This window comes from Acipenser ruthenus, chromosome 12 (assembly GCF_902713425.1).
Source record: "Acipenser ruthenus chromosome 12, fAciRut3.2 maternal haplotype, whole genome shotgun sequence".
Lineage (NCBI taxonomy): Eukaryota > Metazoa > Chordata > Actinopteri > Acipenseriformes > Acipenseridae > Acipenser > Acipenser ruthenus.
In genome coordinates, this window is record NC_081200.1 from 39,405,451 (window position 1) to 39,626,314 (window position 220,864).

At 39.8% G+C, this 220,864-nt stretch overlaps 5 protein-coding genes across 13 annotated transcripts; 1 reads left to right on the forward strand and 4 right to left on the reverse strand.

The window, feature by feature from the left end:
- The first annotated feature begins 284 nt into the window (after positions 1-284).
- On the forward strand, positions 285-28,600 carry LOC117417270 (tyrosine-protein kinase JAK1-like). Of its 3 annotated transcripts, none has more exons than XM_034029272.3 (24): positions 285-546; positions 7,340-7,548; positions 8,932-9,055; positions 12,289-12,442; positions 13,368-13,531; positions 13,997-14,342; positions 15,276-15,461; positions 16,564-16,721; positions 17,804-17,918; positions 18,275-18,485; positions 19,675-19,793; positions 20,231-20,380; positions 20,806-20,893; positions 21,291-21,418; positions 21,686-21,821; positions 22,000-22,151; positions 22,552-22,702; positions 23,444-23,538; positions 23,631-23,823; positions 24,149-24,273; positions 24,830-25,002; positions 26,283-26,400; positions 26,863-26,973; positions 27,928-28,600. In XM_034029272.3, exons 2-24 carry the CDS (start codon positions 7,368-7,370, stop codon positions 28,027-28,029), a joined length of 3,480 nt encoding a protein of 1,159 aa, XP_033885163.2. In that variant the 5' UTR covers positions 285-546; positions 7,340-7,367; the 3' UTR covers positions 28,030-28,600. The 3 variants fall into 3 exon arrangements, with proteins under 3 accessions (XP_033885163.2, XP_033885165.2, XP_033885164.2); XM_034029274.3 differs by having other exon boundaries at positions 7,343-7,548; XM_034029273.3 differs by having other exon boundaries at positions 285-542.
- A 2,338-nt stretch (positions 28,601-30,938) lies between these two features.
- LOC117417271 (ribonucleoprotein PTB-binding 2) lies at positions 30,939-51,387 on the reverse strand. 6 transcript variants are annotated; one of them, XM_059035103.1, is made up of 16 exons: positions 50,946-51,387; positions 47,581-47,647; positions 41,948-42,417; positions 39,740-39,931; positions 38,133-38,259; positions 37,729-37,814; positions 37,249-37,362; positions 36,801-36,912; positions 35,826-36,097; positions 34,853-34,964; positions 34,376-34,530; positions 33,971-34,069; positions 33,291-33,344; positions 32,928-33,053; positions 31,817-31,921; positions 30,939-31,426 (listed from the first exon to the last, which is right to left on the reverse strand). In XM_059035103.1, exons 1-16 carry the CDS (start codon positions 51,192-51,194, stop codon positions 31,286-31,288), a joined length of 2,481 nt encoding a protein of 826 aa, XP_058891086.1. In that variant the 5' UTR covers positions 51,195-51,387; the 3' UTR covers positions 30,939-31,285. The 6 variants fall into 6 exon arrangements, with proteins under 6 accessions (XP_058891086.1, XP_058891083.1, XP_058891084.1 ...); XM_059035100.1 differs by having other exon boundaries at positions 31,712-31,921; positions 34,376-34,524; positions 50,946-51,386; XM_059035101.1 differs by having other exon boundaries at positions 31,712-31,921; positions 37,249-37,347; positions 50,946-51,385.
- Positions 51,388-57,024: 5,637 nt separating this feature from the next.
- Positions 57,025-112,743, reverse strand: LOC117417471 (VWFA and cache domain-containing protein 1). Its single transcript, XM_034029639.3, has 27 exons — positions 112,156-112,743; positions 88,015-88,077; positions 82,380-82,528; positions 78,073-78,179; positions 75,817-75,943; positions 74,461-74,605; positions 73,892-74,108; positions 73,240-73,389; positions 71,907-72,140; positions 71,450-71,599; positions 70,259-70,382; positions 68,905-69,022; positions 67,503-67,671; positions 67,167-67,309; positions 66,007-66,188; positions 65,570-65,680; positions 65,089-65,211; positions 64,060-64,159; positions 63,822-63,938; positions 62,998-63,158; positions 62,491-62,577; positions 62,158-62,274; positions 61,793-61,944; positions 60,568-60,729; positions 60,054-60,131; positions 59,673-59,774; positions 57,025-58,204 (listed from the first exon to the last, which is right to left on the reverse strand). Exons 1-27 carry the CDS (start codon positions 112,408-112,410, stop codon positions 57,963-57,965), a joined length of 3,885 nt encoding a protein of 1,294 aa, XP_033885530.3. The 5' UTR covers positions 112,411-112,743; the 3' UTR covers positions 57,025-57,962.
- A 9,715-nt stretch (positions 112,744-122,458) lies between these two features.
- On the reverse strand, positions 122,459-135,766 carry LOC117416461 (ubiquitin-conjugating enzyme E2 U-like). Of its 2 annotated transcripts, XM_059035105.1 has the most exons (11): positions 135,722-135,766; positions 134,961-135,049; positions 133,891-133,972; positions 132,701-132,793; positions 132,382-132,479; positions 130,857-130,983; positions 129,849-129,933; positions 125,260-125,348; positions 124,901-124,997; positions 124,338-124,456; positions 122,459-123,590 (listed from the first exon to the last, which is right to left on the reverse strand). In XM_059035105.1, exons 2-11 carry the CDS (start codon positions 135,024-135,026, stop codon positions 123,433-123,435), a joined length of 1,014 nt encoding a protein of 337 aa, XP_058891088.1. In that variant the 5' UTR covers positions 135,027-135,049; positions 135,722-135,766; the 3' UTR covers positions 122,459-123,432. The 2 variants fall into 2 exon arrangements, with proteins under 2 accessions (XP_058891088.1, XP_033883432.2); XM_034027541.3 differs by lacking the exon at positions 135,722-135,766 and having other exon boundaries at positions 134,961-135,699.
- Positions 135,767-137,423: 1,657 nt separating this feature from the next.
- LOC117416903 (inactive tyrosine-protein kinase transmembrane receptor ROR1-like) lies at positions 137,424-220,299 on the reverse strand. The gene is made up of 9 exons (XM_034028381.3): positions 219,975-220,299; positions 164,747-164,818; positions 159,503-159,790; positions 158,685-158,721; positions 146,050-146,177; positions 144,591-144,908; positions 143,824-144,069; positions 143,116-143,321; positions 137,424-138,877 (listed from the first exon to the last, which is right to left on the reverse strand). Exons 1-9 carry the CDS (start codon positions 220,078-220,080, stop codon positions 137,453-137,455), a joined length of 2,826 nt encoding a protein of 941 aa, XP_033884272.1. The 5' UTR covers positions 220,081-220,299; the 3' UTR covers positions 137,424-137,452.
- Between the last annotated feature and the right edge of the window lie 565 nt (positions 220,300-220,864).

Genomic DNA, 220,864 nt, shown 5'->3' on the forward strand with positions numbered 1-220,864 from the left:
CAATAAACTACTAACAACCAAACGGGCAAGACGGGCCGAATGGCCTCCTCTCGTTTGTAAACTTTCTTATGTTGTAAGAACATAAGAAAGTTTACAAACGAGAGGAGGCCATAAGAAAGTTTACAAACGAGAGGAGGCCATAAGAAAGTTTACAAACGAGAGGAGGCCATTCGGGCTGTATTTTTGTCACGGCGGTCGCCTAGCTATAATCAAAAACGTTCATTCTGTTTTTATTCAGCACCTGCATGGTTAAAGTTTACAGCACTGCTCAAGCGATCGCTGATTGGTTGTTGTGGCTTTCACTCGGTCGGACGGCGACAGATTTTCGGGAATGTCTAGCCTTTGACAGGAAGACTTAGTGAAGCGCTGTTGTCTCCGCTGAGGGTTTGGATTTATTGAAAGAAAGGCGAGGAAAAGGGGAATTTAATGTAAAAACTCACTCAGTTCCATATTAAATTACTGTAATTCATTCGTGACTGCCCGCGATCAAACCAGCTCCGTATGAAAAACAAGAAACTGTTTATGGACAAGAAGACACGGAAGTAGGTGAGTTTTATATACCAGCTAACGTCGGAGTGTCGATCGTTTTAAATAAAAAAAGTTCCCTTGTAAAATAGCAGTTATACACTTCGCGTTGTTAAAAAGTGGGCCTTAAGGAAAAAAGTTGTTCGATTTATAAATACAATCTCCGCATGGGTCAAATTGAATATTTATAGGAATATTTGTGTTTCCCAAATCGCAGTTTTAAGTTGTCTTAAATATGTTTCACCAAGGCAGTTTCATAACGTGTTTATTTTTGTTGCTTGAATCGGGCCAATGACTAAAGTTGTTTTATATTTAAGAGAGCGTGTTTCGTTGGTGATGTATATAATTTATAAAATATCAAATGTTTGTTTATTATGAGTCTGTCGTAATAAAAATAAAAATAAATGGTTTAATCTACAGTGAAACTGAGTTGGCAAATGTTCAATTTCTGAAGTGTACCCCAGAAATGACACTGTGTACCTTACGTGCTTGACAATACAGTCAAGTCGACAATTGTTTAAGGTAGTCATTTGCAAAACTTTCTTCAAAATACTCTCGTAACGTTTCTTAGAAGAAGAGACGGAGACATTGCCGTATTTATTGAGGTATTTTCTAACTTTAATACCGATGCCGTGTCCCAAACGGCACGGGAATAACCATTAGTCATAATTTGTGAACAGCATTTTCTTTTTCTTCTTCTTTTTTTTTTTTTGCCTTTCGTGTGTAGAAATGCTAGTTTGATTCCAGGAATACTTACCAGTCCAGCGGTGTTTAAATCTCCATACATACCCACGAGATATACGGAGTAAAGTTACTATATATAAAGCGATACCAGCCTGTATATTCTGTTTTAGGAAAAGCCAAAGTGTAAAGATTCCGCTTATTTCAAAAGAAAAGTATTAAAAACAAAACAAAACAAAACAAGTTCTGTGTTTTTTCTCCTTTTGTTTATTTATTTATTTTTTTAGCCTTGGCACAGGTAAAACGATTCGTTCAATTCGTTATTTCTCTATCTGCTCGTATACGTTTGTCCCTTGTTAAAGAGGACAGTAACACAGTACGTTTGTATTTTTAAATTGTTAAATATATACATATGTTTTTACAGAACACCCTTAATGCACTCATATCATAAACAACTCAAATTGGTAATCATTTTAAATGCTATGATTTTTTAAATGGAAATTTAATAAAAGCAATTAGCTGGCTATTAAAATAAATAAATAAATAAATAAATAAATAAAAATAATATATATATATATATATATATATATATATATATATATATATATATATATATATAAATTTAATAGCCAGCTAATTGCTTTTATTAAATTTCCAGCTTAAAAAATAAGAGCATTAAAAATATTACCAATTTAAGTTATTTATGATAATTTTCATTTTTAACTGTATTTCCTTGCATGAACTACCACTATAGTTAGTTAACACTTAGTGGAATGAAATTACAAAAAAAAAAAACACTTTATCCTCTTTTCTTCAGAATGTACTTGTACAGCATATACCATATATCAGTGACTCATTTTAGAGTACAGGAATGATGCTGATTTTGAGTTCAACTGGTGTTTTGATGTTATTTTTATCTTCATATTTGTACTAATTACTGTATATGCTTGACCTGTGTATTTGAAAGTATAAACTCGAGTCAAGCTCAAGTATTTACAATACTATTCTAGACTGTTCTTATAGAACAGTCCACTAAAACAGCTGAACACCAAATGTACTAGAAAACAGACTTCACATTTTTATTTATTTTTACTAAAAGTGGAATCCCTTGGTGTCTGTACTACATTCTTCCATAATTTAGCCTTGATGTGCAGCCCGCTTGACAGTCCAGTTTGTTTATGGTCCTCAGATGGTTTCAGATCCTCATTGAACCTGCTTGCTTATATGTCCCCGTTTTAGACAATGAACCAGAGCTACTACACCTTTAAATGGGAATCCCCCAACATATAGGCATCAGATGGTCCACAAAAGGGGATTTAAAAATATCCTAAAACTCCCTTTCACTGATCCTCATTGGAACAATAAAAACTTGTTTATCAAGGAAGCCAAGACTGAATGCTACTCAGTGATAACACAGAGATATTTTATAGCGGTTATCAGTGTTTTAACTGATGGGGTAGCAGTGGAGGCTTGTTGCACAAGAACAGTATCATCAAGCTGTTTAGTCAACATCTAGTTCCAACACCGCATTAAATCTGGAATTGTTTATGACTTGCAGCTGGCTGTGACACGTCATTAGATACGTGTGCAAAACAATTTAAAGAATGTTCTGTTTCACTTCTCTTAAGCTGGAATATTTGTTCTAACTGTTAGATTTACTAAATTTGTAAGTGAAAGTTGAAACGGTTAACCCAGAAACGGCTGCAATGGAGACATTCCTCACACCAATGCTGCCCCAGCTGGGTGCAGCAACATAAAGAAACCACTAGAGGCAGCCCTGCGGGCTGGGAGGATGTGCCGCCTCAAGTGGTAATTGGTTGTTTCCTTCCAGCTGATGTCAAAAGTGACCTACAGTGAATGGTATCTCTAAATCAGGGGTGTCAAACTCCAGTCCTCGAGGGACGCAGGGTCTTCTGGTTTTCATTCCAACTTAAGCTCTCAATTAACATAATTGATCTAATTATTTGTTCAATTTGACATATTTAATATTTTTCAAGGTCTTTTCCAGTTGATGGTTTTAAAAATGCACTTGATTCAAGGTACACCACCTGTGAAACATTCTGAGGCCTGAAGAGAAGTGGTAAATGTGTCCATTTAATCAAATAATTAGACCAATTAAGTAACTGAGAGCTCGGGTGGAACGAAAGCCAGAAGACACTGCGGCCCTCCAGGAACTGAGTTTGACATCTCTGCTCTAAATACTGTTGTGATTGGGATGGTAGAAAGGGTCAAAGGTAATGGGAACTTGCTTGTTTTGTGTATGAGGGAGGGCGGTCCTGTGCTTGTGTATAAAGTGTACAGCCCTGTAATAAACAGGACATGGCACCTTGTTTTGTTATTGAGATTAAGCTGCAGATAAACAGAAGTACTATACTGAACACAACTGCTCAATCAAGGAACAACGACATACACAAACTTAGGTCTTTTGAGGATGTACTACTTTAATTTTTTAAAACACTGCATGGTTCGGAACAATATCGGTTTCCTTCCTCCCTTGCAGTGTTGTGTGTCACATTCATTCTGATTATAGTGCGTCCAAAGCAGCTGAGTTGTTGCGCCATCACTTTGGTAAAGTTGTGTTACATGTTGCGGTGTTTCACGCACAGAGCAATAGGATGTACTGGACTTCTGAGTGACCCTGGCCTACTGTATCTCTGCTCCCTTGTATTGGGGTCTATCCCCTCCCTCACCCTGACTTCTCCTTCTGCAGATAGGTTTTGTTACACAGATGATTCATTGGTGTCGACCACCTCTGTCCAATTTTTATAAGCAACTGTAAGATTATGTCATTACTTTGCACACATGTGCAGTCGTTTCATTAGGGTCTAATGAAGATCTTTAAATGCACTGTGCTTCTATGAACAGTATTGAATCGTTGCTCTCAGGTAGTCGCATGGTCCTCTAGATGTTAGAACAAGGGTCTGTAACCCTGGTCCTAGAGCCATAGGGTCTTCTGGTTTTCATTACAACTAATTTCTCAATTGCTTAATTTAATAGTTTTCGGCTTAGTGAGGATTAACATGTTCCAAATTTTTAGCCACTTGTGACATAAAGACACCTGTAAAACCTTCAGGATTTGGGCTCTCCAGGACCAGGGTTGGAGACCCCTGTGTTAGCACTACAGTATGTCCTTCCACCAGATAACTCTGCATTTTGGAACACTTCACCTGATTTGTTAAATTGTATATTATTTTTTTACAGAGATCCTTTTTTTTTATACAGGATTAATTACAAAATAGCGGTAAGATTGACATTAAAGGTGCTGTGCTAATTTCCCACAGTCCTATGTTGTCAATTAAAGAGAGTGAAAATGCAACCAATGTGCAAGACGTCGATCTAATTTGGTTTGCTTGGGTATCTAATTGTAGAATGTTACAAACAAAATTACTATCGTTGACCACATCAAAAATACTTCACAACAGGGAGGACTTCTCTGCAACCATAGAGAACGTGCGGAAACTACGTAGTTTCGTGGTATGCATGGGGAAACTTCAATCTGAATAGTAATAATAATAATACAGTTTTAGATTGCCTTGTCCATTACAGTAAATACTGTAGAAGAAATATGTTGGCAACTTTTGACAATTATGTTTTGAGTGCTGTGCCTTTAAGAAATGACAGTGTCTTGTTTGTGAGACTAAAGGTCATGCGAGATTCTGATGAGAGAGTTGGGAGTAAATGGAGGACGTGTGTTTTGTTGCTGCATGTTGTCGATGTACAGACAGTGTGCCCAATGCCTATATGTGTATAGGATTGATACTGCTACTGAAGGGAACTGAATTAGGCTATGTAGAAGTCATGAGATATAATCAAAGTCTTAAGTTGAATTCCCTTTGTTTGTGGACTCTCATCGAACCTTCAGCCCAACCGCCCGCTGATGGACAATCGCCAAGGACCGCCAGTAGTTCAAAAAAATCAAAAGCTTTTTAAACCCGTACCTGGTAGGGTCTTCTGAATTCACTCTTAGTTTCTGTTTGTTGTTGCAGTGAAATTATCTCCTATTCTTACAGGAAGGCTGTGTGCGTGAATGATACAAATCTGTCTGTATAGTCAGCAAACTCATAATTCTGTGAATGCCTGCCTTTAATTGTGTGTGCAGATAAAGCAAGTAAGAAAGTAATTATTTGTGGTTTTATAATACTTAACCACTGTGTACTTTTTCAGAAAAAATACATTTGAGCTTTCTAAAAGGAAGTGATCATTTACCCCAATAAAAAACACAACAAAATGAATTCAGAAATCGTATTTTTCTAGAGCACCGTTACATTTCCTGTTTGAGTCCATTTGCACCCAGAAGCGATGAGCAACTCTCTGTGACATTAAGTATAATGTATTTGATGTAGAAATTTACCAGAAGCACTGAGTCATTTTTTTTTTCAAACTTACATTGCTGTATGCTGTAAAGTGTCTAACAATGTTTCTAAAAATAGCACTTTAAAGGGTATTGCAATCAAGTAGTGGCCTGTCCCAAAAGGCAAACTGAACCACTGTAACACGATAGATTATTCAAATTCTTTTCTTTTTGAGAATTACTTGTAGTTTAAAGTATACTCTATTTTACAAATCCAGGAAGTCGTTGTGTTTCTGTCATGTATTATCTATGCACACAGTGGATGGAGAATATTAGCTGTAAACTTAGTGGTGTGCTGTGTTGAACAAATCAGGCTTGCCCTGCAAGAAGGAAGTGTAAGCCTAATGCCAGTGTTAAGCATCCCCTCTATAGCATGTGTCTTCTTGTGTCAGCCTATCAAAGGAACAAACCGACCTATTTGTGTGCGGTGACACACACGCACACACACACACACACACGCACACACACACACGCACACACACACACACACACACACACACGTCATTGTTCTTGACTGTTTTCCTTTGACGTGTTAACAGTGTTTATTTATAGGGGGACACTCCTTTTTCTCAGAGCAGATTCTGAAGCTCTTTCCAAGTACCAGCATTGGGGTTGCTATGTTATAGTGATGTAACACAGGAGGAGCGTCTCTTTTCTCATTGAGTAGCGCTCTCACTGCTTCGGTACAGGTCTGCCAGGCAGTTCTTTATATTTTGTAAAAGGACCCTGCCAGACAACCTGTCTTTGTGACAACTATAATTGACACAATACAGTCCTACTAGCTTGGTTTCCATGAAACAGAAATTAGGGACATTATCCAGTTTGGTTCTTAGAATGTTTTATTGAGGTTGGTGGCACTGTACTGTATGTACACTGTCTGGGCATTGATGGTGGGAATTTGCTACACCCTGTAGATGTATACATGGTGTCCACATTGAAAAAGGGTGAAGAAGGGATGTGAGGGATGTTATACATGTTGACCGAACTGGAAAACGGTGTCGCAGATCATCTGAAGCTCTTTGGCGACTCACTGACTGACTCGCTGACCTCAAGCCTGCTTGAATACCGACACCATTATGAATGAAGAGAAGGGATTTTATATGATTTTGTAAAATTGGCTGCTACCAACTGCTCATCATCTCATAAACTATGATTACTCATCCCATTGACCTGTAACCAAATATTGCTGCCATGTTGAGGTTATATGACTTTATTAGGTTTCTACTTGGTAGACATGCACTTCTTCCATGTTGCAACCACTACTATTTCTTTCACATATATATATATATATGTGGGGGGGGGGGGGGGGGGGGGCGGTTTCGCATTTGTGCAGTGTACCCTTGTTTGATCCAGCACGACACTACCCATGAAATGTCAGATTGGATGGGTGTTCCCAAGTTTAAAGTCCTGAAAAAGTTAGGTTTTGTTTTCTTGTTATTCTACTTTTGCCATTCATTTTATAATGTTATTTATTGCTGGCTTCTCCTGCCAGGACCCCCTTGTAAATGAGACGTATATCTCAAGGGTTCTATCCTGGTTAATTAAATAGAATGAGTAAATGTTTTTGCAACAATGTAGCCTCATCTTACGTAACAGTCCATTATTGTTGGCAGTGATATTTGAATGCACAAAATAGATACTTTGCGCATGCAAATATCCTAGTTATGGGTTCTGTAGTGTTATTGTTTTATTGTCAAAATGTTTTCGGGCAAGAGGGGAAAGAGCTGCTATGCTACCATTTCCTTCAGAAACTTTTTACATTTTTGTTTTTTTCTTTCTCAGTAGGATCTGACTATAACAGACCTCTGTGATGGAACTTGGCAGGGCATTGTGTATCAAGATGAAATACTCAAGAAGGACTGAAGGCCAAATTCCTGTCTTTCCAAAAGGACTGGGAATCCACTTTTACCTCCCAGACGTCAGTCCATTGGAGTTTTTCAAAGGAGACTACAGAACAGAAGATCTGTGTACAGATGGTGCCAAGAAATGCAGTATGTACCTTGTGCATTACTTTCAGTATTACAGGTTTAAAAATGACAGTGTGTTTCTTTAAGTTGCGTAACTCGGTGGGGCTGGACTGGTTTCAGATAACCCCTGGCAGAACTAACACCTTAGTTCTTGCACCCCAGATCACAGTTTACACTTTAGAACAAATGTTTCACCTTTCAAATATGTGTTGATAAAAAGGCAGAGCCACACCTGCTGCCTGGCGTGTGAAAGATATTCCCTCCCAGACCTGCTCTAAGTTTAACTCTAGAGTCTAGAGTGTTCTCGGTTGTAAGATTAGCATTGTATAGCAGTTTGATCCAATCCTGGTTTTACTATGAGTTTAATAAGACACATCTGAGCTTGTAACAGTACCTATACACTGTAGCTAATCAAGCTTGTATTAAAACCTGGAATGGGTGAAACTGCTAGGCAACAGGAGTCTTATTCCCATCTCTGCTGGGTCTTATTACAGTGGTTAAAGTGTTGAGGGTTTTGTGATTTGGGCCACTGCTGCTTCTTGACACACTTCTGCAGTCTGGACTTGCTTGAGATGTGCTGTCCAGTCCTGTGCTGGTGTTCTGCAAACATTTTCATTCCAGGAAACCCAGGAGACAGTCTTGATGGACAAGCTGGCACAGGGGGAATGTTCTTATTTTTATTCTATTCGCCAATTATTTTGCACAATCAGTGTTAACACTGTGCATTTCTTTAAATGGGGAGTTGTTTTGCAGTAGACTTGCTAGCAGGTTATCCATGTAGTTGTGGGACAGGGAGGTTTTGTTACACCTTCAGATGAAGCCGTGTGAGGAGGGTTGGAGGTCGATGCGGGGGGTTGTGTGTCCTCAGAATTTAAACAAAATGACCAGATGGGGTTCAACACTGCAGAGACAGGGACTGCAGCTGTATTGAAACCAATTACATTTGTTTTCTGCCACAATACAGTTGGAAAGCATTATGTTCAATAGATTTTTTTTAATCTGTGAGGCCTCTCAGGGTCCATACAGAACGCCACTGAGCAGGACAAAAGTTAAGCTGCCAAGGTCATTTCCACTTCTAAAAACCTGACACCAGTTTACATAAGTTGCCATTGAAGAGTTTTTTCCAACTCCACTGTCTGTTTCCCCCCTAGATTTGATTTTTTTCTGTAAATTGGCCTGCCACACTAAGTAAAAAGTGTTGACTCGACTTGAGAGAGATATGCAGATCCTGAGAACTTATCGGTATTGCCAGTTCAATCAGCACACAAGTACACTATGTGATACAGTTTATGTTTTGAGGTCACTCACATGGGGAATGTATTTCTCACATGCATAACATTTTGTCATCAGAAACATGCTATTATTTTCCACAAAGGTATGCTAACGTATGTGTTCTTTTTGTAACAGATATTTCACCACTTTGTCACAACTTGTTTGCGCTCTATGATGAGGGCAGGAACATTTGGTATCCACCAAATCACACATTTGAAGTTGACGAGAACACAGCCATCAAGTTGCATTACCGGATGAGGTAAGTGTGAATCTGGAAGTGGTCAAGGTGCCCGTGTAGATAACAAAGGGCCCTATAGAAACAAGTGCAAGGCAAGAGTTCTGAAAGGAATAAACTATTTTAACAGTATAAAACTAGCAAGGCATTGCTCCCAACAGTTTCTGTTTCTAGTTGTAACTAAGTTGTTTCTGGCTTGTTTTATTACGTTAATTACATTTTTATTTTCTTGTTATAAAATTTGCCTTTGAACTTGCACTTGTTGCTAAAAACTGGTAAGGCGAAGAAAATGTAATTCGTTCCCTTCTTGGAAACAGTTCAATTTTTATGGAAATGCTGTATCAATTCTAACACTGACATGGTCGATTCACACGGGACAGAAGGTCCTGATGTCCTGTAAAAAACAAAAAACGGAGAATCTCTGAGAATTATTGCACGGGACTAAATTTCACCGATGTCAGTACACATTCTGAATCCACTTGTATATGTGGTGATTTTTAGCCCTGTTTATGTTTCGGGCCATAAACATAGATACGCTGTGTAAAGAAGAATACATGTTAACTTAAAAAACATTCTGATTGCTGCTGCTGCTGCTGACTTCATTACATTTTTGTTTGCAATTCAGAATAATTCATTGCAATTCCTTCTACTATTGAATTCTCGAAGGAGGTTTGGATTGTTCATATATTTAACAGCTTGGTATTTAACTGCCGACTCCCATACATGTTTTGTGGTAAACGTGCACTAAAAAAATATGTTTTCTTGTGGCAAAAAAATAAAGCTTTTCCTGAATTTGCAACTTCCTGTTTACTTGCAGAGGCTGCATAGTCGTTGAGCACCTAGTTGATGGTAGAGAATTTGTATTAACTCTGAAATTCCCATGCATTTTTTAAATGACAAAAGCTGTTCTATTTATGTAACTAGATTCTGTTTCTTTTACAAAACATTTTTTGTCCTTGTCCGGCTGCACGTAATGTACTGCATATGCATACAAATCCCCCAAACCCATCAGATGTATTTATCACAGCTGTTGTTTTGTATTGTCATCTGGTACGTTTTTAAAAGCTGCTGTTACGACACAGGTATCACCGTTAAAATTGAATCCTTGGTTAAAACTTGAATGTTTATTCAATTAACTGCTTACTGTGCTTGTGTGCTCACCATTTAGTGGAATCGACTCTGCAGCAACCAAAGCACTTAGCCACTTCAAATGGATTTTGGTAGTATTTGGTTGTAGCTCCTTCACAGTGTTTAGGCATAGGGGGTTTTGTAATTGAAACCACAATATTTTGTACAGAGTTCAGAGTAGAATCATCATGTAAACACAGCAGCTGAATATTGTATTTATTGTGTCACTCAGCATTGAAGCAATGCTAAATTGGGAAATAACTTTTTACCCTGGTTAACCTTTTTAACAAAAAAGGTGCAGCAAAAGGTTTCTATGATTTTTTTTGTTGACGTTTTTAGCATTTGCACTGTTTTGTGTTTCTTGTGTAGCGTATCTTGTTGATCTTGTTTCTGCATTCTCCAGTGTTCATCGTTCTGAGAATGCTGAACCCCATATGACGTGTTTGCTGAACTATTGTACAAGTGTTGAAATCCCTGACTGGTACTATGGCGAATGAATAGACAGAGGCCTGAAACATAGCATTATGGCTGCTCATAGTTAACAACGCTTATAACTGCTTGTCGAAGCAAGCCTTGTTCTTTGGTAGTTATTTCTGGGCTGGAATGCTTTCAGTTACTGAGTTGGCACCCAGTCTCTGCCTGTGCTTTAAGTTGCCCTGTTGTTTCTGTAACAACCAAACTGTTTCAAAACAAGAAAAAGGAAGCGGTAGTGATGATGATGATTAAGGATACAATTTTGTCACAGAAATTGTGAATTTTAACAAAAGTCAGTGAAATCTTGTTAATGAATGTAAAAACACATTTGGTTAGGCACTTCCTTTATTTCCATTTAAAATGCAGTATGTCATGCACTGAAAATACAAATATGCGAGTATCTGTAAATTTGTTTGGTTGTGTATGGACGCAGCATTTACGTGAAGCTGTGTAGGTCAGCGAATGAGATTTGTATTATGTAGCTGAGCGAGCATGTAAATGAACACAGATCGTATGGTACTGTAAAGTCTCGGTTGTGATCTTCACATACACACAGCGTTTGTTAATTTATTTTTTTAAACAAAAAAGTGGGCTTGCATCTTTAAAAAATATTAATTAATACTTACATTTAGTTTCTCTAAAACTAAACATTACCATTTAACATATTTTTTGATTTCCTGCAAACTGTAGCTAAAAGTAGAGGTTTATCTTTTTATTTTTTTCTGATCGTTGTGATGCCCTGCTTCTTGGGCACAGTGCCCGTCTGTGTGATTTGACTTTTCAGCTCTGTGTTTTTTTTTTTTTTTGGTTTGTTTGTTTTTTTTAAAAGGGGGAGTGCTCTGTAGGCTACTCAGAAACAATCAATTTAACGTGTCATGCTTATTATTGAAGAATATTTATATATATTGTTTCATTTTGAACATGGTAATAAAAAACAATTATTTGACGTGTTGATTTTGTATATATATGTACATTTACTATGAATGCGCAAGAGAAATAGGAACACCTTTTATTTCAGACCCCATCTGCTTTGCTATGCGGCCGGTGTGAAAGCTGCATCACAGTATTAAAAAAGAAAATGTTGCGTGGTGTGAAAGGACCTTTAACTAAGTTTTGTACTCTAAAGTAACATTTAAACTTGTCCGCAGTCAAACGAAATAGTCTTAATGTTATTGGTTTTGGTGTACTATTTAAAAGCTCTTGTGCATTTAAATATGCAAAATGTAATGTCTAAATGTAGCTGTGGTTTATACAGCGAACAGTGTTCCTAAATGTAATTTAATAGACAAATATATTCTTTGTATTAAACTCCATAGATGAAAAGTTGGATTCTGGTTCCGAATCACTTCATGTGTTGTAGTTCAAACCAAGTAGAAATGATCTATAGCAATCAGACCATGTGAACTGCAGCAAGGGTAAAGTACCAGGATGCAGCAGTGAGAGCCAGTAGATTGTTAGCTCAGTAAAAGGATGACCAATAATGTTATTGAGAGGCAAGAAATGCTTCCTATTTAAACAAACCACAAATGCCTAAACATTGATTTTTATGAGGTCAAAAGCAACACACAGAAACAATTTCAAAAATCACTTTAGTCATCTTGGCATTAGACGGATTGCATTGGATTGATGCTGATAGGGAAACATTTCTTTCACAGGTATTACTTTACAAATTGGCACGGGACTAACGAGAACGAGTCTCCTGTGTGGAGGCACTCTTTGAATAAACAGAAGAACGGTTACGGTCCACAGCAAACTCCAGAAGGCACTCCCCTCCTTGATGCCTCATCATTGGAATACCTGTTTGCACAGGTAAACACACACACAAAATAGACTGTGCAGAATGTTTGCAGATGCCTTATCAAATGAAAATGTGGTTTCCCAAGAAGGAATGACCTAACGTCATTTACTTTGTATAATCTTTTTTTTTTTTTGCATTAACAAACACCTCCATTACATGTAGAATCGGTGCTCTAAAGATTAAAAATAATTAAATATCTGTTTTGAACTGCCGCCATCCTTGCTGGATGTGCTAGTATCGGATAGAAATTATTTCTAATTGCAAATTTGCAATAAATGTTTTAAAATGCACATTTAAAAAAAAAGTGCAGGGAGGCTGGAAACATTCTCGTGGGGAGAGGCGATTTTTCCTGTTCAATCATAATGCAACCCTCCTCTTTTAATCCTCCTTGTTTTGGAAGACTTACACTAAGTGAAAGTGTGGTGGGAATTTCCCAGCTAGGATACACAACATGGTTTGATAGTGTGTGAGTGTCTGTGTGTGAGTGTTCTGTGAATTGTGCTCCTATCTAAGCTTATCATTTTGTTGTGTCTTTTAACTATTTCCTTGCACATGCTGGCTGAATTTGTTTTGGAAATGTTGGTGTTGGTGAACAACATGCAGCATGAAATAAACTTCAGTTTCTTCAGTACAGTATAATGTTCCAGTCCAGAATGACACATTAAGCACTATGTTGCTATTCTATTTTGTGCACTCTGATGTGCCAAAATGCATACATTCAGCACATTTTTACAAAGTGAAGGAGCTTTCATTTTTAAAATGGGGAGTTTAATCTAATATAGGAAAGATCATTATAGTATTTGTGGGGGAAAAAAAAACAAAATAGAAATAAGTTAACATTGTGAAAATCTTGCTGTTTGGAATGCAGTGGTTCTACAATTCCATACCCTGTTGTATCACTCTGACCGTTCACTAGGGTATTGTTTTGTCTTTCAGGGGCAGTATGATTTCGTTAGGAGTCTCGCACCTGTACGCAGCCCTCGGACTGACCAGGAGGTTCACGAGATTGAGAACGAGTGCCTTGGCATGGCAGTGCTGGCAATATCTCACCACGCCATCCAGAAGATGATACCCCTGCCAGGGCTTGCTGGAGAAATCAGGTTCAAATTGTATTTCGTTATGAATACTAGATCTTTCTGTCATAGTCAGTATTAAAGAATGACAGGGAACATTCAATATTTGTTATATATTTTTTACAACGGCATTGCTTCATAGATACACTAACTGACATTGAAGAAGAGAGAGAGAATACAATTGTTGCTCAGGTACCTTATTTATAAGTACCCTTTAATTTGAACACATTTATAATGTTTTATGACATTTTGGAATACAATTTTAATGGAAGGCACGTCAATCTCTATTATTTACAACTTGCAAAGGATAGCATTCTACAGTCAAGTGTGCATTTGCTCTTACCCAGATCCAAGCAGCAGTGTGTTACTTGCAAGCAGAGCTTTTGGTGGCAGCATATTTAAACAGAGAGCGGTGAAGCATTACAATAAAGAGCAGTTAGCTTGGAGGTAAAACTGCAATAACAGAGAGATTTCCCTCCCCCTCTCTCTTAGTTATAAACGATACATCCCTGAAACTCTGAACAAGACCATCAAGCAGCGGAACTTCTTGACTCGCATCAGAATAAACAACGTGTTCAAGAGTTTCCTGAAGGAGTTCAGTAACAAGACCATCTCGGACAGCAACGTGTCGATGCACGACCTCAAAGTGAAGTACCTGTCCACCCTGGAGACCCTGACCAAGCACTTCGGCTCTGAAATCTACGAGACCTCCATGCTGCAGATCTGTGCGGAGAACGAGAAGTCCCTTTCAAAGCACTTCGGAGGGGCGGACCTTCCTCTGTATGAAGTGCAGGTGGCTGGCAATGTGGGAATACAGTGGAGGCTCAAGCCACCCAATGTATGTACATTAGACTTCACTACAAGTCCAGTACTGGCACTGTGTGGCCCTGTTTTCCATTGTAATCACTGTCATGATTAGGCGTGAGTCGGAAAATGATGCTGCAATCACGCTTTCTATAATTCCAGTTGTTTCATGTTTACATTTGACTCTTTTAAGTTACATTTATTTTTATAGTGCGCATCCTTTTAAACCAGACTATTTAACTTAAACGAAGGTGTACTTCGTAAGGGAAAGTGGAAAACCCATCCTGGTAGCTTTAATGGAATATATTGATGCATCCCCCAGTGTTTAACACAATTGAAGTGACCCCACTGGCAGTAAAAACTAGCGTGGTTTGTTTTTTCACGTTGCTCAATATTGTTTCAAAATTCAAACTGATTGTTTTTTTTTTAATTTGTGGAGGAAAAAATAGTCTAGGAAAAAAATGTAATGTCAGATGTAATTTACACATTTGTTTTCTGTGCATGATATCTGTTGGCTACACTGCCTTGTTAAGAATCAATGCCATGTATGAAACTATACATTAGAAGAGGTGTTTGTTTGAATGGTTGTGTCAGCGCTAGTAGCATCATGCCAACTCGTTTCAAGTGTACCTATCCAGGCAGAGCTTTCATTTCCTGCCTCTGAACTGTGACCTGTTTAGACTCCTCACTAGCTCGCTCTGTGTGAGCTCAGTGCATCTATAATGACAATGCTACGTGTCTGGGTTATGTTAGTACTGATAGTAGCACAGTAACCCCCAAATTGGTAGGGGAAATTCTGCTTAGGGGCAAATCTTGTACACCAAAAAACAAATTATGTGGATGTTTCCTCTTAGAAATGTCAACGTGGTAAGAAAATAAATTCCAGCCTGAATATAAAAATATGAATTAAGTATACTTTCTGTACACTTATATGAATATTTTTGTTGTTTTTTTCCTTTCCAAACAGACTGTTACATTTGCGAAGGAGAAGAATAAATCCAGGAAGAATAAGATGGAAAGTAGAAATAAAAAAGACAAAAATAAAGACCTTGTGAACGAAGGCTGGAAACTCTTCTCTGATTTTTATGAGATCACTCACATTGTCATCAAGGAGGCCACTGTCACCATTTACAAACAAGACAACAAAAAGATGGTAGGAAAATGGAAATAAATACAGCTGTGCAGTGGTTAACAGATAATTTATATATTGCATTAAAATATTTATGTTCCAAGGTGACCCTTGCATTTGGCTTTCAGGGATGAAACGTGATGGATGAATGTTGCACAGGATTTTTTTTTTTTCATAATTTCTGTAGCTTAAAGAATGTTGCTAGTGTACCCCAAAAAGGTATCGAAAGTACACCTGTGTGAATGCTTAACCCATTATGTGCAATTGTCTTCGTATGAGGGCAGACAACTTTGTAATTTTTGGAGCATTTTTAACTGGCATCCACCTGTTATTTATATTTTCTCTATATTGTTATGATAACTTACTCTAATTTTGTTAAAAGCAAAAATTACGTCTAAATGTAATGTATCAGATTACAATAATACAGCTTGCATTCAGATTTATTCAAAGAAAAATGTATTTGGTACTTAATGGGTTAAACAGTTGCTTAAAGTTATGTGTTCATAAAGACGGTTTTACTCCACTGTACACCCCCCCCCCCCCTCCCCCTCGAAAAACAACATTGAACACCTTTGATGTTTGTTCACTGAGAGATCTGGAAATGTCAGATCTGAAACTCTACACTCACACTTTAGCATGTAGGTAATACAATAATACAAAAATAAATCTGTAGTTATTGTTATGACAACGGGAAGTGAAAAGTAACAGTTTCTTGTCAAGAGTTCAGTGTTTTCCATTGGTCCGAGGACCACACCACTCTGTAATCTGACCTGTTACAAATGAAAACGATTGGTTCTGAATCTGGCTTGTTCCAAGAGTTAAGGAACATGTAACATGTGCCTAGTGTTTATCTACACTACATATTGAATCCCGGGATACTGTCCACGACACTTTTCTAAAACCTATGAGATTCAGGCAGTGCGTTATATATTGAAAATAGTTCATGCTATATTTACTAATTGTCAAATTTTTATCAAAACTTTGATCGCAGATAAATACCGAATGTGTTTCTGGAAGGCTTGTATTATAATTTGCATGTGAACCAGAAACTAGGAGCTGTTCCAACATGCCAGGGTCTCCCCCCTACCTTAACGGTGATGTCATCTCCCCCCCCCCCCCCATGCAGGAGCTGGAGCTGGCATTCCGTGATGAAGCGCTGTCCTTCGTCGCGCTGGTCGATGGCTATTTCAGGCTCACTGTCGATGCTCACCACTACCTCTGCACAGACGTGGCCCCGCCGTCAGTGGTACTCAATCTTCAGAATAGCTGCCATGGGCCTATCTGGTTAGTTTCACTGTGTTTTACTCTCTTAACACAACATGTTTTTAAGCATAGTTACACAAAATAAGCTGTTACATTTACACCATAACAGCAAGTTGTAACCTATATACTGTGTAGCTACAAATGGCAACAGTTTTCTTTTTCATGGTCTTCCAACAATCAAAACCGAGCTTGTGCTGTTTTGTGTGTTGTTCATATTTATTATTGAAGCCCACAAGCGCACTGCTTTTAAGATACATTTATATATTTACAGAAATATTTACAAGGTGTTCAGTAAGTGCCTTTTACAAGTAAAAAAAAACAAACAAAAAAAACACTGTCCTTGTTTCAGCGTTGGCTCTGTTGTTCTGCTCGTTTCAGCGCTGGCTCTGCCGTTCTGCTCGTTTCAGCGCTGGCTCTGTCGTTCTGCTCGTTTCAGCGCTGGCTCTGTCGTTCTGCTCGTTTCAGCGCTGGCTCTGTCGTTCTGCTCGTTTCAGCGTTGGCTCTGTCGTTCTGCTCGTTTCAGCGCTGGCTCTGTCGTTCTGCTCGTTTCAGCGCTGGCTCTGCCGTTCTGCTCGTTTCAGCGCTGGCTCTGCCGTTCTGCTCGTTTCAGTGCTGGCTCTGCCGTTCTGCTCGTTTCAGCGCTGGCTCTGCCGTTCTGCTCGTTTCAGCGCTGGCTCTGCCGTTCTGCTCGTTTCAGCGCTGGCTCTGCCGTTCTGCTCGTTTCAGCGTTGGCTCTGTCGTTCTGCTCGTTTCAGCGCTGGCTCTGTCGTTCTGCTCGTTTCAGCGCTGGCTCTGCCGTTCTGTTCGTTTCAGCGCTGGCTCTGTCGTTCTGCTCGTTTCAGCGCTGGCTCTGCCGTTCTGCTCGTTTCAGCGCTGGCTCTGTCGTTCTGCTCGTTTCAGCGTTGGCTCTGTCGTTCTGCTCGTTTCAGCGCTGGCTCTGTCGTTCTGCTCGTTTCAGCGCTGGCTCTGTCGTTCTGCTCGTTTCAGCGCTGGCTCTGCCGTTCTGCTCGTTTCAGCGCTGGCTCTGCCGTTCTGCTCGTTTCAGCGCTGGCTCTGTCGTTCTGCTCGTTTCAGCTCTGACTATGCTGTTCTGCTCATTTCAGCACTGACTATGCGATTCACAAACTGAAACTGGAAGGGAATGAAGACGGCATGTATGTCCTGCGCTGGAGCTGCACTGATTACAACAACATTCTGATGACCGTGGCTTGCAGTGAGGTACAGCAGCTGTCTTGCTCGGTCCATTATCACAAAGTCTATTACCGCACCTCTCATGGGGACTGGGTTCCTTAATACTTAACACAGCACGCTGCTTCTTATAAATTAACTTCACACTTATTTTTGTATGGCAGTACATATGCATGAAATAATAATACCTGTCTGGTAAAGTACATGACCCTAAAACCAACTATACTGACATCTGACTTCCATGATCCTTGTCAATTGCTGATATCATCGCATATAACAACACAAAGCCTAAACAGAGATTGAAAATACAGATACAATTCCAGATACCATGTAAGTGTTTTACTCCTTTTTTAAAAAAAAAAAAAAATTATTTATTAACCTTTTAGAATGATGTTTCTGACCCAAACGGCGGACTGAGACTAAACAAGCAGTACAAGAACTTTCAGCTGGGAGTTTCAGATGAGGGGTTCAGGCTGTGTGGGACAGAGACCTACTACCAGAGCCTGAAAGACCTCATGGAGCACCTATCAGGACAGATCCTCAGGACGGACAGTGTCAGCTTCCAGCTGAGAAGGTGTTGTCCACCACAGCCCAGAGGTAACTGCAATCCGCAGGCAATGAGTCAACAAAGTCTGACCAGTGGAGAGCACCAAAACTCTAAACTTAGAACAATATGAAAAGCAAATAGAAAGGAAATGTATATAAATAACCAAAGGCACACACAGCTGAGCTTTGTGTGGCCACTCCATTGGTTACAGTTGGGCCAGGAGACTTTACATAATGAAAATGCAGCTTATGACGGGTAGATTTAACATATGAATCGGCAGGCAAATACGACGTCTGTCAGGTCTACAGAGCAGCCCATGGAGGCAGTTTCTGACCACGCAGAGCCATCAGGCAGATTTGTAAACAGCTGATCAGGTCTTTTTACTAAGGGTTAAACACCCAACCCCCCCCCCCCCAACATGGCTCACATTAATAACAAGCAGAACAAGGTCTGCGGCATGTGTTCTGTTTCTGCACACCACTGAGGATATCCGCTATCGGCACTTACTTGCCGAGTGACCTTTAGCTTGTTTGCGTGGTTAACTTCTGATCAGGCTGTGCATGTTTGCTTGAGACACTTGTTTAGAAGTATACCTCCAATTGCTTGGACTAGTTAGCCTTTGAGTGTGTGTGTGTGTGTGTGTGTGCTTGATATATGTTCACAGCTTCAATGTTTAGATTTTTCTGCGCTGCTGTGTATTCATAAGGCAGGAAGAGAGTAGTAAATGTGGTTTCCGGTTATGGGAGTAATGTCACCCAGCTCAGTTCACTACAGCTGTTTTAACATGCAACATAATGATTTGAAAGTGCATTAAGTGCTTGTAGATAAACTCAGCAAATGCACTTTTTTTTTTTTTTTTTTACATGATCAGTTTTACTGGGCATGCATGTAAATAGAATAAACTATTCTGAGTTTTACAGGTGCAGCTATAGTTTGCGTTCTCCCATCTAGAAGCCCACACATTACAAGCCACAAGCACACCTTTTAACATACGCTTCTCTGTCCCACATACACCCACACAGCTGTCCTTTAAATGTGGAGCTTTTTGCACAAGTTATTAAAATTAGCTTAAAACAACAAAGGAAAAACAGTTTGCAGGTAATCGTCCCTTAAAATTTAAAAAAGGAATTGCAGTTTTTGAGTGTTTAAGATTTGAATTATCTGAAGCTTTTAAACATGCACTCATACATTTTGCAGTAGAACTGTTTTATAAAGTGTGTGCATTGCTTTCTGTTACAGAAATCTCCAACCTGCTGGTGGTAATGAAGAACAGAGCCCTGGACTCCCAGCAGACTGCCAACAACTACAACCTGAGCCAGCTGAGCTTCCATAGAATCCGCAAGGAGGAGATCATTCAGGTGCTTATTGTGTCGATGTAATGGTTCTTGCTGCAGCTGCTGTATTTCAATCTCTAATTGTCTTGTCTTTTGAATATTGATTACAACACCCTATACATCACCTTCCTTCTGTGTATCTATCCATTTGATGTAATCTATATGATTCAAGCCATCTGATACAAGGAAGTTTCAGATGACTGCATCACATTCCTTCATGTTAAAGCGAGGGGGAGGAAATGAAGATGGTTGAAGGGGGCGGTGTGGATCGGGAGGTCATTTTCTTCTTTCTCATTTTCCATTTAAACAATATGTCGCAAAATTGACAAGAATCTATTACTATGCACTTGAAAATCAACTCAGTAACGTGCAGTATTTTTAATTAGCAGGTATATGTCACAAAAGCAACTTTTTGTAAAAATAATTATTTAACTTATATATTTATCTGTCTGTCTCTGAAGGAGGAACATCTCGGTCAAGGAACCAGAACGAATATTTATGCTGGAATCCTGAACTACAAGAACGAGGAAGACAGTGACGGCTTTTACACTGGAAAAGAGGTTAAAGTGGTCCTCAAGGTGCTGGGCTCTGGTCACAGAGACATTTCACTGGTAAGATCTATAGTGCAGGAACACATGTGTGAGGTGTAAAGAACATGTCTGTGTGACATACCCTTTTCACCTGTCACACACACATTATATAAGTGAACAGTGAAAGTTTTCATGTTTCTTATAATGACCAGGTCAATACCTGCTGGTAGCTCCTAGGTAGTAGTAGTAGGTTTGTATACACTTTTAGTTATTTCATGTGTACTACAGTGGTGTTGAATAGTACATTTTATATTGAATAGTCCTCAGATCTGAGCAGCATAGTTAACAGCGGGTACTCCAGTGCTTTGCTGTAAAGCTGTGCAAGTCATGCATTTATGGAGCGATCGATAGTATTATGGATAGAATATGTTTTAGACACTCAAACAGATGCTGTTCAGTGAATATTACTGTTCAGTTTTCATTCCTTTTTTTTCTTGTTTTTTTAGGCTTTCTTTGAAACTGCTAGTATGATGAGACAAGTTTCCCATAAGCACATCGTACTTCTGCACGGAGTCTGTGTCAGAGACTTGGAAAGTAAGTTCACTTTTGCTTGAGAAATGAGAGAGAAGAAATTGCAACCGCACCTAAAAGGGTACATCAGCACTACATGAAAAATAAAACATAAACTTGCTGTTCCGAATGTATTTGGTACAATAATCTGTATGCTTCCAAACATTTGCATAATGCCGCACTGCCAGTGTCCAAAATCATTCTTCTGAAGCATCTCTGGAGCAGTTTGTTTTATTTTTCATGTAGTGCTGTTGTACCCTTTAAATATGAGTGTGTTTGTTAAAGGCAGTTGACAATTTAATTTAAGTAATTTGATGAATGATTGTGCAGGTCATCTAATTGCATTGTAGGTCAAACAGTGAGTCTAAAAACTACTGTTGTGTAATAATTTATATATTGATTGTTTCTTGTTGTTCTGCAGATATCATGGTTGAAGAACTTGTCCAGTTGGGTCCCCTAGATCTCTTTATGCATCGGAAGAGTGAACTTCTCACAACTGCATGGAAATTTCAAGTTGCTAAACAGCTAGCTAGTGCTCTGAGCTACCTGGTAAGCAAGGGTATTTTTAATATATCTAAAAAAATCAATGCGTTGTGTTCATGGAATTGTTGATATTGCAGAATCTCAGCAATCACAATTAGGCTCTTTCAAATCATGCCATATAGTAAAAGAAAGGGGGTTAAGTAAAATGTTTCTTCTGAACGGATTTCTTTTACAGCTAAGCATTGCTAATAATACAGGTGCATGGGTGAGGGGTGGAATTGTTGGAATTGCGTAAGAATGGCACAGTACTCTACAAACTGGTTCTTATTTCAGGAGGACAAGAAGTTGGTCCACGGAAATGTGTGCACGAAGAATATCTTACTGGCCAGGGAAGGGCTTGATAATGAAGGAGGCCCCTTTATCAAGCTGAGCGACCCAGGGATTCCCATTACTGTTCTAACCAGAGAAGGTATGAATACATACAAACACAGGAGGCTGAAGCTGCTTTAAAACACAACGCTAAGAAAATAATCCTTAGCGGCGCTTGGTTCATAACATTCTATGAAATTCACGTGTTGAAAGGTTTAGAACCTGCATTGAAGTTCCGTCCATATCCTGCTGACTTTGTGTTTGTATTATGTATCCAGAATGTGTGGAGAGGATTCCATGGATTGCCCCAGAGTGTGTTGAAAACGCAGAGAGCCTCAGTGTTGCTGCAGACAAGTGGAGTTTTGGAACGACACTGTGGGAGATCTGCTATAACGGGGAGGTGCCACTCAAAGATAAGAAATTGACAGAGGTAAATAAAGTGTCTACTGATGTGCAATTTCGTTTAGTAAAACACATCTGATTTAGATTTGTGTGTTTATGTTTTTTGTGTTTGTTTTGTATGATGCCAGTATGTTTGGTCAAGATGTTACCAAACAGTACGGTCTTTGTTTTCATTCTGGTTATAACTGCTTTTCTCAGAATGTTTTTACCCCACGAACTGATTCATTGTTCGAATGCTTTTAAAAATCAATGTTCTCCTCTGATCATACGGTAATTATCAGAACTAGAATCCCTGGATAACTATTACATTCAGTCGCCGTCTTAAAACTAATAAGGATGGATATGAAGGCTCCCACGGTTACAGGAGGCAAAGGCTTGTTCCATTGGCCTGGCTGATTTCCAACTGTGTTCTTCTGTTGCCTTGGCAGAAGGAGAGATTTTACACAGCACACTGTGTGCTGGCTACGCCGGACTGCAAGGAGCTGGCTGACCTCATGAAACAGTGCATGAACTACGACCCCAAAAAGAGGCCCTTCTTCCGAGCCATCATGAGAGACATCAACAGGCTGGAGGAGCAGAGTAAGCAATGTTGCCTCAAACGCACAGTTTTGATTGGGAGTTACATGAGGGCACAGATCATCGGAAGCTGATCAAACAGTATTTGCACTGGCTAAGTGAGCTTTGGTGCTGTGTAGAACAGCATTCCTTAAGATGCTATTAAAGCTGATGGGGATTGGAATATTAGAAAAGTTCTGCTGTGCTGTATTTCATCAGACACATTTACATTATTAATCTGGTTAGGTTAGGCTGAGGTGTGGAGGTGAGCACAGAGTGTGAGCCTTGCACCATTTATAGCCTGTGCTTCCATTGTGCACTCCTCTAAGGTCTGCTTGAGGGTCAGGTTCATCTGCTAAGTTCAGATCAATTGAATAGACTCCAATTAAGAATGCAACTATGACATGAAACACAGAAGTTGTTGCCCCCTGCCCCATATTTTAGCAGTTTTACCATGCACTTACTATAGTTTACCCTGGTATGCCATGTTTATTAATATGCTGTATTCATGTGTTAATTTACTTCTGTCAGACTGCTCTGTGTCAATTCACCTACAGTATCTGTGAAACTTTCACTCACAACTTCAGGAAGGCCACTTGACCACCACCCTCCTTCATCCTAAAGCAACCTACATCCTTGCCCCGTGACTGTCATATGCACTGCCGAATAGACACACTGCACTGGTGTATTGCTTCAGGGAAACATTTTAATGTTAGTCCTAATGTTTACTTGGTTGTCTTTAATCTAATTTGATCTAATTGACAGATCCCGACATTGTTTCTGGCATCGTGCCCAAGACTGATGTTGACCCCACAGTTTTTGAGAAGAGGTTTCTTAAGAGGATAAGAGATCTGGGGGAGGTAAATGGATTGTTCTGTTTTTCCTGAATGCATTTGTCATGAGCAGTTTAAGCAGGCGGGGTCATTCACTGTTGTTGACTGTGTGTCATCAGGGTCACTTTGGGAAGGTGGAGCTGTGCAGGTACGACCCAGAGGGAGACAGGACTGGGGAGCTGGTTGCTGTGAAGTCACTGAAACCCGAGAGCAACGACGAGCACAGGGCAGACCTCCGCAGAGAGATCGACATCTTGAAGAACCTCTACCACGAAAACATTGTGAAGTACAAAGGGATCTGCACAGAAGAAGGTCATTAAACTGAATAGTACTAGAGCTGGTAGCCAGTTTAACAGTCTACATTACATGTAATGCCTGGGCCACAGCCTTCTTTTTACACATGACACCATTGAAGCCTGTTGAAATTGTTCAAATGAACACGTGCTTAAGGTTGTCTGCGGTCACCCGGTGGGGAACATTATACACCCGTCCTTTTATGGAGCAATTCTAGCTCATTATTTTAAATGTTGGGGTTTACTTGGGTTAAAAATGTGTTAAAGGCCATGAACATGAGGTCACCGAACACAGCTGGTTAAGGGTACAATTGGATGACACATTAATTTGTTTCTGATTTTAGGAGGAAGAGGAATAACGTTGATAATGGAGTACCTTCCCTCTGGCAGCCTAAAGGAATACCTGCCCCGAAACAAGCACAAAATAAACTTAAAACAGCAGCTCAAGTATGGTGTCCAGATATGTCGGGTAAGTTCATCTACAGTATTGTTGTGACACAGGCCTGTACTGTAGCATTTATAATAAACTCGCTACCTGTTGTCACTTCACCATATCTTTTTTTTTTTTTTTTTTTTTTTAATATAAGCACAATCACGATTGTTTTGACTTTTTTTTTATTCGTACATCCTGTGCCATGTATAAGACTGGTAAATCAAACTGGTTACACATGGCAAATGGGTCTCTGCTCTGTCACTGATTGTCTTCAGCACCATCAGCGCGGCCTGTGTTTGTATCCATAAGTGTTCTGTCCTTCACAAGGCTGGGATTGTAAAGCTGGAATTTCTAGATTTAAATGGAGAACTAAAATAGCTGGTTTTATACAATATTATTATTTTTTTCTTCTAAAATCAAGATCATTTTACTATCAGCTGAACAGATGGGCCTCAGGTAAAAAAAAAAAAAAAAAAACTCTGCTGTGGTGCATTTATTAAGACGTGACACATTAATTAAGTACACTTTTGTATGTTAAAAAAGACATAGGAAGATGTATGCAGCTGAGTTTATTACTGCCCTTGGTTTCTAGGGGATGGATTACCTGGGATCTCTCAAGTATGTTCACCGGGACCTGGCTGCTCGCAACGTCCTTGTTGAAAATGAAAACATAGTGAAGATCGGAGATTTCGGTTTGACAAAAACCATTCAGACCAACAAGGAGTACTACACTGTGAAGGACGATCTGGACAGCCCTGTTTTCTGGTAAGCCTTTGTCATGTAATGACACTGCAGTAGTGATACAATTCTTATCAGTTCCATCCTTTTATATTGGGCAGACTAATAAGCACATCACTTTTCTTTTTCGTTTTTAACTACTTTAATGAAAAAGAATAAAAAAAAAAAGTTAATTCAAAACTATAGATGCAACAACCATTGTATCTTTGATACAATTGTTTGCTGCTTTATAAAACTAGAGCTAAGTAAATCCTGCCCAAAACAGTGATCCACAAGTGCAATTCACTTATTTTTTAATCGATAGTTTGTATGTTAAAAGCTTTCTGGTAAAATGTATGATTTGTTTTAAGTCTTATAGAGTCAACCTGAAGTGAGTATGACTAAAGTGATCAGGATTTTCAAGGGGTAAACCTGCCGTGTGTGTTGTAGCTCTGTATCTGTTGTATATTTCTGTTAACATGATGTCCAAAAATGTGAAGTTTCAACTTTGCTTTTTAATGTAAAAAAAAAAAAATTACAATATTTGCTTATAAGAATTTTTTTTTTTTTTTTTAATAAATAGCCAGGGTTGAAAATCACACAGGGCTGAATTTGAATCAACCATCCATAACTACAGACTTTTTTCTTTTTTCAAAGTATAGTTTGGTTCTGCATCTATCTAAATGAATACTAATGACGATTAACGTTTTGGCTTCCCGAGTCAGTAGTTGGCAGTATGACAGCAGAGACCTCGATCCAGGCTATTTGTGAACAGTTTTGGGCTGGAGTTTCAGTGCCCTTATGGTACAAGGGGAAAGCCAGGGGTGTGAATCAGTAGTCACAGACAGGAATGCGTGTTGGGAACACCTCTGTGTTTATAAGGAAAGCTAGCATTTCAGGTAGTGAATGAGTCACTGTAGGGTAAACATGTAGCTACATGTTAACAGCAGGGAAGTAGCCCAGAAGATAAAGGCTGCCAATGTACTGTATGGGAGCAGCTGATCAGAAGATTTCTACAGCAGCTGTGTGGAAAGGTTTCCCCAGAGGGGTTTTTCCAGCAAAAGTGATGCAACCCAATTCTCTTACCTGTACAATTTCGATGTCTATCTACCTCACTTTTTTAACTTCACTAAGTCCTGCATTTCCCCTCTCCAGTCTAATACAGTATGTGCAATAACCCGCATACACTGATGGGGAACATGTAAGATATTTTTCTAGAATGTTGGTGTTGGGGGTTGGGGGGGAACACACCTCACCAGTGATCTAAATTAGCCTCCATTCCAGGCCCTTGATATCTTTTGTTTTGTCTTTTTTTCTCTCTTTTAAAGGTACGCCCCAGAATGTTTGCTTCAGTGCAAGTTTTACATTGCTTCAGATGTTTGGTCATTTGGAGTTACCATGTATGAGCTGCTAACCTATTGTGCATCTGAGTGCAGCCCAATGGCGGTAAACAACCCTTTTATGATCTATACCTGAGTACAATGCCCCCAGAAACAGAACCACTTAGATCTATACTTGAGCACAATGCCCCCTGGAACAGATCCACTTAATGATCTATACCTGAGCACAATGCCTCCCCCACCAGAAACAGAACCACTTAATGATCTATACCTGAGCACAATGCCCCCTGGGACAGAACCATTTAGCATTGGCTGTGCCGATTATAACACTTCATAGCATCCTCACACTGGGTTTCACAGATCTGCAATAGCACAAAGGTAGCAATAGGTAATTCAAGAGGAGTATTGAACAGGCTCTATGAAACCAACAGATTGTTTAATATGCCTTTTTTGGTTTTGTTTCAAATAAGCCAGATCTGAATACTACAAGAAATCAAAATGCCCACCTAATGATGCTTAAACAATATAATGTTTCATGTTTTAATTTTCTATTTCTTATGATTTGCAGAAGTTTTTGAAAATGATTGGTCCAACTCAAGGTCAGATGACTGTTACTAGGCTTGTAAGAGTGCTAGAGGATGGCCAACGGCTGCCTTGTCCAACGAACTGTCCAGAAGAGGTATGATCAGAATATCTTTGTCCTGCCATAATGTACTGTTCAGTACTAGCCCCTTCAGTTTTAATCTTCAGAGAAAGGTTTTATAAAATCAGCTCTTTCATATTCCAATATTGTTTCATTACAGAACTGAACCAAAAATTTGTTTAACCCTTAGCGGTCCATTTATTCAGCGCCTATCAGGTCCAATTTATTTTCACATGCGCAGTTTATTTTAGATGCGCTGTTTTAAAAGTATTTTTTTTCACAGTAAAACAGGTTTAAAAGGCACTGCATATCAACAGGACACTCAGTACTGCATCTCCAGCCCAGCCCCACCCCTTGTTCGCTGTATTTTTTTTTACACACCTCTTCATAGTAGTGCATACCGATAAATCATCTCCTGATCACTCGTTTTATCACCAGACTCCTCAATAATGCGATCCAAGTCATTATTTTATCACTATAACATCTAAAAAAAAGCCTCTGCAAATGTCTGTGATATTCTTTGAGCGCTGGATGCGGAAGCAGCTATCTTGTTTGTTTATGTCTGTTATCTATGTGGTGCCGGGATTATCTATATTCATGAGACACACCCTTTTTTTTTGTTTGGCTCCTATCGGTCTCACTCAGCCATTGAATGGTTTTCTCGGATTTTTCCAGAGAAAAAATGACTAGAGACCTGTTTTTTACGTCTTTTTGATGATGTCGGACAGGGTACGACATTGGACCGGAAAGGGAAAATTGCAATGTCGGACCAGGTCCGACATAGGACCGCAAAGGGTTAATCTTTACTTACATTAGCCACACCTGTCTGTCTGTATGGTCAGGAAATGGCATTCTGCAAATAGTGCAGATATGTTTTGTTCAAAAGCTCTTCTAGTTATTTTTTTAATTCAGAATTACTAGCTGAATCATAACACCTTAACCTTGAACTTTTTTTTTTTTTTTCCTCTCCTATTTCACAATGTTTTGCAGATTTACACCCAAATGAAGAAGTGCTGGGAACACATTCCAAACAACAGGACCACGTTTACAAGCTTAATAAATGCATTTGAGACAGTTATAGATAAACTGTAACTGGATTTGTCATTGATTGAATGACTGAATTTGACCATTTTGAAATCTTATAAAATATGACATTGTTCTGTATTGTCAGATACATTCAGGCACTTTTTTCATTTATCTGGATTGTTTTTGAGCATGAGTCTTTTCTTTACTTACTCAAATATTATTCAACAGGTATGCAAACGGCTTTGGCATAGAAAATTGTACTCTTTACTAATTGATTGTGAAAGCAGATGCTGCCTCAAGGTCACACAAGCAAATGTACTTAAACCCTGGTAGTAATTGTTGCTAAAAGTCACCACGTCTTGCGTGCCCTGGTTATATCATTTGTAAATACATCACATGCTTTTATTTTTATAATTTCAGTTTTTAGGTTTTTTCCTCAGCTTTTAAAGCAGTGTACTTAAATTTTATATTTCTTTTTTTTGTTTAAAAAAAAGATACATCTGTCTTTGCAACTATAGACGAGGGACATTAAACCACTGGCATTAAAATCTTTGTTTCCCTTTGTATTTGCTGCCAAGAAGTTATGCATTTATACGTACAACTTTATTGTATTAAACAAAACTTTTTTTTTCTCCAATTCAGTCTTGTGTTAAGTGATTTGCTGTAAGGACTACAACCTGCAAAGACAGACATGTGACAGGGTCATAAAAACAAGAGCGGGGGGAGTGTTTTAAAATAATATTTAAGATGGTTACAAATGCACATTTAATTTGAGCTTCATGGCAATAGGAATTAAAATATATGTATTAGTTTCTTTAGTCTATAGAAGACTATTCCAATGTTTACTTGACACCAGAGGGCAGCGTTACATCAAGTATCATCAAATCCAAGGTCTACAGAACCATGCAAAATGTAGAGGACATTTTACTTCTGCTGGAGCTAGGAATCAGCCTTTAACATCTTGTTTATTTTAACATTTAAAAGACAGCACTAGCCTTCAATACAGACACAGCACAATAAAAATGTAAAAATCAAGATTTCCTTTTTTTTCATTTATTTTTAAATCTATTTGATTCATACTTTTTGGTTCAAAACAGTGTTATTCTTATACCTGTGTTTCCATGCAGAACAATTGGCATACAAATAAATTAAATTAAGTTTGGTGGAATTTAAAACATTTTCAAAATGGTCTTTTTAAAATGGCTCCATCAAATCTATTTAATATACCCCCTACAGTCAAAATATCCAAATCTGGGTCATTTACAAATTTAAAAAGATAAGATGTTTCAATGGTGTAGAAACCACTATTGAAATGACAAACTGCTCAGTTAATCTGAAAAACACAAAAGCACAATATAATAGAATATAAAGCCAACAGTGTCTCTTAAAGGTTTACCATTATAAAAAAGAAAAAAAGTGAAATTTATAAGTCATTACTTTATATTTCTTCATGAATCACATGCTTTACAAATCTTGCAATTTAATGCTCTTACTATCTTTAGTCAATTTAGTTATTAAATTACAGAATCAATGAAGTAGTAACACTGACTTGTGCAATTTACAGGTTCAAAAATGTGAAACGTAAATATGTTCAACTTGAAACACATCGCAGTAGAAACCAAAAAAAAACAAAAAAAAAACACTCCTTTAACAAGCCATGCGTATATTGCCAACACTGTTTGGATCCAATGGCGGATTAAAAGATTTATAAACTATATATTTGTATGCAAGACCTTTTTAAATAATTCTCATTTTTAAATCTTGAATATAAAAGAAAACTGAATACGCTGCTTGATTTTAAATAATTGTAAGTCAGTCATCTTACATATCAATAAATACAGTATATTCTGTTTCAAGTAAAGTACATGAGCTAAATGGAGAAAAAAATAAAATAAAAACACCAGTAAATGTGGCTGCTTACAAACTTAAATAACAGATAAAAGTTACTTTGCTAAATGCAAATGGAATGTACTGTAATAGCAAAAAGTCCTTTTTGGTTAAACTCATTCATAGTTTGGGTTAGAAACAGCATACTAAATACACACATAGTTAGTTATAAATACAATTATTATTTTCTCCATTTAACAGTTCAAATAAAAGCATGAAAAATTAAGCATCCATTTGTCTATTCTTTAAAAATACATTCCTCAATTATTTATTAAATTTAAAACAACGTAAAAAGGTATGCATGCTTCAGTTAACTTTCTCAAATGCTCTTCGAAAAAGAAAAGTACTTATTCACAGTATAGCAATAAAATGTAGCTGAAATGTTAAACAATAAACAAATCAGGAAACAGCCAAAAATCTTGAAATAGGCTTGCAAAATGAACAGATATGTTCTGTCATCTTGCATAATAAAATGGAATTAAAGTAGAAATTAAAAGTTTTACCAATTTCAGAGTTGTAAAACACTATGCCTGTAAAAAAATGCATAAAAAAACCACCCGTCTCTAAAATAACTGTTGAGACCTGTTTTTGCTTTTTCACCCTATAACTACTAAATTTAAATTGCCCTAGTAATACACACACACACATACATACACATTATACATATAAAGTGTGTATATATATATATATATATATATATATATATATATATATATATATATATATATATATATATATATATATATATATATAATGTGCGTGGGTGTGTGTAGAAGGGTCATGACCACCACTCCAATCCGTGTCAAAATTCATTGGATCTAATTCATCATGATAAAACACTCTTCTAGAACTGGATTATTGCATTTACTACTTTCACTACAGCGTATGACTGAATAGAAGTGACAAAAACATCAAACTCAAATAAAACCCCGAGTAGGGTACGTACGTAAGTCTTACCCTTGCAAATAAATTGTTTATGTACATATTTCCTTGGTTGGATATGGATATAGGGTGAACCTGTAATCAAAAAAAGCCTGTGGTGCAAAACTTTGTAAATCAAATCAGACTGAAAAACCACTATCTGGGAATTGAGCAAATTACACCGTTTATTAAAAGTAGAAATTTATACAGGTTTGAGTTCTTCCATTATTTAAATTAATATTATTATTTTTTTTTTTTTTGAGACAACTTATAAACAAGCCCCATTCGGTAACCAGCAATAAGGTCTCTGCATTAATGCACATACAAAAAGAGGCAAGTATGCATTATAAAAATGCACATTTACATTGAAAATATGTTTCTCATTTTAAACATCAACTGAGAAGACACAGTTCAGAGTTAAGGCATGGACAAAGACACCAGCAACTTTAGTAGAGGTACCAAAAAGCACATGGGGGAAACAATACCAAGAGGTACCGTCGGTGCTGCAATCCCTCTAAATTCTCTTCTTTTTGAAATACAAGTCTGCATATTGACCCCCCAGCCCCTGTGAATGCTGACCAACATATCCTTCCTCTGGTGTTGCTTCTTGGGATGGCAGATGGGAATAATCTCGCTTCTGACCCCTCGAATTGTTCTTTATAGAAAAATGAGTTAAGGAAAATGAAATCAGTTTCCAACCAAGTGTAAAATGTGCATCTTGGTTAAGTGATCATAATTCAAGATTTACAGTGTTCTGTTGTTGTGCCCCAAAAACCTGAGCTAGATCTAAAAAGGTTCATTAAAACCCAGCTGCATAGGAGAAGAGTCTACTTAGGAGAAGCAGAGATCGCCAAACCTTATCTTGAACGTAACCGTCTACCTGCATACCTTAAAACTTGCCTTCCTAAGCTCTGAAATGTCCCCATTACAAAATACTTACATAATAGTACTGGCTCCAGTCTAAGCCAGCACGTCCAGTTTGTAAAGGGGTCACAGAGCTGGCTGCTGTTGGCTGTCCGACCACGTATCCAGACATCAAGGATACAGAGTTGTACGCTGGCATTGCAGTGGACTGGGGAGTGCTCCTGACACTGCCATTGCTAGCACACTGAAGCGAGGTTCCCAAGATAGCTTTGGCCATGTCTGCCTCCTGAAAGGATGACAACATCAATACAGAATGTATATACTGCAGATCAGCTCTGCACACTACAACACTCAGGCATTTAGACATTTTATACAATACACCACAGATCCAACAGCCTCAACTTCCATCTGCTTTCAGTGTTAAAGAATCAAGTGGTTTTTTAATTTTCAAAATTGCGTGAAATGTGTTGAAAATCAAGGATGACTAATAGCATCAAAGCTGGCCTAGCGTTCCTGTGAAGTATCCAAAAGAACTCTGTATCAGATAGCTCTTTTGGAGAGGGGTTGAGAAGCTTTTTGCCAAATACAGATCTACAGTATTAATTAGGACAGCCCAGTGCAGGTGAAAAAACACATGCAATTCTGCAACGACACTGAATCCCTGCAAGCATCTGGTGTAACGTTATTAAGTGGTCGAATTTACTTACGTTGTTTTTTTTTGTTTTTTTTTATATAAATTTAGTCATTGCCAATAATTTTTATTATTTTCTCCCAATTTGGAATGGCCAATTATTTTTAGGCTCAGCTCACCGCTACCACCCCTGTGCTGACTCGGGAGGGCGAAGACGAACACACGCTGTCCTCCGAAGCGTGTGCCGTCAGCCGACCGTTTTTTTTCACACTGCGGACTCATCACGCAGCCACCCAAGAGCTACACAGCTCTTGGGCAGCTTACAGGCAAGCCCGCAGGCGCCCAGCCAGACTACAGGGGTCCCTGGTGCGCGGTGAGCCGAGGACACCCTGGCCGACCTAACCCTCCCTCGGGGGGCGCTCAGCCAATTGAGCGCCGCCCCCTGGAAGCTCCTGTCCTCGGTCAGCAAAGAAATAGCCTGGACTCAAACTCGTGACATCCAGACTATAGGGCACATCCTGCACTCCACACGGAGCACCTTTACTGGATGCGCCACTCGGGAGCCCCAAGGATTTACTTAAGTTTAAATCCAGTGTCAGAGATAAAAAAGGTAGGATAAGTCTTGAAAAATCATAAATCGTATGATGAGATTTGACTTTACCTTGTTTGCTGCTCTTTGTTGATAACCAGATTGTAAAGCTGCTTGGGCCATGTGTGTCTGAGAGTAGTACTGAGATACAGCCTGCATGTAAGAATTATAATCCCCATAGGCTGCTGTGGCTGTCGCCTGTGTACAAGCAAGGGAGTCAATTACAGTACTTCATAGATCAATAGAAATGCAATTAGTTTAAACCTTTTAGGCATTTCTGAAAGAGAATTAACATGGACTGAAAGTGGGACAAAAGAATGCCTGAATGGTTTTAAAAGTTTCAACTTCTCCACTAAATGTACTCCTGTCCCTCCCTACCCAAACGTAATGCACCCTCATTCTTTTTGCCCCATAACGTATCAGCTGATCGTTCACCTGGTTGTAGTAAGTGTCTGAAGAGCTTGAAGTTGGCTGTGCATAAGCAGACATCTTTGGTAGAAGAGAAAAATACAGTTCATACGTCAGTGATTTCATACCATACTTGATCCAAACACACAAATACTGCAGACACACAAATGTGGTCAAATATTTCACTGTAAGCACTGTGTTACAGTACAGAAGCATCTTCAGGAGTAAAATAAATCCCCCGTCACAGGAGTACATTCTACACTGGAGCTAACGAAGTTGATAACCATGGACACATTAACAGTATGTACTGAATAGGAATGACCAAGTTTCATGACGCTTTGAAAAGCCATTATCTGTATATATGCAAACAATGTAAAAGAGACATGCATATGGATACATACAGGCCCCCTATATCCCTATGCTCTTAATAATGTTCATACTAATTGGATAAGCGATTATCCACATTTATGCAAGCATGGAAGTGCGACATGCAGACGGATGTAGGGACAGACACACACACACACACACACACACACACACACACACACACACGCGCTCATATATCTCCAGAACCTGATACTCTCAAGAGCACAAGATAATGTTACCCTTTCATGACAACTGGATCAGCGGTATTGATATATGGAGGAATCTGAATTGTGACATACGATCAGAAAGCAGAAGACAGTGGAAAAAAAGCAGGGTCTCACCTCAGTCTGTTCCTTTCCATACTCGACCAGCCCTGCCTCCGAGGAGTTACTGGCATAGCCCTGCGCTTGATAATGCTGATACCACTGCTGCATGGCTTCCTTCAATTAACATGAAAAACACATCAACACAACATTCACAAGAGCCATGGGATTTACCTGTAGAGTCTCAGTGAAACTTTCACTCTCAAACACCAATAGCAGAAAGGAGACAGGCATGGTGCTCGTTCGAGCTCAGCTGTGTGCACAACGGATCGATATTCAGCCTCACAGAGGTGCTTGCGTGTTAGAAAAGTAGACTTGCAATAGAATGGAATCTGGAGTTAAGCTAGTTAGGATGAGGATCCCGTAACCATAGAGGGCTTCTAGAACTCTATTAGAATGAAAACGACAATGTTACCAGTGTACCTGTGAATATTCTCCGTATTGCTGAGAATAATCAGTAGTGTTCTCCACTGCATACGGTCCAGAAGTCTGAGAGACTGTAGGATTCAGTGTAGATCCGTAAACTACTCCACTGTGATGCTGAGCAGATTGAGGCTTACTGCCATGTGGAGCTGCAGCTTTTAAAAAAGAAAATAAATAAATAAATGCATTTCATATACATACATAAGCCATATTACCATTGACAACACACAATGTAAAAAAAATAGCCAACATGCTTACAATATAGGTATTGTTCAGTCATGACTAATTCCCCAGCCCATTTTAGAATATTATCATGAATTAAAAAGCTGACTGTAGGAACATTTCATTTCAGTGCCACTGAAAGAGGTTAAAAATGAAATAATCCTGTACCTTCTCCAAGAAACAGTGTGATGATCAGAAATGCTAGTTTAATGAGCAAATATCACCACATGAATTATGCAAATGCTGCATGCTTACCCTGTAAAAGCACGCCTGGAAGCACGCTCGCCATGTTCAGATATGGGTTGGAAGGCACTTTCAGTTCTTTAGGTGGCTCTCCCAGCAGGGACGTCTGGCTGCTAGACGCAGTCTGTAAAGAGATCAATGGGGATCTTACTGTTTCCCTTGCACATGCATTTCATGTGGCCGAGTAACAACTATGCTTTGAGAAGTAAATTCAACCACTGTTTGGCAAGGAGATCTCTCAACATTCGGCTGCACTGCATCATACTTCAGTCATTGTTTCCAGTTATTTATTTACTTATTTTCTTTAAAAAAGAAAAATCAGAACACAAGCGGTATTTATGTGATCTGTTAATTATCAAAATGATGACAGTGGCACTTACATGGGCTAAGGAGTGCACAAAATGATGTAATAGTTCACAACGTTTGGAGTGAAGCATTTATTGTGAGCAGAATGGGTTCTTCAGGAAAGACCATGAAACCTGTTAATTGTGCAACAAATTTAGCCACCAAATGGGATAATATTAAAATAAAAAAGCTAATGCGTTCAATGGAAATCATAAACCCTTTGCCTTTAAATCTTCAATTCAAGCCTTGCATATTATTTCTGTGTAATTATTTGATTAACATATAATTCCTATAGTATCTTACAGACCCATCTTGGCATTTAACCTCCTGTCTTTCTGATTGGCTTAAGCCTCTAAAACAAAGTCAAGCACGCTGGCTGTTGGATGTGATTGACATCCTCAGTCAGATAGTATTCCAGCTGATCAAAATGAATTGATAGTCTTGGTATTAAGTAGCACATCTACACAATGAACAGGTTTTAATAACAATACAGTAAAACAATATACAGCAGTTCAAAATTAACACCTATACTCTAAAAGGTGAGTAATGTATTCGTTTTTCTCTCAAACACCAAAGGGCCTACACTAACACTGCATACAGTTCTAACCATCAGCCTTAAGAGGATAAGTGAGCCGCTTACCCCTACAGTGGAGCTGCTTTCATTGCTCCCTGGCAGACTTTGCTGCTTTTGTGCTCCTGCAAGCACCATGGGATTTGGAAGGCCCTGAAGATAGCCGTGTCCGCCTGGAGGGGTCCCAGCTGAGCCCCCCATGGCACTGGCTTGTGTCTCGGCTCCCCTGTCCTGCTCCACGGCAGCGTGTCCCAGGTGTCGTCGACTGGACATGTACGCCATCATGCCAGCCTGCTCACCTGGGGTCTGAGGGGCTGTCGGACCTGCCTCTGAAGACAAACCTACAAGGGAAATACATTGCATTTATTTCTTTATTTAAACCAGGAGATTTCCCCATTGAGACAAGGTCTCGTTTACAAGGGGGTCCTGGAAAACAATAAAAAGATACTTACAAAGTGCAAGCAACACAATAAAACCATGTGAGGTTCCAACTTAAATCAGCAGCATAGAGATGAAGGAATAGAATAAAGAAGACATGTCTATAATGGTCTAGGCAACGCATTAATGCTCAATACAATCAAAAACAGAGGTCTGAAACTGAAGCACATTCACATCGCATTCCTATAAACAATCCAAGGGATCATGTAATTAATACCACAACCACCCCCATGAAGTCTACAACTGGTCACATTTGAATGTAAAATACACAATTCTTCTGCTATTGCTGTACTGCTAAGCACAGCAGGTTGCATTCACAAAGCTTCTGTGGTTTTACTTTGCTGCACCTTCAAGAATACATTTATGAAGAAAATACTGCACCATTTCATTCTTTGATGGATGACCTAATACTTAAAACAGGGAAGATGAATTGCCTTTATTACTTTTATGGAAATAAACTTGCAGATGGGTTTTTATTAACTTCTAAGATGTTCTAGTGATTTGACTTGCAAAATTACATTCTAGCCAAAAAACAAAACAGGTCTTTCAGAATGAACAAATATTACACATCCGACCTGCATCTAATGACGTGCAAAGTGAACTCACCGTTAGGAGAGTCTCCCAAAAGCCCTTTACCCATATTCACCGGAGGAGCGGCTCGCATCCCCATGGCCTTCTGCAGCAGCACTCTGGAAGGATCTCCAAAGAGGCTGGATGCCTTGATAAATGACATGCATTCACCCAGTTAGTGGGAGGTAAACCCTCTCCCCCTCCTCTTCAATGCCGTTGTAACTGTAATTGATCCCAGGTCTACCCTGTGTCATGGGACCCCAAATCCTGAACTGAAAACCGGTGCCTCTTTCACAAGCATTAACCCTGAAGTACATCTTCATTATTGCCAAAACTAACATTTGTATGGGTGTACATCTTTTCAGAATTGTACTGTAAAATGCAACGTTAAAGATTTATAAAAAGTGAAAGACTATTAGATTGTATAACTAGAACTGCAATTGTATCTTCTCTTCCAATCGGATGATGCCTCCTTCGTACTCACATGGTGTGCCTGCTTTTCCTTTAGCTGAACTAGCTGTTGATGTGCAAGCTGCATCCGCCAGATATTCTGCAACACCAGCCCATTACCAAGCATGGCATTCTGGAAGAAAGGAAGCTGCACAGTAATTACAATTATATAGGAAAAAAGAAAAAAATAATTTGTTTCAGGCCATGAAAAAATATCTATCAATCATTTCACATTCAACACTTTGAAACATCTATCACTCACTTCACATTCAACACTTTGAATCGGCACACAAGAGGGGGAGTAATAATACCGAGACAATCATAAATATTCATTACGTTTTTTGTTTTTTTTCTAGCAATTCCAGATGTATGTGGGTGTCTCCAAACATTACCTAGTTTGAGGGTTGGTTGCAAAACAGTTTCAATTGAAATACAGATCAGATCCACAATGAACACATGAACATGGGCTCCACTGTGTCTCTATTGTACAAGTCAATGCTCTAATCTAGCACACCTGCTGGACTTTTCCAAGCTGCAGCAGTGCTGCAGTCAATGGTGGGCTGCGCAGATAGGGCATGCCTTGCGGTAGACCAACAATCCCTTTAAAACAGAAAAACAAATACACGGTCACATCAGCAGCTCAGCTCAGTGACTTAATCACCACTTTGATCCAGAAGCTGACAAACATTCTATCTAAGACGTGTAATGCTCCCAAAATTGATGACAGATTGGAGACAAAAAAGCCTGGAAAAGGAAATGCATGTTTCACACTTGTATCACGTTACTTCAGGCACCTCTGTTGTTTCTTTGCTTGCTTCTACAATATTAAGTTTTACACAAACACATGCTGAAAACGGAGCACTCGGGTACATGCTTTGTGAATATGGCCATTAGAACTGCATCTTGGCATGTACTCACCAGGAGGTTTACCAGCAGTGGCAGCATGGTAGGGTCTCATCAGGACTTGTAGTGCAGCAGGGTTAGTCATGCTGTTTAACATCTGGGCAATGCTAGGCTCGGGAAGAAGGCCTTTCTTGTTAGCCATCTATTTAAAAAATAACAATTTAAATCCAATATATTAAAATCTATGACATGGTGCCAGGACAGGTGTTGTGTGCATTCTTAACTTCCAAATTTGATGACCATTTACTTAAATTAAAAAAGGGGGAGCCTTATGCACCAATCACATCTGTCTGTCGCACTGCATGGTGAACATGATAACTGCCTTCATTTTGCATCAATCTTTACTACACCCCTCTCATATATCCTGTGCGTTTCAGTTAGCATGTGGCTAACCTGTCGGGTACTGTGTGGTTATGAATGCCCTCTGTATGGGCGTGCACTAGTTTCCAGGGGGTGACCTCAATGTAGTTCTCAGAATCAAGTATAACCTACAAGTACATCTGGCAGAGTAGACTGGCACGCCCTGAAACTACATCAGAACAAAATCCCACACGGAACAAAGGACTGATATACAGTCAACAAAGTGAACCTAAACATAACACTTTATTTAAGAGAACTCATATCTGCGGCCCATTCCAAGTTGCTCTTTAAATAAGCACAATTAAAATGACAAAGTGTTGAACCCATTTAAAACGTAGCAGAAGGCACACAGCAGACTCCTCCTACACTGCTTTGTAATTGACGGGCCTTACAGGGGGATACCGCCACTCCATTTTACTTTCCCTCATTAGAAAATTCTTGATCCACTCCCAAGACCATGCAGTGTGTTTCCAGTGGTGTAATATAAACAGCGTTCCCATACACCAGCACACTCTTTAATCCTTGTGTGGATTCTAAACAAGCAGGTTAGCTGCTGGGAAGAATGGAAATATTCCCTGGATTTTTCCCACCACTGATCTCAGCCTTCTCTGCTTTCACATCACATTCTTTAATTCTAACTCAATATGACAAGTAGAACTAAAAACAAAATTGCTTTATCCAACTTTCAACATACAAGCAATCCAATTACAGGACCAGGATCATTTCCCACTCAACAATTTAATTTAACCAGAGAAGAAACCTTTTATTTATTATTTTACCCTAACATGCAGTATACTATGCTCAGAACAGCTATCTTTATTGAACCTGGCCCAGGATTAGTATTGCAAGACCTTGGACAAGCTGCATGCTTTACTTACCCACTAATATGTAGCTAGAGTACCAGCATTCTTGTGAACTGGAGATGCAAACCACATAAAAAAGAAATCCTGTCAGTCTGGATTATTCTGCTTGGATGGCTGTTTATTACCTCTAGCTATTTCACAGGATGCTGTCAAACACATCCCTACAGTAAAGTCCATCTGCTACTTCACTTCTGGTTAGTTTCACAAACTGAAAATTAAGCATCTTAAAATCTAAAGATCCCAACTTATTTCTATAGAATACGTATTTACTACCAACACCCCCCCCCCCCCCCCCCCGCTACCCCACACGTCTTGCAGAAAATGCTGACGACTGAGACGGTCAATCAAACCTACTGTTCACACAAAGCACGTCCATTTAATTGCATTCACACAACCTACCACCCCTTGTGCAGCAATGAGTGCGGCCAGCGTGCTCCTGCCTGCAGTCCCCGGCGCACAGAAGGAAACTCGGACTTCACTGCCTCCGATCGCTTGCCTGTCCATTTCCCTCAGGACTTCCTCAGCCTGCTCTGCAGTCTCGTACTCCAGAACGGCAAAGCCTCCAATGGGGCTGCCTTCATCCTGAGCAAGCTATGGGACCAAACGCAACAGAAGAGGAGGTCACCACGAGTCTGTAGGTAAAACTCAAGACCCGTGCAAGAGGGTCCCACATTCATAAGACAAGCGTTACAAACGACTACAAAATCGAGGCAGATCACACAGGGTGAACATACGTTTTGTAGGCTGGTGGAAGATTTAATAAAAGGAGAGGAGGCATATATTCCATCAAGTTCCATCATAGTAATGACTCCTGTAGAATGTATATGTGAACTGGCTCTGCAATAATGCGCCCTAAAGCCCACATATGGAATCATATTGTATTGATTTTATAAATATAAGTGCCAGCAATCCTGAAAATACAACCCACAATCAAATCTCTAGTCTGCCAAGCTGTACTCAAACTAGATGGAGGAAGTTTTGCAGATCCCATACACGATTCAAGTAAATACCGCACAATAAGATAACACAGGTGCCGACACAGGATGTAATTTATGAAAATGGCTCCATATTTGTTGCTACAGTATCAACTTCACCTAAAGATAAGTCAATATTTCCCTGTATTACACCAAGTCTTGATTATAATAAATTAAAACAGTGACATAGTAGATTTATTTTTGTCAATTTAAAAGTACCATGTGGGTGGCAAGTATTTATGCTAAGTAAGTGATTGTCAGGGTTTGTCGTCTTTGGCTCAGAGACCCTGATAAAGCATTACCGGTGAATAAATAATTCATCTGTTCTATATTTGGATCCTTCTGTCTGCAAATGTACAAGTCTAGGAAAATCTATTTTTCAAACCCTCAATTAGATTAACAGTGCATCACCATTTTTTGTTTCAGAACAAAGTTAACTTTTAATTCAGTATTATATTTACTGAGAAAAATAAAAAAAAATCCTGGTTAACCAGCTTGTGAAGGCAATGTGGCACACCCCACCAGCTGCACGACAGGGTACTGCAGGCCTTAACACCTGACCTGTTCAAGCCACAGAGAATACCAGGGTGAAGAACAGCATTCTAGCCTTTCCAAAATAAACTGGACTACATTGTTAGAAGAACAAAATAATACTGCACTGAACTACAACAGTTTGTGTAAGTGATGGAAAATACTGGCAATGGGATTTTCAACATGCATGCAATCAGTCAGTCAACGGAGACGTGTATATTTTGTAACTTGCATAGTCATTTCTTGGCACCTCATTAACTTGAAAATGATTGCCACCAATGGGGTAACAGAATCACTTCTACATAAAAAGCACAAGGAAGGTATGAAGTAATTGTTCTCAATTTAAGTGAACAGTTTATAAAAAAAAACATGGGAAAGCTTTTAAATCTATGGTCAGCAGCAGGAACTGACACACTGACTGAATTACAGGCAAAACACGATTATTTCCTACAAGGAGCATTAAGCATATAGTCCATAAAGTCTCTATATGGAGATGGGGAAAAAAAAAATGTCACAAAGATTTATAAAAAGAACAGCTGGAATTATCTACAAGCGAAAGTAAAATAGAAGCTATACTTCTAAATTCAGGATATCATTTGTCTTGTGCTGATTTTATTCCTCAGATTATTTTATTGAAGCTCAAACAAATGCCACTCTATCTCCACCTTTGACTCCCAAGTGCTATCTGCCCTCCAGAATCCCATCTTGCAGACAGCAACTCACTTCCAGTGTATTAGGAGATTAGATGTGGCTTTGCAAGCAGGTGCGCTCAGCAACATTAGCACTACACTCCAGGTCTCCAGAACCGTACACCCAGGACTAACCATACACCGCTGCCACTTACAGGACAAATACTGCGTAAAGAAGACAAATCAATGAAAAATTTAAATTAATTACTGGCAGACCCTGGTTCCTGAAAAAAATGGGTATTTCATTTCATTTGTTATTTTTAGTTCATATCTATCTAGTAGGTTGAATAAGAAATGTTCAAACTCGGCCACTCAACATAGCTGCGTCATGTACCTTAAACAAACTTCATACCGTACTTTTCTTTGGCACCAATATTCCATATCTACTGTACCAATAGAACACAGCAACGTACCTGGCAGAAAACAGGTTTGCTTATTTTGGAGAACATTTCTTCCAGCTCTTCGCTGTCACTGAAGTCTGAAGGAAGTTTATCTACACAAAGACACTTGGAATGAAGATTGTCAGCAGTCAGCTGGTTGACGTCTGTCCACTGGACCATGACAGTGCGATCCCCCAGCTGCCTGCCTAACAGTTCTGACCTGGCCTTCGAGGCGGAGTCCTTCTTCATATATTCCACAAACCCATAACCCTTGGAATGTCCCGTGACTTCACTGCAAGCCAGGAAGCACCTCTCGATGTTCCCGTACATGCGGACCAACTCCTCAAACTGCTGCAGAGTGTAAGTGTGGGGCAGGTTTGTGATGCACAGCAAGGAGTCTGTTGGCTGAAGCTGGACGGAGAGTTCTCTTCCCCTGAGATTAGTCTGGTGGAATATACGGATGGCATCCTGCGCCTGCTCCCCGTTTAATAATGTTACAAACGCTGAGAGAGAGAAGAAGAAGAAAAAATAAAAAAAAACATTACTAATTTATCACAAGAATCAAATGCAAAACACACTGGGCCCATGTCATACATTTCCTATGGAGTGGTCCATTTGCCTATTATCTTAAAACAAATATGTTCAGGTTTTAGGTAATTTGATCTTAACGACAAAGCCAGAGATAAAAGAAAATTGCATTCGGAACCGATTCTTAATTATTAATACTTTTTTTTTTTTTTTTTTTTTACAACTGTATGTGAACTGATTAATTAGGTGGCAAATGCTAACTTACATTCAGCCACTGAATAGAGCACCTAATCTAACTTAAATATTTTCCAGAGGCATAATACATTAAATGTTTTTTAAGACACATTCAGAAACTGAAATCTGAAGGGTTAAAAACAGTAATACATTAAATCCTCCAAAACTCAATTTAATAAACGTAACGTTTAGACACAGATTATACTAAAGCTAATAGCAAAAAATAATCAAATTAATCCAATTTGAGAGAAAAAAAAGAGAACTACTTAACCCAGTTACCGTTATTGAGGTTTAAGAATAAAAACACGATTTAAAGAAAGCAATTTATCAACTTAAACCTCAGCTACTAATATTTATTTTTATGAAAATCAATACCAATTCTTGAAAAACAACATTTCAATAAATACAAATAAAAATGAAAGGGTCTTCATCTTAGAATTTTCTTCACCAAACATACTGTATGGCTAAGTTCTATTTATATGACATCACTATAGTGTATGTGGCACAATAAATAAAGCAGTATAATGCCCCTGTGATCCAATGCAATTTGTCTCTCATCACAACCAGTAAGAGAACACATTAACAGACTCTACAGGTTTTTTGACCAGAACAGAAATTACCTTTGTACATGACAGATTAATTAGCAGTCCCGGTGACCTGCCTCCACCACTGTCTGACAGAGCCCTGGACCACAAGGGCTCAATTACTAATGCAAAATATTTCACAATGACGGGAGTATCTTGTGTGAAACATACTGAAACAAGAGTAAATTGTTTGCTTGTGGCAGAAAGATAATTTGTGTTGATTTAGGTTATGGTAAAAGCTGAAGACTAGCGTCTCTATTGAAGGTGTAGTGCACTATATATTATATATATATATATATATATATATAAACCTATAGTAATTAGTATTATGTATGATAAAACTTTTTATTAAAAGACAAATGTTCAATGAGATTGGGGGAGAGCATGCTTTCATAGCAAGTATAGGCTAAATCAAGTTTGTTTATCATTCAAATAACATTTGATTGGCAGCAAGTAGAGATCAGTCATGTTTGCATCAGTTGACTAAATGTGGGATTAAAATACAAACCCCAAATCTTCCAAGTGTCAACCTAGCCCATGTATAAGTGGTTGAGATTTAGTTCAGTGTGTGTGATATCTTACCGATAACAATGTAACGTAGATCAAGCAAAAAAAATCTGTTACACGGAACAGAATGGAAATGTTAATAACCTAACCTACCGGTCTGTCTGTTTTCACTGCTGAACAAATTCTAAGAAGTAACCATTAGATCTGTTTATTATTACAGAGGTACCACTGCCCACGTTCATGATCAGTTCAATTAATGACATTCTTTTTCGCTGTCAAGCATCAATACCATCCAGAAGTGGGAGAAGTGCCACCCACGCAGAACGACGCGAAAGCAAAACCAAAGGGTTAGTCTGGACATGGAAGTGCTTTACAGCTAATGCATGCTGCCCTTCATTTCCAGAGCGATATGAAAACAGAATATATTAGAAAACACTATCAGTGCCCCCCTAGAGGGTCCCCTTCTGTAAACGCTGCAAAGTAGCTGGAGGCAAGTCAAATATAATGAACACTAATCCTACTGAATCCATTATTACTGTGTCATAACTGTGGGATCCATCAGAACATTAAAAAATAATAATAATAATATTGAGATGTCATTTAGCTGATAAATCGACTGCATTTTTAATGTAGGCTACATAAAATAAGCAATATATCTTGTATATTAAAATGCAAGCAGCCCCAGAGGAGTTCTCGTTCTGTGTTTTAAAAACCCTGCAACAGTGCAGAACGAGCAAACAATAACCCTTCATCAGCAAATTGTACAATGAGCAACTAGAACTAGATTGCATTCACTCGTCTTTATCCTCCTGAAAGATCCCTGCCAATACTGTATTAATATTAGAAAACATGCAGCAGCTAGGGGTATACGGCGATTTTCTACCAATTATAAATTGTGACAGTGAGAGGTGCGCTATTCAGCAAGGTTAGCTCGACAGCTCCATGACAGATTACATTTGGATTCATGGAACAGAATTTCCAAGTTTGCCATCTCAGTGGAGACGGATCATGCAAAATTATATAAGCTACTTGAGGGTCATCATTATCAAGCAAGGCGTTGATCCTGCAATAATTAGCTTCAATTCAGAAGGATTTACATGCTAATATTTCATCGATAAAAGATTTGCTTGAAAAAGTCTTCCTAAGTAAATATGTATAGTTAACCAAATTATGAGAGATTATTATATATATATATATATATATATATATATATATATATATATATATATATATATATATATATATATATATATATATATATATATATATATATATATATATATATATATATATATATAAAAATAATCATAACTTTTTTAGGGGCACTAATTATAATCATAACTTTTTTAGGGGCAATAATTAATTTTTCAATCTACTCAATGCTATGCCAGCAAAATAAACTACAGATGTCATGCAAGATCAGGTGTTAATGCCATGTGCATTCGAGTCATTTGTAATGCAGGTCTGCCCTGACAGATGCACCTCAACATCATCCAATAAACTAATCAAAAATAGAATGTATTCATTTAGGAGGAGCGTCGAATCACTTCACCACACTAGCTGAAATCAGCTCAAAGCTAGAAGATCAGATCATTCTAGACTTTCTTTTTTATTTCCATTTAGGACACACTAACAATATGGATACTTACTCAAGAGAGACAAAAAATATTTTCAAAAATAAAATTCATTTGGACACATGTATTAATTCTATTACAAACCACCAACAAATTGAAGAACTGTAGATCCTGAGGTCCATTTCATTAGCGACCAAAAATCGATCTTCATCCTCCCTGGTTATCTCCCTTACAGTAACTTGAGTTTCTTTCTAACCTCCACTACATCAGTCGTGCTTTCATTCTCAATGGGCATGAATTACACTGGACGCTGTTCCTCCCTTGAGTGAAAGATTTGCAACAGGAGGATGTAAATGTATAGACAGTAAGAAACATCTTGCTTCTACACCAGACACTGAGAACTCTCTACATTACCACTTGTAGTCTACAGGTGCTGGCAGGTTACTTTTCACTTGACTGTGTACTAAGAATACTGTACACAATCTTTCTTGAAATAATATTGCATTAGCTGTATATTTGTCAGTTTTAAAACTCTTTCCAGATTCTTTTAGCTCTAGGCCCTAACCCAGTCCAGTATCTGAAGAATGCCAGGTTTAAAGTCTGCTTTTTGCTTGTAAAACCGATTAACATTCAAAGGTAATTAATGACTCATTGACAAGGGACACCCCAGGGCAATGTTATTTTCAATTAATCTTTTAGTGCAGAATAAGGTACCATATTAACAAAATTATTTCTTGAATATTAATATTTAACATAAAAAACAAAGACAAGCAAAACAAAAGGGTACTTTTAAAACTACATTTCTGTGAACAAAATGCTTCAATATAGACAGAATATTAAAACGATACAAAAGCTAGCTGACTAAACCTTCTCCTCTATTTCTTACTGCCAGAACACAACATCTTTTGTGTTATTTTTCAAGCACTGTATGCTGGAGTTGAAAAGATAAGCTACGACTACGGCTGAAGAAATTCAGCCACAATCCAGGTTGACTTTCCCTCTTCTAGAGAAATGCACACAGTTCAGGAGTCCAGCCTGCTGCGATTATAAAACACATTCCTACAGCACTGTGGTCTACGGGTTAGAACGAGTGTGCTCTCAACGGCTTTGAAACTGAAACAAGGGTTTCAAGTGGAAAACCTCTCCAGGCACCTTCTGCCTCTCCTGGTGGGCGACATGTGCTCAAGCGCATGAAACGTCAAGGCCTGCAGTGAAGAAATATGGCAGCATGCCAGCATTACATAACAATACATCAATCTGAAACCAATTCAATAACACCGCAGGGTCAAACATTATATACAGCCATACCAGGATTCACCCCAATAGGAGTCTGGTTCTTATATACCGAATAAAAACGTGACAATCAATCAATCTTTATTTCTTATATAGTGCCTTTCATGATCAATCGCTTTACAGATAAAAAAAATACAACATACAAAATGTAGAGAAATATTAAAAGATGATAAAAACATTAAAAGAGTAGCTGTGAAACACTGAGAGCTGTTAGAGGACAGCTGTGATATTTACTAAAAAAAAAGGTTTAATATCAGCAATCTGAAGAATTGTACATAACCAATCCAGTATTGAACTACTATTAATCATAAAAGTATCTGTCATTCTACCATGATACAGGTGGCTAATGCGTATCATGGGCTTTGAGGATATTCCAAGACTTGAATATCGACTACTGTATGAAGTTCATATGTTTTTACAGCAGAGTGCCAGATCATTATTAAATTGAATAGGTCATATCTTAAAGGGTGGTGGGTAAGGATAGCCACTACACCAAGACCTGCACATAACTGTTAAATGGTGGTTCAGTAGCAAAAAATAAAACTTTGCTTTCTTGTTATGAATTTTACAAAGACATTTCAGAGTCTGTACTTATCAACTCAGGAAAATAACAGTATGTCTTTAAAAAAGACATACTGTTATTCAAAATGTATTAAATACATTAATTTGCACGAGTGTCTCTTTATGTCTTTATATAAATGTAATAAAAAATGCATAAAAATCACAATGCCTGACTGATGAAACAATGGCTTCACATTTTACTGAAATTAATCATATGAAATTCACAAACTGCAGCAATTATGTATTGTTTCAAAGTATACTTGCAGAAACTTTTGCATATGTAATGCACTTAGTCACGCTGAAAAGTGCTATTTATAATATAATCTTCACCACAGATACATTAATCAAAAAGGTTTCAGAATAAAACAAACATAAAATGACTTACCTGTCCCTTTATTTCTGTCCACATAACAGTATTTTAGCTCATATTCTTTTAAAATGTCATGAACTTCCTGCAAGAAAAAATAAAAAACACAAGAACGTATTAGTTTTTTTTGCATGCACAGTCCTGTAAAACACATACTGCAGACATGCCTGAGCGTCTGAATTAATATGCACACTGCAGGCATGCCATGCAAACTGATCACATGTGCTTGGAAGCTGGAACACAGTCTTTGAAAACTCTTCTCTTTTTTTTTTTTTTTAAAAAAAAGGGGATCAACAAAGCTTGAACTAAAACAGACTCCAGCCGGTCTAGAAAGGGGAAAAAAACAAATAAAAAGACACAGACTAGAAAAGCTGACAGTAAAAAAGTCTGCTAACAGTATGCATGGCCCCTTCTATTAAGCCATTACAAATTAGTTCAATCACCAATACTATTGGAAATATACTGTAGCCTATTAATTGCATTCGATTGCAATCACAGAATATTAGCTTTTATCAAGGACTTCCAAAATTTCTGCACCTGAACACAAAGGGTTTCACTGTCTTTAGTATCTGAAGATATGGAAAGAGCACCAACAAAGTAATCATTCTGAGCAAACGTGTATTTTGGCTGCTACAAATCACAAGCACATTTAAGTCGAATTTTCAAGTTTCCTCAGCTCTATTAGATTTTGGGATAGCCAAAGGTGGGTGTCATCATCTGCATGATGTCATAATGAATCACCCCCTTAGGGACAGCAATGTACAAAATGGTTTCCATTATTCCAGCTGCTTTGCAAAGCTCTATTTAAGATTTTTTTTTTTTTACCTAGTAATGTGCAATCACATATTACAGAACGTTGTGTGGCTGTGTTAGAAGTGTGATGTGCCAGAAATGTGTACCTACCATACTTCTTTACTAATTACACCTGTATGCAAAGCTAAAGCCAGCTTGACAGAAAATTGCTTGCTCAAAATAACATCTTGCCAATAGCAGTTTAGCCTCGCTCGCTCACTCACTCATTGCCCTCGCCTGCATATGCAAACGTTTGTTTCTTATGCAAATACACTGGTCAGCCTCCATGTCTTAAGTGTTCATAAAGTGCATATGCATTTGCCAACATTAATGAACTGAGACAGGGAACTGCTGCAGCATCTGACAGAGTCTTACGCAATGGGTACAGGAGGTCAAAGGTGTCAAATTGCACTACAAATGTGGAACATATGGTGAATATACAGATCTTTTTGGAAGACAAGATCTATGCATGCATAGGAAAACCCTGCGGGTTATTACAACCACCATAATAATAAATAAATAAATCATTAAGAACCAGACAAATAAAACAAATAAGTAGGACCATTCACAACTTCAAAACATTTGATTATTATTATTATTATTATTATTATTTATTTCTTAGCAGACGCCCTTATCCAGGGCGACTTACAATTGTTACAAGATATCACATTATTTGTGCATACAATTACCCATTTATACAGTTGGGTTTTTACTGGAGCAATCTAGGTAAAGTACCTTGCTCAAGGGTACAGCAGCAGTGTCTCCCACCTGGGATTGAACCCACAACCCTCCGGTCAAGAGTCCAGAGCCCTCACCACTACTCCACACTGCTGCCTTGATCAATGATGAAACTTATAAAATGCAAAGTCAGGTAAATTAACGTTTCACAAGTGTTATTAATTCTCTCATGTTAACAGTGTGAGGTGTGTATTCTCCACTCGGTACAGTTCATCCACGGGAACATCTCGTAGGGTTAAAAGGTCTTTTTATGGTGCAAGGTATTTATTGTTGCTTCTGCAAAAATATACAAAAAGCAAGTGTTTCTGTAACCCCACATTGAGGTTCTGGCAAAATACACAATTTTCTGTTTAATTTTATTTATGTGTCCTTGGCAAATCTACTGTGTATGTATGCATGTGTTTACTTATTTATTTAATGCTGCTATAACTCTCCCATCATTGTTTGTCTGGTTCCAGTGTTTGGGACATCTAACTGCTGAAACTTAAAAGGCATGTTTAATTTTTAATTACTCTTAGTTGTGTTAGATGAGTGATAAACAAATGTATATAAAAACACATTTGACAGTCACATTTGTCAAAGCAAGGATTACCATAAACATGCAAATGTACTACACAGTATGCTGCTGGCCAATGAGATATCGTGCCTGTACAACTGACACGCCAAGCCAGGTGGTGTGTCCTTCCAATGCTACCCATAACAAAGACGGCTCAGAGTTTCCCCTCACCTGTCCGATAGGTGTCTGCCTTGTTAACAATGTCTGAAAACAATACCGGTTTACGCAACACAGACTCAATGACATGCAAAAGCTGATACTGCAGCAGGAGTAATGTCAGATAACACATAATTTAAGGGGATCTGGAGGATGTGGATAACGGGATGAAAGGCATTACAAAAGGAGACGGACTTCCTTTTTTGAACTATATATATATATATATATATATATATATATATATATATATATATATATATAACTACGATAAGAGGTTACATATCCGTAAGCCAACTTTGTGACAACTCGTCATCAGTTTGTTCGCCGTTAATATTTTACCGACATGCCCTACATCACCAGGTGCCCGTTTTAAGCAGGCAATAGTTTAATAATTACATTTCACTACGTCAAAATAGGGACAATGCTCTCCAAATAATAATCGGTATAAACATACAGAACATATCAACAAGAACTACAGCTCGGGCGAGGTTGTTAATTCAAGGTAGTAGTAATCAAGATAATCTGTAATGCATGGCTTTCAAAAACATAAAATATTAGTGTGTGTAACAGTACACCGCGAGATACCACAGAACGAACAACAAAATCAAGACGCGTCAGCTAACGCATAATAATATTATAATGACCATTTCACGGTAATCGCTGCTACTACGAGATAGTGTTACTGGAATCAAAATGTTGCTTTTTATTTTCAGGAACAAAATCCAATCACTTTCCCATTGGTAGTGCTTGTGTCAGGTGAATAATCTTCCAGGAACGCGTACCTCTGTCCATTAATACCTGCCGGTGCAACACCTGAGAAATTGCAATACGTGTAAAATTAACTGTATACGGTTAGTTATACACAGCAGGCTCGTTTGTGTGTTTCTAATTTTGTTATATAGCTACTTCTGACTGTAGTGTGTATAGTCCATATCGCGACCGCCGCTGTCAACTCGTTTAACTGCATAAAGTGTGCAAAAAAAGTGATTATTTAGCTACTAATAATATTCATTTTAAACACTGTCTGACTTTAAACAAGTCAGACAACAAACATATCAACCAAGGCTTTACGAGAGTTTAAATTGACAATGCACAGAATTACAATATAATTACACACAAATATAGTAAGAATCACCATTACCTGGTTACTAATGTCTTGTGGCAGGTTCTTCATGAGAATTTTTCTCCTGTTGCTGAGCTCCCGGCGAGTTTTCTCCAACCTCCTCTCGATCTCTTCGGGCTCCAAATCTGCTAAAACTCGTAGGCTGGGTCCTTCGACTCCTGGTTCATCATCTTGTCGGTTCTCGGGGCTGTCCGAGTCCGGTACGGGGGAATTTCTCCGGTTTAAATTGTGTATCAACGGCAACTGGAAAGAGGAAGCTGCCGCCATTTTGAACAGCTCTGTTGCAAGTGAGTGCAGGCAGGCACACAGGAGGTAGGCGGTTGTGGTTTTTACTGCTGCTCTTTTTTTTTTTTTTTTTTTTAATTATCATCGACACTCCAGTGCAGGCGAAAAACTACGAGCCAGGGTAGTATAAGGCTTCCAAAACAAAATAAATGCCTGGCGCCACCTGCTGTTCAGAATACGACATTACTTCTTGGTGATACGGGCATGTCATTTAAACTGTGAGTAACTGCATGATGCGTGTGATCGTGTTTTGCAGCCCTAGTATTAGTACTGTATGTTGTAGTTTAAACATTTTATTATGATTGGAAGAAAAGTGATTGTTAGAGCTCATACAATGTAAATACATATACAGGGTAATACACATACTGTTAGTAAACAGTATGTGCGTGTGTGTGTGTGTGTGTATATATATATATATATATATATATATATATATATATATATATAATTAGCTCAAAGAGCCAGCTGCCCAACGTTTCGATATGTTGTACATATCTTTCTCACCGTTAATGTGTCTCAAGAGGTTTAAAGAGGCCGCATTACAGTGAGTATAATAATCTGTGTGATTTTAGACTTGCGCTTCACATTCAGTGAAAAGGCAATACGTGGTTGTTGAAGCAATCAGAAAGAACCGTGTGTATGCAGTCCTTATGTGGGTTTGACCGGGTCAGGTTACACCGAGTGAGGCAGGGCCCGAGACGAGTCTAAGCAACGCCAGTCTCATACTGCGGATTTGCGCTAGTGTTTTCTGCAGAACCATGTGATCATGTTTTAAGTTTATACAGTAGTTTAGTAATGTGTTTTTTGTTTGTTTTTTTTTGTTGGGGAGGGGGGGGGGGGGGAGTTGCTTTATGGTCAGCAAGTTGGCAGACCATCCAGATGCAGTATGTGTGTGTTACTCATGTACAGGACAGGGGGTCTTGCCATGCAGCAGCCCAGACAGATGAATTTCAGGTGTGTGTACATATCATCCTTGTTTTGTGTCACTGTCAATGCATTTGTAACCATTGCCTGCCCCAAAAGGGCAGATTTGATTATTATTACTATTTGTTTATTTACCAGACGCCTTTATCCAAGGCGATTTACAGAGACTAGGGTGTGTGAACTATGCATCAGCTGCAGAGTCACTTACAATTACGTCTCACCCGAAAGACGGAGCACAAGGAGGTTAAGTGACTTGCTCAGGGTCACACAATGAGTCAGTGGCTGAGGTGGGATTTGAACCGGGGACCTCCTGGTTACAAGCCCGTTTCTTTAACAGTACTGCATCTAAACGCAGTCAGAACTGGTGTGTTTGGATTCCTAGGTCTATATTATTTTCCCCTATGGGCAAAACCTAGGCAAATTGCTGTGTCTGTAGTAAATATATTACATGGGCCATTTGCGCAAAGTGTTAAATCAGGCCCCTAATATGTTCCAAGAATTGCAGTCCGTGTACAAAACGTTTTTCGCTTGGTAAAAGTTTTAATAAGACGTATTAATAGTGTACTATGTTTACTACAGGTACTTGAACACAGTTGTATTTAGGATTCTTTTCTCGCATAATGTGTTACCTCCTGCTTTCCATATTTAATAGCTCTTACACTGTTTCCTTACACAGGTGTGGTGTATGGGTTCGTGTTGTTGAATACCCTGTTGTTTGTCTTCCTGGGTTCAGTCAGTCCCTGCTCTGACTTGCCCTGATAGTCTTATACTATTGACTGACCTCGAGACTAAGTAATATCATCTCAATGGTGCAGTAAGAGCGTAGTGTGAATTCTTTAGTCCTGAGTTATCCAGCCTACAGTCTCTGAGGAGAGTCGGTCCTTCATGCTTTTATTATATCAATCCCTGACTGCCTGCACCGAGGGGAAACAATTACTGTGCGTAGCACAGTCTGTCCTTTAGTGACTAGGTAATTAACATTTCAAACACTTGTTTTGAAGTCTGAAGGTAGATTGGCTGGGAGGAAATAAAACACATGTAACAGTATACACGTAGCAAGAAGCAGCTCAGGGAAATTTATTGTTGTATTGTCCTATCGTTGTTTGTTCCCCAAATAAAAGATCTGATAAAAAAAAAAAAAAAACGTGCATAACATCCACTAGGTTACAATATAAAGCCAGTGTTACACTTTGAACTGTTGCTGTGGAAAAAAAATTGCTAAACGTTTTGAACTGTGCCGCATGTGTATGTGTGTGTGTACCGCAGGAATACAAAGTGTCAAACTGACTTTGCAATCAATAGTTCTAACAGCAATTATGTATTTATATGTATATTTTATTATTCTTTTATTATAACCTACATTAGAGATCTGATTATAAAGCACAGTTACATTATAAAAATGAGTAAAACATTACAATACTTTAGCTTTACCTCTAATGAAAGGCAGAGGAAAGAGGATAGTCACTTATTAGTGTGTTTAACTGTAAATATGCACGAGAATAAGACCACATTCTTAAAATAATATATTGTAGTATGAAAAAAAACCAAACACAATAATGATAAAACAGTCCTGTTTTAAGTCTGCAAGGTGAAATGCACCGTGTGTAGATGTCAGTAGATAGAAGATGGCTGATGCACATACAGTAACAGCAGTGTAGGTGTCAGGAAGTAGCAAAGCTGGCTAACTGAACACCTGGGAAAGCAATCGAAAACTCCAACTCATGCCTGCAAGGTAGTGTGTGTGTGGGTGGCAGTGTAGGGGCCCCCGTGTGGTCATTTGTAGTTCTGAGGAATCATAGCAAATGTAAGTTTTTAAAACATTCAGCGCTTCAACACAGACAAGTTATGTAGAGCACATGCAGTTGTGAACCCGGGGAATGACAAGGGTAACAGCACGGGAGAGTAGAGGGATGGAAAAAAGACTCTCTGGCATGACAGTTTGATCCATTCCTGGTTTTGCTATGAGCTTGTTGCTTATACAATGTGGCTAATCAAGCTCTGAATAAAACCTGGAATGGGTGAAACTGTTATGCAATAGGAGTCTTATTTCCATCCCTGCAGTGGAAGTGAAAGTTTTTTTTCTTGGTAAATTTAGTTTTACTGGCAAGAACTTAACAGAGTGCCAATTCAAGGTGCATGGTCACTGACTCTGATCCACACTGTTAAATGGGTCAACTTGCATGCTATTGTGTTTTTGATTAAATAAAACACACAATTAAATACAGCATAATAACAGGACACATTCAAGCAAGCAGTGTGGGCAGCAGTGTGGAGTAGTGGTTAGGGCTCTGGACTCTTGACCGGAGGGTCGTGGGTTCAGGCCCAGGTGGCAGACACTGCTGCTGTACCCTTGAGCAAGGTACTTTACCTAGATTGCTCCAGTAAAAACCCAACTGTATAAATGGGTAATTGTATGTAAAAATAATGTGATATCTTGTAACAATTGTAAGTCGCCCTGGAAAAGGGCGTCTGCTAAGAAATAAATAAATAAAAAATAAATAAAAATAAAAAAATCTGGGAGCTAATGGAATTGGCAACAACCACCCCCTTTAAATCTTTTAAATATCCAGCATACCATCTGTCTGCTTACTGCAACAGCCAGACTCTACAATGCCAACGCATGCGGTCTTGGCACGGTTTGACACCGGTTCCTGGAGACGGTGTACGTAGCAGCTTGTTTGAGAAGTTCTTCTGGCACAGAGCAGCGACAGGCTCGTAGTTAGTTGATTGTTGCTGTTCCAGTTCTTGACAGTTCGTTTTTGATATAAGGCTTTTAATCTTGATTCATTTTCCAAAGGAAGTGGATGGTTTTGTGCTGTACGTAAAACAGGTTGCCTACCAATACCAGTATGATCAGATCTGTATGAATGGATATATTAAGAGCATATATGTTATTAGCTGGTCTCACCAGCAGTATCTAATCGAATCATCATCACAAACACATTCTCTTGCAGCTTACACATTCTGAAATGTCACTTGCAGCGAGGAAAATAACTCTGTTCCTTTTGTGTTCACATGCGCACCTCAGTGAAAAAGGAAAGTTCTAATTGCTGGTTCACTGAATGAACTGTGCTTTCACACTGCACTGAAATAAACTAACCAAAGGGACTGAGACCACCTCTTGAGAAGGACTCGGTTCGGTTCGATTCAAATGAACTGTGAAAGGGACGGAGTTCCTTTGGAGCATTCACATATGCTTCTGAAACTAACCAAACCGCACACAAACTAACCAAGTGTGAATGCATACGAAGACTTGCTCATTATAGCTCGCTGTGGATTGTTTTCCCTAACCAATGCTTTTTTTCAGAACAATTTTTTTTTTTTTACAGCAGCTGCTTAAACACAATTAGGAATTAAATCATTTGCATTTGCTTTGAATTTAAGGGCGTCTGCCAAATCATTCAGCAGGCATATATTTAGCTTATTTTAAACAATAACTTTCATTTGTTTCTATAAATATCCTGCCGTGCATGATCTCACAGGCAGGAACTAATTGCTGGTATAAAATGCATTCATTTATGTAAAGAAATTGAAATTGATTTTTTAAAAATGTTTCATTAGGGGTTCCCTCTCACTGCTATATTTCACTCTCAAAAAAATAAATAAATTCACAAACCATTTTATAACCAAAATGAATTTAATTTGATATACTGCACTGACTTCCAGTTTTAGGCAAATTGTAAAATGACACTGAACACAGTAGATCAACTAACTACGAGAACACAAAGGGTTCTAACCCATGATGGGATAATGCAAGATCACCAGTACTGTTATAAAACAATTATGTACAGTTTGTAAATAACAATAAATTAGAATGCACCGAGTGCATGCAGAACCAAGTCTTTGTCTTTAAAGAAAGAAAAAAAACAAACAAACAAGAGATTTAAAGTACCCTGTGTGTCAGTAAAACAAGAGTCTGTGTGGTTTTAAAAGTATATATATATATATATATATATATATATATATGATATATATATATATATATATATATATAGATATAGATATAGATATAATATCAGCACAAGACGACAGTGAATGCATCACCAGCAGCTAGAAAACACAGTGTGGATCAAACCATACAAGGCAATTCTTCAATGGTGTCCCATCAGGGCTGTGACGACTGGAAGAAATCCACAGACCTTAAGCCGAGGAAACACAAAGCCACTTTTTTAGGAGCAGTGGCTTGAAACCTGGTTCCAGGAGACCGGGATACCTAGTTTGAGGCAATTTTGCTGCATCAAACCCCAAGTCACCCCTGGTGTGCCATGCAGTGGCCTCAAGCCTAGTCTCCTGAAACCAAGTTCCAAGCCACAAAGTGGCTTTGTGTTCCCTCAGCTTTACAATTAAAATGAACAGACAGGCTATTTGACATACTGAAATGGTACAGATCAATACTGCACAGGTATCATTTGACCTAGCTTAAAAGAGATTCCACCTGGATCAAGTGACAAGGAGGTCTGCTTCATACAGACAACACTGTACAGTATACATACTGCTGTAGTATTTAATTGGATTCAGTACAAGTACTGGCATTTGGATTAAAGATGCAATCATTTGTATTTCTAACTTGCCATTTACAACACAGAATTGACATTCAGGATACACTGGTGTAAAATGAACTTCCTGTTAGTGCATGAACTGTTGACCAGTTATACATACATATACAGTGTACATGGAATGTTTTTTGTATTTTCTTTCCAAAAAAAACCAAGTATATACAAAAGGACTTGAATCACAAACCCTTTTCTTTTTTTCAATAGCCATCTTCTCGAAATGCAGGATAACTGACGGTTAAAACAGTATTTATGTTCTCTGAAGCAGTGAACTACAGTGTCCCAAGTTCAGTTTTCCTGTTTCCCAGGTAAAAACTCTACACAGTACACTTGCCAACAGTGCATGGTTTAATGCTTAAATATAAAAACATTTGATATTGCCATTCTATTAATTACACTTTTTATGTACAAAATCATACACTTCTACTTTCTATCAAGGTATTAAGAGAGTATGTTGTACTAATTACTTGATTTGACCCATACATGGATCAGCTTAATAAGAGGAATATTGGCTTTTCCTGTAACAAAACGTTAACAGATTTAGCCTGGTCAAGGAGCAGCAATATTTCTTCTTTTAAAATGTATAAAATATATCGACAATTGTGCAGTCCTGTAGTATTTAACAGTTTAGGTCATTCAAAACATATCTTCTGCAGTCTTTGACAGGTCATATACTTAGCGAAGTGTATTATTAAAAATGTACCGTACATTTAACTATGACATTTTCTTTACTACATAACAAAGAGGGCAGTAAGTGGTGAAGGTTTCATTTGTTAGGTAATGCTGGTTGTTCCAATGTGTTGGTTTCACGGCTTCTCTCAAGAGTAAAAGATCTCAGTCCAACTCAATCTACAACAAGCATTTTAAAAACTTTTTTTTTTTAGTTTTTTTTTTTTAATTCAGTTAAATAAATAGTAGAAAAATAATCCTTTATTTTTTTGTTTAAATCTGAGATGCATTGTTTGCACTTTTTATACACACACACACACACACAAGTCCCCACATAGTAGTTCTTCTTTTCCACGAGACTTCTGTAAACACCATTTTCCATTATTTGCCATGTTCCAAAACCTGCACCTGCTCGGGTGTTCGAGTTCCAGTTTCAGAATAGCAGGCAGTCTCTCAAACACTCCCGCACTCAGTTAGTTCAGTGTCTGGCTGCAGGAGGGCTGTGTACAATTCCCAAGTCCGCTGGTTAATCCAGGCTGGCAACAGCAGGCTCTCGTTAAATAGCAGCTCCCCCAGGTCAGGTCACGCCAACGCGAGCGGCGCTTCAGCACTCCGCGTCCACAGTGTGAACGGTGACAGCTGCCTGCAGGTGGTGGCTGGGGTGCAGTGAGTAGTGGTGGGGGTGTCGGTACGGGTGGAACTTGTGGCTTAACAAAGCGGCCGTCTGTGGAGGCGTGTCCAGGTCCAGATCTTCGTCGTGATTCCCGACGTCCACTCCAGCCGACAGGGGGTCGTTATTGCAGGGCGGGTTCTCGCTGTCCTCCTGAGGGCTCATGGTGCTGTAGCCTGCAGGAGATAAACACAGTGGACCTGTTAAAGGGCCATTGTGAACTGGAACTCACTGATCAACATCACATTGTGAACTGGAACTCACTGATCAACATCACATTGTGAACTGGAACTCACTGATCAACATCACATTGTGAACTGGAACTCACTGATCAACATCACATTGGCAAACCTGAAGTGAATCACAGATAGTTCACGTTTGATAGTGTAACTCTTTTTGATTTACGTATTATATTTTATTTTTACATTCACCGCGGTCTGCACTAAAGCCAGACACGCTACAGTTTCGCTAAAGGGGAATCCCCCTTCTTGTAAACAGTATAGTTTTTCTTTCTTTCTTAATCAATGGTTGTTTTCCTTTATTTTCTTCTCTCTGCAACTCTCTTTTTTGCTTTTCTGAGAGGAATCGAGAAAATGGTGGATTCATGTCTCTTCTTCCCTCCTACTCCACCTACTGGCCAATCATAACCATTACATATGGCATATTACATTTAACCCTTTGTTGGTTGTAATGTAAACTTCTATAGGGTTACACTAGCATTGGTCATACGGTTTTCTGTGGCACCACTGAAAGGCGCAATATGTTGTGAGTATTGTAGGCCCAATTATCTGAATCCACCTTAAACATCTCGTTATTCAAGTGCCAATACAGCAGAGAGATGGAACAGGTTTATATGCATTGTTTTAATGCTTGTACAGTTAAGTGAAATAATTAGCCTTGTATAAAACAAAAAGGGCAATTCAAATTAAAACAACAAATGCTTTTATGATGCAGTCTTGCATACAAGTAAAAGTTCTGACTTGTTATAACAATAACACATCTTAAATGTAAGAAACAAAACAAAAACGCTGACTTAAACTTTTGACTTCAAAGCAACCAGTTCAATACCCTGTGGCATTTATCAAAGAGTTCTCCGATATACTGAAAACAAGTACAATTCTGCTTACCTAGCAATACCCACTTTTCCATTTGACTTGACTAATGCACACTCTGACCCCTCTCCTTACCTGCTGCTGCTGTCAAAACTTGATACTGTTTATTATAATAGAAAAAAGCACTTTTACTGTAAAGCGAGGTCAGAGAGATTAGAAATGTTGCATTTGAAAGTGCAGGGATAGAAGTTGTGCACTAAAGTACCCTAAATGCTAAAGCGATACCCCAGACATTATGAAACCCATGCGCTGTGGGAAGCACAGATCTGGACAGTGTTTACTGTTCAGCCTTACACCTGGAATTGTGCAATTTGTAATTAATTACAATGTCTTTGTAATTACACCACATCACTGCTCTATTACAGTTCAATCACACATTTGTCATTCGATCAATATTCTCAAACAATCCTGCTGTAATTGCAATTCAAATTAGAATTGACCCCAAGTGTGGTTCAGGCTATGACACTCTAGAGTCGTTCACAGGCTGCTGGACCTGAAAGAATAAACCAGCACGGGAGCAGCTGGCTCTTACCGTGATCGCTCTCGGTCCCTGACCTCCCCCAGTAGCGTCTTCTCCTCTCTGGACTGTGGCTGCGTCTCTCGATCACCGCGGCGATGAACCGCGTGTTACTCACTGTTCAAAAACAAAGCCACGTTGTTACAACACGGTCTCACTGTGGATGTCCTGTTCACTCTCTTTATAGATGACTTTAAGCATGAGCTAAATCTGCAGTGGCACCCCATCCCCTATGCAGTGAGGTGAGGCTACACTTAGCTTATTAGCAGCTCTCCTAAAGCAAACACAGTCGTTTCACAGCTGTAAGAAGCAGCGCTAATTGTTCACGGATGAGAAGAGCCATCTTACAGGCATCAGAACGCTTGAAAAAAAGAAATCTGTTTGTGAAACACTTACTAATGCCTCTGTTTTCATGGCTGTCTTCGTCCCTCTCATCCCGCTCATTATCCAAGTTTGACATTCGCACAGACATTTCTGTAGGCAAAGAGAAATGACAAAGCTTTCAGACCGTGTTGCTAATTGAGTATGAGTGCATATGCTGCGATTTAGAAAAAGAAATACAAGGAAAAGCTGCATTGGCTGCTGGTATTTATGATGCCCTTTACTCAGCATTACTCAATTTTGACAATTTGACATGGGGAGTAATGCCTTTGCCTTAAGTCGTTAATGGAAAAGCTTGTTACCTTCGATAATTCCTTAATTAATCTCAGTTTAATAATCCTAATTTATCAACCCATTAATTTAAAAGTGGAAAACCACGTTTTAAAAGGTCACACATTAGACTAGACTTGAGTTAATTGCCAAGCAGTGCCTCAATACACAACAGCAGTGTGCCAGAGTCTGCACTCCACCCCCAAACAAACACACTTGAAAAAAACACTGAAACACTGACAAAACAGCTGCTCCTTACCCTGCGCTGCAAGCGGGGACATGTGCTGGTGACTCCTCCTGTGTATCTGGTGTCTGTAAGCGTACACTGCCAGAACCAGCACCATGATACAGCCCATGATCCCCCCCGCCACAGGCCCCACCGGGGCGCTTTTAATCATGTTCAGTGTGATCACTTCATCACCTGGAGAAGGAGGAGGAATCCATTAGTTCTGCGAGTTACAGCATCTCACTGAGTCAGTCTAGGGTGGAGTGTCAGGGACCTCTTAATGGCCCCATTAGGAGGAATGTGATTTTGCATGTATTCGACCTGGCATGTGTGTGAGTGGTTCCAATTACAGCAGGTCACATGGGCAATGAATAAAGTCAAACTTGGATATTTTATAGCAAGAAAAACATAGAGGGTTTGAGAAAAAACAAAATGGTAAAAAGGAGAGAACTGTCCTGAAATACTCTCATACAATGGTGGTGTTTTGTTTATTTTGTTATTGGAACAAATTTGCAAGACAGTCATTAAGTCTGTCACTTTATCCCGTACCACAGGCATATGTTATAAAAGAACGCAGTGTTGAAGTGAGTTACTTTGCCTTAATATGAGATCAGCGGGAACGGATCAGGGCAGATGTCTTCCTGGTAGTTTCTGGATGCAACAGAACAAAGATTTCTGTGTTTATGATAACGTCACACACACTTAAGATTAGGATGTCCTCTCCAATTCAGCTTTCATCATCCTTGGCTAGGTATTGACTATTTTTTACAAGTTGCCATGGGAATAACCCAGTTTATTTTATGCAAGCATATCACATGGGCTTCCTTGTTCTTACATCTGCCACATCCAGGAGATGGGAGAGCTTAATACCGGATTCAAAAGCGTCTACTATTCGCACTATCGTTTAAAGAGTCTACTATTCGCACTATCGCTTGAAGAGTCTACTGTTCGTTTATGCTGTTAGAAGTATGGCTAGTAAAGAATGTGCAGAGGTCACTGCAAAAGGGAGCACTTGCTTTGCTGTGCTAGGAATACTGCTTACTCTGCTGAAGGTAAGGAACATTGCTGACTTTTGCTTGTGATAAAAAGGACATGACTTTCCAATGATGTAGACTAGACATAGGCACCTACGGATACAGAATATCTCATGAAAAGGGCCGCTTTTTCACAAAAACAACTGTCATATCAAATCTATTTCCGCCAACATGCTGACATTAATGCAATACGTTTTCTTTAAAAGATTGTATGAATAACTTACTTAAAATGCCCATGTCATCCACATAGGGACTCCTGGCTCCCACAATGCCCCCAAAGCACTCCTTCTGAAGAGCGCAGTAGGGCTTGTGGAGGTGAGTCTTCCCATCGCTGTCCACCACACACCATTCACAGTCCAGCACCCCAAAGCAATCGCTGCAACAACACAGAGGGCATGGTCATTGAGCTATGTTTCATTTACCAGTCCTACACTGGAATTGAGAGTATGCAGTAAACTGGAAACACTGTGCATCAGCCCAGTCCTGGTGGGGCTAGTGTGTAAAGGGTGTGTGAAAGGGTAGCTGTGATAGTGGCTTCTTTCCACCTGCCCACAAAAACAATATGAGGATAGTAAAGAAATGGAATTACCCGCTGGTGAACCTCTGGTTACACCTGGTATTGATGCACTGCGGCAGTGTGTCCTGCAGACTGGGGTCAATCAGCGTCAGAGATAAGGGGTCCTGGTGAACTTCACAGCTGGGGTTCCTGTGGCGACGGACACAAAAACACCAGGCTTTAAATCACATATACCCAAGCTTGTTGGCTTTTCAGGGCTCGGAATTAGACTGTTGGGACAACCTGCAAAATCCTTTGCCATGTGAGAAATACATCCCTTATCAGGTCTATGAACTCGAAACAAGAACAGTTATCACAGCAATTAACCACAAGTCACACTTCATATCTTAAGGCTCACGTCCTTACCGGTTCTCTGCGTTGGTAAGACTGCCAGTGCATTCATTGACCTCTAGAGGGCACTCACAGGGGCATTCACACTCATTCTGCTCCATCCTGCAATAAGGGGAGATACACATGGAATATCTGTTTTGATCAACTGATACATTTCCATGGAATTATAAAACACCACAAGCACTAATCAAAATCAATCTGAACATTTAGAATTTTTTTTTTTTTTTAATTAGCACTGACCTCCTAGACAAATTTGTTGACAAGGATACTCAAATGTTCTATAGCAAACAAAACACCCATTTTTTTTAAAACCTTTCATGCATGGTTACCTCATTTGGGGATGAATACAAAAAAAAAAAATCTCTTCTAGTCTTTATATGGGGACCTATGGAAGACGCAAATGCATGATGACCTCATATGAGGATGTTATTCCCCCCCCCCCCCCCCCCTATATAAAAGCAATGGAAAAAAATGGACAAATAAACATTTCATGCATGAAAGGGTTAGAGATTGTTTCCTCACCTGTGACAGTTGAGGCAGAGCCTGTCCACCATGCTGCAGGCACAGAAAGCCAGGGAATCGCACGTTTCGTTCACAATCCCTGCAAAGGCGTTGGTGCCTGGGATCCGGGTCAGACGGTATTTGGAACAGTGGCTTCCATGCACCAGATTCGTCAGGTCACCCTGCAGGGAGCACAAGAGTTCAAATCAGCTACAACATACAGTGTTGCTGGCCGGGACTACGGTGTTAATGTAATGCAACTGATTTTATTATGATAAAGAAAGTGCAAAAAACAAAACCTTACATGAGTCAACTGAGCTTTATTACTATCTATTTTAGTAGATTAATGCCTCAAATAGGGTTGTGAATTCTGTTAACACATATTGGTAGTGAAATGAACATTCAAAGGGTTTCAATAAACATGTTTTAATTAGAAAGAGGTATTTACTGTTGTGGTTTTTATTCACCACTGCTGAATGAAGTTTTTAAAACACCTTTCCTTTCATAAAATATTTAGTTCAAGCCAGGTGGGGGTGGAGACAATGATGGTGATGACTTGGAACGTTTGTAGCTTGTTCATTTTGACAGAAAAAAAAAAACGAGTCATGGTAGTTCTTATTTGAACCGCTAGATGGGGCTAAAGGACAAGGTAGACTTGCTCAGGTTAAGCAGCTCAGCCAAGTTGATTTTTATTCTAGGATTTAATGCACACCAACCCTTCGCTCTGCACACACACTTTCATACCTGCATGAAAAACACATTTATAGACAGCAGCGAAATATTTCTAAGAGACACACTGTGCCCGCAGCACATCCTTGAGCACGCACACACGCACACACACTTACAATAATGCTGGTGTTGAACTTGTAGAAACGCTGCACTGTTCTGTCACTGAAGCTATTGCACAGGTTTTTCTTCACAAAGTTTGGATGGTTGAGGATATCGTTCGCTACCAAAGGCTCCTGCAATATCAAAGTTAGAAATCTTTACCGCATGCCCTGCTTGAGGGGAAACAGCCCTGTCCTAACCAGGCTCAGCCCACACTGCTGGAAGCACGCGTGTGGCTTTATTACAAGGTCTTACCTTGTGTGTGATGTGCTGCTGCTCCACAGGTGCATGGCCTTTGGGGTCAATGAGAGTTGGGTGCGCTACCAGGTAACCCCTGTCTTCCATTATGAAACACCTGAAACAGGAAGCACTGATTAAAAGGGACCCTCCCCAAAACACAGACTCCAGTTCCCACTCCCTTTTTAATCAACTCCAACACATCACTGAGCAAAACTGCAATGAGCAGAATTCTGTTCAAAGGAACTTCTCGCACAGTGGCAACACATTACTTAAATTGAAGTCAATGCTATTCAAGTAAATTGGCTTCAAATGAAAGCAGTTGAACAATCACAGCAATTATTATGTCTCTAAAATATCAATTCCAATTCCAGGTCCTTTGAAGCAATAGAGCCCAGCCTTGATTCTTTGTTCGTAACACAGTAGCTTCACTGTACTTGGTTTATTGGTGTATTTTGGTAGAAAACACATTTGAAACTTCAAAGCTCAATGACTAAAATATAAAGCGAGTATAAAGTAAATGACAGATATAATACCATCAGATTGCATTTAAATCCCATTCCTGGCTGAGCCAACTGTCCCCTTGCAACACTGCTCTATGAGTTTACCCTGGCTAAGACTCCTTGGAACAAGTGGGGTATTTCTTACCTCTGCTAGGAACCGAGTGTTTCAGGACAGACAGGTTAATGGTTACACTCTGGTGTACCCGATGTACTTCAGACAGGATTCTGAGCGCTCTGGAGGCCACAGGGGTGCTTTAACATTCATAAGATGTGACTGAAGTGAATGTAAACACGCTGGGAACAACCCATAACGACTACATCACACTGCTTACAATTCATTCTGTAAGAACTACAACTTCAGAAGCTTGAGAAAGGGGGCCATGGGAGAATTTTCAAAATGAGAAAATCAGCTTAGTTGCATTTAAAAAGTCTTTAAGAGCCTCAGTGGGACATCGTTAAGCAAGCCCTTTCAGAACTAACAATAACCGTCTTACAGAGTCCAAACTGAGCACACTGTCTGGAGGAGGGGGGAGGGGGGGATTACCTAATTTTGTTGCCCCTGTCCTGGTTGCAGATGGGCAGCAAGTCCAGAAGGACCTTGTAGAAGTATCTGAGGGTGAAGTCGATGCCCATCACTGCCACGGCGTAACCGGAGGCCATTTGGGAGCTTGTGGGGGAAAGCAGGCAGTTAATAGCAGCACCCACACCAGGTAATGTGCTCAGAAGAGCTAGACCAATCTGCTGGTTAAACCAAAGCCTACAGAGAATACACAATGGCCATCAGCAGAGACAGCTCATGGTGGTCTGACAGCATGACAGGTAGCTATTTCACATCTCAGAAACAACCTTTGTGTGTATCATTTAAACCCAAAACAGGGGCTTGCTTTTGTTTCATTTGGAAGCTCTTCTACTTTAAGAAGGATTTTTTCACAGAGGATGATTTCTTGTTTGGATAAGTGCCTCATTTATAACCTTTCTCTATGGAAGTATTTCTACCCTCTGTATGTATGCTTGCTTCTTATTACCTGGAGGCATGGATCGTGTGGCTGATAGTGACCACGTATCCAGCTCCTCCAACATCCAGGTAGGGTCCAGTGAAGGTGATCAGGCCTGGATTGGCCACGGCGTGAAGGTACCTGGAAAGAAAGCACACAAATTAAAACATTGTTTGCAAATATATTTATTTAAAATAAAATGTGAGTGTTTATTATATAGTGTCTGAAATCAACATATTTCTACGCACATTAATAAAAGATACTGAAAATATGCATACTGTCGTAAAGTGTTTAACCAATTAAAATCCCCCCCCCCCCCCCCCCCCCACACACAGTATGACTGCCCTGTGCTATTTTTGACTCTTATAATAATGACCCTCATGACCTGCTTTGGAGTCTATTAACTGTAGTCTATCATCCTACAGGACTGCTTGCAGACACTTTACAATGGAGCGTAAAACCCCTACCATTGTCTTCTGGTGGGATCGAATGCTTTATCCATGAGGGAGCCAGGGTAAATCCTCAGCACCCCATTGGGCGTTGCTATGTAACGACGCACAATGTAACTGTTCAGGCCACTCATTTCCATTTGAGTCATCCATTCGTCGGTTACGTGACTGGTAGCCATTACTTCATTTCTGACAGAAGACTAGAAGACAGTAAGAAAACACAGCAGGGTTCCTTTAAGACATGTATGAGAAAACACTAAGCTGCAGCCAGGGCTTCTTCAAGGCAGGCCTGAGAACACCTTAACTCTTACAACACTGCAGACCTGCCTGGGTCCAGGAAAGAAAACTGAACAGATATACAGTTTGGACCCATGTTTATATCTTTTACAGCACAAGGCACCAACATTACTGAATTATACTCAGGATTATCTTTCTGTAAAGCTATGTAGGGCTGAAAGAGTTAAGCAAAAAGCTGAAGCTAGCTAAAGTTAATGATTTAAATACTGTAACATAAAACAAATTACTAACAAACAACTAAACATGCAATTCAGATGCTATCTGTAGAGGCTTGACATAAGGCTCCATTACAAATACTGACATCCTTAGAAATGATTACATAGGGTTACCATGTGGCTCCAGATTAACCGGACGCTGTGAGACAGAACGGGATTTCAAACTTGCCCCTAAATTGAAATAAATGAAGGTGTAAATGAACCGTCCTTAGCTACAATTAATAATGGTGCTTAAATACCCGCATGCGCGTCAAATAATTGTATTACACCAAGAATGAATTGCAGCCAGTCGCTATTTTTTTCTGTTTGTTAAAATTCAATCGCCCAGATTATTCTGCAAATACAATCGCATCGTCATCTCGTTGCTCTATCGATAAATTAGCTATTCGTTCATTAAGATCTGATCAGAAGCAGCTGATCAGTGTGACTTGTTTGCCGCGCCCAAGCAATTCCACCACAGCAGGATTAATCTCAGCAAAGGTGGAGCTCATTTATACGTGAATTACTTTCAATTTAGGGGGAATTTTGAAATTCCGGTCTGTCTCAAAGCGTCCGGTTAATCTGGAGCCATATGGTAACCCTAGATTACAGCAATGAAACCTGCATTATTTGGCCACTGCTAGTTTTGAAGCGGAAGAAAGCTATGGTGAAAGCTGTGCTGCGTACTTTGAGCCCCGGGTTGGCGATGAGGCGTGTGTTGTCGCTGAGGTAGGCTGTGTAGTGTTCCACCATGCGTTTGGTCTCTGGCTGGCTCAGGTGCTCGTATGGAGAGGAGAAGCTGCCTGCAGACAGCATCACTGTTGGACTCTCTGTGTTGCACAAAAAAAAAGGTGAAGAAAAAGGGGTCAAGGAAATTGCTTCAGAGAATTTAAACACCGTTGACAAGGTACCGTGAACGATGTGCAGGCTTTAGTGTCAATCTTTATCCTCCTGCATAAAGCTTTCAAATGTGATAGACAAGTGGCTGGTCATTACTTCTCTCTCCCATAAGTTTGCTCTTACCAACAGTTGCCAGCTGCTTGAAGTGCAGGCAGGCGCTGGGCTGCCCCAGGAGGTCCAGCCGGTGGTACAGCAGCTTGCTGCTGGGCACAGTGTTGAGGTTCTTCAGGTGCTTCACTGGGATCTCAGGTTGCACGTAGGCAATGCACAGGATGAAGGATGTGTCTTGAATCTAGAACACCACAGAAATTGGTCCAAATAATACAAACTATGATTAAGACCTGAAAGAACCATGCAAGCTATGGGGTCCCCACTGCAAGAGTTAAATGGAATTCTGGGTCAAAATATTAACAAGGGAGTCAACACCTTCAGGTTATGCTTATACACACATGCTTATACCCACGGACAAATAACGAATGAAAAAATGATTCCATTCAAAAGGGCATGTTGCATTAGTTAAGCCGTATTCCCACAGAAAATGCAGGGTCCGTGCCTACACTGATGCCACGTTTCGTTTTCTAAATTCACCATTTACACACAACAATATTGCCGGTTCAGTGTCTAAAATTTGGCGGCTTACTCCCATTTACACAGAAGGTGGATATTCTCACGTTAACATAATTTGCTAGTGTTCAGTACCATGATCAAAACAATGATGCCTTTGGTACCTGCTGTGGTATACGTGATATTTTTCACTATACTTTCTGAATATCACAATAGACTGTTGTCACATAAATCATAATGAACCTGTCCTTTGGGGGCTCAGCCACTCATGTTGTTGTGATCTTGTGGTGCTTGCCTTTCAACGATTTTAATTTAGCCATCACTTGTTTTTTTTATTACACACAACACTGCATGTCATTAACTTTTCTACCTCTGTGGAATACACATTAGCATCTCCCACAGTTCCATAAAGTTGTGCATTTAATCTCTTCTGCTCTGATGGTCAGAAAGCTCCCTTACTTCTTTTTCGGAGCAGTTACTCCCTCGGTCACATGTCACTTTGTTGGATTTACTTTTTCAATCAACACATGGCGGAACAGGAAATTGCGTTTTCTTTGTGGAAAAAAAATCCACAAAATGAGGTGACAGTGGCGGCATTGCAGTTTACACTGAGAAAAAGTTGTTTCAGTACCGTCTCTGAACCACCTCGAAAGGTGATTGAGTGCTGGCATAAAGTGTGACTGCTTTTTACCGGGATTTCCCATTTACACTGAAAGTGATACCGCATCGGTGCAGACACAGACACGGCAATTTGCTTCTGGGTGAATATGCCTTTAGATGCGTGATGCCCTCAAATCTCCTGTGTTCCTGTTTTCAAGACCTGTGTGCGGGACGTGTGATTTATGCAGTATACAGGCCAACGCAAATGGACCACCCTGTTTTTTGTGGCGAGCACCACATGTAGGTTGTCATCACTACACAACCCTGCTCTTGCCCTGGCAGCATGTTCTTGGTTACACACCAGTTTCCAGGCGTAGCTGACGTTGTAAGCCTCCTGGCTGGCATCCCTCAGTCTGTTCATGTGCCAGGAAAGAGAGGAGTTCACAGGGACTGCAATGACCTGGCTGCCTAGAGAGAGGCTGTGTTGACAAAACACAACATCAATGAAACAAAAAAAAAAAAAGTTATTACTGTACAAATCCAACGAGGGCTTTTCCATCAACCTCGAATGGAAACAATTAGATGCAAGAATGGTAATTTCATAAAGGGAGCTTGAAGCCATTAAGAAAAGCTCTAGATCACTTCTGCTTGTGTATTTAATGATTTAACAATACATTCAAATCAAATGTCTGGGGCCCGTATGGTGGTTCAGTACTCTCAAAGCACTGTGGGGTTGCTGATTAATTTTGCTGGGAAGTTAATTCTCAAGCATGTAAACCAGATGCTAGAGCAGTTCAGCGCTGTTGACCCCCAGTCTTCAATTATAGTAATGAAACAGACGACAACTTAATCACAACTTAATCACGTTCAGGAAGCCTTTTGTGTAGTCAAATCTCTAGCGGCATATGCTGTGAACCCTTGAACTCAGCTTGGTCCCTCCAGCAATCTTACTTTCTTATTGTTGAATCATCACTAGCAGACTTTACACCTCCCTCCAATGGTTGCTAGGGAAACCCTATTTTCGGAGAAACTCATTTTCTGCCCTATCCTATTATTATTATTATTATTATTATTATTATTATTATTATTATTATTATTATTATTATTATTTATTTCTTAGCAGACGCCCTTATCCAGGGCGACTTACAGTCGTAAACAAAAATACATTTCAAGAATCCTATCCTATACTATCTGTAGCCACCTATCTCAGGTCGATAACAGTATAATTGTACTATGCTGGCTTGTTGCTGTTTATGTTTGATTGGGTGTCAAGCTTATTGCTTTGCTATACTTCAAAAAAAAAAAAAAAAAAAAAAAAACACAACAACAACAACAACAACAACAACAACAACAACAACAACAACAACAACAACAACAACAACAACAACAACAACAACAACAACAACAACTCGGCAAAACATGTTGGCAGTTTTCCTCTTACGTCGGAATTGTGGAATTGTTTTTCAAACATGTTCAAGTGCAAGCATGGACTGTTTATGCAGCCTGTACTAGCTTTCTGAACCTGAATTGAGGTCAGCTAACAGCATTCCACAGCAGCACGGAAACTGTCTGAAAGCCAGAACATGACAGAGTTATAGAGGTCATCCTGAGCGCACAGCACGTGTGATCTACCACTTGCAGTCTGATTTTCATATGCAATCCCAGCCAGTAGTACTTCTGTTGTTTGGAGCTTTCAGGGCTGGTCTTTTCCTCACCTGAGAATGTTTTGCCTCACCAGCTCAAAGCCAGGTATGTTCTCATAGTGGGTGATGTCAGTGTGGAGCGGTGGCTCGCTCAGCAGGTAAGGTCTTGAGAGAGAGGGGTGCATGAGTGTGTAACCTGGAAAAACAGGAAACAGCAGTCAGTGTGGTCTAGTCTCCAACCAGCCTTGCAGGAGGTTAGTGAACCCAAACCCCCAGCCCTGCACCAGGGAAGTCTCAGGAATGTGTCCACAGCTGCCCCCACCAGAGTTGCCTTTTTTTGTTTTTTTTTATGAATTCAGATGCATACAGTTCATTTTTGGTATTTTCAAAAAGGACGGATCACAGTTAAAAACAATGTGTAGATTAACAAAAGCGTTGCAATAAAGATTATGAAACCCTGGATTGCGTTCCGACACCTGTAAAGGTAATTTCTTTATATCTGAGACTTGCCATGCAAGTGGCTTCAGTAGTATGCACAGAACTGCAGCTTTGTGTGTATCAGGATATCAGACTCCTCACAGCAGTGTTCATGGCAGCTGGTAGCCTTACAGTTTATTTTGTCCTATTTTCTCAGTTTTAAACAAGCAAGGCTTCCAAACTTCCTTCAATGAGGGCATCAAATGCAAGACGTTTCAAAAGTAGCTGACTCTGCATAATAACCTGGAACTGCGTTATTTTGCCTTTGGCTCCCAAATGATTTACACACCAGGTGTCAAGGGGTTCACCTCTAAGCCTGAAATCTAGCACTGTTTGAAAGACATGTAAAATACTGTATTGGAGACCGCCTACCTGTCTGTAATTAGTCTGTAGTTAAATGAAGCAGCTTGGGCAGATTGTAAAGACACTGGATATAAAAAGGCACAGCAAGTTTTCTTTTGTTCACGGCAAGACTAAAATAATGGACAACTCCACTCATTCATCACCATTCTTTATCCTAGCCAAAACATGCCATGCCACTGAGCTGCAGTGAAACTGTGGGCAGGTGAGTGATCAAGTTTGAAGTGTTTCCTCTGAAACAGGCATTCTACACAGCACAAAAGAGCATTAGAAATAGATGTCAGTCTAGACACGCCAAGACATGGACTCCCAAGACAGACACTCCCATTTGAATGTGTCCCTGTCTATTAGCTCCCTGCACGAGAGCAATGGAACCTACACTTCCAGCACACAATGCCAGTGGGTTTGCTCCATTCAAATACCAACCTTTATTGTCTATGAGAAAGGTGTAGGATGCCAGAGAGTCCTGGTAGTAGGTTACATCTTCTAGGATGTAGGCCAAGTTTACATCGACTCCCACAATCCCCAGCAACAGGTTGCCAAAGTAACACGGTCTGACAACAGTCATTATGAGACCTGTAGGAAGAAATGGTTTCTGTAATCACATGTATCGCATGATCGGTACCCAGAACATTTCAAATCGCTGTATGTTCAGATGTTCAGATCTACTGAGCAGTTACTGCTGTAAAAATTCCTAACTTTCATTAGCTTTAATACCACTTATATTATGTAGTATGTGTACTTTGAGTGCAAAACAGACACTTAGCAGTGGAGCAATGTGTGATGACACTGATGACCCCTGCTGGTGAGTAAGCTTAATGACATCTACTGTTTCTTTTGTACAGTGGTAAAGATGCTCAAGGGCCAGTCACTCATACAGTACCTTCTCCCATTTCATCATTGTAGGGGAGGCTGAAGACGGCCACGTCGATCATCCTGTTGGGCAGGTTGATGTAGAAGCGCCCCACAGTGGTCTCCAGGTTACTGAGCTGGTTCAAGACCATCATGCTGCCCTTGACGACTGGGAGAGACGCGCGGTCCCGCACTCCGTACTTGGCAGAGTTCTGCTCAGCCAGATCCCGCAGGAATGCCAGCTCCTTCAATCCAGTGACACCCTCTGCACAGAGAGGATCACATCAGGGCATAGAATTCCAAAACAAAATCATTACTACCTCTACCCTTTAAGGTACAAGGGACCCACACATAAAATGAAGCTAACTTTATTTTTCCAATGTGGTGCACAAAATATGTTTAAAATTTAGTGACAGATTGGATCTTGTCATCCAAATGGTCAGTTTCCTCCTTGTGATACTTTTACCATTTCATTTGTGATATGCACATTTTTACCACAATATAGGACTCTTTAATAAAGACACATTGGCTTTCTGGTAATTGAACGCAATCTGTGGACCGAATAATACAAACAGCATGAAAGTGATTGCCAGTCCATTTAAAAGCATCATCAGATTCCCTTTGATAAACAACACTTGTTTTACAAAGTGCTCCCATGTCTGTTATTGAAAGGGGCCGCTCGCTTTCATCTATTTTTGTATAGGTGTACGGTACACTCAAGCCTCCTTTCAGTGCTTTGGAGATCCGATTTTAATGTCATGCTGAAATTGTGTTTGTGCTAACAGACGCCTGTCTGCTTTGAAGTTTTGCTTAACACATCTAGCACCATTGTTTAGTGGGGGACAGGTGAAGGGACACAATCCAGCCCACCACAGAGCATGAAGATGAAGGGAAGGGGGTGGGCCGTGTAAAACGGACACAACACTAATGAAGTGTATACAGGAATCCATTTTTAAAACCTCTTGTTATTGAAACACGTACGTGCTAAAGAAACGGCTGCATTAGCTCTCAATGTCTCACGTTCAAGTGATGAACCCTTAAAGAAACGGCTGCATTAGCTCTCAATGTCTCACGTTCAAGTGATGAACCCTTAAAGAAACGGCTGCATTAGCTCTCAATGTCTCACGTTCAAGTGATGAACCCTTAAAAAAACGGCTGCATTAGCTCTTAATGTCTCACATTCAAGTGATAAACCCCTAAAAAAAACGGCTACATTAGCTCTCAATGTCTCACATTCAAGTGATAAACCCTTAAAAAAACGGCTGCATTAGCTCTCAATGCCTCATATTCAAGTGATAAACCCTTAAAAAAAACAGCTGCATTAGCTCTCAATGCCTCATATTCAAGTGATGAACCCTTGATACCGTTCATGAGCGCGTAGGTAAGGATCATGACAGCGTTGTTCAGGTAGCCGTTCTCCTCGTTGATAACTCGGAGCGTGGCTTTCTTATCGTCCTCGGAGGAGTCCCTCGATGTGATTCCCGATGACAGGTAGATTATCACCATGTCAGTGTCTGCAGAGAGAAAGAACACTGCACTTCAGCCTCCCTCCAAAAACGCCAAATAACTGTGACCAATTGCTGTGCGCAGCACCCCAATTATTTCTTTGGGCAATTATTTCTTGCGGTAGTACGATACTTTCAGCAGCAAATCATGTTCATAAAACTCTGCTAACATACATTACAGACTTCTTCTAACATCATTAGGTTTATCTGTGTATCTGATGGGTTCAAAAGCTCAGTTCTCAAAATGACCCTAATCTTAGGGATGAGAAATGAACAATGTGTTCTCATTCCAGGGAAGGAGCGGTGCAGAGACAGCTTCAAAGAGCAGCTTTTGCTCAGTAAGAGAGTGCTCGGCTTTTATCGATTTGAGAAGTATGGATGCTTGCTGAAAGGTGTGCAGTACGAGCCCCCAGTCACTCTAGTAGCACGAGAAAGGACAGGCACATTGAACAGAAGGACAGCGTACTTGACTTCTGAAAGGACAGGCACATTGAACAGAAGGACAGCGTACTTGACTTCTGCCTGGTCACGTTGTGAGTGTCCCGGAGGAGCTGGAAAGCTTTCTGGAAGCCCAGGGCATGCTGGGTGGGGCTGTCTGAGGACTTGATGTTGCTGATAAAGGAGGACATCTTCCTCTTGGTTTCACTGGTGGCTGGAGACAGGAAAGCCTTGTAGCACTGATCCAGAGAACACGTCCGCACTGCATCTGCCACTGCCAACATGGAGATCTGAGCAAGAGAGGAGACAGCAGCCAAGGTGAGTACATCGGGACCATGCGCAAATGAGAGGGGCAGAAAACTACTGACACGGAGATCTTATGCCATGCTCTAAAGTTAAACTGGTAGTGTTTGGTATTACATTGTGTAATTACCATCTAGAAAACAGGGTTTGGGCCAAATTAAATTAAATATTGAAGTTTATGCTGTATCTGTTACAAATGTTCGGTATTGCTACCTTGAATAGGCTAAAGATTATAGGTGATCTTGGTGAACGAAGTCAAACCCTTCTCAAATTCACACTACAATATACTTCAGTATACTCCCCCTCTCCCATATTTCTATTTATAGTTAGAATACTCACTTTATCATGCTCATCGATGGAATTCAGGATGACTTGTGCCGCATCTTTAGCAATCTGAATCTGGGTTTCCGTGGCCGAGGCTCCATGGTCCACGATGACGACTATGTGCTTTGACTGTGGCCGCACTGCTGATACATACACAGGCCTAGAACACAAAACCAAATACAGACAGATTGCCTTAGGACACAGACCACTAAATGTAATTTACCTTTCTATTCAGTTCAGTGGAATATTTCCTTTGCATGTCAACAGTGTATGGCTGACTGCTTCTAATTGTGTGCTCCTCACCTTAAAACAATTAGGCCCGATTCTCATGTCAGGACCAGCTGCTTTACTTTGAAATTTAAGTCATCTGATAAAAATACAGCACGACTGGAACAGAGCTAACAATGTGAGCTTAGTGGTAAACACGGTCTCCGCTTTCTGTGGAAACTCAGAACAGAACAGGATCTGATTCCATGAGGAGGCCACTCTAACCAGACATGAGGCGCATCCTCCCTGATCAGTGCTCTCCCTCCCGCTGCCTGCATTCCTGTTAGGAGTCTATAATCACAGTGGCTCCTGGACAAGCAAGGGCAGGGGCTGTTTAGTTTAGCTTTGTTTTGTTTACATAACTGGAAAATGACTCTTCAGAAATGCCCCAATTATCGTGGCATATGTAAAGGAGCTCCCTCAAATGCCGCAGTCACTGTTTTAATATGCAGCACATGCTGTTCAGAGGTGAATGACTTGGTAAAATCAAACCCATATTGTTTGTGGCTTTAGAATTGTTTAACACACAGGGGAGTATTCGGTCTCTTCCTTGGTAGTATGGGCGGCAGACGTGGGGTCATTTCTAATTAATCACAATTACAGCAGCATTGTTTGCTGAAATTAGTTACACTACTATTTTGTTCAATTACATAATGCTGGAGTAATAACAATTCTAATTACAATTATACTAAAAAGTGACATGAACAACTACACACATTACCATGTTTACTCTATTTAATCCAAACAGTTAAGCAATACATCACAGGTACACATACAGAAACATACTAAATCACTTCTTTTTTAAAACAAATGAAGTCACTTAAAGTGGTTGAAAATACGAGAATAATGACCGCTCAAATGTAAAACCCAACATGGAAGTGTGAATGATCAAGTTTGACAAGGAGTGGAATTGAACTGTAAGTCAGTCAATGATATGGTATAATTCGAATTACAACTACAGGTACGGAGGTGTGCCAAGGTTCAGCTACAATTACAATGTAATTGCAATGAGTTACGACTTTCACAATTACAACTAGTCTGGCGCAGGGTTCAATCATTGCCAGGCAGGAGTCTGAGGGGTGTAACAAGTCCATTCACTCTTACCGGCTGCGGTGCTCATAGGTGCCCTTGCAGCGGAACTTGTGAGCTGGAAAGACGGTGAAGATGCCCTCTTCAGAGCTGAAGTATTGCCACTTTATCCCGGGGTTGGACTTCAGGTTGTCAGCCAGCACTGTGGAGTAGAATGGAGAGAATGAACAGGGCGTGTGAAAAGACAAGCTTGAGCAACAAACAAAGACTTCACCTCACAGGTACGTCCGCCTTTGTGCTTAGCTTAGGCCTCTTCCAAATCTGAATGGGAACAGCATGCAAGAAGACAACAGATTCCAAGAAATCAACATTTAAACTGCATTTATTAAATTTACCAACCGAATAAAAAATTCAACAGAGCATTCCTGGAGGAATGAATGAAACTCTTTAGAAGACGGTACGCTTCTATATCGGCTTAGATTTTTATGTTGCCGTGTGTTATGCTACTTCCTTAGCAACTGAAATAATAAAATAACGAACCCCCACACACACAAATAATGAAGCCCTCCTCACTTCAGCCAATCGTACACTCAAGTACAGTTTAAGAGATACTGAAAACCAGTCTGAAATCTCATGGCTTTCTGCAGTCTGAGTGTCACACCCTCACTCCAATCTGAAGCAGCATGCATTCATTTACATACCAGCATCTTCTAAACAACTCAAACGTTCCATTGAAGGAATTCTAGAACTGATAAACAGTCTTGTTTTCAGTATTGCAAACCGATACTATGCTATCATTCAGCAACAGCAAGCGTGTCCTTACTAAAACAAAATCGTTTTTTTAAAGGCTCAAAACATCTTTCAAAAGGACTGTATTCCCAACCCAGACATTGGGAAGATATACAGTGATCCTTTATTAATATAGGAAAATGAAGAGAGCAAGAAGGGAGAGCCAGTTGAAGAGGATTCATAATCCTGGAAAAACTTTCTCTTTATCCACAATGCTGACTGCTCTTTAAAACACAAAATCGGTTTATGACAAACCCGTAACACAACACATTATCCTCTACATATTTTTCAGTGAGAGCTTGATGGATAATTACAAAACTGTAGCAACTGTTAGTATGGGACCGGCAAGAGATTTCTGAACAGCACTGTTAACGTGGCCAACAAAAACTAAAGCATTATCTGTGGAGGAAACTGCTCTCATCGTGGAGATAATATCACAGTTTCTAAAGATTCCAGTTACCGGCTTTCTAGCCAACAGAAGAAATGTCAGCCAAAAAAAGGTCAAAAATACGATAAGATCAGAATTCTGCCCTTCTTAAAGGAAGTGATTGTACAGTGAAATATAATGCAGTACTGTATTAATGAAAAGGGTCAAGAGGTTCATGCTTCACACACACGCAAAGACATAGCACATGCTTACAAACGTAACAAAAAACATGCTTACATATTATTTATAAAGTGCATAGTATGTGTGTACAGTTATTCATGTACACCTGACACACACACACACACACACACATTCTTCGGTTGCAATTTAGTTTACAAACTGCAAGGAGCTCTCTAAAATCTTTCTGGTTCTACAGTCATCCTTCGGATCCCTCCACTCCATGCAGAGTACTCCGTCAGACTCTCAAAGGAAAAACACAGCACTGTAGAGCAAAGAGCAAGCAGACTGACGGCCATGCTGTCATCAGTCCTTGTGTCGGTTTTGTTTTTCCACAGCTGCACTGTGTGTATCACTGCTCATGCCTCACTTCATCACTGGGGTCTAAATGATACATTATTTACACACCGGAGAGAGTGACTGGAGCACAGCAAGGTGGACTGTGGGGAATGGGGAATACAAATGATGGGGGCAGCATGGAACTTCCTGTTCTAAATTGGGTCACAATTAGAATCTCAGCTATAGGGATGGAAATAAGACTCCCACTGCATAGCAGTTTGATCCACTCCTGGTTCTACTATGAGTTTAATAACACACACCTGAGCTTGTTACCTATACACTGGGGCTAATAACGCACATATTAAAACCAGGAATGGGTGAAAATGCTGTGCAACAGGAGTCTTATTTCCATCCCTGCAGTATTTGTATGGTGCTTGTTTTCCTGAAATAAGGTTCTGGTAATACGCTGATCAACCACCAAGGCGGGGAATAAAGCTGCAGTGTACATCAGTGTGTGTATATATATAATCTTCCCCTGTCCTTGTTTAATATGCAAAGCTTTCCTGAGTTTGAAGGAATATTCCGTGCTGAACAGCGTGTTGCCATGGTGTTCTGTTCACACGGGGGCACTGCAGCTCCAGAGAGAGAAAGGTACCGACCTGAGTTGAGGTCGCGTCCTGGGTTGAAGGCACGGCTGTTAACGGTGGTAGACAGCCTGTCGCAGCTGATGGTTTTGGAAACGTTTGTGTTGAAGTTGCCATCAAAGCTGAAAAAAGTAAAAGTGTAGTACAAGTTATTATCACATCATATTTTTATGCATCTCCACAATTGTACCAGAAAAGTTAAATGTACCAATAGAGAGACACACACACACACACACACACACACACATCGGAGCGAGTCCCACACCATACAGCAGGGAAGATCTCACACGTGAATGTGCAATAACCTATGATAACCATTGTTATACATCAAGTGTTGAATAAATAGAAACACTGTGAAAATTCATGGACAACTGTAGCTACTCTGCAGATGACAATGACCCAATGGTATATTTGTATTGTATAGTGCAAATCTTTGATATAAAAATACATATACAGTTCAGCAATGCTACATTTTACCAACAGCTCCCTTGGCCAAGCAATATCCAGTGTAACATTGTTTTATTATTATGTACCATTTATTTTTCAAAATAAAAGAGCATTTTCTAATCAAACCAAGCTTGAGCTGAATGTTTTGCTCATACAGACGTAATGAGACAAACAAGGCCTGGGATAAAAATTCCACCTAAAAACGTTTCTAGACTTCTGTCTTTTTTTAAATCCACTTAGCAGCACACATGGTGCATCCACCACCCCCCTAGCCCCACCCCAAGACCCGGACAGGTCTCTCTGAATTCCACAAGGTTTTCGACCTTAACCACGACTCTGAATATTGGATCGCACTAGTGCAAGGCAGCTCTGGCTGCTGCAGATCAAACGGCTTCCAGAACCCCCCCCCCGCCCCACTCCAGGCTCAGTTCCCTTTAATGAAGGGCTGTGCAGAGCTGTATCTCGGGGAGCAGTGAGAAGCACATCGCCTGCTTTGATCTCTTCCCCACTGAAATCCCCTCCCCGAGCTCGATAGCGAGATGCTCGCTTGATTGACAGCTGCTCTGATGTACAAAACACTTTGAACTTCAGACATTTAATTCCCAGCAGGCCCCAGTCATTATTATTCTCCTTCAACATGGTGAACATGTGGGGGCTAAGCAAACGTGGAACATAAAATACAACATTTTAAAAAAGTATCATGAAATTTGCCTGCTCTTTTAATTTTACATCAAAAACAAAACAAAACAAAATAATAATAACAATAATAATAATAAACACTTCTGCCATCTCCGTTCGGGTTTCATTCGGTCTGGGTTCTCTATGTAAATAAAGCTCTCATAGAAAAAAAACAAAAAAACTTTAGTTAGCATGCTAGGATTGTGTTCAATATCTTTAACAAAATTGTCTCTGGACAGTTTTTGTTTTCATTTGTATTTTTTTTTTTTTTTTTTTTTAACAAATGTGGCTTTTATTGAAGACAGGCAACTCAGATTTCATACTACTGAAAGCAAACGATTTATCATGGTCGCAGACAATATTCCAAATAAATACCACGACTACAACAACTGCTGAAGCCCATGAAAAAAGGATTGCCTGTTCGACCAAGACGTTCTATCAAAGCTAAAGAAAAACCCAGCATGATTAATCATTTAGAAGCCTAATATATAGCACAATGAATGCAATTTAACCCATTCAATCCTGGTGGGACCTCAACCTCATCTTGGTGCCTTAACATATGATGCCATTGGAAATTACCCTGGAACCTCACAGGACTCCTCGGCGCCAGTCCGAGCTAGTGTATAAATATATGTTTAAAAAAATCATAATTTTATTCTTGTCACCTGGAATTCTGTGTCAGTCAAAGCTCTAATTTCAGGACAAGCAGTATGAACTTTTCATGCATTTTCAATTTGGATTGCTTTTTTGCATACAGACATACAAATGTGCACTGCACAATTCAAATGGTATCACACATAAATATTGCACTGTATCATTACCTTCAACCTTCCATATTATTCGTAGTTTTATCAGTTACAGTATGTGTTGTTTTTTTGTACAAACCAAAGTACAAAGTGTGAAACGGGAAAATTGATTATTCATGTATCTGTCCTATATTAAAATCCTTTGTGTTAAGCAGTTCAAACATCCTTATCAGAAAGCAAATAAAACAGACTGTGGGAGCAGTTTATATGACCGTTTAAGAGGATTAAATGTGAGGCAAGAAACTGACAGTGCCTCTTCAAAGTGTGTTCTGTGATTCTTACACATGCATTTCCAAATGGGGACACTCTGAGCCTTGACATGGAAAAACTATTTAAAAAAAACAGTACAAATGAAATATATGTATATTAATAGAAAAGGGTCAGTCATGACTATCAACCAATATCTAAGCAGGCACGCCTTTTATATAAAAGCAACAAGATGTTTATAGCCTAGTTACATATTTGACTTTCATTGTGTGTCATAAAATTGCGTCACAAGGTACATCTGTACCCTGGCAATGTTGTGGGCAAATGTTGACCCTGTGTTACATTATTGCTCAATACTGTACATAGTATGTTCAAGATTATACTAATAACCCCACCTCCAACACCAAACGTATAGAAAGTAGTACCCCATGACAAAAGTGGGATCATGTGGTTGAAGGTTGCCATTTCAAAGCTGAATGCTGTAGGTTCACTCTCTAGATTATACTGTAACATGCTGGCATTGATTAAACCATTCCATGGGTCTGATTGAACATGGAGGTGAACCCTAAACATCAGATGGATATAAACCATCAGGAAGAGCGTGAAATACCTCGCACCCCCCAGTAAGGGTCTAAACAAAGCACGCAGGTGTGCCGACCGGCTTTGAAAGACATGAGGCTGAGAACTGCTTTACATGCAACACAAGAGACATGAGGGTTTGATCACTGCAGTCATGACACAGCACAGCTAAGGAAGAGATGCATCACAAATTGCTTCACTATCACCGAGTTAATACACTGATGCTTAAAATGAATAAGTAAATACATACATAAATAAATAAATAAATAGCACACATAAAGCACATTGATGGAATGGGACCAGTGCTGCTACTTCACTTTCTCTTGCAAATCAACACATCTAATGCAGGACTGGCCAAACCTGGCAACATTCCAGGCCACAAATGTACATACAGGAATTTTTTCTATTGTCTCGTTGACTGATGCACATAGAATAGTTACCACGCACCAAGTTAAATGCCAGAGGCTGTGTCCATTAGAAAGCTGAGAACTGAAAACTGAAATGTAGGGCCAGGTTGGAAGAAATGCCTGGACTGGAACTGGTGCAGGATTTGACAAGCAATAACATTACCGGACCAAGAACGCCTTACTGGGTTGTATAATTCTAGCATCATACTTTTCTGCTGGTAGGGGCACTAATCATCCCATGCTTGATGTTACAAATAATGCAAAAAGAATACAATTAGGCAGGAGTAACAAACCACAAACAGAGTACACCTTTCATACAATATATTTTAATGAGCAACAGGTTTCACTAAACTCTCTCTATTCCGCACTGCCGGTATGGATCATTCTCTTAAGGCCACCAAGCTCCATGTATACAAAGCCATGCTAATTTCAGACAGGATAGTGTGTGGATGGAATAGGAGCCTGATAATATCCCTGTGTGGGGCAGGGTGGGGGCTGTGGCAGTGTTCAAGCTGCTAACGAAACAACATTCAGTTCACGCCACGCATTAAAGTGCCTAGAAGCTATTAGAAAAAAAAAAAATACAGCAGAAAAAATTGGATTTTGGATAAGTAAATGCAAATGGAACTATTTTTCTTTACAGCGGATTTAAATAGGTACCAGATAAAGCTGCAATGAAGAGGATTTCGATGGTTTGAAGATGCTAAAACCACACATTCTTTTTATTACTAAAAAGATAGCAGTGCCATAATTCCAACTGAATCCCAGCCATCCTACAGAAAACTTGGTTGAAATGTTTGTCTACCTTTTTTTTTTTTTTTTAAGTTTATTTTAGTTTTACTAAGGAGTGGCAATATCACTATGTATTTAGAAATGATTTTTGATTTTTACAAAACACATTTGGAGTACACTTCTAAATCAACCTTCAATGTAGCGTAATTGAATTTCAAATACAAGCCAATTCCCACATTCATCACTGAATCCATTCAAATGCCTTTATTTCAGAACGTGTAAGCAAGGCAGACAAACTCTGTACAGAACGAATGTTCTAACGTTACAAAAATGCTGTTATGGAAATGAACAACTACTACAAAACTAAAAAAAAAGATACCGAGGGAAATGTATTGTAAATGTGAACCTCCTTCTTTTGCACTCGAGTCCTGCCCAGCGGAGCACCTCCCTTGTGCAGTATACTTACTCCAGCATGGAGGGAGGGATGGTACAGCAGTCCTGGGTGGCAGTCAGGGGGGATGTGAGGTGGGCCGTGTACGATGCTTCAACCACCTGCTTGTTCCTGTTCACCACGTCCAGGTAGCGGTTAAATTTCTCGCGGATCTTTTTTTCCAACTAAAATAAAAAATAAATTTTAAAAAATTACATCAATTTTTTATATGTTTCCTAAAAGAAGGCGACATATAAAAAGTAGCAGCACTACAGCGATTCTGAATTATTACTGTACACAACACCCTTTGAGACACATTTTCAAAGCTTTTTACTCTAGTCTTTTAAAGCCACGCTAACGTTACAACATTTTTTTCTGTTAAATGATTTGTTTCTTGTTTTCTAGTAACAGTTCTCCTTTGTAACAAAAAAAGAGTGAATTAAAGACTGGGGTAAACCCTTTTTAAAAGGATTGTGCCTTGTCTGTTTTTTTTAGGGGCAATCTGAAAATTTAATAAAACAAAACACTCCCCCACAAACTGTATATCTCCATTAATCTAGGAATGGTGGGGAGTCACTTTGCATTAGATCTCAGATCTCTGTGCAGATTACAAATTCCCTCTCGCTGAGTGGTTGCACTTGAACGGTTGTATTTTAAAGGATCTGCTTCGCTGGTTTTATGGCCCCACACACAAACAAAAACTCAAATAAAAATTGAGAAAATGCCCAATATGGCATCAACATCCATAACATTCAAAGTTTATCACCCTGAAAATATCTTTAAACAAAGCACTCTGGTTGAAAATCTTCATTGTAACTATGCTGTATTTAATTACTAGAAATAAAACTATTACCCTTTTTAGTGGCATAAAAACAAATTAATTCAAAAAATACTGACAAACATCCTTTTACCTTATTAGCAACACCACACTTCATTAGAATAAATGCCAGTAGCATAGAAGCAAATTGGTTTCAAACAATTAAAAAAAAAACAACACATGAACACACAATTCATAGCTGAAGTCTCTATGACTTCATTTAAGATGTTGAGTTCAATTACTGGTCTTCAAAAGGAAGGCAGAATTTGACGGGTGCATTTGTGAGTGCTACTGATTTACTTAAAAACATTCCTCTGCCAATGGTGAGTGACTAGTGTGAAATGGACCAAATCAGAAGTAAAAGTCAGTTCCCAACCCACTCACAAAACCACATCCAGGATCAGCTTCAGCCCTATTTCCAGGCACAGCCCCAGGGACTGTCCTAATCCCTGCCCCAACCCCAATTCCAGGATAAGCCCAACTGCAACAGCTTTAATGCAGTATGGACTGTTGGGACTGTGGGAGAGGGAGGACGAGAAGGGGAAATTATGTAAATAGTTGTTTGTGTGCTGTTTTGTGGGTGCCGGGGGTGTATTGTGTTGTATTACTGTGAGCGATATAGTTTGTGTTCTACCTCTTCCCAGTCAGCGGGACCCCTCTCTCTCCTGTGTGTGCAGCGACTTCGCTCTCTCTTTGGTGTGTGTTGGCTTTGTTTGCTTGTTCTGTAGTCTATGTGTTGCGTGAGTGGTGTGGTGAATGGGCTGCCTCTGTCTTGTGTAGGATTGGGTGGGAGAACAGCGGGAGGGATAAGGACAGTGTCCCATGACAGTTTCTGCTAAAATATTTGCAAAATTCGCTCGCATCGCTGGAGTTGCTCGCTTCCAGTGCTCCACCTTCACACATTTGGAATTGGTACCAAATTCTTTCCAAAACCATCTTATTTCATAATATGTACCAGGTGATGACATGCTGTTTAAGTGGTCATTGACAGACCACATACCTCAGAAAGACCAGTTAACTTCACAATAGATTGCATTGGTACTGCATTCGTTTAACCTGTTGTGGCACATGATTACAAAATGGTAGGTTTAAACTGTATAAGCCATTGCAGGTGTGGCCAACCCTGGTCCTGGAGAGCCACAATCCTGACGGTTTTCTGGGTATCTTTAAATCACCAAACGACCTGGAAAAAAAGGTAGTGTTGGCCACCCCTGAGCTGTGGTATGGGGTTTGTACAGAAAGTTAAAAATGTAAGCAAAGACTTCTTCATTCGGAATACCAAACACACTGAGCAAGAAAGCAACCAACAAAAAGGCTAAATTCAAAAAGTACTCCTTCCTAAAAATGTATTCTACTTAGAAGAGTCCTTCTGTGAAGCCCTCGTAGAAAATAAACTGCTCCACGGATTGGAAAAGGACATCTCACAGTATTGACTGCCTTGCACTATTTTGCTGCAGCACTCGGTTTCCTCTGTTTCTGTGCCAATGTATTCCTCAGGCTCTGGAGTCCTGGCTGAGAGACAAAAGCGAGCCTCCTGACTTGGATCTGATGACAGGACGGCTGTGAAGCTGCGGGCAGGGGCATGCAGGCCCTCTCCCAGCTGCTGTTCCCAGCATTACCCGAGCGCAGCCCCTTCTCTGCACACAAATCCCCAGATTACTGTTTAATGACACAGCTGTGACATTTCACTGACCAATATCAAAATGATCAGCCCAGTCTCAAACGAGAGAGAGAGAGAGAGAGAGAGAGAGAGAGAGAGAGAGAGAGAGAAGCCAATGTCAGGTGGCTTGCGAGTCGCTCAGCATGCTGGGTGTAAACCCGAGTCCCTGGCTTGTGCTTCTGCAATGACCCTTTCAATAATTCAATAAAGTACTTCGTCATTTGATATGATATGTAATACAGTAACATAGTATATGCAGCACATAAGGCAAGCAACTCAATATAACAAAAACATTGTGAACTTACTTGATTGATGAATCCTGAGTGATGTCATTTATAGAAAAAAGTTGCTGCTAAATAAAAATATCTAAATTATGTTCAGATATATGTATATATATATATATATATATATATATATATATATATATATATATATATATATATATATATATATATATATATATATATATTTTTTTTTTTTTAAATTATGTCTCAATCCTAAAATTCTAAGTGATGCAAAACTTTTGGCCATATCTGTATACCTTCTCATCACAGCGACTCACCTTGCACTTCTGCAACACAAATTATAGGGGGGCAGGACAAAAAGGAGTAGAAAGGGTCTTTTTAATAGTGCTCAAATCCAATGATTTCAAGACTCCCAGCTCCACACCAGCAGGGCCTCAGCAGCTAATCCCTTGCCAGCTGTTGCATGTTTGGATAAGAATAGTAATTTATCAAGGTGAGCCACCAGGAGTCTTTCACTATTTATTTTTCATTCTTGAATTGAGCCCAGCCTGTTTCACACTAATGTAAACATTTATAGGGGCTCTTGTTACTACAGCAATACCAGTCAGCAACAAGCAATTGACCACTTTGAGGGCCTTCCAGCTAAGATCTACTGACACAAGCGCTCAGGCCTTCTGCATTGCCTAATTCAAGAGACCCACTGGCAAGGGTGCACCAACCAGCTCAGAAAAATATATATATATATAAAATAGGTAACGTAATACAATATAGCAGAATTATTTTACCCTTAATAAAAGATCAGTTTTGAAATTAGTTTTGTTGATTCTGTTGCCATGGATTCTGTGGGCTGAGTAAATGAATGAGCCAAAGAACTTTTAAAAATCACAGCCCAGCGCAGACATGGGCATGCAGATCTAAAGTATTCAAAATATGAATGTTACTAATGCTAGAAATAAGTTATAGTGCAGATTCTAAAAAGATACAATAATTTTTAATGAACACGAAGCCTGTTTAAGACACCAAAGCATTGTGTTTTATTTTCATCAGCGTTTAAAACTGTTAACCCTTACTTCACATAACCTTACTTTTTCAGGATATCTTTTTGGTGTATAAAACTACATTCGACACATCTGACGAATACCAGGGTTGGGGTCATTTCCTGTTTTTCAATTCCAATTCCATTTCCTTTTTAAAATCAATTGCTAATTCTCCAATTCCCTTTTAATCAATTGCAACACATCATTAATCAAAATTGCAAATCAGCAGTATTCTGTTAAAATGAGCATCTCACAGTGGCAACAAATTACTTCAATTGAAGTCACTGTTAGTCGATTAAACAGGCTTCGTACGAAAGCGGTCGAACAAGTATTGTCACTAAAATGCAAATTCCTTCAACAGAATTGGAATTGGGAATTCCTTTTAAAAAACAGGAATTGACCCCAACCCTGAGGAATACAACCCTTTTGTCGGAAGTTTGTTTGAATATTTATTACTGTGCTGTAAATATTCAAAGCAATTTAAAAGCACTGTGCTGTTGCAGAACGACTTGCCATCTCAAGTGTCTGTGCGCACATGAAAAGCTGCAGGATGACACCAACGCTCTAGCTGGGCCTGATCAATTCAATATATACTGACTGAATAAATTCATTAATCAAGTAAAGCACAGCTTTTACAAAAACCTTACAAAACAGCACGTTGCTGCCATACCATAGCTGAATCTGTGTTACAGTACAGGGGTAAAGACGAATAATCTGCAGCCCGAGTCACAGTTTATGCTCGTCACAATTCTGCACTGCACTGCGGGAGTGTGTGCCTTTAAATCAAGGCGTCTTGAGAAACCCTGCCAATTAGCGACTTGAGCATCTTTACACAAAAACTCAACTGGCACGGTGTAAACAGCCTGTGAATACAGAGAGCTTTCATACTGCAGAGGGGCTTCAAACAACAAGCCTGTTCAAAGCAAAGGGAACACAGTGAAGGATATGGTGTTTACCTATTGATCTGCAGGTTCAAACAGCATGGGAATATCAGTATGGGGTCCATGGCAGACCTATACCTTCAGCTGAGACTTCAAGCTTGGGAGCATTATTGTAAACACCAATGCCATGCAAAGAAATAAAGAAAAAAAACCAAAAAAAACAACACCTTTCCCCATAACTGATTGGGAGTTGGGACAGGGGGAAAACCCGCATGGGATGGAAATTATAATATATTATACAATCGTTTGAATCACATTTTGCCAAATATCTGATCTGAAAAAAAATGAACTATTAAGATGTGTGCAGGTTCTTTTATACAGAAATCTCTCTCTCTCTCTCTCTCTCTCTCTCTCTCTCTCTCTCTCTCTCTCTCTCTCTCTCTCTCTCTCTCTCTCTCTCTCTCTCTCTCTCCTCTCTCTCTCTCTCTCTCTCTCTCTCTCTCTCTCTCTCTCTCCTCTCTCTCTCTCTCTCTCTCTCTCTCTCTCTCTCTCTCTCTCTCTCTCTCTCTCTCTCTCTCTCTCTCTCTCTCTCTCTCTCTCTCTCATATATATATATTTTGAAAACCCTGATTGACATTCTGGATTGATTACAGCTTTCAATGCAGGAGAGCATGTTTATATAACTGAATAGCACAGATTCATCTTAATGACAGCCAGACTGGCCCACTTCTTATCCATTGGTGAAGTACTAAGTGGGTATTTATGTTAGCCACTCTACGATAAGAGCAACAGAACATCCATTAACCTCTCTTAGGATGATAAGGAACCAGACACAAACTATGCTGAAAAACACAACCTCGTGGATCACATTGGATACCAAAAGTCCAATTGTAATGTATATAAACATTACGCACTTAAAATTCTCTTATGTATCAATAAAAAGCACTGCAAAAATGTATAGACTCATATTAGCCTGATTTATATTCATGTATTAAATAAACATACTGAACATTAATTAATCAGTCACTCACCAGCTGCACTTCTGTTTCACCATTTGAATTTCTTTCTGTGTAGACGAAGGAGTTGAATATCCTCTGTGAAAGAACATAAAATAAAAATAAGATTAGTGTGACGAATACTCTGTGGAGAACAGCGATCCACACAAATCCAAGCAGGTGTCAGTCCGAATGATCAAATAATTGGTTTGTGCAGCATTACACATAGGATTACCATATGACTATGTACACTAGGACAGTGTGGGACAATTCAGGCTTTTTCAACTCGCACCCCAATGCATTCTGTTAAGTGTATCCTGCTGTGAACGGTACCCGAGACAGGCAACATACCAGAATGCACTGGGGTACCTTACACATGAACGCACATCTCAGATCTCCCCCTGTAGCCCTTGTTACTCGGTTTTATTGCAATTCTCCAAGACACCAAAACTCTGCTTGCATTCATATGGCAGCGAGTCCAGTAGAAGTGACTTCTCCCGGTGAGCTAAGCCCCTCACTTTCTGGAGGTCAGCTTGCTCTACCCTTGGCTTGATGTTTACCTTCCAGTTTAGAAACAGAAAAGGGACTGCTGTGCTCCAGTGTGTCCTGTGAAACCAGTTCATTAACTCACAGCTTAACAACCAGCTTCCTGGATTTAAAGTATTTCTACAAATTGATACCATTTGAAATAATGACCTTTTCCTTATAAATAAATGCAACCTGCTTGGCTAATGTTTACTGCTTACAGACCCACCAGGCTTCTCAGCTTGAACAAGGCAAGGATTATAACCAAGTCAACATGCAGGGTTTACCACTGGTATATGCATGAGCTGCTATTTACTTTAGATCCATTTCCAGTCATACAGTACTAACGTCCAGCTCTTCTAGGAGAACTAGCCCAAGTGGAACTGCTTTAATGTGATTGATTATGTATTGATTTGAAGGTATTTATACAGGGTAGCTCCTGTGACATCTCAGAGAGGTTCCATCTAGTTATGGGTGGGAAACATTCTTGAGGGACTGTGCAGACAGATCTGGTCAACATCCCTGCTGCTCTATAAAAGCACCCCCGGGGATCTTTAACATCCACAAAAACTGACGGCACTTCTCTTTGACTCGCTCAAACAAGTGACTAGTCTCTGCCTGGTGTCCGTCACTCCAAAGGTCAAAGATTACTATTTGTTTTCCATTCTAACCTGGAATTCTCATTAGCCACACTGCATAACGAGAAGCACACTGCATAACGCCCGCAGACAGCATTACTTTTTAGCAGGCTTTACCAAGATGTTTCCAATTAGGCGGGGACACTGGTCTGGGAACCATCTGCTATTGCAGCAAAAATATACACCATTCACAGAGCGCTTGTGTTGAGGTGTAGAAATAACACCCTTTTCAAACACCTGAACAGTCATAACGTTCAACAGGATCTCAAGCATCACTTACTGGAATATGCCAAAGAAGAAATGCAAGTGAATGCTTATTTTGAATTGTACCTGTTCTACTGCAACACACGGACAGTGACTGAGTTGTAAATGTCTTTTAATGCCAGCCTTGGTTTGGTAAATGGCTTTTAACTATGCAGCTATTTTTTCCAAACTACAGTGCTTTTATGGACGGAAAAGTATGGACACAGTGTATATCTTTTGAACATGAGCGAAAGTGGTTGTCATTTAGCCAAGTATAGGCTATTACTATCTAATTTGAAATCTGAGAATCTCAGTGGCAGCATGCTTCTAGAAATGTGTATATCAGTACGTCTCTACAGTCAGCATGAGGTTTTTTTTTTTGTTGTTGTTTTATGGGGGGGGGGTTCACAGAAGTCATCTGATCTCTTATAAGTAAATGTCTAAGTAGATGTTTTGTATTTTAAAATATCCACCATGTTTAAAAACTTGCAGGCCAACTATTTATTTACTTTGTTTTTTTTTTTTCAAATGCAGATTCGTGGTTTCTTCTTCGGTTTTCCTGCAATAAGCTCAACAGGCCTCAATGTAAAACAAATTGAAGTGCAAACACAAACACAGCGTAGCCACGGCTGCTTCCCACCCCCTCTCCCCCTCGGACGGTTTGTTTTTCAAACAGATCCAGTGGCTTTCACAGTTATGCTCTGTGCAGGGAAGAACTTAGCGGCTTCAGGGAAACAGTAACATGATCACAGTCCAGAAACCCAGGAGCCTCTGGCAGGGCGGAGCACTGGGCAGGCACAGAGGATCTTCAGGTCATTTCCCAGCTAGGAGACTGGTGACATTCCAATCAGGAGGGCCCTAGAGTAGTATAGCATGGGACAGCAATGTGTGGTAATAAGCAGACCTGGGTTCAATTACAGTTGTAAATTGCACTTAAATGGCAATAAAAGGTGGATAGGTGTTTTTATTGGATAGCTCTTCTGATGAACAAAGCCCAGTCAAACTATCTATTGGAACAATGACAGGCTGGACAAATGCCTTGAGGAGATGGGAGTGGGCAGAAAATGGAACCTGCCTGGCTTAAAGCTGTCCCTTCTGTACCTGTCATTCATGGTTTCGGCATTAAGTAAACTTGGGTTTTAACAAGGAAATAAACACTCTAAAAGACTTTTTCCCCCCGTCTTTTTTCAATCCAAGTATAATGCACAGAAAGGGTGGTTAGCTCTTTCACAGGCATACAGTACATTTAGCACCTACAACCCAAAGAGCACATGGCGAGCAAGCAAATTCCAGGAATTGCCCTGCAAGAGTCACAGGGTCTGGAGCACTCCCATTAAAAATGTGCAGCCATGGAATAAACCAATTAGCAATTCCGAGATCTTCAAAGGCATGCTGAGAGCTGTAATCCACATTCATTGGGATGGTACCAGCCAGAGAAAGGGGCCAATCACATAAAACAGTTTTGCTGATAAAGGTTCCTAATCCTCTCCTTAGGCTACGGATTCATTGCTTTCCCAATGACGGGGTATTCCATCACTGTCCTGTCAATCCCCATATTCGGGGCACTTCACCCACTAGGAAAACTACAGCTCAACCTTTTAATTTAACAATTTGCCCAAGCTGATTACAACAATTTCTGCTACATTTCACGTGTTCTACAATTTAGCATTTACTGTTTTTCAGGAAAGCATTTAAATATTTAGGAACATCTTGTACAACAACGAGAAAATGAATATTTTTTAATTTTTTGTACACATTTTTTAATATACCTATTCATTTTTAGTCTTTGAAATGTCATAAAATATGCTTTTTTCAGTGAAAGACTCAACTGGGGTTCCATTACATAAAGCATGTCAATGTAATTCATGAATTACATTGACTTTTACACACGTCAATTTAAAATTGACAACATTAAATGATCATATTTTAATATTTTTATATGACTTTCCAGTCTGCTTGAGGTATATTGAAGTTTCTGGGGATTTACTGTGAAAAATACTTCCATCTTACTCCGTGTGTGTGAAACGTGACACTGAACCCACCACACACACTGTCAGGCCAGATGATGTTCTCAAACGAAACAAAAACACAAAGTAAGTGGATTCGGCACATTCTGTAGTCATACTAATCTGTTCATACTAATCTGTTCTAAGCTTTTTAGCTTTAATGCACAAGACTCTTTAATTACTTGACATTCTGAAGATCCCACATGGTAAGTGGAGTGGTGTACATACTTACAGCAACTTACACACAGATGTTCAATAAAAATGAACTGAAACTATGCCTGAGAGAAGACAATATAGACAATAAAAAGGGAGGAGACAGACATTGGAAATTACTTCCAAAATGCAAAATTAGGTTGGCAGGACAGACAGTAAATGTCTCCCAGAACTGTATAAAAAAAATACGATTTAACATTGTGGTTATAGCAACAAAATACTCAGAAAACCCTATTCCGGTCTCTCGGTTATAACGCTCCTACAGCATGTCCCCCAATTCCCTATACTAGTGAGTCATGCAATATTTCTACAGTACCGGTGTTGTTCACACTGTAAACAACTTCCCAGTCTAGCTTCCGTTTGTCTCTCCCTTTTGATAGAGTATCTGAACTGAAGAAAAGCTGCACTGACATTTTATTCAGCATTAGTTTTATAACTAAATAAATATTATACCTATTACGTGGCTATCTTTCCTAATGTATTTACTTTTTTTTACTGCTGGAGGAGCTGCGGCTTTCCCCGGGAGACGAGACGCTTCAGCCTCACTCCGGGGGCCGAACCTGGGGCGAGCCCATTCCCTCTTCCCCTCTCCCGACCTGCTCTCCTTCTCGCACTTGGTTTGCTTGTCTGTTGCTTCGAACTGAACTGCCGACCGCCGTTTAGCCAGGCTATTTATAGTTTAAAAACTGCTAATTAAAATGATCCATGAGTGGGAATGTTACCTTTTTTTTATATAAAAAAATATAGCGTTGATTAAATGGTGCTTTATGCATGGTTAATTTTGGAAAGTTACATTTTTGCTTCACTATATGTGTATTATAGAGAGGGAGTTATTTTATTTTGGATTTTAGTCAGATGTGTGTTGTGTCCCGCGGCGCCCGCCACCCCCTCCCCCGTTTATAGCACTCTTCATTTCTAGCGCTCATATTGTGCCCCCCCCCAGAGGCCCGATTATATATATATTATATATATATATATATATTATATATATATATATATATATATATATATATATATATATATATATATATATATATAAAAATAAACAGGGGAGGCTTGGTTGGGTCATCCTGGGGTGTCAAGGGAAAGAGTTCATTCAACTGTAACCCAATAGTAGGATTGTTTTCTTTTCATGGGACAGACAGGATAATAGTTTCCACATGCGATGGGGAGTCAGGCTGCGCACCACACTTCTTTAGATTTCACACATTAAGAACAATGGAAAAATAGCTCCAAGCCAGAACAGTGGACAATGGACACCAGCATATGGTCCGCAAATGCTGAACACACAGAATGCACACATGTTCTTAACTAGCGACGGGGGACTTTGCTAAGACTGAATTTGAGTCGATCTGTTTTTATTACTAGCATCGTCATTTATTTTTTTTAATTAATTTTGCAAGAGCGCTTCAAATTCCATACCTCAGACAGCTTAGCTCTAGAATAAAATACCTTGTGGTACAAATAAAAACAAACAAACAAACAAACACAGGAAAGGAAGTGAACCTCAGTTAAATCAGGTCTGTGCACATGTACATGTGGGTGAAAAACTAAACAAACAGCCGAGTACTCTATGAATAAACAGCACTGCACTGTAGTACTAGGAATACTAGATGGGGCAGGGGGAGGGGTTATATTGTGTAGAGCAGTTTTAAATATTAGATTCAAGCTTTCAGCAAAAGGTTCCTCGTTACGGGTCTTTGTATAAACTTAACACATCCTCATATATATTTGTATGTGTGTGTGCGTGCGTGCGTGTGTGTGAGTGAGAGATTCCAAGCTTCCAACAACTTCTCTAAGCCAGCAGTAAAAACTGGAGCTCCCATCTGACCATGCCATTCTCCAAGCTCTTAATACCAATGTTCTCTGCTTTCTGCAGTCCAACGAGCTTGGCTTCCCCTTGGTGATTAAGAAATGTTTGCAATGAAGTCTGAAGACCTCAGTGAATGAAGGCCTACTAAAACTGACACTGCTTCGTACAAGGGGAGAACAGAATTGTTCAGGCCTGTACAAACAACTGCAAAGCTTCACCCTCCATTAGAGCGAGGCAGTCTTTTTATATGCGCTACTGCTGGCAGTGAGCAGCTGAGCCAGTGTAAAGTACTGCTTAATTGCACTGCTGCAGACCGAAACTATTAGTTTTAGTTTTTTATGTTTGTTCTTAGTCATGGGCAATGGAAGTACAATTCGATGGTCCAAGTTTAATCACCCTCCCATACAAATAAGAGCCATAAACACAATCAGGGAGAACAGAGGTAATTACAAGAAGCTGAACAGTGAATTACTGGGTTTGTATTCATTTCATTTTAAAAGGCACGCCACCATTACAATTCACACTCTTAGATTATACAAAGCAATATAAAAACACAGTTTGATTTTCTTCTGGAACTGATAACCAGAACCAGGAGTGTAGAATGAGTTATATTAATGTCAATTAGACTTTTAAAATGTGTATTTTCCTTTACATTCATACTGGTATTGCAAACTCCAAAAGTAACAAATGCCTAGGTAATAGAAAACGAGGACTGAGGCATGTGTATTGTCAATATTAGGCCAGTGGTCCTCAAGTCAATTAATTTGGTGGCCACAAAGTATGATAACACTGTAATTCTTGGGTAATAGAAAAGTAGCAGAGGAAAGGAGTAAGGAGGAAAAGCCACCCAAACCATGAGTACTCTAGGTAAATGGGCTGAATGAACGCTGCTTAACAGCTAGTATTAGAAGGCTAATATAAAGAGGATTCTTCTGGTGGTCTCCTAGAGGGATACTGGTATTGCACTACTTCAGGGTCTGGACGGAGGTGTAATTGGTTCAATTAAACGACTTAGAACAGAGTTGGAACAAAGACCAGGAGTGGAAGGGTCAACTGTGGCCACCCTGCTCTTAGGGTTGGTCATTCCACCTATGGCTTTTGAACCCATCCCAGTCCTGAGAAGACATGCTGGGTTTTCCCTTTGGAAATTGAAAGTTTCAAAACACTTTCAGGATGAAGTAATCTAGAAATAGCACCTTAAATCACATCCGGGTGAACAAAGCAAGTCTTCCCCCCCAACAAGAACTAACTTATTCCCCTTTTAGGGAAGAAAAAAAAAATAAATAAAATGAATGATACACAGAAACATCTGACATCACCGTCTTTGGGACATCGGTGTCGCAAACTCACTTAGACAGGCGCAGATCTGCTTGGTTACTGGAAACTTTAAAAGCCTTTACAGGGCTCCCGAGTGGCGCATCCAGTAAAAGCACTTGCGTAGAGTGCAGGATGCGCTCTATAGTCTGGACGTCGTGAGTTTGAGTCCAGGCTATTCCTTTGCCGACCGAGGACGGGAGCTCCCAGGGGGCGGCGCTCAATTGGCCAAGTGTCGCCCGTGGGGAGGGAGGGTTAGGTCGGCCAGGGTGTCCTCAGCTCACCGCGCACCAGGGACCCCTGTAGTCTGGCCGGGCGCCTGCGGGCTCGCCTGTAAGCTGCCCGAGAGCTGCGTTGTCCTCCGACGCTGTAGCTCTTGGGTGGCTGCATGGTGAGTCCGCAGTGTGAAAAAAAGCGGTCGGCTGATGGCACCCGCTTCGGAGGACAGTGTGTGTTCGTCTTCGCCCTCCCGAGTCAGCGCAGGGGTGGTAGCGGTGAGCTGAGCTTAATAAAATAATTGGCCATTCCAAATTGGGAGAAAATAATAAAAATAATTGGCAACGACTCAATTTATAAAAAGAAAAAGCCTTTACAATGCTGGAACCACCAGTGGGAAAGCAAAAGGGACATGAAACACCTGCGAGGATTTAGTCATCCAGCCAAGAATACACACACAGATACTTCAAGCACTTTCAAGAGTGTCGGACACTTAAGCCAGACCTTTAGGTCTAAAGTATGCAAATCAACCTGCTTACTTTAACAGTGGTTTTCTTTCCAAGGCAGTCAAAGGAAGCTGTTTGTGAATATAACACACTGCACTGCACTTCTCCTTGGGGTCCCTGCACTCTCTCTGTTTTAACATTAAAAAACACCACGTGGAATACAAAGAGTATTTTCATCTGTAAGGGTTCTGGAAAGTTATAGTGGAAAAACGTTTCCAGTGCACTTCCAAATCTGAAACAACCAGTTAGAATTTTTAAGAAACTAGGGCAAGGGGACGTATAAGATTTTTTTCGCTACCCCAAAAAAGTTATTTCAATCATACACACCACCACAACCTGGGGTATACTGTAAGCATATAATTGCATGGCTATAAATCATGTGGCCACTTCGCTACTGCAGTTTAAAAAAAAAAAAAAAAAAAACTACCATTGAAATCATTGTGTGTCCTTCTACAATGCTTTAGTTGAAGATTTTTTAAATATATATTTTTCCAATTAAACACCGAACTGGGAAAGACATTTGAAAAAGGAATGGGCGTTCCCCTGCACAATGCCAACCGCCATTCGAGCCAGTGTGTTTTTTATTAATTCCACAGCGAAGTAAATCAAATCAGGTTTGTGTTAATTCCACAGGCCATCGCCTCAAGTGTCTGCTGGGAGAGGCTGCTGGAACGGAGACAGCTGCCAGTTCCAGCTCACACCACCCACAGTCAGCGCCCGTCAATCCCATACCCCAGGACAGCTCCCGCCGCTTAGCCTCTTCTCTTTGGGGATGCCCGACTGTGACCCCCTACAGCTCGGCACAATGCTGACGAGACTCGGAGAGACTCGCCATCCATCAACTGCACTGAATCCCCAGGCTCACCTGTCATCCTACAGTGTCTCCTGGTCCAAGCTGGCCTGCGCATTTACAAGCCTTGCCTTAAAACTGAATGACAGCCTGCAGCAGCAACTACAGAAATCAGCAGGGCAGCTGTGCTGAGAGATGCAGACAGGCATTTTCTGTGGTGCATCCGGTGAAGACACTCCGTGCGGAGTGCAGGATGTGCCCTATAGCCTGGAGGTCACTGGTTCGGGTCCAGGCTACTTCACTGAGTTCCCACGGGGCGGTGCACAATTGGCCGAGTGTCGCCCGGGTGGAGAGGGTCTAGGTGGGCCAGGGTGTCCTCGGCTCACCGCGCACCAGCGACCCCTGTAGACTGGCCAGGCGCCTGAGGGCCTGCCTGTAAGCTACCTGGAACTGCGCGGTCCTCCGACGCTGTAGCTCTGAGGTGGTTGCATGGCAGGCCCGCAAAGTAAAAAGAAGCGGATGGCTGAGGGCACACGTTTCGGAGGAACTGTGTGTTCGTCTTCGTCCCTCCTGAGTCAGCGCGGGGATAGCAGCGGTGAGCCGGGGTGACATTTCAATTTGGGGAGAAAATAAGAAAAATAATAGGCGATTCCAAATTTAAATAAATAAATAAATAAATAAATAAATAAATAAATAAATAATAATAATAATAATAATAATAATAATAATAATAATAATAATAACAACAACAACATTATATACGAAATGGTAGCAGAAGTACTGGTGCTACTAATTACTTGTACCACCCAATAGTGGCACCAACTGGATTGAGGGTGCACAGCCAGTCTGTGTCCAACTTGGACTATCACGCAGTGTAACTGGCAGACCCAGTAGTGGGGAATAGGCTCCATGAGGTAGACTAGTATAAAGAGCAGCAAAGAAAAACCTCTCTTCTCAAAGCCAATCCCACCCGCTGCAGCCGAATCTCTCTGACCTCCTGTTGGAAAAGCATCACAAGCTGAACCAGCACGCAGCGACACCGCACGTTCAGCTGCTGCATGCTGACATTATCTCTGAGTGAGCTGGTAACGTCTGTATCAGACTGTCAGAGCAGAATGCCTCCTCCGAATTCCATACAGCGCCTCTCTGTCAGACACCACTCCGGCCGCTCGCTGTGCTGCACAAACAGGTGAGCTCATTAACCAGGGCCTTCTTTCTGTTAAATGGCTGACACCTGTATTCCAAAGGACGTTCTTGGTCTCTGGATGCACAGTCACGTCAAGGGATACACTTACCCCAAGAAAGCATGATCGTAGAATTGAAGCTTTGGGAGGGAAATGGGCCATAAAAGCCTTAGTACAGAAACAAAAAAAAACAACTTAAAAAATTGACAGACGGAACCCCTTCCCCAGATACATCCTGCTTTGGCATATTCTGAACCTGTGACATGACCATTGCTTTTTCTTTGTATACTTTCAACCCCAGCAAAGGCCTCATACATCCAGAATGGAGCCTGGTCCAATTTGCCCCTGACTGGGGGCCCTGTCTGCTCACTTGCAAGTCCTGCTTTGTCTGGTCTGCTACAGGATCTCAGAGAGGCAGCCATCGTTTCTTCTAACATCTCAGCAGATCAAAGCCCAGGCTGGAGATGTACTCTCTTTTTAATGAGCATGTGGCTTGGCTCAGAGACCTGGAACCTCGACCTGGAAGCAAGTCCAAGTTTACCCACAAAAGCAAAATAAAAGCTTTGTTTTTATCACAGGAAGAACTTTGAACTTACTCCTGTGGCTGTTTAACCATACATAGCAGCAGTACAATACACACACGCAATAAACTACTATACTGTAGAGCAGCTGACATCCAACACAGATCAAGCAAAGCTACAGCATTGCCTACAACTACTTGACAAGAACTAAATTCCCAGAAAACTGGAGACATGGATTACACAGAGACATGGATTACACAGAGACATGGATTACACAGAGACATGGATTACACAGAGACATGGATTACACAGTTTGATCCATCGTGAACTTTTAATTTTTTTTGTTTTTTAAATAAAAATTTAGGTCGACCCCAGTTTTCTACCCATTTTCGAATGCCCAATTATTATTTGGGCATTCCAAAATGATCCTCACATAGCAACTATAACATGATCAGACCTGCAATGCAGCATTGGTTTGGACAGAATGTTGCAAACTGTCCCTCGAGGGGAGAGTTAGCGGTGTATGCAATTTACCTCTATTGCGGTATCCCTCAGTGTTGAAACATTTTCAGGTTACAGTCCTCCCCTCTCTAAATATTTGTGCAGCTTAAACATGTATTTAGACAGGGTACAGTAACAATCCTGACAGACTGACAATGTAGCTGGATTGCAACGTATAGCAGGGGAGACTGACTGTACATTAATTGTCTTACGCTGCAGTCAAATCAACGTAGGAACTTATGGCCATTTGGCCCATCAACGCTCGTCCTTTGTTTGCACACCATTCTCCCTTACTGGGGGGGGGGGGCTAATTTAAAAGCACAGAACCAGGGGCTCCTGAGTGGCGCATCCAGTAAAGTCGCTCTGTGTGGAGTGCAGGATGCACCCTATAGCCTGGAGATCGCTGGTTCGAGTCCAGGTTATGCCATCGCCGATCATGGCCGGGAGTTCCCAGGGGGCGGCGCACAATTGGCCGAGCGCCACCCGGGTGGGGAGGGCTCTGGTCGGCAGGGTAATCCTTGGTTCACCACGCACCAGCGACTCCTGTGGCAGATAGGGAGCCTGCAGGACTGCTGTAGAAGTCACTCAGTGATGTCCTCCGGCACTATGGGTCTGGTGGCTTCACTGTAGACCTGCAGTACGAAAAAAGACGACCTTGGCTGGACACGTTTCGGAGGACATGTGTGTCTGCCACCGTTTCAGCAGTGAACCAGGATAAAAATAATAATTGGGCATTCCAAATTTGCGAGAAAACCGGAGTAAAAATGATTGCCGACGACTAAATTTAAAAAAAAAAAAAAAAAAAAAAAAAAAAAAAAGCATAAAACCAAGTATTTTTTTATATTTAATATTGCAAGTGTTTTAAAACCTACTACTTCACCTGGTAGGCTATTCCATGCATTTACAACTCTTCCTACCTGCGGTTCTAAACTTACTTTCACTCATCTTCCATTTATGCCCATTGCTTTGGGGGTCTAATTTGCATTCTTGGATTGCTTGGAAACACGGAGTGTCTCATTAGCAGAATTTGTTTGCAGTCACTGGCCTCCATTCCCTATCTCCTCTGCTGCGTTTCCTGAGAATAACAGAAGAAAAGAACAAGTCCAGGGAGAGCTCAGATTGCTTTTTCAGTTTTCTTTGGCCCTCACTGGAACAAAGAGCCGGTAACTTGATCACTTACATTCTTAAGCGGGGGAGGGGGAGATTCCAGTGCTGTTATTTAGAAAACAAAACCCCAAAAAACAGTGTGACTCGGGGGGACATCTGCGCCCGGGCCTCTAGTGCCTGAAACTTTGAATCCCAGCCTCTGCAAAGTTACACACTCGTAGCCAATCACAAAGCATCTCACACAGGCTCACGGTGATTAAATTTGAAATCCTCAGCATGTGGTAAGAATTCCTGTGGCTCTTCAAACAAAGTTACCCCCCCCCCACCCCCCACCCCCCACCCCCCCAAGACTGGTGTGTAATGTCCCAGTTTACATTTTTTTTGTTTTTACTGTAGGGAAAGCGGTTTCCATATATGCCTACTTTACATAAAAGCTTTCCCAAATAAAATACTGTTGGCTATATCAATTTCAAAATAACTGCTTTTACATATTGTAGTAAAAGCTTGGTTACCATTTAAATAGGGCACAGCAACCTCAATGGCAGAGTTTCGGCGTATTTCGTTACCCAAGCAGCCTGCTACTGTTGATGCATTCATTTCCTGCCTGCCCCATTTTTATGGAGACTTTAAAAGGGACTCTTCTGGAACACACACAGCTCTGCTGTTTGGTTTCAGGATCCTACACCTTTGTTAGTGCTATAGAGTCTATGAAACGCACAATGACATAAAACCCACATTCACTACTGCAAGTATACACATTGCACTGCACTGCAGACACGCCTTCTTTAACCCTTCCCTGATCCTGGTGGTTGAAGAAGGATGTGTATCTCTTTAAAGAGTGTAAAAATATAGAACATCCATCCAGTGGTGCAATATTCGTACTAATTTAGGTACTGATTTGCCTTGGGTCTAACTCATGTGGGTAAAGTTTTAAATTAAACAAGTATTATTAATTCTTTGCTTATTTAGCAGACGCTTTTATCCAAGGCGATTTACAGAGACTAGGGTGTGTGAACTATGCATCAGCTGCAGAGTCGCTTACAACTACGTCTCACCCTAAAGACGGAGCACAAGGAGGTTAAGTGACTTGCTCAGGGTCACACAACGAGTCAGTGGCTGAGCCGGGATTTGAACCGGGAACATCCTGGTTTCAAGCCCTTTTCTTTAACCACTGGACCACACAGCCTCCTTAAATGTTTAGTATGTTGTTAGTAACATAGCCTAGATCCCCAGCCATGGCCGTAAATACAGATTTTGAGCTACAGTATTAATATTATGAAAATGCAGATCACCTCAGTGACCTCCATCCACCATGTGCACAGTACATGTACGAATATAAGTGCGACATACAGACAAGTGGAACATGAATGCTATAACCATGTTCCATCACAACCGGAGAAGCACTTCTAGATAGAGGTTAAAATGCAAGTGTTACATAAAAGATAGAAGCCTCCTTATATCCACACACTGCGATACTCTCAAAATCTTCACCAAGTTCCACGAGTGGTTCTTTGGACAAATATAAAACTACAGTATGAAGCTAGACGTATGCCATGGATGCAACTCCACTATATTCTCATTCCCAGGGATATGAATGCAGTAGCACTATGGCACATGCATTGAACACATCCTCGGACTGGATCAGCAAGAGGCTTTCCAGCAGTTCTGATCAAGGACTGCACTGCATTTACAAATCTGTACCGTCCCACTGCGAACATTAGCGGCACTAGGAGAATGAAGCAGATACTGTTGCCTTATTGTCATTAACACAGAGCAGACTTCAGCTTGTAACGCTGCCAGACGCCAAAATCAAATTACCATTGGGACTGTACCAAGTCTCCAATAACTAATGCACTTTAAACGAATACTGTATTAGACTATTCAATCTTGAGAACAGCCACTGGAAAATAATGCTCACGATCAAACAGCATTAACTGCAGCTGCTGTAGCTCTTAGGCAAACATGGGGAAATTACCTTCATGGACATTCTAGAATACTACATGAAGTGGGAGCACCTCTTAAAAAAAAAAAAAAAAAGTTGTTTTCCAAGTATTGTAAAACATTTTTGTTATTATGCTGTATAAATCTGTAGTTACTATTTGTGTAAAAAAAAAAAAAATTTAAAAAAAACCCTCTGCACAGATATTTCATTTCTTCACTACAGTATATTCAAAACTCCAAAATACATTTTGTTTTACGATAAAAAACAAAATCCCATTACTGGAGATTTGTCAAGTGTAAAGGTTGGTTAAGGGCTGATGTTTACAGACATGGTACGTGGAAAAGACAAAATGGGAACAGTGGCAACATTAGACCAATGGGAACAGGAAGGTATAGACCTTGTGTCAAGGGCAGCGCTGTTGAGCACACATCCAAACCCAATAGACATGTCTGGACAGGACAGCTCCCCAGTTATGCAAGCAGCTGACCATGCTATCCCTCTACTGTTGCTTCCTGACAAGTCTACACTGAGAGTATCCGGGAAGTGGTCAAGTCAAGTGTCTTTTGAACCTCCCTGCATTTTAATATCCTTCTCGATCTTACAGTACGAACTACAGTAAATCAGGAGACCCTTTATTAAGTATACGCAGGATGGCAGGTTGGCTTTTCAGTGAGGGGTAGCCAATGTGACCCATGCATTAGTGTTAGCAGGCCACTTGTCCTGGATTGCTCCTTCAGCAAAACAGCCATTAATATTACTGTGTAACAGCCCAAGACTTTGGAGAAAGACAGTATAAAAGTTGAATGGATTCGGCTGAATTTTTCATATAAAAAAAGCAGGGCTTGAATTTCAGCGCGGGATTGCGGGAATCGTGCATTTTCCAAGTTGCTCCCGCATATCTGCAACTTTCAGTGCAGGAAAATCCTGCAGAGATATTTTAAGACACCAAGCTACTGGATTTTTCACCCAATTTAGAATGCCTGAAACGCTACAACAATTTCTAAGGAAGTGGGTGTCAGTGACGAAAGCAGAGTGCAGTGTCCTAACAGGAACATTTGGTGGTACCTTTGCAAGCACTGCGCGTGCGGTACTCCTAGCCGGAACTACGAAGTTAAGCCCCTCATCATGTGACAGAGTTCACAGCTTAGGTTTCGTTTTGAGCCTATTGCTCCGTCTTTGTAGCGGCCCCATACTGAGATTTCATACCGAGGTTCAATGGTGCAGTGTTTTCTTTTTGTTTGTTTGTTTGTTTTAGCCATCTACGATTACAAAATATATAGCAGTGACCAAACATGATTATTTTGGAAAAACGTTTTTTTTTTTTTTTTTTTTTACATATATTCTCATCTCTACCACATATAGTATGTAACTTACATAATATGGAAGGACATTTTGTGGCCTTTCATTTGATGTTACATGCATGCAGTACAAACTATCCAGTAGTTAAACACACATAAATGAAAACAGTGAAAAACAGGCAGAAATAATGCTTAGTGTAAAGAGTTAAAAAAAAAGAAATGGAGCGCTGGTTAAAAAGAAAAGCACCTTTTTCTTCTGCTGCAGCAAAAACTTTACATCAGGCAATGACAAAAGCAATGGAGAGTGCTCTGTCTCGCAGGGATGAACAGCTGTAGGTCTCCTGAAAGCAGCTTATTTTAAAGCAACACCAGTGTGAATGATGATGCAGTAAAATATATATAGTGTTTTCTTTTTATATGCAAAAGTGCCTTTTCTTTTGCCATTCCCCCCTAAAATGTTGGAATCCCCCCCCCCCCCCATTGGCTGCAGCATAGGGGGGAAATCCCCCCAGCACACAAAAATGAAATTCAAGCCCTGAAAAGGTAGGTACTGCTTACCATGTAACAGCCTGTACAATGAACGAGAGTGAAAATGGGAGCACACGGCTCTTTGGGAAACATCAATGAAAAACAACAGGTCGACTGACAGCACAACCGATGCAGACTTTGACTTGGCACGAGCACAAACAAGCTGCACTGCCCTCAAATGCCCTTAAAACAAAGGGAAATACAGTATGCTGAAGGTTGGCAGGTAAATCGCTGGTATATTTAACATGCTGTTTGTCAGACATACAGTACTGGCACGGCTAATGGAAGAAATATTAAATGTCTGGTAAAAATGTAAAGAAGTTTTGATCTCCAAAACAAAATCTGGACTTTCAAAATACACGTAACCAATTAAAATCATACACGCATCCTGTCCTGTCCCACCCCGTCCCGCCTCATGAAAGGTTTGAGACCAAAAAGGGGAGCATCTGCTGCTCTCTGAGCAGAAACTGGAACCATCCATAAGTGATCTAAAGGGCTCCCTGGCCTGGACTGTTGAATAAAACCTTTTAAATCTAACAATCAGACCTGTTAGATTAATTGTTTCTCTCCAATAGCTGCATGAACTCCTGAATAGTCTTGTAAAATCCTGTACAGTCATTTTAATTTAAATACATGGAACAACCCAGTCCAATAAAACTACACGAATTCACACACACACACACACACACGTTTGTATTTCTATATTTGTGGGGACTTCTCCTTGACTCTCACTATATTTTTATTTACTATTTCTAACTCCAGTCAGACAAAACTCCACACAGGGTGAAAGTCGACAACAAACTAAATATTTTGGCACTTTTTCTTTGAAGGCATATTTAAAAGGTGTTTTACAAAATGGGGACGTCGCCATAACGTTGTTTTTTTCAGGAGTTATCTTTGTTGAGACATTTTTCTCAAATTGTGTCCGCACGCTGATAGTAATACATGCCCCCCCCCCACACACACCATTAGCATTCTGAATTCCAGCTTGCTTCGCCAGACCACTTGCAATCCCACAGTGTTGGATTGCAGGTCTTTTCTTCGTACATTCATTTTACACGATCCCATTTCACAAGCAGCCGGGGAGCCAACACACAGATCCCATAGGCAAAGACCGGGTTTCATTTTATTAAATCTGCAGCAGACCAACTGTAATTGTGCAATATATAATTAACTGCAATTACAATGTAATTAATTCTAATTGTAACTGGAGTTGAACCTTGGCACACCTGCGTAATCGTAATTCTACCTTATAAACGATTGATTACAGTTCAATCACACATCTGTCATTCGATCAGTATTCTTGTATTTTCAACCACTTTTGGTGACCCCATGTGTTTTAAAAACGTTGTATAGTATGTTTGCGTATACACAGAGTAAACATGTTAATGAGTGAAGTGGTTTATTAGTCATAACCAACTTACCTTTACAACTGTGGGTAGTTTATTATTATTATTAACATGTATGTATGCGCAGGGGTGAAAATAAGACTCCTATTTCATAACAGTTTGACCCATTCCAGGTTTTAATATGTGCTTGATTAGCCCGTGTATAGGTAACAAGCTCAGGTGTGTCTTATTAAAAGAAATGGATCAAACTGCTACCCAATGGGATGCCTAATGTTTATGTGAATGTATATGCAGGATAGCTTCCTGTCACCTTTACCCACTTCAACTGGTTGAATTAAAGAGCAGAACACAATCTTTATTTTGTTTCAGTACAGTAAACATTGTTCATGGTTTATTATAGCGGAACCTCAAAGAAGCAGCATGTTATTTGCAGAAAGCCATGCTCCGTTGTTGTTTTTAGACTGTGTTAAATGGGGATTAAACTGTGTTGGTTCTGGACTGGGTAACAATACAATAAATACCATGTTGATGTGTTTCACTTGGAGCCGGGAACACAAAGCTGACAGCTGCACATATACTTGGTATATGCTGCAGAGATAAGCATCTACTTCACAAGCTGCCTGCTTTCATTAATCATGCCCTTAAAATACAGGCATTAACGATTAAATAAAATCACAGCAATTGCTATTGGCAAGTTGTGATTTCACCCAGGCTACAGCACCCACGCACACACGACTGATTGTCGTTTATGACTCTGGCCCAGTGCCCAGTCCTGTAACTGTTAGCATATTGGTGCAAAGAAATGTACTGTCTTCATACAAATCTTACTCCAGTCATATTGCACTGGTTAAACTAGTGTTAAGTTACCAGTGACTCAATACATATACAATTACTTTGTCCTTGGCAAGCATTATCCTGAACTTTTTGCAGTAATGGCAAAACCCTGCTGCTGCAGCCTCCCTCTCTCCCCCTTCCTTTATCACATTCAAAGCCTTGCTCTCTTCTCACAGGCTCCCAATTAGTAGCTCACTTTCAAAAGACTCATACGTCCTTTCATCTTCTTAAAAGAATAAGTGCAAGCGAAAGGGTGTCATGGAAACTGCAATTGAGGTCACTTCCTGCTTCATCTCAAAAGCCAGGGAAAAAATTTGAAATGGGGGGAGTTAGCTGCTGATGTAAGGCAGACAAGCAAACAGCAGCTAAGAAAAACGAGAGCTACAGCGAATCAAATAAAAAGCTGCTAAAAACACACGCACGCGCGCACACGCACACGCACACGGAAATTGTATATTATTTAATGTTATTAAATATTTGGTTTGTACAGAATGGAATAGACTCTCAAAGCTGTTTACTCCGAATCATCATTTGCGCAAAAACAACACAAATAACACTAAAAACAATCCACTAAATTAAATATAATGTTTCTGGTTCGGTAACTTTATTGGGTATGTTTGTACTGTCTGAAAAAAGATGTGCCAACGACAATCTGGAGTAAACAGCTCACACAGATTTTACCAACATGGAGTACTGCAGCTTTTATTTTTGTTTTTACGTGAAATTGAAATGCGGAAAATGACCTCATCTACAAAATTAGAGTCAACCTGAAGTGGAAAATATTGAATTGAGTAATTCCTGACAGAAACACACAGTGCTTTCATCCCGACTCAAACAGCATTCCTTCAGAACCGTTTCAGCTGAGCATAAAAAAAAAGATACCCGATGACTCCAACGCTGGTGACTGACTGCATCTTCTTAAATTATTAAAATGAGACTTCTGAAGCATTCGGGAGAAAAACATTGAAAACTGTGGATCCATTTATCTAGGAGAGATGGGGGGTGGGGTGCTAATACGGCAGCAGCAGTGTGGAGTAGTGGTTAGGGCTCTTGACTCTGGTCGTGGGTTCAATCCCAGGTGGGGGACACTGCTGCTGTACCCTTGAGCAAGGTACTTTACCTAGAATTCTCAAGTAAAAACCCAACTGTGTAAATGGGTAATTGTATGTAAAAATAAATAATGTAATTGTATGTAAAAATTATGTGATTTCTTGTAACAATTGTAAGTCACCCTGGATAAGGGCATCAGCTAAGAAATAATAATATTCCATTCAAATACTAAAGAACTGTAGCTATTTATTTGTGTATTCATGAGAGTGAAGGAGGGAGGCTAGGTGGCCTGCCTGGTGTTCCCCAGCTCCCCAAAACAGCCAGCGCCCCAAGCTCCTTTCAACTCTTCAACACCAAGCATGAAAACACAACCCAGTTAAATCTCATGTACGTTTCCGCAACGATACTGCCGGTCCATTCTGAGTATCACACCCCTACCAATTCCTGGTGGGGGAACCCTGCCTGGCAGCCAGATAGTTGCCTGACTTTACAAAAAACGAAGTGAGCGAGACAGAAAGAAAGGAGAGAGAGAGAGAGAGAGAGAGAAGTAATCCAGCCTTCATCTCGAGGGCCTTCCTGGACCTCATTGTAAATGCAAAGCCTCAGGCAGGGGTAAGGGGAATGAACTGGGCTAACAAATGCAGACATTGAAGTGTCAGCACCACTGATCCCCCTACTTTTCCAGAGTTGCGGCTCCCTTCCCCCTCCCCCACAGTTCATATCAGTCTGTATTGTTCTCCATTGAAGCCTGAAGTGATAAGGTCCTTTCCTCTGCCATGCTCTGTCAGCGAGAGTTGGGAAACCCTGCAGAAAGTAACCGAGGAATCCTGCAGCACACAATAGCTGGTCTCCACAAAGCATTCTTTCTTCTGGGGATGTGTGTGTGTGTGTGTGTGGATTAAATAAGACCAGTTAATGTGCATCACGTTGAAAAAAGAGATTACTGGTGAGCCGCACAGGCACAATCCCAAAGCCGTGCTCTTGTTAAACTCACAATCCTGAAAGTATGACATTTAATCAACATTATTCTGGAGATTTTTTTTTTTCTTCCTTTATTAAAGTTCCATTTGACAATGAGAGATCATTTTAAAAAGACATAGAATAATTCATTTATTGTGCAAGTTCCTAAGTAAGCATCAATAAAAAGTAAAAATTAAATAAATAAATTTAAAAAGGTGGGTATTTTGATCAACTAATGTGTGTTAGAACAGCTTCTGTAATAGCAAACGCTATGTTATAGCTACAGGTAGTTAAAATATTGAATGCTGTGCTGTACTGTAGCTGCTTAAAATAAGGATATTTTCCACTTTGGGCTGCTGGTGTTTAAATAATCGAAAAAGGGGGCATTTACATTACAAGTGTTTAAATAATCGAAAAAGGGGGCATTTACATTACACTGATATAGAATACAGAACACTTGTAGAAAGCGTTTCTTTTTAAAGAACTCTGTAATCACAGTTTACAGTAGTTGTGTAATTATTGCCATTTGCAATGCTTTCGGCCCAATTTGAGATACATTTGGAATGGAACGCAAGGACTAGATGAGGCAAGGTATTTTTTTTTTTACTGCAAGTAATTTTCTCCAAGGCTATTTGAATTGCTGTATCGTACAACATGCCTGTGGGCAAAACTGTCATAAGGAACTGAATCACCAGCTCACACAACATCAAGTTTTACATTGTCTTTTCTCTGCACCAAATACAGGCAGCTAAAAAGCCTTCAAATAATAATAATGGCATGCTATGCAAACGCAGAAGATACTTCAGTGATGCTGACTGTAGGTAACATGTGGCTGGTCAAGAACACCTCACAGGAGCATGACTGGACTGTGTGATGCCACCTCTGATAGGAACAATACTTCCTGTGGTGACCTGCAGCAGTACTGCTGTACACAGGGTTGAGGTCAATTCCAAGTCCCTTCGAAGGAATTGGAATTGCTATTTTAGAGACATAATCAATGCTGCGACTGTTCTACTACTTTCATTAGAAGACAGGAATTGACCCCACCCCCGACCGTACGCGCCTACTGGTAAAAGTACCTAATATTTCTACAGTATCGAATTTCCTCTATCAGAATGAGTTCAGGAGAATGATTTCAGTCATCCTGCAACCTTAACTGGGACTGACAAAAGTCCCATTTCAAACCAGTTTGATCTTACCCTCCTGTTGATGGAAACGTCAAGCAGGACAGTTCACATTCTGAAGGAAATGTTCCCGAACAGTACCGGACTGAAGTACTCCATGTATGAGAAGTTGAGTAAGAAAGGGTCATGGGTTCATAACCCCACACAATATAGGATGCCCTAAAGTGTGAGGTCAGGCGTGACACTGCCCCTGCCCCCTGCCCCCTCCCCATTGAGCACAAAGAGCTCAGGCACTAACACCTCCAGCTAGAGATCTTGCTCTACGAGCCACAGAAGACAAAGCTTCTCGGGCTGTGTTACAGAGGGTCACGGGCCCTGCAGCAATACATTTAAAAGAGGAGACGCATGGTCATGCAGGGTGAGACAGTGAGAACGTCTTTCCCTCTCGTGCACTGAAAGTTTGCATTTAAACTTAACGAAACCAACTCTTACCTTGTGCACGACGAACCTTATAAGCAATTCATTAATCCAGCATTGCCATCCCCTCTCTCCTGCATAATACTGGATGTCATTTTGATGTGCTCTGTGACTAAATGATCATTAGTCTTGGTCTCCTCAAAATTATTTAAATGAAATGAAATGAAACACCTCTGAAATAACAATGCCTTGGATGGAAGTGTTATTTATTTATTGTATTAGTGCAGTACATCAGAATTGAATTACTCTGTATCTAGATACAGTCCTGTAGCAAACCAGGCCCATGGATTAATAAAACACTACTATATAGCTCACTATAACAGTTAAAGTATAGCTCCAGCCCAAGTGTTTACAAATAATCAAGAACAAATCAGTAGTCATTTATTTACGGGTTTACATTTTGCATGAAGATATGTAGGTGGTAAAAACAAGGCCCTACCTTTATTTAGTAAATCACAAAACCCCCTTTTCTCCAGTTTTTTTTTTATACAAACCACTCATCTTTTAAAAATGATCTGTTTTTTACATTCTTTTTACATGAAGCTGATGTCTCATTTTTACCTTAAGACATTTTAATCCCCCTCTTACAGTTAAGACTTTAATGTTGGACTTGAAATGAACACGAGACTAAGTTCATATTCCCTCAGAGATCAGACCAGCAGCAAATCCATTCCTTCTGCATTACCACAGAGGGTTCAGCATTTCACCAGCTGTACTCTAGCCAATGCCATATTGTGTTGGTACAATATTTGGATTTCTTTCAATTAAACGTGACCCTGTGCTGTACCGAGTACTTCAATAAGAACAGCTAATGATCTGCCAAGCCACCTTGCTCCACCACATACAGCACGTTGATGTTTATCTGCATGGGACAGATGTGCTCTGTGCGTTTGAAGTGAAATGTCAGTCCTTGCTAATGTGGCAAGACTTGCATCACCAAGGCTTCCTGAGCACTTTGAAGCTGCAGCTCAGCGTGTAATTAACAATTCAGATTTATTCTCTGGAATTGCAGGTTACTTTAAAATGCTCCAGCCTCCCAGACCTACTGGATATATTATTTAGAAGAAAAATGTCTTGAGCTGAATAAGATGAAAACGTACTGCAGTCACAGGCTTTAAAGCAAGCCTCTTCAAAGACTGATATGCTTGATTGTTGATTATTACTCTAGGAGAAAGCTTCAAAACACGGACCGAATGCTTAAACATCTTGCAACAAAAATAAACAACCCGTCTCGGTGCTGTGTATATCATTATGAAAGCACTCAGTGTTTCGGAAAAAAATTATAATAATAATAATAATAATAATAATAATAATAATAATAATAATAATAATGTAACGGGCAGTTCTGCAGTCCACTATAGGAAAAATACAATACATGCCCAGGTACAATATAGTTCATCTATCGGGTTAATTAACTTATTACACGAAATTGTGTTTAGTTAAAGTGAGTACTATTGTATGCCAGCGTATAGTGTTTCACCAAAATCTGCTCCAAGAAAGAATCTGAATCGTGATTAGAAAAACATATATATATATATATATATATATATATATATATATATATATATATATATATATATATATATATATATATAAGACTAGAAGACGGCAATAGCGGTGCCCCGGGGAACAGAGCGGACAAAAGGTGCTTCAGATTGTCATTTTAAGGCAGTTTTTAAAAGATAAAAACACCATTTGGGCCAAGCCCCCTACTGTCCAGACTAATGAATATTCTTTCTTGATGGGCAAGGCTACACTTTCCCCAACTAATAATACCCGAATAATAAAGGACTGTAATGGGCCTCGCTTTTTTAACCATTTGTCAGTAACACTGGGAGTGTGAAGCGTCACAGAGGCAAATGTAACACGTCTTAGTCCACAGATGCGTTTGTATTTCTAATAAAACCCGGTGAATTCTTCATGTTACACTACAAGATGAACGTCGGCAGGTCACAGTATTTGCTTACCCTTGAAGTGTCTTTAATTTCAATGTATATTAAAGAAGGGCAATCTGCTAGCCCTTCACATTTTTCACCCAAACGAATCGAGCCAATGGTAAACAACACAAAGATCACTTATTTAAATAGTGTGCCTCAGGTATTAAGATAATACACTTCAAAATAGTGTCTGTTAAAATGTTTCAGTCACTCAGTAACACTGCACAAAACACCAATCGACCAGCATTTACATGACTATATTTGTTATAATTACTAAGCCACTAAAATAAATTAAACCCCAAAATGTACAATATCTCTTTCATATATATATATATATATATATATATATATATATATATATATATATATATATAAAATCAGAGAATGTTGGTGTCAAAAAGCACGATCTCAGTGATTTCACAGCCTTTGGATGATATTATGAAATCCAACATTACATACACACACACACACACACAAAATACATCTTATATCACAGTTACTATACATACATATGATTTGAGTATATTTAATTCCATAGAAAGCTAAACACGCCTGCCAAAATACAATTTACATTTTTTCAGAAAGCAAGAGCAAAGAGTCGTCTGTATATAGTGTCTTCCATACCACGCTCTATATGTAATTTAGCAAATTAAATGCTAGTTTAGCAAGGGACACTTATTTTTAAGCCTATATAAAATATAGGTTGACACAAATCGTGACTTTCAACATGACATAAATATTCTCGGCGGTAGAATGATCTAAATACAGTATAAAGGAAAAGCATAGAAAACAGAATGTGAAAATGAAATGTATCATTTGTACCCGGGTTAGAATGATTGGCATTCGAAAGCGGGTTATTACAGTAGTATTAAGTAAAACGGCCGCCGAACGTCAATGGATCGGATCAGAGGGATTCCTGTAGCAATCCAAGTACCGTAACATTTATTTAGGCTACCTTAAGTGCGGTGTGAAAAGTTTCAACCAGACCCCTTAACTTTAAAACAAACGACATGCATTTAGTAACATTGCACCCGTTGCCTTTGTATCTCACCTCAAACAGCAGCAAAGTCTGAAAAAGCATGAAACGTGTTTTACAATTACCTGCATCGTGAAAACCCCGAGCTCTTCGGTAGACAGCCTTTTCATTTGATTTGCTAAAACTTGCGCTTCTTCCAAGATTGAAAACTCTGTTTCGGCGTTACACGGCGCACAGCACATCAGCGTGCACAATACCACCACCAACCCGGTCCAGCAGAACGCCTGGTCGTTATTCCAACAGAACGCTGCATGAATACTCCAGACTGGGGGAGAAACTCGGGAGAGAAGCACAGATCCTGCGCGTCTCTGGCTCGCCATGATGGCTTCTATGTAGCAAACCGGGATTTCGCTCTGCAAACCTAAAAAGAATATAAAACTATGAAAACAACTTCAAAACTTTGTAACTAATGTTCTTCCCGGAGCCAAATAGTTCCTCCAGCCGTTTGACAAAAACATTTGCGCATCAACAGGTTATTGATTTCCAAAATTAAAAACACATTATTAAAATGGATGAAAATGCCCATACAGCCAGCCAGCTCACATTCATACCAAGTTGGTGTAAGTGAGAGTCGAAAAGCTTCACAATGGAAGTGAAAACAGCAGGCGCAGACACAAACACCGGAGTGGAGTTTTTGGTGGGTGGATTGGATTACATTCGGTAACAGTGTACGTACGTACAAGCAAGGCCGTGTAGTTATTTGTCGTCTGTGGGTTTTTATGCTTTACATTATAACGTGTTTCGGTTTTGAAGCACACATTTAAAAGACCTGCATAAAATAATACTCATCTTCAGGCAGCGATTTACATTAAATATTTTGAGATTGAAACCCAATTTGCAAATCGTCATACCTTCTGAAAGGTGACAGTAGATTACACTAAATTCGCAGTCTACCTGTGCAGTAAAACAAGGTATTGCGCTGTTCCTGGTCTTATGCATAACCGACCCTGTATGTTAGAGGCGTCTCACTATTTAATGCTTCATATTTTTAAGAGCTCTGGTAAAAAGCGTGGAATTATACAACATCTTAATGGTTCTATTTATCACTGTGTGATTCCAACTCGTTTAGAACCATCTGTTGAGAATCGAACAGGGCCTAGGGGGTGTTTCTTTCAGAACCTGGATACAATAAAGGGGTTCGAGTGCCCAGGATACATCTTGATCTGAAATATGTTAATACCAGAATGCAATTAAGTAAGTGCTTCTCCGATCTAAATAACACATTGTGTTACTCCTTCATTTATACAAACAAGCCCTGCACTTTCCAGCTGACATTTTTTTTTAAGAATCTATAGGTTCCTATGGAAAAGTTCTCCTATAGAAAAGTTTGCAAAATGAGAATGCCTGCTGTTATTTTAACTCCCCGTGCGCAGGCTTTTCATCTAGTTCAGGATATGAAATGTCAGACAACTTGATCTCACTTCTCTTGAAGGTCAGCAGTAGATTGAGAGAGAAGAAGGGATGCTTTGAAGTGGTCTTCTGTTTTTGCCTTGCATTTTCAATATTCTTGTTTTGTCATAAATAATTTTCTCATGTTTAAACTTATGAGAATCAGCTAACCTAAAATACTGAGAACCGTAAAATGACTTGTCCTTCACATCAAAAATGTTTCCTCCATATTTCATATTCAGAAACAGTGTTTCATAGGGCAGCAGTGTGGAGTAGTGGTTAGGGCTCTGGACTCTTGACAGGAGGGTTGTAGGTTCAATCCCCAGTGGGGGACACTGCTGTTGTACCCTTGAGCAAGGTACTTTACCTAGATTGCTCCAGTAAAAAAAAAAAAACTGTATAAATGGGTAATTGTATGTAAAATAATGTGATGTCTGTATAATGTGAAATAATGTGATATCTTGTAACAATTGTAAGTTGCCCTGTATAAGGGCGTCTGCTAAGAAATAAATAATAATAATAATAATATTGAGAAGATATTACCACTCCAGTGATGTTTCTGATTACGGGTCATTTAATTATACATTTTTTTGTTCTTGAAGAGACATAAAAGTTTATGAACCAGCGTGACCAGTAGAAAAAATACTGGCTCTGATAAAGTAGTCATTTCTGGAATTTCCAACAAGGCATACTATATGTCTTAATGGTTTTATATTTTAATTAAATAAATACATTCTATGCAGAACATGCATGAGTGTGTTTTAAAGACATCTTGGTATTGGTGTGTTCCTTTGCATGTGGGTTTTAGGGAGTAGTTCTTGCTCACCATGCCTCACTCAGCTCATTTGTGTTGTGACCTGTTCTTGATAAACCCTTGTCGGTCACTATTAACTGTCCTTGCTTCCATGAGAAAAGGTCTAGCTTGACCCAAGCTAGCCAATACTTACTGGAAACCAAAACAATGAGCTGAAAACGACACAATGGCCACATACCTCACTGATTGCAAACGCTTGGCATGTGTTTGTATATGATACTGTAAACTGTCATTGATGTTCATTTAATGTGAGCATTCTGGATCAGATTAATTCAGCAAACAAAGCCTTATTTCCATATGCCACATGTTTAACGATTGCCTAATGCATTGGAACCAAGGCCAGCCCCATGTGAGATTTGCACAGGCCTGTTTCATATTGCCAGGGGAAACGTGGCATGTACAGTACCTGCCCTTGACCGAACTAGAAGAAGAAGGTGCTGTGGAAAAAAAAAGAAAACCTTCCACCTGCTCTCCACCAAGCAACAATCAATACGTGCACTGGAATAGGAAACTCAACCCGAAGAGATCAGGACCAAAAACAAAATGTAACAAAGAGTTAGAATTGTCGATCAAACAATATTCTGCTGGAGCTTTGGACAAGGTTCAATGAAACCACTGGCCGCCACTCAACTAGTATTGCTATCCAGACATTGTGATCTGTTTAGAAATAACATTGAAGTGTCTGGCCAAAACCGACATGAAGGACTGCTCGCTAACCCACTACCAAAAAGAAATTAAAAAGGGTCCCATCAAGTTTGCCCATATTTGTTTTTTTTTACTGATAATGTTTTACTTGATTTCTGATCTGATATAGTGTTTTCACCTTAGTTTCAGAATCATAGTTTCACAACCTATTTTTTTTTTTTAATTCCCTACTTCAACTCTATAGCTTTTAATGCATTTAGTAGCAAACTTTTGGAATTGATATTTTAAATCACTGCCAGGAAGGTAACGGATTACCTCAGCTGCACACGAGCCTGGCTGCAGCCCACAAAAGCTGCTCCTTTAAGGACTGCGGTGACTCTAAATCCATACCATATGCCAGCCACATAGTAAGAGCACGAGTTTCTGCAGAACGGCTGAGTGAAGTGCTTACCCAGCTGCCAGCCCCAATACTGGACCTGTGTGCGATTTGCTTTGGTTTCTGGCACCAGTTCCTGCAATTTGGAAAACATCAAATGTTGAAATATATCTTGTGATACACACTAATAGCCATGTCACTGACCCACGGGGTATCTTGCTCTCAAGAAGAACGAGAAGTTCATTTTTTTGTTTGTTTTTACCAGAGATATATGCTGGGGTGTTTGAAAAGGAACCATTCTGTGTCCTACTGCTTTGCCTTTTGCTCACGTTTCGAGCATAACAGGGGTCTGGTCAATTAATCTAAAGCGATGGCAGATCTAAATACCACCGTCATTTAAATCATGAAAATAAAACATATTTGTATCTAAACAGTGGCATCATTTACACCCTCTGCTCTTAGGATCAATTGAACAGACAGTAACAAGGACCACAACAGTCTTTTGACCCAGAGTTGTGAATGCTACTAGAATGAAAGCAAAACCATGCAGGAATCTGAAACAGTGTGCTAATGCAATCTTTAAAATAACTGTGCTTTTGCATATAGAGCCAGCTGGCTAGGACTAGCATGCTGGGATGGGTATCTAGCTTGTTCAGCTGGCTCACTTATTCCCGCCCGAGTAGCATAAACTCTCCCAGCTCAAACATTCAGATGTACGAGGGCAGAAAGCCAGAGAGCGGTCAGCTGTCCTTTCACACCACTCAATTTCATACCCGAAGACAAACAGAAAGCCCACCCAATTCAATGATCACCTTTCTTATCCAGAGGGACGTCAGTCAACACCGTTATCACTGCGCTTATTGATTTTGGATATTGTGAAGTAGGCAATTAAAAGAAAGCTAGGCCACTATCCATCACTTGCTGTACATTAATTACTTCCTTTTCACTTGCTGTGACTACCCACTGTACTTGGTAGCTTCAAGGAGGATGTGTCAGTAATGTGAGCTTGTTATCCATAGTACACTTCATGATGGACCAGATAATGGCTCAGTGAACTAAGATACTTGACTGAATTAACCTGCCATTGCACTATAGTGCTATGGATTAGGAATATAGTTATAAATACTCTATTGATTATCAAGGCTCTCTTGATATTCTGTGCATTATGGGAAGGGTAAGGCATTGTCAGTAAAAGCTATATTTTTGTTCAGAAGTTTGCAGGGCCATTGAAGACACTGAGAAGTACTTCCAGTCAAAACATTAGTCAAAACACTGAATTTATTACTTTTCTTTTAGTATTCCTAAAGTTAATGCAATGGGCAGTGCTGTGTGATGTGCTGCTGTTACGGATTCTGTCCTGTCCCGTCAGTGAGATGAGATGAGGTTATAAGCTTTAAAACCACAAATGCAGAGGAGTTCAGCTCTTTTGCACAGCGGTTAAGACACTCGCCAGTTCGCACCCAGCCTCCGCCCTGTTAGATTAGCAGAACCACTTTTGTAGGTTTGTGGTAGAATAACAAAGAATTGATTAGTACAGTACATTGTCTGGAGGTAAGGGTTTGATTGGAGATTTTTGGGTTCCATTGCTTTAGTCACCTGCATAACTGGTTTCACGCAACTAACAAAACAAGGTAACCTAGCCATCTGGACTGCATTAAAAAAAAAAAAAAAAATGAGTTGCTTGTGCTCATATAGTATTGTATTGGAGGAGCTGGTCAATAAAGACAGAGGCAGAGGGGGCTCCAGAAAGCTATTTAGATGCAACACCAGCCAGTCTGTGATTCTGGTATCTACTGACTGCAGCGCATGGTGTTTGATCTGCAGCCAGACAACAAGAAAGGAAAGCTGCTCACTTGGGATCCTGCCATAGAAATTCTTTCGGATTGTTATGATTAAAACTCACTCGGGCCTCATAGCCCTAATATTTCATGCATTCATTTGGCAAAAATTGGAGACTCATAAAAATATCACGTGACTACTACCACTCGCGCGGTATTGTAAAACTATAATTGTTTACAGTATGTGAAATAAGGCTGACTCATGCTTTTATCGTAAATCAAATTACATGTTAATGTTACAAAAATGGAGAAAAAAAACCTGAAAATGTTTAGGAGACCATGATTTATGTAGTTGTTTTGTTCTGAATATTTGACATGTTTAATAAAATCACCCAGGGAGAATTATTGTAATAAGGTAATGTCTTCCTCCCTGAAACAGTGAGCTTGTTGCAGATTTGCAATGAGAAATAACTAACAGACTCTGTTTCAAGAGGGGAAGAAATCAAAGTGTAGTGTACCCGTGTATCACAGGTTGGGAACCTTATCATAATTAACTAAACACTGTGTATGATGCACCGAATTAAAGGAAAGGTGAGCAAGTAAATCTCCATTTAGAGACAGATGGCCATTTGTTTGAGAAGCTATGTAATTATATGCAAGTTAGGAATCGGTTCAGTTATCAGGTTTTTCTTACAAGATTATTTTATTTGCATAATTTTAATTAAACTGCGAATCCACAAAGCCACCTGGCTCTGCGAGATAAATGGGTTGAAAAAGTTTGATTTGACAGAATTGTGCATTGTGAATAATTTACCTAAGATCTTAGCAATCCAAGATGAATGAATGAGGCTGAGCTGTTAAAACTTCTATTGTTATTCAATTCAGTGCTGCAGCACCTAACCAAAAAATGAACACAACATAGTACAGCATTCGACAATATAGACATGATAGAATTGAATTTAAGACAACTGTCCATTAAGGAACCCACCTGAGAGGTCAGCTTTGATCCTTGCAGTTAATACAGACTGTATGCAAGCCATTATGCCCTTAGTATTATTGGAGGGAGGCTACCGGAAAGATCTATGGCAGACATACATTTTGAAGTCTGGCATGGAACAGTAAGATAGTGAACCACTGCATGAATAAAAAAAAAAAAAAGGAAAGTAACCAAGCCAAGTCCAAATACACTCAGGTCAAAGCATTAAACTGTAACATTAGTAAACATATGAAATTATTATTATTATTATTATTATTATTATTATTATTATTATTATTATTATTATTATACATTTTAATTATGGCACTGCTATTCTTGTAGGGGTTTTTACAACAAAACAAATAACTGTGATAAAAATAACTGATTTTCTAGTATTTATTGGCATATTTTAGTGCTAGCATAAATAATTCAGCACAGTTCCAATAGTTTTTGTTATGTGGTACCTTTTAACATCTGTAATTAGGATAGAGTTACCATATTTCAAGTAAATGGTCTGGACAGAGGAGGATTTTCAGATTGTCTTCTTATTGAACAGGACTGGCAGACAGTTGTCAGAATAGAGGGAGTTTACTGTAAATGTGTATCAATGTGACAGATTCATTGTCTGACAGTATTTTTGTTTATAGATGCATATGCACTTTGTATGCCATGGTGTAAAGGCACAGCATTTAAATCTAAATTTGTGTGTACTTTTTAAGAAACATTGTGATAAAAATCTCAGTTTTGTTTTACGTGGATAATTTAACCTGACCAGTGTCTTTAAATATTAAATAAGCCCATGCTTGTGTCAGGTCACTGGCAGGAGCTTTTAAATAATATATTTCTAGAATCTTTCATGTTAAATTGTATCACATGAGTGATTATACAGGTAGCCCTGATATGGGTTATCAATAGAGATTCCCAGGACTGCTGTGGTGTGCTCAGTGGATTTGGCGCATGTCAAAATCCAGGTCACACATTTCAATATAACAACCAATGTTATACAAGATTCATTGAAAAGGAATGGGGATTTTATTTCTTAAAGGGGACGAGTCCAGTGAGTCCAGTGTTTTTTTTGACTGAATCAGAAATGGCACAAGCTGATGTGTCATTTGTTGTTTATCTTTATTTATTTATTCCCCTCTCTTATACAAAAAAATAGTTTCAGATCATTTAAATCTACAATTTTCTTGTCCGGACTTGTTATTTCAATAGCTACGATCAAAATGACTGATCTTAAGTTTTCTTCTTCTTTATTTTTGGCAATCAACATTAACCAGCTGTCGTTTTCTTCAGGAAATGCAGAAAACGATCCAGTATTATTCTGCCCATGTCTCTAAAAAGTTTAAGGCATGCACAGTTTCCATGACAACATGATTTCTGGGCATTTCAAAGCTGAATATGATTTCCTTTTATAAATGTAGAAGTGTGGCAAGCTTTGAAGCCTAAGCCGAAGATTCTCTGAAGAAACCCATTTCCTATATATTTTAAATCTGTCTTGACATTATCCCGAGATGATGACGGCATTTCCCTGCCTCCTGGATAAAGCTGATAATGGGTGTGTGGTAGAATGCAATTTGTTTTCAGTACTTAAAATACAGAAACCTTTTTAATGAATCAAAGTATTTAATGAGGGTAAGACATTAAATAACTCAATTCCAGAGCCTTGGTAATTCACACTATTGTTCTCTCCCTTAACAGGTAATGCATGCATAATATTTATTATGCATATATCATTCTGTTACGTGCTCCATTCTACACATTATACAGTAACCTTCGTTCACTGCTTGAAAAAAAATGCACACAGATTTTTTAATCCTCCATTGGCCAAGCAAAATAATTTGATATTTTTAGAGCTTTTTTATTAATATTAAAAAATATATATATATATATTTTCTGAAGCGTTAACATACTAAACAATAGTACAGCTTGCTGGATCTATTCAACGAGCTCGATTTACAAAACATTTCAATTCAATTCAATTCAATTCAATTCAATTCACCCTCAAGCAAAATAAGTTTCTAATCTTGTTGAAATGCAAATTGTTTCCTCGCTGAGATTATTTTTGGTTCTAAAACTCCAAAGTAAATAATGTGTTCCTGTTTACTCTACAGTATATAGTACACACAACCCTCCCTTTTAAAAATGTACTGCAGTCTAACATAGTAAAAGCATAGCAAAGTGTAGTAAAGCATATAGTAAAAGCATGGTCAAACTCAGAGAGGTACATAATGCTAAACCCCAGTAAAGTGCAGTAAGTGCATGGTTAACTGCAACATTATGAAGCACATTTTGCCCTGTTTGTGAAGCACAAATAAGTACAACAGCACTTGGCCAGCCTCTGTAGAATACAGTGCTTACGATCCAGACCAAAAAAAATGTCAGCATTTTTCATATGCAATACATTGCGTGTTTCCAGCCAGATCTCCATAGCGACATGAATATAATTAAAAACTTGGGCACTATAGGTTTAAAAAGTAAGAATGATAATAGGCAGGACAAAAAACTGAGATGCACCCTCCCTCTCTCTGCCTGGCACCATGGTGCAATACCTGGTCTTCACAAGCTGGTGGTTTTGTAATAAAAGACTGAGGGTGGGGTGGATAACCTCTTAAAGAATCAGTCACATGGGACTGAAACAGGATCCTGAGGTCAAAGGTCATGCAACAGCTTCCTGTTCATGCTATTGTTTACTTAAAGCCAAGCATTGCCTGAGTCTCTGCATGTAGTCTGGATTAACTTGGTAGAAATGCTGTTTGGACCAGATAAAACCCCAAGCTCATCTGTTATCTCGTACAATATCTGTGATTACAGTGTCTGAGTTTGGGCCACTGACCTCAAACAATGTGGCCATGACGTGCAGCTCCACATTCAACGTACAGGATATCTTAAATTAGTTTAGTTCATGATCTTTGCTTCAAGTTTAATTTGGAACTTTTACAGCACTGGTTTATCGTCTTGCGTATCAAGTTACATGCTGTAAAATTCGTAGCATTCAGTTTCTTCAACAGTACAGTCTCCAATTACAGATTGCTATCCCTTTATGAAAAATAATTACAGGGATCTTTTCTTTCCATGAATAAGATTGCCACAAACTGTGTTTTCTGTTTGCTTTCTGTATACACATCTATTTGAAGATGGATATTACATTTCAATCAGAAATGTGTAGAAACATACAGTACAGTACATACCAGCGTGGATTCCTACATCCCAGTGAACAAACCATTCCAACCGCTCTTACACAGTTAAAACAGAACATGTTCCCATTGTAGGCTAGCATAGGTAGACCAATACAAGCCTTTTAACAGGACAACTGTATAGAGAAAAAGCTGCTAGGTGATAATCTGTAGGGATAAAGCATTCTTAAGATAGGTGTGCTAGAAGGAATGCTTGGACAAAACCTGAAGACAGCCTATTTATGTACACAACACTCCATGCAAGTCGCATTGCTTCAGGATCTAACTGAGTGTGTGTGTGGGCTGTGGTGTCCCAGCAGAAGACGGGTAACATTATTAGCAAGTTAAATCAAGGAACCCACATGCTTCTGTAACATTAACTGGTGTTTTTCTTCTTTTCAAAAAGTTAATTAGAAGTAAAGTTTGCAGAAGTATTGTTTTATTTTTGTATACCATGTGAAGATTTTTTCGATCTATGAAATGTGCAGTTTGTTATGCAAAGACTCCTGCTGTTCAATAAACCTCCAAAAACAATTCTGCCTCTTATCCACAAACCTGCTAACCAACTTGTCCTAGTAACTGTAACATATATATATATTCTTAGTTTGTAATAGAAGCAATGCTTTGTTTAAATAGTTCACTACATTTTCACTCATGAGTTAATTTTCTGAATACAATACATTACTGTTTTTTAACAATAGTCTGGAACATATTCATGAAAATCACTCTGAAAAAAATAAATCTTTAAAATGAGTTTAACCTTAGGGTATGGAGCACCACATCTCAAATGTACATTCAAATATACGATCATAAAAAAATGCTTCTACAAAAATATAAAGTGCTGTCTTACCCAACAAGCTTGACCTTGGCTTTTCTAAAGTCTACAAGACCTGGCTGTCCACTTTAAAAGGGTATAGAAATCCAGACCGAGAGTTAGGACGACCCCTGAAGGTGTAGCCTACAGTATCACATCTGAAGGTGAAGCCTACAGTATCACATCTGAAGGTGTAGCCTACAGTATCACACCTGAAGGTGTATCCTACAGTATCACATCTGAAGGTGTATCCTACAGTATCACATCTGAAGGTGTTGCCTTCAGTATCACACCTGAAGGTGTAGCCTACAGTATCACATCTGAAGGTGAAGCCTACAGTATCACATCTGAAGGTGTAGCCTACAGTATCACACCTGAAGGTGGCGCCTACAGTATCACATCTGAAGGTGTAGCCTACAGTATCACATCTGAAGGTGTAGCCTACAGTATCACATCTGAAGGTGTAGCCTACAGTATCACATCACAAGTCCTGGAAATGGTTGGCTTCAAAGAGCCAACTCTTCTATCTCACCTGAAGTGAAAGGTCTGTTATCTAACGTCTCAAATAAGCCAGTACATTCTTTCCACTCGAAGAACCTGATTTCTTTAGACTGGAATGTGTCTTTACATCTTGTTTGAGACCACAGTGTTTGTAATTAAAAAAACAACAAAAGTGAAAATACAGTGGAAAGTGGCTTTCAATAAACAAGGATTAATACATTGGTATTTAGACCCCTCTATTATCATTCTAAGAATGTATCTCCTTATACAGTATGTTCCTCATCTGATTTGATCCACATTTGTGTATTGTCCTTAAGGTAAATAAGGTTATCCTTGTGCTATCTGAAAGGCTTGTCTTGAGACAATATGGGACACCCGTCACTGAACTTTTCAGATTTACTTTTTAATGGTTTAAACACTGACAAGTTACTGGTGCCAAAGTTTCTGTTTTTCCTGTATTTTTCCCTAAGTGGTGCATCCTGATCTATTGTCTTCAAGTCCCACATCAGGAAGTAAAGACGTCACAATTCAGTCAACAAAGAAACGTCATTTGAAACAATATATAATACACAGGAAGCAGCCTGAGTAAGTAGTGAGAACATTCGAATTGTTATAAATGCCTCAGGCTGTGGGGTTTAGCACTGGCTTCAGGGTGCTCCTTCTGTGCTTCAGACTGAGTGAAACCAGAGGAGTTGGAGGTGGACAGGAGGCCACAATACCTCTGTGTGCACCATACTACTGTATGTGGGCATCTTGAGTCATTAGACCATGGTCCTTGATATTCAGAACAACAAAACTCAGACATTTGTTATTTCACATGGTCCTCATGTTCAACACGATCACTGCAACGTTTTTATTTGATATCTTTTGTTGTCAATCTTCCTCTAACTCTTCCAAGTGGAGAGAGTTGGTCCAGGCAACCAGATTGTCCACCTCCATCTCCCAGAGCTCCTCTTTGTGTCCGCTGCTGTGGTGAGGGTCACGGGAGGACAGTCTTCCTGTCCATTCTGTCTGCAGCGGAGTGCTGGCCTCTTAAAACCGAGAAGCAGTGAAACGAAACATCAAGAGAAACAGGGGAACGCTATGTTAAATATGTTACATCGATGTGCAGCCAAACACATTTTATTGATATATTATATAGTTACTTTTATTTATTTTACAGGGCTTGAAGAAATCGCACGGAATAGCCCATTGGTGTCATGAAACCTTTATGCGCCGAGTGTTGAGTCTACAGTCCTGTTCAAAACAGTTACTGTAGGGGTAGTTTTGGATACAGCAATGGACTAATGGATACCCTTATTAAAACCCTTCTAGTTGTTGTTAATACCAAACAGAAGATGTGCTGAAGCAGCTCCAAACCAAGCATATCAGTGGGAATAATGTGAACTACCAAAATGTAATCTAAAACAGCGTTTTAATATCATTCAGATTACATCCTAGCTTGCTAGACATAACATTGCAGTTCAGCACAAAGTGAACAAAGGAAATGAAAAATGAAACGACCTTTTATTCCCCAAGCAGTAAAAATACATATACAAAAAATACCTTACAAAAAACTACATGTAAATGCATATTCAATATCTTCATTGCCATACAATTGCAACATTACCAGATTTCTGTAAATTCTGTGCGTCCGTGTGACGGGTATCAAAACTAATAATGTCATTCACGTGAAAGCATTTTTATTTGCACATTTTACGAACCATATTTTACAGCTCTCTACATTTTCCCAAGGCATACAGATTGTCTGGTTAGTAGGTGTGCCCTTCTGATCTCACCTGGTGTTCTACTTGGCAGATAAATCCTTTTCATTTTGTTGATTTTTGCCAGTTTTTCATCTATTGTAACATGTTTTTTTTTTGGTTTAACACATGGTCCGTACATGATGGCACTGTACCTGTGTTAAAACATGAAGGCAGTGATTAGGCACCGCATTTATTGTGCATTCATTAATCCTATCTACAGACGTGGTTTTCATCAGTTGCGTAGACAGATCAACTGATACACTGCAATACATTTTAAACATTTGTTCTCATTCATCAAATCAAATGAATGGACGATTTAGAAAGAAAATAATAAAAATGCTGCAAGTGCTTTTTAACGAAGAATATATCTGTCATAGAGATAAGCAGTGTTAAATAATGTGAATGCCATTTGCATCACAAGCGTTTTCATTCTTGAGTCTAATTCCACGTTTTAAGGTCATTAGCTGTTTTGTAGCAGCAACCCCACAGAAATACATGCCTTTATAGGTCACGATGACATGATTTCTAGTTTTACAATTCATCAAGTCTTGCATGCAATACATATATATATATATATATACCAAACATTCTCTTACGCTTCATTTTGTGCATTTGCTTCCTCTGCGAGTCCTGTTCCTTGCAAACCATAATGCATTGCATGCAGAGCAGGTTGCAACACTAACTCCTCCAGCACTGAAACAACAATTAGGCGAATTATTTTTCATTTCAAATGTATACTGTCATTTATAGAGATGTACTGTTAGGCTTTACCTAAAAGAAATCAAATGATGGACCATTATATAAATGTGGTTAGAGAACTCCCTATGCAATAATGTCACACTGTGAGGAATTGAATCATTTGCTCACTGTGTTGTTACTGTGGTATATTAAAAAACACAGAGACACAATGTCTCATTCAAACAACTAATATATTTATAATGTTAAAGTTTCTTACATGGATTTGTTACATGTTGTGTTGCCTTTGATGTGGCAATTCCAGACCAGGTTTTCAAATACTCTTCAAAACATACTCTCTTGACAGTTCTGACCCAAAAAAGAGAATTATAGAACACATCATCTATCAGTGACAGTTTAGCAAAACAATAAAACTATCAAAATAAAACACAAGAAAGACATAAACACAACACAAACTCAACTAGCGTTTAATTAAGAAATGAAGTTTACATAAAATAGGGAACCGAGCGTTTACATCTAGCTAAACTAATCAGTTCATATTTAGTTAGGTTTTCAGATTAAGAAGATAAAAACCAAACTATTAGTTCTTTTAGCATGTAAACTCTACTTAAAATGCACCTTTTCAAACCTGACATCCTGCCTTTCCTTCACCATTAAGCTTTTAACAATGTACCTGTATCAGTCTATTTAAATTAATGATTATCTAAACAGCTACTAATGGCTTATATGACATCCCAAGGTAACAGCCATCAAGACCACTTGACCTTTGCTTCCACCCATGACTAATAAAAGCCTGAGTTTCTACAGGACTCTTTGTTGCTATATCACTGTAAACAGCTATTATTTTGTTGAGGGTGGTATGGGGGTCTTATCTTTCATTCTTATCTCTTAACTTAAATTATATCTCCCCAAATAAATAGGACCTTTCCCTACCAAGTTTCCCCATTAGTCACGGGTGCAGTCCTTGTGGTGACTTACATTTTGCATTACGTCTCGTGTTTAGCAGACAACACTTTGCATGAATGTGTTTTTTTTTTTTTTTTCGTTCACAACTGCTTCTTCCATGGCTCAATTCAGATTCAGAAAACGTTTCTATTTATATGTACTGTGCATATCCACCAAGACAATAAACACAGACCTGGACTGGAATCAAGAGTATTATAAACAGTCTGTAAATCTATCACCAGTTGAAATTCTTTGTCTGTCTCCTAAAATACACTGCATGCAGATCCAGCAAAGTACGGGTGGCTGACAGTAAGAACATTATAGTTATAAATATAAACCGGCCATTAGATGATGTTTCTTTATTTGTTATGGGATTTCTTAGTTTTTATGTTCTTGTGATCAGACAGTGGTGGGATCCTACATAAAACAGAACATAAAATAAATGCTTCACTGCCAAAAACTTTATAGCCCGCCTCCCATCCGAGCCATCTCAAGTAGACAACATTATTGTTAGGGTTTAAAGTTGTGAGATGTCGGTTTATTTGAAATGTGGATTTTTTTTGCAGCTTGATTCAACCTGCATTTTTTTCCTTTTTGCTGCTTGATTTAATGTGCATTTTTTTTTCTTTTAGGAGCTTGATTCATTTCATTTTTTGGAAGTTGCTTACAATTCCACTGTCAGGTTCTGAATTAAAGTTCAATTGCACACCAGCTGAATTCTACTGAGAGCAATGGTGAAGTACTGCCAAGTCCCCCTGTCCCCAGAGTCCCTGATAACTTTGAAGCCAAAACCTTTGAAGTTAAAACATTCCTGTAAACGTCCCATCAGTTTATTTTTATGTCACATCTACAACAGCCACTGGGTGACTAATGGAAAGTTCTATGAACTACAAGATCAGACACTTGCTTAAGTATTTAGTCATATCATGTTTTTCTAATTTTATTAAAACAGGTCACAATAGTGCTCCACCAACAACAGCATCATTATATACGAGGTCATCTGCTTGTCATCTCGAGAACAATAACAATTCATGCTTCAATACAATGGGGTCTTGTTCAGACATCGCTGGCTTGGAGGATTAGATTCACAGCCGAGAAGCCCCCTCCTGAACCTGAAAGTTATACTTTGGACCCTCCATTCATTACAGCTGACTTGAAGCCGTTTTATCTTTTTACACGGTGATGTTAACTGTCGTGCAGTTTCGTTTTATCTTTTTACACGGTGATGTTAACTGTCGTGCAGTTTCGTTTTATCTTTTTACACGGTGATGTTAACTGTTGTGCAGTTTCGTTTTATCTTTTTACACGGTGATGTTAACTGTCGTGCAGTTTCGTTTTATCTTTTTACACGGTGATGTTAACTGTCGTGCAGTTTCGTTTTATCTTTTTACACGGTGATGTTAACTGTCGTGCAGTTTCGTTTTATCTTTTTACACGGTGATGTTAACTGTCGTGCAGTTTCGTTTTATCTTTTTACACGGTGATGTTAACTGTCGTGCAGTTTCGTTTTATCTTTTTACACGGTGATGTTAACTGTCGTGCAGTTTCGTTTTATCTTTTTACACGGTGATGTTAACTGTCGTGCAGTTTCGTTATATCTTTTTACACTGTGATGTTAACTGTTGTGCAGTTTCGTTTTATCTTTTTACACGGTGATGTTAACTGTCGTGCAGTTTCGTTTTATCTTTTTACACGGTGATGTTAACTGTCGTGCAGTTTCGTTTTATCTTTTTACACGGTGATGTTAACTGTCGTGCAGTTTCGTTTTATCTTTTTACACGGTGATGTTAACTGTCGTGCAGTTTCGTTTTATCTTTTTACACGGTGATGTTAACTGTTGTGCAGTTTCGTTTTATCTTTTTACACGGTGATGTTAACTGTCGTGCAGTTTCGTTTTATCTTTTTACACGGTGATGTTAACTGTCGTGCAGTTTCGTTTTATCTTTTTACACGGTGATGTTAACTGTCGTGCAGTTTCGTTTTATCTTTTTACACGGTGATGTTAACTGTCGTGCAGTTTCGTTTTATCTTTTTACACGGTGATGTTAACTGTCGTGCAGTTTCGTTTTATCTTTTTACACGGTGATGTTAACTGTTGTGCAGTTTCGTTTTATCTTTTTACACGGTGATGTTAACTGTCGTGCAGTTTCGTTTTATCTTTTTACACGGTGATGTTAACTGTCGTGCAGTTTCGTTTTATCTTTTTACACGGTGATGTTAACTGTTGTGCAGTTTCGTTTTATCTTTTTACACGGTGATGTTAACTGTCGTGCAGTTTCGTTTTATCTTTTTACACGGTGATGTTAACTGTTGTGCAGTTTCGTTTTATCTTTTTACACGGTGATGTTAACTGTCGTGCAGTTTCGTTTTATCTTTTTACACGGTGATGTTAACTGTCGTGCAGTTTCGTTTTATCTTTTTACACGGTGATGTTAACTGTTGTGCAGTTTCGTTTTATCTTTTTACACGGTGATGTTAACTGTCGTGCAGTTTCGTTTTATCTTTTTACACGGTGATGTTAACTGTCGTGCAGTTTCGTTTTATCTTTTTACACGGTGATGTTAACTGTCGTGCAGTTTCGTTTTATCTTTTTACACGGTGATGTTAACTGTCGTGCAGTTTCGTTTTATCTTTTTACACGGTGATGTTAACTGTCGTGCAGTTTCGTTTTATCTTTTTACACGGTGATGTTAACTGTCGTGCAGTTTCGTTTTATCTTTTTACACGGTGATGTTAACTGTTGTGCAGTTTCGTTTTATCTTTTTACACGGTGATGTTAACTGTCGTGCAGTTTCGTTTTATCTTTTTACACGGTGATGTTAACTGTCGTGCAGTTTCGTTTTATCTTTTTACACGGTGATGTTAACTGTCGTGCAGTTTCGTTTTATCTTTTTACACGGTGATGTTAACTGTCGTGCAGTTTCGTTTTATCTTTTTACAGTGATGTTAACTGTTGTGCAGTTTCGTTTTATCTTTTTACACGGTGATGTTAACTGTCGTGCAGTTTCGTTTTATCTTTTTACACGGTGATGTTAACTGTCGTGCAGTTTCGTTATATCTTTTTACACGGTGATGTTAACTGTCGTGCAGTTTCGTTTTATCTTTTTACACGGTGATGTTAACTGTCGTGCAGTTTCGTTATATCTTTTTACACGGTGATGTTAACTGTCGTGCAGTTTCGTTACATCTTTTTACACGGTGTAATAAATAACACTTTAACCTGCAGGATTACTACTGATGTGATACTATTTAGATCTGCTGTTGTTTAAGACCATTAAAAAGACCCTGATGTAAACTGGTGAGTGTAGTTGCTCCTAAAAGTTTGATCCGTTTGTTTTGGCGAAATTCTGTTCAATTTAGGAAATTTCCAGATGAAATAATCAATGACAGTTAAATGCACGAATAAACATCACAGCAATTTTAATTGTAAAATGCTAAGTGGGAACCTCTGTTGTGTGAAACAGAACCCCAAATTGTATCATTGAGTGTAACTGCACTAAAAAAAATAAATACAAAAAATAACACTGTCATGGAAATAAGGGCAAACCCAGGCATTTGTTAATAATTTGACTTGTGTTTATTATCATTCTCACGCAGCTCTCTCTCCAGTCAATATGCTTCCTCTCATAAAAACTCCTTCTTAAAGAGGTGGGATTGTGAACAGACAGTGTCTGCACTCACACCAGTGGCTGCAGCTGGAAGCAATTCGAGGCGATTCCTCTGTGAACCTTCCCTCAGTGCAAGATACAGCAGAAGGGCCGGGACCCAAGCGCATTCTACATGGGGGGGTGCAAACCGCTGGGAGGTTCGGAGCAACAGTACGTCATTCACCACACAGTATGGCTGCCGGTGACCAGAACACTGTGGATCGCTCTATACAGAGTAATTGTTGTTTCTGCTTACCTACAGTGCTCTGGGCTAGGTCCTGCTGATGGGATCTCTGGTGACTGAGAGGCTGCAATGTGGTCCTCGGAGATGCTGGTTCCACCTAGTGGAAAAAAAGTACTGCTTTAAATGCATAGGCTATATATAAATATATATATATATATATATATACACACACACACACACACACACACAGTACTTATATAATGTTATGATGACAGAATGACAGATCCCACTGACCTACCCCTTTAAATGCCAATGTTTATTTAATTCATTGTGAATCAATACAGATATCACTGTTAAGGTTACAAGAAGGTTAGATCTAAGTTTATTTTAGCCCATTTTGGACTGAAAAAAATCTTTATCAATTTCTGACATTAACAGTAACAGAATCACTTACTGTATAAAACAAACAGTGGAAGTATTTGTAGGTTTCTGATGGCATGGTTACAGTGATCAAATAGTTATTATAGAGTTTACACCGTGCTGTACAATATGTTTGTTTTCAATGCTACAGGAGGCCTTCCTTTTAGTATGGAAATCAGTCCAAACATATTGGAAGTATCACCAAGGGCAGAAGCTGGGTTCAAGGGCAGTTCTTTCGGCTGCGAGAGGGAACACCTGGCATTCTATTGCTGGTTTTGTTTAATTTAGTTGAAATGTTACAATATCCTGAGCTAGGCTTGAAACAGACCCCTCACATGGCTCAGGCCGGCCACACGTCAAATGTGTACCAGAGCCTTAAGGGATATTATTGAGTGATAGCATCTGCTTTTCTTTGTAGTAATAAAAACATTGTTGGCACGAATTATACTGTAATATTTTCAGGAATTTTCATTTACAGTGTACATTTTACCTATATGTCGCACGCCTTTTTTAAAAAGAAATTGCTACAATCATCAACACCCTAATAGCATATCTGGAATGTGTGCAGACTGACAAGCTGTGGTCTGATGCACACACACACAGAAATTTCTTGTGTTCATTGATATTGTATCTAATACAAGGAGCAGCAAAGGTTCTCACTCTGGATCTGCAGGCTATTGCTGACACAGTCTAACACCACTTGTCTGAATATTGATGGCTCCGTCCTTAGCATTTCTGCAGCCTCGGTATTTACAGCATTTTCCAGGACGGGGTTAGACAGCATTACCTAGACAAAGGAAATAAAATTTAAAAAAATTTGAAAAAGTTAATACAAAAAAACATACAAAAAATATGATCCCCTTCAGTCACTGTGTGTGCCATGTTATGTATTCTTACCTGTGTGTCTATTTCATGCTGCATAATGTTTTTATTCTTTTTTTTTTTTTTTTCAAAGTTTTGGCAGGGCAACTTCTCAACTCCACAGAGTTCACACAAACTGTTTGAACATTTCTAAAAATGTATTTAAAAAAAGATAGTGACCGAATAGTGATATTATAAATTTATCATTAGAAACCAATGGATCATTATTAATAGACTAAGGTTTTGTTTTTTTTCATTCAGATTATTACAACGCATAGCTTTCCAGTATCCAAATATAAATTCTGACTGCTAATCGTGTGCACAAAAAAAATGCTGCAAACAAAATGAAATGTTGAAAAACAGTACCCTCTGCTGGCCAATATGTATACGGTTTTTCAAGCACAGTACTGTCCCAATTTTTTGCCATCAGATTATTATTATTATTATTATTTTCTTAGCAGATGCCCTTATCCAGGGCGACTTACAATTGTTACAAGATATCACATTATTTTACATACAATTAGCCATTTATACAGTTGGGTTTTTACTGGAGCAATCTAGGTAAAGTACCTTGCTCACAGTAATTTTCTTTGGTAAATTAGGTTTTCGTATTGCTTATGTTGTGTGAGTCATAGAAGTATTCAGGAAAAAATAACATACAAATCATCTCTGTATATTTTTATTGTGTGAACAGAAAGTCAAAATCAGAGCTATCAGAGCACTGTAGTCTTTGAATTTTGGAGGAACTCAAAGTAGAAAGGAAATCACTTTGACTGCTGTAATATACTTGAAACACATTGCACCATAAGATGACCTGTATTGTGATATGTTTGTAATTGTTACACCCTTATAAATGAATGCAGGCTTCTAGAGCTGTCTGTGTTTCTGGACCTCTGTACACAAGTATACACATGCACTGTAGCAGGTGACCAGTGTGGAGTAGTGGTTAGGGCTCTGGACTCTTGACCGGAGGGTCGTGGGTTCAATCCCAGGCGGGGGACACTGCTGCTGTACCCTTGAGCAAGGTACTTTACCTAGATTTCTCCAGTAAAAACCCAACTGTATAAATGGGGAATTGTATGTAAAAATAATGTGATATCTTGTAACAATTGTAAGTCGCCCTGGATAAGGGCGTCTGCTAAGAAATAAATAATAATAACCATTCCAGGCTTGGTTGACAAGGAGCGGGAGTCTAGTGGCTGGACCTTCAAGATGCAACTTTATGAACTGAAACCCAGCACTCATATTTTGCTATACTCAAATCCATAATACAATATGGCTGGAAAGATGTGCCTTCTGTACAATATAATGCTAGTCTTGATACCTGTACTGTGAGTAGAATACTAGTGAGGGACAGTCTGGGGTTCCAAGCCTCTTTACTGTCAAGGAAGTCGATACATGGTCTTCCCGAGTCTTTATCCACTAGACGCCATTGAAAACAAAAAAATAATCAGCATACGCAGCAGCCTGTAAGAACTGTATAGCATCGTGGAAGGCACTCCAAAGGTTATCGATTTTGTTTTACTAATGCAAACACAAGGCAATCATTTAACACACACAATGCTGCATTCATTCGATATTGTTATTCACACCAGTAATAGTAAACATATCATGCATTAGTGTCACCATGTCCTCAAGCTTACCGTTTGGATGGAACGGGATAGTGTTGAATACAACGGTTGGTGGGACACAGTTGTAACCCTCACTGTATCGCAGATACAGCTGAACCACGCCCCCTTTGGATAGGAAAGATGTCGTTTATTAATTGAAAGCTGCGTACGGCAGGAATATAAAGAGAGTGATATACAGTTTCAGTGGATGACTAGTCATCGCATAGCAATTCAGTTCAGGTGTTGCAGCATTGTGTTCCTTTTCAAGGTCATGCAGACAGAATCAACCAACCCATTTGTATGACTGCGTGGACTGCATTCCTCACATACAAAACGACTTTGTCATGGGAGTTTTTTTTCCAAATATGATGCCTTTCCACCCACATTGGCATAGACCCCTGCACTACAGACGCATTGAACACAGGGTGCTGCTGGGCCATCATACAGTTTTGGTGGCAATGAAATCTGGCAGAATACATTACAAAACCTTTTTGAAAGGGTTTCCGCCCACACATGCTGTACTGTACGAGTGGATAAAGCTTACTGCCAGTGTAAAAGAACATGACTGCAGTCTCTGTGAGTCACCTTGCTGTAACGAGCTGTACCAAGTATTACAATAGATTTGCATTGTTCAAATAAGTACGGTATTTGGTCAGCTTGTTATAGTGTAAAAACAAATAAGCTTAATATAGACAAGGGCTTCATGGAAGACTCACTTTTATCATTATGCAGGAACATACTTCTAGTGGATGTAATAAATACCACATTTGCTCTCAGAGTGTGGAAATAGGCAAGCCAACTAAAAGTTGCAGTGTTCTCACCATTCTCCGCTTTCATAACATTTTCATTAGTAGAGCACACCGTGCCAGTAGATAATAGAGCATAACTGCTAAAAGGAGCAGCGTCTGTGAAGCAGCACTGTAACATACTGTGACCCCTGCTGGTGAGACAACATTACAAGCTCTAAGTGCACTTCATCCAGAGTGCTTTACCCCAAGGCTGGATGATAATAACTGCTCTGATCTGTAATGATCTGTAACTATCTGTAACTGTAACTATCACGAATACAAACTGCTTTTGCTGGATGACCCAAGTTTGCAGCTGAGTTTCTATTATCAATATGATCGACTGCCTGATTCTTCTTTACCATTAAAGCTGCTGCTTTAAAATCTGTATTGAAACCCACCCACTGTGTCACCGTATTTAACAGACAGCCAGCTCACCTTCCCATAGAGAATCCTTCAGACCCTGGACTCTGGCTACCCATTCCAGCAGGTTGTCACTGACTGGTGCTGCAGAAATGCCCTGCACAGCCAACAGAAATACACACTGTGAAGAACATGAATACAAAGACGACTTATCCCTGAGCAAGCCTGAAGGTTGAATTTGAGGCCACTGTTAAAATTACAACTAGGGGTGTGTGCACCTGTTATTTATTTCCCCTTCCTATTTCCACTGCACAGACAGGGGGGGAGAAATTACCTGGGTACACCCCTCGTGGTCATTTTTATACTGGTCTTCGTATAAAGAAATTCCACCTTAGTAAGACTTGCTCAGAGACAGACCCAAAGGTTAAATATGCTGGTGACATTATTATACATGTTTGAGTGCAGGAACAGTAATTAATAAGGATTAAAACCTCAGATCACAGAATAATACATTGATTTAAAAATAACAGCAAATCCAGAGTGTATACAGTATGCAATTAACTGGTGCAATTTAATTTTTCCCCCAGTGTCAAACTTGCATGCTGATGCATATGTTATATCTTAGTTCAGCTGACTAGAATCTGGTTTCACTTGAGTTAGAGACTCAGATAGGATTGGATGGCTTACGGGGACAACAATTCACGCTGTGTTAAATGTGCATCGTTGAACAATGTGTGTCAGATTAAACAGCCCCGATCTGGAGCTTCAGAAAAACAAATGCTGTCACTCCCTTATATATTACATATTTAGAAAAAAAATGGACTGCACCCCATTGCAGAGCAATGGCTCCAATGAGACCAGTCTGTGCCCCAGTACTGGTCTCCTACACCCCATTTACTCTACATAAATACTGTTCGATCATCGCGTTTTGAATTGTGAATGCAGTGAATGGCAAACACGTGGTTTCAAAGCGTCCAATGAAGCCCACGCTATCTCTGGGGTCTTAAATTATGAAACCCAGTAAATCATATATTGTGTGCTGGGTTGTCCTGTGTTATACAAATAACATATCAGGGGGGTGAGGGTGGGGTTGAGAAAACCTACAAAATGACATTTTAAAATACTGTACAAAACCGATTACTTACAAAAAGATTAGCTTTCTGAAGCTGTAGATAATCTCTCTCCAATAGTAAATAAGCCCTGGAGTGCATGGCACGCGGAGTTTACAGTCAGGCTAAAAAATACAATAAATGAGCAGAACCAGAAATCCTTTATCACATCGTATACCACAGTGTGGTAATTCATTATGCCCGCAAAACAGAGCACAGCTGTTCAATTGACTGGAGTTAAACACGTTACAGTAATCTTTGGTATACTAAAGCTAGTGAAATGCACATCACTGAATACACATACAGTCGTTATTTGTCACACTGCAGTGTAATGTACTTTCCTATCAACAGGAGTCCACACAGCTAGCGAGATTTGTTGGTATTGTAAAATAATAAAGAATACAAAAACACAACAAAACGCACAGGCTATAATAATAATAATAATAATAATAATAATAATAATAATACGTTATTGCACTCGTAGATAAATACAGTAGAGAAAAGTATTTCTGAAAAAAATATATATTTAAGTTACAATAATATGCTGAAACCCAGTTGCCTAATGACGACAAAATCACAAACCCTAAACCTCACCCACAGACAATACAGCACCGAGGCGACACCTGCTTTCAGCTTTATTTCAATATTTGAAATGAATGACGTTTAAAAAGAATTGTTAACACCAGCTTCCAATGCACTGTGGCTGCCTACTCTAAATTATACTAAAGTTTAAAGTTGTAAAGTTTATTTAAAAAGAACGTGCAGACGATTTCTGTCTGTCAACCCCGCGCACTTACCCTCTTTGCTGCTTTGACGTATTGTTTAATGGTTGTTAGGCAACAGCTGAAACACATTGGAAATTCGCAGGACTTGACTTTACTGACATCTAGTGGACATATCGTACAACTGCAGCATTTCGCAGTTGAAGCAGAGCGATCTTCATTATGGTTATGTATACCACACAATATTAATTAGTCCAGATTGGCAATGGGTAATCTTTACTTTAGTTTTGGTTCCTGATTAGTCATCAAAGCCCCCAAAGTAATGCATTAAAAAAAAAAAAAAATAAGGCCAAACAAGACAAAGTACAACACATAGATTAGTTTTCTTATTTTTATTTTGCCACATAAAACATTTGTGCAGCATCCTCTCACAAATACAGAAAGGCACCTTGTTCCAATACAATAACGGTGAGTTCTAAACCTTCCGCAATTATTGATCTGGATACTACTATTAAAGACTGCTTACAAAGCACAGCACTAGTAAAACATTTTGCACAGACACAAAACATTCAGCACTTGATTCACAGTCTTTAGTTAAAGTGGTTTCAACAGGAATATATCAACACAAACAGAGGATACCTGAATACAACTGCAGATACCTAGGTAGGGAAGTGTTTAAAAAACAAAAAAACTTCATTAAAAAAATTGGGCTTTTTGGAGTTTTTTTCCTACATCTTAGACGGCAAATATCCAATTGGTCTTCTATACAAGAATGTTCACATGTCAAATTACGCAATTCATAAATAATAGAATCATTTCCCAGAGATCAGCAAGAGAACGCACGGCTGGCCAAAGTTTCTGGAGTTGCTTCCGCTGTCACTTCAGTGATTCATAGTATAGTACCCAGCTGAAGTGTAGTGATTCATAGTATAGTACCCAGCTGAAGTGTAGTGATTCATAGTATAGTACCCAGCTGAAATGTTGAACAAATGATTGTCTTCTGTACAAGCAGGGTTTGGATCTTTGCATTAAAGTTGCATAGCAACAAATATATACAAACAATGAAATCTAGCTACTTATATAAAATGTATTTGAACAGGATTTAAAAAAAGAAAAATGTCCCCGTAATTCTAAAACACCAGTCCAGTCTGGGAAGAGAAAAGCATTATGAACCACATTTCAATTGGTATTCTTCATGAACTGTAAACACAAAAGGTTATAGTAACATAACAGGGCTACATATGGCAGAGAGAGAGAGAGAGAGAGAGAGAGAGAGAGAGAGAGAGAGAGAGAGAGAGAGAGAGAGAGAGAGAGAGAGAGAGAGATGGGTAGTTGATATATAACATTTAACAAATATTAGATATAAAAAAAAACCTTTTTATTATAGATACCAGTTTTTGAACAGTTTTGTTTAAGTGCACTTAATGCATAGGAAATGTTTGCTTTTCCAATGAAATGTAACATTTAAACTTTATTTGCTGTAAAATATCTATATTATATTGTTAATAATCCTTATAATATAAACATACATAGTTTATAATGCTGAGGGATGACTTTACATCTGAATAGCCTCCAAAACCCCCAAATTTGGTCTCGGTCTTTCACAGCAAATAATGTTGTTTCAAGGCAATTGTGGTGAACTTTGATAATGTCCGAAAAGACACTCTTTCCATTTTAATAAAGCATATCTGAATAAATCTTTGCATGTCATTCAGGCTTATTTTACTGTATATATATATATATATATATATATATATATATATATATATATATATATATTTACATAACAAAAAAAGGAATTCCTATTTACAGTTCTGCAGTAATTATTGATTCACTGTATGCGTGTCTATTCGAGTCTCCTATTAAACAGGCTTGCGTCGAGTCCATTTGCATTACTTTCTGATTCATGTGTCCAAAGATTGGCACAGCGCTCCCAGGGTGACTGGAAATGGTGATACAGTGTGACAGCAGTGGGGTGTTTGCATCATGATTGGATCCTGTGGAAGGAATGCTTGTCACGTGACCCGTGCTGGTGGAGCCGCTTGCGCTGCTGGGTGAGCGGCTCTTGGGAGGCGGACAGTGCTGGATGACTCTGGGCGGGCCCTGTGGTTGGAAGTGTGCAGTGGGGAAAGCAGCGTAGCCTGGTGGGATAGGGTACCCGTTCACTGGGATGAACCTCTGATTCTGGGGCATCTGAGCTGCCATGAACCCTGCTATCTGAGCCTGCTGTATCCCCTGTGCTGGGTAAATGAAGTTAGCGTATCTGGGGTTGCTGAGATTGCTAACCGGGCTGGCGCTGAGGGAGGTGGTCTGTGTCGTGGCATTGCCCCCTGAAGGCGTGGTGGAGCTGGTGTGGCTCGAAAGCCCCTCCCAAGCTCTCAGCCTGGCGTGGATGTCCTTGAAGCGTGACCTTCGGGCAGGGTTCTCCTGCCAGCACTCGGTCATCAAGCCATACATCCTGGGAGGGCAGTCATCAGGGCAGGGCAGAAGCTGTCGTTTCCGGACCATCTCCATCACCTCCTGATTACTGAAACCGTAATAGGGCTGCAGCCCAAAACTGAAGACCTCCCACAGAACCACACCAAAGGACCAGATGTCGGAGTCAGTGGAGAACTTCCCGTACATGATTGCTTCCAGGGGCATCCAGCGAATGGGTAAAAGCGAATTTGGCTGGACCCTGAAATAATCCGAGGAGTAGATGTCTCTGGAAAGTCCAAGGTCAGACACCTTTACGTGGAGCTGCTCCCCAACCAGGATGTTCCGGGCAGCCAGGTCCTTGTGGACAAAGAAGTGGCTAGCCAGGTACTCCATGGCAGCTGCGATCTGGACGGAGATGTGCAGGAAGTCTCCGTGGTCCAGGCTGGATCTGACGGTGCAATCCTCGTCGCTGCTGCAGCCCACGTCCGAGTGTGGGGAACGCATGATGAGGAACTCGTGCAGGTCGCCCTGGTTCAGGAACTCGAAGAGCATGCATATGGGCTGCTCCTGAGTCACCACCCCCAGCAGGCACACAATGTTGTGGTGATGGAGCTCTGACATGAGGGACGCCTCCTGCTGGAACTCCCCCCACAGCTGGGGGCTGGAGTAGTCCTTCAGGGTCTTGATGGCCACCAGCTGTGCATGGTCCATGCCAGGGAGGTAGAGGTGGCCTTTGTAGATCTTTCCGAAAGCACAATCACCCAGCTCCTCCATGAAGCGCACTGCGGAGAGAGGCAGCTCCTTTGCTTTGCTCTGTAATGAGAGAGAGAGAGAGAGAGAGAGAGAGAGAGAGAGAGAGAGAGAGAGAGAGAGAGAGAGAGAGAGAGAGAGAGACGTATTCACATTAGGGGCGAGCAGGAGTTTCCATTTGATTTGAATAAAAAAAAAAAAGAAAAACAATATAATCATTGTGTGGCGGGGTGCTCCGCGCTTGTGCGTATATCTGTTTTTTATGTGGGGTGTCATTGCTAGTGTGTATGTATTGGTGCATGGGGTATAATGTGGGCTGTGTAGCACGAGTGATTTAAAATGTATGGGTGATCGCAATTGCTACTCATGCGGGAGCACAATATTTGTTTGGGTTCATCCACTGTTTGTTTGTGTGTTTGTTTTGGCCAACGTGCCGTTTGTTTTGTTCAGTGTTTTGTGTTTTGTTAAATCTTTTTATTTATTATTAAATCAGCTCATCAGTGCATTTCATATCCCAGCACTGCTGTCTGTCTACTTCCTGGCCTGACGTCACCTCAAAGACATCTTGTCACACATTGTTACTGGGAAAACTGCCAGTTAAAATAGGAGAAATAACGCTAGTTAATCATTACTTTCAGCCCTGAAATCTCTCAGACTGTGCTTGCAACAACCGAGAGAAGATTAGTAACAACTCCTCTTTAAAGAAACTGTTACAATATGGAACCAACAGGTGGTGCCAATTGCTTTGTAAAAATCTCAGCGGGAATTATTTTTTAGTAAAGATTAAATTAGTGAAGTGTTCAGATTGTCTGCTGAACTGAAATGGGGATCTCAAGGCTTTCAGATCTGAAACAGGCAGCTTGCAAAATACATCTTTTAATCTGAAGGTTCTGTATGAGAAAAAGATTAATCTTATGAACCTACACCTGACTGGCAGAGGCTGTGACTCAGTTGCTTCTGACATGGTTAAATACAAACAGAATTCTGTATGAATTGTATAGATGTCACTTTCATCTTGGAGCCCAGATTAGGTTTATTCAGTGGGAGGAGGGTGCAGAGATAAGTAGGATCATTCATGCATAATGATCCGTGGAACAAACTCCAGGTATGCCTCCAACCATTTAAAACATGTGATCTTAGATAAGCCTTGTAAACGTTTGGAAAGGTATACCAAAGTATAGTGTGAAAGTTTGGTATATCATGCCACATGATGTGGTAATACATAGAAAATGCATGGTAAAGTGCAAATTTAACATGGCAAACATTTACAGTAACAGGGACTGGAGAAGATAAAATCCTGGTAATACAAAATGAAATTCCTGACAGAAGCCACAGGGGAAGCAGAAGGAAATCTGCTTTATTATTAGAGGACAGATGTTTTATGTTATAGACAATCCTCCGGGCCAAAGCTTAGTCGGTTCGGCCTCATGGTTGATGATAAACTTTCATAAACCGATGAACCCCCAGCGACCCAGAACAGGATTCTGCTTGTTCGCAGACACAAAAGAAAACAAAGCTAAGAATGTTTGGAAGGAAAAAGGATGCTCCATGTTTGGGGACCATAAATCGGTGAAGTTTTTTGTTTGACAATTGCGGTACTGCAGTGAAAACAGTTATTGAAGAATGCCTAGGGCTGCTATCCAAGATAAACTCAGTATGGTGGAAAATAACCCAGCACTGCTTCTATTGCCGTCTTGTTACTGACAACAAGTCAATATTTAGTGTGTAATTACACAACAACATGAAGTCAAGCTGTTCCATCATTTTTGTTTTCCAGACACTCTTTTCACCTTGAAGCCACTTTTTGTGGCACAGGTTATAGAGTCGTACCCTGGCTTTCAATACTGCACACTGGAAACAGGCAGGGTTTCCTGTAACACAGGAAGTGAATGCGCCGAGAAAACCAAGAATTACCATAAAACTTATGGTGTTGTAGCACAGACATAAGCCAAAAGTGAAAATAAAGGAGTATGAAAAACACAATTGGAATGTGAGGTAAGAACTTTTCTTTAAAGCTTTTGTTATTTATGCAAACAAAAAAAAAAAACATTCTTCTCAGTCTTGGAGGTAGAACATTTTTTTAAAATAAATAAATCAAGGAATAAAGTTTTTCAGCTCCTAAATAAACAGCACAGACCCAGCTAAGCCTAGTCTGAGACTGTCTGACAGACCTAACTGCCTTCCCGTATTTAGTGGAATGGTAGTTTTACCCCGTCTGGTACGATGGTGACATAAGAATGCTTCAGTTCAAATCATGTACAATAAATCCTTTTGAGAAATCGGATATAGTGGCCGACAGATAGCAGAAAAGTGAAGAATTTGGTCAATTTTATAGCCCTAGTTCATGTCGAAGTGCATATCATATAAAAAGACATGCTTGCAATGGCCTGAAAGTAAACAACATTAATATGAGATGTCATGCACATGGATTGCGATTCAACAACACCATTACATCTAAACATTGCATTGGCAACGTCAGCCTTAGTTTGTTTGTTTGTGTTGGAGTGAATGCAGGTCCTGTATGCATATGTATATTTACTGTATGTATGAGTGTGTGTTATTGGGAGCACGTCTGGGGTTTAAAATATATGAAGCTAATTAAATAATTCCAGTAAATCTTCATAAAGTTGCAGGAAGGAACTAAGGCGACATTGGACCTTGTAAATAGTTGTCACTGGTTGTTTTGTGTGTGTGTGTGTGTGTGTGTGTGTGCGTGCGTGTGTGCATGTGTGAGTGTGTGTGTGCATGTGTGTATGTGTGTGCATGTGCGTGCGTGTATTTGCGTGTGCGTGTGAGCGTGTGCGTGTGTGCGAGCTGGTCGGTGTTATGTTTGATTTACATAAATGTCTTACTTTGTTTATAATTGACTAAGGCAGATTGACTAAGGCTGTATTTAAATGGAGCGGATGCCTGGTTGGGTTAGTCTGTCGTCAGTTCCAGTCCTGTATGAACTTCAATGTATTTTACACGCTGTTCCACTGCCACTACAATACCACGGTACACTTTAACAAGGGTATTTATTGAAAATACACTCTTTGAGTTTCTGCTGTTCTGCTCAGAGTTGCAGCAGCAATATAAAGCTTCTACCCAAACCCCGTGTGCTGAGGCTGCAAACTGATAGCGATCTCAACTAAAACAGAGCTCTGCTCACAAGCACGGCCACACAAGAAGCTAAACCTCCTTCCTGATTCAAACCAGCCTAGCACAGCTTTTAATATAACATGATGACGCTGCTTGGATATGATTAAAAACAAATTCCATGTTGTTTGTCTTGGAAAGTTTGTTGAAAGTCGTTGATAATGATACTTCAGAAGTGGAAATACCACAGGTTTTGTGGTGGTTTGGTTCTTTAGCAAAAGCAGGAATTCTATCCTAAATGGGGATTACTGTGTTGTACAAGAAGAATGCAAAATAAAAAACAAGATGACTGCATTGCAATTCCTGGGCTTTTGTCAAATTGCTTCCATGTGCTGTCGTGTGTTTTTTTTTGTTTTTTTTTTCAAATCTCTAAATAGGATGTATTGCAAAACTGTAAACATACTACAAGCAGACATGAATTCACAGGAAGTGAAAACATTTAAATACAGTATAATAATGTTACAGTTCTTAACAATTCACTGAATCATTTCGAAGGTGTTTGACCTCAAATGGGAGCCAGAAGTTGTTCCTTTTTTTAAATTTAGTAGTCGCCTATTCATTTTTACCCAGTTTTTCTTCCAATTTGAAATGCCCAATTGTATTTAGGCTCAGCCCACCGCTACCACCCCTGTGCTGACTTGGGAGCGGCGAAGACGAACACACGCTGTCTTCCGAAGCGTGTGTCGTCAGCCGACTGCTTCTTTTCACTCTGCAGGCCAGCCATGCAGCCAACCCAGAGCTACAGCATCGGAGGACAACGCAGCTCTGGGCAGCTTACAGGCAAGCCCGCAGGCGCCCGACTAGTCTACAGGGGTCGCTGGTGCGCGGTGAGCCGAGGACACCCTGGCCCACCTAAACACTCCCCCACTGGGCGGCGCTAGGCCAGTTGTGCGCCGCCCCCTGGGAGCTCCCATCCACGGTACAAGTTGTTCTTTTACGATAAGAGACATAGGCCAGTTTATTATAAAACATCTTCATACAGTAGAACAGATCTTTCATTCCATTCCAGTGTAACTCTCCTTTTGAGAAGGGGTGAGCCTGTCAGTTACCTGTAACTGTGTGTTTGTGCCAACCAGAGAAACTTCTCAATCCAGCAGAAAGCTTCAGTGATTGGACAATGGAGTGTAATAATTGACTACTGTACAATTAACATGGTTCATTACCTTTGGCTTATAGGCGTTGAGCATTGACATCTCCACATTCTGCCCTCGGACGGGCTTGGGCTGACTCTGAGCGGGAGGCGTGGACGACTTTTGATTGTTGCGGCAGACGCAGATGAAGAAGAACAGGAGAGCAATCGCCAGGGGGATGGCCACACTCGGCACCAGAATATACAGGATTTCCATTTTGTTGTTGCTCTCCTTGAAGTCTAAATAAATTAATAAAAAAGAACAGACATACTTTTAAATAATACCAGAAAAAAACGGATTCAGCCTGGAAACTCAAGCGATAGACTATTTACTAAAACAGACTAGACAACACAACTACATTATATTTTACACTTCATTCTTTGGCCTTTGGCCTTGCCTTTTGAGAGGCTAACAGTAAGGAAGCCATGGGCAGGGGGGCAGGATAGCTGCCCTCCCCCATTAGACGAAGCCAAAAAGCAGGTGGAGGCTGGGGAGGAGGAGGCGAACTCTGGCGCACAGCGGGGACGCAAAGGATTGAGGTAAAAAAATAAATCCTTTCCTTGTCGATCATTGGACGTATTGTTTATCAAAGGACAGGTAGAAAACGCCTAAAATATGCTTGATCTTTACTTGATTTGATCAAAGGTTAAAGTGAGTTCTCTGCCAGAACCACCGCCTTGCTTAATTCTAGGCGACATTCGACCCCCCAGAAAATATATAAATAAATCAAACGCCTCTCACCACACGCTGGGATGTCACATAGCTCCATCTTGACCGCCTCTTCCAGGGTGAAGCACCAGGGCGCCTCCTTGTGGTTGCCTGGGTTCCTGCAGTAGGAGTGCCCTCCGTTCAGCTCTGGGTACCGCACTGCCAGGTAGGCGTGGCTGTGGGGGTACTGGGAGTTCCACGGCTGGCACTGCAGACCTGATTTGGTCACGCTGGCTGTTCCACGGTAATCCACGCCAGTGTTGTTGAAGCACTTGTGATCTGAAATTGAGAAGCACATGCCATGTGATGAAGGATGCATGGTTACATAACAAAAACGGTTAAGTAACAAGAATCGATTTAGTTGAATACAGAACAAAATTTCCCATAACTTAAAACAAAAAGTTCTGGGTAATGCTGCCCCCTTACTTTTAATTTGATTGGTAATGACACATTACATAAACATTATATCAGAAAGCATGCTAGAATGTGGTAAATAATGGTAAAAGTACAGTAAAGATACAGTGAAAGTAAAATAGTGTTGGTAAAACCAATTCCAATTTACCACTGAGAACAACGTTTTTTTTTTCTTTTGACTGTGGTGACAAAATAGCCGAGATAATACCATCTTAAAGTTTTGATACTGTACACCAGGTTGCTACCTGGTTACTTCCAATGCCATTTTAAGGAGGAAAGTTTACAGTATCCCTGACCATTTGCATCATTCTAGAACTGCCACTGTATCTGTCCCTCAGTGTAAAGGTCCTTGCATTCACAACATGGCCCCAGTAGTGCCCACTTACTCTTGTTGATGGGCTCTGCCATGGGAATCCCTATTCTCATACAGTTGGCTGCCTCGGGGCTCTCCGGCTGGGGCAGGTCCTCACAGTTGGGCAGTTTCAGTCTCATCAGGATGATGGGATTGGACCTGGCGATGATGTACTCAGTCCTGCAAAGATCGTTCTCTAAGATCTCACACTCGTCTCTGCACAGGTCCCGGGGCTTCGGAGCCGACGAGGTCTCGTCACAGAAAGGGAACGCGAAGTTGCAGAGCGAGGGGATGGCGAACTGAGAGCACCTATCTGACAAGTGATTGGAGGTGCCTATCATCGTGAATGCAGCTGCCGAGGCAAACACAAAGTATTGAACCAATGCATGTTATTCACACATTTTAGATAGTATTCACACATGCATTTAAAACAACTTTTTATAGAACCAAACATATAATTCAATAGTCCTCTAAGGATCGTTGTGTCTCATTCTGTAACGGTTCTCATTTCAGAAGATATCTAAATTGAAGTTAACGTGTTGAAAGTAATATACCCCATTGCCTACAGTTATTACAGAATTCAATCTCCTTTAGCTTTAGCCTAACAGCCTTTCAATAGCTACTGTTAAATATACTGTTATCAGCACTGTTAAAATACACCATACTTTCATACATGTCAACTGACAAGTGTGGCAGGGTGAAAGCCCTACCGGTGCACGTGTGTATGTTGGTGTGGGGAATATTGGGTAGGCAGGGAGGGTTTAAATTCCTCCCTGTCAACCGTAGACGGGAGCTCCCAGGGGTTGAGCGCGGGGGGTGGGGGATTAGGTCGGCCAGGGTGTCCTCGGCTCACCGCGCACCAGCGAGCCCTGTAGTCTGGCCAGGTGCCTGAGGGCTTGCCTGTAAGCTGCCCAGAGCTTAGTCTAAAAAAATAATTGGATATGCCAAATTGGGAGAAAATAATAAAATAATTGGCAATTACTAAATGTGAATGTGGGAATGTGACTGGAGCTGTAAATTGAATAAAAGATGTATAAACAGGGTGATCACGGGAGATGATGCTGGTGAATTCATGTTGGAGAAGGTGGGAGGAGAGTTAGTGCTTATGATGGTTGTAGTGGTGTTTAAATGGAGGTGTATAAACAGGGTGATCACGGGAGATGATGCTGGTGAATTCATGTTGGAGAAGGTGGGAGGAGAGTTAGTGTTTGTGCTGGTTGTAGTGGTGTTTAGGGGAGTACAGTGATGGCTCGGATTAAAACCACACAGTATATTTAAAGTGTTTGTATTCTTTTGTTTTGTTTAACTGTTTGTTTTGGCCACTGTGCATCTGGTGTTTTGTTTATTTATTATTAAACGTGTCCAACAGCGCTGCACTGCAGCTTTCTGTGTTCCAAGTCTCTCTACCTGCTGATAACAGCTTGTCTGTGACACTGCCCTGTCAAGTTCCCTCAAGCATGCCTCTGAATGCTACACCTTAATAAATCCCTCACCAGTTATTTGATTTTCGATCACCCCTTGCATTTGCAGTGAGTCCACGTAGATGCTGCGGTTCCCAATGAACCTGGCACAGGCGATCCCCCTGTAGGGCTGGCAGAAGCCGTCCTCTTCATACTCATCCCTGTGAAAAGGAAAGCCCATTACAAGGCAGTCAATGGGCTGTGTCCTCCTCTCCCAAGGTCTCCACACTCTGAAGCCATGCCTGACTGCAGCTGCAGCAGCCGTGCCTTTGCACTGGCCACTGCCTCATTTCAGATCAACCTGAGGTCTCGTAATACAGCTGTTCACACGTTCCAGATGTGTTTTAGAATTGTGCAACTTCCACACGATTACATTTTTTTTCTAAAACTAAAGCAGGAGTCCACTAGAGGGCAGTCCTTTTTTTCCCCTTTCGTTTACAGCTTGAGGACTACCTGTAGTAGTAATAAAATGTTTGTAAGGAATCAAAAGATTTATTACGCTTTAATTAAGAAAATAACATTTGTGGATGGAGGCATCTTGAAATACAATATTTTTTTGGAAGACCAACTGATTTGCTTTTTTACATGTTTAAAAAAAAAAAAAACAGTTGCAATGTCAAAATATTGTTTCTCAAATTCTAAGCACCATTATTCCTGAACTATACATGTATATTGACATTTATGAAAGTGTAAAAACAGATAAAGACCACTCTTAGGGGTATGATGTCATTTTCTTAAGTTATTTTGTACAAAACAGTATAATACTTCTAGTACAGCATATAAGGAAACGGGTGACATAAATGGCATCCTTTATCCAGGCTGAAAGACCGCTGTTGGTTAAGCCAAGACTAACAGGGCGAGCAGTAATCATATCTGTCCATTTTAATAAGCACAGTGACCTCACAGTCCAGGCCTCTCTTCGGTACGAGGGAAGAGATAAGAAGCAGATGTGTGTATTATTATTATGATATATTGACGTGTGTCTCTATGGCACTTTGCACAGTGAGAAAAAAAAATCCAGCTATGAAAAGAACCATATCTTTAATATACTTACCTTTTTCATTAGGGGAATTTATAGAAGGATGTGCTGTTTCCACCCTACAGGGTACAGTGAGCAGAGCACCCCCATCACTGCCTGCCCGAGGGGTATTTCACAACTCTGACACTGTTTAACAGCTTACACTTCAGGGGTCAAAAGGGTCGTCTGTAGCAGACAGACCAAACCAACCGAAGGTCTGGGATGTGTGGCTCTCTGCTGTGAAACTGCAGGTTGTGTCTCTATTAAGAGAACATGAGTCATTCTGTCCCGCGCTGTAAATGTGTTTTCCAGATCCCTCAGTTATACTGGAATTAAATCTTTATAGAAGTTTGGGGTGAAGAAACGAACTACAAAGCAGCTTATTTCAGGCACACCTGACAAATCAAAGCATTGCTTAAAATAGGAGGTGTAGCTCTCGCTTTGAACTTCATTGCGGATATACTGGGTGTAAGAAACGACAGACTCAGTATATCGGGGTCATACTATTGGAAGGAACCTAGTAAAAATCTTAGGACTATATGAAAGGAGTTCATTCTACACTGCGGAAGAAGGGCTTCTGTCACCTGCTCTCACAAGTATCTCTATAATGGATTGACTGCAGAACGTTACACTGAAATGATTCCTGGGATAAGTTGAGCTGGAAGTTCTCTACATGTCAATTAGGCATCAGGATCTCTGTTTCCCCTCCTCTCCTCTCCTCCACAGCTGCATGGACAGGGGTGGGAATCACAAGCACAGGGCATGAGTTATGAATCCCAGTGGTCACACTCCTGGTAAAACGATACAGAATCGAAATGAAACAGCAAGATTCTTAAACATATGCTCAGCCTTGTACCACTGGGAGGCTGCATACCAAGTGTATCGTCAAAACAAGATTTATTTAGTGATGAATTCGGAAGCAGTTTAAAATCCTGAGCAGCGCCATCACATTTTGTCCTGCCCATGTATAAAATCACTTTGCCATACATTGTTAGGATACCTCCCACACCCTTGCATCATTTAAAAAAACAAACATGGATGTGTTTATTTATTTATTTTGTATGTGGTTACAGCACTTAGCAGCATTAAATCAGGGGTGGAAAAAAGACACCCACTGCATAGCAGTTTCACCCATTCCAGGTTTTACTACGAGCTTGATTAGCCACAGTGTATAGGTAACAAACTCAGGTGTGTGTATGAGATGTGAGTGTTATTTTCATAGCAGTTAATGTTTACTTGAAACAGTGCGGCTATGCTTTGTTGCTTAATATGGCTCACCCATGAGTTTAGCCCTCAGTGTGACAGAGCTCTCTGAGTAACTTCAGGCAGTGAAAGAAACCCGGGCGGCAGTAAGGGAGTCTCTTTCGTAGCCTCACGGTGTTGCTGGTTGACTCAAGCACACAAACTCTTCGATTTAGTTCTGAAGTGCTTTCATCACTCAGGGATTTGAATGCACATCTCCAGATTCCTGCATGAATTCCTGCAGACACCTGATGACAAGAGGAACGGCCTCACAAGGATGATACCCACAGCCCCGCAGCAGGAGTCAGAAACATAACCCAACAGGTTCCCCAGCCTTTCTGTGGCTGATCAATAAAGAGTCTACCCTTCCATTTGTACACAGGCTCTGCAAAAGAAGCAGCAGCTGTAAGCACTTATGATAGAGACCCCTGTTAATGGACTCAGGGTAAACCATGGCAGATTTATGAGTTCTTCGCTGGGGAAAAATGCATGTCATATGCTTATCGTTATGGAAATGTCAGGGAGCACCGGGGCTCAGCAGGAATCCACCACCTCGCGTTCCCAGTCCACTTTGATAAAAGGGGGCTCCGACTCAATGACTTCAAAGCCTTAGAGTTACCAGACAAGGAAGGTAGAAGCGCATCATCATAGTATCATCATGTCGTAACATTGGTCTGATTTTATTTTTTTAAATGAGAAATGAACACAAAAATAGAGGCAGTATTTAAGGTGGGCCTAAGCTGTTTATCAGTCACTACAAGGTTTTACAAAGAAGATCACTTTATATTAGGTGTCTCTAATTACTGTGTATTTACACAGTAGTTATTTAGTTACTTATTATGCATAGTTACAATGTACTTAATGTGTAAATCTTTTTGCTCGCAACCCTTTTCTGATACAATGGTGTACTTACATATATCGTGCAAAAAGATTTATGCATTAAGTACATTGTAACTATGCATAATAACATTAATGTGAAGTGTTACCCTAAAAGCTTTAAATGCGTATTAAGACATTAGCCCTGCACCCAGGCAGTTAAATGATTAGGAGGTGTGCTTGTTTTTCAGATGGTCTTCAATATTATTTAGAGACTGGTCTTTTTTTCTTTTTGGATAAAAAACACAGCAGTGTAAGGCTTCACTGGTAACGCATGGGAAGGATTTTTGATATTTCTGCCTTGAACGGCTACGCATCGTGAAACATCACATCCCTTTCCAATTCAACGCATCGCCACTGAGGCCTTACATTACTATGGGTTTCACCAACAAAGCCAAGCATGACGACAGGAAGAGAAAGGCATTAGCAGAAATGTTTGCCTGCTTGACTCTGTCCGTAGTCTACAGTAAACACCTGGCCAAAGCGCCTCCTGAGAAGGCTTCTGTCCCTCCCACTCTGAAGCAACAGGAACTCTTCTGACACGCACACTATGGAGATGTCAACTCTGACTGCATGTAAATCAGCGATAATGGATTATATTCACCAAAGCTAATACTTCGTAGCTCGTGGCTTATAAACTTTCCTCCGTTATCACTCGGGGAATATTAGTCTTGTTACCCCCTCAGAACTACCATGTCCTCTGTATTATGTAAACACTTCTCATAGCTGATTCAATAAGATGTGAAGGATTCCAGCCTCATCTGTATTTAAGGAAGATTTCTGACAAACATAACCCTTAGCATAACGTTTAGGGAACTTATCTTTGAAGAGATTGCGCTGGTCACCAAATGCAAGCTTTAAAATATCATTTTGGTTTCTTGTTAATTATTTGACCTCACAATTATTTTAAACCTGGAACTGATACCAGTTATTGAGCTGCTGACCTTCGAAGTCTTGACTGACCTGAACGTCTGAGGGACTTTCATAGTTATACAGGCTTATCTGGTTCGTCTAATTCCACATTAGCACCACAATTAAGTGTTAAGCTAATGGCTTGACTCATTCAATGTGCTATGTTCTCAGGACAGTTCTTTGATATAATCCTTACAAGGGAAACATACGTGGTAGTTTGCCTCTCTTTCCTCTATGTTTATCCTATTCATTTACAGTACTAGCACTGACTCTGTGTACCATGCTTGCCTTCCTTTACCATTCCTTCACTATGGATGTCCTTTGCTTTGCTATGCTGTGCTCTGTGTGTTTATACACTCATGATTTGGAAATGTGTCTCCCTGTATCCAATCTTTCTTAACTGTGTATTAACCAGACCTTTTAAGTTAAGGGGCTGATTTAAAGCATTTTGCAGCACCTTTGTTTTTAGGATTAGTCCCGCGATAACCATTGATCGTTGCTTGATGAAATCCGGGATGATTACCCTTTGCTGTAAAATGATCTAAAGAAAATATAGGTTGATCAAATCCATCCCTTATGTAAATAAGTTAACTAAATAATAACAGACAAGTCCCTACTGATATTAATCTAAAACTAATGCAAACCATAAGAATCTCTCTCTTGTGTCAAACAAAAGCAATCGTCAAAGCCTGACATGTCTTTTTATAGGCTTCACTGTGAGACTCCAGTCAGCTCAAAAGTCAACATTTTCAACTTAAAAGTTTCGAATCCACAAATTTAAAACACTATGCTCCATATCTGTCCGTTGCTCTTACTCTTAGCTTTTATCTTCCTCCTTTTTTTTGCATTTCCCTCCGTGTGTTCCGTGCGCTGTGAAACTGCTCAGGAATGTTATGGTTGCTTCTCTCTAATACAATCAGCTTCATTTTCCAAAGCCTGCTGAGACCCCATGGAAAGCATTTTCACTGTTAATGTAAACTCCTCAATAATGGCATTTCCTTGACAATCACAAAATAACAAACAGTCACTATATAATCATGCCAGGCAATGACCCGAGACCACAGTTAGCTTTAGGAAAGTGGGTCGTTCTGAAGCTCCTATTAGTGGACAATGATGAAAAGGATCATCACGTTACACAGGAATAATAATCTTCACTTTGAGAGAACCGAGCTTCCCATAGACTGCACAGCTCCCCCTAATGGAGAGATAGAGAAAGAGGGGCTGTCTGTTTACTGAGGATCTGTCTCCCATGTTCTAACTCTAGCTGTCAGTTAGATAAAACTAATACTTAATATCAGATGTGCAGGTATTTCCTGTAACATGTAACCAGTGCTGATTCAAAATCAAACTTGCTGATTAACTCCTTAACTCTGGTAGCAGAATAGAGTCGTGTGCGTGAGGCTCAAAGTGCCCCATTTTGAAGCAAAGGCAAACATCCCGAGAGGGGTAAAACAAATGTCAGAAAAGTAGCCAGAAAAAACATAGTTGCAGGAAGAAACCATTGAAATAGTGTTCTGAGTGGGGTCTCGTCAGTTCTGTACCATCAAAATGACTTTATTCTCCTCTAAAAATGTGCCTTTGTCTTTACACTTGTTCTACTGTTTCAATAAGGCTGACAACAGGTAATAGATATCTCTTGTAAAGTTCTCTGTTAAGGCCACCCACAGGTAAAGCATTGGCATTTTGACTTGTCCCTCCAGCTTAGCGCCAAGCATTTCAAAACACTCTGAGGGAAAATGTGTCCCAATTTTTTTTTCTGAAAGGAAAATGTTAACATGATAATATTCTAATACTAGCAAGATGACTGTAGCAGTTCATTTATCTGTCTAATTTGTTTTTGTTAGTTTTGTAATGGTAACATTTTTTTATTCCTTCAGTAAAAACAGGCTTTTATTTGCACTTTTAAATGCTCTTCACTTTTGTTTTCACCATACCTGACAGTAGCTTTTTTTTTCAAATTGTTTATTCACTTATTTATAGAAAATATAAAATAACGATGCAAGCTTAGCACTGGAGCAAAAAAACAGGGATCCCGATTTGTGATCTCTCTTTATAATGAAGTATGCAGGCTAACAAAAGGAAACGTCTTGAATGTTTTTCTTTTTAAAGAGAACATTACTTGACCTACCTCCCTTGCTCTTTTTCTCTTAAAGTTTTTTTTTGTTTGTTTAACTAAATGAATAACTTAATAAACAATAACAATTCTGTGGGACTATCGCTGTAATGTCTAATCAGAACTCAGTGTGCAGTTTTCTAATGACAGTGTAAGTCTTTGAATTGTAACCCTAATGTACACGGCAGGTTTCAGTGTCTGGGGTCACACAGGTTAAAATAGAGTATCACATATCTTAGCAAGAGACAAGGAGAATCGCCGTGTAGTACTGGGTGGGGGTTGACTGAAAAGTTACCTCCAGATTCGCTCTGAAAAGGTTAATTAATCACAATACACTGAAGTGCCTCCGAGAAACATGTCTTACATCAACAGACTCAACACAAGAATCTTCTGGGGCTGTAACATTTAAAAAAAAAATGCAAGATCACATTGCCTTTTTTTCTCAGTCCATTACCATTCACCACAATCTAAAACAAGGCCAGCTCGTTAATCCCGTGTGGGTTAATTGAGGCCTTGGTCTCCAGAAGTCAGATGCAAATAAATAACTGATCGTGTCCAGGCCTGGTGGGCTAAACCAAGACTCAAGCGTTGACTGTAAACTGAACGCTTTCTGCTATCAGGTGGGCGGTTATATAGGGTTCAACACAAACCAATGTGCAGCAGGAAACAGTCCCTGCTAACAGCAGCAGTGAGATGGAAAGCGTTTCTGTCTGGTGCTATGGAAAGCCAAGCAGGACACTACACCTCCGCTGTGTGTCAGACCTTAACAACAGCAGAGTTCCCGTAGGACAAGCTGGGGGATGCCGAACAGTGAGGCAAATAATTCAAAAGGCAACTAGTAGTGTACATCAACAGAAGATTCATTACTGTAATGCCCTAGTGAAACCCTGCCTATAAAGTTCAGTCACAGCATTACACAAAAGTTGTATAGATAACCAGGACAACCAAGGTCTAACCCAAACTTAGAACACAGAATAGTGCAAGACTGGGTAAAAAAGCTGAGTAACAATGGTAGCAAGGAGCCTTTTCCTTTTACGTGTGTGGAATAGCTCACCCTGGTAGTTCAAGAAATACGATATGGGACAAGCCTTTGTTGGGCTGAGCAGACTCTTCTTATGCTCGGATGTATATCTTTAGCTCAGAAGCAAACATGCTCCCTACTGAGGCGCAAACACCCAAACCAAGGTCTAGCTGTACAAACAAGCCTCTGATCTGGAGGGATGTAAACCCTGGAGGAGCACATGAAAGTCAGGTCACAGCATGACCCTCAGCAGGTAGTAATTGAAGAAGTAAACAGATTTATCAGCCTGACAACAAGCGACAAACATCAGAAAGCCAAGGCGTAGAGTTAAAGCTCAATCTCAAATCACAGCTGATGTGCATTCCATGCTTGCCTGGGTTTTTGGTATCACGATGTGCAGACCTTGAGGGAGACCAGCTGCTCTGACATTAACCACTGCGTCCCGTCAGATTTATGGAGCTAACCAGCCCCCCAATGCAGCAACTGTGAAAGCATTTAAAAGAACCAAAGAGTTCATGTAGTTCATATTTCATTCAGAGTCCTTGATAAGCGTGTACAAATGAGCCATCTCCCAGTGGGAAGAGTCCAATTCCTAAATCAATAAACACCTGATAAGAAAGGGCAGGGACGCACATTAGGTTTTGTACCTCGAGGCATTTCGCAGAATAAAAAAAGGTTTAGGGTTATATAGCCAGTACAATGTTTGCAGTTTGTTGAAAATTGCTCTGAAATGTGAGTGGAATCGTTTGCCTGGCGCTAAAGGTCGTACTGAAGCAACAATGTTTGTTTGGTTTGAAATGGAACCGTGTCAGATGATTGACATGAGGTACACCTGGGTTAGAATCCACACGCACAGGCAGAGCCAGCTCCACGACTGGCCTCCCCGAATAGAACCCACACACACACACAGAGCCAGCTCCACGACTGGCCTCTCCGAACAGAATTCACACGCACACACAGATCCAGCTCCACGACTGGCCTCCCCGAACAGAATCCACACGCACAGGCAGAGCCAGCTCCACGACTGGCCTCCCCGAATAGAATCCACACGCACACACAGAGCCAGCTCCACGACTGGCCTCTCCGAACAGAATCCACACGCACAGGCAGAACCAGCTCCAAGACTGGCCTCTCTGAACAGAATCCACACGCACACACAGAGCCAGCTCCACGACTGGCCTCCCCGAATAGAATCCACACGCACAGGCAGGGCCAGCTCTGTGACTGGCCTCCCCGAATAGAATCCACACGCACAGGCAGGGCCCGCTCCACTACTGGCCTCCCCGAATAGAATCCACATGCACACACAGAGCCAGCTCCACGACTGGCCTCCCCGAATAAAATCCACACGCACAGGCAGGGCCAGCTCCACGACTGGCCTCCCCGGATTCCATATGAAATTATGTAATGCCTGTTGCAAGCAGGCTATGGACCATGAGCCCCAATGCCAACAATGAAGTAACTTTGAGACATAAGGAAGAGCATGCTGTGGTATTTACACAACCACCCTTTCCTCCCAGTTGTATGAAGGTTGGTAAGTAATTGATAGCTTATTATTATTTAATATGTTCTGAAGCTTTATTTAGTTAAGTAACTATGTTAATTGTTCTGGGTGGAATGCCAAAATGCATGTTTTCATTGTGTACTTTATAAGGTTGAATAAAAATGAAATATCCTTCAATCTGTCTATCTATGTATCTGTAGCATATGATTATATAGGTCTTAAATTAGTCATATTTTGGCTACAATGTTGTTGGAAGACTGTTCATTGGTTTGGTTGATGTTGATTTATAGGTTCAAGTGGGATAATGGGAGATGTAATTTAAACATACAAGGAGTCATTTAGAGTGAGTGGTCTTATTATCTTTTCACTCAAACAGTACCAGTGTTCGCATGCTTTACCCTGAGAGATTTGTCCTGCTTCTGTGGCTGGAGGGCAGCCTGGTCTTTGTCAACGTAAACTCATCTCTTATCATGTTTTAGGAATAATAACTGGAAAAAAACTCAAACATTTTCTAACTGCTTTTCTGCACTGCGTGAAAGGCTGTCCATGAGTCATTTTTCAAAACTAAGCAACCGTGACAACACAACGATAATAACATTAATCTATGCCAACTGTAGAAAATATTGCATTATAAACAGCTTTGAAATGTATTGCACTTTATAAAGAGCAGATCTTAGAGAAATCTGTGACAGGAACTTCCAGTTAGGAGACTTTCGGTTATAGCCACTATAGAGAGGGTGACAGTTCCAACAACGGTCACTCAAAATCCAATAAACTACATAGCTGGAAGAATGCAAGGGTTGTATAATAACAGGGGTCGTTATAACAAGAGAAGACTGCCTAATTAAAAGGAAATTCAGAACAGAAGGTAGACATTTATATATGCATTAAGTAGCTTATTCAGTTGGGTAGTAACATCTTAAACACGAGGGGCTTTAAAAAACAATTCGGTTTTGCCCAATGACATTAGATTGCCTCGGAGGATGTCAGTGATGTGCTAGTAACATTTCTAATGGCCCAAAGGACGGCAGGACATGGTTAAAGTCAAGAAAAACATACAAGCCAAACCTGTGTATTCTTCAGCCCTGTGGTCACACGAGTGCCAATGAGCAGTACGGTCTTTGCGCCTCCATGCTACTGCAGTGTTCTCCTCCAATGCTGCTGCCACTGAAAAAAAGGGCTATTTTTGGATCAGTGGTGATTTCTTTTTCCATTTTTTCAATGTTTTTACTAGCCTGTAAAAACATTTATTCCAGGAAAGGAACAACACACTGGCCCCAAAGAGCAAAGCAGAGTGAGGGGAACCATTACGAGCGACCGGCAAGCAGGACTGACATCTCTTCAGAACAATGAGCTGCATTGTTCAGCTCCAATGAGAATTGTTCTCTTTTGCTCAGTATTCAGTTACCGTGTTAACAGGTGGTCCCCACAAAGTAAAAAAAAAACAAAAACAAACATACTGCATTTATTAGAACCTATGAATGAGTTGCTTGAATAGTTCTACTTCACAGCAATGCTCAAAACCATTAGGCTGGTTGAGAGGTGCTAGACTTGACAGCAAAGGATTTCACGATTTGATAAAAACACACTGCGTGAACACAGATCTTTACCATGAAAGAATACTGTGTATTCTTATATGCTAGGAGAACAGTAGCATGAAACGTGTGCTAGAGGACAAATATACAAAACAATGTGATCCAAAGCAAAGACAAAATATTCCAAACTGGATCAAAAGTAATGATTACATGTTAAACCCCACGTAAACTAAGTGCCAACATGATCATTTGTATTAACCCTTTCATGCATGAAATATTGAAAAATACATTTCCATTGCTTTATATGGGGAAAAAATAACATCCTAATATGAGATCATCATGCATGGGCGTCTTCCATATGTCCCGATATAAATTAAACCACGTGGCATATTAGGTTGCCATGCATGAAAGGGTTAAGGTGTGCTATTTCACATTTCTAATGATACAACATGCCGATTTCAATGTGTATATACTTTGAAATATATATATATATATATATATATATATATATATATATATATATATATATATATATATTTTTTTTCTTTCTCATGTTCTCGTCTTTGAATGTATTCATTGTTGTCCAAGCCTTGCTGGTTATAGCCTTTGCTTTGTGCCTGGGTCTGTTTGATATGCTACAGTATAAAATCATTCCTCACTAGAGATTCTCGGGAGTGATGACCCATGGCTTCTGACCCTTTCCTTGCTGCGTACAGCTGCATCTAAAAATTCGACCCAGCGATGTCTATAAACGATACGTCACTGTTGGGGACCTCCATATAGTAAATGAACTGCTGTCAAAAAAGCAAACAGCTAAACAGAAAGCTAGGAGGCGCTGGGGAACTCTAACACCTGGGCTGAAGGTCCGACAACACTAACTTGGCACTGGGAGCGTTCAGCTCTGAGGCTCTGACAGATTTATAAAAATACTAAACAGTTTCATGTTAAGTAAGCTTCTATGTTACTTACATTAGCTAGACAAGCTGCTAAGTCACCTAAAGAGATGATTACGTTAACTATAGCCAACAAAATTACAGTCAGATTAAAGTCAATGAAAACTATTGTCTGCCCTGTTATGAAACAGGTAATTATTTAATAACTGTCCTGAAATGAAAATGCACTATTACCGGATTTAAGGTACAGAACAGATGTCATTTCAATTTAAAATACACTGGCAGCAGGTTTAATAACACGTCTTTCAGTTAAACCTTTTATAAAAGTATGTGCCATTCAATAACTAATGAAAACTATATTGAAATGATTCCCTATAAATCTTGTACAAAAAAAACAACCTTGAAAGTGCTGGAAAAGTAATAATAACCTGTGCCGTAACTGCAAAACATAACTACTACTGCTGGTGAACAGATTTGATTTACCAGGTAAAATAAAATGTGAAAAAACAAAAAAGTTAGTGTATTAGGAGTATTAGTGTACGCTGAAATGAGGTCAGCCTAATGATCATGAACTATTCAGACTTACAATGCCATCTTTTTTAAACAGTGCCCTGCAAAAAGGAGAGTTTGGCACCCTGCTTGGAAAATGGCAAAACGCCTTAGCACACCATAAAAGCCAACGACTGCTGTGCACTGGGGCTGCCCAGAGGTGTTGAAGTAGATCCATAAACTGCTTTAAGGTTTTGCAGAGCCCTTTGAACTGCAGCAAGCAAGCAGGACATGATTAGAAAAGGCACAGTGGTAGAGCTGTGTACACGTGTCACATCAATACAGCAGTGTTTTTCATCGTTGCTTGATCCAAGGTGCTCGTCCGCTGAAGGAAGGGCAACAATGTGTTTCATGTGTATCTGCCAATGTAGTGCCAAGCAATAACAATATTAAACCATGCAGAGACATCCTGTTACAGGGTAACAAGAATCTTTCTTTCTTTCTTTCTTTCTTTCTTTCTTTCTCTTTCTTTCTTTCTTCCAGGCACCAGACTACTCGTCAGATAACATTCAATTGATATTGTTTCTTAATTGAGTCTGTACCATGTGCAACTAGTCTACCAATCACCAATCCCCTGTATATACTGTACAAACCACATTCATGTAATCACAAAAAAAAGTGTATTGTTTTATGGCAGACAGTTATTAGGGAGCTGAGTAAATCTATAGACACTGTTTCAGACAGCATGAAAGGGGCCATTAATAGAAACAATGCTATTTTTTTTCTGGTGTCTGGAATGTGCTTTTTAATCTGCAGCCTTTGATACTGTGTCGAGTTGGCTGTGAAGTGTGACATTGTTATTATTATTTATTTATTTAACAGACGCCTTTATCCAAGGCGACTTACAGACGGATGTACAATACAAGTTATTGCTCTTGGCTTGCTTATGATTACTCTGTTAAGCCTGTCACAATTTATGAAGGGGTTTTCATGAATCCCCTGTGGGATACATTAGGCTCTTAACAGTTCAGAAAGTTAGGTGAGTACAAAAGAAAACAGACTTACTGCGAGGATTTTCCTGGACTGGCTGTCGGGGGCGGGCCTGAAAAGAATACAAAGATTACAATTGGGAACAATTACCCCAAGACTCCTTCCACATGTTACGAGAGCAAACCACATACTGTAAAGAATTGCACAAGACAACGGTACTCGCCTTCATCAGCTGTGCGTCAGGGTACCTTTGATCAGCAATTCCCTTCACATTGTCTACATTTACCACAACACTGGTGTAACATGATGCAGTACATGAAATCACTTCATGGCATTGCTTCCTGTTTAATCTGTCCAAATATACAGTATTACCACGTGGTTTACTTGTATTGCCTTCGCTGGTATTGTACAGAATTATTAAAATGTTAGAAAGCATGGAATATATATATATATTTGATTTACACGCATTGAGTTTTGTTCCTTTTATAAGCACAAAACTTTACAGATTTTTATTACAGAATTCTTTAGAGACTGGAGCCTGAATTGGAGTGCCACAATGTTGTAATTACATAGCTGGGCCCCACAGTGGCTTTAACAGTTCTAGAATTCTGATTCCTTCTTTTAAAACAATTGGAAGCAGTGCCCATTCGATTTTGCTGGCTTCACTGTACCTGCTCTAAAGAATGATACAGTCCACAGAGGGGAACGTTAACCGCCTGCCAAGCTAGAATGAGGAAATATATTAAAGCAGCAGCAGGGAATGCAGATGAAAGCAACACAGGCTCAATTCAGAACCACTGCAAATGTCATGAAAAAAAAATCAATGTTTTTTTTCTTTTGGTTGCTTTGTTGGTCTTTTAGTAAAAACCACATGCAGATACAACATATCCTACCGAACTTGACAAAGAGCACCCCGGTGGTGGACACGCTCCTCTTGCCGTTGTTGGCAACGCACTGGAAGTAGCCGGTGTCCGTGGTGTCCAGATTGCGGATTCTCAGCCGGGAGCCGTAGCTGGTGACTCGGAAGGATATCCTCCGGGGCTCCTGCACCACCGGAGCATCGTTCTTCAGCCACCTGATGGCCGGCGTGGGATTGCCGGAGACTTTACAGTGCAGCTCCGCCGTCTGCCCAAGGGACGTCGTGATATTGTTCATCGGCTCGTCTAACGTCAAGTAATAATCTGTCCAAATAAGAAGGGAATGTTCTGACGCACTGTTTACTGGAATCCTAATGTTACATTTTGAGATATAATCAAGCCCAAAATATTCTAAATAATGCTTGAGTCTGATATCATTTTAGGCTGTAACACAATAAATGGATTATGATTTATCAGGTGTGAAATTGTATCACGTTAAAAAGAATGTAAAGTTTTATAGAAATAATACCTAAGTGACAGTTAATTTGCATTTAATTGAAAACATGTGTTCATTTTGTGACTGAAGTCCTCTGAGATAATGCATAAAATAATGGGGTCCATGTTAAACACGTAGACAGTTTAGAGTTAAAAAAAAAAGTGAGATCATGAGAAATTATGTCATGCGGCATCCAGTCCACCACCCCTCCACTTATAAAGTCATCGGAATTTTTGACCTCTGTTTTAATAAACAAGAAATCTAATGTAAAAACTTTCTGTTCACTAGGAAATATCAGATTGTATTGCTAAAATCGACATTCTAATTTATATCCCCAGTCAATATATTTTTCCTTGTTCTGAATCTAATCTAAACACGTAACTTATTTGACTGTTGGTTAGGAATCCTTTACAAGATATTTTGTGGTTGCCACTGTGGTAACAAATTATTAGTCCTTTCAACATCACACTGGTTTGTCAGAGTGGTTTCAGAACCAGTTATGTCACATAAAACCCTGGAAAGCTCACCCCCAGAACCTGTTAAGTCTACCCAAAAATACCCCTGGTTTTGAGTGCCCGCCAAAGTAAACAAAATATCTCTGTATTTAAAATTGCTTTCCACACAGACACTGCTTGTGGTGGTTTCTCAGACGCCCTGTGTGTGCAGATATTTCGCGCGAGTCTAACTGATCCATTGGACCGTAGACAATGCATTGCTTGGCTATTACAACCTCAACCTACCCCAGGTGTATTTTACAATACTCTATGATCAAAATCCAGAAACTCAGTACAACTTCAGAACTATTCTTATTGTACTCTGAAAAGACTGGGATTCCAACTCAAAGTATGTGTTCCGTGCAGAATTGAATTTGCAAACGAACAGTTCGGTAGGAATGTTTAAGCCTTGCTTTTGGAGGTTGAGAGTTTTCCCCTCTTCTCTTTTTGATTCGGTATTAGTCACAAACCACAATGTTGTTTTCTGATCGGTGTACCTTTAACAATAACAAGTCAAGGTGCGGCCCCATGTTTTCAGTCCTACTAAAGACTAAACAATCATTCATCCTGCTTAATCTTTATGTAAAATAATATTCTGCAACTTAAGCCTCAGGCCACAAAAGCTAAACTAAAGTGAATGCGTATAATTAAATTAATTACACGAAACAAGAGCATAAATCTATTAGCTTCAAATGATTCGTTTGTACAAGCCTTTTAATCCATGCCAGTGTGTGCTATACGTGAGAATGTATTTGTTCGCTGTTATCTGAGATAGATTTAAATAAACAATCAACTTCAGTATTTGTTGAAAACGCTTCAGGAGACTTGGCTTTCTGTCTCGGTAACTCTTTCAAGAGTCTTAATAATCTAAAACAGTAAATTCCCTTCTTCATTCCTTCTCTTTCCACGAATCCTTTCAAAGCAACAGAAAGCAGCCTGTTTGTCTCGGCACCCTGTATCCTGTTCTGACTCTTCCATTTCAAATGCAGACAGCCAGCTGCAAAAGACAAACTCAGAATAGAGCCAGCTTTGCTTCTCTGAGTTCCCAAACCTTTAGTCAGAATCGTAACAATAATAATGCATTCGTTTTAGAAAAATAAATGAGACAGTCTATATATTTTTTTTTCTCAAAATATATTATGTCTGCCTGGTGTTGTTATCAACCAAAAAAAAACAAAGATTGTTGGCAGTTTGTGGAATGCTATACTGTAGTAAAGACACTGAAAGAATATATCCACCCACTAACCTTTATGTTACAGTGACTTCCAAAAATACAGAAAAAATACATTATTTGACTCCTTTTTTTAAGGATCAAATCTAGCCTGGAGTGAGAATGAGAGAGAATCCAGGGGAATGATTCTGGTTGATCTGCAGACAGCCAGAGGTGCCTTCTGACTGAGCACTTGTCTAAATGTATTCATTCCCCATCGGATCACAGAAATGTGTGGAATTAGCCTCCTGCCTGCTGTCCATTGCTTGTTTTAGTAGGGTGTTGAGCTAAGGAGATGAGATTAGATGAGGAAGGAGGACTGGTTTGGTTGTTGTGGTGGGCACTTGCCTACCCAAACTCATCAATAAGCCTTCTCAGAAAAAAATACACCAATTACCAACAGCCAACCCGAGCAGGGCTGTAGAACCCAGACCTCACAACGGAAGGTAGGACACAGAACTTTCCATTAGAAATGCGAAGGGATGCTCATGCAGAATTTATTGAAAGGAACAGAGTGAGGGAAACATGTTGTAGACAGGCAGACTGAGCAGACGATCTGATTGGTACAGGAGCACAATCAGTAAAAAGGGACACAGCGTATTTAAAAGCCTTTGTTTTCATTCAGCTGGGCTGCGATAAGGTCGTAATCAGCCCACTGAATCGCTGATATCAAACTGCTACTAGGTAAGAGGTCCCTACTGGCCTATGATGATATTTCTTGATAATGTTCCTTCAGTGGGTTATGTCTCCATAGTATAAACAAGGAACACTTGATCTTAGGCCAAGCAGGAAATACTGTAAACCCTTTTTTTTATTAATGAGCTATTAATTTAACCTAATTTCGGCATTGCCATTTAATTGCTAGTTTAAAAGGCTGCCAAGGTTCTCGAAAAAACGCTTAAAAAGAGGCAGTGGACAGGACGTGAGCTTCTAGTAATCCATCTCTAGTAAGTCCTCTCTCTCTCTAGCTCTACCCTTTTTATTTGAATTGTTTCCTGGGACATAGTTATCTTTTCAAATACAATCAAGCGCTCTCTGTTCCCTCTCCTGTGGCTGTTTCCTATTAGCCCGTTGCCACCGACTTCAATATGTACTTTCAATTACACGTCAGGAAATTCAGAGCAGAAACAATGAAAAACCAGACCCCCTGATCCCCTAACCTCCTCCGCTCGGATTACATATGAAGGGCAAACAAAGGTACTTGGAGAAATATCCCAGCAGAGCTCTATTACTGCTGATAATGGTGCATAGCAGTGTAGGCAGATATAGGCGTGCTATGGGAATTACAGCAAAACCATTTGCAAAATCCTGACAGCTTTAAGCTGCCAGGATACATTTTACCGGCCATACAGGACGGCCTCATGCTTTTATATACTCTCTTGAATAAGATTAGACAGATTACATCAATTAGATCAGATTAAAGGTAAAGGCCCTTATTTTTATTAAAGTTAAGACAAAATCTGGATGAATGGAGCGATCGAGCCAAGTAAATCCAAGTCTACACCTGCCCGCGTAGAGGTAGCTCCTCTTTCATGAACGGAATTTATTTGCATATCTAAAGCAGGTGAGGTTATAGGTTTTTTTTTTTTCAAATCTACTCTACTACTGTACTGTTTATATGACTAAGAGCAGCAGTGTGGCATAGTGGTTAGGGCTCTGGACTCTTGACCGGACGGTCGTGGGTTCAATCCCCGGTGGGGGACACTGCTGCTGTACCCTTGAGCAAGGTACTTTACCTAGATTGCTCCAGTAAAAACCCAACTGTATAAATGGGTAATTGTATGTAAAAATAATGTGACATTTTGTAGCAATTGTAAGTCACCCTGGATAAGGGTGTCTGCTAAGAAATAAATAATAATAATAAGAGAATTTAATTAATTTCCTTCTCTAACTAATAATAATAATGCTTCCCGGTCCTTCTTTTGACAATAGGTCTTATACCATGAGAGGTTGGGTCTATAAATATATGATATAGAAAATAAAAAATATCACATCTTTTTTTTTTTTTTTTTTAATTTAGTCGTTGCCAATTATTTTTTATTATTTTCTCCCAATTTGGAATGGCCAATTATTTTATTACGGTCGGCTCACCGCTACCACCCCTGCGCTGACTCGGGAGGGCAAAGATGAACACACGCTGTCCTCCGAAGCGCGTGCCGTCAAGCCGACCGCTTTTTTTCACACTGCAGACTCACCATGCAGTCACCCAAGAGCTACAGCGTCGGAGGACAACGCAGCTCTCGGGCAGCTTACAGGCAAGCCCGCAGGCGCCCGGCCAGACTACAGGGGTCGCTGTTGCGCGGTGAGCCGAGGACACCCTGGCCGACCTAATCCTCCCTCCCCCCTCTGCTCGACATGCAGTTCTGCACTGGGAAAGGTGGGACACAGGGCTGCACCTGGACGGCTGCAGAGCCTGCAATCCTCCAATTCACTGTGCAATTATTTGTGTGTCATAACCTGGCTCTAGCACAGTCCATGTTTTACAACCGAACGGATTTGTTTTGTTTGGTTTTGTATGAAATGTCAAGCTGTTTCTATGCTTCGGTTTTCTCTCGGATCTGTGGCTTCCTGGAACAGAAGCTCCTTGGCTGGCGTTGAACTTTATTCATTTTCATGGTAAAAAATAAATACAAATCAGCAGGGGTACTGCAGTGGAAAGAGAATGGAAAGCTGGAACAAGCTTCAGTAAATTACTTTGAAATGTCTTACTAACAGAATATCCTAGACTTTTACATTGTGCACAGTGCACATGCAAGTGAACACAGTTGCATTTAGCATGTCATCAAATCATAAAATGCTATAACATTTTCCTATATATCAATATATATGTCTATGGTGACATAATAAAACAAACTGAAAAAAAAAACATGGTGAACTACATATGCATTATTTTATTTTATTTATGTAGTTATTTGACAGGGACAACGTACCATTTTTAACACTTATGACATGTCATAAGATGTATTGCACCCAGATTTAGCTATGGGCTCATTTTCATTGTCAGTCCCTGGTTTCATTGTCAGTATATTCCCTGAAACAGAGGCTTACTGTATTAATAAAACTGTGAACTTTCGTCTCACCTTTGTCGGCTTCGCTAGAAATATTCCACGATGAAGAGGCCATTACATCTGGATCATATGGCAAATCTGTTCCTGAGAAGGAAAAAAAAAAGAAGCTGATTATTTATTTGTGTAGCTGGGATTGCCTGCTACAAGATAAATTGCAGGAACTTCAAAAGCCAGTTTTACTGGAGCCAAAAATGTGATACAAACACTGATGAGCTTACTAATAAGGGTCCGATGACAGCTCTGCGTATCTTTAAAGAAGAATACGAGCTACAGGAGTTTGCGGTAAAAGAATATTTCCAAATGTGCTTTAAAAAATGAGCCAAAAATTACTACATGACTCGCCACAATCAAAGCACGCTCCGCTGGTACCAGGGAGGCTACAGCAAGCACCAGCACGGCTCTCTCAGCTCCTCTCGGCTTTGTTCCTGTTTTGTTCGGTTAAAGACATTACCAAGCTGTGATCCTGGCAGTGAATTATAGTTTAGTGATCAGACAAGTGTGCCTACATGTCATGACAGCAGTTTCATAGTAGAACAATGTTTTCATTTTAACGCTGCAACCTTCTTCAATAATCTTTTTTTTTTTTTTTTTCGTTGGCCAAAAAACCATCCATATGTAAAATTAACTTAGCAATATATCATCTTGACTCCCAGCAGGTTTCACATGCTGAATGAATAAATTGTCAATGTGCTGACAGCTACTAAGATTTTTGGCATTGCTGCATGAAGAAAACGAGCCGATTATCCCCTGACACTAATTAACACCTGGAAGCCAACAGTACAGGCCGTGCAGACTAAATGAAAAGAAGAAGCGTGCGGCCCAGAGAACCGGCAGCGGCAGGAAGACATCGCGAAGGCTGATGGAGGCTTGATCAGCAAACACTTTGGTCAACTTTAGACTATATTTTTGCTACAATACAAAACTGGCATCTAACAAAGTCATGTAACTGGGGATCTCGTAAGGGCTCTCAACTGGTTTGTTTCTCAGTTTTTTCCTCTTTTCAAAAAATAGGAGTTAATTAAAGACTGGAGTAAATAGTTTGAAAATAAGAGCCTTAGTTTCTGATAGTTGTACCTTGATACATTTCTTATACAACCTTTTTTTTATAGAACACAGTTGTGTTGGGGAAAGTCAATGTTATACGTCTGTTCAGTTTAATATCTTATTCTTAAAAAAAAAATCAAGGGCCAGGTAGGATTTATTCCTGTGTGACAGCATGTTATTATCTCAAGTTGCAAAACCACAGAGGGTAAGTTTGGTGCAGTCGTGGAATTAATACAAGTATGTGTTTGAGTAAAACATTGGTGTTAAACTGTTAAGTAGCTGCTAATCGGTCATAAAACACCAAGTGCTTTGTCCGAAGATACTAACGAGGATTGGACATTAGATCACACCTGTTCTGATGTGACGCCCCCAAAGTTTCCACTCTGGAATGTTGTTCATATGGGCTGTGACCCGGAAGGCCCTCTCGTTTGAAATGTTCCAAGTATTTACAGTGTTTTATGGTAGCACTCTGTAGATGGCAATTTTAATTTACTGTTCTTCTATAGGGCTTTAGCAGCGAGCAGCTGCCTTTAAAACAGGTGGTTAGCTGGCAGCTAAACCCACAAGGGAATAAAGAAATGTGTAAATAACCATTATAGTAATATCTCAATGGAAGACCAGCCAATTCTCTCCTCCCTGTATCATATATGTGGGTTAATGATTTCAGAAATAAAAAAAAAGAAAAAACTAAATGAAAAGACACTCGAGAGCTGAGAGCTGGAGGAGGGACACATCTGTCCTCACTTGGTGGAATGAGATCACTGGGTGTAACAGAGTCATCACTAGTTTTTACTAATCAGTTACAGGCTATTATGTGACCCGTATCATTTGTGTGAAATTGTGGTAAAAAAAATTTAAATGTTGCAGTCAAAAGCTTAAGTATTGTGATTGACTGATTAATGAGGCATGAAAAATCGTGCATTTTAGCGAGTTCTATGTTGCACAAACACACCATATGAATTATATTGTATGGATATTATTACATCCAACGTCCAGATCGACATTTCTTGTTTGTTTCAGTTCAGCATCACTGTATTTCAACAAGCAAGATTCTGTAAACCCTAATGCTAGAACAAATACCCCACAAACACTTTGCAACAATGGGGCAGATTTTCTGCAAGGCCCTGCTAACCAACAGAACCACTGTTCAAAAATGCTCTAAATATTACAGAGCATATATATGGTCTCAAAATGCTTTAATTTTTTATTTTTTATTTCAAACATTATACAGCACATATAATCACTGATAAGGATTGGTTCCAATTCCATTACATCTTATCCTGCGTACAGATGCCATCCCATCAATAGAACATACAGAGGATTCTAAAATAAAAAAATAGCACCTCTTTCTTATGTTTAATAGAATCACCCGAGGACAGTTCTGTTCTTGTGATTTCTAATAAGTTAATATGCCCAGTTTGAACAGCACTGCTTGAGCAGCTTTGCGTTCCTCGCGCTCAAACTGCACGAGATCACACCTCTACAATAGAGACACGCTACACACAACGTATCACCTTCTAGCAACACTCTGTTTGAGGAGGAATCAGTTTGCTTGCTACAGGATAAAGAAATCTGAATACTGATCTCACAACAGCACACTGTGGTGAAATGAACAGAGTAGAGACGCTGATGTAAATCAAGTGTTTTTTGTATGTTTTGTGGTTAAAAGAAAGCAATTAGGCGAACTGTATCTGTATTGCATCAGCTAATGTGTAATATAAGCAGCTATCTTTAGGGATTACTGTCCTACCTTGAAGCTTTATACTCTGTTAAGCCTGTTCTCTTTACAGTACAAAACCAGCCTACAGATTGCCAAAGGGAACAGGTAAAGCGTCTGAATAAACTTCCATCCACCAGCATGCAGCGGGTTTGGGAAGGTAGGCTCACGGAACGGTAAAACAGCTGAAAGGCATTTTTCTCCATTTACTGCCCATCTGCAAGTTACTCTGCTATTAAATAATCAAGAAATGTCAGTACAATTATGGGGTAATTTGAGGTTTAGCATCTAATGTCTTCCAGGAATAAAGGATTTTATTAGAAACTTTTAAGAGCTAATAATCATACTGAAAATAACATGAAAAGAAGGCTTACTTGACATGTTTTGCCTATATAAAGAATATGGGTGAGACAAGATAAAACCACAAACATAATCCTTTGTGGAATTTCATGTTGATTAAAAGCTAGCCTACAAAGCTTCATAAAGCACATGCAATATATAGTAAACTTAAGTAGGTGTAATTACCTCATGACATTTAAAAATAATGACATAGTTCAGGACGGAGAGTAGTGGAAAATGTGTGTTTGGCTTCCATCTAAAATTTAAGAAGAAATGCAGTCAAACTTTGAATGGGGGTGGGGGGGGGGAGCAACGTTTGATTGGTTATAAGCTAGACAGCCTATGTTGTGCCAAGCTCCCAGTCCTCATTGACAAGTTTGTGTTGGCGTAAGGAGCCTGTACTGTCAATAACCCGGCATAAATCTGCTAGCAGCAGGGCTACAAAAGGAGATGATTGAAATGAACACCTGGAGGAATAAATAAGAGCAACACTCGAACCACTGACACATGTGTTTTTCTTTATTCAGCGGAGGTAAAAATGCCTTCTTGTGTACTTGCCTAGTCAACTGTAGGTAACCGTGTTTAAATTAAAGGAAACTAACCAAGGGACACAGTAATCAGCCTGAGAGCACAGTCTGCTTTGGGAACAATCATCTGCATTCTGGTAACCTGATACCCTTCCTCAAAACAAGGTAAAAGCTGATCAACCGACCACAAGACTAGAAACTCCATAGCAACTGAATCTGAATCTGAATGAAGTCAGCTACTTTAATAACCTTCAATATTACTTAATCAGCTTTGTATTTTAACACTCTGACGAAAAAAAAAGATTAAGGGCCAAAAATCACTATGAATATCTAGTTCTCGCCTTTCCAGAATGGCAGAATAGTAGGATTTGTTTACCATATTTAGGGTTAAAATCTAAATTGATTTGATTCAAAAAGCATTCATCCATAACTTCAAACACTTTACAGGAATGCCAAAAGTTTGTTTCTGTGCATTTGCAAATATATCTGCAAAGTAATTACAGGGCCAAATGCATAGGTGCACATTAAACATGCAGCATAGTGGGATATACTATTTAATGACTCATGTTCATGGGTAACTTTCAACAGTTACTATTACACAGGATTTGGGGAATGCCGAAAAATCCATGCATCTTACCAACTGAAGGAAAAACCCATTTGTGATTTTGAGAGGACATGAAACTGATCACACACCAGTGGAAATTAAACTGCCAGAAAACCTGCATCACTTGCAACCTACTGAAAACAAAATGTGGCCGGCATTATTTCTTTAATGAAACACGTGTACTCTATATCGCAACACCAAAATGTCATTTTGGCTCAGGGGTGCGATTTACTTTACTACTTTACTTTAGTTACATGACCAAGTCTGTCCCATTTGTAATGCTGCCCTGAAGTCATTAGCATAGAGAACGCTTAGACAAGTGCAGCTCCCTGGACACGTGGCAAGGTATTGATGACAAGAGCACAAGAGCACCAGAGCACAAGAGCACTAGAGCACAAGAGCACAAGAGCACAAGAGCACAACAGCACAAGAGCACTAGCCAATGGGCAAGGGAGTCATCAACTAAGGAATTCCAACTGACAGCTAAATCCACAGCCGTAGGAAGAGGTAGTTTACATACGACACATGTGGCTAAGCATTTGGATTAAATATAAAATGATGTGTTTGTTTAATTGTATGAATTTGTTATTTGCAGCTAATTAAAACATATAATAATACAGTACAATATGTACTTACTGTAATATACAAAAAACCTGGATTTACTATTTAAGTATACAGTGAGAGCTATTTATATGATGTGCAATGAAATCGTATCTACTCTTGCTAAACACTATTTCCTTGTTACAGCAGACCATTGAACGTAATTCACAGAATCCTAAATCTATCTTTCATCAGTTGCCCCTGACCTCTCTCCATGTCCTTTTCTGATGCTTCTTTTAGTGATGGATGTCATTTACCACATGGAGCTCACAGCTCCCTAGAGGGCTGTTGATGGACAGGTGTCTGCAACATTCCAGAGCACTCACAATCCTAACCTTGACCTGACCTTCCACGACGCATATGGCAGTAATAACTGTTTTACTGTACCATCAAAACAGAGTTACTACTAGAAACCTACCTTTGGAGAGAAATCAGCATTTAAGAAGAAGCACTTAAGCCAGAGTAAGACCCGCTGACACATGAGCTTACCGGTCTTTGACAAGATGTATCATGAAGTGTGCAAAGCCAACCTCCTGTCAGGGAGCAGAGAGCTGGACTGCCCCAAGACCCACAAACACAAAATGAAATGTCTGGGGATTAGGAGTGCCAGGCAGGTGCAGGGTCTGCTGAAGGCCCAATGGGAGCACCAGCAAGGAGTGAGCACCAACACAAGCACAGCTCACAACGTCTCAAGGAATTGTCAGTGGAGTTGAGGCAAGCTATAAATAATTAGTCATGTTACATAATGCTAACAAAACAGACATTATTTGCACGTGAATTCAAGGATATTTCCAATCTTACTGTAATGCCATCATTTGTATCACTCTGGTTCTTGGATAGCCAGTATCCAGTTAGACCAGAGGAATGGGGAGTCTGTGAATTGCAACAGGTTTGTAACAGGGTGGTATCTGGGTGAGAACAGACGACCACGCGCACCGCAAGCAAGCGTCTTAACCACAATACAAAAGAGCCTGGGCTCGTCTGCATTTGTGGTTTTAGAGCTTTTAACCTCATCTCTCCGACAGGGAACAGGACAGACTCCGTATTGGCAGTGCATCACACAGCACTGCCTGTTACATGTTGAAAACTGCAAGGACAGAGACAGAAGTGCTGACTGACAAGGATGGATCCAAACCAGAAAGCTATAAGATGGACAACCGATTCTTACACTAATGTTCTGTATTTTATTTGATACTTGATATGATATTTCATGTATCTGTATACCAAGGAGATTTCAGCTTTTGAGAATCCAACATAAAGACTACAGGTGCTTCAGCATGATTCAGGGCTGACGTTTTTCATCGCCCACTTTCCTCCCTTGCAAACAACAGAAACACATAATACTTCCTCGTGCTACATAGGTTTAAGAAATTCCAACAGGCAGAAAGAAAGAAAGAAAGAAAGAAAGAAAGAAAGAAAGAAAGAACGTGCATATAAAGATCACCATTGTATTACTTCATTTCCCATACAGCTCCCAGTGAAATCTCCCAGAATGTGGAGCTACAAATACATACCACATGCAATACTCTGCAGCCGTGCGGTAACATATTGTTTCTATTCCTCACTCTTCATCAATATGCTAGTGCCCTGGTAATTGTGACAAGGTTTAAATTGTTAATAACATGCAGGTAACCAAAACCCGCCTCCAGTGAAAAGGAAGCCTCCATCGCAGACGGGAGCCAGACCTGCTGCTGATTAGTGTTTCTGTCCCAGGCCGCTGCCAAGCACATCGCACTAAACCTGCGGCATGACATCTCTGTAATAGGGGACACATGTGGGTCAAAGCGTGACCTTTCACCTTGCCGGATACACTGTCAGAGCCCCATAAGATCAAATGTTGGTCTCTATCAAAATCTTGAAACGTTTTTTTTTTTTTTGCTTCTTATTAAAAGAAAGGACTATCAGCCTGGATAAGATCACACATGGAATATATTTACAGCTTTATCCCGTTCTCAGTGATGTTATCAGGAGCGTACGGATCCAATGTTCTCATCGCATTGCAATGTAGTGAAATTACATACTTTAAAGAGAATCACCGTACGTGCCTATTGCTTTTAATGCTCTCCAGCCCTGCATGAAAAGCAGTGAAGGAGAGTTTCTGATAGTTGGTCAGGTACCCTTTTGAAGCGTGCCTTATAACTAGCTGATCCCATACTGCCTTCCCAGTTGCTCAGACTCTTGGCTTACTTATAGATCACAATGAAGCGTCATGGTGCAGCCGGAGCGTGTGACTAAGGGTTATTTTATTTACACTGGCAACCTCCACCAGCACAAGAATGTTGCACTTGGAAAACTCACAACACCAGGGAAGCATTCAAGCAGATCTGCAGTTAATTATGATTATAGATTTGATGCAGGCTTTAGGTGGTCTGCAGTTCTAACATGCACCTTAATAAACAGTACAGTAAGAGATACTCTGTAGTTCTCCAGTATATCCTTTCTGAAGCTGCAAGAACTGGAAAACCTGTAATGCAGCAACAAACCTTACAAGTACGTACAGGAGCTTGCAAATCAGATTTCACAGAGGCTTTCATTACAAGTGTCTCAGTGCTGTTGTCATTGAGACACAATCAGGTGGAATGTAAGAATTGCTGAGTTAATCCTGTTTTTCTTCTTCTTATTCTTCTTAACATTCCTAAATTTCTCATATATTTATTTACAACAAAAAGTTCATACTCAATTTACTTACTATTTATTTTATTATTCCTGTGTAATCCACTCTGGTATAAATGTTAGGTGTTACATGTGAATTAAGATAGAAAACCACAACAAAACAATTTGTAAAATAAAATCATTTCTTGTGCTTTTAGCTGTTGCTAAAATAACATTTTTAAAAAAGTCTAATAAGGTGAGGACCTTGTGTTGCATATAAGTTTCAGGTTAACATTTTTCAAAGCAAAGCTGCTCAATAGCTACATGCAATTTAGGGATTGAATGTATTTAAATGCAACTGATTTTCCACATCTGGCAATGATGCATTGCAGTTGAGCCTGTCTACATTTACCAGTCTTTGAAATAAGCAGTCACTGCTGACAATTCACAGAGGCCCACTTTCCCCACTGATTTTCTCCCCGGCCCTCCCCTCGAAGCTTCGCAGACGTTTTTATCAAGTCTCTGGCAATAAAAGAGAGGGAAACGAAGGTCTCGGGTCCCAAGGCCTGACACAATCTGTTCCTGCACTGCTGCATATTAGTCAGGATTAGTCAGCTCCCAGACTCTCCGTTTGAACACACCACCTCGTAAATTACCAGAGTTGTATGCCTTGCTGTCTGCTTATCCGTGTGTGTCACAGGAGATGGCCAACATTTTGTGAATAATCTTTTCTTTCTTTTTTTTTTTTTTTTTTTAGATTGCAAATATTTTCGAAAAACCCTTTCTTGTGGTCTGCAGAAACGGGTTCTGTATAGTTTGCTGAGCAGACTTTTACAGGTCTTTTTACTGCCTAACTGCTTTTGGAATGGTGAACTTTTTAACAGGCATTTCAGCATTTAAATCTCTCGTAAATTATCACTAGCCCCCTTCACTTGCACATTTGAGTGATCTATTTTCCTCACAAAAACAATGAATAGTCATACAAATAAATCCCTGCAGAGTGTGTATGTTTGTAACCATCCAGGGTTTCTTTGGTATATTATAAATGGCTTGTCCGAAGCAGCCTGTGACAGACATGAGTGGCGTGTTTGAATAGGGCAGGTCAAGGCGAGGGACATTGTCTTTTTCACTGCCTGATGGTTTATGCATGTTGGTGAGGAACTGAGCAAAACCCAGACATAAAGCTACTAAAAGCATAATTACTTTTACAGCTTGCTCAGGCTGTTTGGAGTCCAGCCCTCTGACACGGCTGCATTCAGACGAACAAAAAAGCAAACAGCACTTCAGTCCTTTAAAGTGATTGCCGGCCCTATACAGCTTTATTACCTTTGCTTCAATGGAGCACCAAGTCACAGGAACAATGGCACTACACCTAATTGGTGATGATTTAAAGGGTCACAGGGTTATATTTAACTGGCATTCCTCTTCAGATAAGGCTGTCTGGGATATTTTTTCCAGTCATGTTTTGTTTTTTTATTCTGATATTTAGAAACAATTAAAAAAAATTGCAAAGATTAAATAATAATAATGCTCATTCAGACTCTTTTACGTATGTCATTTGAAGGTGCAAACAGCATAACAGTGGTAGCAAAACTGCACGTTTGCCAAACCTGTCAGAGATTCTGGTTTATAGGATGCATTCTGCACACTGAAAACAAGCTTACAGATCTTCAACAGAATCAAATGGGGAGCCAGTGTAATAAACGCTAATAAGAGGTAAGAAGACAGATGGTTAAACTTTGGCTAGCCCTCCTTCAACCCATTAAGTGTCATCATCCTCATTTGAGGTCAGGCTACTTTGTCATTTTTCACATTTTTAACTGGCATCCACCCGTACTATTTCAATTTTCTCTTTAACTCTGTTGTTATGATAACTTACTCTAATTTTGTTAACCGCAAAAGTTAAGTCTAAATGTATAAAACTACATAAATAAATGTGTGCTAAAACCCATGATGATAGATGTTTTTATTTTTGATTTTGTTTTACATAACACTTGACGGGGTAGATTAAAAGCCTCTATTGACTTCTATTACAGATTCGCAATAACCCTAAAACGGTCCATTTTGCTTTATAAATGGGCCTAGTGAAAGGTATTTCCATATGCTTCTGGTTTTCAATCTCTTCGTTCAGGCAGAGAGGAGGTTGAAGCTGTAGCTGTCTGATGCTGGGATGTCTGCCATGTGTCCTCCATCTATCTGTACTGAATGTCCCTACGTATAGTTGAGCTATTGATGATAAAACACTTAACTGGGAGCTTTTGTAGAGGGTTAGGCTCTTCCTTGATGTTGTAACCCCCCCCCCAAAAAAACAAAGCAATATGGAGGCATTCTGTCAACAGCAACTGAGAGCTTGGACTTGGCTTTGACATCCCCAAGGCCAATTTTCCAAGCGCAACTGTACCGGGACAAAAAAAAAAAAGTATACTTCTATAATTTATAAGAATATTATTTCTCCCAAAACAATGTTACTACAGCAACACTTACATTTGATAACTTAAATTCTCTGACAACAACAGATGTTAATTAAAGTGAATTGTCATCCGCACGCATTTTCTTTAAACGTTCTCTTCGGATTTGTGTTAGGAAAGTTTGACTGTATGCCTGGAAGCAATTTGCAGTGTCAAATTAAAGTTATTATTGGCTTTCAAAGCCTTGAGTGACATTGATCTTTCCGGTGCACACAGGAGAATATACTAATTCTCAATTCTGAAGAAATGTTCAACCTAAGCACATTTGTGTTTCCCCAAATCATTCCTCTTTAGTTGGCTTTTTTTTTTTCCCCTGACATGCTGAAAAAAGGCTGGAATCAAAACCTATACCACTTAACTGCTCGACCAATATGGGGAATTTGAATTGATATGTCACACAGTATGTGCGATAATGAATTTTTAAACTAAAGCATTAGTGTGTGGCTGCTTTTCCATAGCTTAGCCTGCACAGTTGTTGGCAGTCTAGTTACCCCAATGGTAGCTGTAGTGACATGTACTGTAAGGCTTAAATCCTGCATCCCACCACGCCAAATATACTGTAGGTCCTCCTAGTTACTGTATAAATTACATCTTCAAGCTCAGTTTCAAAATGGTGTTTTGTTTTTTTTTTACAGCAGACGATATCTTCTCTATGGGATTATAAAACACAGTAACAAACTTCTTTCCTATGTAAAAATGTGTTTACAAATAGTTTTCTCCAGTTTTTATCTTTATCAACAAAAGCCTCATAACATTACAAACGATGTATTAATCCTCCCTAGGCCTGCGTGTTCCTTATGTTTCCTCGACCAAACTGAAGATTTAGGAACAGATTTTGTAGAACTGTATGTAAATGATACAAACTACAAGTCATACAAACCGAATGCCTTCAAAGTGCTGAAGAGTTTAGCAGCTCAGTCGTTTTACCTCAGGGGTATCATTGAACGTTTATTTTGAGAGCACTTAGAGCTGTAAATCTATCAGATCACTAACAACACGGAGCAGTAAAACAGGGTGCTGCTTTGGTAGCCCATCCTTTAATCAGTCACGCATGAGCTTCATTTCGAGGCTGGAAACAGAAACAAACTCAAGTTGTACCTTTAATGTTTGTGTTTTTATTGATGATGGCAATAATGTTAACTGCGTTTAGCAACAGCACATACCAGCTGGCAAGAATCCAGCTCCCTCACTTTGTGACCTTGTTTCATCATGTGAAAATAAACACACATTAGACAACGGAAACGCTGTTACGACTGGCTAATAGATACATTATAAATGCAATCAAGTCACCGTTGGTTCATTAAAAGAGGAGGCAATTTCATTGAACAAGATAGGGTCTAAGTGTGGAAAATGAGCAATACAATCCCAATAGCTCTGTTGATGATTTAAAAAAAAAACTTTATTGAAAAACAAATGGTACGTACAGGCACCATACATGAATAACAAACAACAGACAGTAGGGACAAAAAAAACAGAAAAGATGAAGAGACGAGATACTGAAATTTACAGGAGTCAGAAGGGCATGGCTGATACAGGGAGACTTGGCAGGAAACGGGTGAAATTCATCCAGCAGTCAGTGTTTAGATAACGGCTGATAATGATGATTTTTCTTTCTGATACAGCTCTCTCGTTAACCGCTGCTGGATAGGGCTTCTCTGCAGCGTATGGGCTAGTCTAGGAGGTCCTAGCTAGAATCTCTTGATCTCGAGATAAAGAGCAATGTGTAGAACAGCTGGAAAGCCGACTGTCACAATTTAGAGCGCCCAATTATTTTACTCCTGATTTTCTCCCTTATTTATAATGTCCAATTATTTTTTCCCCCTCACTGTAGCAATTCCCCTCAGGGAAAGGTTCAGTGGGCGTCCTCCAATCCTACAACCAAGCCAGCTTCCTCTTTCCTCAGAGCAAGTGTTGCGTGCATGCAAAACAAGAGCTGTTAAACTTGCACGGTGAAAACACAGCACAAGTTTCAATGACCTTTGACCTCCCTTTTCTCTGTCTGGGGGATGACCAGGCGACGTCCGCATCATTTTTAACTCTTTGCTGCCCTGTGTCCAATATATTTGACATTGAGAAAATAGGCGTTAAATAGGTATAGGAACATACCCCGGGCAGTGAAGGGTTAAAGCTTGCTTCAAGTGTATTCCAATAACAAACAATGAATTGACGCACATTGGCTTAAAGGGTCAGGGCAATCTTACTTGAGCGGGAGTGACCCCACTAACAATGTGGCCTCCGCTACTGTATCAAAGCCATGATGCTAGTTTTGTACAGTATTTCTGCTTAGCACCATGTTTTGGTCACATAATTCTTTTTGCTTGATTCCAGGAAGTCTACATCTCCCAAACTTATATAAATTGAAAACTTCTTGTAACATTAGAACGCAAGCAAATAGGAGAACTGATTTCACTTCAAAAGGAATCAAACACACTGCCGGTGATGCATCACAGAGGTTGGCTGGGAAGTGTAATGTTCTTTCGTCGCAATTACTGGAGAGAAATATTAGAGGAGCATGAATAAAGGATTAGCCGATGTTCTGCTTGTGTAAAATGATCTGAATTACAGACTGACTTCCAGGGCTAATGCATGGGGTTTGTTAAAATCAAACAACCCAGCTTAGAGAATTGACATTGCCAGGGAAAGGAACAATCCCCATGCAGAAAAAAAGGCTGCTTATTTGCACTGGATATTTTATACTGTGTTAGATCAGTACAAAAAATAGCAACTGTCTTGATCAGTTATATAATGGAGAATGTATTTCATTCATTGAGTTATTGTAATGATTATTTAAAAAAAAAAAAAAAAAAACACACTTGTGCAACAAAATCAACAACAGATCCAAGCTCAGGTTAAAGTAATCAAAGTGTTTATGTAACATGGTGGAGGCAATGTGTGAACTAGCGACCCTGTGAACCCCAACCAAGCATCTTATCCACAATGCAAAAGAGGCAGGCTGGTCTGCACTTGTAGTTTTAGAGCTTTTAACCTTATCTCATCTCACCGACAGGGGACAGGACAGACTCCGTAACTGCAGTGTATCACACAGCATGTTACATTCACATCAAAAGCTATCTACCAGTATCTATGTGCCAACCTTACAAAAACAACCACACTGAAGGCTTGGACTGGGACTGGGACTGGGACTGGGACACAGGCACACACTATAGCATCGCGTTCCACAGGCTAGCACAGGAAACCTCTTGTATTTTTCTAAGCAATTGATTCTTCCACATGACGATCACAGCTGCCTTTCCATTCTCCACATATGTAAGTGGAAACTGGAATAATGAGGGAAGAGGTGTAATTTGCTGTCCGTAATGGGCCGGTGCTTTGTTGTATATCAGAAATAAACTTGATTATACCAGAGCTTGGACTGTGGATTTATAATCGAATCCGACAGCCAGATGTGCACACGTGTTAACATCCCTTCATTTCTAACTACAGTCTGAGATAGTCTGAGATAGTGAAAACCGGTAGTTAGGGCATAAAGAAAACAATTACGCTGCTAATACAACAGCTGTATGCTGGGGTATATAGTGGAGACGGGTACATATAAATACACATCTATGTAAGTGTACATACATAGATCTAGAGAACCAATTGCCCAATTAGTATTGAGTGTCTCATAATCTCAGGGTATATGGAGGCTGAGTGTCTGTCTGTCCGACCGTCTTTACATAAATCTAATCTCCATAGCAACAGCCACGCTACCTCTCTTTATAGCCTGTACTCAAGCCCCTATCTCGGCACAGCGTCAGTAACAAAGCATGGTAGAGGAATGCATTTCTGGCATTGTTTGTCACTGTATTCTTCAGTTCACCAGGAAATCGCCAGTATTACAGAAAGATAACAACAAAAGACCCTCATCTGAAGACAGTACTCAACTTTCTGAAGGGGGATGGTTCAGTGTAATTAGGTGTAACTTTGCTGTCGTCGGGAGCATTACAGTGTGATAGAAATAGTTTAGTTTAAATAGCTATGTATGAGGCATCCATATCCTGTCTAGGGTTGCCATACCTGTCCCTTTTTTATCTGGATCGTCACGGTTTTGAGGAAGGTGTCCCGGGATTTCAATATGCCTTCCCAGGACATTAAAATATCCAGATTTTTAATCTTATCCCATTTTTAATTCCACAACCATGTAGATAAGATTACTATAGCAACACCACAATGCCAGTCCCGTAAATTGTCATAAACCAAAATAATATTACTGCAATAGACGCACCATATTAATTGCTTGTCAGTATTATAATTGTGATATTATCAATGTTACCCATTGGATGACTGCAGGATTTCTAGAGAGTTTCAGCTTGTAACAAATGCCCTTCTGCTCAGATGTCCTGTTTTTTTGGACCTCAGAGGTGGTGACCCAGGACTAGGGTTCTCACTGCTGTGCTGCAGACCCCAGCAGGACCCCTGATGAGAGGTAATAATCAAACCAGTTGCACACCCATCAATGCAGATGCCCCCCTTTACATCTGAGCCACACATCCAAGTCAGCCCTGAGGACTGAGAGACGCACATCCTGAACTTGCTGTGTCAATCCTCAACCTGGAATACGCTCAAGAGAATTCAAGAAGATTAAGCGCATTAGTCATCTCTAAGTAGGTCTTTAATCATAGCCTCTGCGTACTTCAGCGTGATGAGAAAGCAAACCGAATGGGGGTAAAATAAAGCCTCTAGGCAGTACAAGAGCTATAAATGCTAGGATGTGTAGAGATAACAGGCAGAGTAAAATATGATCTGTGAGCAGCTGTAGCTTCTCCCCTCCCCAGACCCCGTGGCAGCTGCTCTGATTGGCATCTATCACATTCCCACCAACGCTATCATCCCATCTTACATTTCCACACATGTGATCTATTTTGACAGCTCCTTTATTTCTTGGTAAATACCCTGAGATTTTAAAAAGGAGTCTTGGAGTGAGCTCCTCAGTTTACTGCACTTTACGAAGGCATGAGAATTGATAGGTCCAGTGTCCTGATCTCTATGCTGTGCAGTAAGTTGCGAGCGCTGTTCTTAACAGTTGTTTCATAGACAACGTTGCTCGTGTGTTTGTTCAAACCATCCAATAAAAAGAATGAAAAGCTTGTGCAATAATCTTGCCCCAGGCAGTCTTGTATACACGCAGTCAGACGTATACAGACGTTAGGGGTTCTGTGCACAGGACTTGTTCTTTGTGAAAAGAAACAATGGGCTCATTTCTTCCCAAGAGTTTTTCAACATGGCTTCTGTAGCCCTTTAATTTATGCGCCGGGTTTGAAAGCTAAATTGGACAAATGATAAAATGTGCCGTTTGAAGTAAGACTAAATTGAACTGACTGAGCACGGATTTTACAGACAAGTATACCTTTATAGCTTAGATAAACAACCATACTGTTGGAGACCATCTAAGTAGTAAAACGAAATGACTTTTCTTGAGAAAACTATTTTTTTTCAATGTTACAATAACTTTTGTGGTAGTGGTGGTGGAGAAAATCATAATGGTGAAATTGAAGAAAATCATAATGGTCATAAGGTCATAATCCGGCCTAGGGAGGGCATACCAGGTATGTTTAAGAAAGCCTCTTTAGTAGGCGCAGTGACGGTGAAGGTGACAATACTGCTTCAATGCATCAATGGAATTACAACACAAAAACAGAAACTTGGCAGAGGTCACAGAAGGGTGAGGGTTTGCTCGATTCTACAACTGCAGCCAGGATTTACAATATTTGATCAATTAAGAAACAGAGGCCTTCAATTCCTGATACAGTGCCATGGCAACACAGGACTAATAAAGAGAGCCAATCAGAAGGGTGGCTGCACTAATCCCTCCCCTGCTCCTTTCACTGCCCTAGCAAACCAGCAGGTACTGCCGGCGGAAAGCCTGCCATTGTCAGCCCTCCATTCCTTTCTCTCAGGAAACTTCCCTTTCATTAACTCTTTTCCCATTACAAAGTTCAAGCAAGCATGTGCGCTCTTGTGTTCCGCCCCAGTGTTAATGCGTAGTTAAATGTGCTGTTTAAAATGTTTATTTTTCTCATTATTTGTGAGATGTGCACGACAAGATTATTTAAGTGATAACTGCAGGCTGCAGCGAGTGTATGACGGACACAGAGTTGCAGTAATGTTGCATCCTCTAGTTATAGTTACTGTACGGCAATAGCTTTGGCCTTTCCTTGTTTTAAGGTACAGTTTTCAATAAAATTAAGCAATATCATTTTTTTTTATGAGTAAGACCATTCAGATAGAGTGTTCTGGTTATAAGGATTTCTATTACAGTAAAGTTAAAAACAAGGATTATCATACTGTATATAATGTTAATGCCAAAAACAGACTCAATTTAGAGTCAATTTAGGTCCTAATTCAGGGAGGTATTGAAATGTCTGGTTGGTTATACTGTCACAATACAAAACAAGAATATATATTGCCTATTCTTTAACAGAGTGAAAGTTACAGTTTCTTTCTTTAAGTAACCAAGTCCCGAGATTGTGCTACTGGCAGCTATCACACTTATCAAAGCTATCATGTTTCTTAAATACTAGGAATGGAATTTCACTATTGTTTTTAAGACCGTGTTTTTGTCATTTTACCTGATCATGGAAACAACCTGTCACTTTCTACTCTCATTGAAAGGTGTGTTTTTGATTCCATCTCCAATCCGTGCTTTTGTTTTGACAGGTGTTTGTCTTGAAAAGAGATAATGTGACATGAGGACTTAGTTCTTGCGTTGTGGGTCAAAATGCATGGGACTGAAGGAGTTGTGCAATACTGTAAATGACTCACTGGGCACAATGCACAATGCTTTGTCTAATAAAAAGTCTTCAAAATACACCACACAACAATTAAATATGATTTTTAATTTTCATTGAATTTCTACTGTATGCTGCAATACGCGCTAGCCTTAACACAGATATAATATGAATATTCCCTTCAGTCACGATGGATATATAGACACTGTAGGAAGTTTAACATGGTAGAATTATGCACAGTGAGTGAAGGGGATACATTAAAGGCATCTGCTGTATAGCTATGTCATTCTGGTATGACCATTAAAAGCAAAATAATTTAGTCAAATAGTTAATGCAGCACATCAAGTGTGATGATTTATCAGTTTTTATGAGATTTCTATAATGAGGGCTCATGAAAAAAAAGGAAAGTAGCTGTAAAATTAATAATAATTAAGGAAAATGACCTCTTGTCTGAGATTATTACATGTTCAATTACAGTTTAAGCCAATACAAAAGGACTATTCATACGCATTCTTAACAGTGTCCAATAAAGGCTGCCCAAGGACTGAATCACGGTGAAAGAAATAAAGCTATCTGGAGCCAAATGTTTAATAAAATGGACACGCGATAGCCCCTTATAAAACGCACCGCTGAACAGTCCTGGTAGTGTATTCAAAATGAATCATCTGGGTGCATTTCATGAAGATGTGGTCTGGGAGGAAATCTATTTTGGAGCGTTTATTTGCTTTTTCTAAGCAGTGCATTTAAAGTGGTGGCTTTCTGTCAACATGGTAGAAACAATTAAATGGCTGTTGAATGTGAAGGGGTTACACTGTTTAAAGAATCCCTGAGCTGAAGGCTTTACAAAACTATTAATCGTACAAATTTCTTTGTCAACCTGGTGCCGTTGCAACGGTGCTATTGGGGCTGTGTTTGAGTAAAGCAGGTAACTGAAGAGACTGCCGGTACAGCCAGTATTTGCAGATACTGTAAAACAGGAAATATCAGCGGCAACTTCATTATGTAGATGTCTCCCTATTTACAGCAACACATGCAAACTGTACATATACTGTATACAAACTGAACTGAGTAATCATGCTAATTTTGCGGCATGTATATTTTAAAGATTTGTAATAAAAGCGAAATTTGTGAATATTTCTTACCATCAAACATGTTTTACAGTAGCTGTAGCTGCTCCTCTAAAGGAGACCAGAGAGTTTGAAGCGTACTGTAGGGCTATTCTTTATCTCTGACCAGCTCTGACCACATCAGATGTGTGATTCCTGTGTGAGTTTTCAACAGAGCAGACGGGCAGAGGATGACCACAGTGCAGTAGCAGTTCTGGGATGAACCTTCAATGCAAGGCTTTAACAGAATAGGACATGCAGTCGTATCTTGAAGGGGTATGACTCACTGGAAGGGTAATGAAGTGACAGAGTGGTTTGTAAACAAAGCAGTGAAATTGATCTATGAAGACATGAGAATTGGTTTTGCATTGCATTGTTAATGCGGGATGTTAAAACTGCCGAGTTTGATTGACAGGGCAATGTCTTTGTAAGGATACCATATAAAACCAAGCAGAACCAAAGCAACCTAACACATGAAGTTAATAAGAAGAAACACTGTGGTTTTATTTCCTTTCCCCAGTCATGCTGTGATTAATGTAGCTCGATAGAAAAGAGTGTCTGGGAAACTGAATAACTAATAAACAGGCTTTTACGGATAGTAAAAAATGCTTAAAACGGGTCCTTTCTCAATATATTTTATGTTCTTTTGGCATTCCAAATAAAAACTGGCGTATCCAATACCATACTTTTATTTCCTGTAAAAACTGCCAGGCACTGCTGCCAAAGGTGAAACCCTTCTGAAGCGTTACATTTTAAATTGCTTACAGGCAGTTGCTTTCCCGAGGTCACGCGCCTATAGCTGCGCAGTTCCCGTTGGATCGTCCACGTTTCTATGGTTTCCGTGTCTGTGCGGAACACGCAAAGTCAAAGTAGAGCATTTAAAAATATACATATAACAAAAGCCACCATGGGAGGGCCATACAAAGACTTTTCAAAGTGATCATAAGAACATAAGAACATAAGAAAGTTTACAAACTAGAGGAGGCCATTCAGCCCATCTTGCTCGTTTGGTTGTTAGTAGCTTATTGATCCCAGAATCTCATCAAGCAGCTTCTTGAAGGATCCCAGGGTGTCAGCTTCAATAACATTACGATCACCTAAAAAGTATCATAGGAATTGCACACCCAAGCTACAAACCCATTACGAAATCATGGATCCTTAGCTAAAAGCAAAAGTGAATGCAGGTGCAGGGTTGGTGGGACCTCTCAGAGCTGCTAATGCATCAAGCTGCACCTTGTGAACAGAAGGGCAGGCTTGGACAAAGCAGGGACAGCTAATTAATCACTTTTACTTCAGATCAGCCTGATGTCAAAGGGTCAGGAGGAAAAGTAAGCGTGTTCCCATATGAAACAGGTAACGCACAGTAACAACACCTTGTAATAGGTGGTAAAGCATTCGAGGGGCCCCAAAAACTGGAGGGGAAATAGACTGCACCCAAAAGAGCAAGTACAGCAATAGTCATTTGTATTCAATGAATGCATCGTCAAAATGTGTATGAATTGAATAAGCTGCTACACTTTTCTCCAGTACTTGGGAAAACAAATGAGTGAACGAAACCATGTATTAACTGTGTCCGATATGACTTTATTAATCCTTGTAGAAAGAATCTATCAGCAAAAAAAGACGCTCTCCTCAAGTGCTGGGGTTATCTGAAAACACCCTGGCTCTGATCTGACTTGTAAAGTACATGGGAAACATGTGACCCATTCTGTCTCATTAACAACACAGGAGAAATAGGACTTAGATGATACTCTGTTTTCAAGCAGTAACTGTGTTGTGTTAATGCAGATTTTACAAATGGAACGTCCTGCACCAAAACCCTTAACTTTACAGTATCATGTTGATACCGTAGCAGCAAGCACATGCTATTAGCTTGTTACGGTGCTAATCAATAACATGTATTTTTGTATAATTTAGTGTAAGTATAATTTTATGCACAATTGAGGTATGTTTGTGGGAAAATAATATAGAAATCTGCAGTAATGCAAAACACAACAAGATGTGTAAAACAATTAGTAAACCTGAATGAAATGAATCAGTCTAAAAGGGTTAAATATAGTTAGCCTGCACTTCTGCAAAACAGTTAAGTCCTGCCAGTCTGAATACATATGAGCTTCTGGAAACTGTATCCATAAAATAATGTCACATTAGAACTCTACTTTACTCTATTTTATCCTCAAAGGAAACAGGGGTCATCTGTTCTTAATGATCACCCCAGTCACTCAATGATTTCCATAGCAACAAAACATTTCGTTATGGATCATATATCTTTAAGGAAAGCTTAATTGAGGAAACAATTACTAACATATTTGACAGTACTTACTTTATCTCATTACTAGGTGTTTGCACTGATATCTAATTGTTCTCAATACCTTTTGGATACCCTAGCATTCAATGCACAGGTATTTGCCCAATACCACAAATTAAACATTTTCTTGCAATGCTAGAACATACTGTGAACACATTTGCTACATAATTTGCAAAACAGTATGTGAATAATTTACTAAGTACAATATACAATCGTGTGGGTTAAGTAAACATCAATCAAGTTCAATGTTAATTTCTCTGAGCTCCGAAATACTTGTTTTTTTAAATGCAGCTCCACCAATTTCAAGAACATTCTGATGACAGCTAAGTGTCGAATGACTGAAAAGACTGCATGTAATATTTGTTTTTTTCATTCTTCCTATTAGCATTTCATTTCAACAGTATATTGTCAGACCACATCTGGTTTCTGAAGTTCAGTTTTCAGCTATCTAGTGCACCCATTTTTAGCAAGGAAAGAAAAATACTGTAGTAACCAGAATATAGAAAAACACATACACAGTATCTCCTGCAAAGGTTACAAATAAGATCTTATAGAAATGTGTGACTCCACATGTTTCACCTGTGGGCTGAAGTAATGGTGCCCGAATTGTAGCCTTCATTAGGGAAAACCAATCCACAAGCAGTACTACGTTCACCAAAGTCATTCTTTAGTAGTTTTTCAAATTAACAGTTTTATTGTAATTTTCATATAGCATCAGAGCAAAAGCTGGCCCCTAAAACCTATGGAAGTGAAACAGGGAAGCTGTAAGCATGCCCCCAGTTCCACAGGGAACAGTAAACAGACATACTCTTCTGTACAGTACAGTACCTAGTAAAAACGGTGCAATGCTCCCAGCCCTGTTCATTAGCTCTTTGAAGCCTAGCTGGCTGCAGACTCACTCTCCTGACAGGCATGCTATGTAATAACTACCAATCGGTCAGGCTTACGGGAGCTGTTGACAGGAAACCTGTCTAACAAAGAAACAGCAGCCCTACTGTAATCAGGGCCCTGACTGAGCCTGCCTCTGTGCTCACAGTGTCTGCCTGCTCTGGCTGTCACCGGCTGTGTACCTGGCTAGCCTGTTCAATCAGCCCCGCTGAATGCCACAACAGGGATTCCTCATCCCGGCAGCGTCCTTTATCTTGTGATCTGGACACAGAAGAAAGGCAAAAACTCAAGACATAAAAGGATGCTTCACCTGTGCTATGAAACGCATGCTTCAGATTCCACCGTCAATGGCATGTTTATCAGCCGGGAGCACGAATGTGTGTTGTGCACAAACTAATCGGCCTTTAAACATCTCAATGATTTACAGGCTGATGGGAATCTGCAAGAAAAAAAATCAATTCCCCCCCCCCCCCCCCCCACACTTTCATTTAATTTCCGAAGTTTGGCCTGACTGTTTTCTGATAGAAACTTGCTGATTGTTTCAGACTTTACTGTTATTAATCCAGTGCAGTTAATACTATGAAGGTATTTGCCAATGTAAGCCAGCACAGCAGGAGAATGATTGATTCATTAAGTACAGAAAATCAGAACTGGGCAAACCTTGTTCTTCTGTTTTTTTTTCTCAGTAGTTCATGTAGAGTTTGCATAATGTATAGCCGGCTGAAAGAAATACAGACAAGCATACCAGACACAGTCTCCCAGCAAGGGGCCGAGGATGGGCACAGAGACTGAACTGCTCCCACACCCCCACTAAGAGGAAGGCTGCTCCCTCCAGGGCAGTCCGGAGGCAAGCTCATAAAGCTAACCCGAGAAACTTCTTCAATCTGAGCCAGTAGAAGCGTGAACTGCAAGTTACTGTGCTACGCTGATAACAATAAAACGACAGTCCTTCTAATGCTGTGATTAGCTTACATGCCTCTAATGTCGAGTGACAAGATAAAGACATTCCATTTCTACCCCTGAAACAAGCACTCTCTTCTTACTTTAGAAATGTATTACATTCACCAAACAGCGTTTCAATAAACCCATTTGTACTTTTGCACTGCATAAATTATATTTAAGATACGGATAAATGATGCTGTTTACAGTGCAGTACATCACTGACTTCCTTGTGAATGCAAACAATTTATGATAGGCAACGTGCAAGTTCATAAAAAATAATGTTTTCATTGACCTCTCAGAAAGCATGAACCAGAGATTGCTCAGATGTAAGCACAGGCATGCCTGTTAACTGTTGGCCCTTCCTAACGCTTGATCCCAGGAGTTCCAGCTGTTTGTAGCAGGTTCGAACAATTCAGGAGGAACTGAGAGCTCACATAACTGCGTATGATTTACAGCTCAGTGGAAAGGCCTGCGTGGCACACCCATCTCTCCTTAATACCTTCCTGTAAAGGCGATTCTTAGCTTCGACGATTGAGGCATTTAACATAAGAACATAAGAAAGTTTACAAACGAGAGGAGGCCATTCAGCCCATGCATTGCAGATTTTCAGGCTCTTTGTGTCCTGCACAAACTGTGATTTATGAACTCTTTAGCAAGAGGAAAGAGTGACCCTTATTAGCTGAGAGACAGAAGACCATACTGTAACTGCACCGTGAGACAAAATCAGCATCAAGCATTAAGCCCACTTTTAGATGGCATTGAGATGTAACATTTACAGCAAGAAGAATGGACAGATCCTGGATTTTCCCACTGTCTGGCTGTGTTGTCCTTGGCAAGTCACTTGACCCCCCCGCTTGTGCTTCAGATGTACACTGCAGACACAGCAGAACCCCACTGTGAATGAGGCAGCGCGGCACTTCCGAGTAAATCAAGTTTTTTTTCGTATCAGGCTTTGTTCTGGTCAACTAAGTTGTTATTCTTGTGGTCCACAGACCCTGACAGACTGTGCTGCTAGAAGCCTGCAGGTCCTTGTCATTCAGTGCTACACTTCTAAACAAACAAAAGTTCCCAGCCTTTGAAGTGACATGCTCCTTCCTCTCAGAGCAGCAAGGATCTGTCAGCTTTGTGTCCGGAGCATGCTATGTCAGCGTTCCTCTGGGGAGCTGTTTAGGGCTGTTTACCCTAGTGTGTCAACTTTTGCTGCTCGTTCTCCAAGGAAAATACTGACCAGAGGAAAGGGCCAAGGGTCGTCCAAGGCTTCAGTTGCTGAAGAGGTGTTTGTTTGTTTCTCTTTAATCAAAATGCATAAAGGGTAAATCGCTTCCCATGGCTTGATTATGAGAGGTATCGAATGCTTGTGGTATCCGCAGAACTACCTGCACATTGTAATGAGTTCCATTTGTCTACAATAACATTTCCCTATCGCTCCGACGGGCACTGAGCCTAACTACACATCTTTTGGCTCCTCTGGAGATTAAGAAAATAGTAATAATAATAATTTTAAGATGAAATTTGTAGCAGTTGCATGAATCACTTTTAACGGGTCATGCATAGTTCACAGCATCCTCAAGCAGACCTCAAGAATAGCCTAGTGGATCTGAAATCCCTATAAAGGTTAGCCCAGGGAAGGTGCACTGGAGTTTAATAAAAAATAAAAACGCAATTCCAGATGGCTGTGCTTTTATCAGTGCATCGGACTTCAATACAGATAACATTATATTTTCAGCAAAGATTTAAAAATGATTGAAGTTGCTGAACCTTTTCAGGAATCCCTGTTATCCTGACACAAATCAAGAAAGCACGTGTTTTTACTACAGTGTGGGTTCAGTGTGTAACTCCAAGTGTGTAAATACTACAAATTTGAATATGTCTCAAGAGTTATTCAGTCACATAATTGTTTTTTTAAAAAAAAGCATTGACTTCTGAAAATGAGTTACGCTTGAGTTCCATGGAGGAACTTACTATTTACCGTACAGTACTATAAACACTGGTCCAGTATCTGTTATGAAGGTCAGACAGTTAATTATTTTGACTTGAATCTATTATACAGGTGCCCCACTGTGTTCAAATGTTTACTTGTTTATTCAGTTGGTAAAATCACCAGCAAATATTAGCAAATTCAAAGTGACTTTATTCTTGCATTTAATTCTTGGAAACTTTTTGAAATGTTATCTGCCATGCAAAATAATTCAATCAAAGATTCTAAGGTACCTTATATTAAAAAAGTACTTATTTTAAATTGATTTTACCAGAATTTAAAACGCACAGAGACAAAGTACTGTATATCAATACCCTTAATACAATATTTCAGAGGAGCTAAAACATCAGTTCCTTTTGGTTTTCCTGCCATTGCAATCTGTCTGTAAACAGCTGTTGTGCAATCGTGCAATTGTTTGATGAAGCAGAAAGCAAGTTGCAACATGTTGACATTTTATTACTGAGGGTGCATTTTATTTTAATTTTGTGTAAATGATAGTGCTGTTGAATGATAGGCTGGCTTATGACTGCATGCATTTAAAAAATAAAATAAAAACAGAAATGTAACCTTCTCAAGTCTTTGTCCAAAGTTTACAGTAGCCTCTGACAAATGCAAATGCAAAATCACAAATTGAATTAGAACTGATAACCATGAGTTTATTTAATCTTATTCTTCACTAAAAAAAAGTCTACAAGGGTCCAAATTAAATTCCCTTTTTTTGTCCCTTTCTTCTGTCAGCGAATGTGAAACAGTATTTATTTGACACATTTCCAGCAACTTACAAGTTCACCAGAACTTCCTGGGTGTTTTCTTTTCTATTCTTAACTGTTTCTGCAGTATTTTCCATCGGCTGGAAAGGTATTACTTGAATTGTATATACTGGTATTTTTATTTCTTAATGAATGTGTGCAGAAATACTACCAGCTGTGCACTTAGACGCCAACAACTGCATTCTCTGAAGATACACGTGCAGAGAAACGAACAAGGAAAAAAAGCGAAGAGCGTCAGTTTTATATTTTGATTTATAGGGCATATTTATTTGAATGCCCCACAGTGAAGCCCTTACTTTTTTATTTCTCGTCTGTATTGAAATCTCCCAGGCCCCTGCAAGTTCTCAGATTTTCTGCTGCATGAAGTTTATTATTGTCCCTTCCCCAGCCTTTATGCAAACAGGCCTGACAGACTGTTTATTGAGAACTCTGCTGTTGCTTGGCTCTACAGTGATGATAGACACACAGGGTGTTGTGCGCCTGTAGTTAAAATCACAGGAGAGGGCTGGCTAGGTTTATTAGAGAGACAAGCACTCCTTTACGTATTCTACCTTTCAACCCTAGCCTTAAAAATAAAGTTCTTACAGCAAATAATAAACAGTATATATTCCTTTGAACATATATATATATATATATATATAAATAAAGCTTGATCGATCAATTTCAGTAACAATACATTTTTGAAAGAATTTTCTAATATATCATATATTATGATTCACAAACATACATATAGTGCACATAGTTCAATGCATATCTCATCTCAAACACACAAGGCTTTGTTTGCCTAATACACAAAGCAGAACTCCCGCTGTGCTGACTGCTCTCAGGTAAAATCCCCTGCAGGTCATTTTATGGTTGTCATCAGTGAATGTCCCTGCTGTGTCTCAGGTGTGACGTGCTGCTTGTTTAATTGAGTCTGTGGGGTTTAATTAGTGCCATTACTTAAAACGTCTAGAAGGAATGTCCCTCTGATAAACAGCATGCCAGTCTGGCTCTTTCCACTGCCAGAACGGCTCCTTAGACTGATGACAACACACACAAATACATACGGATTGATGCTATTAACATTTTTACAGTGAAAAAAGTTCAGGGGAAATTTTAAACCCTTGAAATGAATCGTGTTATTTATGGTGTACAGAATTAGCACATCACAAACATCATCATTGCCTTTAAAATAAATGTTTTACATTTGCAGCTTTTTTTTTCTTTTTTTTTTTTTTTTGCATTTACCCGTAATTGCCCCGGCTATGAGGGTAATTGAATTTGAGGCCTTAAGTGATATTTCAAATTCCAGAACAATCTCAAATTAGATAAAACTGACAGCTATAAAAGACAACGCAATACAGAGCACAATGCTACAGCCATAAAAACACCATAAACTCAGGTTACCCGGAGTATCCTGGTATACCCCCCAAGCTACCCAACTAATTAACCAGACTGGAATAAACTAGCCACAGAACTCAGATCCAGTGTCACTTTCTCATTTGAGGAGCTTGTTAATTGGTGATTTGAACCAGCCTTGTGATGAATACAATAATACCTGGATTGTAAAACTGTGTGCTTGCTGTATGCTTGTAACATGCTCCTGCCTTCCTCCTGGGGCGCCTTTGTAAACAAGATGTTTGAAGCTCATATGGCTTTTCCAGCCAATGCAATGTTAAATAAAGAAATAATAAATACAGTTTTAACCAATGCAACAGGAATTGTGAAGAGAATCAGTGTTGGGGAGTAACGCATTAAATATAACGCATTACTGTAATCATATTGCATTCTTCAATAACTTGCAACTGTAAAGGTTCCTTTTTCCGACAGGTAACTTAATGTGGTAATGCAGTGCATTTGATGTGAAAAAATGAGCTTTTAGTTACATTTGAAAAAAGGACTATGGCTAATGCACACCACGGAAATCAGAAAGCGCTTCAGCAGAGCCAGTCAATCCCCGCATGTCACATGAACATGCTTTTTGTATCGTCATGCCTGAAAATGGAGTCAGAGGAGGGAACGAGTGGGTTCAATAGCTGGATCTTCAAAGAATATTTCGAGCTGCAGCCTGACCAAACCCAAAACTAATATCTCTGTAAAATGTAAACTGTGCCTGACAAGTAACTATTTGTAATGAGTTACAATTTTGCTCAAGTAACTTGTAACTAATGGATTACTTTTTAAAAGTAACTTACCCAACACTGAAGAGAAGACAACTAAGTTACTCCAAATCTCCAGAAAGGAAAAAATGCGAACTTACCAAACCACAAGAAAACAGTTCATACAGATTATACAGGTAGAGTACGTGGCAGCAAAAGTATTTCTCTGAAGTCCTGCACATTGGTCATAGCATGCCAATGTATTCATTTTGTTTGATTCAAGATTAACCACTTTTCTTAGAGCTACCAGATGACCGTTTCAGCCATAAATATGCATTAGCAGGCACACAGGTGGGAAGTGCACACTGCGTTCTACCAGGTGTAGTTTCAGCCCTTTCTTCAATGCAGGCACCATAGATATTGCAGCAGGCATCCCTTTGTTCGTAAACCAGTCCACTTGACAGGAGAATGCAGGGGACTTCATGAGTCACTTCATTAATAGAGCAGGTTAAGTGGTCAGCTCTTTATCTACCACATGTTAAGCCAGCCCTGTGACTCTGCACTCATTAGCTAACAATGTCAGTGGCCCGTGTCCCAAATGTTGGATAGACTCATTAAATCACCCGGAGGGGCGCTTGACCGCATGTGCAGCGAGCATTCCTGCGCAGAGCAAACAGGATGCATTCTGACGGTCAGCACGCCGCTTCAGACCCGCCAGCTTCCCTGGAAAGAAATCAGGAGCTCCACATCCAGGATTTCAGAGCTTTCACCACTCTGTTCAGTCAAGTGTCTCACCAGGAAAACGCTTTTCCCAAATCTGGAAGCAGCAGGTTTCTACTGTATTCATATGCCTTAATCATTTGGGAATTAGTTTCTGACTGGGCACTAATGAAATTACAGTTTGTTAATAGGGTAGCACTAAAATAATGTCCGCAAATTCGAAATGAATTCTGAATGAATGCCTCAGGAATAACACCTGAATATCTTCTACACTTCAAATGAGTTCTGAAGTAATTCACTTTGAATCCAGCCCTGTTAATTCATGTGGATTTAATTACCCATATTCCTTTGTAGCAAATGATGTTGATCACATGTATAAGGCATGCATTCATGTATGAATTAACACTTCTCTCAATCCTTTGGTGGACCAGTAAAAGAGTATGAATGCATCATGAAGAATAAACAGTGAATTCATCAGAAAAGGGAAACCTATGTGTTTAAATCCAGTCAGAATTCATTATGAATTTGCTGCTATTATTTGAAAGCATTACTGTTACTAGTTTTCCCTTAGCTAGGAAGCTAAACACTTGTCAGCTCCTTTAATTTCTATGTGCCTTCAACTACACATGTTCTTTTTAAGAATTCTTACGAGCCCTTCCTTTCTAAAAGTTTACCATAGTAAAAGCATGGCAAAGCTTATTAAAGTGAAGGCATGGTAAAGCCAAGGAAAGCAATGTAAAGAACAGTGATGTATGGTAAAGCATATTAATAAACATGGTAAACCAGGGTAAAGTATGGTTAATACATGGTATTACCATGTAACAAGCATGGTAAAAGTGCAAAAATACCGCGCAGGAATACCATGATAAACTTGTATAAAGGTTAGGTGGGCAAAGGGAAACAAAAGCCCCCTTCGTAGGTCTGTCAACTGCATTAAATCTCTTTTCAGTTAAATTATGGCTCTGAATTGCTTCTTGACAGTTTTACAATGTTAAAACTACATGATTTCTTTCTGGTCATTAATACTTGGTTAATGAATTGCTATTCCTTAAAAAAAACAACAAAAATAAATGGGTCATGCTTTATTTTAAGGGCCCTCTATTAACTATTAACAACCAGCAAACACGCGGTAATATACATGATTTATTTTTCTGTTCATTGTTAGTTAATATACAAGGTGATTAGACAGTAAGCTTACCACACCAACGCACTGTATCATTGATGTGCTAATCACCCTGTATAATAGGTCAGCTAAGACTTCAAACATCAGAGCCCTATGGGTTATCAATTCCCAGTCGATCATATATTTGAAATCAGTTCAAATTGTTACTGTAATAATGATTAGCAAACGAAATCAGGTTTTTATTAGCAGACGTCTTAACCGCAATGCAGAAGAGCCGTGCTCGTCTGCAATAGTGGTTATAGAGCTTTTAACCTCATCTCATGACAGGGAACAGAATCCGTAACGGCAGAGCATCACACAACACTACATTAGCACAGCACATTAGTTTAGAAAGATCCTCATGTAGAACCCTGAGCTCAAAAAGAACAACATTTGTCAACAGTTAATAAACTAAAAAAAGTTCCCCTTAAAATAAACGTTAAAAAATATTTGTAAATTCCTTTTAATTTATAATTATATTAGGGAAATAAGCTTGACACAGGTTAAAAAAAAAAAAAATTGTGTGAAACGCGTAGCAAGTTCACTCCACATTCGGGGGGGTCACTGAAGTTACTGGAAGGCCCTGCTGCTCCTGCCTGTGCTGCTGCATGATAATTCTTCCTCTCTCTTTGAATCACCTATCCTTTCACCACAGCATTGCTCATGCAGTTAACTAGACTCAGGGCTCGTGCTTGCTATCTGACAGTCATTAATAATTCTAATTCTGGACTTTGCCTTGCTGTGGCAGTCCCCTCCCCAGGCAGCAGCGGACTCAGCACAACAAGAAGTGCTGATTTGAAAGAATCTGCCATAAGATGTGAAGGATTAGAAGGAGCAGGGCTGCGGCCAGTGCCACTCTGCACTGGCTTATTGGAAGCCCCCTGCGGAATTGCCAGCCCCCTGCAGAATTTCTTCTGTAGTCATAATTTATTAGCAAATCCTCTCTTGTCAAGATGTTCTTTTCCACCCAAAGCACATGCATTCCTTGCTTGAAAACGACATAGCTGTTGGTGACCCTTGAAACTGTATTTTGGAACTGTTGAAACTATTAAAAATGCTACATAACTGAGTGCTGAACCAAGAATGGAACAATTACAGGACGCATAATTTAACTCAAGAGTGAAATTAAACTAATATATTATCTTTAATTACACTGGAACAGGGACAAAACTGAGAGCATGAGGCCGATATTGCAGCTAATGCCTTATTTATTTGTCTGAGCTCTCCATCTAAAAATAATAAAGCAAATTGCCAGCAGTTTGAGAAAAATACTAAGAGCTGCAGCTAATTCTCACATAACACTAGTTCACACAGCCACCCAGAATTGCTACACTAGTAATTAGTGAAGATAAGAAGCCTCTAGAGCCACTCATACATATTTGTGACAGCTGCTTGTTTTATTTACATCAGAGGCCAAATGTGTCTCTATATAGTTAGACTGCAATACCAACTATTAGAGCATACTAAAATTCCATTGTGTGGCTTGAAAGAAAAACGGGAATAACTGAACCGTGTGCTTAATGTGGGTCTGTAATTATTCCTGATTTTATTATAAATCTAATTTTAATCCCGCATACTGGGCTGTTAGTTTTAATCTAAATGTGTTTCCTTCCTTTGCTTGATCTCTTTCATGGTTCTATTATCATTTTAAGGTCAGGCTTTGTTTTAAATACTTCCAGCAGAAGGACATTATTCTGCCAGTGGAAAGCAGTCTGCTAAATGATCAGCCAGAATGTTTTTACTAAAAATCTAAACATTTAGAATTAGCCAGGGCGCTGCTGTGTAATCCTACAGTTTGAAGACTTGTAAGAAACGTTTGCTTTGGAAAAGCAGGATAGAAATAACGGAGGCTGTGAGCTGCGTGCGGGGCTGTTTGTTTATCAGCGTTAATGTTTATTTTCTTTTTGTGATTCAAATTCATTTGGGATCATTTCATCTCAAGCTTCAGTGAAAGAGGCTGATGACGGTTTGTCTAAGCGTTTGTTAACCTAAACGTCACATTTTGTTTTTGTGCTTAGCAATGCTTGCAAGCCTTTTTTAACATGTATGGTGGTAATATATTAAATTGTGCTTGCTGCCCTGTACACAATATATATAGATAGATACTACTCCCTTCAGCAGGTATTAACACAGTATTAGGAACATACAGGTGATTTAACATGGGGCATATAAATACATGGGATATATAGGGGTGGTCACTATAGACAGGAGGTCCAGCAAAACAGGTGATCTTTAATGCAGAGCTTTTAAGGAAAGCAGAAGTATGGATCTTAATGGCTATCTCTTTTGAACAGAAATGTATGTAAACCAACATTTTATCACATTTTCATGGAAAGATTGTATGCTCTGTACTGTACGTCCCCTTAATTAATTTATTTTGGGAACTCGGCACAAATGATTTCTGCACCTGCACTGTTGCCAACGATTCCTCCCCCTGGTGATTGTCAAAGAAAAACACAGGTGTTCCCCCCGGCCTTCGGAGAAAGGAAATACCGTGCTGATTACACAAACCGAACCACTCTCCTCAGGTCAGATCTGGAGAGTTTTACTAAATCACTGCAACTGGTTTGCATGCGTAACAAGATAACTTTCCTTGAAAAGGGCTGCGAGACCGCATGGGGTATAGGAAGCAAGTAACCCCATCGGAAACGATTCTCTGGTTTTAATTTACTGTGCAAGTGATCCTTATTTCAGCAAAGAAACTTGGTAGCAGTTTAGGTAAACATTATGGCCTATTTCAACGACTTTCAAAACCTTTCTGTAACTGCTTAGTTTACTCTAACACACTCTTCACATGGTACTGAATCATTGCTCAGTCTTACTCAAAGGATAGCCAGACAAGCACCAAATGCAATGGTCTACATCTGTATATTAGTTTTCAGTGCTAGCGTTAATGACATTAAAAAAAAAACACCATCCTCTTTTTTATTTACCCATTTGCTTCTATACAAACAGAATTTGTATAACCCATGTGTGTGATCACAACACCCCCGCTTTCTGTTTTTATATCACATGCTTCACGTGTGCATGTCTTTTATCACAAGATTCGTTTCAGTTCACTGGCTGCCTTCAGATAGAAGTATATTTTACATCGTTAGTCATGGGAAAGTGATACAGTTAGACTGTAACTGTTTACATTGTAAACCAGCTTTAAAAAAAAAACAGCTGTTCATTTATTATTGTATTTTTTTAAAGATGTATTTCCAGCAGCACTTTACCCACAGCAGAGCACACTGAGTTTGTGGTATTTAAATCAATAAATACGAGAACAGCTTTGGCAATGCTTAGAGAAAGTGCGTGTAATCGCTGGTCTCAGGGTGAGAGCAGGGGCTCAGTGTGCAGTGAAGAAGACTGTCACTGGGGAGATCCACTCAAATATACAGGCTGAGACCTGTGATACAGCCGTGGCATGTGCTGCAGAGTCACATTATATGCCAGAGTCCTTCATGACAAGCTTTGATAAACGTTATCGAAAAAAGGTCTCCACTCACCATATTTTCCATGTGTACCAGATGTCTGGTGTTGAAATGAGTCAATGGCTTTATAACTGCAGAGCAGAGGCCACTGCCAAAATTATTTCAGTGCTCATTGTCTTCATGGAAAAAATAATGGAGCAGTTGCTGAGGTGAAGTTGTTGTTTTTTTCTGTTTGTTAGTTTTTTAAATATTTTTGAAGCCCTGTATTTAGGTGGCCCCTTTCTCTGGTACAGCACAATAACCTGAGTGTTTGTAGGCCCCCTATCCCAGTATCTGCTGCTGGTTTCCAGTATAACAAGTAAAACACATGTCCTTAATTTATATAAAACCCAGACTTCTGTCATAACAGCATACCATATTGCTGCACCCTCCTTTGTACAAGAAAACACAGGCTCCTCTCACCTGCTGATATTGCTCCAACTGGGAATACAGAGGGATGTGGATGCTATTATTATTATTATTATTATTATTAGGCTTCCCAGCCAAAGGCTGGGAAGCCTAATAATAATAATAATAATAATAATAATAATAATAATAATAATAATAATAATAATAATGAAGCCTAAAAAAGTCCCATGGTTCGACCGCCATCTTGGATCTCATGGAAATTTTGGGAATTTTTCAAAACTCTTGTCTTAAAAACAACTTAAGGTGGAACTATGACGATGGCAGCAGATAGTGCAGCAATGGCCTATAAAAACACATATGTTCAATCGAGGTCGATTGAACAATTACTTTGCCCGCTACGCTGGATTGGCGCCAAATATTCAACAATCTTCTTGTCTTAAACCGCAACGTCAATTGACACCTAAATTGTCACGCATGTTGAAATTTTAACTCCTAGGGCGTGCCGACAGGGTCATAATTATAATGGAACACGTACAGGAAGTCATATGTGCTCTATGAAAAAAAGTCATCGCCCGTGACCTCTGACCTCTCCTAAAGGTGAAACGTGATGCATGACATCATCAACATACGCAACTGGCTATAAAACTGCCTACAACTTCTTATCGGCTGCACGAAAATACACGAAATTTGACACGGATGTAGAGGACTATGGAATGTTGTGCCATGGTCAATATGGCGGCCTTTGGTCACATTGCGTGGCAGCCATCTTACATTTAATGAAAATTTCGGGCAATTTTCAAAAGTCTTCTCATATTTGTGCAAAATTGACACAATTAGCACAGTTAAGAACATAAGAACATAATGTTCTGATGATTACGATTCATCTAGAATAACCAATGCGCTTAAATTTCAAACTGCTTGGAAGCCTTCATAGTTGCTAGCAACTCTAGTTATTATTATTATAATTATTATTATTATTATTATTATTATTATTACTTGGTGGGTGGCAATATCTAAGGGCAGACAAAATTATGTTTTAAATAAATACAAGAAAATTGAAAAGGCCAGTGCAGGGATGGAAATAAGACTCCTATTGCACAGCAGTTTCACCCATTCCAGGCTTTAATACAAGCTTGATTAGTCACAGTGTATAGCGAACAAGCTCAGGTTTGTCTTTTTAGACTCATAGTAAAACCAGGAATGGCTCATAATGCTATGCTATGGGAGTCGTATTTCCATCCCTGCAGTGACTGTTTTGTGCTAAAGCCTGCGTGAAGCGTTAGGGAATCGTTTTTAAATCACTGAATCAGATAGCCGTGGTGCTGGATTCAGACAGAAGGACCCGACTTCAACAACTGTTCATGTCCACTTCCGGACGCAGATTAAGAGAGGCTGACCCGGCAAGATCTTACAGAGATTGATTGCACAGATAGGCCTGAGTAAACCAAACCAATATCCCTCCATCCCTGTCAATTAGGCACAACCATCCCTATACACACAATCTCTGCAGGGAAGGACTTCACACAGGATTAGGGTCCTGTTAATCATACTAAGGTTTTGAGCATTCCCTTTGCATTTAAATGGTCAAATCCTCTCTTGATGCAGAATTTATTCAAAAGGTGTTGAAATCAAAATATGACTAAGAGCAAGTGCATGAAGGAAATGTAGACGTCAATTACAATAGTTAGAATTTCCTGCTGGATACATAAAACAGCCTTGAGGCATCACTGAATTGTTTATTGAGCTCTCACATGACATCTCTCTTAACAGCACTCTATCAGTGGCATAATGATGTTTTGTGTCTTCAAAAACCAGTCACATGGAATTTAAATTTGACTACCCGCTAACCAAAAGTATCAAGGACATTAATAGAGACTTCTCATTGAATCGTTATAAATGTGCCCTCAGTATACCCAGTATAAGAGCAACAGGCTTGTTGTCTAGACTAAAGATTTCACTGTGAGATAAACCAGAACTGGATTTGAAATGTTCCAGCTCACAAAATGTAAAACTTTTTTTTTTTTACTTAGATCCATATTAGATTTACCAGCTTGCAATAGATACATAATATTAGTTTGTCAGAAGCAAAGAGGTGGGTGCATTTAAACAAATTGAAATCGGTTATTTTAGCCTACTTTACTGCAAGTTCTTAATGGTTTATTTGAGGTTGAGCTAGTCGGTGCATTCACACAGGTTTATTAGTGAACTGCAGTAGTCGCTGAGGACATTTAAGAAAACAGACTGCGCGCCAGTGGAGGATGTAACTGAGAAGACTGGTGATGGCTCCCCTTCCTGTCAGAATATAAAGATTGATTCACTCCCCCGCCAAAGACATCCTTTCTGAAGGGCAAGCAAACACCCAGACAGATTCAGTGGCACTGTGAGAATGCGTGTCCCTGGCTGGAGGAGACTGCTGAAACAATTCAAAAGAAATCCATCAATGTTCCTCCGCTAATGCTGGGCACCAAGCACATGCCCTCGTTCCACGCGCAAAGGATTCAGATTCGGGAGGAAAGGAACACTTTGAGCTGCTCGGGATAGTTCAGTGGGTCTCCCTGACCGTTAAGAGGCTTGAGAACGGAAGATTGTCCTCTTACAGCAACGAATGGGAGTTCATTATAGGGTACTTGTTTATTTTAATAATTACAAGAGAACTATCGATTTATGGTGAAGACAGAGCAAAAAGTCTGTAAAACAGGAAATATCAGGAAATATCTGCAGCAACTTTATTTTGGACATATTTACAGCAACAAATGCTCACGCATGTAAACTATACTATATATAAACTGAATTAAGTAATCATGCCAACATTTCAGCATATATATTTTGCAGATTTTAATAAAAGCTAAACCAGTGAATATTTCTTGCCAGCAAACATGTCCTGTTTTAGAGTATGAGAGCTCCCTTGAGCCACGTGAATACCTCTTTGTTAAGACAGTTTCATTCTATACCGAGACTCATTACTGATACCCATCGCACTGTTTTGGGCAATGTTCTTTAGGCATGTCCTGTGAAGACGAGACTCCAAAAATAATTCCTCCCGATATTAATAAACTTGAGTGGCAGCAGCTTTGTAGGAACCCTTCCTAGTATTATTATTGCTGGCAAATTTTAATTTCAAGCTGTCTGGAGTATTTTCTCATGCTCTGCATGTCTCACACCACATTGAGGCAGTGCGGTCCTGTATACACTGCCTTCTCCCACCGCTCTCTCCCTGTAAACATAATGAAGCATATTTTAAGACTCGGACTGATGAGAGCGTGAGATAAGGCCCTATTTCATATCCCATCGTCTCATCGAAACCCTATCTGGAAGCCTTCATTCCAGTGCCCTCGTTTATCAGGAAGGCTTTTGACTGATACATATTGAAATCTCTGGCCTTGCTGTCAGCATATACCAAAGACTCCATTGTACTTTTTAAATGAAATGTCTGGTAACCATAGACAAGTGAGACACATAAAGAAGGAGAATTCACAGTGAGCTTTGACTAGAGAGAGTTGTTTATTCTTCCAGTATCTAAGCAAACAATGTGTTTTCTGATTTATACAAAACAACAACATACAGTACAAAATGGAAAGAAATGATGCCCAAAAGGTATCCTTTAATTTATTTAATTTATATAATCTAAATAGTATTTTCAGTTTCTTGCAGTTCTATATCCTATTATGTGGCCCGTAGTCTCTATTGTACCAGTTTCTGCTTACATGTAAATTGTTATTTAAAACTATTCCCTGAAAAATTGTTTCAGCCCAATGCTGTTTTTTTTGTGAGGTGGGGAAGCACATCAGTGTTGCACGGGAACAGCTATGTGCTTCTTATGCACAGCACAGCTTTTATTCACTTCCCTCACCTAATTTCAGAAACATCGGCCTTGAGGAGAATTTTTAGAAGCATGTTTTGTTGGCATGGCAAAACGACAACAGAAATCCCTACAAAAACACGCAGTATAACACTACACAGGTAAGAAAGAATGAACTCTTAATGAGAGGCTCTGTGGCTGCCTAAACAATTGTATCTTTACACATGTAAAACACCTCGAGCTGCTTCTAATGTGCAGGAATGCTGCGGTTTCATTCTTAACGCGGTTTAAATGACTGCAACGCATACTTTCGAATTGGGGGGAGACACAACAATAATCTAGTTGTTACTTTTCCAATGGCAACAAAAACTCACTTTCTTTTGATGGCTACTTATCCAGGTGCAGAAAAAAAAAACTGAAACGTGCCAATTACAGCAAATCATCCATGTAAACAGCAGCAGGATGAAACAGTTACCGTGTAAGAATAAAGCAAGGGTATAAAACGCTTCAATGTGCTCTTATTGACTTCTTTGCTGGCATTGTCTAATCTTGTAGGCTTGAATATGCAAAGATGTAAAAACATTACACAGACTCACTGAGATTCAGGCACTGTTTCTATCAATGTCAGCATATCTAATCAGGTAAAAAAAAAAAAAAAAAAAAAAAAAAGACAGCACTGTACCCGTGTTAGAAAACCAAACAGCTGTGGGCTTTCCCTTTTTCATTATGCAATTAAATAAAAAGACCTTGAAGTACATGTTGAGCTCAGGAAAATTATTACCATACCCCCTCCATATGAAAAACCGTTAAACTGGCACAAATCCTACACTGCACATACATCTTTGTACATTTGGGAATTTAAATAGTATTTTTCATCAGATAAACTCACATAAACCCTTCAAAAGCAAAATCTCCTCTAGATCTGTGTTAGTCACATTTATTTGACTAAAAGCCACATTGTACTGTAGCCATTCCAAGTAAACATACACACACATTAAAAAGCCAACATTACACTAAGGGCAATACGATCCTCTACTGTGTGTAAAGTTGTTTAAAAGATGTAATATGTAGTAACAAGCTGAGTTTAAGAGTTTAACCTCAGACTGGTGGGATAATATACACCGATAATTGAAACGCTGGGATGATTGTGTTCTCTCTCTCTCGCTCTCATGTGCTTTTCAGGCAGGGCTGCTCAGGATTGTGCAGGCCACTTTTTTTTCTCTTTCCAGATTTTTCAATTATTGTTACTTGGATTAGCCCAGCGGGAAGCTAGCATTCTTTCAATGGACCTTTTTGTTCAACATTCAAACAGCTTCCAGCATCTGCCCTGGCCTGCGAGAAGTGTTCCAAATCAGGTTACACTCCCAAACCAGACATAATGCAGTTCCTGTCAGATCCATTAAAGCTCCGCTAATTTAACATTACTGCAGTGGTGGGGGTAAGGGGGGGTGGGGGGAGATAGCCAGGCATCCCAAAACTCCAGCACTCAAGCACTCCAGCACCGCAGTACCTCAGCACCCCAGCACTCCAGCACCCCAGCACCTCAGCATCTCAGCACTCCAGCACCCCAGCACCTCAGCATTCCAGCACCCCAGCACACCAGCACCCCTGCACTCCAGCACCCCAGCACCTCAGCACTCCAACACCTCAGCACCCCAGCACCCCAGCACTCCAGCACCCCAGCACCCCAGCACCTCAGCACTCCAACACCTCAGCACCCCAGCACTCCAGCACCCCAGCACTCCAGCACCCCAGCACCTCAGCACTCCAGCATTCCAGCACCCCTGCACTCCAGCACCCCAGCATTCCAGCACCCCAGCACCCCAGCACCTCAGCACTCCAACACCTCAGCACCCCAGCACTCCAGCACCCCAGCACTCCAGGACTCCAGCACTCCAGGACTCCAGCACCCCAGCACACTGTTGTTGACTCACTGGTTTTAAAGGAAATGAATGAAGTGAAGGGCTAACCTCTCCGACCTCAGTGCCTGCCTCCCCTACCCATTCTAGAGGAAGCACACATTCTCTTAAGCCCAAGTGACCTGCTATCAATGCAGTGTAGCCTGAAAAGAAAATGCCTTACAAGGGTAAAAGGCACTGATTTTTATCAGACCTGCCAGATTGTAAAGCCTGGACTGAATGCAGACTCAGAGCCGTGGGCCAGGAGGGTTTCACTGACACTCTCTGGCTCTTTGCCTGCCTCTTTGCATTTCTGCAGATATCAAAGCTGTACCTGAAAGTTCTCAAATTATAATGCGAACTTCAAACAAGTTGAATTAATGAACGGCTGCAGTAATCATTTACATATTCTAAATAAGAATATACTTCACCTTTTAAGGTGCAAGGGACATTGATGTCCCACAAATACAATGCTGCTGACTCTCTTATTTTTGCAGTGTGTACGAATCTGGTCAACCAAATTGTCACTTTCCTCCTCGAGACACTTGAGTCACTTTCAAATGTATTTTAAGAAGAACCCGCTCAATTCCTTGGGGTAAACCAATGCTTTTTTAAGGTTTTGTCACAATTCAGCTCAAAGACATTGAAGCGGATTGAAGTATTTTACACCTATAAAACTTCAGTGCAAGTACAAGAACCTGGTGCAAAACGTTCCTATTGTAACTGGAAACCCACCAATATACCAAACTCGTAATGTGATGTGAGACATGCAGCCGCTGAAGGAGCGCCTTGCAGAAACCAGTCAGAGATGATTAATCTGCTTCAGTAGCAACTGGGGTATCAGTCTCGGAAAAGAAAACAAGATGACGGAATGTGAAAAAGTTCAACATGTTTTATGTAATGTAAAAGAAAACCATGTAAAATACATGACAAGGGCAGTCTATAAGCTGTGTACTGTATTCATACGGGACCTGGGTTTCTCTCAGTCTGTCAGTGCAGCATATGTCTAGGAAAAGCAATTTGGTCTGAAATGCTCCTGTACTAGCAGATGCAGAGGGGAGATAAGTAACTGATTAGCGTCTCCACTGCTTTCAAATCTCACTTTTTGAGATATTTAATAGCACCCAAGGCATGTTTCTTTATTGCTGGATTCATTTGTTGTATTGGCTTCTCCCTATTGTCAAGTCAAAAGGGCCATCAGCAGCCCAGACAGTAGGTGCTATTTTCAGCTGGGCTGTAGTGATAAGACATGATTGATTTAACTTAGTAAGGTCAAAGACACTTTCGATACTTACACCTGGTTCATGAGTTCCTTTTACTCCTAAATTTAAATTTGATATTGCATGTGCTGAACTTAATTTAAACAGAGGGGCATCTTCAACACAACTTGCAGTAATAAGAGGAAGTGTAAAATCTACAGCCTTCCGCTCCCAGTAATTCAAACAGTGATTTTAATTAAGTCAGTACAGAGGACCTTAATCTGAGGTTTTTGGGTCAGCATAAACAGTGCATATCCATGGCTGTCTGTCTGGCAGTAAAAGATACCTGGGAAGAAGGAATTTTTCAATTTGCCTAATCCTTTGAGCTGTTTTCAAATTAGCTGCCTTTTGTGTCCCCGTAATTAGAAATGTACACACAAACTAGGCATGTATGTCCGGCAAGCAATTTCATTTAGGATTGAAGTCACAGTCTGCTGTTGCAGGGGAAACTTAGACACAACTGGTGAACTCAGTTCTTTGTTGGGGGATAATGATTTAATTTGTGCGACAAAAAAGGGCTTTCCTTTTAAGGCAGCCCATTAAGGCTTATTGGACATAAACCGTTTTACAGCCTTTAATTAACTGTAATTTCATTGATTTACCCAAAACAAATGGAATTCTGTTAGTCACTGCATATAAAGACAAATGACATCTCTCAGTAGGGTTCCTAATAGTAAGTGCTATAGAAATCCATGTTTATGAAGAACAAACACATGCATGTTACACAGAAACGGGCAGGCAAACGAGAATGCTAAAAGTCTTTCATGTGACTGCTTTCTCACACTATTGATACGTTTTCTCTAATACCTGTATGCTCTCTAAAGTAGCATGCCACTGCCCTGAGTAATGAGCTCAAGACTGCTTTTCTCATCTACACTAACATAAAACACTAAACAGCACTGGAGCTGTCTTGTCCCACGGCTCTTTTATCTTCATCTGTCTGACTAAGAAGACCAGGACAGACTTGAACACACACACACACAGACACACATACACATACACACACACACAGGCATGCACGCGCACACACACACACACACACACACACACACACACACGCGCGCGCGCGCGCACACACAGAAACACTCACATACACACCACATTTTCAAATGTCTCTTTTCACTCTCTAGCATTTCTCATTAAATGAGAACCCTTTCAGCAGCAGGTGAGTGCACAGTCTAATTAACAAGGAATGTATCCATTCACACTGTTTATTTCTCCTTCTGCCTTAATGAAGGGAGCTTGATTAAAATCCAAACCACAGCCAGCTTGTGTACCACTGCAGTGACCTGCGCTGTGAGTACACAACGAATATTGACAAGAAGGTCCAAAACAGAGCTGAGGAGTATTTTACTTGAATTCATTCCACAAAACAGAAGTATTAATGGCACGTGGATTTCTGCAATGAGCTTCTTCCTCTGTACATTAACTATGCAGGTGGCAAAAAGATATAAATAATAGTAATCATTGCAGTTTCCTTTCAGCATTACAACTGTAATTTATGGTTGGGTCTGTAAAGTTCTGGATGACTGGACGAATCCAGGCAGGCACTACATTGCCTCTACCAATTACACTAACAGATCTCCTATAGTTCATTAATACTCAATAGCACAGGCTCCGCACAGCTTGCAGGTGCTTTGCATATCAGCTGTACGGCAGGACTTTAACATTTGGTTGGGGAATGTTGAGAAGTTGGTTAGGCATACTTCACTGCCCTTTTCTCATTTCTCTGAAGCCTTTTATTAGTCATCTTCCAGCAGGGCTCCTAAGACATAGTCTTACGTATTCCCTTCTTTTATCATCTTCCGTTTCCACTCAGCCAGCAGAACACAGGGCTGCTCTTCAGCCTGTCCGCAGGGACACACTGTAGGCTTTGGAGCCCCTTGTGTCTGAGTGCACTGTGAGTGCATCGTCAGCTTGCCTCCAGGGAGTTCACGCGTCACTCTTACCCTTACGGCTGGCATTATAGCACCCCACCCCTCATCATTATCTTATAGCTCTAGGAAGTGAGTTTTAACAGGCAGGCCCACGCAGTCCCACATCAGCTGTTGCTTCTGCTTGTGTCTTTAGTTCTTCCTAACTGGATAGACAAAACACACGTAATGCAGGTACTCATTCGGAATACATTCCTGTCATATTTTGCTCAATTATAATGTACGAACGACAAAGCAAAGAGCCCTTTGTCTCTTTCACATTGCGATGCACTGCCGGATTAATTATTTGCAAAGGGATAGTTTATGTTTAAAAACATAATATCCTTTCTCTTTCGGCACTGCGCCCCACCACAGTTCACATTTGTAGATTAATTCTGTGTTTTTTTACGATGAGTCAGAGCTCCTGGTGTAAGTGTTATTGCATCTGCTGCTATGCATGTAACCCTCATCATCAAACTCTCCTTGGGAATGATGGGAGAGTTTGTTTAAAAAGCAGAACAACAAGCAGCTTGCTATTTATTCCATCAAAAACTGATCATGTCATGGTGGAAACTTTAAACAATACAGCAATTAATTAAACATAAAAAAAGAAAGTTCCCACACCAAATAAATGCTGATCCGAATGTATTTCTGCTTCAGGACAGTAAGATAATTGTCAGGGGCCGCTTTGTTTTTTTATTTAAATTTTTTTCAACAGAAAACAACCCCATTCTGGAGCGCTCTGTAACATGACTTCTCATCCCCACTGAACACCTGCCTCCACTTAACCCTGCTGGGGCTTTCTGCTTCAGCTAGCCCTTTCAATTGGGTCAGTGGATCAACAGGAGCCCTGGGCTCTCTGGAAACAGTGCCTTTCTTCACAATATCTCACCCGACAGCCTGCCAGTCTCCAGCCCCAGCTTCCCCAAAAAGCCTCCAGCTGGGGGTTTAACAGACAGCCAGGACAAGGATGTTTTGTTTCTGCAAGCCAATCCCAGTTCCCCCCCCCCCACCAGTCGTTATGCCAATCAAATGCCTCTGTCAGGTCAAGAGTTATTCCCATCATGCTAAAAGGAACATGGGGTTGTCTATTCAGGACCCACCACAGGTATCGCTGACACTTCTCATAAAAGCTTGGCCTTCACTGCGGCCCAGGCTGCAGAGCTGGCCTAAGGGGGCCCCGTATTCACTGTCTCTGTTTTATTTATGATTTCCTAAACACAATTTATTACTGCCTCTGTCTTTCTATTACTAACAGCCTCTCAAGACTTTTTTTTTTCTTTTGTTAACAGTGCCCTCCTGCTTGTCTTGAATACAGGATGGGTGTTTCATCCAGCCTTGGTTTGGGCCTTTAGGAAGTTCAAGGTTTTAATTGCTCAGTATGCTGGAGTCTTAAGGGCAGACCGACCCCATATTATCACACATGTTTCCAGTCTTACAAGTCATATAGTACAGGCAGAAGAGAGCAAGTGAAAGTCTGCTTCCCTAACTCGAAAGTAACGCGGAATAAAAAGAAAGAAGGAAAGCCCCCAGATCTTTCCCATGATCCGCTCTTTGATAGAAAGGGTTTTGTAAATAACCTGGACTAGATGCACTCTTTCCTGCGAAAAACGCTCTCGTGTCTGAAACGCCACCAGTCATAACACGCCTGGCTAGCGCAGACTATTCAAAAACAAGCAAACGAACAAGCCTGTCATGCTTATTTTAGGAACCCGAAGAAAAGAAAAAAAAGGATTTCAATATTCTTGCTTGTGGAGTGGTTTTGGCTCTTGATCCATTGACACCGAGCGCCAGAGTTATGGAGTACAAAAGAAAACAGAGCTCAGTGGGAAGCTAAGATGCTCGACTAGCCTTCTTTGCATAGTGCTGAGGAGCTCCATCAGCTCCCTGCTGTTCTCTCTGGGCTCGAGCCACACCCCCCACGGCTCCGTGAACAGGCCCTGCTTTGTGGTTCACATGAACCCCCTTTTCACTGACAGGGAACAATGTCTCACCTCTAATGAAAAACTTCACAGTTTACCAGAGCAAAAAGCCAAGGCTGCAGTGAGTATCTCCATCTGTCTGTCTGTCTGTCTGTCTGTCTGTCTGTCCGTCTGTCCATCTGCCTGAATGCACTTATTTTGTAACCTATTGCTAACATCATCCCATTCATTCTAAATGACTTGATCTAATCTGGTCTGGTACCTAAAAGGTTCATTTGTGGATTACTATTGCGTTTATTATTGAATTTTTTTGCCTTGTTGTATGAGGCACTTTGAAATAAGAGCAAACACTACATTTCTTCTAGAAGTAAAATAATAATAATCTTAGACGCCTGTGGAGAGGTTTAGAATATCACTGCCTCAACTCAAATACAGATTGTTGGCTTTTCTCCCTGGCCCGGATTAAATGGTCTTTACCTTCCTAACGCAGTCTCCAGTACGAAAAGCACTGCAGTCTCATTCCTTCTGGGTTTTCTCTTAATATCTCAAACACCCTGCAGTAATACAGTAGACTTGCAGTCCTCTATCCATTCAGTTAAATCACTAAAACAAACAAACAAACCAAAAAAATAAATACAAAATAAAACATCACTCAAACAAGAGAGCAATCAACAACATGAAGAGAAGCAGTGGGGGTGTAAATAAGGACATGAGTAAATAAATACACAAACACATAAATAAATAACAGCCTTACAAAACAGAGACCCATTTTAAATTCTACATTGCGTCTATTCTGCTTTGCAGGCTGAATCCAACCCAAAATCGCCCCTCGCAGAAATGAACCCATCGTTTTTAAAAGCCTGCTTTTACAGAGCATCTCGTCGGCTGAGAGCAGGAAGGTAAACGAGGCGCGGGATGAGCGTGGAGTTCGTCCGTTTTGGGAATGCTCTATTAATGATATTATGTTTTACAGTAAGGAGGCTTCAATTGGGACTGTAAAATAAAATACAAATCGTTTGTAGTATCTTGATGCATTGTAAGCCACTGTAATTGAATACTGAATGTGGTAATATATGTACAACTTCAAATAAACACCAAAGTAAAATATAAAGCTGAAATCAAGTCTGTTTTTACACTGAAGGTTTAAATATTCAATCTGTTAAACTAGATTTACAGCCCTAACCACTGAACTACATTAGTGTTTAACTATGTTCCACAAAGTAGTGAATACTGCACCATCCACACCAAGTCCAATCCCTTGTGACCTAAAGCTACAGTATTATTTCACATATCTCTGCGTTGAGTAAGACCACTACTAATTGCTTTCACCTTACGCACAATCAAGGCAATACCTGGTTTTGGGTCTCTTCCAAGACCACCTACTGTAAGACTGATTTCAGTGCTGAAAGTCATGAAAGCAGATTTCTTTTTCACATTTATTTTTTCTGAATCAAATGCTTATCGTGTCAGAAGTCTCTCAAACTGAATAAATAAACACAAAAGTGTCAGCAACCACATAAACATTAAGCTGTAAAATATAGGTCTGTGTGATAATTATCATATATAGGCTGGCTAACTAAATCACTTCTTAAAATAAGTTCTTTTTTATCCAGCGGGCCAGTGAAGTTAATGAAATATTTGTGCCAAGTTCATGGAAGTGCTACAGAACACACCACCCTTGTTCTGTACTCTGTGATGGCCTTAACTTCCCTTTCATCACAAATATTTGGATAATAAGTTAGGAAAAAAAGATCATCCAGTTTCGAAAATTGTCAGTTGTAGTTCAGTCATTCCGGTCATTTTTTTTATTTTCATTTTACCCCCAATTTGGAATGTCCAATGAGTTTATCCCCTCACCGCAGCAATTCCCCCACACAGCTCAGGAGACCCGAAGTTTCAGTGGGCGTCCTCCGATCCCACGACCAAGCCAACTTCCTCTTCTACACCCAGGAATTTGAGAGTGGATGGCAGTGAGCTACCGGACTCTGGAAGACAAAGGCCAGCCCTGTAGGTGTCCATCTGTGCGCTCACAAGAGCGCCTGGCCAGCAGGGTTTGCTTGAGTGCGATGTGGAGAAACAGTCCCTCCTAGTTTTGCCTCCCTCACCCACGGGAGTGCCAGAGCGAATGTGACACTCCCTTCGGAGTCCCCAGCGAAGACTGGCCACTTCACACAGCCAGGACGTGAACCTGCGCTGTATGACTCACCCTGCGCACCACGTGGCTGAGCTTCTACCAGGTGAGCCACTATGTAGGGCATTGTGTTTCTCTTTCAAGGGTAGTCTGTCCTTTAGGATGACTTTGAAAATAACTTTCTCTCCTCTTGCTATTAATTATAATACAGGACAGTTTTTAAGTCCCTGATGTAAACCCACGTGTTTATTTTTGGCAGGTTTCTTAGTTTCACACTTTGGCATGTTCTGCTTTGCTTCATATTTTTTGGTTTATATAAATAGTTAGAAATATATCGTTAAACTTATAATTAAAAAATTATGTCTGCAGCCTTACCTTGGTTCCTTTAGAGGAAATGCAAAATATTAAATTTCCACAATCAAATCCTAAACAAAAGCTGGGTGGTCATGTGTTGTCAACTGAAAAGCCTCAAACATAATTAACTTCGATCTTCAACTTTTGTTCAGTTGAGGCATTCAAGCCCCCGTTTTGTTTTGCTCTTCACAAACAGACACACACATTATCACACATGTTTAAGCATACCGGAAAAGTTTGACCCTGTGCCGAGCCATTTCTCTGGAAACCCTTTCCAGCGTGGGCCTCTGAAAAGCCCCCTCAGAATAGACAGGCTCTCTGGCAAGTACCGTGGCATCTGAGGTCTTCATCAAACCATGATGCAAACAGCCTGTTCAGCAGTTAATGGACATTGTGTGGCTTCTGCAAACAAAACGAAATCGTGGAGCGTCAATTACAGGGTCAGTATTCCACACAGGAAAGAGGAATGAGAGTCTGTAATGACTCTTCGGTGGTGGGGAGAAAGGAGATGCTTCGACAGAGGAACAGAGTTTGGAAGTCTTGTAGCTGCACTGAATGCACCAAAAAGAAAAGCAAGGGCTCGTTAAACAGGGGTAATTAAAAACTGGATCCTACTGAGTCTTTAAATTTTTTTTCATTTAACGCAACCAGATTACCCCTGACCAGGTCCTTAATTACTTAATTGAACACCTACATTTAATTAAGAATTAAATAACTGTTTGGACCTGGGCTCTGCTCAATTCAATAATTAGGGGCTTGGTTTGAACAAAGGTCCTAGCATGGAATGGATTGAAAAAGCCACAAATGAGTACCTAATGTTACCTTTAGGTAGACCTGGTGCTAATCGGGGTCTGCGAAACTAGCTGTAAATGTTTTTGTGAAGTCTGACTTCTTTATGTGGAACTGTTCAAAACTATATATTTTTTTTATTTTACTTTTTTTAATTAATGAAGACCACCAAACTTTATTGGATCCATAAAACCACTTTCTTTAATTATCTAATGAGTTAAAGCCCAGTCGTTCTAACAAAAGAATCATTCAAGTGCAATGCCTGTGTTACTGTAACTCACTGAAGCGCCGCGGGTACATTGACTGGCAATGTGATTTTACAATATGAAAGTTAGCTTTTACTTAACTGCTTACGTTAAGCAAGTCTGGTGTCTATCACTAGCCATAAAAATGAAATATGACTCAAGGGGATACTGTACAGTGCCTTTAAAAAAAGAAAGTACCTATTCAATTAATCATTATCAAGAACATGTCTGCAGCTGCTCCACCATGTCTGAGTAAATCTGTCCAAAAAAAAAAGTGAAGTCAAAGCTGGAAAAAAAGACGAAGCAGGAAGCAGTGAATGGAGTTATTTATTTAGAAGTATAACCATTTCAACCGCAAAATCATGATTTCAGAAACACAAGATTCAAACAGGTTTTCACTGCTATTGATATAAAAAAGAAATAGAACAGATCCACAACCTTACACGCTATACCAGGCAATAAAACAACACTAGTGTGGGTTAGCAACTCCATATGAAATGTACTTGACTTACCAGGGCACCTGGTAACCTGAAATAAGAGGTCACAAGCCAGTGGACACCACAACAGGTACCACCCCCTCACCCAATACAAGTAGATAACAGCTTGAGTAAGCCCCCACCTGTCTTTAGCCGACACAATAGTTCAGTCTCAGCGGAGACCTGTTCATTCAGGTAAAATCAGCTCCTAATCCTTCCCTTTGACTTCAACCCTGAAGTGCTAGTGGCTGAGCTGATGAAGCCATACCTGAGGCACTGCTGGAAACAGATCTTGAGCAGCTGCCAGTCCTCAGTCGCCCAGAACAATAAAGTGTGTTTAGAAAACAAAACAGAAGCAACCACAAATGACACCTGGTGTAATCAGGTAACTGTATGGGCTACTACAGCGCGTTTACAGCCTGGATGTCTGTATTACCAACAGGACAGCACTGCATATCGGCTGTGAAAGCATAACACATACTGTAAAAGCTAATTCTCTAACCCTGTGGATACAGGATGTGCTGGACAAAGACAGCTAATGATCTGATTCCAGGTGTGGAATTCCCTTTTTGGGATTAAAGTAAAATACAATGCATGTCACTCGATTCACATTTTGCACCTCTTGTGCGTGTGTGCTTAGGGGTGTGTACTGCAGGCATGTTTTGTTTTTTCAGCTCTCCAGAGTTAAATACTGGCAATGTTGTGTAAAATTACTTTTCACTCGATTGCAATGCTAAATATTAAGACACCAGAGCAAGCAAGGGAAGGAGAATACATGAAGTTGCCAGAAGGACATTTTTTGTTAAAATCATACTGTCTTAGAAACCTTAGCACTGATGGAGTGCTGATGGAGTTTCATTTCCTGATGCTTAAACACACGGACTCAGAAGGTACCAATACTTAACTTGCTTTTGATTCTCAGCCAGGTGTAATATGGCTCTGCCTACAATTAAATACGTCCAAGGGGAAATTAAATAACTGTCAAATGGAAATATAAAAAGTGCTTCCAATGCAACCAAAGATTTCAACAAGGAAATAAAAAAAAAGTGAAATAGTTTTATTTGAAATATTAAGACTCAACATATACTGCATGTAGCCATTGAGAACAGGGACACAGGAACAAATACGAGTAAGGTAACGCAGTGTACCAAGGTGCTGCATGATTTTAAGTAGAACTGCACACACCGACTATTCCATTGTTCGGACTGAGCTCTCCACAGGTGAGGGGCATTGGGGCTAATTTACCATTCCAAGCAAAACGACTGAAGAAACAGCTGCTTGGGTTTGTGTGGATCGCTGTTCTCCAGAGTCTAAGAAAAGCAGCAATCATCACAAACCCAAGTAGCTGTTTCTTCACTTGTTTCCCTTAGTACGGTAAATTAGCCCAATGAACTCCATTGACCCTCACCTGATTGCCAGCACCTGATTTCTTTGGAGTGCTTAATCCAAATGATGGAATAATGGGTTTGTGCAGCACTGATTTTAAGTGGGTTATTTTCAGAATCTGTGCTGCCCGCTTTCATAATCGGCTTACAGGTTGCACTTTCCTCATCAGGTGTATTCCCAGATTCTCAAGTCAGGATAACCAGTAATGACGTCATCCTTCATCACACAGAATCTCCCCTTGCACAGATGCACCACACTGCAACAAAACCACCAATGACTCTGGCACCGTCCATATGGAACAATTATTTCCTCTGCTTATTTAGAATTGGAATTCATCAAGATCTCTGGCTGTTTGCACTTGGCTAATGATCAGAAAGAAAGACAGAAATCAAGCAATTTATTTCTGAATTCCATGGTCACAGTGGTCATAGATTCATTTAATCTGAGCACAGGATTAGACAGAGAAGCAATGGTCTTTGTACTGCTTGCTTGAATGTCTGACCCCTCCCCCCAAAAACAGGATCCCTTCCAAAACGCAAAGGCTACGCTGCGGCTTGCTCTCTTTTCCTTTCACGAACAGGCTGCTGCCACACTGCCGAGGTCAAAATGCCAACAAGCTGGGTGCACTGCAAACAGTAGTTGTATTGCTCACTTTTTATCCAGAATGGAGTGGTAAAGCAAACAGAACGGTGTTTAATTGTAAGCCCCTGATGGTAACAATTGGACAAAGGATCAGCCTAAACAAACAGTCATTTCTCCCTACAGCTGAAAGCAACATACAGACCAGGACTTGTGAAGTAGGAGGACCTCTGGATATCACAATACCCCCACACGCAGCCTTTAAAATAGGTTAGGTGGTCATCTGAGTAGAAGGAAAGGGCTGTGTTACTTTGAGAAGGCAAAACGAGGGATCCATTTAGTTATCCAATAAATAAAAGCATTTGAAGTGTGTTTTAGTTTTGTAACTGTCATTATTTGATGCACTAGTATGGGTGTTCTGAGACATCTCGAACAGGGTGCAGTTATCGTTTTCGTTTAGTAAAAGATCTTAACTGGTCTTGATTCATTTCCCCAACTTTTTGTGGTATCTTCATTGTTAAACGTCTTTTTTTTTCTTACCCTCTAAAACAAACCGTTGCTTTAAAGGATGTTATTTAAACTCAATCTATTTACAATATCTCAATGCACAATCTTAGAAAAATACAGTAGTTATGCCAGGAGTCTCAGGGTTGCGGGACACTCAGTCAACAGTAAGATTTTCTATGACTTGAAATAAATTGCTCTTTGACGTACAGAAGCCACTGAAACAGCACATCACTAGACTGCGTTACGAGTCACAGCATCAATTTAAAGCACTAATTTCATCCAACATGTCTGCTCAGCAGAGAAAGTCTGTGTTCGTTAAATGGCTGAGCTTCAACTAAACCTCTTTAGAGGAACTAATCTTCAAAGACCAAGAAATTCCAGGACTGCAAACTACAACAGGATTAAAGATTCTATGGATACTGATATTAATTGCCAACTATAAGAACGATAAGGCAAACTTGCAAAACGTGTGTCTGTCTAATTAATGTTAAGTGATGAGGTAAATAACTGACCTATTACATACTGTGAAATCGCCTGATAAGCTTCATTGGTATATAATTTATTTAATGATTATCTGAAGCAATCTGCTGTTCTGCTGATGTGCTTCAGCAAAGTCCACTCAGGAACACGGTACACGAAAGAGCTGCTCTGAATGCACAGCTTCTAAGTTTAACCATTTTTATTTTTGGGATTCAATCCAAAATCCATGAACAGCTGGACGAGGCAGAAAAAAGGGGGCATTAAACCTGCATGCCCCTAATAACTGTATGCATAAGGAAACTTTCTGTTAAGATTTCACTGCATTTCAGACCAGTCATTAGATGCCTGTAAAATTGAATTTCCTGTGCTCCTCAGCTGTAAAAAAATAAAAAATAAAATAAAAAAGCAATGCAGCAGTTTGCTTTTCAATTATAGTGGAACTGGAAAGGTGTTAAGAACAATGTTATTTCGGAAGTGTGGAATTGTGTCAGTGCTACTGAATGCATTTCAAGATGTTCAGACCCTCGCATGCCTTTCATAATATTGCTCCAAGCTTCACTTGGTCCCCGGCCGTGACCAAGCACGCTTCTGGAACCTCTACGGGAACTCAGGAGCTCTTTACAAACACGGAGTAACCACTGAAGTGCAGCCATTTTGTGCCAACACTTCACACAACAGCACCCTTTTCTTTCAATGTCCCAAATGATTTTTCTTGGAAAGTGCACGCCGTAAAAATAACTTCTTTCACATTAATTGTCATCGGACCAGGTCCAAGAGGAAGCTTCTAGTGCTTTAAATGTGTCACTAAGGAGATTAAAACACATGAAATGAATACTATTTCCATGAACGTGGCAGTACAACCATACATCTTTTTTTATTAAGTTATGGAAAGACAAGTATACATTCGGAAGCCAAATAAGCAATAATACATTAACTTTGAAAGTGCCAACAGATTACAAATCACTAAGTACCTGCCCAGATCAGGTCAACTTTGCACCATAGAAAATGTTGTTGACAGAAATAAAGAAAAAATGACCCCCCCCATTTTTTGGGGGGATCTAACATCTGATTGTCTTATTTTTTTTTAAGAGACAATTAATGCCAAGGTTAACCTGCTGTTTTCAATATGATAAAACAAACTTTAAATAGTTAAGTAACTGATATATTGCCTGTCGCTATCATTGTCTCAAGGGACACAAATTAACAGGACAAAAGCTCTAACTGTGTTTCGATTGCTGCCTCAGTATAACTGAACAGAGTGCTGCTGACTGACAAGGTGATTTCCATTTTTAACACACATATGAATCTCTCATTGAAGATGGACATGTATGAGCTCTCCTGATGCGTGCCCTTGTACAAAGACAACAATGTTCCAATTTAAATGCAAATTCCTGAAAGAAACATGAAAGATTTGCCATGTCATGTTTATTATAGACTTTAACATGCGGATTCATTTTTTACGACAAAAAAAACCAAAAAAACCCACAATGTAATAAAGTTTGTGTTAAAACTAGAGCGTGCCAAAAGTAGGTACAAGGCTAGCATTTAAAATGTATAAATTCCCCGGGCATTTGTTAAAAACTGAATCCGTTGTTATGAAACGGTTTACAGTTGTTTGCACAAGTTATTATTGATGCCCTGTCAGTACCAGGGTTCAAATCAATTATAAAAATAACACCTTAAGCCTCAAAGCAGGAGCCTTTAAAACTAAAATAGCTGCTAACTCTTTTGAAAGCTGAAGGCATTATAAATAGTGATGTGCCTGTACCTTTGTGCCTTAAGCTTTGTTTGGACTATAAATACACGGTGGACAGAAATGAAACAGGCCTCTAAGGAACGAAGGAAAGAAACAACAAACTTGAGAATTTTCTCTTTTTTTCCACCTCTCGTTACAGCGTGCCAATCGAACGGCATTTTCTTCTCTGCATGACTCTGCCTTATGAAAGTCGTGCCTTCCCATATTAAAAGTAAGGTTAAAACAAAAACAAATCTGCGACCACTAATTGTAAATATGCTCTTTTATTATGTCATTAACTGTGGTATATTAGTAGATTTTGGCAAATTGTTGCACTGAGATTATTAAAATCAGGGGTGGCAGGGTAATTATTTTGGTATTATGAATTTGAGCTGTTTTCTTTTCGTTATTATAACTATGTATTTGTTGGAGAATTCATAGGGCAGCCTGCTCTATGTTCAGAAGATATATTTGATACATGACTAGTGGGTGCTGTGGTGCATATACCATTAGTATTAATACTCAGAAATGTTGTAATACTAATTATTCACATGATAAAAGTCAATGATTGTTTTTATAAGGCTAATGTAATGATTTGTCAAAATGAAGGCTTCCTTTTGTCAAAGAACAAATACCACAGGTCAATTCTGTCCCTTTGTATGTTCAGGTATAGTGAAAATTCCAGCTTGTCTGTGAAAGCTTTTAAAGAGCTCCTTATTAACGCTTCAGTAACTGTAGCTAACATTGTAACGTGGATGAGTTTAGTTTGGCCATTGAGATGACAGATTGCAATAACAAGCCTCTGGGGGATTTTTTTTTAATTTAAACTGAAGTGCTTTTAGCAGCAACATTCTGTCGTCATGTAGTCTGTGTGGACACACTTCCATAGGAATGATTTATAACCGATCATGGTTATATCCTTATGACTGATGCACAGTAAATTACAGTGGAGAATAATTATATATATATATATATATATATACATATATATATATATATATATATATATATACATATATATATATACATATATATACATATATATATATATATATATATATATATATATATATATATATATATATATATATATATATATATGAATTGCGATGGAGACATTTTAGTCAAAACATTTCTCCCTGAATTTACTAAGCTTCTTTTAATATGTAATTTGTTTTTAATATAAATACAATTACCCCCTCTGCCCAATTAACAGTACAAAAAGGGGGTACAGGTTAAGTGAAAAGGATAAGATGACTACCAGTAATCCTGCTTGTGCTTTTCACCCTACACAGTAGACTGTTAAGTGGACACATACGAATCTGCTTTTGTTGTTGCCCTGCAAAGGATAGCTTTAAGGCAAGCGTCCATCAGATGAGAGGACTAATTCATTTCAGCATATACCCAATACCCTCTCAGATGAGAATCTTTCAGGAAGTGCTCAAACCTGCTTGCACATCCAAAAAACCTCAAAAACACCTTCCCTGAGGGGAGACATTGGATACTAGTCTTTAGAATCTGACAGAAAATGCCTTTTGAGTCCCTAGAAATGCATATGTGAACCCAACACACGCTGCAGACCCTGGAACAAAATACAGTCTGGGATCTTTACAGCAAGCTTATTCATTCAAACTCAATGTATTAACATGTCCTTTTTTTAAAATATGTTACATAGACTTGCCAGGGACTTTTCCAAGGTGAACTATTGTAGCTAAATATGCCTTTATTTTAGTTTCTTTGGGTGAGAGCATGGAAGACAAACTAGATTAGAATTTTTAAAAATTCAGTGTTTTAATGTAACTGCAATACCATGTACATTTTGAGCTATAAGAAGCATAATCTATAAAAAAATAATCAAATTATACAATATTTATTAAATGTGCATCATATATTATTATTATTATTATTATTATTACTAAAAGGTAGATGAGCATTATTTAAATGTGCAGTCTACTCATACCATTCTAGGGAGAAGCAGGTACACACATTATATACATTTGAGGGAAAAGCTAATGCAGTAATAATTCTTAACATATATTGAGTGTGTTATTTATTATAAATGCATGGAAATCTGCACCCACACATCTCATTAAATGAAAGAATAACGATCAAAACAATAACGTAGTTGCATAGGTATTACATGATCGTGTATATGAGTTATAATGCGCAAATGACAAATGAGTATGTGTGTTGTAGGAAAACACAGCTTGTGTTAAATGTAACACACACTGTGTTGTTCTTAATCCAGAGTGTTTTATTTTAATCAAGCACCCTCAATTTAACACGTGGGTGTTTAAGAGTCTACTGTTCATCTGAACAACCAGGACTGTTTCACATTGCAATGTGGATAATAATCATTTTTAAATGCCACATAAATAGAGAAAAAGAGAAGGAAGAAAATTCGAAAAATACTATTTATGATACATTCACTTTACGTATTGCAATTAGAACATCTTGTTTTTTAAGAAAAAAAGAGAGCGTAATTTATGAGAGAACTGCTTAGTTCTTACAGAATGTATTCAAAGTGGATCCACACAGCAGCACCGCATCATATCGAATAGGTAGCCTGTAATAGAACGAGTTCTGTGGAGAGACTTCCAGCAGAGAGGGGTGCGATGCTGAGCGCTTTCCATGATCGTTTTTATTAGAGCACCACTGTCTTTATAAATACAGTAACACATTTTGGTTATGTGAAACTGAACCGTTCGCGCAGAATACGACTGACACACAGGCAGGGCCATTCCAATTTTGCTGTCCTCAAAAAATGTTAATTTATTGTGTGCACTAAAATAATTGTTCTTTTATTTATTTATTTATTTATTTATTTATTTAGGTGTGTTTGTTGTTGATGTTGTTGTTGTTGTTGTTATTTTTTTATCAAACGGTGCCTGCTTTGTCGTAGTTAGGGTATGTGCTCTCTTGGTTGTAAAACTTTTCAGTAAAACTTTTATTAAACTAGTCTGTACATCACCCAATCAGATGATAAGCTCTCCATTGCGCATTACGAGACGTCGGCCGTTATTCCTCATTTAAAATAAAACGTCAACATTATCATACCATTCTAAACACTGCAGACAAAGCACTTCTTAAAGCGCTCGACAATGACCTTAACAGAAACCAGATTACTAAACAACTGGACACTTTTATATCAGCCCCGACAGCATCATCAAATACTGTACTCTGTCAACAATAGTATTAGTAGAGCCGACTAAAACTTGCGACAAACTTGATATTATTTAAATTGCATTTTGTTTAATTACTTTACAACTCGGAATATCTGAAATGCATATGGTTGAAGATTGCTATCTATATTGTTATAAACGCCGATCAAGCAGGAATATAGAAACTACACAACGATTGCACTCTTACCAGTTCCGATGTGCGTTCCAAGCACGACCCCTAATAACAAGAAAACCCGCAGAAAGTGGAACTGACATCCCCGCTCAAGTTTTCCTGTTGCCCGTGTCTGGTACATTCCTCTAAATTTGTCGTGCCTGTGCAAGGCTGGTGGTCTTTACATCCACTGTAAATAACCGAATACTGATCTCCAACTTTGCTAAGGAATCAATTCAAATAAAGCGTGCCCAGAGAGCCTTCTCAAATAAATGTATTTAAAACTTGCGTCTGGGTTTTGGAGCCAAAGACTTTCCTTGCTGCTGCTTTGAGTTGGAACTGTTCTGCTTTGCTCCTTCCCTTTGCTCTACTTCCAAAAACCCTAAATCCACCAGCGTTAGGCAAACCAGATGGCTCTGATAAGCGCCTGCAATGCGTCGCCCCCTGCTGCCCAAATTCAAAACTGCATGCGTGCAATTCACCGTCTGCTGTAAGAGTCCTGCAGTGGCGAAGTTGCAACCGCTGCCAGCGCGTGAAAGGAAGGGCGAGACGATCTTTTAATTACTTTCACGAAAGGGATTCTTTACTTCTCTTACAAATAATCAGTATGGCCGACAAACGATTTCCTGAACAGTCATTTAGTTTTCCTATTAAAACCATGTTGTCCTTTGCCGTGTCTGCCTTTTCTATGATACCTTGTAATTGGAAATTATTACAACTGAGTAGTAGTACAGTATGACCTCTAACCGCGAGTGTAATGTATTATTAAAACGCACAAACGCGCTTGTTTAGTTCTAACACTGCAACACACACTCCTGCCAGTTCAACGTAATTGATATTGCTCTGCAAAATAAATCGCAGATTGTTTTGTGTGTGTGACTCGAGAGACAATTGGTTGTGTTGTTTTCTCTCCATTGACATCAGTA

Bases quoted from the DNA above. Each gene is read 5' to 3' on its own strand.
- LOC117417270 (XM_034029272.3), top strand. From the start codon at position 7,368: ATGGAACTTGGCAGGGCATTGTGTATCAAGATGAAATACTCAAGAAGG. The intron at 14,343-15,275 runs GTATGTACATTA...CTTTCCAAACAG, and splicing joins GGAGGCTCAAGCCACCCAAT to ACTGTTACATTTGCGAAGGA. The intron at 26,401-26,862 runs GTAAACAACCCT...TATGATTTGCAG, and splicing joins CTGAGTGCAGCCCAATGGCG to AAGTTTTTGAAAATGATTGG.
- LOC117417271 (XM_059035099.1), bottom strand. From the start codon at position 51,194: ATGGCGGCAGCTTCCTCTTTCCAGTTGCCGTTGATACACAATTTAAAC. The intron at 38,260-39,739 runs GTAGGTTGTGTG...TTTTTTAAATAG, and splicing joins TCATTGCTGCACAAGGGGTG to ATGGCTAACAAGAAAGGCCT. The intron at 36,098-36,800 runs GTGAGTTCACTT...TTTCCCTTGTAG, and splicing joins TTTGGGAGACTCTCCTAACG to GTTTGTCTTCAGAGGCAGGT.
- LOC117417471 (XM_034029639.3), bottom strand. From the start codon at position 112,410: ATGGCGAGCCAGAGACGCGCAGGATCTGTGCTTCTCTCCCGAGTTTCT. The intron at 67,310-67,502 runs GTAAGAGCAAAC...TGTGCAACACAG, and splicing joins CAAGCAGCTGGCAACTGTTG to AGAGTCCAACAGTGATGCTG. The intron at 59,775-60,053 runs GTAAGTGTTTCA...GTTTTTGAACAG, and splicing joins CCATGAAAACAGAGGCATTA to TGAGTAACACGCGGTTCATC.
- LOC117416461 (XM_059035105.1), bottom strand. From the start codon at position 135,026: ATGCACTCCAGGGCTTATTTACTATTGGAGAGAGATTATCTACAGCTT. The intron at 133,973-134,960 runs GTAAGTAATCGG...TTGGCTGTGCAG, and splicing joins TTCAGAAAGCTAATCTTTTT to GGCATTTCTGCAGCACCAGT. The intron at 132,794-133,890 runs GTGAGCTGGCTG...TCCTATCCAAAG, and splicing joins GAAGGATTCTCTATGGGAAG to GGGGCGTGGTTCAGCTGTAT.
- LOC117416903 (XM_034028381.3), bottom strand. From the start codon at position 220,080: ATGTACCAGACACGGGCAACAGGAAAACTTGAGCGGGGATGTCAGTTC. The intron at 164,819-219,974 runs GTAAGAGTGCAA...TTTCCTTCTCAG, and splicing joins TGGAACGCACATCGGAACTG to GAACAGATTTGCCATATGAT. The intron at 138,878-143,115 runs GTAATGAACCAT...CTCTCATTACAG, and splicing joins TCAACGCCTATAAGCCAAAG to AGCAAAGCAAAGGAGCTGCC.